This window comes from Octopus bimaculoides, chromosome 14 (assembly GCF_046866305.1).
Source record: "Octopus bimaculoides isolate indiv1 chromosome 14, ASM4686630v1, whole genome shotgun sequence".
NCBI lineage: Eukaryota > Metazoa > Mollusca > Cephalopoda > Octopoda > Octopodidae > Octopus > Octopus bimaculoides.
Genome location: NC_142941.1, coordinates 12,475,198 through 12,763,555, shown reverse-complemented (window position 1 = coordinate 12,763,555; position 288,358 = coordinate 12,475,198). Strand labels below are relative to the sequence as shown.

The following is a 288,358-nucleotide window of genomic DNA, read 5'->3' as shown; positions in this document are numbered from 1 at the left end:
CAACAGGCAGCTTTACTTTTTCAGATTTCAAACCAGAAGAAGTGTCCATTGTGAGCAAAATGCTTATGTCTTCTTTCAATTGTTCTGATGTGGTACCAGCAATAACTATCTCTGATCCTTTGAAGTAATAGCTAAATGAATTTTTTGTTAAGGTTGTACGATTGATAGCATCATCTAGGTAAACTATATCAATGTTTTTCAAAAGGATGCGAGAAATTTCTGAATATAAGTTTAAGATTTGCATTCGACTGTCAGCTGCTACATAAATCTTACGACTAAATCCACCATTTTCACCAGCAAGTTGTTTCAAGAAATCCATGTCACTACCTTCACCAAAGCCCAATGTGAAAATAGAAGTAGAAGTGTCACTATTGGCTTCTTTCACATTTTTCATAATACTATTCAAGTTGCTGACACCATTAGTTGGTTGGCCATCAGTCAGGAAAAAGACTAAATTTTTAGTCTCACTGGACTTCTGATTATCAAATTTATTCAGGCTAGTAAGAAGAGCTTCATTAATGTTTGTTCCTCCATCTGCTGCTAATTTATCAATATAGTTTAAAGCAACATCAATATTCTCCTTACTTGCTGGCAAAAAACCATCAGTCATCCATTTGGTGCTTTCACTAAATATTCCAATCATGAATGTGTCCAGAGCTTGTTTCAAAGAATGAAGGATACCTTTCATTGCATTTTTCATTTGTTTTATTTTATGGCCATTCATTGAACCACTCACATCTAATATGAAAACTATCTTCTTCTGAAGTGAGGGGAAAGAATCAGGAGCATAAAAATGTACAAAGTATCCATCGATAGCATAAACCATGTTTGAAGATACTTTCCAGTCAACATCATAGTTTACTTCAAACAGTCCTGTGATTCCCTGAGAAGAGAAGGCCTTCTGGTCAGACACACTGGGTTCATAGTTTATATAAAGTTGTTTATTGCTTATGTAGTCTACGCTCCCTACTTGTTTCGTCTCCCTACTTGTTTCAATATCATTTTTCTCAAGACTCACTTGCTTAAGTTCAATGCCTTGAAGATCTGATATAAAGACTTCTATTTTAAAGTTCTCAATGATTTGTTCGTTGGTTAAATGAATAACATGTCTGTATTTCCCGAATGACCTTTGTAATAGCTCTTGGTATGTGAGTGTGAACACAGCTGTTTGCTGTGCCTCTACACTGACCATCACATGGAATGTGTTTGAGTACCTATGTTCAGTGCCGACGTAAGCTGCTGTCTCACCTCTTTGCGCAGCTTTGTTGTAAATTTCCCTGGCTTCCTTTTTCTCTAGAACTTCTCCCACGAATACAGAACCATTAACCGCCATGGTAAAATTTGAAACAAATGCATTTTCTGGAATGTTGACGTGAAATATGGCCAACGCTGCAGATTTACGTGTGTTCTTGAATACAGTTTCCAGTCTTGTGGTTGCATAGCGAAACTTGACGTCACTTATGACAGAAAAGGAATGAATGTCGAGTGAAGAATTGTCCGCAACAACTTCAGATACAAGAACAAACCCAAGCAATAAAAGTTGGAAAATAAACATATTATTTTTGATATCCTTCACCATTTTATTCCTTCTAAACACGAGTAACTGAAATGTAAAAGAAATGAAATCTATTTTTTTTTTAAAATGGTAAAATTTAGAGGATTACTATCTTCAAAAGAAACATTTTTTAACCCTTTAGTGTTCAGATTACTCTGTTAAATGTAATACTTTTTCACTCAAATTGCTTTGAATTAATTATGCATTATCTTATAGCTTTGAGGTTTCAATGATGTGATTGTTTGTTTTTAGAATGTCAATGTAGGTTAGGTGTGAGAGGCTAGATATGGCCAGTTTGAATGTAAAACATGTAGAATATTTGGGCCAGATATGGCCAGTTTAAACACTAAAGGGTTAAAAAGAAAAACATGAATTTATTGTTACACCATACATAATTGCATAAATATTCCACATTGAAATACAAATCCAAAAATATAATCATAAGCGAAGAAAAAAGAAAGAAAAAAAATCATCAACTCAACACTAAGTTCATCAATCAACCGCTCTCAAGACACTACTGTGTAATTTTAGTGATATCTGGCTGTTATTTCTAGCAAGATGGCTCAAAAAGTTAGAATATTCTGAAGATGATAAAAGAGTAAACCATCTTATCCTCCTAACAAGAAACAAAAAATAAAATTAACTAGCCTGGGGTGTGTTAACAAGTATGTGGAAAATGGATATGGAAAAAAAATGCACGCTAATGACCCTGTGGGTGGGAAGGGGACTTTCGGAGAATTCACAAGATCGGATTTTTCCGTTATAACTTCCGGTAAGGTAGATATATATTGATCTTTTTTACGGAATCCCACATTTTTGGTTATGGAGAGTCCGATTCCCCCAAAAAATATTTTCAAAAAATCGCATTTTCAAAATTTAGTGTCTTCTATAGCCTTGGGCTGACCAAAGCCTTGTGAGTGGATTTGGTAAACGGGAACTGAAAGAAGCCCGTCATATATATGTATATATATATATATATATGTATGTGTGTGTATATGTTTGTGTGTCTGTGTTTGTCCCCCCCCCCCCCCAACAATCGCTTGACAACCGATGCTGGTGTGTTTACGTGCCCGTAACTTAGAGGTTCAGCAAAAATGACCGATAGAATAAGTACTAGGCTTACAAAGAATAAGTCTTGGGGTCGATTTGCTCGACTAAAAGGTGGTGCTCCAGCATGGCCGCAGTCAAATGATTGAAACAAGTAAAAGAATACATATACCCTCAGGCCTTCGAGCAGGCTATCCATATGCTAGAAATAACAGCCAAATCTCACAAAACTGCGATGACATAATGCAATCAATCTACTCACCTTTCTGCAAAGATTTCTTTCAGAGTAATTTCCCGCAGTAATATAACAAACTTTCTTTTTTAAACTTTCTTCAAAAATTTTTTTTTCGAATTTTTTTTTCCAACAATCTACGTGGGAAAACACGGAGATTAAGAATATGGAAAAAATTAAAACAAATTCAAATTTTAATTTCCAATTTTTTAATGAAAAACTCTGACCCCAAATCCTCCAAGCCATCCCACTATCTAAATATGAAAATGAACGGTTGTTTTGACTGCTTCTGTGTGCGTTCAAGTAAAAGGCCTGAGGGTAACTGAAATTTTTAAAATGCAATTCTTTGAAAAAATTTTTTTCAGAATTGGATCCTCCATAACCAAAAACGTAGGATCCCGTAAAAAAAAAATCAATATATATCCATTTTACCGGAAGTTATGACGGAAAAATCGGATTTTGTGAATTTTCCGAAAGTCCTCTCCCCACCCCAGGGTCGTCGGCGCGCGTTTTTTTTTTTTTTTATATTCGTTTTCCACATACTTCTTAACACCCCACCCCCCGCCGGCTGGTTATTTATTATTTTTTTCTTTTTTTGTTCCCAGGTGAGGATCTTTATATTGACCCCATTAACGCTGTAGGTTATTGCTGTAGGCAATATGTGTTTTTTATGGGGTCCGGGGCCGGCAAACGCAAGGGTCTTCCCGAGCGGCACACACTCTAGCTACGCTAGTGCTCCTAGCCTGTAACTATTAATCGTTTTAACCACATTAGTTAAGCTTTTGTTTGTTTTTCTCCTTCGAAAACTCTTTTTCTTAAATATAAACCCTAACTTGCCCCTTCAACACTGTTTAAAATTTTTTTATATATATTTCATAAACAAGTTCATTTAATCGTACATTACCTTCGACAATATGCACCAACATAAGTGTATAATAAGTGGGTACGGTCACACTGGTGATTACGCTCTATGTGACTTGAAACAACGCCCATCGCTTGTTGTTTAACTAACAGTTAATCCTGATTGAGCAGATCTAAAATCAAAGATATTTTAACCCATCATTTACCCCTCAAAGATATTTTAACCCAACATTTAAGGGGCATATACGACTACATCTTTCCATCCATATTGATAAGACCGACAATTTTACTGGTGGCAATATTTTGATAATGTCTAAAGTCATATCTTCTGAGAAGTACAATGGATTAAAATGAACTATTTACGAAACTTCTACAACGTATCCTAAAAACCCTGCAAATAGATAGAACACAGTATTAAGGTAACAGAGACGTTGTATTACTCGAATACGGAGAATCTTGCCCCTCAATATCAAAACATTTCTCCAGGTACCAGCAGATAAAATGAAGACGTTGCCCCGGATCCACTGTAACTCGCGGGGTTGGCACTTGCGGACAGCAATTTCTGCGCCGACAACGAGTACAAAGAAAGTCAGAGGTCTCAACTGCCATAGACTCAACCATAATCTGTCAAAGAGCCATCGATATAGTGACAGTTTTTTTTTTCTCTCAACCTGACGAGCAGCGGAGCCTGAGCTGGTCGTTGACAACACAAAGTTGTCGTTGTAAGTGTCATTATTATACTACAACATTATTCAACGCGTTAGATCCTCATATTAGAGAGCAATTTGATGGAGATTTGGCTGCTATTTTTTAGTACGTCGAATGACAACACAGACTCATTTGCTGAATTGAAACTACGTAATATATATCTCGCATGTATGTTACGCAATTAGTTCTCAAATTACCAATTGTTAATTTGCTATTATGAGACTACATACATACACACTCACTGTATTATTAATATCGACACACACAGAGGCCTGTTACTGATAACAGAATAGATAAAACTCAATACAAGATAATGTATGTATTATTTTTAATCAGTAGGAGTTACAAAGTTTCGTGCATGCTTGGCCTTTTAGCCTCTTTGTACCTCTCTTAATTAAGAATAATAAAATATATAAATAGATACCAATTACGCATTTTTTCTTCTTTGCAATACAAACAAAGCAAATTCTTCATTTCAATAATAGAAAGTATTTCAGTAGTTATGATGCAATTACAAATGAGTATTGTGGTTATCGAGTATTTGAAAGTTTCTGCGAGTCATATCGAAACATCGCCATATCATTATTATTTGTAAACAATATGATCTGGTATTGTTTATTTATATTTTGGATTTGTTCTTCCCCAAATTTCTTCTGTGGCCACCAAACACTTGTACTAAGCAACAAATACACACATACTTACACGCATGTATATATATATACACATACATTCTTACACATATATATACACACAAACATACACACATACTTGTGTGTGTGTGAGAGAGAGAGAGAGAGAGAGAGAGAGAGAGAGAGAGAGAGAGAGAGAGAGATTTTGATAAATTTCTTCCAAACAAACTTTTCACTAGATTATTTTTAAAATATGTTGTTCTGGTGTAGTTTTGCATTCTAATGACGAAAATCAGTCGCGTGTGTGTTTGGATAAGCGACTGCATAGAGTTATTCGATACTTTGCTATGTGCGTCAGGAGGGAAGTGTCGCCTGAACGAACAATTGTCCATATCGAGAAAATTTGAGTGGCGACGGAATAATTTAATGCCTTCTTCCTAATACATTCTTTCTACAAAATATTGAATACACTAAGTGTGTATGTGTGTGTGTGTATGTGACGAGCTTTCAATTCTGCGACGTATGTGCGTCAATTAAAATAAATCAATGATTGGACCTTTACATACATATAAACAAACACACACAGGAATATATTTATATATGTATGTATGTATGTATATGTGTGTGTGTATAAAGCACACGCAGGAATATACATACATACATATATATATATATATATATATATATATATCATATAATAATATAATCACATTCGAACGTGGATCTGTATGTTTGAAATATTGTTCTCTAGCTATTACATTTTACTTTACCTTTAATCTTCCCAATCTATTTTGGCTGCTCTGGCATCTCTCTCTCTCTTTCACTTTGCAGTGGTTCTTCTCTAACCCCCCCCCCCCCCCTCCACCAACCCCGTTACCCAAAACATACGTGTGGTTTATAAGCTAAGGGAGATTACTCTGAGCATCAATGTAACATTACGTCATATACTACAAGCCCAACCCATGAAAGCACAAGTTTTAGATTAAACCAGACGTCCCCACACTTTTTAGACTATCCTGCACGCACACGCACACAAGGGTAACGATTCTTAGAATGCTGGTCTCTATTTTCTATAGTTTATAACAACTTTCCTTCCTCAGCCATTTCAGATATTTCCTTCCTTGCATAACGTCAAATGAATATATAATACTCATTGGCAATTATCATAGTTATTCTATTCTTTCACTTGTTTCAGTCATTTGGCTGTGGCCATGCTAGAGCACCACCTTTTCTAGTCGAGCAAATCGACCCCAGGACTTATTCTTTGTAAGCCTAGTACTTATTCTATTGGTGTCTTTTGCCAAACTGCTAAGTTACGGGGACGTAAACACACCACCATCGGTTGTCAAGCGATGTTGGTGGGACAAACACAAACATATACACACACATACATACATATATATATATATATATATATATATATATATATATATATATATATATATATATATACGACAGGCTTCTTTCAGTTTCCGTCTACCAAATCCACTTACAAGGCTTTCGTCGGCCCGCTGCTATAGTAGAAGACACTTGCCCAAGGTGCCACACAGTGGGACTGAACCCGAAACCATGTGACAGAAAAATTTCTGTTTGCATGTATAAGGTCTGGTGAGGATAAACTGTGTGAAGCCCGGTGTATATATTTTTGTCAACCAATTCTCTCAAAAGGTATTGATCAGCCTGGGACTGTAGTTGAAAACACTTGCCCAATGTACTATGCAATGGGACTGCGCACAACACCATGTAATTGGGAAGCGAACTCCTGACCCATACATCCGTACCTGCTCTTATATATATTGCTTATTTTTTGTCGGCAGCAGAAGTTATAATGATATTACAAGCGTGCTCCTCCACCCCCAATATCTTAAAACAATGAAATAGAAAATAAACCCCATTAAATATGTCAGTTAATGTTTACTTTAACACCCGTCCACAGTAATCTTTAACCAATATGTCTTTTACTGAAGTTCTCCTGAGATTTTTAAAACTTTTTTTCTCCTTGGATTTAATGTTTATATACACTTTTTGAACTCTTCGGAGTGGCTGTGTGGTAAGTAGTTTGCTTATCAACCACATGGTTCCGTGTTCAGTCCCACTGCGTGGCACCTTGGGCAAGTGTCTTCTACTATAGCCTCGGGCCGACCAAAGCCTTGTGAGTGGATTTGGTAGACGGAAACTGAAAGAGGCCCGTCGTATATATGTATGTATATATATATATATATATGTTTGTGTGTCTGTGTTTGTCCCCCCACCATCGCTTGACAACCGATGGTGGTGTGTTTACGTCCCCGTAACTTAGCGGTTCGGCAAAAAGAGACCGATATAATAAGTCCTGGGGTCGATTTGATTCGACTGAAGGCGGTGCTCCAGCATGGCCGCAGTCAAATGACTGAAACAAGTAAAAGAGTAAAGAGAGTAATTATGCACCATCTGGCAACCCTTCAAAGTACACGAACCAATAAGGGAGACTAATCTCGTTACTCGGTCTGATAGAATTAGTTGCCGAACCTCTTCCAATTCACTTTCTCCCATTAAGAACATGTTTGGATAACATAATCTTAGCAAAACTCTCCTTATAGAGACAGGATGCTCATGGTTAGATTGTCTTGCTAACATGTCTGTTCGACTAGAGCAGGTCTGATCTGGTTTAGCTAAATAACATCAGCGTCACCTGGCCTGCTAGAAATAGCAGCCAAATCTCTCTTAATTAAATCCTAGTGCCCTAAAAAATAATGGACACATCCGATAGTGTAGTCTATGGAATACTTTGCCTTGGGGGGAAAAAAACACGATGGTCACGGCTGGAACGACGATCAGACAACAATTTAATTTAACCTAACACATTTATTATTACCCATCTGAAATATACAAGGGTCATTAATAAAGAATTAAAAAAAACACAACTATCTCGCACTACCTATATTCTTCTCCCTAGCACTCTTCTCCTAAATTCATCGTATTGTGTTTCTCTCACCTACCGCTTACCTGTTGTTATTTATATTCAAACAGTAAATGCATTGTTACTCAATTTGATCTTTCTGAACTAAAAATATGAGTAACAGGCAAGAATTTTACCTTTTTAGATTAAGGAAATAATATAAAGAAGGACAAATGAAAAAGGAAATCAACATTAAAACTCATGTAGCACCGTTTCAAACCGAGGCTTTTTTTTTTCATCTTCAGAGTGACTCGCAGACTTGAAAATCACATTCATTACATTGCCTTATTATTTCTACAATATTATATATTACATCGATCTTTCTGTTTGGTGAGCGAGAGAATATATCTATATATAAATATTTGATTATATTTAGACGTCTCACGTAAGTAAACAAGACATCAACAATGACTGCATTGGCCAACAACCGTTTATGTTGCCTGCGATCGCTTCTTCAACGTTCGACATGGTCTACGAGACAACACGTTACCCCTCAGTTCTGCTTCAAACAGTATTCCAGTTCTTTTTCCAGGTTTCGATCGTCATTCCGTGAAGAACAAACACCACGAAACCTAAAGAATATTTTCAAAAGTCTACTTCTTCGACTAGGAGCCGGCAGCGCGGCTGTTCTCCTCGTCGGTAGTTACTTGTACGACGGCGGGGGTGGCAACAGGCAAACACTATCTACTGTTGCAGAATGCCGGCAACCCCCAGTGCCACAGCGACTCGTGAAGCTACCCACATCAGAAAAACTTACATTAGAAGAAGCTATAGTCGTAGCTAAAGATCTCGCCGAATGCAAAAAGGTAAATAAGCAAGATTACTGTTGGACATCTCTAACGTTGTCTGTAGCTGTGATTTGTGTCGTTGTTAAACTCCAAATTGGCCCTGATCCAGCAGACCTGTGTCGTTCCAACTGAATCCACCCAGTGTCTTTTCTTTTGTGCAGGTAACTCAAGCCCACCTTATTTGACCTGCAATTTTTAACACGATAAAGTTTCATATGATCGCTATTTGATTACTATATCTAACAGATCTACCGACCATGTAGAAGCTTCCGTTTAGCTCCATATCAACCCTAATCGAATAGATCTATGATTATAGGCGCTCCAGCTGTGACCAACATGTCTTTATTTCTTCAAACATAATATCTCATGTGCTCTTCTTTTTTATAAACATTAAAAGAGTGTTTTAAGGAAGATTTCGTTGGTATTTCTAGCAAGTCAAGCAATGACTCAAAGCTTACGCTATTAGTACGTTTGTAGCGATGCGTTTAACCCCAGATAAGCCTTGACCGAGTCAGCCTTTGACCAGAAGCATTTTAACAATTACCATTTAGATCTATCCTCTTTCAGACTTGCATAATCCTTTCGGACTGCATAATCCAATGTGTCCTTCCTTCTTTTTTTTTTTTCTTAAGATACGAACAACGGGTGGTGTACAAAAACCAAGTTGTATGCATGTGTATATTTTAACAAAGATTTAAGTGTGTGTATGTATGTGTGTGTACAAAAATGTAATAGTGTGTATGTGTACAAAACTTAATAATATGTGTGTGTGTGCAAAACTTAATAGTGTTATGTATGTGTACAAAATTTTAAAAGTCTGTATGAATATATTTGTGTGTGTATACAAAACTTAATAGCGTGTGTGTGTGTGTGTGTGTGTCGAAATTTAATAGTATATGTGTTTGTGTACTAAAGCTTAAGTGTCTGTGTGTGGTATACAAAAATTTAATTGTGTATGTGTATCTGTATACAAAAACTTAATAGTGTGTATATATGTGTGTGTGTTTGTGTACAAAAACTTAAATGCATGTGTGTAAGAAAAAAGAAGCAAGCATGCAAAATTAAAAAAGAACAGCTAAATTTTATGTGGGAGAGGTTGTAGAAGAACTTAATTTGTGTGCATCTGTGTAATATTATTTGCAGATAAAGGAGTGTGGAGATTTTTTTTTTTTAATAGTTACAAAAATGGTGCAATGCAAGTATCTTTTACATATTACCCAAGTTATTTCTTTAACCACTGCAAAACAGGTCATCCTCTGTGCTGCTTCCTCCAAGCAGGTCATAATCTGTGCCTGCTTAAAACCCCATGGATATGCAATGATGTTCACTGACATGAATACCAGTGTGTGTGTGTGTGTGTGTGTTATGTGTGTGTACAAGAGCTTAGTATTTAGTGCATGTGTCAGTACAAACATTCAGTATATAGTGTGTGTGTGTCTGTCTGCCTGTCTGCAAATACAAAAACTCAGTATGTAGTACGTGTGTGTTTATATGTTTGTGCAAATACAAAGACATAGTGTGTGTGTGTAAGTACAAACATTTAGTTATACATGTGTTTGTGTATGTTTGTATGTATGTATAAATAGAAAAACGTACTGTGTTTATTACGTGTAAGTACAAGAAAAAAAAGTATTGCAGTATTTATCATCAGATAGCATTATTTATGTGTATATCATCAGATAGCATTATATATGTGTACATCATCAGATAGCATTATATATGTGTATAATGCTATCTGAAAATAAGTATTGCAATGTATTTTTTTGTGTTTGCCCTAATTGTATATCGACCTAACCTCTACTCTCTGATTTCAATCTCAAACATGATTATTAGTAGAAATATATTTCTTTCCATAATTTTCCTTTTTCAGGCTGAATGTAGTGCCCCTGGCTTGGTTATTGCAGTCAGCATTGATGGAGAACTTGTCTGGAGCGAAGGTATCTCATTTGAAACTATTTACTAATATCGTACTTTATTACAAGAATTACCAACGCTCTTTTTTTTTTTTTCAGTCCACACCCATCTTGCCTCTACATCTTAGCCACAGACTCCCTCTTCTATCCTTGGTTTTATGCTCCCCAGTCATCCACCACTGATTCCGGACTTCAACCCTAGTTCCCTACTACCACCTCTCGGCACCTTAATCTTCAATGACCCTTTTGGCTCAACATTTAGTATTTAGTTCCCCGTCACCATTTGCCCCTATTCTTCTGTTACATCCACTCACTAAGATGAAGTTAATATAAAACAGAAGTTTACTGAGAATCAAACCTTTTGTAAGGGCTATTCTAAGAAGATAGAGCACTCTTGTGGTCAAATTCACATTGTGTTTGTGAGTACCTAATTGTAGAAGGTTTGTGAGTACCTAATCATTCTGAGAAGTTACAGCACATCTGGGGGCCAATATAATATCAGAGCAGCATTTGTGAGGACCTAATTGTAACAGTTAGTCTGAGAAGATACAGCACATCACCACCATCATCAACATCATCATTAAATGTCTATTTTCCATGCTGGCATGGCTTGGATGGCCCAAGGCTATACTAGAAGACATTTGCCCAAGGTGCCATGCAGTGGGACTGAACCCAGAACCATGTGGTTGGGAAGCAAGGTTCATACCAGATAGTCATGCCTGTGCCTCAAAACTGACATTTCAGAGTTCTTCACTTTGAAATCAAAAGAGTTTTACATTGATGGGATTAAAAAGCTTGTAAATAGATGGAAAGAAGTCATAGATAATCAGGGAAAGTACATTGATGATTAAATTTCAATTAAATATAACATTTGATCACTTGTTTTCTTTATTCAAAATTTGGACAGAACTTATGGGATGACCTGATATATATATATATATATATATATATATATATATATATATATATATACACACATATACACACAAGTTGAAAATGCACTCGGAATCCTTTAGATGGTTCTTTTTTAAAAGGCTTAACCAATTTCGCCAATTTTTCTGATTTTCAAAAGATAAGTGAGATACAGTAGAAAGACGCGGGGCTATGCTTCGGCTCCACATCTTTCTATGTCATTTAACCTTTGAAAATCAGAAATATCTGTGAAAGTGGTTAAGCCCTTCAAAGCAAACCATTTAAATGACTCCCAGTGCATTTTCAACTTCTTTTTCAGTATTTCTACCTCTACCTATGTGGAATAAAATAACTTTGAAGCCTGGTGTTGCCATCCGGTTTCACCAGTCCTCAGTCAAATTGTCCAACCCATGCTAGCATGGAAAGCGGACGTTAAATGATGATGATGATGATGATATACATACATATATATGTATGTATAATTGTATTTCTATGAATGTTTTATCTTCATTATTAACTTTTTTTTCTCACCTCTAATCTAATTACATTCTAACTTGCATTCTTCTTTTCCTATCACATGATTATATTCATTAATTCTGATTGGTTCCTTACAGGGTTCGGCTATGCTGACCTGGAGAATCGAATTCCATACACCCCATCCACCGTGACCAGGATTGCCAGCATTAGTAAATCCATCACCATGGCAGCAGTAGCCAAAATGTGGGAGAATGGACTGCTTGATCTTAACAAACCAGTCCAGCACTATGTACCATCCTTCCCTGAGAAAGAAGTAGATGGGGAAAAGGTATGTTCGCAGAAGTATCATTTTGTATGCTTCCTACCACAAGGTTTTGGGTTCAGTCCCACTACTTGGCACTTTGAGCAAGTGTCTTCTTATATAGCCCTAGACCAACCAAAGTCTTGTAAGTGGGTTTTGTATATATACATGTGTTTGTGTGTGTGTGTGTGTGTGTGCACGCATATGCACATATGTGTGTATAGAAGTAATAACTTGTAATAAAATTTTTAGCTTTAATAAAAGCTAATATTTTCTAAATCTAAATATTTTATTTGAAATTTTATCCTCAGCTGCAATATTTTAAGTAAAAATTTTCTCATTCTGTGCTTTACCAGATGTAATAAGCTGTCCTGAAAGTTTCCAAGTATAATAACTTGTCCTGTAATTTTCTAGGTTTATAATCTTAAGAATATTATTTCTCTTGCTCACATTTTTCCATGTAATGTATATATATATATATATATATATATATATGCATGTGTATTCAATTATGAATTAAAAGCACTGCTAGTGTTGTAAACATTAGTGACCACACATATTCAATATGTGTGTTTTGCTTGATTACTGTTTCACTACGGAACAGGGTTCTGAAGATGACTCCTTTACACCCAGTGCTATGGGGCAGTCATTCCCAGAGCACTATATTGCAGCAAACTGACAAACAAGCAAAACACAGACATTAAGTATGTGTGGTTGAGAATGTATTTGCCTCTGTGTGTGTGTATGCAGTTTCTGCCATGTATTTAATTCACTTATAAGCTACCGCTTGGCCTAATGCTATATTAGAAACCATTAGCCAGAGGTGCCATGCAGTGGAGCCAAACCCAGAACCTTGTGGTTGCAATGTAGACTTCTTAAAGACGCAGCTGTACCGGTACATATTTGTGTGAAAATGTGGTTTAGCCCATGGCCAACCCAGATCAAGTGGATCTATGATCAAAAGAATTCTAGACATGACCACTTCGTCTCTTTTTTTCAGGCATGGTATATCTAGATGTACATTATTTAATATGTCTTTATATTTATTTATTTATTTTTTCATTTTGAAACTGGATAGTGTATGATCTGCTATAAAATTGGCTACTATTTTTAGTAAGTCTAGCAACCACAGAGGGTATGAGTAGACACGAGTTTGATCTATGGTGAAGTATAATTCACTTTTGTTGTTTATATCGTTAGCAGCAACAGCAGGAGCACTGTTAAATTAATGTTTTGTTAATTAGCAATGCAGAATCTACCCATTCCCATCAAATATCATACTTCAGTCCTCAGGGAAACTAGAATTGGACATTGGACCTGCCAGCCACTTTTATAAAACTAACAACAACAAAGATGATGATGATAATAATAATAATAATAATAATAATAATAATAATAATAAGCCTTTCTACTGGAAGCACAAGACATCAAATTTGAAGAAAGGGATTAAGTCAATTACATCGACCCCAGTGCATAGCTGGTACTTATGTAATCGACTCCAAAAGGATGAAAGGCAAAGTCGACCCTGGCAGAATTTGAACTGAGAACAGAGCGGCAGACAAAATACTACTAAACATTTTGCCCTGTGTGCTAATGATTCTGCCAGCTCGCTGTCTTAATAATAATAATAATAATAATAATAATAGAAGAAGAATCCTTTCAACTATAGGCACAAGACCTGAAATTTGGGGCTAGTCAATTTCATCGATCCCAGTACACAACTGGTACTTACTTATTTTATTGACCCTGAAAGGATGAAAGACAAAGCTGACTTCAGTGGGATTTGAACTCAGAATAGAAAAAAAAAACTGGAAGAAATGCTTTCAGCAAAAAATTATTAGCTGATATGTTCTGATATCTGCCAACTAATAATGATAAGTCAGAACAATGACTTGTATATTTATTCTTGATAACATTCTGGCAGATTTGAATGTCAGTGTGTTAATTGCTGTTGTGTTTCATCATTAGAGAACAGTTGCTCCTTGCAAATGAATGGAAACGCCTTGTTAAATAGAACTTTATTATATAATATAAGAATTGGTTCACCCTTGGCATCAATCACATTGTTAATACATTGTGAAATTGGTTTATACAAGTTCTGAATGGTTGTTAAGGGAATTTTGAGCCACTCTTCAAATAAAAACCTGTTTTTGCCCTTTCAACAACAATGGTTGAAGGAAGCAGTCCTTCACTTGCTGCTCCAAAATGCAGCATAAATATTTTATTATATTGAGATCTGGTGATTGTGGAGAAGTGGGAGCAATCCAAATGGTTTAATTCATTTTTATGCTCTTCATACTAAGTTCGAATAACATTAGCCAAAGTGAATCAGTGCATTATGAACTCGGATAATTTTCCTTTAAAAGAATGTAATCCATAACTACCTTCTGACAGACCATCACAACCATTAAATTTTCTCTTCTTCCTGTGACATGACTGCATCCATTAAATCTGATTGGTTCCTTTAAGCAGGTTTTAGCCAAGGTTAGCTGGAGAATTGCTTACCAAGTTATGAAAATGTTGGTTCATGACAGTAGGTTTGTTCCAAAACAAGACAACAATTCACAAATATACCAACACAAATGAATGCCAGTAGTCGACTGCATTTTTCCATATTATCTTCTTATTGTCAGTTTGAGATATGAGAATATTATCTTTTAAAAGATACTTTTGAAACAAATAAAATCTCTTTTGTCACTTTCTTTTTGAGAAATAAATAAATAAATCCATTTCCTTAACTTAATATTCCAACTCAGTCTCAAAGATGCCTATACCTATTTATCAGAAACAAAGTTACAATGCATTTTTTTTTTTTTTTGTTCTTTTTGTTAAAATCTTTGCTGTAATTCTTCAGAATTTTTATATCATTTTTCTTTTGAACTGCGATAAGATGATTACTGACATTTTGCCAATGAGGTGGTTTATGACTTCACAAGAGACTAACTAACTGTATGGTTGGATGTATTGGATTTGCCAACAAACTGGATTCTGCAGTTGATAACAAGAAAAGCTAAAGTTCATAAATATGGTAACTGGCTTTAGGCACCATCTAGATTACACTACAGCTTACAGAGAAATGTTGAAATGGCCAGCATGTTCAGGGAAGGGAATGTGTTGATTACATCAACCCCAGTTTTTGACTGGTACTTATTTTATCAACTTCAAAAAGATGAAAGGAAAAGTTAACTTTGGCGGGATCTTATTTTTTATTTTTTATTTATGCTCCTTTTTTAAAGCCTAGCCAGGCTCATGGGCCCAGTTTCCCAGTTTCTATGGCATATGTGTTCCCCCCAGCTGGACAGGACGCCAGTCCATTGCAGTGTTACTCAAGAAAGAGTGAAAGAAAATTGGGGTGAAAGAGTACAACAGGGGTCGCCACCCACCCCCCTGCCGGAGCCTCGTGGAGCTTTAGGTGTTTTTGCTCAATAAACACACACACCTGGTCTGGGAACCGAAACCACGATCCTCCAACCACAAGTCCGCTGCCCTAACCACTGGGCCATTGCGCCTCCACTGGTGGAATTTGAGCTCAACATAAAGATAAGGATAGTTTGTCTGTTGTGCTAGTGACTTTGCCAGCTTGCTGCCTTCATCATCATCATCATCATCGTTTAACGTCCGCTTTCCATGCTAGCATGGGTTGGACGATTTGACTGAGGACTGGTGAAACCGGATGGCAACACCAGGCTCCAATCTAATTTGGCAGAGTTTCTACAGCTGGATGCCCTTCCTAACGCCAACCACTCAGAGAGTGTAGTGGCTGCTTCTACGTGTCACCCGCACGAAAACGGCCACGCTCGAAATGGTGTCTTTTATGTGCCACCCGCACAAGCCAGTCCAGGGGCACTGGCAACGATCTCGCTCGAAAATCCTACGGGAGCCAGTCAGGCGGCACTGGCAACGGCCACGCTCAAAATGGTTTGTGTGTTATTAATATTGGTATCAGTGGTGGTAATCTTTATAGCAGTAGTGGTGGAGAGAGAGAGTAAAGGTCATGAAGGTGCTGGTGGTAGTGAAGGTTATCATATTACATTGCGAATGTAATTTAAGGCCACTCAAGGCAATGACAAATATTATGAAGAGACATGTATAGCCTTAGTATTCCAGGTTATTTATCCTTTTTTCTAACTATTTATTGTTTTCCTTTTGTTATTTGACAGTTTGGTGGAATTCTTTTTTTTTTACGTTTATTTATATTTTTATGTTTTGTTCTTTTTGTGTTTATATTATTTTTACATGTCAATAGGGAGCCTATGTATAGACAATCAACCAGCTAGAAAGATCTCTTTTTTTAAATAACATACTACTGTATGCAAATAATGGAAAGACACTAGATAATGTGGTCGTAGATGCATACTGACTGAAAAATAGTTGAGGTGGTCATAGGACTGGATTTACACTTTGTAGGGTCCCTGGGCCAATAGGTTCTGGTGGCCCTTATGAATTTGCTAATTTAAAGCATAATAAGATAATACAGAAGGCTGTTAAATCCAAGGGCTCCAAACATTTTGAAGAAGTCCCAAAACTGAGAAGAGCCTCAGTAGATTCAGAGGGGTTAAGTTAAATTTAATGGGGTTTTTTTTAATCTTAAAGGGCCCAATTAATCAAAAGAGGACTCCATGATTTTAAAGGAACTCTATTGGATCAATAAAAAAATTAAATAAGTAATAAAAAGAAATTGCAAATTATTTATAAATGTATTTAATTTAAATGCTAAGTTTTAGGCTTCTTTAAGTTAAAAGAGGCCCCCAGTGCTTGTGGGTGCCTAGGCCATGTTTGGCCCATATGTAAATCTGGCCCTGGGTGGTCAGAGGCCCCCAGTGCTTGTGGGTGCCTAGGCCATGTTTGGCCCATATGTAAATCTGGCCCTAGGTGGTCATTGCTGGAACCACAAATAACATGAATATTAGGATGTACATTTACCATTTCTTTTATACTTTGGAGCTTCATAGCTGCATGGAAGGGACAACAATAAGGAATAATTCCAGTGTAATGAGTGCTATAAGTAACATGAAGTTTGGCACAACATGTTACATGGTTGGGTCATCAATGACTTAACTAGTACACCACCATGCTTGCTTAGTGAAGAGGGTTGGTAGAAACCTAGCAAAACAAAAACAAGACCTGTCTCAGAAGAATGACTGAATGAATGAACCCAAATATGGAGACTTGGTGCCATGTAAAAAGCACTTGTGCTGTTGTCATGTACATATATATACCATCATCATCATCATTTAACATCAATTGTCTCTGCTGACATAGGTTGGACAGTTTAACGAGGGCTGGTAAGCTGATGTTTTGCACTAGATTCCAGTCTAATATGGCATGTTTCCTATGACTGGATGCCCTTCCTGGTGCCAACAACTCCAAGAGTGTAAAGGGTGCTTTTATGTGCCAGTTTCATGACACCAGTATCTGTCACAACTATAATTTCACTCAGCTTTATGGATCTTCCTTCTCAAGCACAGCAAGGTCTTTGTCCTTTGTCCTTTGCTCTCTGAGGCCCAGCGCTTGAAAGGTGCTTTTTGTGTGCCACTGGCATGATTGCTAGTTTCCACAACACCAGCATCAGCCACATTACCTCACACATATATATATATATATATATATATATATAATTCGTTTTGCAAGATTCTTGATGTGAAATATAGTACGTGTTTTTTTATTGGCTAAACTGGCAACATGACCATCCCCAAATACAACAATATATATATATATAATAATAATAATAATAATAATAATATTAGGGATAAAAATCCAACTTTACAGGTAAAAACTCAATTAAATTCAATTTATTAAAAATTAAAATTAAATTAAGTTTTTCTATATGTGACAGTGGATTTTCATTGATGAGTTCATGCACCTATATAGAGGTGCAATTTTCAGTGAGGGTGCATGGCTCAGTGGTTAGAGCGTTGAGCTTACAATCGTGAGGTTGTGAGATCGAATCCCGTACCGGGCTGCTTGTTGTGTTCTTGAGCAAGACACTTTATTTCACGTTACTCCAGTTCACTCAGCTGTAGAAATGAGTTGCGATGTCACAGGTGCCAAGCCGTATTGGCCCCTTTGCCTTTGCCTTGGATAACATCAGTGGTGTGGAGAGGGGAGGCTGGTTTGCATGGACGACTGCTGGTCTTCCATAAACAACCTTGCCCGGACTTGTGCCTGGGAGGGTAACTTTCTAGGTGCAATCCCATGGTCAGTCATGATCGAAGGGGGTCTCAGCAGGTGCAATTTTGATAAAAATTCATGGATCCCCAATAATATCCTTTCTTGACCTCCAGGGGTCTATGAACCACCAAGTTGGGAATTGCTGACATAAAAAATGCCCCTATCATTCATTTTTGTCAGTTGCCTTTTATTTTGAAATTATTTTTGTCTTATTTTGTATTTACTTTTTTTTTTTTTTTTTTTTTTTATTGTTGGTTTTAATTTTTTTTTAGGTGACACTAACTGTCCGTCATTTGCTGTCTCACATGGGTGGTATTCGTCACTACAACAGGACGTATATAGATAAGGATGCTGATAAAAATAGTAACGATAATTCTAAGGTGAGGACTGGATTCCTTAAAGAGTCACGATTGCTTTCTAATTTTTTATACACACACACACACACATACATACATACATACATACATACATATATTGGGTGGTTGAAAAGATGCATGGGCATTATTAGATGAGCCCCAATTTCAGCTGTGTATATTTGGAAATAAGAGAACCAGGAACAAAATTAGCTTATGGGAGACCCAACTTTACATGCAGGACCTGGGGTGAAATTTTGAAACTATTTCTTTAAAATGTGTTTTATACGCCATCAAATGCACGTGTGTGTGTGTGTGTGTGTGTGTGTGTGTGTGTGTGTGTGTGTGTGTGTGTGTGTGTAGGAAAAATCCTAAAGGGGTCAATAAATTAAGTATCAGTCAGACCCCTCCCCCAAAATTTCTAGACTTGTGCCTATAGTAGAAAATATTATTAAACTGGAGTTAAAGACAGCAGATTCATGAGAGTGCAGGGAAAATGCTTTACAGTATTTCTTCTGACTCATTACGTTCTGAGTTCAAAGCTGACCGAGGTTAATTTTGCTTTCATCCCTCTGGGGTTCATAAAATAAATACCAGTCAAATATAGGGGGGGTTGATATAATTAAAAAGAGTAAGAGAACTTACCTCTCTAGGTTGATGAGTAGAGAAGGTGGAGGTTGTATGATTACATCTTGAGAAGCCATTAGTGAAGAGAGAAAGAGAGGTGTTCTTCCATGTATTCATAATATGTTCCTGTTTAAATTAGGTCTTTTATCTGGTTTGAACTGTTGGTGACTGAAAAATGGTTAGTTAAAGAATAGAACTTATCTATATATGACAGCTGATTTTCATAAATTTCCAAGTGCTAATACTGAAAACAATAGGAATGAACTCATTGAAAAATCTAGTCTAGGTTTCTATTCCTGGCGAAGAATCCAGGAAGCAATTCATTTCATGTATACGAGGCAGTATCAAAAGGTTCCTGGACTAGTTATGTTTAATAAAAAAATTACTTATTTGCCTAAGGTTTAACATGATTTCCTTTGAAACAGTCACCTTGCACAGCAATAAACCCGTCCCAGTGTTTCTGCCACTTTTGGAATCCAGCCTGGAAATTGTTTTCTACAAGCAAGCCAAGGAGCTTCTGCAATTCACTCTGGATCTTGACAACGGTGTTAAAACGGCAACTTTTGAACTGCATTTTCATCTTGAGGAAGAGACGGAAGTCAGCAGGTGCTAAATCTGGCGAATAGGGCAGGTGTGGAAGTGACACCATGTTGTTTTCGGTGAGAAATTCATGAGTGAGGAGAGCTCAGTGACAGGATGCATTGTTGTCATGAAGAATCCAGTTCTTCATGCTCCACAGATCCTGTCACTTTTGCCAAATGTCCTCCCCCAAATGCTTCAAAACTTCACAGTAGAACTCTTGATTGATGGTCTGGCCCTGTGGCATGAATTCTTAATGCACAATACCACATTTCCGGGGGTGATGCTTGTGGCAGGTCTTCCAGATCATTCATCATCTTCCGGGGATATTCTTCCACTTTTGAAGCACCCATGCCACTCGAAACATTGTACTGGGATCGATATAATCGACTTAATCCCTTTGTCTGTCTTTGTTTGTCCCCTCTATGTTTAGTGTGTAACTGGTACTTAATTTATCGACCCCGAAAGGATGAAAGGCAAAGTCGACCTCGGCGGAATTTGAACTCAGAATGTAACGGCAGACGACATACCACTAAGCATTTCGCCCGGTGTGCTAATGTTTCTGCCAGCTCGCCACTTCTACACAATTTCTTTCTACCAAATTTATTCACAAGACATTGGCCAGCTTAGTTGCTGTAGTAGAAGTCACTTTCCCCGAGGTACTTCACAGTGAAACAACTTGAAAACAGCTTTATCCATATAACTACACCTGTGACATTGTATTTATTAGACCTGTCTGCCACAGCAGAATTGATACTGGTGCCACATAAAAAGCGCCTGGTACACTCAGTTGAGTGGTTGGCATTAGGAAGAGCATCCAACTGTAGAAATTGTGCCAGAAAAGATAATGGAGCCTGGTGTGACTTCTGACTTTACCAGCTCTGGTCAAACTGTCCAACCCATTCAAGCATGGAAAATGGACGTTAAATGATGATGATGATGATGATTACTTGTTTTGATGTTTTTGTTGGGTTTTTTTTTTCGTTTTTTTATGTTTTGTGTCTGTGTTTCTCTTTTACTAGGATGATTCAAAGAGTGCCGATAACACCACCACCAAGAACAACAACAACAATGCCTCTACCAACAACAACAACAACACTAACAACAACAACAACAGCAAGGAACTTGTTAAACTATCTGAATCTTCAAACAACAGCGACTACAAAATGGAGGAAATGTATCTGAAAAAGTCCTTCAAAAATGTTGACGAAGCCCTAACGCTCTTCAAAGACGATCCTCTTGTTCACAAACCAGGTAATTTGATTGTTTTTAAAATATTCTGTTGTATGTTGCTTGAAAAATGTCTTAAAAATCTTTTATTCGTTCAAAGAAACTGTCACAGTTCTTGGTTTATAATTCAGAGAAGCTTTTACTTTTTATAGTTTGTTCATAAAAACCTAGCACAGTTCTTCTTTTGTGTTTTTTTTTTCTTCATTTTTTTCTTCTTTTTAATTTGTTCTGAGTTCAAATGCTGCCGGGGTCAACTTTGCCTTTCATCTTTCCAGGATCGATAAATTAAGTACCAGTTACACACTGGGGTCGATGTAATAGACTCGTCCCCTCCCCACAAAAATCTTCAGGTTTTGTGCCTATAATAGAAAGGATTATTACAATGGTAAGCTGGCAGAGTCGTTAGCACACCAGACAAAATGCTTGGCAGCAATTCTTCTGGGTTTTACATTACTGTTATCTCCTGTCGTTCATCTAGGCAGTAAGTTTCTGTATACAACACACGGCTGGACATTGGTGAGTGCTGTCTTGGAGAAATCTTCAAATATATCTTTAACAAAGATGATGCCCTCAGTGTTCAGAGAGCTCGGACTTCACAACACCTACCTGGACAGGAATAAACCCATCATATATAACAGATCCAGGTGAGGAGAAACTCTTCCTTATTACTTAATTATTATTATGGAATTTTTATCACTTTTTTTAAAAATCTTTTTTCACTTTTTTCAGTCATTGGACTGCGGCCATGCTGGGTCACTGCCTTCAAGGGTTTTACTCAAACAAATTGATCCCAGGAGTTATTTTATTTTTTCTTTAGCTTAGTATTTATTCTAGTGGTCTCTTTTGCCAAACTTGTAGATTACGGGGATGTAAACAAACAAACACTGGTTGTCAAACAGTGATGGGGTGCAAATGAAATACAAACACACACACCTATATATCAATGTATTGGGGGTTTTTTTTCAGTTTCCTTCTACCAAATCTACTCACAAGGCTTTGGTTAGCCTAGGGCTATAGTAGAAGACACTTGCCCAGGATCCTGCCATGCAGTAGGACTGAACTCCAAGCCACACAGTCACTGATCTTGTTAGGAGAAAAACGATTAGTTTTAAATCTCTGAGCGAGAAATAAGTAGTTCTTGTAGTGATGATGGTGGAGGACATCAACTCCTTACTTGTTTTTCTAAAATGCACCATAAATGTTCAATAATTATAGAGGGAACAAACAAGGACAGACAAAGGGATTAAGTTGATTTAATTTAATTGACCCCGAAAGGATGAAAGGCAAAGTCGACCTCAGCAGAACTGAACTCAGAATGCAATGACAGACAAAATAGCGCTAAGCATTTCACCCAGCGTGCTAATGATTCTGCCAGCTCACTACCCTGAATGTTCAATAATATCGGGATCTGGGGACTGTAGTGGCCAGATAAGATGTTCAACTTCACTAGAATGTTCCTCATGCCATTCAGTAACAACTTTAGTTGTGTGAATTGAAGCATTGTCATCTTGAAAGATTGCATTTCCTTCCAGAAACAGTTCTGCAACTATAGGATGAATTTGAGCTGATAAAGTGCTTAAATAGTCTTCACTATTAATTCTGCCATGAAGGGAAACCATTGGACTGGTGGATTTCCAAGATATAGCACCCCCCCAGATCCACGTTTAACAGTTGGAAGAGGGCAGTCTGGGTCAAATGCTTCTTTTGGCTGTCTCCACATGTATACTCGGCTGGTGGTCAGAAATAAGGTAAGGGATGACTCATCTGAGAAAATAACATTCTTCAACTACTCTAGGGACCAATTCTGTAGGTTTTTACTCCACTCTAAATACTTTGCAACATTTGTTTTGAAAGTAGTGGTTTTCTGGTTGCAGCCATCCCATGAAATCTGGCTTTGTGCAGCTTCCAGTGAACAGTTTTTGTGGAAACTGGGTTCTCGAGGTGGTCATTAAGCTCTGTAGTGATTTTGGGAGCTGTACTTTTGTGATCCTTTCTAATAATTCACATAAGAGTCCAACGGTTCCTGTCTGAAAGTTTTGGTTTTCTTCCGGAGTTTTGTTTCGATGAGGAGGTTTTTCCCTCTTTCTCAAAAGCTGTCATTACTTTCAAGACAGTACTTCTTCATTATACTAGTGCCTGCCATGCGAGCTCTATCAATTTGACCTCTTTGAAAGTCCGATAGATCTGTCATTTTAATAAATTTTAATTACCTTTTTCTGATATCTGAAAAAAAAACAGCAATTTTAGCAAAACATATTAAGCAACACTAATAATAAATCAAAAGAACATAAAAATAAACAAGCTTTTGATTGTTTTATAGATATTTCAAAATTATGATGCTATGTGTTTCCATTATTTAGTCCAACCCTTTTATATATATACATATACATATATATATATATATAAAAGATAGGTATGTATGTGTATATGTATATACATATACCAGTGAAGGTGCATGGCTCAGTGGTTAGAGTGTCGAGCTTACGATTGCGAGGTTGTGAGTTCGAATCCCGAACCGGGCTGTGTGTTGTATTCTTGAGCAAGACACTTTATTTCGCGTTGCTCCAGTTCACTCAGCTGTAGAAATGAGTTGCGACGTCACAGGTGCCAAGCTGTATTGGCCCCTTTGCCTTTCCCTTGGATAACACTGGTGGCGTGGAGAGGGGAGGCCGGTATGCATGGGCGACTGCTGGTCTTCCATGAGCAATCTTGCCCGGACTTGTACTTCGGAGGGTAACTTTCTAGGTGCAATCTCATGGTCAGTCATGACCGAAGGGGGTCTCAGCAATACCAGTGTTGTAGTTTCAGCAATTAGCACACTCTGTGACAGCCACCACTTCTTAACCTACCCTTCTATCTATCTATTATATCAATCCTGCTTTATACTTGTGTTTATTTATGTATTTCTGTCAGGTTCTACAGTATTTCAAAGAATGGACAAGTGGTTAATGCTCCCTACGTTGATAATTCTTACAAGTGGGCTGGTGGTGGATTCCTTTCAACTGCTGAGGACTTGATAAAATTTGGAAATGCCATGCTGTACAGCTTCCAGTTTGATGACTCTGGTGATAGCACATCTCCTCTGAATACAAAAACAGAAGGACAAGGTGCACAAAACAAAGACTTCATTTACAAGAACAGCAATGAAGCCAGGTTGAAGGGCTATCTGAAGCGCAAAACAATGTTGGATCTGTGGAAACCTGTCGAAGGGACCAACACTTCTAAGGCCACTGATATTTATTATGGCCTTGGTTGGAAAATTATTCCTTTCAAGCATGATCATGCTTATTGCTTGAAGAACCGTTTCTATGCTTTCCATACTGGGAGTGCTATTGGTTCTAGTAGTATTTTGCTTATGTTACCTCGAGATTCATTGCAGTCAGAGGCTAATCCTCCCAAAGGAGTGGTAGTGACTGCCATCTGCAATATTGGTGATATTAGTTTACGTGAATTAGCCTTGTCTGTAGCTGATCTGTTTGATCGGGTATAGGAGTTTGGTGTTGTTACTGAAAGACTAATGAAAGGAAAATCGAAGTCAAGAAGAAAATTTGGAAGAAACAAAGTAAACTTGAAGGAAAGAAAGAAAATCTAAACGAATGAAAAAGTAAATAACAGTAAGAAAGAAATAATGAACGAAAGGCTGAAAGAAAGAAATTTAAAAAAACAGCCTGATACTTATTCTATTAGTCTTTTTTGCTGAATTGCTAAGTTAAGGGGATATAAACACACCAACACTGGTTGCCATGCAATGATGGGGAACAGACCCAAACACAGACACACACACACAGGGTGACCCCCCCCCCCCAAAAAAAAAACAACCCACAAATCTTTGATTAAAACTGTTTGAATAAAACAATGTAGAGAGATAGATCGTGATGAACAGTGGTTCCAGCAAGACAGGCCCCCCCCCCCCTGCATCAAATGACTCCCTAGCCTGACTGAGAGAGCAATTTCAGGAGATACTGATCAGCAGGAAGTTTGATATTGTGTGGGCACCACATTTACCAGACTTGGACCCCACCAGATTTTTATCTGTGGTGGTGGGGGGGGGGGGTATCTCAAGGATAATGTTTACCAGAACAAACCTCAAACGATTGGTGAACTGAAGACAACAATCACAGCAGAAATCAAGGAAATCCCCAAAGAGGAATGTGTTCGAGTAATTGACAATTTTGTGCAATGTATGCCATTTGGAGTATATTTTGAAAAGAACATGACTTTTAAGCAAAGGGAATGACCGTACACAGACCAAAGTTCAAGTCCAGCAAATTTGAAGAAATTAGCTGGACCTTTGTAGGATTTAATAAAAATTTTATGGGTTCTGATTTTTTGGGGGTCGCCCTGTGTATGTATACATACATATATATATATATATATATATATATATAATGGCCTACTTTCAGTTTCTATCTACCAGGTCCACTCACAAGACTTTGGTCAACCTGAGGCTATAGTAGAAGATACATGCCCAAGGTGCTGAACCTGGAACCATGTGGTTGGAAAGCAAACTTCTTACTATACAGTGATATATATATATAGAGATAGATAGATAGATAGATAGATAGATAGATAGATAGATAGATAGAGAGAGAGAGAGAGAGAGACAGGCACCTATATATATATATATATCTTTTGGCACTGCATATCAATTATGGTGGTAATTAACAATGGATTAAATTACCATTTTCTTCTGAAAATCTGGCGTTTCAAGTTCATTATCCAATTTCTACACAACACACTAGCACGTATAAAGATTCTGTAATTTATGATGTTATAATAAAAAGATAAGCTAAACTTCCTGTTTTATTCTGTTCTCATATATATCTGTATATATATATATATATATGTGCACACACACACACAAACACACACACATATATATGTGTAACAATTAGAAAATGGAGGATAATATGCTGAACCCAACTACTTGTAGACGGTGTATCCCGTTGAAAGATACTATCCCTTAGTGGGTTGAACCCCCAACCCCTAACTCTTTCATATATATATATATATATATATATATATATATATATATATATATACCTAGCATTCTTTCAATAGTTTATCTATCAATCTTTCCTTCTATTTGTCAACTTCCTGCCTTCTTATTAGAATATATTCTGTGCATATCAGGCAACACACACACATATGAAAGATGGTTAATATTGTTTATAGTAATTCTGTTCTTAGTGTATCAATTTTCTTTTTCTTTTTCTCCAACTCTAATTATACAAATACAAATTCAACAATAAAGTCAGACTGAAGTTGCTTTATATTTAGAAATAGCTTAAAGTTTGTATGTTTATAGTTATGGCAGGATATGAGTTTCAGTGCTATGACAGCATCTACCATGTACCACTACTTATCTGTCTGTCTGTCTGAGTATCTATCCATCATCAATCTGTCTATCTCTACATCTTTCTGTTTGTCTATTTCAGTCTGTCTTTCTCTCCATCTCTTGTTTATCTATTTCCCCATCTATCTACTTATCTTTCCATCTCCCTATCTATCTGTCTATATCTATTTACTTGTCTGACTCTTTATCCATATGTCTGTCTAACTCTCCATCTATCTATTTATTACCTTTCTATCTTTCTTGCTATCTATCCAGCCAATCATCTATCTGTCAATCATCAATCAATCAATCAATCCTGCTTTATACCTGTGTTTATTTATGTATTCCTCTCAGGTTCTACAGTGTTTCAAAGAATGGACAAGTGGTTAATGCTCCCTACGTTGACAATTCTTACAAGTGGGCTGGTGGTGGATTCCTTTCAACTGCTGAGGACTTGATAAAATTTGGAAATGCAATGCTGTACAGCTTCCAATTTGATGATAATGTATCACCTTTGAGTACAAAAACAGGACAAGGTATGCAAAACAAAGAGAACAACAATGAAGCCAGGTTGAAGGGCTATCTAAAGCGCAAAACAATGTTGGATCTGTGGAAACCTGTTGAAGGGGCCAAAGTCTCTGAAGCTAATGATATTTACTATGGACTTGGGTGGGAGCTAATTCCTTTCAAACATGAGCATGCTTATTGCTTGAAGAACCGTTTCTATGCTTTCCATACTGGGAATGCTGTTGGTGCTAGTAGCATTTTGCTTATGTTACCTCGAGATTCATTGCAGCCAGAGGCTAATCCTCCCAAAGGAGTGGTTGTGACTGCCATCTGCAATATTGGTGATATTAGTCTACGTAAATTGGCCTTGTCTGTAGCTGATCTGTTTGATCGGGTATAGGAGTTTGGTGTTGTTACTGACTGACTGGACGAAAGACAACGAAAGAGAAATTGAAGTAAAAAAGAAAGAAGAAATGATAAAGAAATAAAGAAAAATAAAGAAAATTTGGAAGATTGAAAGAAAAAATGATAATGAAATAAAGAAAAATTTGGAAGAATGAAAGAAAAAATGATAATGAAATAAAGAAAAATGATAGAGAAAAATTTGGAAGAATGAAAGAAAATGATAAAGAAATAAAGAAAAGTGATAAAGAAAATTTGGAAGATTGAAAGAAAAAATGATAATGAAATAAAGAAAAATGATAAAGAAAATTTGGAAGGATGAAAGAAAAATAAAGAAAGAAATAATGAATGAAAGAAATAAAAACAAAATTAATAGTGAAAAAACAATAACAGCATTTGATCTCATTTTCATTAAGAATTATGACCATATTGTAAATGTGGTGATAGGAGTAAATGTAGATTATTGTTTTATTATAATGTAATAACACTGTGGAAGTGATGTTTCAGTTGAATCTTGTTATATCCCTGGTATTGATCTTTGTTATATTGTTTTTCTCTGTTGCACCTGAGAAGGGACCAGCATGGCGACCCTATTGAATTTGAATCACTTTAAAAATTTATTTTTTTAATAAAGTTAGTCATTCCTGACCAAATATACTCCAGCTGTGACCACCCCATCTTAATTTTTTTTTTCAAACATCGTCTACCTAAGACTATATTATTTAATGTGTTCTTCCTGTTGCTGTTGTTTAGTGTCATGATCACAGTCATTCCAGTTGTGACCACTTCACCCTTGTTTTTTTCAGATGTAGTGTATTTTGGATGACACTGAGGAAAAATAAGGTGTGTCCCTTTTTGCTTACACTACATCACCTGGGTGGAGGCACAATGGCCCAGTGGTTAGGGCAGCAGACTCGCGGTCATAGGATCGTAGTTTCGATTCCCAGACCAGGCGTTGTGAGTGTTTATTGAGCGAAAACACCTAAAGCCCCACGAGGCTCCGGCAGGGGATGGTGGCGAACCCTGCTGTACTCTTCCACCACAACTTTCTCTCTCTCTCTTACTTCCTGTTTCTGTTGTGCCTGTATTTCAAAGGGGCCAGCATTGTCACTGTGTGTCACGTTGAATATCCCCAAGAACTACATTAAGGGTACACGTGTCTGTGGAGTGCTCAGCCACTTTCACGTTAATTTCACGAGCAGGCTGTTCCGTTGATCAGATCAACTGGAACCCTCGACGTCGTAAGCGACGGAATGCCAACAACAACAACATCACCTGGAAAGAAAGGGGAATAGAATTGACATTTTTTTGGGGGGGGTTATTGATCTTTTTACAAAGGGAATTACGATTTCTGAAAGACCCCACCACCCCAATTCTAGTTTTACATCTTTGACCCAAATGTCTAATGTAGTCCTAGATACACTATGTCACAATGGGAACATCCTTGCTTATAATAATAACATGGATTGATGAAGTGAGCTAAGCCACGCTAAATCTACACTGTTAGTGATGAAAGACAAAATTTACCTCAATGATAAACTCTAGCCAAAAAAGGCAGGGGAGACGACCCCGAGAATTTAATTAAAATTTATTAAATATTAAACACAATTAGGGAGTTCAATCTGATGTTTAACAGCACTGAGACAACTCCAAACATGTTTCAGGCTTATTGGTCGTCATCAGTGATTGTTACTTCAGACCTTAGAGCGATCGGGTAGAAAAAACAAGGTACTTGCAATTTGGTCGACGGTCTGTAGACATCTCTGAGGCGAAGGGGCCAGTCCTGAAAACTAGATTCCTCTTCTCACAACCACATACCAAACTAATCACGAGGGAAGATGGAGTATCTTTGTCAACAAACAATAAGTGATGTGGTACCCCAAAAAGCACTCGGTACACTCTGCAAAGCTTCTTCATCATCATCATCATTTAACATCCACTTTCCATACTTGCTTGGGACAGATGAAATTTGTTGAAGCAAATTTTTCTACAGTTGGATGTCCTTCCTGTCACTAACCCTCACCTTTCTCCATAAGGTCAGAAAATGTTTTCCACAGAAGACTGAAAATGAACAACATTGTTTATACGATGGTAACATTTGTTTACAATCATCACATGTCAAGACATGGGTACACACAAATACAGAATGGGCTTCTTCTAGCTTCCGAATCAACGCACAAGGCTTTAGTTGGCTCAGGGCTATAGTAGAAGACACCCAAGTTACCACCCAGTGGGATTGAACCTGAGACCATATGGCTAGGAAGCAAGTTTCCTAACCAAACAGTCACACCTCTGCCCAAACGTGGTTGGTAACTGATTCGAGTAGCAACAAATCAAGTTCTTGAGAGGGGTACTATAGGAAACATTTGCCCAAAGTACTATAGAAAGCACTTGTCCTGCTGCACAGTGGGACTGAACCAAAGACTACATGGTTGGGAACCAGCTTCTCAGCCACACAACCAGTATATTATATAATAAAAATATAGAAACATTTAGTTAATATTTTTATTTATGATATAAAGGGTTCAATATCTTACAGAGCAATGGGACTGGAAAGAAAGGAAGAGAATGAGGAAAGTTAATCCTGTCTGTGTTTAAAAGACCAATTTAGATGTCACGGTTATAAAGTCATTGATGTTGGAGATGATGATGATGATAAATGATGGAGACTCATTGTAAAAAAACCATTATTTTTTTATATCATTATTCCTTTTAAAATACGCACATACATTTGATTGATTGATATATATATATATATATTATATATATATATATTATATATATATATATATACGTCTTAGTCGGGATGAAAAGAGATTCTTCAAGATTCTTCATTGTGTCTTTGGTTTTTTGGTAATCTATTTCTTCAGGAAATTTAGGACCACACTAGAGACTTTTTCCACCTCATAATTCAGTTTTTTTCTGTTATAAATATATATATATATATATATAAAAGATAATTAGATATTTGTTGATAAACATTAGATATGTATTACAGATACAATAAAATAAATGTTATAATTACAATAAAAATAATTGTTTTAAAGATTTAGTCAGAAAACAGAAAGGCAATGCCCTTGATTTTTTTCAGGGCTTCCAAGATTATGGGTTGAGAGTTTTAATGAAGGAAGAAAGCAATTATTTCCAAACTGGAGACCTAGTGTGAGGGCTTGGAACAGAGGAATTCTTCTAAAGACGCCAAAGGGTGTTTAACAGGCAGATAGATTAAGAATAACAGTTTTTTAAACTTTGAGGAAGTATTTTTAATAAAGATAGAACTAAACATAAGTAGATGCTCAAACACACACACACACATGAAGGACTTTGATAATGGTTGAACCAGCAACCTTTTTAATATATAGTACCTACCACTTCAACTTACTTTAGATCCATGATTGCAAATCAAATTTACATAGCTGGATTAAGTACATGTGTTATTGGACACTAATAACTTTTTAAATGCTATATATATATATATATATATATATATATATATATATATATATATATATATATATATATATATAAGTAAACTTTTAAAAAGTTAAATGGCATCCAATAACACTTCTCTCCTTTTACAACAGGAGCAGCCATGTATCACCTCTACTGCAAGACACCTGTTTTTATCCCTCTATCATAATTTTACCTCTCATCACCCAGCACAAAGCCACCTCCCTCAATACTACTCAACCCTCTTGTGAGCCACTTGGTGACCTCACTCATGCTGGTGCCATGTAAAGAACACCATATACATTCTTATTTCTTTATTGCCCACAAGGGGCTAAACATACAGGGGACAAACAAGGACAGACAAAGGGATTAAGTCGATTACATCGACCCCATTGCGTAACTGGTACTTAATTTATCGACCCCGAAAGGATGAAAGGCAAAGTCCACCTCGGCGGAATTTGAACTCAGAACGTAACGGCATACGAAATACTGCTAAGCATTTCGCCCGGCGTGCTAACGTTTCTACCGGCTCACCGCCCATATATACATTCTGTAAAGTGGTTGGCTATAGGAAGGGAATTGAACCAAAAAAACCATGCCAAAGCAGACAGTAGTGCTTGCTGCAATCCTTTGGCTCACCAGCTCCTATCACACAGTCCAACCCATGCCCACATAGAAGGTACACATTATATGATGATGACTATAAATGTGTGTGTGTAAAATGAGTATCAAAATTGTTTTAAAGCAGAGATGGGTGCTACAAGTAATAAATTTCACTGCAAAGAAATACAGTTGCACTAGTACATGGCATTAAAAACACATTTTCTAAATTACTTGGCCTTTCCCAACAAGCCCTCAAAAACTCACAGTCCACTTGTGGACCCATACACAGCACAACATCTGCTTCATACTTTTAACCCTTTCACATTCAAATTGCTCTGTCAACTGTAATGCTTATTCACATTGTTTCGAGTTAATCATGCATTATGTTGTAGCTTTGAGATTTCAACAACGTCATTGTTATTTTTAGAATAACATTGTAGGGTAAGTGTGATGTAGGGTAAGGGTAAGTGACGAATCTAGCTTGTTTGAACATGAAGCAGATGGGATATATGGGCAGTTTAAATGTTAAAGAGTTAAACCCCACCACCAAGACATTGTAACTCCGCTAAGAAATCATTGTTAGATTGGATATTTCTCAATATTGAGAAATTATTTTTTTAATCATACCTGAAAGTTTTGGCGAATTTTGATTAAAGATTTAATTAATTAACAAATGAATATGTTATACTAACAGGTGATCCTTTGCCAGGGAAGTCCTGGTTCTCTATGGTTACTGACAAACATCGTTCCTGCTGGACAAGGAAGTTCTTTATCTCCCATGCTTTTGAGCCATCTTTTAACATGAAAATTGCTCGGTTGTCACTGATTAAATATCTGCAATACACAAAAATGAATATTTTAATAATAGAATTTAAGGATTTAGAAAACCCATGCTTGAGCTTCTTGAAAACCAAGGTCATTTATAATTTTGTTACACGTGAGGCGCAGGAGTGGCTGTGTGGTAAGTAGCTTGCTTACCAACCATATGGTTCTGGGTTAATTCCCTCTGCATGGCACCTTGGGCAAGTGTCTTCTACTATAGCCTCGGGCCGACGAAAGCCTTGTGAGTGGATTTGGTAGACGGAAACTGAAAGAAGCCCGTCGTATATATATATATATATGTGTGTGTGTGTCTGTGTTTGTCTCCCCAACATCGCTTGACAACCGATACTGGTGTGTTTACGTCCCCATAACTTAGCAGTTCGGCAAAAGAGATCGATAGAATAAGTACTAGGCTTACAAAGAATAAGTCCTGGGGTCGATTTGCTCGACTAAAGGCGGTGCTCCAGCATGGCCGCAGTCAAATGACTAAAAAGAGTAAAAAAGAGTAAAACCTAAAAGACATTAAAAACAAATGACAACAAAGAGAAAATGGATTGTTTCCTCACCGTGTAATATCTATGTTTGCGTTATATAAACTGCTCTGCCAGAGTGACGTAATTTCTTCGGTCTCGTGCCGTGGTGGGTCACCTGTTAGTGAGAAGATGGTCATGGTTGGAATGTCTTTGATGACAGGTTTGCACATTCAAGGCTAACTAGAGAGAGAGGATAAACACTACCAGCAACAACATCAACAATAACACAAAGCCAGCAAGAGCAGGAGCCTCTATATAGTCACTCAAAATATCTTTTATCTTTTACTTGTTTCAGTCATTGGACTGCAGTCATGCTGGAGTGCTGCCTCAAAGAGTTTTTCAGTCAAACAAATTGACTCTTCATCATTGTCGTCATCACTTAACCCATTACCTACCAGGGATCTCATATGAGATCACTTAAAAATTACAAATTTCGTAATTATCTGTCAATATTTACACATAGGCGTAGGAGTGGCTGTGTGGTAAGTAGCTTGCTTACCAACCACATTGTCCCGGGTTCAGTCCCACTGCGTGGCATCTTGGGCAAGTGTCTTCTACTATAGCCTCGGGCCAACCAAAGCCTTGTGAGTGGATTTGGTAGATGGAAACTGAAAGAAGCCCGTAAAAGCACCCACTACACTCTCTGAGTGGTTGGCGTTAGGAAGGGCATCCAGCTGTAGAAACTCTGCCAAATCAGACTGGAGCCTGGTGTTGCCATCCGGTTTCACCAGTCCTCAGTCAAATCCTCCAACCCATGCTAGCATGGAAAGCGGACGTTAAACGATGATGATGATGATGATGATGATATATATGTATGTGTGTATATGTTTGTGTGTCTGTGTGTCCCCCCAATATCGCTTGACAACCAATGCTGGTGTGTTTATGTCCCCGTAACTTAGCGGTTCGGCAATAGAGCCCGATAGAATAAGTACTAGGCTTCTAAAGAATAAGTCCTGGGGTCGATTTGCTCGACTAAAGGCGGTGCTCCAGCATGGCCACAGTCAAAAGACTGAAACAAGTAAAAGGGTAAAAGAGTATATCTAACCTTTTTGCTATATCTACTAGGTATATTTCTCTGATATTCAAATGAGGTTTCCAAATTTTTCACCCAATATCTCGCTTATTGCTATTTAAAATGTTATTTTGATCATTTCAGCGTGTTTCTAAGGCTGTTTTATGCTAGAAATCAAAGTTTCATTAAAAAATTCCAGTTAATAGAATTATGGGAGGTAATGGGTTAACATCCATCTCCCATGCTGGCATGGGTTGGACGGTTTCACAGGCTCCAATAAGTCCAAGGACTGCAACATGCGCTAGTGTCTGCCTTAGACATAGTTAGACTCACTCATTAACAAGGGGGAGGGGTGGAAACAACAACAACATCATCATTTTAAAGTCTACTTTCCCATGCTTGCAGAGGTCAAATGGAATTAGCTGGAATTAATTTTACTATAGTAAGATGTTCTTCCTGTTGTTGGCAACTTGCACCTATTTCCAAGTTAGGTAATATTTCCCCATGACCAGACATGTTTCCATGAAAGATTGTAACCACAGGATACTGCTTGTATGAAGATGACACACATTTACAGCTACTGTGCACTGTCAAGGTAAGAAAATAGTTACACACACACACACAACAGGAAATTTTTTTTGTTATTTGTTCACCATTACACGTGTTTCATTTGCTAATAGGAATTACACCTAAATCATCATAGTTAATTCTGAAGTCACCTCTAGAAAACTTCAGAAGGAATATAAAGCAATATGTTACCAGGCAAGACAGTAAATTGGTAGATTGGTTACAGAATCAGATAGAATGCCCTGCAGTATTTCTTCCAGCTCCCTGTACTTTCAAGTTCAAATTCCACCAAGGTCAACTTTGCCTTTTATTCTGTAGAGGTTTTTTAAATAAAATACAAGGGTAATTCTTCTCTCTCTTTCTCTCTTCCTTTTCTCTCTCTGTTTAAATCAGACTATTTTGCACTGCAAGAAGAGTTGCTGGGAAACTGCTCACAGCGTCTCCCGTTATCCAAAAATAGAGAACGGCTGAGTGAGAGGTTGCCAACCTCTTAACAAACTGTATGCCACTAGAACTGTCCAAAGAAAGCCCAATATCCAATATGGAAAAAGGAAATAAAGAATACTTACCAGAAACTGACACAAACATCATTAAAGTTTTGCCTTTCTTGCTCATCATGAGAAGTTCTTCAGGATTACCGGAGTCATACTTGGAAAAATCAACTGCTGGTGCTTCTCTTTTCCATTCTGGAAGTTCATCTGGTTCCAGTTCTTCATCTCCTTCCTACAGGAACAAACGCTAATGGTTAATACTCTTTTACTCTTTTATTTGTTTCAGTCATTTGACTGCGGCCATGCTGGAGCACTACCTTTTTTAGTCGAGTAAATCGACCCCAGGACTTATTCTTTGGAAACCTAGTACTTATTCTATCGGTCTCTTTTGCTGAACCGCTAAGTTACGGGGACACATACACACCAGCATCGGTTCTCAAGCGATGTTGGGGGACAAACACAGACACACAAACTTACACACACACACACATATATATATATATATACATATATACGACAGGCTTCTTTCAGTTTCCATCTACCAAATCCACTCACAAGGCTTTGGTCGGCCTGAGGCTATAGTAGAAGACACTTGCCCAAGGTGTCACGCAGTGGGACTGAACCCGGAACCATGTGGTTCGTAAGCAAGCTACTTACCACAATAAATTATTACAAAAATAAAAGTGTGAAACCCTCCTTAACAGTTTCTTTATTTAACCCTTTAGCATTCAAATCCCTCTGTCAAATGCAGTGCTCTGCAACCGGTATTCCGCAACACACTAGTGTACCACAAGACGATGCTATGTATGCCACAGTGTAACCTGAATGTAATATTTTCCCCTATACTTTTAGTTATATTTTTAGTTCAGCTGTGCCACTGAATTCTGAAAGGAATATAAGTGTACCGCAAGTGGAAAAAGGTTGTGGAGCACCGGCCAAATGCAAAGCTTATTTATTCATTGTTTTGAATTATTCATGCATAATCTTGTAGCTATAAAATTTTGATGATGTGACTGTTTATTTTTAGAACCTGTGCCCAATTGATACCCGTTGCTGGTTTGTTTACATTCCCATACCTTAATTGTTCAGCAAAAGGGATTGATAAGATAACTTCTAGGGTCAGTTTGTTCGACTAAACCCTTCGAGGTGGTGCCCCAGCATGGTCACAAACCAGTGACTGAAGTAAAAGAAAATAAGAGAAAAGATCTGTATACTATCTGATAAAACTTCATGGACACAGCGAGGGGGAGAGAGGGAGATAAGAGGGAAGAGAGGGGCAGAGAGAGAGAGGGGCAGAGAGAGAGAGAGAGAGAGAAAGGGAGCAGAGTGTGGTAGAGAGAAGGGGGAAGTAGAGAGAGACAGACAGACAAAGAGAGTGAGAGAGAGAGAGACAGAGATAGAGTTCCAAGAATGAGAAAAAAGAGTGGGGGGGGGGTAACAAAAGTGAAATGCAAGTTAATTAACCGAGATGGTGGTGACAGGCACAAGAGGCAAGGTTTAAGAGAAACTTGGTACCAGGCATCGAAGACAGTAAGAAAGAGAAGCAACAGAGAGAAGTGGACAACAACAACAACAACAACAACAAACAAGGAACAAACAAGAAATATTCATAATCATCAAATGTCTGTAAAATTATACGTTTTTATCTACCAAGGATGTCTAGATAATTACTTTATGGCAATTAATTCAAAATATCTGATTGCAAGCATGGCTGTGTGGTTAAGATGGCCACTTTGCAACCATGTGGTTTGTGGTTCAGTCCCACAGTACCTTGGGCAAGTGTCTACTATAGTCCCAGGCTGACCAATGTCTTGCGAGTGAATTTGGTAAATGGAAGCCTGTTGTTTATACATATCTATGTGTGTGTGTGTGTGGGGGGGGGGTATATAAGAGAAAGAGGCTTTAATCTAAAGACTGAAACTAATGAGTGAGATATAATACATGCTTTTACAGGTTTCAGTCACTTGACTACAGTCATGCTGGAGCACTGTCTGAAAGGGGTTTTAGTCAAAGAAATCGACCCCAGCAATAAAAATATTTTACACAGGTGCAGACTTAGCTGTGTGGTAAGAAGTTCGCTTCCAAACCATATGGTTCCAGGTTCAGTCCACTGCATGGCACCTTAGGCAAGTTCCTTCGACTATAGTACCCAGCTGACCAAAGCCTTGCAAGTGGACTTGGTAAACAGAAACTGAAAGAAGCCTGTTGTATACATACATATATACATACACACAATATATATACATAACTCTTTGAAAAGCCAGTGTTATAATGGTGGCAGCTGATGGAGGAAATGTTCTCTATGTGGCCTGTGTGTTTTCTGTACCTTGTTTATCATTTTGCCCAGGTTTTTTTTGCAACGTCATGTACCCAGATATGCATCTATATATACATGTAGATGAAGGTATGTACATACATGTACCTATATATTCATATACTCATATATTATTTGTATTATATATATACATATATATATATATATATATATATATATATATATATATATATATATATAATCAAAATAAGCAACAGGATATTAAGTAAACGACTGAAACAAGTAAAAGAATATAAAGAATGCACAAGGCCAAAAAGGTTGATTTACATCGATTCCCATTATTTTACTGGTACTTTACTTAATCACTCCACAAGAGATGAAAGGCAAAATTGACCATTGCTGGATTTGAACTCAGAATATCAAGAGTTAGAACAAATACAGCAAGGGATTACGTCCAATTCAGCCGGGGCACCGCCCACTTTGGATAATAATTGTTCCCGATTTGGACACAAGGCTAACAATTTCGAGGGGAAAAAGTTAGTCGATTACAATTGACTCTAGTAACAGATTGCTACTTTATTTTATCGACCCCAGTGGGTTGAAAAGCAAGGTTTGACATCAGTAGAATTTGAATACAGAACATAAGGAGTCAGAAGAAATACCGGTGCCTAAACAGAAATATTGTCAAAATAATCCTCAAAACATTTTGTTTGATCCTACCAAAGCATCGTCCACTTCTATTGATAATAACGATGGCCTGAAATTTTAAGGGGAGAGTAAGTACACAATATCATCTACCGTAGTATTTGACAAGGTATATTATTTTATCGACCGTGAAAAAAAGAATGTGATCTCGTCGGGTTTTGGACACAGAACATAAACTCTGGAAGAAATACTGCAGAACATTTCTTCTGACGTTTTAACGATTCTGCCAGCACGCTGCCCTACCATAAATAACAATAATTCTTTATACTACAGGCACAGTTTTGAAGGAGACGGTTAGTTGTTAACATCCACCCCAGTATTTACACTGATACTTATTCTATCGACCCCCGAAAGGATGAAAGGCAAGGGTTGACCTCGGCGGAATTTTACACTCAGAACATAAAAGACGAACGAAATGCCACCATACATTTTGTCGAGCGTGTCAACAATTCACCCATCTATTGTCCAGCGTGTCGACAATTCAACCATCTATTATTTGTAATAATAATAATAGTAAACAAACATATTCTCACCTCCCACTGTTCATATAATCGCTCCAGGTCAGCTTCGCTATAATCGCGGATGTCTTTCTTTTTCCAGCTGTCCGCGCTATCAGGATTACTTGACTTAAGTTTGGATTTCTCTGCTGTCACCGCAACATTGTGTAAAAGCGAAAACAGACACAAAACATAGAAGCAGACAATCTTGGACATCGTGAAGGAATGACACACTATAAATGGAATTCCTTGCCTTGTCTTTTAATGAACACGCCGTCTCTTTCGATTGGTTGTTTGGCTTGACGGTAAAGTTGACCGCAGATTCCTAACCACACACTCGTAATTGTAACAGTAAGTGAAGGTGCGCGAATGCATAATTGTGTGTATGTGCGCGCGCATGTATGTGAAAAATAAAACCAAAAAGTGAATAAAGTAAAAATTAAATAAATACATAAAACAGTTAATGAAATTCGAAAAGTAGTTCTCCTTTATATTCGTGAAAATATCCACTTCTTATAAAAACAAGCCAACATATTGTACTAATTGTATTTGTAAGATGTCAAGTGTACCGTACAATAATTGCTTTATAAATTTCTCCTCGTCCTCTAGTTACTGTTGCCTAGAAGAAAAAAAACCTTCAACGGTTGTAATTAACGAATAGAGTATTCTATAGATATCTTTAAAATATTTTCCCTTTAATTACTTTTACTCCCTTTTACACTTTGTTAGTATTTAGTTTCAATTTCTAAGGTTCTAAGTTCGAATCACTCCGAAGTTAATTTTGCAGTTAAAACTACAGATGCGTACCTTTCTGTCTCATCCACCCACCAATTTTGTTTCATTATGACTTTCTGAATAATGAATATAATTTTAACATAATTTTCCAGAGATACATTTTAGATAGTGTAAATTAAAGTTATTTTTGAAACTTGTAACGAAAAGCTTTTTCGGATGGATGGAGAGGAATTTCGGATAATTCACACAACTCTTATTAACTTTCTGAAAAACGGATCGTTTTTTATAAAATTTTCTATAAACATGCTTCAGATGGTATAGATTACGATTATGCCGGGGTTTGAAGTGAAAAAAGAAAACTGTGGGTGGCATCGCGCGTCGGATTTTCTGACATGTTTTTATAAGTTGTGTGAAATAGCCGCTCCACCCACTTTTTTTTCTCCGTTATAATAATAGTCTGAAACATATTTGTTCTTTTACTTGTTTCAGTCTTTGTGTTGCGGCCATGCTAGAGCACTACCTTGAAGGGTTTATTCGAACAAATCGCCCCCACCCCCCGCTGTACTCATTTTTTAAGTCTGATACTCTCTCTCTCTCTCTGATAAACTGTTAGGTTACGGTGGCGTAAACAAACCAACACTAGCTGTCAAGCGGTGGTGGGGGGACAAACACACACACACACACACATATACACAAAGGGCGTCCACATAGTTTCCATCTACCAAATCCACTCACAAGGCATTGATCGGCCCGGAGCTTATAGTAGGAGATGCTTGCCCAAGGTGTCACACAGTGGGATTGAACCCATCACCTCAGAGTTTGAAAAATTTTGTTGAGAAAAAAATAATTTTGAGGACTATTCCACCCTTTCTCAGAATTTCTCTGAAAGACATCATTCTAAAAGTGCAAGTACAACGCTAACACCAATCATTGGTCTCAAATTTTAGCACAAGGCCTGCAATTTGGTGGGAGGGGTAAGTCAATTACATCGATCCCAGTGTTCAACTGGTTCTTATTTTTTCGACCTTGAAAGGATGAAAGTCAAAGTCAACCTCAGTGAAATTTGAACACTGAACTTAAAGATGTGTAGCGTAGACTCTGGTGAAATTCCTCTCTCCCATTTATTATATGTGCATTTGAACGTAGCAGGGAACAGCTAGCCTTTGGCTGCTATTTGGATTCCATTGCGTCCACTACTCTGATTGGTTGGTATTGGCACAATTTGTCTCTTACTCGATTGCGCCAACTTGCCGCATATTACCTTTTGGAGGCCTTAAATACAATCACGTGGGACAGCCTGTTCTCTACCCAGTTTTGAGCCTACAGTTCCTTATAAAAACCCGGCTTTTCCTCTTTCCAGTGTCTTTGGTTTCAGACCTTTTAAGGTCTAGCCACTGACCACAAAGACAGCCAGTTCCAGTGACAACACCAACTTCATCCATCAGCATTATGGCAACCTCCGTCTTCTTCTCCACTATCATGTCCTTAACATCGTCAACATCATCTCTTTACGTGCACAGCTCAGCAAGCAATTCACCCAGGCTCCAACACTTCACATTGGATCAACAGCGAATATACAACCGGCATGAACTCCTGTATCAAATAACCCAGGCAGCAGCATCAGTCACGACTTCATGTACCTGTAACCAGCTCAGCATCATGGCGGCAACTTCTTGATTCAGTATTTCAACTACTGTGTACTATTGGCTACAAACTGGTATTCATCTTTCTTGTGTCTATGAACTTACTTCTCACTTCAATGGCTATAGACTCTTTCAGTCATCATCTTCATTGCCATCCTCAGATGTTCTTAACATGCACATACATCTATGCTTACACACACACAGTGGAGGTGCAATGGCCCAGTGGTTAGGGTAGCGGACTCGCGGTCATAGGATTGCGGTTTCAATTCCCAGACCGGGCGTTGTGAGTGTTTATTGAGCGAAAACACCTAAAAGCTCCACAAGGCTCCGGCAGGGGATGGTGGCAAACCCTGCTGTACTCTTTCACCACAACTTTCTCTCACTCTTACTTCCTGTTTCTGTTGTGCCTGTAATTCAAAGGGTCAGCCTTGTCACACTGTGTCACGCTGAATATCCCCGAGAACTACATTAAGGGTACACATGTCTGTGGAGTGCTCAGCCACTTGCACGTTAATTTCACGAGCAGGTTGTTCCGTTGATCGGATCAACTGGAACCCTCGACGTCGTAAGCGACGGCGTGTGAACTACAAACACACACACACATACATTTTGTTCTCATGGCGGCCTGTCTATTATTCTGTATACATAATGCACACACACACGTGTTAACATTTCAATAAATCTTCTCTTAATCATTCTACATGGTTGTGTTTCTTTTTGTATCTGGCAAGTAAATGGTACTATCAATTTTCTCTTTATTGTAAGGGCTGTGTGATGTGATACTAAAGAGCCATTCTTGTGAAGCAATTAGCAGACCCCTGATTATATTATGCTTATAATTATAGAATATTTGTATATAAATAACCCAAAAAGGTTATTTAACATACCGAACTACTTGGTAAAATTATTAATTAATTAATTTTATCCTTTTATTATTATTGATATCTATATATATATATATATATATATATATACATATATATATCCAAGGCCTCTGCCAGGGGTGTAGCCAGCCCACTTATGCGTACCTTTCCTTCTTTGGACACTAAACTCCGCTTGCGAAGACCTGTTGAGGCAAGTGAAATCGAAACCGAACTAAATTTGACGACTGGCACCCATGCCAACGTCGTCTCCTTCATTGGACACGAAACTCAGCTTGCGAAGACTTATTGGGGCAAGCGAAAGTGAAATCAGTTTGGCACCTGTGCCCAGCGTCGCCTTTCTGGCACTTGTGCCCGTGGCATGTGTAAGGACTTTCGAGCGAGATTGTTGCCAGTGCCCCTGGACTGGCTCTTGTGCGGGTGGCACATAAAATACACCATTTGAGCATGGCCGTTGCCAGTACCGCCTGACTGGCCTTTGTGCGGGTGGCACGTAAAAGCACCCACTACACTCTCAGAGTGGTTGGCATTAGGAAGGGCATCCAGCTGTAGAAACTCTGCCAAATAAGATTGGAGCCTGGTGTAGCCATCTCGTTTCACCAGTCCTCAGTCAAATCGTCCAACCCATGCTAGCATGGAAAGCATACGTGAAACGACGATGATGATGATGATGATGATGATGTATGAATATATGAAGGTTTGTGTCTACTTGTTTTGACATCACATGATAGTTGTAAATGATCGTCATCATCTTACATTTCCAATATTCTGCAAGAACATACCTGACCATAGAGAAATATCACCTTGCTTGGAAACGGATAAGGGTTGGAATCAGGAAGAGCAGCTGACTGTAGAAAATCTGCCTCAATAAACTCCATCCAACCCATGCAAACATGGAAAAGTGGACATTAAAAAACGATTATGACAATGTAAATGTTTATAGACAGACTTTTGTTAACATCAAATGGTAGAGAGATTTTTTGCTTCTTTTTGGCAAGCCCCATCATGAATCACCTAAAACCATGTGGCATCACTGCTGACACAAGACTCAGGTTTGCCCTTACTGTTCTGTATGGTCAACTGGCCAAGGTGGCGAACTAGCAGAATCATTAGCACGCCAGGCAAAATGCTTAGCAGCATTTCATCCGTCTTTACGTTCTGAGTTCAAATCCCGCCGAGGTGGACATTGGGAGGCGCAATGGTCCAGTGTGTGTGTGCATACATAATTACTAGTGACAAAGCTATATTAATACCAAAAGGCAATCTCTATATCCAACTTAACATGGATGCTTTGTCAGAACACTAAATATTGCATTATTTACCTTGAAAGGATCTCTCATATGGACACATGGTGCATAAAAGCACCCCTATTTATATCGTTGGCAGACAAGAATTGTCTGCTAATGGCACCAGAACTGCCAGATCACTTGATTTTGACCTACCCAGTCTCTTCAGTAGCAGACATCCAGTAGCTGCACAGCAGCTGAAGCTCACTGTCATTAAAAAAATTGTTTGATGTTTGTACAATTAGTATCAATTAATTTGAAGAAAGAGGATGGGGAGGCAAGATATGTTAAACCGTGCTGTCTGTGGCGGCGGGCAGAAGCATACCTACTAACAAGCGCAGTCTTTTGAGATAAGAGATAAAAAATATAGACACTAGATGTTGAGTATCCATATTCAGTATCATTATAAAACCACTTCCAGCTGGCCAATGTGATCCAGAGGAAGGCATGGCTATGTAGTTAAGAAGCTCAATTTGCAACCACAAGGTTTTAGGTTCAATTCCAATGCACGGGATCTTGTGCAAGTGTCTTCTACTATAAGCCTCAGCTCAACCAATGCCTTGTGAGTGAATTTGGTAGAGTGGAGACTGTATAAAACCTTGTAGTGTGTGTGTGTGTGTGTGTATGAGTACCTGTGTTAGCCCACCCTTACCAAATGACAACTGACATTAGTTTGTTTACCTCTGTAACTTAGAGATTCAGCAAACGTGACTGATAAAATTAGTACTAGATTTTACAAATAAAATAGCTGCACCAGTATCTGGTTGGTACTCATTTATCAGCCAAACAGACTGGAGTTGATAATGATATGAAGTGCCTTGCTCAAGGACACAGTGCACTACCTTGTTCAAGAATTGAACCCTCAACTTTATGATCACGAGCCCAACATCTAACCACTTGGCCACTCAACTTCACAATTACTGGAATAATTAAGAAAAAAGAAAAAAACAGCAGAAAGAACTACAAAGAAAAAAAAACAGAAAAAAGAGAGGGAAAGGAAAAGACAGACAGACAGACAAATAAAGGACAAAGAAAAATAAAAACAAAATTTTTTTTTTAAATCGCAGTGAAATTACAACAAAATTTATACCCATATTGAAGAGAAAAAAAATATTTAAAAGCAGAAACAAAATATAAAAGCAAGATAACAATAATGATAATTTTTCGGTCTCGTAAAATATCAAGAGCGAAAAAATACGCAGCTAATGTTTGGCTGATGGTAGTGCAACCAAATGTGTATGTATGTGTATAATATCTGTGTCTGTGTGTGTGTGTGTGTGTGTGTGTGTTTATGAGTAACATTGTTGAGTGGAGTGGAGTGGAGTGGAGGGGGGTGCAGTTTGACTAGGAAAAAAGTACTCAATTACTATAGTAAAGTGTAGAATACATATATATATATATATATATATATATACACGCACGTACACACATATACTGATACATATATTTATTATGTATACCTCTATATCGTATACTTACATATAATACATATACACATATATATTGTATATACATGCATACATACATATTAACAACAGAACCAAGCGACATGCATATACATATACATATATATATATATATATATATATATATATATATACATACACACACACATATATATTGTATATACATGCATACATACATATATTGTATATGTGTGTGTGTATATATATATATATATATATATATATATATATATACACACAAACGTACATATATGCATGCATACATATTTTATATAAACACATTTTATATATACATAACATATACATACACACATGCACACATATACATACATACAGTATACATATATATATGCATATATGACATACATACACACACATTTTGAGTACTCTTTTTCCCATTTGTATCTTTAAATGTATATACCAATATATACAATTACACACACAAGCAGTTATTATTTTCATTATTGTTGGCATTAGCTACCACTAACGGCCAACAACTTCAACAGAGTAGTCCTTATGAATAGGTCGGCTTTAGATGAGAAGGAAAGTGATGAGGCTCTTCAACAAGAAATCAGCTGCTGGGTCGGTAAGCCCCCCCCCCCCCTAGGTAGAGGGGGGGAAAGACCATCATCGTTGTTGGTGAACAACAAATAAGCAGAGGTCGGCATGTTCCACTGAAATTTTATTTACATTCGTTCCAGTTTTGCCTGAACTGAGCGGTATTTGTTTACAAGTTGACGCACTTCAGGGTCTGTGCTGCTGATTGCTTGTAGCTCCACCTGGTAGCTGGACACTGCATCAAGGCAATAAGTGAAAAACTGCCTCCTGCAAACAGAATCAAGAAAGAAAGTTAAAAACACCAGATGTCGTAAAATATCATTCATTTTAACATATAATAGCTATCAATGATGATCATCATGATGTTGATATTTAATTACAATGCAATATCAACACAAACATTACAATATACAACAGTCAAACATTTTAGTGAACATTCCATTAAAAAAAAGGGTAGGTGCAAAAAAACAAATCATTAACTCTTTTGATATCAAACCACCCAAGACTTCCTCTTCACCCGCTCTAGACTAATCCTCCTCCTTTATTTCTCTCTCATCTTCATTTTTAATCTCATTCCCCCAATTATAATTTCATACTCCTTCCACCCACTCTGCCATAATGCAAGTAGCCACATAGTTCTGCTTCAGCAAGAAATCTGTTCTGGATCCTTCTTTCATACTTTAGCCTTTCATCACCCAGCATAAAGCTGCTTCCCCCTTTACTGTAGCTCCATTCAATTGAAGGGGATACATGGAGACCTCACCACTGCTGGTGACACAAAAAGAACAAAAACAAAAATAATCTCTTGGTACCCTGGTGCCCTCTATAGCAGCAGCGTTTCTCAACCGGGGTTCCGCAAGAAAGAGTGAGATAAGTTGATGCTAATTTCATGATCATAATATTACTATTCATGCACAACATATTATTGGTTACTGTAATATAGACATCATCCTATCTAACCTATTATGTTATCAAAAAAATATAACGACCATCCCCCTCTCTCTCTCTCGGAGAGGCACATATATATATAATATTTACCACATGAACTACGGATGAAAAAAATATGAGAAAGATATGGAATATAATTTTTTTTGCGCGGTGATTCCTCAAGACGAAATTTATTTTAAGGATTATGCAAGGGTAAAAAGGTTGAGGAACACAGCTCTATAGAATGGTTGGCATTAGAAATGGCATATATTGTGTTCAACAGCCAGGTATATTATTATGTTAGAAACCAGTCCATTCTTTAAAGGAAGAATTGAAAGAAACGCGCACACACACACACAGAGGCATAGGTAGGTAGGCAGACAGACAGATAGAAAGAGGTTTAAACTTACCGTTCTGCTGTTGGAATCAAGTGGATCATGTTCGTTAATTTATCAATAAGATGGTATAAAACTGTGAGAATGTGTAATGGTTTGTGGTATTTCTGCCAGCTTGGACCCTAGTGAAACAAATGATGATAACAACGTAAATATATTTACACAGAATTTCACTTGAAACCAGTCATGGTGGGCCACTGTCTCAAAGGGTTTAGTCAAATCGTCCCACCCCCCACTTATTTTTTAAACCTTTAGCATTCGGGTTACTCTGTCAAATGTTTTGCTTATTTATTTGCATTGTTTTGAATTAATCATGTATAATCTTGTAGCTTTGAGATTTCAATGATGTGATTGTATATTTTTAGAATGACATTGTAGGGTAGGTATGAAAAGCTAGATCCAGTCAGTTTGAACATAAAACAGGTAAAATATCTTTGGCCAGATATGGCCAGTTTAAATGCTAAAGGATTAAACCTAGCACTTATTTCATTATTTACTTTTGCCAAACTGTTAACACAAAATAGGCATTTTTTACCCACAAGATTCTAGTGTGAAGAGGCTCACCCGAAATTTGAAGATGGAATCGTAAACCTGTAGCAGCTTGGTAGGTTTCACGCCGAAATCGAGTAGTGTGTTGAAGACCCAGATTGGAGACAGATCATGCTGACAACTGCACTGCTCCAAGTATTTTGTGATGAAGGCTGTTGTATAGAATGGGAAGGAAGACAAATATTTTTAAAAAAAAGGAAAAAAAAACAGACACAGAACACAAACAGCAACAGAAGAAATTGTTTTAAATGAAATTAGACATTTGCAATAATAATAATAATAATAATAACAACTGTAACTACCATCATCACTATCTTTCACAGTTTAAATCTTTATTTACAATAGTGAGTTATGTCTAAAAGTAGCTTTACAGTGGCCACTTCTGGATAATGGTCTGTGAAACAAAATACTAGAGATGACTGCATGGCAAATTAGCCATCAGGGAGCCAGCATGTCCATGGTTGCAAATTTTCAAGAGCGAGATACCATGCTAATTGCCAACCTACATCTGTTTCTGAGCAAGGTAATAGTTCCCCTGATGACCAGACGTGCTTGTATAATGGTGACAGTCCCCGTTTACAAATATCACAAGATGTCAAGACGAAAAGATAAACACATGCACACGCACGAGTGCATGCACACACACACACACACACACACATGCAATGGGGTTCTTTAAGTTTCTGTTTACCAAATCCACTCACAAGTCTATAGTAGAAGACATTTGCCCAAGGTGTCATGCAATGAGACTGAACACAAAACCATATGGCTGGGAAGCAAAACTTTACCACACAGCCATTTCTTAGTCTACAGAAGAAATCAGATAAAAGCATACACATAAACATACATGAAGGGCATCCAGCTGTAAAAGCAATGCCAGAACTAACCTCACCTGTGCTGGTGCCATGTGACAAGCATTCAGTCCACTCGGCAGGGTGCTTGGTGTTAGGAAGAGCATTCATCTGTAAAAACCATACCAAAACTGAGTAGCCTGGTGTAGTCTTCCACTTGGCCAGCTCCTATCAAACCGTCCAACCCATGCCAGCATGGAAGGCAGATGTTAAACAATGATGATGATGATGATAAATACACCACAAAATAATAAATTACTTAGGTGTGAGTGAAAGTAGATTCAATCTTAGATATGTTTAAAAGTATATTACCACAGTACATTCACCAGACTTCTTCAAATACAAAAAAAACACTGAGGGAGTGTTTTCATAGTTTAACTTACCAAGAGGAAAGTAGCGGTCAGCAGACACATATTGTTTGCCAATTGGAAGTAACTGGTTGGATATATTCACAGGGTTTATGACACTAGATGCTTTCTTGGCTGAATCTATCGCTGAAAAAAAAAAAAAAGAAAAACCACATGTTAATACTTCTCCATATATCTGTCAATTTGACAATTAATAACACAGAAGACACATCTTTAATTGATTATTAATTATTCACAACTAAGTTTAAAACTGAAAATTAATTATTTTTAAAAAACAAAAACATTCATTTCATTATAGTTAGGAATGAATTAAGAACTGCACTTTTCAAAGACCTAATTGTTGGCACTCCATCGCTTACGACGTCGAAGGTTCCAGTTGATCCGATCAACGGAACAGCCTGCTCGTGAAATTAACATGCAAGTGGCTGAGCACTCCACAGACACATGTACCCTTAATGTAGTTCTCGGGGATATTCAGCCTTGACACAGTGTGACAAGGCTGACCCTTTGAATTACAGGCACAACAGAAACAGGTAGTAAGAGTGAGAGAAAGTTGTGGTGAAAGAGTACAGCAGGGTTCGCCACCATCCCCTGCCGGAGCCTCGTGGAGCTTTAGGTGTTTTCGCTCAATAAACACTCACAACACCCAGTCTGGGAATCGAAACCCGCGATCCTATGACCACGAGTCCGCTGCCCTAACCACTGGGCCATTGCACCTCCACACACATACATATGAAAGGCATCGTTCAGTCATGTTGAGGTTCACCTCATTGGCTCAGGCTCAGTTCGGTGGTGACAGTGTCTTGGGACTTACCTGAATCTATAATACTTTGCCAAAGATTTTCAATGAGAGCTGGGTCAAAGAGGCCAGCAGAATGGACAATAGCCAGCTTGCATTCATGCAGGCCGTATGGATCGGCAAATTTTTCATAGAGCTGAAAGGTAGAGGGTATAAAAAGTATTAGAGAGAATGAGAGAGAGAAAGATGACTGAGAGAGAGAGAGAGAGATGATTGTGAATAAGGGAGAACTGTGGATGAAAGAAAGAGATAAAGAGGTGCGAATGAGAGAGAGGGAGGCAAGAGAAACAGAAAGGCAAAGAGCAAAAACTATGAATGAGAGAGCAAGAACAATGAATAGTTAAGAGAGAGAGTGAGCTGAGAATTGAAAGGAAAAAAAGAGAAAGAAAATGGGTGCAAATGAAAGGGGAGGGGAGAGATTGAGAAAGAGTAGGAGGTAATGAGACATAAGAGTGTATTAATAGCTGAGACTTACTGATGAAATATCTAAAAGATCAGAATTCAAAGCAGTCAACACTTCACTGTTGCACTGCATAGTGCAGAAAGCATTGTAGACCATCATCTGTAACTTAGCAACCTGCAACGGAGAACAAACCATGTGGGAAGGAAATTAGTTTCATAAACAAACTCTGTGTGTGTGTGTGTGTGTGTGTGCACGTGCGTACACACACACAGTTATTGGTCATATGTTCATGGATTTGGCAGGACTACATACAAACATTTAAGTGTATTTAACAAATAAAACTTAACCTAATGAAACCATTATTTTGTTGTTTTTACACAAATCCCTACCCCATTATTGCCCCACTTTTCTTCAACCCCCACCACCTTAAAACTTTCCACCCACCCACCTGGGGAGAGATACCGCCCACTTTGGGAACCACTGTTTTGAATTAATCATGCATTATCCTGTTGCTTTGAGATTTCAATGATGTAATTGGTTATTTTAGAACGACATTGTAAGGTAGGTGTGAGAGGCCAGATCTGGCTGGATTTAACATAAAACAAATAGAATACTTAGGCTGGATATGACCGATTTAAATGCTCAAGGGCTGATGTAATGTACTTACATCCATCTTCTCCTCCAGTTCATGCAAGAATTCTCCTTCCGTGGCTACGCTGGTCATCAATGTCGAACCTTTAGCACAGGCTATAGCACGAGATAAGTACTCAACACGCTGTGACAGGGTGAGATCAGACCTGAAATACAAACACATACATCATCATCATCATCATCGTTTAACGTCCGCTTTCCATGCTAGCATGGGTTGGACGATTTGACTGACGACTGGTGAAACCAGCATTTGTTTAACTTCCATTTTTTTGTTTGTTTTTTTTTTAACCATATTAGAATGGGATGGACTTGAGGCAGGATTTTACAGCTGGGTGCTCTTCCTGTTGCCAACCGTTGCCTGTTTTACAAGTATGGGAATATCAACATTCACACACATTTCCTCACACACGCATAATCCCTTTATGTCTCTCTCCATGCTGGCATGGGTTAGATGAATATGTTATGAAGGCATGATTTACATCTGGATACTCTTCCTACCACTAATCCTTATCTGTTTTTCAAGTAAGGGATTTCTTATTCCATAGGCTGTTCAAAGCAACGAATGAGTGAGCAATCTATTCACTAGAAAAATGCCAACAGAACACAGTGCAAACCTTATGACTTTTGAATAACTGAGAAAAATATGTAAACAAGTTCATTAACAAACATATATATATATAGGCACAGGAGTGGCTGTGTGGTAAGTAGCTTGCTTACCAACCACATGGTTCTGAGTACACAGTCCCACTGCGTGGCACCTTGGGCAAGTGTCTTCTACTATAGCCTTGGGCCGACCAAAGCCTTGTGAGTGGATTTGGTAGACGGAAACTGAAAGAAGCCCATCATATATATGTATATATATATATATATATATGTATGTGTGTGTATGTGTTTGTGTGTCTGTGTTTGTCCCCCCACCATCGCTTGACAACCGATGTTGGTGTGTTTACGTCCTCGTAACTTAGCGGTTTGGCAAAAGAGGCCAATAAAATAAGTACTAGGCTTCCAAAGAATAATTCCTGGGGTCGATTTGCTCGACTAAAGGCGGTGCTCCAGCATGGCCACAGTCAAATGACTGAAACAAGTAAAAGAGTAAAAGAATATGTATGATCATTATCGTCATCTTAATGTCCCCTTTTCCATCTCACATGGGTCAGATGGAATTTGTTGAGCAGATCTGACAATGACTGGATGCCCTTCCTGTTGCCAACCCTCATCTGTTTCCAATAAGGTAAATTTCCCCCATAGTTAGACAGGTCTTCACAGAAGATTGGAAACAAAGTACACTGCTTATATGACAGTGATACTCATTTACAACTATTACACTATGTCGAAACAAGGGGACACTAACACGCTTAAACACACATATCATCATTTCTCGTCCGTTCTCCATGCTGGCATGGGTTGGATGGTTTGACAAGAGCTAGCAAAGGCCAGGAGCCATACCAAGTTCTACAGCTGGGTGCCCTTCCTAACACCAACCACTTTACAGAGTGTACTGGGTGCTTTTTACATGGCACCATCACCAATACTTTTTATGTGGCACACACATATATACATATATACATACGATGGATTTCTTTCAGTTTCCCTCTATCAAATCCACTCAAGGCTTTGGTTGGCCTGGGACTATAGTAGAAGACACATGCCCAAGGTACCATGCAGGGGAACTGAGCCCAAAACCATGTGGTTATGAATCAAACTTCTTGATCACACAGCTACAAGGAACATAGCTTTTTCTATTTCCATCTACCAAATCCACTTACAAGGCATTTGCTAGTCATAGGCTATAATCGAAGATTCTTACCCAATTTACCAAACGGTGGGATGGAACCTGACACTATATGGTTGCAAAGTTATCTTTTCAATGACACAGCCATGCCTATGCCTACATTGTTTGTTGTTGTTGACACTCCGTCACTTACGACGTCTAGGGTTCCAATTGATCCGATCAACGGAACAGCCTGCTCGTGAAATTAACGTGCAAGTGGCTGAGCACTCCACAGACATGTGTACCCTTAACATAGCTCTCGGGGATATTCAGCGTGACACAGTGTGACAAGTCTGACCCTTTGAATTACAGGCACAACAGAAACAGGAAGTAAGAGTGAGAGAAAGTTGTGGTGAAAGAGTACAGCAGGGTTTGCCACCATCCCCTGCCGGAGCCTCGTGGAGCTTTTAGGTGTTTTCGCTCAATAAACACTCACAACGCCCGGTCTGGGAATCGAAACCGCGATCCTATGACCGCGAGTCCGCTGCCCTAACCACTGGGCCATTGCACCTCCCTATGCCTACATATATACATACTAACCACCTCGTCCCTTTGTTCCTCATACCAAAAGATAAAACACTCAAGAACTCACCCATGTTTTTCTGCCAGCCTTGATAAGATACGAGCAGCGGCAGGGAAGTTTTTGTTCTTCTGGTAGAACTTCCACAGCAAATCAAGAATCAGTGTCTTGTCGTCTTGAACAATGCTGGCCTTCCATTTCAGGTAGGTCTCCAAAAACGGGCTCTTGATCTGCATATGTAAAAAAAAAAGGTTTCATCAGATGAACAAGAAAACAAAAATTAGGGATCAAAATGCTAGAAGAACGTCCAGGCTATCTTGTAATGCTTAAGGGTCATTAAATGAGAGGTGGGCACAGGGCACCTGTGCCGGTGGCATGTTAAAGGCACCCATGCTCTGTGGAATGGTTGGTATTAGGAAGGGCATCCAACCATAGATACCAAGCCAGGACAGACAACTAGAGCCTGGTGTAGTTCTCTGGCTTGCCAGCTCTGGTCAAACTGCCTAACCGCACGCCAGCATGATTATATATATATATATGTATATATATATATATATAGATATATTGGGTTGGCAACTGAGTTCCCGCGGTTTTTTTAAATTTTGGAATTTATTGCATTTAAAAATTTTGGAATCTCTTTTTTTTTCAAGAAAATGCTACCATTTATGGAAACCAGTGATGGTTGGTGACAGGAAGGCTATCCAGCCATAGAATATCCACCACAACAAATTCAACCTGATTCATGCAAGCATGGATTTTCAAACATCAACTCTTTAGCATCAACATTATTCTGTCAAAAGTAATGCTTATCTATTCACATTGTTTTCAATTAATCATGCATTATCTTGTAGCTCAGTATGGATATGACAAAGAGATAGGACCAATGTATCTAGTTATGGATTCCATTGGTTATTTACAAGAATATAAGGAAGAAGAGGACTGGTTCCCCCTGTTGGTCAGAGTGGCCTAAAGGGTCTGGGAACACAAGTTCACAACAAGAATGACCTAAGTTCAAATCTCACTGGAGACAGGATTTTGGAAAACAGCAGGAGGACACCGAGGAGTCATGACCTGGGTGGGCCCAGCTCCCGTAGAGTGTCAGGTATAAGGGCAGAAACACTTGTCAGATGGGATTTCTTCTGATGAAGATCTCTTCTGCTGTGCGCTCACCTTGTGGAAAGTTTCTGGTATTTATTTATCTATTTATTTATTTAGCTGAGATTTTGATGAGGTGTTAATTTTTAGAATGATATTGTAGGGTAGGTGTGAGATGCCAGATCTGGCCAGTTTAAACGATGATGATAATGATGAAAAATGTTATTACGATCCATTCAAAAATCTTGTATAGCCCACTTCATAGCCTTATAGGCCACCCATCTCATGGATCAGTGTATTAAAGGAAGGGGGGGGGGGTATGTGATGTAAAGTAGGACCTTTCTCGAGTATTAGAAATGGTAATAGGTGTTGTTTTACCTCAATGAGTTTGTCATTCAAATTGTTCTGCAACAGCCAGTCATACAGCGCCACATGAAATAACTCGTCGCCTGACTTCAAAGCTAATTTAAATACCTGCTCTTTCTGCAAGGAAACAACAAAATGATGTCACAATTTAAAAATGGTATGTGTGTTTATATTCATACACATAAACACACCAATATATATATATAATACATACACACACACACACATGAATTTTAGCCTTGCTCTCTTTAACCGAATGCATGTTTAAGTGGAAAATCAAATTGTAATGTATTATATTTCCCTGATTGGTTATGATTACATGACTGCTGGTGCTGTTATGTAATATATATATATATATATATATATATATATAAAAACAAATAGTAAATGAGTATATGCATATATACGTACAAGTATGTGCGTACAGACATCCACCTGTATGTATAGGTGCATATCTGGGTACAGGACATTGCAAACAAAACGTAGACGAGAAAACACACAAGCCACATAGAGAACATTCTACTTCATCAGCTACCCCCGTTTTAACACCAGCGTTTCGAAGAGCTTGGGCAGGACGCATCGTTAAAACGGCTCTTCCCATGGACGACAAATTAAATTTGTATACACAAATTAAATCTTGCCATGGAGGAATGTAGTGGCGGACAAAAAACAAGACAGGAAAACAAACAGAAAAGGCTTTACGGCCAGACGAGAAAAATTATGTGTGTGTGTATATATATATATATATATATATATATATATATATATATATATATATATATGTATGTATATATATATATATACACACACACAACATAATATGCATGACTAGAGAGAGAGAGAGAGAGAGAGAGTTTTATATAGTTGTAATGTGATCTTTTTCTCATTCAGTTTACTTTTTCCATCTCACCAGCAAGAAAATTCAGAGTTCTTTCTCACTCTCTCTCTCTCTCCCCTCAAATTTCTTTTAGGGCAGCATTTCAGGACATGGAAGACAATAGAGAAAGGCTAAGGGTCAGACTTAATGAAAAAGAGAGGAAAACAAGGAGAAAGAGAGACATTAAGATATAAATAAAACTAGAGATAAGATGAAAAAGTGAGAGAGCAATACAAGAGAGTAGAATCAAATGGACAGATCAGAAGAGAGGGAGTAAGCAAGAGAGAGTGTGTGTGTGTGTGTGTGTGAGTGTGTAACAGACAGCCAGACATACAGGACAGAGGCCAATGAAATTTTACTGAAGAACTTTACCTGTAGTTCAGCTTCTGATGGTGACAGTCTGTTTGGATCAGGAGCTAGGGGCTTACCAGGTGACTTTGGTGTGCTGGGTGACTGTGGATGTGAAACGCTAGCATAAAGCAGGTAGACCAGAGTCTCTGTGATGTGTTTATAACAATCCATTCTGAAAAAACAACAAACACCACCAATATAACAACCTGATTGCTTACACATTCTGTTAACACCAACAAATCCAACATACACAACGGAACTTTTCTCTTTATGTAATCATTTAACCCCACTAGAAATAGCAACTTTATCACCCTCATATCACACCCTACAGTCTTAAAAAAAAAAAGCATAAAAACACATTGTATATAATCTGTCAGAATAAAACATAGAACTTGACAGATCACAGCAAAAAGTAGTTTCAAACATGACATTCCCCACTAAAAGATAGAATGGCTTTCCACAGTTAAAAACTAATAAAATCTTTAAATGGATATATCTGATTTCCATGGTGAAAATGTTAAACAGCTTGGTGTCAAAATTTTCAAAGCTCTGACGGCAACCTGGTCATTGACACCTTTCCACTTACCTGGCTTTATATGCTTGCTTGCCTTGGTTATCTTCTGGTGGCTCACCGTTTTTATGGAAGTGGAGGGCAAAGTTCTGAGGGTCCCGTTTTTGTGCAATACATAGGCAGAGGTCTACTATTCCTGCATAATACTGCACAGAGCTTAACTGGTTGCACACGGCAGACAATTGAAGAGGCTGGCTCACTGATTTGTATAACTGCAAAGATATGGTGAATAGGAATTTTGTAACAAATTCATACATAAAGTAGTTGTATGCTGTCAACTAAATGTGACAGTCCCCTGAAGGGAATAATACTACTGTTGGTTAGACCTAAGAGGCTGAACCGCTTCCTGAGGAGGAGGAGGAGGAGGAGGCTACCACCACCTCTACCAAAAAATACCTTGGGAATGAGAACCTAGGTTCGAAATTTCCGCAGGACACTTGAAGAAAGCTGGGGAGTATATCAGCCAGACGAAACGTTGTGTTAACAACAAACAAGATGAGAACAAATATCCATCAAATGTAAATAGTGTAAATAATGTAGAGGATGGAATATTAAGAAATCACAAGCAACTTACCATTAAGGCCTCTTCCAGCTGCTGTTTCTTCTTTATTTGGTCAGGATTCACCTTGGCAGCTTGTAGTAACTCTAAAGCCTAGAAAACAGACAGATCTTAACAGTTGTACTAACTACAAACACACACAATCATTTATAACTACATATACTCTTTTACTCTTTTATTTGTTTCAGTCCTTTGGCTGCGGCCATGCTGGAGCACCGCCTTTAAATAATAATCCTTTCTACTGGAAGCACAAGGCCTCAAATTTGGGGGAAGGGATTAAGTCGATTACATCGACCCCAGTGCGTGACTGGTACTAATTCTATCAATCCTGAAAGGATGAAAGGTAAAGTTGACCTTGGTAGAATTTGAACTCAGAATGTAGTGCAAAATATCACTTAGCATTTCATCCAGTGCGCTAACGATTCTGCCAGCTCACCATCTTAAATAATTATGATAATTCTTTCTACTATAGGCACAAGGCCTGAAATTTGATATTTAATTTATTGACCCCAGAAGGATGAAAGGCAAAATTGACCTGAGTGGAATTTGAACTCAGAACATAGTGATGGTTGAAAGGCCGCAAAGTATTTCTTTCGGCATGCTAAAGATTTTGCCAGCTCACTGCCTTAATAATAATAATGGTTTCAAATTTTGCCTCAAGAGTAGCCATTTTAGGGGAGGGGATGTGTCAATTACATCTACCCTAGTGTTCAACTAGTACTTAATTTATTGACCCCAAAAAGATGAAAGGCAAAAAGTCAACCTCAGCAGAATTTGAACTCAGAATATAGCGACAGACAAAATACTGCTAAGCATTTCGCCTAGTGTGCTAACGATTCTGCCAACTCACAGCCTTTTTAATAATAGTAATAATCCTTTCCACTAAAGGCACAAGGCCTGAAAGATTAGGGGAAAGAGTTAGTCTAATACTTCAAATCAAGTGCTCAACTGGCACTTATTTTATTACCCTTTAAAGAATGAAAGGCGAAGTTGATTTTGGTAGGATTTGAACTAAGAACTGGAAGAAATGCCACTAAGCATTTTATCTACTTCAGTAATGATTCTACAGGTTAGAACAAAACTCACAAAGAGGTTTGAAATTTTAATAAATTAGTCTATTAATTGGATATTTTTTCTTGCAATTTACAAGATGCAGTTTTCCACACCTAACATACATACATTTCTTATATATATTGTATTTCATGCTAAAGTGTTGTAAATTTTAAAAAATTGGAAATAATACATATCTAATAAAATCTGAATTTTCAGAATCTTGTCTTCTTTCCCTGCAATATGTCATTGCTAATCATATATAAACACCCACTGCAAATCATCCAACTTGCTATTACTTGAGGTCTCCAGGTGAGACTTGGAACAGCATGCTTCCAGAAGCACAAGGCCTGAAATTTTGCCATCAATTTCATTAACCCCAGTGTTCGACTGGCACTTATTTTACTGACCATGAGAGGATGAAAGGCAAAGTCAACCTCAGCAAAATTTGAACTCAAATCATAAAGACTCGGAAGAAATGCTGCTAAGCATTGTCTTACATGCTCACAATTCTGCCAGCTCCTCACCTTAATCATCATCATCATCATCATCATCATCATTTAACGTCCGCTTTCCATGCTAGCATGGGTTGGACAATTTGACTGAGGACTGGCGAACTAGATGGCTGCACCAGGCTCCAATCTGATCTGGCAGAGTTTCTACAGCTGGATGCCCTCCATAACGCCAACTACTCCGAGAGTGTAGTGGGTGCTTTTACGTTCCACCGGCACGAGGGCCCGTCAGGCAGTACTGAATAATAATAATAATAATAATAATAATAATAATAATGCTGGTTTCAAATTTTGGCATGAGGCCAGTAAGTTCGAGAGGAGGGGGCAAGTCAGTTACATTAACCCCAGTGCTCAACTGGTACTTATTTTTTTGACCCCCAAAAGGATAAAAGGCTCAGTCAACCTTGGTGGTTTCTGGCAAAGACTGACGAAATGCCGAAATTAGCGTTTTGCCCCATAACTGTTTCTAATTTAGACAGAAAGCCAGCAATTGTGAGGGGAGGGAACAAGTCAGTTACATCGATCCCAATACTTGCATTTTATTGACCCCCAAAAGGACAAAAGGCAAAGCTGGCCTCGGTGGGATTTGAACTGAGATTGTAAAGAGCCGACAAGAGTCGGGGGGGAAAAAAAGAAAAAAAGGAAAGAAACAAGACGAACAGAACCTTTGAACAAGTCTCGTCATCAGTGCTGTAGAGACGTGGACATATCTTCCTTAAGGTGCTACTCACGACGTCGATGGTGGCGTTGTCATGTAAGTAGCGATCAATCAGACTAGTTATCAGTGCATTACACATCTATGAAAGAAAAAAAACAAATAACAACAATTAGGAAGGAGGCATTTAGTCGCAGAGAGAGAGAGAGAGAGAGAGAGAGAAAGAGAGAGCAATTCAGATTAAAACAAGAAGAAAGGATTTACATTATTGAAGCAAGGAGAATAAAATACAATGCATTGCATATAGAGCATGTGTGTGTGTGTGTGTGCTACGTATGTGTGTGTGTGTGTGTGTGTGTGCTATATATGTGTGTGTGTGTGTGTGTACTCTATGTGTGCATGGAAAGAAAACATGAACTGGTTTCTTACCTCACGACCTGATACCACTAACTGCTTAAATGTCATTGCCTTGAGATGGGCCTGTTGATCCTGAAGAAATCAATAACAGAATATAGGAATTGTTTAGGAACAAGAAACACAGCAAAAAGTAAAACTGGACTAGAAATGAAAACGTAAAGATGCATATCATAGTGGTTAAGTTGCTGCATTCACAATTATACAATCAGGGTTTCGATTTCTGGATCAGGCAGTGCATTGTGTTCTTGAACAAAGTACTTTTACTCCAGTCCACTCAGCCGTAAATGGGTTCCAGCAACTGCTGGGAAGTAAACTCTGTGACAGATTGGTATTCTGTTCAATGAAGGGTTTTGCAACCTCAACCACTTGACCCTTTAGCATTCAAATTATTCTGTCAAATGAAATGCTCTTTCATTCACATTGTTTTTAATCAACCATGCATCATCACATAGCTTTCAAATTTTTATGATGTGACTGTCGTGTATTGAACTCCTAAAGAATATATAACAAATGCTGTCATCATCATCATCGTTTAATGTCCGCTTTCCATGCTAGCATGGGTTGGACGATTTGACTGAGGACTGGCAAACCAGATGGCTGCACCAGGCTCCAATCTGATCTGGCAGAGTTTCTACAGCCGGATGCCCTTCCTAACACCAACCTCTCTGAGAGTGTAGTGGGTGCTTTTACGTGCCACCAGCACGAGGGTCAGTCATGCTCAAATGGTGCCACCAGCATGAGGGCCAGTCATGCTCAACGGCCATGCTCAAATGGTGTTTTTAGGTGTCACCTGCACAGGAGCCAGTCCGGTGGCACTGGCAACGACCTCGCTCGAAGTAATTAAAAACTACCAGTAACATGACAAGTGTGAGTTTAATGTGGACTTGTCCGCTTTTTTTCTTATATATATTACAATTAAAAATAAATGGGGACACACAATTGATTCCACTGCTACAGGGACATGGTTGATATTGTTACCCCTTCTCATACATTCTGCTTTTGGGTCTACTTCTGCTCTGGCGAGATAGAAATTCAGTTTGTGGCTATTGATCTTTGTTCCTATATCTGTGCTTTTAAAATAAGCAAATTACAAAACTTGACAGTGATAGTATATTTTTAGAATGACATTGAAGGACAGATGTAATAGGCTGGATCTGGCTGGTTAGAACATAAAACAAATAGCATGTTTGGGCCGGATATGACTAGTTTAAATGCTGAAGAGTTAAATGGAAACTGAGTCAAGCATTGGCCTTATGAGTCCTGAGGCTCATGAAAGATCTAAGAAATGAAGACAGAGAGATTGATCTAAGTTCTATATCACCTACCTAGAATTACAATTCGTCTCAGATATAATGAATCATAATAATCAACAACATCATCAACAACAAAATCTAACAGTCAAGACTGTCTGTGAGCGTATATCTAAGTATGCATGTAGGTACTTCTAAATACATAGATAAATTGTGTATGTGTTAGGTGTGTGTGTGTGTGTGTGTGTGTGTATCAGAAAGTGAGAGAAAGACATTTACCTGATTCAGTTCTCTGGCCAACATGTGGAACTGGTGATCAACTAAGACTTTGAGTAGACTGAGGACCTGCTCCACTTGGGTGATCAACTCTCGGACATTCTGTAAAGATGCTCTTTCAACATTCTGGCACTCAACTAGAGAAGAATAACAGGGGATTTAAAATTAATTTATCGGAAATACACATTAAAACAATGGCAAAAGACATCAGAAATGATGTATACGTGTAACATATATAGACAGGCGTAGGAGTGGCTGTGTGGTAAGTAGGTTGCTTACAAAGACCACATGGTTCCGGGTTCAGTCCCACTGCGTGGCACCTTGGGCAAGTGTCTTCTACTATAGCCTCGGGCCAACCAAAGCCTTGTGAGTGGATTTGGTAGACAGAAACTGAAAGAAGCCCATCGTATATATATATATATATATATATATATATATATATACATATATACATATATATATATATATATATATATATATATATATATATATATATATATATATATGGGAGAATATACAAATAATAACAACAGACGAGGACAGGTGGTGTAAATAACAAAAGTATATATTAGTATGACGCTCGGGAATACGGAAAGTCTTTGACGTTTCGAGCTACGCTCTTCAACAGAAAGAATACGGAGACAAGGAGAAAAACACGGAGAAAAAAAATTGAATAGTGTTCAGTCAATATATGTGTTTGTGTGTGTATATGTTTGTGTGTCTGTGTTTGTCCCTCCAACATCGCTTGACAACTGATGCTGGTGTGTTTACGTCCCCGTAACTTAACGGTTTGGCTAAAGAGACCAATAGAATAAGTACTAGGCTTACAAAGAATAAGTCCTGGGGTCGATTAGCTCGACTAAAAGGTGATGCTCCAGCATGGCCACAGTCAAATGACTGAAACCAGTAAAAGAGTAAAAGAGACAAATATATCGGTACATAGAACAATATAGACCAGTGCAGAGAGGTGGATGGAGAAAAAAAGACAGACAGGTGGAAAGGCAAAGAAGAGAGACAGGTGTAAGGGCAAATGAGACAGACAAATAGATGTATAGCAAAGCCAGATAGGTGGGTGAGTAAATGCATAGACAATCAAAGAAGATAGGTGAGCGGTGAAAGACAGAAAATTAGACGAATGGAAAAAGAGAGAGAGAGAGAAAATGAAATAACATACTTTGCCATTGCTTCCTTGTCTGTTCATCCATATGGTGACCATCATAATGGGGACCAGTCATTCTCAATGTTGTTGGGTGCCCAGCTGTAGGACTGAAAAACAATACAAAACAGATGATGATAATGATGATGATGATGACAGACCTAACAAATAACAAACACACCAATGTTTACTCTTTTACTTGTTTCAGTCATTTGACTGTGGCCATGCCGGAGTACCGCCTTTAGTCGAGCAAATCGACCCCAGGACTTATTCTTTCGAAGCCTAGTACTTATCCTATCGGTCTCTTTTGCCGAACCGCTAAGTTACGGGGACGTAAACACACCAACATCGGTTGTCAAGTGATGTTGGGGGGACAAACACAGACACACAAACACATACACACACATATATACATATATACGATGAGCTTCTTTCAGTTTCCGTCTACCAAATCCACTCACGCTTTGGTCAGCCCGAGGCTATAGTAGAAGACACTTGCCCAAGGTGCCACGCAGTGGGACTGAACCCAAAACCATGTGGTTCGTAAGCAAGCTACTTACCACACAGCCACTCAATACTAACACACATGGTCAGAAATATTATATGGAAGGAAGTGAAGACAGTTAAGTCCATTGACCTCAGTACTTAACACATATTTTATTTTATTGACTTTGGAAAGATGGAAAGCAACATCATCCATGCCAGGATTTGAACTCAGACTATAAAATGACAAAACTAAAGACAAGGTATTTTCCCTGCTGCTCCATTAATTTATACATCAACAAATATATACTAGATTCAGTGAACTTTTATAACTGAATAACTGTGACTGTCTTTTTGAATATTTAAATATTTTTTTCCCATTGAATCAGATAAATAAAGGTAGGACAAGAGGGTACATTATGTGTATGTGTGTATGAGAGAGAGGGGGGAGAAAGTGAGTGTGTGAAAGAGAGAAAGAGGGAGAGAAAAGTGAATGTGTGTGTGTGTGTGTGTGTGTGTAAGTGAGAGAGAGAGAGAGAGAGAGAAAGTGAGTGTGTGAAAGAGAGAAAGAGGGAGAAAGAAAAGTGAATGTGTGAAAGAGTGAGAGAGAATGTGTGTGTACGTGTATGTGTGTGTAAGTGAGAGAGAGAGAGAGAGAGAGAGAGAGAGAGAGAGAGAAAGTGAGAGAATGTGTGTGAAAGAGAGAAAGAAAGAGGGAGAGAGAAAAGTGTGTGAAAGTGAGAGAATGTGTGTGTATTTTCACACACTTTCAGAGAGAGTAAGGGAGGACAAGAGGATACATTATATGTATGTGTGTATGAGAGAGAGAGAGAGAGAGAGAGCGCGCCTGTAGAATTGACTTACCTGTCGGCTGCTAAAGGTGAATCAAGTCGGGAGTTGAAATCTATGAAATCTGACACGTTGCGCACCAGAATTGAGGTATGCTGTAGTTGTTCACTGGTGAACTTGCACACTAGCTGCACAAAGGAAGGAACAGACAAACAAACGTATAAATATACAGAACACTCAGAGTGACACAGGGAAAGGGGAGCGGGCACAGACATGGCTGTGCGGTCGAGAAGTTTGCTTCATAAATGGAAGAAAAAATAAAAGGGGAAAAAAACGAAGCAACAAAACCTGTATACTTACATAAGTAATGGATTCACCATCAGTTTTACAATGATATTCTGAGACTATATATTGATCCCAAATAGGCCTGTGAAATATAAAATTGAAATATAGAATTGAAAGAGGCAGTGTAGTTAGAATAGTCAGGCTTTTAACAACCAAATCAGCAACACGTGTAATCTAATCACCATTTCAAATACCGAATCAGCACCATACCTACCCTTATTGCTATTTCAACCATTTGCTATTTTATTCCCATTGAAATACACTGAGTTTCTTTCCATTAATTTTAAAATATAATGGTCACTTTGCAATCCACATAATTTCAAGTTCAGTCCCACTGTGCAGCACCTTCAACATGTGTCTTCTACTATAGCCAAAGCCCAATGCTGTGTGAGTGAATGATAGACAGAAACTGTGCAGAAGCCTGCTGTGTGTGTGTGTGTGTGTGTGTGTGTGTGTGTGTGTGTGTGTTTGTCCTTCCACTGCTTGACAACCAGTGTTGGTTTGTTCATGTCCCAGAAACTTAGTTCAGAAACAGTTACCGATAGAATAAGTGCCAAGACTTAAAAAAGATAAATAACGAACCAGTAGCTTTGAGAGATCAATGATGTGATTGTTTATTTTTAGAATGACATTGTAGGATAGGCATGAGGGGCCAGATCCAGTCAGTTCGAACATAAATCAGGTAGAATATTTGGACCAGATAAGGCCAGTTTAAATGCTAAAAGGTTAAGTAAACAAGTAAATAAAGTTGGGTGCCTTCATGCTTACCTCAGGATCCGTGACAGGTAGAGGCAGATGCCATTGTGTTTGCCCGAGAAGACCACATCGTGACCGGCAGCTGAGCAGCGTCCCAGGATACTCGAGTGGTAAGACTGGGAGAATGGTTGCTGCTGCGGCTGCTGAGGCTGTGGTTGAACCATAGGTGTGGAACTATGAATCGGTGCAGACCCTACAATGGAGGGAAGAAACAAACATTATTACATTATAATAGAAACAAAACACAAAAATAAAACAATAATTGTGATTTCTTACATAAATAAATTGCAAAAAAAAAAGAGTTGAGAAGTTTTGCTATGTTTATGTGCCTACATGTGTGTCTTGGGTATTAACATGCATATGTGAATGTGTAAATAAGTCTTTATTAACAATGTACCTCAAATCAAGTGGAAGCACAATGGCCCAGTGGTTAGGGCAGCGGACTCGCGGTCATAGGATCGCGGTTTCGATTCCCAGACAGGGCGTTGAGAGTTTACTGAGCGAAAACACCTAAAAGCTCCACGTGGCTCCGGCAGGAGATGGTGGCGAACCCTGCTGTACTCTTCCACCACAACTTTCTCTCACTCTTACTTCCTGTTTCTGTTGTGCCTGTAATTCAAAGGGTCAGCCTTGTCACACTGTCACGCTGAATATCCCAGAGAACTACGTTAAGGGTACACGTGTCTGTGGAGTGCTCAGCCACTTGCACGTTAATTTCACGAGCAGGCTGTTCCGTTGATCGGATCAACTGGAACCCTCGACGTCGTAAGCGACGGAGTGCCAACACACACACACACACACACAACACCTCAAATCAAATTGAGCTATGAACAGCTAAATAAAACATCAGGTTCAAAACTCCTTAGATAGAAGGGGAGAAGCTTACTGTATGACATGAACCATGCATCTTTAATTAAACCTAGTGCTCAAATGTTACCTTATTTTATCAATCCCAGAAGGATGAAAGACAAAATTGACCTCTGCAACATTTGAACCCAGAAATGTAATGTCAGGAGAATGCTGTTATGCCCCTTTTGTCTGGCAGTAGTGCCTTCACAATAATGATTAAAATAGACAGATAAATAAAGAGAAAGGGGAGAGTGAAGATACAGGCAAAACACAGATACATATAGATAAAAAGAGAGACAACTGGAGAAAAAGAGAGAGTAAAACAGATTAAGAGAGAGATACATAAAAAGAAATAGATAAGAGGGAAAAGAGACAGATAAAGAGATAAAAACAAAGAGAGATACAGATAAAGTGAAACATCATCATCATCATCATTATCATCGTTTAACGTCTGCTTTCCATGCTAGCATGGGTTGGACGATTTGACTGAGGACTGGTGAAACTGGATGGCTACACCAGGCTTCAATCTGATTTGGCAGAGTTTCTACAGCTGGATGCCCTTCCTAACGCCAACCACTCCGAGAGTGTAGTGGGTGCTTTTACGTATCACCCACACGAAGGCCAGTCAGGCGGTACTGGCAACGGCTACGCTCAAAATGGTGCATTTTATGTGCCACCTGCACAGAAGCCAGTCCAGGGGCACTGGCAACGATCTAGAGATAGAAAAAGGAGAGACAGATACATGAAAATAGTGATAGTGTAACACCTGATTTAAGCACAAGGTCAGTAATTTTGGAATTCAAAATCATAGACCTCAGTAATTTATTTTATTTTATTTAGCCGACTTGCCCTCCTCTCAAAAGGATATGGTGAAAGAATAATAAGAATAAAAGAAAAGCGAGGGATAAAGTGTTTGTAGGAAAAGTTTAACCCTTTTGTTAGCATATTTTTATGGAAATTCACTGCCTTTGTTCTAAATTAACTTTGAAAATATTCAAGAATTTAGTAAAATTCGAGCAAGATCGATGCCAGTGCCGATGGACTGGCTCCTGTGCAGGTGGCACATAAAATACGCCATTTCGAGCGTGGCCGTTGCCGGTACCGCCTGACTGGCCTTCGTGCTGGTGGCACGTAAAAGCACCCACTACACTCTCGGAGTGGTTGGCGTTAGGAAGGGCATCCAGCTGTAGAAACTCTGCCAAATCAGATTGAAGCCTGGTGTAGCCATCCGGTTTCACCAGTCCTCAGTCAAATCGTCCAACCCATGCTAGCATGGAAAGCGGACGTTAAACGACGACGATGATGATGATGATAAGTGGATGCTTGTACATAAAATTTTTGGTAGAAAGTTTTAATTTAAATCACTTCAAAAGAAGAAACTTGTAGCGTAGAACCAGGGGCAGTCTCAGGTGGGTTGTTATCAAAAGGGTTAAGGTAGAGCAAGCTTAAAAAGTCTGTTACAAGAAGCCAAGCAGGAAAGGTTAAGTAAGGGTTTATACCAACCTGGTGCTGGTGTTGGCATACCAGCAAGTGATGTGTAATGGGTTGCCGGGTCATACATCATTGAGTAGGACAGGTGACCAGGTGTTGCTTGACCTGTAATAGGAAAGTTAAGGTTAACACCCGGCATTTATGTGGTGTCTACGTCATATAGACCATATATCACACATACACAGACACACATACATAAGAGTGCAGAGAGACAAGCAGAGAGACAGACAGACAAGCAGAGAGACAGACAGACAAGCAGAGAGACAGACAGACAAGCAGAGAGACAGACAGACAAGCAGAGAGACAGACAGACAAGCAGAGAGACAAACAGACAAGCAGAGAGACAAACAGACAAACAGAGAGACAGACAGACAAGCAGAGAGACAGACAGACAAGCAGAGAGACAGACAGACAAGCAGAGAGACAGACAGACAAGCAGAGAGACAGACAGACAAGCAGAGAGACAGACAGACAAGCAGAGAGACAGACAGACAAGCAGAGAGACAGACAGACAAGCAGAGAGACAGACAGACAAGCAGAGAGACAGACAGACAAGCAGAGAGACAGACAGACAAGCAGAGAGACAGACAGACAAGCAGAGAGACCGACAGACAAGCAGAGAGACCGACAGACAAGCAGAGAGACCGACAGACAAGCAGAGAGACCGACAGACAAGCAGAGAGACAGACAGACAAGCAGAGACAGACAGACAAGCAGAGAGACAGACAGACAAGCAGAGAGACAGACAGACAAGCAGAGAGACAGACAGACAAGCAGAGAGACAGACAGACAAGCAGAGAGACAGACAGACAAGCAGAGAGACAGACAGACAAGCAGAGAGACAGACAGACAAGCAGAGAGACAGACAGACAAGCAGAGAGACAGACAGACAAGCAGAGAGACAGACAGACAAGCAGAGAGACAGACAGACAAGCAGAGAGACAGACAGACAAGCAGAGAGACAGACAGACAAGCAGAGAGACAGACAGACAAGCAGAGAGACAGACAGACAAGCAGAGAGACAGACAGACAGACATGTTGGCATTTATGTCATATATTTATAAAGTCAATACTCATAATAAATATTTATTGTCCACACATATTGTAGCATAAGATGCTACAGGACGAATAGCCTGGTTAGTGATGTTATGCTCACGACCTAATGGTTGTGAGTTCGTTTCCAGGACTGGGAGGTGCATTAAAACAATATTTTTGCACAGGTGTGGCTGTGTGGTAAGAAGTTTGCTTCCCAACCATATGGTTTCGGGTTCAGTCCTGTTGCATGGCACCTTGGACACTCTTGTGAAGGAAAAATAAAAAGGAAGATTCACCAGGATATGATGCTGGGCCAACACTTGTAGGAATCCCTGGTCCATATTCATTTTCACTTGCAATTTTCATGTGGGGATGTCCACCATACATAAAGAAGGCCATTTGAGCCCAGTTGACAATCTGTAACAATGAAATTATACTCTTTAACTCTGTCAAATATAATGTTTATTTACATTGTTCTGAATCATGTATTATCTTGAAGCTTTGAGATTTCAATAACGCGATTATTTATTTTTAGAATGGCTTGGAGGGAAGGTGTGAGGGGTAGGATAGGATCTGGTCTGTTTGAAAATACATCTGGTAGAACATTTGGGCCAAATATGATCGGTTTAAATGCTACAGGGTTAAAACTAGTTGCGTCTAATAGGGTGTGGTCATACTTGTGCACTGGCACAGATTGTAAAAGCATAAAGTTCAGGGGCTGCGAGAACTTTTCTTCTTAACCCTTTAGCATTCAGATTACTCTATCAAATGTTATCCTTATTTATTCACATTGTTTTGAATTAATCATGGATTATCTTGTGGCTTTGAGATTTCAATGAGGGGATTGTTTGTTTTTAAAATGACATTGTAGGGTAGGTGTGAGAAACCAGGTATGGCTGTTTTAATCATAAGACAGGCAAAATATTTGGGCCAGACATGGTCGGTTTAAATGTTAAAGGGTTAAAATATTTTCCTAAGAACGAGGGGGGAGATACAAAAATAAAAAAACTAAGTAGGTGTCATGTCTTATATGTTGTAGGGTTAGTATTTGCAAACTAGTGGATTAGTGGTTCAAATCTTGATATCACAACTGATTTGCATCGTAATTGAACCAAATTCGATGACTGGCACCCATGCCGGTGGAGCGCTAACAGCACCGTCTGAGCGTGATCATTGCCAGAGCAGCTGCTTGGCTTCCGTGCCAGGGGCACATAAATAGCACCATTTGTGCATGATCGTTACCAGCGTCGCCTTCCTGATGTCACGTGAACAGAACATTCGAGCGAGGTCGTTGCCAGTGCCACTGGACTGGCTCCTGTGCAGGTGGCACATAAAAAACACCTTTTGAGCGTGGCTGTTGCCAGTAGCACCCGACTGGCCCTCATGCCGGTGGCATGTAAAAGCACCCACTACACTCTCGGAGTGGTCAGCATTAGGAAGGGCATCCAGCTGCAGAAGTGGATAATGTAGACAGGCATAAATGAAAAGATGGAATGATCTGTTCAATGAAGGACAACTCGCAGCTGAACAACAACATCTTATTAAGAGCAAAACAAAGGGAGTGGGGAGTTGACACAAATGGTGATGGTGGAAGTACAATGGAATCAAGCTACAACAACAACAACAAAACTTACTTGCTGGTCACTGGGAGATCGGGAACAAGCAAGTATTAAACAGGCAGCACATGCTTGGTCAACCTGTGATGATGTGGAAACAGGAGAAAAAATTAAAAAACACGGTGTTTAAAGACATTTACAAGTTGGTAAAAATAAAACAAGTTTCATATTGAACAATATATCTGTTCATCAACTTTACATATCAAGTACAAGCCCATACCTTTTTTTTTTTTTTTGGTTTTTGTTGTTTTGTTACAGATGTAATGCTAACATGGAAGGTTAAATATGATGTAATAGACAAAGACATGACTGTGCAGTTATGAAATTTGCTTCCCAACCACATGGTTTCAAGTTCAATCCTATTCTATGACACCTTGGGGTAGTGTCTTCGACTACAGCCCCAGGCTAACTAAAATTTTGGATTTGGTAGATGGAAATTGAAAGGAATCAGGTGTGTGTGTGTAAATATTTGTGTTGCGCTATGTGTGTGTTTGTGTCTCCTTGACCTGACTGCATGGAATTGTTGTAAATGAATGTCGTTCATTTCGAATATTCAGTAAAAACATGTTTGGCCACGGGGAAATATTACTTTACTTGGAAATAAGAGAAGGATGGCAACAAGAAGGGAATCTCTAATTGTAGAAAATCTGCCTCTTTAAGCTCCGTCTGACCCATGCAAGCATGGAAAACCAGACAGTAAAACGATGTCAGCGTAGAAGAGATGTGTTTGTGTCTATAGTGTATACACAATGAAAGAGGAAGAAATGACGGAAGGTAACAGAGAGAGGGGTGAGAGGGAGAGAAAGAGAGACGGGTGAGAGGGAGAGAAAGAGAGACGGGTGAGAAGGAGAGAAAGAGAGACGGGTGAGAGGGAGAGAAAGAGAGACGGGTGAGAGGGAGAGAAAGAGAGACGGGTGAGAGGGAGAGAAAGAGAGACGGGTGAGAGGGAGAGAAAGAGAGACGGGTGAGAGGGAGAGAAAGAGAGACGGGTGAGAGGGAGAGAAAGAGAGACGGGTGAGAGGGAGAGAAAGAGAGATGGGTGAGAGGGAGAGAAAGAGAGCCGGATGAGAGGGAGAGAAAGAGAGATGGGTGAGAGGGAGAGAGACGGGTGAGAGGGAGAGAAAGAGAGACTGACAGAGAGAGACAAAGTTAGACAGATAAAGAAATATACAGGTAGATAGACAGTTAGTCAAACAAATAGACAGACAGACAGACACGCAAACAGATAAACAGGTAGAGAGCCAGCTAGATAGACAGACAGACATGGATAAATTGACAGAAAAGTATAGGAGGAATAGGGGAATGAAGACCCAAGCAGAGATATATAAGCAAACTGACAACAATGGAGAAGAGAACTGTTTACCTTGTGTAGAGTAAAAAAGTCTTTGACAGCTTCTGATTCTGGACCTTGGCATGAAATGAGCAGTCTTCTCAGTTGGTCAACAGGACGGAGTTTCGACACAATGGTACAACCCTAAAAGACATAAAACAATAGAGAAGTGAGAGTAATTATACATTACACCATACAGTATATGACTATCATGTATTTGAAAACAGAGTCTTGTGAAGATTACATACAAACAATAGAGAAGATAATATAATTACGTTCTACACCATGTATCTCCTCTACTGCCAGACACCTGTTTTTATCCCTTAATCATACTCTAACCTGTCATCACTTGGCATAAAGCCACCGCTTTCAATACTACTCCCACCTCAGTTCAGATGTCTTGCCTTACAAGTTACTTGGTGACCTCACTGGTGCTGGTGCCACACAAAAAGTACCCAGAAAACTCCTGGAGAGGAATCTGTACTAAGCTAACTTGCTTCTGATACATTCATGATGCCAGTCGTCGAATTTTGTTCGATTTCGATTATGACTGACATAAATCCTTTCTCTCAAGAGAAATATGCTTATATACATACAGAGGGAGAGAGAGAGAGAGGAGGGAAGGAGAGACTGAGAGAAACAATAAAATGTTTAATGTCCAAATAAGTCAGAGTCAAACCAATGACACCAAAAACAGCAATGCCAAAATGTCTCATACACTATACAGAGATGGTGTGGTAATTAGGGTAGAGAGGGGGAAAGATTAGTAGTTATGGTGAAGAGCAGAGGTGGTTGGGTAACTTGAGTGTAAGAAGGGAGAGACTGATAGTAGAAGTGAGGATTAATGGTCAGGGTGCAGGAAAAAATGAATTGGGGATTAGGGTGAAGTTGTTAAAAAAACTGACAGAAGAAATAAAAGAGAAAAAAAATTAAAACAGACCTGGGCATTGATAAAAACAAACTTCCTTGGTTTCTCATTGTGTTGTGTGACTACAACTGGTGGGTCTGGCCGCTGTTTAAATTCAGGGGTAATATCTGTCTGGATAGCTGGGACCTCGCACATGCTCCATGTTCGACCTTCAAGAGGAACATAGCTCTATGAAATAGAAAAATGGGTAAAAAATTTTTTAGACAATATAGAAAGATTAAAATATTAATTATTACTTGACATCATAAGAATTTATAACCTTTCAAGATAACATGAAATAATTCTTTCTTTAGAACAGTGGATTTTGAAACACATAAAGCTTATAAATAATAACATGTAAAAGAATATTTTTTCAGTAAAAACAATAAGATGTGGATATGTGTGTATATGTATATATATATATATATATATATATATATATATATATATATATATATCTTTATATAAAGTAAGAGGAGGAATATAATATTCAGGCAGATACTGAACTTCTCTGAGTAAAATGCCAAGGCTGGTTCCTTTTGATGGTGCCTTTTTTGGCAATCTTCCTTTAGCTCCCATCCAATGTTCCAGGATATTTTTTGGCAACTTAAGAGTGTAAAGTACAATATTTATAAGAAGAAGAACGAGGAGAAGGAAGAATTGGAACATTCAAACGTTATGTTTGAATGTTCAAATTCTTCATTCTCTTCGGGTCCCCCGATCCCTTATCTGGTGGTCAATGCAGAAACTAAGGATAGAGGAGTGGTTGGTGAGAGCTGCACAAGCCCTGTACAGAGATGCTGTCAGTAAGGTAACAAGTACAGTGAAGAATTCCGGGTAGAAGTAGGGGGTTCACCAAGGATCAGTCCTCAGCCCTCTCTTATTCATCATAGTCCTCCAGGCAATAACAAAAGAATTCAAGACAGGCTGCCTCTGGGAGCTCCTCTATGCCGATTTTCAAGAAGTGTCTTCTTCCTTGACACAATTAAGATTCAGTGCAGCAGAAAATCAATCTTCTCTTTAAGATGACAAAACTCTCTTTTACTCTTTTACTTGTTTCAGTCATTTGACTGCGGCCATGCTGGAGCACCGCCTTTAGTCGAGCTAAACGACCCCAGGACTTATTCTTTGGATGCCTAGTACTTATTCTATCGGTCTCTTTTGCCGAACCGCTAAGTTACGGTAACGTAAACACACCACCATCGGTTGTCAAGTGATGTTGGGGGGACAAAGACAGACAAACAAACATAGACAAACACATACATATATACGACAGGCTTCTTTCAGTTTCTGTCTACCAAATCCACTCACAAGGGTTTGGTCAGCCCGAGGCTATAGTAGAAGACACTTGCCCAAGGTGCCACGCAGTGGGACTGAACCCGGAACCATGTGGTTGGTAAGCAAGCTACTTACCACACAGCCACTCCTACGCCTATACACACTTTATTTCCAGTCACTGCTTTAAAGAATGGAAGTGAGAGAGAACAGAACTCAGTGTGCATTCATAACAGAGTTCAAGATCAATCTGTGCCAGGTGGCTTCACTCTGCATACTTTTTTTTAGCTAGGTTACCAAAACAACAGTCCCAATACTTTTGATCAGCCGAAGGGGCCACACAGTGGGATTGAACTTGGAACCATGTAATTGGGAAGCAAGCTTCTCTATTTCATTTGATTAGCCATGAAGGCTGTACATAGAGTAGCAGAAGCTAGGGCTAGAAGGCGGTGAGCTGGCAGAAACGTTAGCACGCCGGGCGAAATGCTTAGCGGTATTTCATCCGCCGTTACGTTCTGAGTTCAAATTCCGCCGAGGTCGAATTTGCCTTTCATCCTTTCGGGGTCGATAAATTATGTACCAGGTACGCACTGGGGTCGATCTAATCGACTTAATCCCTTTGTCTGTCCTTGTTTGTCCCCTCTATGTTTAGCCCCTTGTGGGCAATAAAGAAATAAGAAGCTAGGGCTAGACAAAGACATTAATGAAAATATGGTAGGATGACACAGATGAAAAATGAGAGGGGCGCCAGCGCCCACTGACTGGCAACCCCTTGAAAACATTGTTTCAATACAAATCATTTACAAAATCAGTTATGCAATACAAATCAAATTCATTAATACAATTAGTCATAGCAAGCTTCTCACCACACAACACCTGTGCCTGGAATAATACAAAAAAAACCTCATCATTTTAGACCTGTTTTATCACGCTGGCATGGGTTGGACAGGTTTTTTTTTCAAGGCAGGGCTTTACAGCTGGATACTTTTCCAGTCACCAACCTTTTTAGTTGCCTCTTACAGCAGACAGGCATACAGTAGCTATTCTGAACTCGAGGTGCACACAGCAAGGTTGACACAAAGAAAGAAAAGAAAAAGTTCCAAGGGAGGGGTAGGGATCTCAGCAAACATACCTTGATTTCTTTAAGTACATTATTGAAAGGTAAGCAATCACTGCTGATTGTCCAGAGCAAGTCGTTTTCTTCAGAGCGCGACTGAATCATCAGAAGGGTTCCTAAATACAAAAGAAAAAGTATATGTATATATATATATATCATCATCATCATTTAACGTCTGTTTTCCATGCTGGCATGGGTTGGATGGTTTGACTGAAGACTGGCAAACTAGGAGGTTGCACCAGGCTCCAATCTAATTGGGCAAGGTTTCTACAGCTGGATGTCCTTCCTAATGCCAACCACTCCGAGAGTGTAGTGGGTGCTTGTTACGTGCTACTAGCATGGGAGCCAGTCAGGTGGCACTGGCATCAACCATGCTCAAATGGTGCTTTTTACAAGCCAACCAGCAGAGAAGCCAGTCAGGCGGCACTGGCATCGACTGTGCTTGAATGGTGCTTTTTACGAATATATATACTCATACATACATACATACAAACATATATATACATATATATATATATATTAGAAAAAATAATAATCAGGTACTCAGATATCTGGATGGTTGTATATTTACAGATTTTTATTCATATGTCACATGTGACATATGAATAAAAATCTGTAAATGCACAACCATCCAGACATCTGAGTACCTGATTATTATTTTTCTAATATATAATTCATGTACATCACCTCCAAACCTTCCAATATATATACAAGTAGAAGAGCAAAGAGTAAATAAAATGCACACAAACCTTTTTTATAATGGGCAAGTCTAACGTTGCTTGGACGACCGTGAGCAGGGTTGGCAGAATAACCAGGAGGTAAGCGAACATGAACCAACTTTAACATTGATGGATATTTGCGAGATATCTGTTGCACAGCACCAAATGGTTTTGCAGCAAAGTATAACCGAACACCTGACAATTAGATACAACCACAGCATTGAATGGAACATTCCTGAGAAATCTCATTGAAAATATTAAAAACAAACATGGTAAAAAGGCAGGAAAACAAACTACCTAATTTAATGGTCAAGAAACCTTTCATTATTGGAAATAATTCTGTCTGTCCATCCATCCGGGATCCCTCTATCTCAGTCTACATTAGATCTACATAGACATATTATACCATTTTGGAATCAGGATGATCCCAGGATTGAAAATCTGCGCTTCATTTGGTTCTTGAAAATCCAGCATTGGGACGAGGTCTAGATGAGGATTTGTTATATGCTAACAGTTGAAAATTCAAATTTTAAAACAACTGCAAAAATTTGTGAATTTACAAGTTTTTCATTTAAACTGAATTTAAAGTATTACCAATATTGGTGGGGTAACAATAAATATTTTATTATTATTGCTCTCAGTCCCACTGCGTGGCACCTTGGGCAAGTGTCTTCTACTATAGCCTCGGGCCGACCAAAGCCTTGTGAGTGGATTTGGTAGACGGAAACTGAAGGAAGTCTGTTGTATATATATATATATATATATATATATATATATATATATTTGTGTGTCTGTGTTTGTCCCCCCAACATCGCTTGACAACCGATGCTGGTGTGTTTACGTCCCCGTAACCTAGCAGTTCGGCAAAAGAGACCGATAGAATAAGTACTAGGCTTCCAAAGTATAAGTTCTGGGGTTGATTTGCTCGACTAAAGGCGGTGCTCCTGCATGGCCACAGTCAAAAGACTGAAACAAGTAAAAGAGGAAAAGAGTATAAAAGAGTTTAGTTTTGGGCTGCTGGCTCAATTAGCCCTCTGCAGTAGCTAGCTTAAAAGTCTACACGGAGTGCAGCTTCTAAGCTAGTTGTAAATATAGCATGTTTTTTGTAACTCTTTTGGTACCAACCCATCTGAGACTACTCTTGGTTATATGATACAAATTTCATGTTTAAAGTGATCTAAATTAAAAAACTAACAAAGTTTTATGTTAATTAATATTCCAAAACCAGCTTAATAACAACAAAGATAATTAACTAAATTCTTCATTAGCTATTTATAAAATTAATTGAAAGAAAGGCAGTGAAATATGGTGACAAAAAGGTTAAATTGTTCTGTGACTTATGCAGGTCCATCCACACTCAACACCTCTGGTTTCTTTGGACTATTTCTGAAGCATGGTTAATAAAAAGTTGTTGGCCCCTCAACCCCCTTATATTTCTTGGAAGCAAGGGTTACTGTGAGTGATACCCCTTACAGCCCTCTCAGTTCAACATTGTTGATTGAGAGAAAGAGAGAGAGATTATACAGTAGTAGTTGACTGTGACTTAGCAGTTCAGCAAAAAATTAAATGTATGGAACAAGTACCAGACTTAAAATAAATACTGAGGTTGATTTATTTGACAAAAAGCCTTCAAGGTAGTGCCCCAGCATGACCGCAGTCCAATGACTGAGACAAGTAAAAGATAAAAGATTGCATCTGCAAAACTACAAATAAAAAGAAAAATTTAACCCTTTTACTGTAGAAATTAGATATATTCACTCAAAATTTTATTACCCTTAAATACAGGAAGAAGTTTTATATACTAATGTATCTTTTGTTGAGGAAACCAGTTTTATGTTCAGATATGTCGAGTTTATTGAGGCAATGTGGCCTGCAGAAAATACCAATTCTAGTTTGTTTGTTTTTTTTTGTTTTTTTTTTATAGATATTTAACATCATTACTAGAGTAACCATGAAATTTAATTTTGCAATTTTTAAAGAATTAAATTTTAATTATATTTATTGGCTGAAATTTGTATTTACATATTTGAGGAATACTGACCTGCTTGTGTAATGGCGACAAGATGAAAATTTGGTGATTCCGAGGCTGTCAGTGGTGCAATGTGAATGATGGTTTTAAATAAAGAGGGATCGATCGTCCTGGAAAGAAAATAATCATATAGAGCAAGTTTTAAAACACAAATAAGATCTAGAGTCAAGACATCCACCAAAAATATCAGCAATATTAAGGTTGGCCAAACTATTTTTACAACAGTTAAATACTATTTTTCAAACAACTTATGGTTTAGCAAGAAAGGGAACGCAGTGCCCAAGACCTTTGCAGCTCCATGCGTCTAACACACGTGAGCATGCTTACAAAGTCAGAAAACAGCACAGCTCCCATGACTTTCGGAAACATTTTTTCACACTCAGAGTTGCTGAAGCATGGAACAAACTACCTGCATCAGTTGTTAGTTGCAGAGACATTGCAACCTTTAAAACCTCAACACTACACCTGATATCGCCCCACCTTCCGTATGCATGCACACGTTTATCATGACTCCATACACTGTTCACTTTCCTGACTTTTGTACATAATTCTATGTACTGGACATGAACCCTTGATGAGTTGTAATGCACCTGAGCACTATACGCTAGAATTCATTGTTGTTATTTTTATTATATAAACTCGTGAGGGAAAATGAGAGACAGAACCTACGACTGAAGGAGCAGGTCTGTCTTGAGCCTTAAGACTCATCAGGTCAGTTACCCACTTCTCATAGCATATAACTGACCAAGATGACAAGACCAAAGATGTATGTTTATTATATAGCAAAGATGTATACATTAAGCTATGTGAGCAATCGGTGTTGCAAACTGAGTTAAAAGAGCTGCATTATCAGACCAAACTAAGGCTAACCAACATCATCATTGTTGGCACTCCGTCGCTTGGGATGTCGAGGGTTCCAGTTGATCCGATCAACGGAACAGCCTGCTCGTGAAATTAACGTGCAAGTGGCTGAGTACTCCACAGACACGGGTACCCTTAACGTAGTTCTCGGAGATATTCAGCGTGACACAGTGTGACAAGGCTGACCCTTTGAATTACAGGCACAACAGAAACAGGAAGTAAGAGTGAGAGAAAGTTGTGGTGAAAGAGTACAGCAGGGTTCGCCACCATCCCCTGCCGGAGCCTCGTGGAGCTTTTAGGTGTTTTCACTCAATAAACACTCTCAACGCCCGGTCTGGGAATCGAAACCGCGATCCTATGACAGCAAGTCCGCTGCCCTAACCACTGGGCCATTGCGCATCCCAACATCATCATCATCATCATCTAAGACAGGTGAGGGACATTAACATAATCAGGAGAGGGAGGAGGGAAGGGAAGCTATGACAGATAACAAGCAAAACAGAGACCAAACATCAGAGAAGGAGTCAGAGATTGAGAGGAGCTGGAAGTTTGGCCATCTTACCCGGCTATATGACTGGCAGCTTGTATGATGGTAGATAATGGTACAGTTACCACGCGGCTCATCCCGTTGCCATCTTCACCCAAGTCAAAAACCTGGAATAAGAAAAATATGAGGACATGCAGATATACATAGTTACAAATGAGTACTTTTATTACACGCATAAAATTAAGCATTGACTGATTAAGAGACTCAAGAGATATGAAGAGCCTAACATTATAAATAACATCGTCATCACAACGGACTATAGATAACTAAATTACAACAGGTGTATAGCCCATTGTTTGTTCTATAGTGCTTTGTTGTACCATTCAAAACTTTTTATTCTTTACAAACAATACACAATGCTTCAAGCGAACTACAATACTCTCCTATTGTCATCATAATTTTGACATCCACTTTTCCATGCTTGCATGAGTCAGACAAGTTTATCGAGGCAGATTTTCTACAGCAGGATGCCCTTCCTGTTACCAACCCTTCCCTGTTTCCAGACAAGGTAATATTTCCTGCAGCCAGAAGTTTACCAAAGAAGACTGTAAACATCTCTTGCATGACAGTGGTGTTCGTTTACAACCATCATGTGACGTCAAGACAAGGGTATACACATGCATACACCTGACAGGCTTCAATTCAGTTTGTTATTTCTTTACTGCCCCCAAGGGGCAACACACAGAGGGGACAAACAAGGACAGACAAACGGATTAAGTCGATTATATCGCCCCCAGTGCATAACTGGTACTTATTTAATCGACCCCGAAAGGATCAAAGGCAAAGTCGACCTCGGCGGAATTTGAACTCAGAACGTAGCGGCAGACGAAATACCGATCAGCATTTCGCCCGGCTAACATTTCTGCCGCCCTTTCAGTTTCTATCAACCAAATCCACTCACAAGGGTTTGGTTGGCCCGGGGTTATAGTAGAAGACACTTGTCAAGAGCATGTACAAATGGTTTGTTAACATCCATGAATACATTTCATGTAGCATGCAAATTTTCATCTATATTAATCCTTTCTACTAAAGGCACAAGACCTGAAATTTGGATGTTAACAAACCATTTATACATGCTCTTCCAGCCACTTATATGCCTGCATTGTCTATTTGTGGTTTGTTGTTCAAATTTCAGCTTCTCAGCTGAATATATTTCTTGTCAGAAAAACTGTTCACAATACAATCTGTTTATTTAGTGTACCATTCATATATATACTCTCCCAGTACATAAGACACAAACATAGTTTATTCATTCTTTTATCAAATTTCAGCTCATTGCTTATGTTTACTTTTCTTCAGAAATAAACCTTTTGTTATTCAATTAGTTTCTTGAGAAAACCACTCCTAATATCCCACTATATTATTATATTACAATATACTACAGTTTACATTATAAATACTATTATATTACAGTATAATATATTATATCTTACTTTATACAGAAAACACAATAGTTTTAATTTTCTCACCTGAATCGTTCCTTTGTCTGAGCGTGTGTAAAGAATATTCCGAGACTGGTCGATACAGATTTGCAGCAGTGGATCTAGGAAAAAGAAAGAGAAAGAAGTTAAGTTACAAGCAAAACAAAAAATATAAAATAGCACAATTATTTGAATATTGAATAAAATACTTTGTAAAAGTTGGTTACATCCTCCTCCTCATCATCATTATTTAATGTCAATTTCTTCAGGTACAATTTGTTGAGGCAGACTTTCTATGGCCAGATACCCTGCTTGCCACCTGTTTCCAAGCTAGACATACACGTTTTTCACAGAAAACTGAAAACAACCTTGCTTATATGATGACCATGCTCATTAACAAACATCATGTGATGTCCAGACATGGGTACACACAAACACCACATATACATACGTACACACTTATATACACATGTACATACACACATACGCATACATACATATGTACTTACATGCATACATCACTGTATCAACCAGACTATCGGATCCTGTTATATACCATTGATCACAAGGTGTTTCCTTGCATTGTTGTAGCCTTCAAATGATGCCACCTCACTGGCTAGACAGGCAGTCAAGCTGACATTCTTCCTGAATGGAATGCCAGTCCATTGCTGAACGGACAAGAAAAAAGTGAAATGAAGTGTTTTGCTCAAGAACACAATGCATCACCCAGTCTGGGAAACAAACCATAACCTTGCAATTGTGTGTGCAACACCCAAGCCAGTAAGCTATGCACCTTCACACAAATATATATATATGACAGGCTTTTTCCAACTTCCATCTACTGAATCCACTAACAGGGCTCTGTTCAGCCCTATGCAAAACTAATTTACAGAGATAAAGGAGAAAGATAAAAATATGCAAGAATTACAAAGCAAACAAAACAAAAAGAAAAGGAGAAGAGCTCACCTTCTTCTGTTAAAGATATATTGATAAAGCTGGGTACCAGGTATGACAGGTAGCTGGTTGAATGGTTAATTTTCTTGCACTGCCGTCCAAACCAACCTTTTTGACCCTGAAGAAGGAATATATTGAAAATGATGCTCATTTACAACAATCATATGATGTTAAGACAAGGAGACACAAACATACAGATATACATATAATCTATACACATACATATACACAAGAGGCTTTCAAAGTTTTCATCTACCAAATCCACTCAAGTCTTTGGTTGGCCCAGGGCTATAGTAATACACACCTGCCTGAGGTATCATGCCGTGGGACTGAACCTGAAACCAAATGGTTAGGAAGCAAATTTCTTAACCACACAGCTATGCCTGAACATACATACACGTACACACACATATATATATATACACACAGCCAGATGTCCTTCCTGTTGCCAATCTTCACCTGCTTCCAAGCAGTAAGGTGACATTTCCCCATGGCCAGACATGTTTTTATGGAAGACTGGAAACAATGGACACTGCTTGTAAGACAGTGGCGCTTGTTTACAATTAACTCATGAAGTCATAACAAGTAGACATAAATGTACTCAGACACACACATTATATGTTAAAAGAAACAAATACAATGCAATAAAAAGCTGTTCGTTCCCGTCACAAAGCCCACACATGAAGAACATAGAAGAAGCAACAGACTCAAGCAAATTCAATTGCAATTAACAAACATGAAAGCAGTTTACCTGATATGCCAATTCATAAAGGCAGCTGTCTTTTCCGGCCATGAAAATACGCCCATTATTCATACCTACTATGCTGACAACATAAAGATTGTCTGATGGCAGGCTGAAGAGAGGCTCTGTGATCAGATGCATTTCACAGTTACTCAAACTTTCCAAAGCACCTAGAAAACACAAACCAATTTGACAGTAAAACTTTCTTCTAAATAAATCTGTGAAAATAATTTATTGTATTACACACACATACACATGCATGCTTGCACATACATGTTTATTTTACATCTGAAGAATGGATGTAACCGTGATAGTCTATGACCTGAAGGGTTAGCCTTCTATACCTGTATTACCTGTAACATGTACAATAGTAGCATGTAATTTATAACATATACATCATATGTAAACAAACCTAAGTTTGTTTTTGAAGTGCTGAAATGTATTGTAGTACAAGTAGGAAGATATATTTTTTTCAACGCGTAAATACTAATAGAACAGTATACATGGGATAATATCCCTTACAGAGCAGAAAAATCTGTCAGCAACCAGCGATGAGAATCAAACTCACATCCCTTTGATTTCCGGTCAAGTGCTCTACCATTAAGCTAAACTGCTTAATGACAAATTCTTCTGCAATTTAGAACTTATAAAGTCATCCAGAAACGCTAGATAAATTACATCATATGTAAACAAACTTAAGTTTGTTTTTCAAGCGCTGAAATGTATTGTAGTACAAGTAGAAAAATATATTTTTTCAACAAAAAAATCATTTAAATTACACTAAAATAAATTGTTTTTTCCATGATGTTGGCTGTGAAACGATCGCAATCTTATGGATATCAAATGTTGAAATAACTATATTCATCTCATTCTTCCTAACTTTACATTATATATTATATGCTTAAGCATATTGAATTTGCTAGGTAACTTTTCAGAAATCAGATAAGCAGAGTAATAGAGGTCAAATCAAAAACAAGTAAAAATATATATGTGTATAGAAAGAGGGAGACACACACACACACACATACAAAGACAATAAAAATTAAAATGGAAAAACAATTCTTATGTCTAGATACTCACCTGGAGGAGAGTCTGTGAAGCGGACTCCAAGTAGGACAATTTCCACTGTTGTAGCCAAAACCAGAATATATTTAATACTCGACTGAAACACATCTGTAATGAGAGAGCATGAAGCATTGAGTTCAAAAGTAACAACAAATAAATGAAAAACTCAAGGACGAAACCTTATCAATGAATAACGGAAACATTTACCAATCTTTGGTCGGCCCGAGGCTATAGTAGAAGACACTTGCCCAAGGTGCCACGCAGTGGGACTGAACCCAGAACCATGTGGGTGGTAAGCAAGCTACTTACCACACAGCCACTCCTGCGCCTGAACAATTGCGTGCAAAAGGATTTTTATTGTGTACAAAAATTAAAAAATATTAATCCTCGATTTGAAGGGAAAATGGTAAAAAACACAAATGGATTCGGATTCAGTTACTATATATTTACACAAGCTCAAATGCCTTAAAGATGAATATAGATTCCATAATATGGATGCTAGTACTGCTGAAAAGACAAAACTCCGCAAGCCAGATATATTGATATAAATAAACTCTTTGCAACAATAACCGAAATGTCAAGTGAAGAACTGGTTACGAAGAGTCAAAGTTGCCCGGGATAACTTATCGATTCTGTAAATATAACAAGGAAAGCGAATACATCACTTTCCAGGTTTTAGATGAAGCTGACAGAATGAAGAGCTTCAAAACGTGGTTGACCATCCAATGTACTAGCCACAACTGAACTATCTGTTATGTTTTTATCTGAAGACACATTTTAGCTTTGTGTGGAGTTGTTGCTTGAATTCGTACAACGCCTGCTTAGCATCTGCAACTAACTCGCACACCGGTGAAAAAAAATAGTTTTATCATGTCTCACTACAAATTTTTGCCAAACCCATGCAAGCATTGAAAAGTGGACATTAATGATGAGGAGGAGTAGGAGGATGTAATCAGTGTATCTCATTAGAAATGTCATCAGAAAAATGTGTAAGAAACAGTATGTGACGAAAGTAAAGTGGAAAAAACAACATCATCAACTTACCTGGTTTTGGGGGCACCAAAGCCGCACACAGGATTGTTTCATCAACTCCATCATAATAAGCAACGTCTTGCCTGCATGAATTGAGATTGCATTAGCAGTCATCAATAACAAATAATCAGTAGGTATGGGGATGGTGAGAGGGTGGGGTGGGGTGGGTTGATTCTTACATTGGTCACAAAACATAAGAGATTTTGGAGGTAAGGTATTATAGTTGAAGGAATTAACCACCAAAAGAAGATTAAACATTTAGCATTCAGATTACTCTGTCAAATGTAAAAGGTAAAGACCCCCTAAAAGAGTTCCCTTCTGAGGCACAAATCCAGGTAAGATTGTTTATGGAAGACCAGCAGTCACCCATGCATACCAGTCTCCCATCTCTGCGCCACTGATGTTATCCAAGGGAAAAGGCAAAGGCTGATACAGCTTGACACCAGTGATGTCATGACTCTTTTTTACAGCTGAGTGAACTGGAGTAACATGAAATAAGTGTCTTGCTCAAGAATACAACACACAGCCTGGTCCACGAATCGAATTATTAACCTTATGATTGCAAGCCAAACGCTCTAACCATTGAGCCATGCAATTCATTATTTTGAATTGATCATGAATTATCTTGTAACTTTGAGATATTGATGTGGTTGTGTATTTTCAGAATGACATTAAAGGGTAGGCGTGAGAGGCCAGATCTGGCTGGTTTAAACATAAAACAGGTAGAATATTCCGGCTGGATATGGCCAGTTTAAATGCTCAAGGGTTAAAACCTGTTACTTACCCATCTTCATATCTCCAGATATATATATCACTGTCAATTGCAAGCCATGCCCTCTCAATTTCAGGAAACAACCCCATGGAACACTGGCACTGCATGTCTGATAGGTACTTAAGGATTAACAAAGCAAATGAGGGAGTTGTTTTTACAGGTGAGAAAGTTGAAATTTTAAAGGAAGATAAAATTATTCACCTGGTCACAGTATATGATTGGAAATGTAATATATCAACAGCATACCAGTAATATAAGCAGATAAACATTAAACCCAGAAGCTATTTGAGCTTAAGGACAACAATGATGATTGATGCCCCAGGTAGATATGCAGGTATTTTGAAAATACCTCATGGAATGACTACCGTCTCCTGCATAATTACCGGCTACCCTTTGGCAAGGTCACGGGACTGCAGCAGGGCAGATTGTGAAGAGGTAGTGGAGGAGCTCAACTGAGCCAACAGTGTTTCTTACATTGAAGCTGAGAGGAAGAATCCTAGAAGATCAACAGTCAGGATCACCAAACTATCAAGAGAGTAACTGCAATGTATCCATGGATGTGTAATCAGCTAATGAAAGATTCATTATGACTCAAACTTCCAATTCAAATCCATAATAATAGAATTGGATGGTGACAGAGTCACAGGAATCCTCAAAAGCAGTGGCAAAAAAATGAGGTCAACACTAAATAAATAGACAAATTAAGACAATCCAACCATGAATACCTGTATGTTCCTGCAGGCAGTGTACCCACAGTAACATTATTCAATGTGTCCATCATTTTCTAAGGTAGTAGAAAGTGATGTGGAGACGCAATGGCCCAGTGGTTCGGGTAGCGGACTCGCGGTCATAGGATCACGGTTTCAATTCCCAGACCGGGCGTAGTGAGTGTTTATTGAGCGAAAACACCTTAGCTCCACGAGGCTCCGGCAAGGGATGGTGGCGAACCCTGCTGTGCTCTTTCACCACAACTTTCTCTCATTCTTACTTCCTGTTTCTGTTGTGCCTGTAATTCAAAGGGTCAGCCTTGTCACACTGTGTCACGCTGAATATCCCCGAGAACTACGTTAAGGGTACACGTGTCTGTGGAGTGCTCAGCTACTTGCACGTTAATTTCAAGAGCAGGCTGTTCCGTTGATCGGATCAACTGGAACCCTCGACGTCGTAAGCGACGGAGTGCCAACAACAACAGAATGTGATATAAGTTTGGCTGCTATTTCTAGCAGACCAGTGACCAGGTAGAGGCTTCTATGTTCACTCATGGCCTGAGAGGTAGTTATGGACAGGTGGGAGGTAAGTGCATTAGCCATGGATAGAGGACAAAAGTTGGGAATTCTCAACAAAAAAAGGATACGACCAAAATGTTCAACCAGTTCCGGAGGGAGTGGTACCTTCTTCATGTCTCCAATATCAGCAAAAATTTCGATATCCACCCTTCCATTTAAAAACGTGGGGTAGTCATAGTCATGAAGTCCACTTACTGATGGTGAATCTGAAGGAAAAAAAAAATACATATATATATCTATATATACACACACACACATTATATATCATTGTTTCAATGCCGACTTCTCTATGCTTGCATAGATCGAACAGAGTTTCTTGAGATGCCCTTCCTGTTGCGAACCCTTATCTGTTTCCAGGCAAGGTAATATTTCCCCATAGTAAGACATATTTTCTGAGAATATTGAAAATGAATAAAATTTATTTACAACAATCATGTGATGTCAAGACAAGGAATTACAAACATGCACACATTCACACACACACACATGTATGAATATATATATATATATACATATATATATATATATATATATACATATATATATATATATATACATATATATATATATATATATATATATATATATATATACATATATATATATATATATATATATATACATATATATATACATATATATATATATACATATATACATATATATATATACATATATATATATACATATATATATATACATATATATATATACATATATATATATATACATATATACATATATATATATACATATATATATATACATATATATATATACATATATATATATACATATATATATATACATATATATATATACATATATATATATACATATATATATATACATATATATATATACATATATATATATACATATATATATATATATATATATATATATATATATATATATATATATATATATATCATCATCATCGTCGTTTAACGTTTGTTTTCCATGCTAGCATGGGTTGGACAATTTGACTGAGGACTGGTGAACCAGGAGGCGACACCAGGCTCCAATCTGATTTGGCAGAGTTTCTACAGCTGGATGCCCTTCTTAACGCTAACCAATCTGAGAGTGTAGTGGGTGCTTTTACGTGCCACCGGCACGAGGGCCAGTCAGGCGGTACTGGCGACGGCCACGCTTGAAATGGTGTATTTTACGTGCCACCTGCACAGGAGCCAGTCCATCGGCTCTGGCAACGATCTCGCTCGAATGTCTTTTCACGCGCCACTGGCACAAGTGCCAGGGAGGCGACGTTGGTAACTATCAACGGCCATGCTCAAAATAGTGTATTTTACGTGTCACCTGCATAGGGGACTATATATGCAACAAGCTTCATTCAGTTTCCATCTACCAAATCCATTCAAGGATTTAGCCAACCTTCTTCTATAGTACAAGATACCACACAAAAACTAAAGATAATACAATCTGATGCTTTCATTTTGTTCGATAAGGTTGATATACATTGAATGTTCCACAAGTAGTTCTTTGGTCTGAGTGGGAAATGACCCAAATCCTGTGGATACTTTACATGAAATACATCACAAAAGTTCTTGGAAATTTTTACAAATACCATATTTTTTGTTTACTCTTTGTAGGTGGATCCCATCTTCACCCCAATCAGTGCATTTTTATATAAGTGTTCCATTAAGAAATAATGGAACACTAAGTTCTTTGAAGGGCAATGACACTTATATTGGTTGGAGAGAAGATGATTTCTTTTTCAGAGAAGATAGGATCCTCCTTTTCACAACGACAGAGCTCTTCTTCACAAGAAATGGGCTCTCATGCATAAGAGATCGATTCCCCTTCAGCAGTCTCCTCTTCGTGAGAGACAAAGTACAAAGACTTCAACCAGGAAAAGAACATATTCATCACCAGTATTTAGCATCAATTTTGCGTACTGGTCTGGAGTGGACAATGTGACAGGATCTGGCAAACCACAGGGCTGCGAAAACACCTAAAGCTCCACGAGGCTCCGGCAGGGGATGGTGGCGAACCCTGCTGTACTCTTTCACCACAACTTTCTCTCACTCTTACTTCCTGTTTCTGTTGTGCCTGTAATTCAAAGGGTCAGCCTTGTCACACTCTGTGTTGCGCTGAATATCCCCGAGAACTACGTTAAGGGTACACGTGTCTGTGGAGTGCTCAGCCACTTGCATGTTAATTTCACGAGCAGGCTGTTCCAGTGATCGGATCAACTGGAACCCTCGACGTCGTAAGCAACCGAGTGCCAACAACAAACGGGACATACCTGGCTACTGCATATTATATATAAATGGTGCAAGTAACTGAGGGAAAATAAAGATTGAAGTGATATGGTGCCAGAACACAAAAAAGAAAGATACAAAAAATATAAAAAGCAACAAAGAACCAGTAGGTACACTTACTATCAGCAGGAACATGCAAGAGGTATGACAAGTCTTGGACCTTGTCATCCTCCTGAATGTGAGTATCGATCTGCATGACAGAACATTCTAGAGAGTCCTTTTGGCTTACCACAACCAGAGGTGATACCATATTCATGCCAACACTGCCACTGCTCAACGACACAGGGCTCATTAAATGAGACATTGGCTACTTCTGGAAACGATCAGTCTGTTTGTCACCTGGAAAGAAAAAGATACAAAAAAAAAAGCATTACAGAAAGAAAAAAAAATTATTATTGCATGGTTGTGTAACTAAGAAACTAAGAAGCTTGCTTTGCCCCCACATTTTTTTGTGAGGTTCAGTCCCACTATGCAGCACCTTGAGCAAGCGACGACTTCTCTAGCCCTGGACTAAATAATGCTTTGTGAGTGAATCAATAGAAATTGAGTGGAAGCATGGTGTATGTATATGCATGTGTATATCATCATCATCATGTGTGTGTACATATGCATATATACATACATATATATATATATATATATATATATATATACATAGTGAGTTCAAATAAGAAAAACGACAAAAAAACAACAACGTGAGGACGTAATACAGATATTGTGTTACTGGACGCTCAGGAAAGGAAAGAAAGAGAATTCGACATTTCGAGCTACAATTGCTCTCCAGTGAAATCATTCATATATAACTTGAACTAGAAAAACAAGACGATGATGAAGCAGCTACGTGATCGAACAATATGCATAACTACAGAGTTGGACAATGCTTCTTTAAAAAAAAAAAAAAAAAAAGACAATGATCTCAACTGGAAAGTTTTTGACCATAGGCTAACGGATCTATACAACGAGGAAACAAAAGCCCTCGGCTAAATTTTATGAAAGAAAAATACTAGAGTCTGAGAGTGTGGAAAAAGAATTGCTTTTCCAGTTTCGGCACTTGCTAAAGAGGAGTGAAAGATAATTGTATTTGCCGAGTAACACAGGACTAATTACCTATTATCGTAGTATATATACACCCACATTATATAATTAACACACACTATATATATATATATATATATATATATATATTTACTCAAGTACCCAAAATAACAAGGAGTTTCTACCTCATAAACAAGAGTTACACCACAGTCATTTTGTGATCTTTGCTACCCTGGTATCTATTAACCAATTTGTTTTGTCCGAGTTAATTATTAACTTAGAGAAAATAAATACATATAATACAATACATATATATATATATACACACGCCACTTTTTTTATTATTCATTGTATGTTTCCATGTCCCATACAGAAAAGTTACTTTAAAATATATGAAACATTCGACGTGGGATGTTGTAGCGATGATGCCTTTCTAAAACGTTAGGTACATAATAACAAACTATTTTATTTTAAAAAAAAATTATATTGCATCTTAAGAATCATGAGTCTATGTAAAACGTTATTATTGTTATAATTATTACAATTACTATTGTTATAAGTGTCTGCTTTTGGAGTCTCGCATGTTTCTAAACAGAAATGTGGTCGGTGGTATCATGCTGGTCACACGAGAGAGAGAGAAAAAAATGCAGTATTTGTCCACACAAATACACTTAGAAACACATATTAGTTATGAAGAAAAAAATATTCACAACTCTAAATAATTAGTAATAGAATTATTATTCAAAAAATAACAAAATAAGCGAATTTATGTCACCTCCGACTAAAAATTCCTTGAACTTCTTGTAGTGGTAACGTGCTCAAACATCCAAGAAAACCGCCATTTCGTACCGGTGACAGTTACAACATGAATGAATGCTTCACGCCAGAAGAGCGACTTCTTAACAAGGGAGCTAAATACATATAAAACACTAGCTAGATGGTCTTGCAGCTGTTTCGTTTAAGTTAATTCTAAAATTAAGTAGGTTGTTGTTGGCCCATAAAAGAAAAGTGTAAGAGGCAAGTGCCTCATTTCGGAGACATGATAAATTGAAATTGTAAAGTAAGAGGTTTATAGCCTCAAATTGTAAATTTATGTATAAATTTATAAAAGAACAATGATTTAGAGAAGCAGGGTTCGGCGGGCGGCTCCTGTCTTCTCCCATTAATACCATATTAATCATCATTCATCTCATCTCATTAATGTTTTTGTCCAGCCCGTAGCTACTCTCTGTGTATTGCCTTTATGGCAAATTGAATGAAATGAAATAAAGTAGGTTGTTGTTGGCACTCCGTCGCTTACGACGTCTAGGGTTCCAGTTGATCCGATCAACGGAACAGCCTGCTCGTGAAATTAACGTGCAAGTGGCTGAGCACTCCACAGACACGTGTACCCTTAACGTAGTTCTCGGGGGATATTCAGCGTGACAAGGCTGACCCTTTGAATTACAGGCACAACAGAAACAGGAAGTAAGAGTGAGAGAAAGTTGTGGTGAAAGAGTACAGCAGGGTTCGCCACCATCTCCTGCCGGAGCCTCGTGGAGCTTTAGATGTTTTCGCTCAATAAACACTCACAACGTCCGGTCTGGGAATCGAAACCGCGAGTCCGCTGCCCTAACCACTGGGCCATTGCGCCTCCACAGAGAATTAAGTAGAGGGAGTCACCATCAAAGTCGTCACAACCGTGACTAACCCAACTTTTCCTATATCTACGACTTCGTTATCCGACGTATCCTTCTTTTCTATTAAGATGTTAAAGTGTGATTTGAGAGAATGTCACTCCTGAACGAATACCACAGCAGTTATATGTTAATATATCATTTACCTTTTAGTAATAACTACGGTCATGCTGGAGCACCACCATGAAGTGTTTCATCAAACAAATCGATCTCGTACTTTTTTAAAGTCTGGTACTTACTCTACCGTTCTCTTTTTGTCGAACCGCTAGCTAACAAGAACGTAAACAAATCAGCACCGTTTGTCAAGCGGTGGTGGAAGACAAACATACACACAGACACGACGGGCTCTACTTACAACATGCCATGCAGTGGGGCTGAACTCCGAACCGTATGGCTGATGAGCAAATTTCTTACCACAGTCAAACCTGCACCAATAAATTTTTTTTTTCTCTTATTTTTATTAGTTTTTATTTATTTTGTTCCACATAATGTTAAAATAAAACTGATGGTGACTGCTAGAACGCCTTTGACCAGTGAGCGGTTTAGAAGATGAGGGGTGACCTGGAACTCCGAGTTGCTTGATTACAATTCAGAAATTTTGATTTCTACAGTTCTTCACCTATTTGTCGACCCAGAGATATAGTAGAGGACACTTGCCCAAGGTGTCACGCAATAAGACTGAACCCACTGCATGGTACCTTGGGCGAGCGTCATCTACTGTACCCCTGGGCCAGCTAAAAGAGCCTTGTGAGTAGATTTGGGGTAGAAGGAAACTGAAAGAAACCCGTCATATATGTATGTGTGCACGTTATGTCTCCATGCCTTGACTTCAAGTGATAGTTGCAAACGAACGCCACCGTCATGTAAGCAGTGTCCTTTGTTTCCAATTTCCCCTGAAAACATGCCTGTTCATGGGAAAATATTACCTTACTTAGAAACAAGTGAGGATTTGTGACAAGGGTCCCCGACCATAGAAAATCCGTCAGAACAAATTCCATCCGGACTATGCGAGCATGGAAAAGTTGACATTAAAACGAGTGTGTGTGCGTAAGCAGATGTTTTTGGCACCAGAGAAAGCAAACAGGTGGTTATTGTGAGGAAAATGGATATCGAATAAGATAAAGGGGGTGGCTGATTGATTGCTTCTTCTGATCTTCCCATTTCTAGGGTATTGAAGAGAGAGAGAGAGCGAGAGGTTAGCAGTTTGATAGACATTGTTGAACATTTCTATTTGTTGGAGTAAATTTTGTTTAAAAGGAAAAGTATATGAGCTTGTTAATAATAAACAGTAGCATTTGTAGGCAAAAAGTGGTAGTCTGTGTCAGGGCAACCCTAGAAATGTATGTAACGAAGGAATTTGCACTGGAGAGAACAAACGAAACATCAAAGGCGGTGGAATATCAGAAGTTCTTCCAGAGCTATCTTAGGTGAGGATTGGCGGATAGGGTCTTGAAATGGTTATATGTGAGAGGCCGAAACCTGTAGCGGTGACCTACTACGGATCTTACTACTGTATTATTTTCTCTCTTTCTTTCTTTCTCTCTCTCTCTCTTTTCATTATTAGAATACTGTCATAGAATAAAATAAAATAAAACAAAAATAAAATAAATATGACAATCCCAAATAGAAAAAAGTAGGTTAACCCAGTTATTATCTCCCCTTGTTTCTGACGTCAGCAACCTTTCCAGGTTAATATTTGCCATGGCTAAACCGTAGAGCGATCGGTCCTCACCACCTTTTTTGCTCCTCTTTTTATATCTACTAATCAGGATTACTTTTCATAAGGAAAAGAAGAGCAACAATTAAAATTACCGTAATATATTGAATTGAAATCGAACTAAATTTTCGGTAAGTTTTTTTCTTTTTTAATATAATTTTCTAAAAAAAATTTATATGATTATGGACGTTATAGAAAAATATGAAACACATAATTAAAAAAAAATTAGGTATTTGTTACCGGAATGTATCTTTACATAAAAGAAAGAATTAGGATTGTTTTAAGTAGAAAGGAAAATGAGAGCCTGTGACTTTCATACCGCTCCCAAGGACATTAGGGACATCGAAGAAAAGAAAAACAAGAAAACCTCCTTTCAACTAGACTATATTAGAAGCCGGTTCGTGCACTTGGGACCCGCTAATATATTTTTAATTACCTACACATGATGATCTGAGATCTTTACTGAGGTATCAATTAGTATGGCTTGATGTAAGGGGGACACGTTGTTAAAATGATTGTGGAGATGGATTTTAATTTGATTTATTTTTATTTACCGCGATGACATTAACGAAATATTATCGAAAGGTGTCTTGAGTGCGGTTTCTCGATATTGGCGGGCCCCCAATCTTACAGAAATAGCAGCCAAATTTCATTTTAAATCATACTTGAAAAAAAAAGAAGGAAAATAATTTCGAACAGTGTAGTCTCAGTGATGAACTTTTAAAATAACTATCACTACTTCATGGGAAAGAAAACTGGTGAGGAATCCGGGGAGCAAAAAAAAATCGAAGTCATTTGTGGGGATAAAAATCCTTTTAGAATCCTAATTCTCGTTGAATGAAACACGAGAACACTAAAAATAAACGAAAGAACTACCCCCTAATTTTTGTCCTTTCTCTTCTCCTCGAGGTAGTGAAAACTATCAAAACCTTCCTCAGATATATATACAAAAGACGTGAGGGTCACGGCTAAAACACCTTTATCCTAGATCTCTTAACTGAGGGCATACCTGAAGTTAATGAAACACCACCCAGAAATATACACTGCGTGGCACCTTGGGTTAGTTTCTTCCATCTTGTGACTGGAATTTGGTAGATGGGAACTGCAGAAGCTTGTCGTTTGTATTAACTAAAAAAAACCCTTACTGAGTTTCACAATTCAATACTTGTATATGCTATCCATGTATAAATATATACACTACTGTGATACAGGTGTTTAAATCTCCGAATATATAATGATTTTGGTGTATACTGTATACAGTGGATTTAAAAGTGACGTGGAGTGAGCTAGAATGATACGTATCAGAATGTCTATGAAATCAAATAAAATTTACACACGCACTCTGTACCCATAAAGCATCCCTTGCGTAGTTTATTGACTTGAAATAGTAGCTAAATCTTCCTCAAATTACACCCTACCGCCTTTGACAAGGAAAAGACGAAATTCTTGTGTATTGTTGTAAATATAGGTATGGCTAAAACAACAATATTGTCTCGTCTTGAACAACGAAGATCATAGGTATACTCAACCAAAGTTGACCTATGGCTAAACAACAAGATACCTCTGAGGGTACCTCTACGTCGTGACTCGGCTTGCTGTGTAAAGCAGTTAAATTGTTCCTAAAATAGGTGTCATTATTTGGATGCATAAAGACACAAAGAAAAATGACACACCTCCGTTAAAAATAATTGCCTCTAGCACGTGCTTTCAACACTATTCTTCACACACACACACACACACACGTGAGTCTCTATTCATCGCTTGACCTGCTCGAAATGACAAATTAACTTCCTTCAAATCACATTCTACTTTACTAAACAAGGAGAAATACGTTGGGTAATGTAATCGTAGACATTAGAAAAACAGAAGAATCTATATATTCACCGCCGGAACGACTTTGATCAAACGTTTACTCGACCGTACTGATCTTCGGTCGACTAGTAGTCTCCGAGAGAAATTTAGCTCGCGGTGCAAGACTGCTTTTGGATCCTGGTGGGGAGCAGGATGCCCTTTAAAACTTTAAGGGAATTCGAAATGGGGTTTCTGGAAAGTCCTAGTAAATAATTACGGACCTTGGGCCACCGTTGTACCTGCTGCCTTCTACCCGCCTCTTATACGACCTACAACACAAATTTATCTAATCCATACATTGGTCGTCTCACATGTGTGACATTCATTTAATTGAGATTGTCCTAGCAATTAGCAGAAAAATTCCCCCTTCGGGTGTTTTGAGATCTGTAAATAAGTAATGATATCAGCCAGTCGAAATTTTCGGTAACTAAAGGCACTGTAGATGATAGTGGGTTTCGTCTTTAAAGCCAAAAGGTGAAAACAACAGACCATATTTCAGTCTTATCTCTTTAGAGAGACATCCTTCATCAATTATCAAGATTGAGAAGTGTTCAAGCATATGTGCGAATAGAGGGGATGTCGTGATGTTCAATGTATAGTTTACGTGTGCAAAATATGCTGCAGCTGTACGTACATAGGAGAGAGATGTACATATTATCATCATCATCATTTAAGTCAGTTTCCCATGCTGGTGTGAGTTGGACGATTTGATGGGAACTGGCAAGCCAGGGGTTGTGTTGAACTTTGACTTGTTCTCTAGAGCTGGATTCCTTTCCTAACCACCCAACACGTTATATATAGATATATATGTGTGTGTATGCCTTATTCTAGCATTGGAAAATAGACCTAAGAGCAAATGATATAGGTGTGTTGTGCATATGCAAATATATTTCGGTTTTGAATTTTCTTTGCAATAGTGTGTTGCCAAAATTACCCTCCCAGTATGCAATATATATATATATATATATACATAAATAGAGTTATTAATATTTCTAAGTCTCTCTAAAGGAGACTACGGCAGCGGTACTGGAAATTAATAGTTATCGCCAAGCCAACATGGCAGTCCCAAAATTAGGACAAAAGCTGCCGTGAATTAGCTCCAAGAAGCCATCGCATCTAGCTAGCTATGTGACACACGAAACCTGTGTCCTTTATAACCTTCGAACAGGGGAGGTCAGCAGTGTCCCCCTGCTGGTTTGGCATCTGCAGACTAGTTTCAGGGTGTTGCCCCTTGTCAATGCAGAGCAGCCAAGCCCTAGCCAGGCGGCGCCGCTGACTATCTGCTCGAAGGTTATTTATCTAATTTCAGTGGAATCTATCCACTGGTTTTCAGAAATAGAGTTATTAATATTTCTAAGTCTCTCTAAAGGAGACTACGGCAGCGGTACTGGAAATTAATAGTTATCGCCAAGCCAACATGGCAGTCCCAAAATTAGGACGAAAGCTGCCGTGAATTAGCTCCAAGAAGCCATCGCCTCTAGCTAGCTATGTGACACACGAAACCTGTGTCCTTTATAACCTGCATTGACAAGGGGCAACACCCTGAAACTAGTCTGCAGATGCCAAACCAGCAGGGGGACACTGCTGACCTCCCCTGTTCGAAGGTTATAAAGGACACAGGTTTCGTGTGTCACATAGCTAGCTAGAGGCGATGGCTTCTTGGAGCTAATTCACGGCAGCTTTCGTCCTAATTTTGGGACTGCCATGTTGGCTTGGCGATAACTATATATATACATATATATATATATATATACATATATATATATATATATATATATATTGTTATCAAAATAGCATGTGATGTATGCGGAGCTGGCAAGTACTCATGAATGAGTTAGTATATGTGTCTGTCTGGATGCTTACATGTGTGTGTGTATGTGTGCATCATTTTTTTTTTTCATGCATTAACAGGTTTGTATCTTACTTCACAGCTTGACGTGTATCGTCAGCTATTTTAATAACTTATTCGACATGATTATTTCTTTTTAACTTTGTTGCGAGGATTGTATGTCTCATAGACAGACAATGGTTTCGAATTTTGGCATGGAAATCCCAGTGCTAAAACGGTACTTATTTTATTGACCCCCTAAAGGATGAAAGGCAAAGATACCATTTTGTTTAGTTATAGCCAATTCTGGAAAAAAAGAGAGATAGGGCAGGGACTGAACCCAGTACTTCTGTGGCAATTTATTTATTGACTTAAAAAAGGATAAAAGACAGAGTTAACCTTGGTGGGAATTTGAACTCAGTGTGCAAAGAATCATGACAAATGCCACTAAGCATTCTATATTCTCTCTGACATTCTAATGACTCCGCTTAATTGGCTGCCTTGACCTCAGATTACTGTATTTTCTATATTTCATTTGCTGCAGATGCAAAGCTGCAGACTGACTGGCTCTTAACAACAACAACAACAACAGCAGCAGCTGTTGATGAGTAGGAGAAGCCATTAGAAAGCTATTCAGTATATTAAGATAAAAGTCAATACTGTGGATGCCATTTGTCACTATGGAACAGACAATACACTGTTACATATTTACTTTATTATTTTGCAATAATAGGCACAGGCCTGGGCATGTGATAAGAAGCTTGCTTCCAAACCACATGGTTTTGGGTTCAGTCCCACTGTATGGAACCGTGGACGAGTGTTTTTTACTATAGCCTCTGGCCAATCAAAGCCTTGTGAATAGATTTGGCAGATGGAAACTGAAAAAAAGCCCATCATATATATATATATATGTGTGTGTGTGTGTGAGACCGAAAGAATAAGTCCTGGGGTCGATTTTCTCAACTAAAGTCGATGCTCTAGCATGGCCGCAGTCAAATGACTGAAACAAGTAAAAGAGTATGTATATATATATATATATATATCTGTGTCTTTGTGTTTGTCTTCCACCACTGCTTGACAACCAGCATTGGTGTGTTCACATCCCCATGACTTAGCAGTTTGGCAAAATAGACTAACAGAATAAGTACTACGCTTTAAAAAAAAAGGTTATGGGATCAATTTATCTGACTAAAACCCTTCAAGGCAGGTTCCCAACATGGCCCCCAGTCAAATGACTGAAACAAATATCATCATTTAACATTCGTGTTCCATGCTAGCATGGGTGGGATGGTACCACAAGAGCCGGCCAAGCGGAAGCCTGCACCAGACTTCTGTAACTGTTACGGCAGGATTTTTACAGCTGGATGCCTTTCCTGACACCAACCACTCAGCAGAGTGGACTTAGTGCTTTTTATGTGGCACAGGCGAGGTCAGTTTCGGCAAAGTTTTCACAGCTGGATTCTTTACCACACAGCCATGCCTGCACCTTGGTAATAAGATAGAATAATGTATAAGATAAAATTCTTCAGGCTGTTAACGTCATTTTTGAAATGAACGCATTTGCATTGACACTGTAATGTGATCTGTTTGATCTCCGATCACCATCAGATGTTATATCTCTGTATGTGTGAATAGTACCAGACGTTAGTCTTATGTCTGTCATAAATCAGCAAGCTCATATGACCAGATCTTAACTTAGTTTATATGAGCAAGTGTCTTCTTGTATGATGTACAAGCAAGCGAGAGTACAATATGTTCCTTTTCAAAACTGAACACCAGTCCACCACTAGGTTAACCCCTACCAGCTGTTGGTACCCATTACTTAAAAAACACAATGTGCTTCACAATCTAGGAATTGAAACCACAACCTTATAATTGTTGGTCCGACATTCTAAACACTCAGCCATATACATTCACATTAATACCAGACTGGATTCGAAACAAACTTTATTTCATTTGCATTGTGGATTACTTTCAGTTTAAAAAGATAGGTACCTTATTCAAATCCAGTCAGGTTTTATGTACACATCCAGAAATAAGTAGGCATCTGATGATGGTGATGATTAGAGATCAAAATGTAGAGTAGATGTATAAAAAAAACAAAGAAAAATCATAGCTAAAGGTTAGCTTAATTAGTCTGAAAAACTATAATCTTATCACTTACTAATCTCAACCAGACATTTACACATCCAGGAGTAAAACATCTCATGATGATCAGATCATATCAGTGAAGAGATAATTGTGATGCAAATGTTGTTAAAAATTGTTTCACCTCTAAAGATGATGCTAAGTATTAAAAACAAAGCAAAAAAAACTGCACTCTTGTTAATGACTCAAGTATTTAACACAATATAGGTACAAGTATGGCTGTGTGGTGAGAAGCTTGTTTCCCAGGCTAATCAAAGCCGTGTGAGTGGATTTAGTAGAAAGTGGATTTAGCTGAAAGAAGCCCATCGTGTACGTGTATGTGTGCGCGTCTTTGTGTTTGTCCCCTACCACTGCTTGATAACTGGTGTTGGTTTGTTTACATCTCTGTAATTTAGGGGTTTGGCAAAAAGAGACTGGTAGGTTAAGTTGTTGTTGGCACTCCTTCGCTTACGACGTTGAGGGTTACAGTTGATCCGATCAACGGAACAGCCTGCTCATGAAATTAACGTGCAAGTGGCTGAGCACTCCACAGACACGTGTACCCTTAACGTAGTTCTCGGGGATATTCAGCGTGACAGTGTGACAAGGCTGACCCTTTGAATTACAGGTACAACAGAAACAGGAAGTAAGAGTGAGAGAAAGTTATGGTGAAAGAGTACAGCAGGGTTTGCCACCATCCCCTGCCGGAGCCTCGTGGAGCTTTAGGTGTTTTCGCTCAATAAACACTCACAATGCCCAGTCTGGGAATCGAAACCGCGATCTTATGACCGCGAGTCCACTGCCCTAACCACTGGGCCATTGCGCCTCCACTATAGGTTGAGTACCTCACTTCAAAAAGAAGTAGTACTGGGGTTGATTTGTTTGACTAAACCATTCAAGGTGGTACCCTAGCATGGCTGCAATCCAATGACAAAAGCAAACAAAAGATGATAGATAAGATTGATTGATAACCAATGCTTTTTTATTTATGTATTCTTTTACATAGCCAAATGGTGGAGGACTGTTTCAAATGTGTATATCTCCTTAGATAAGGTTTTTCAACTTAATTTGGCTTTTTTTCATTCACCTCACCATCTTAAAAGGGAAAGATACATTAGATGGTGTAGGCCGAGTTGTACTTGTCATCATCACTTAACGTCCACTTTTCCATGCTTGCACAGATTGGATTGAATTTGTTAATTTGTGGAGGCAGATTTTCTATGGTTGGATGCCCTTCCTGTTGCCAACCCTCACCTGTTTCCAAACAAGTATGTATTTCTCTGTGGAAGACTGGAAATAAGCAGCATCACCTATATGACAGTGATGCTCACTTACAGTCATATACAAGCAAACACACACACACATACACAATGGATATTTTTTAGTTTCCATCTACCAGATTCATTCACAAGGTGTTGGCTGGCCCAGAGATACTGTAGAAGATACTTGCTCAAGGTGCCATGCTGTTGGACTGAACCTAAAACCACGTGGTTGAGATATACTCTTTACCCTTTTACTTGTTTCAGTTATTTGACTGCGGCCATGCTGGAGCACCGCCTTTAGTCAAGCAAATCGACCCCAGGACTTATTCTTTGTAAGCCTAGTACTTATTCTATCGGTCTCTTTTGCCAAACCGCTAAGTTACGGGGACGTAAACACACTAGCATCGGTTGTCAAGCGATGTTGGGGGGGTGGACAAACACAGACACACAAACACACATATATATATACATATACATATGTACAATGAGCTTCTTTCAGTTTCCGTTTACTAAATCCACTCACAAGGCTTTGGTTGGCCCAAGGCTATAGTAGAAAACACTTGCCCAAGGTGCCACGCAGTGGGACTGAACCCGGAACCATGTGGTTGGTAAGCAAGCTACTTACCACACAGCCACTCCTGCGCCTATGAGCAAAGAAGAAAAAAATAAATGGGATGAACAAAGTCGGAATGTCCTAAACCATAGATCTACTTAATCAGAGCAGTCTCTGTTTGAGTAAGTCTAAATATAATTAAACAATAATATTTTAGTGTTATAATTTGAAGGGTTCCTCTGCTAATTCTGATATTTTTTTTTTACTTTTCAGAGACACATTTTCTATCGGAAGATTATGGTGAAATATTACAGTGGCACTCAAATCTTAAAATTTTCCTGGGACCAGTTAGCTTCTGCATTTTGGCAACGCTATCCAAATCCATACAGGTTAGTTAATTAAAAAGTTTTAAAAAAACAAAAAAAAACAGCACAACTTTCTTCACATTTCTGTCTGTATGTCTCATTTCCTGTTCCAGTGTAGAACCTGTTTTAATACACGGTTTGTAGAGGATTATAACTAAACACACATATATTATCATTTATTACATTACATTTGCCATACATTATTCATTTCATTATCCATCATATTTTCCTTCACATTTCAGATATACTGAAGACCCTTTTCATAAGTTAAATCGTCTTCCACACATGCAAGCTTGTCCTTTCTGGTGCCTCCGTCACATAAAAAGTACCCATGCTGGTGCTGCATAAATGCATCCGTGCTGGTGCTGCGTAAACGCACCTATGCCAGTGGCACGTAAATAACACCCAGCACATTGTCCTAGTGCTTGGCATTATAGGAAGGGTATCCAGCCATAGAAACCATGCCACAACAAACAATTGGAGTCTGGACAGCTCTCTGCTAGCCAGCTCCATGTCAAACCATCCAGCCCATGCCAGTATGGAAAGTGGACATTAAACGATGGTGATGTATGTTTGTGTGTGTATATATATATATATATATATATAAGGGCATTACTATACATGAATGCCTCACACTAAGAGGGACTCTAAGGTCAAACTACCATAATAAACACATTTTTAAAAATGTGTTTATTATTGTAATTTGACCTTAGAGTCCCTCTTAGCGTGAGGCATTCGTCTATAGTAATGCCCTTATATAAATAAAAATATTTTGGGGAATAAATGATGGATTTTTTTCCCTTGTGAGGTTTTTTCACGCTAGCTACTTGATAATTTTTTATAAAAGAATTTATCCTATTATTGAATTTTATATATATATATATATATATATATATATATATATATATATATATATATATATATATACGGTGGGTTTCCTTCAGATTCTGTTTTTCCAAATCTGCTCACAAAACTTTGGTCTGCTTGAGGCTCTGGTAGAAGTCCCTTGCCCAAGATACCATATAGTAGGGCTGAACCGAAACCTTTTATTGAGATGCAAACTTCTTACCACACAGCCATGCCTGTGTCTTTTCATTAATCTATTCTCATGTTTTATCAATCTCTTCACTTGTTTTGTTAATCTGCTGGTGTCTGTTTTGTTAATGTCTTTGCTTCTGTTTTGTAAATTTATTCACCTTTGTTAACTTGCTGGCTCTTGTAGTTCACCTGTTTTTTTTGTGTGTTTACCTCTGTTTTGTTAACCCTTTTTTATTAACTATATTTCTGTTGACATGGAATCCCTCTGTTTTAATCAATTTAAATAACAAAGAGTAGAAATAGTACATTTCTAAATCTCTCAGAGAGATTTATGCAGTAGTGATGCGATAAAGTAGTTGTATGCTGTCAACTTAATGTGACAGTCCCATGAAGGGAATAATACTACTGCTATTTAGCCCTAGGAAGCAGCACCGCTTCTTGTCAGCCTTGACACATTTCCTATGTTCTTATGTTTACAAGGAAGAGACAAGCACCTCCACTTAGCTAAACCTGCATCCAGAGACATGTTTCAAAGTCTTTATGAGAGCTTGACAGGCATCTCCAACTAGCAGGCCATTGCTACTCCAGACTGATGACGAGCAAAGACTCAGAAACCTGTCTCTGGATGCAGGCTTATATGATGGAGGCAGAGCTGGTTTCAGACTGATAGCAAAAGAGTTAAACTGTTTACTTGTTTAGTTAATAGAACATGTTACAGTCTTACCTTTTGTATTGTTGCTAATGATATTGTTTTACTGCTCCTCTTTCACAGCAACCATGTTTTAACGGAAGATGTGATTTCACGGGAGATCGTCAATCAGAAACTCCACACCAAGCGGCTGTTAACCAAGACAAACCCTGTGCCAAAATGGGGTGAAAGATTTGTATCACGGACGCGTCATGTATGCATTGTTGAAGAATCCATTATTGATCCTGTTGCCAAAACTGTTATCACATACACCAGAAATATTGGATTGCAGAGAATTATGGTAAAATTCCTTATTATTGATCCCCTATCAAATCTTAAACCTTGAGGGCTTCTTCCCCTACCATATGTTTCCCTGAGGAAAGGCCTTCCTTTCCTAGGTTTTCTTGATTTTGAATTGTCATCGACGCTTCTGTAACTTAGCTTGTTTCTAGGTGTGGATGTTGGCTCTATGCAAACCCATTTTAGAGAATATGGTGATCCCTTTCTGAGAATAAGGTGATCCCTATTGATTTGGTCCCTATCCCTTAATACTTGAGTATTTAAACTGGCCAAATTCAGCCAAAATATTCTGTTTTATTTTCAAAGCAACCAGATTGAGTCTCTCACACCTACTCTACAATGTCATTCAAAAAATATACAATCACATCAAAATCTCAACGGTACAGGATACTGTCTGATTAATTCAAAACAATGTCAATAAATAAGAATTATGATACAATTTAATCTGAATGCTAAGGGGTTAACCTGTCCACTCCTCTAGGTTAGCTCTTATGACCATTGAGGCACACAAACCAACACCCCACAACAAAAATTGGACTTTATGGTGGGACTGTCCTTATGGGGTTAGCCCAAATGCAAGTTGTATCTCGTGGATGTATGTACAATGAAATATATGTAGGATGTTGTAATGTGGATCCAACATCATTTGATCACTTGACTGACCAGGCTATTAGATGTTGTTACATATCGCTGGTCACAATGTGCTTACATCGTTTTAGCCTTCAAATAATGCCACTCCAATGGCTAGGCAACCAGGCCAACACTAACACTCCTCCCCCCACTCCTGATCGAAATGGGGTACTGGAGCAATGTGAAATGAAGTGTTTTGCTCAAGGACACAATATGCTGCCTGGTCTGTGAATTGAACTCTCAATCTAGTGATCATGAGTGCAACAGCCTAACCACTGGACCACATACTTTCAACATTGTGGAATAATATACAGAATATGGGTTTATGTTTATGTGGTAGATAACTGGTGGTGTGTCATTTCTGAATTGAAGCAGTAAGGTTCTAGTGTTCCTGAATAAATATGAAGAGATTGGCACTTGATGCAGCTGCCTTCATCCATTCACAAACAACTATATATATATATTTACATATCATATTTAACAGCTTTTAAAAAGCACTTTTGTTTTTGAAATATATCCCTGAAAATTAGCCTATATCTTATATATACAAAATCACAGCTTCGATGACTAGCAAGCTGTGAGTCAAGAAAAGACTAGCCAAAATCAATATGTGTTTTTTAAGCTTATATATGTTGTAGCATCAGATATGGTACCCTTATTTATTTCTCAAATATATCTGTTTTACATGTTTCAAGATTATTTATTTTTCCTTTGTAATGTTTTTTTTTCTTTTTCTGGTCAGCAATTGGAAGAAAAATGCGTCTATCGCACCAGCATTGACAACACTAGATGGACAGTGTGTGAAAGATGGGCCTACATCAACTCAAGCATCTTTGGATTTTCACGTGCCATTCAAGCATTTGCACTTGAGCGCTACAAAAAGAATGTGCTGAAGACACAGAAGGGTTTCGAACACATCCTCTCTCGGTTGTACATCATGCACGATCCATCACATAGCAGCAGCACAGATACAATATCTCGTGTGCATGGCGGCAAAGAAGGGAAATTGAAAGAGACTGCACGAAAGGCCACAGAACTTGCACAACGTCCTGTCTTGTCCACGCCTGGTCAAATATCTTGATGACATTTCATCCCAAAGAGATGGGTAGTTGGGCAGGGCTAAAACCAAAACACTCCATGTCTTCAAATAGATAAAAAGGAACCCAGCCTGCACAAATTTATTAAGAAATTGCTAAAAAAAAAAAAGGTAGGGATTGCACGGGGTTGGGAACTGCAAACAAAGGATATAAGAAACAAAAAAAAATTTATGGTTACAGACAAGGCAAATTATCATTTTCAAAAATTTTTTTAAGAGGCTAGTTTAGTCAAGTGGGTCGCTTGACTCTAGTATATTACAGATACCTAATTTATCAATTTCTGATCACATTCTTTTCATTCATCTTCTTCTGGACTTGTTAAATATGTACCAGTAATGTACTGGTTTCTGATCAGTTGACCGTAACTTCACCTTCCTTGCAAAAAACAAGTTGATCTTGTGGAAAGAAATATATTTATTATGTGTCATGGAGGTGAGTTGATTCATTCATGCAAGAAGTGACTTGAATGCATTTTTATATTTTGTGTTCCATTCCTCCATAAGAATAACAACACTAACATCTTTGATTCAGTTGACTGCCATTGCACATTCTCCAATTTGACCGTGTTGTGTTTGTGTTTGTGTTCTTTCCTTGGCACAAAGTACTGGGTAGCGGCGCATGTAAAATGGCTGTGAACAGCAATTGAAACAAATTCTTGCATTCAATTTGACAAGAAATTGATGCTGCATCAATGCTTGTGCCAGAAAGTTCCATCTTCTAATTCTTCAATCATACACAAAACCAATTGTTTCTTGTTCATTTGAATTGACTTGCTGTTGTTACTCTTAGTTATTTTATCAGCCTCATCACTTGGGTGGTGAGGCAGTGGGTGTGTGTGTGTGTGTATGTGTTTCCTAAAATGCATTGTCAGGTCTGGCTGGATTTGAACTCAAAACTGAGAGGCAAGAAGCAAAATATTGTATCTTGCTTTTCTGATGCAGCAATGCAGCATGGTGCCTTTTCTATCATTCTTCTGTGTTGGTCTTTTCCATTGCTCTTCCCATGGGGAAAATATAAAGAAAGCAACACAACTTTTAAGCAGGAACCTTTGAGTGGCAGTCTCTCAGACTACTAGAAACATCAGCTAGATCTCAAAATTCACACCTGCTGTCTTAAAAAAAAAGAGTAAGATGCATTGAACAATACATGATATACAAAAATACAATGTGGTCATGGCTGAGATATATTTGATCATAGGATCAGTTAGATGTGGCTTAGGGCTAAACAATAACAAGAGTGATAATTTCTTAGATAAAAAAAAAACTTCAGATTTATCAGGGGAAGGGAAATGCTTTTTCTGTGTGAAGAGTTTTAGTACCAAATACTGTCATGTGTGAAGCAGTTTAACCCTTTTGACACCAACTTGCTTGAGACATCCCTGGTTCTCGGGATGCAAATTTCCTGCTTTGAAATCATCCAAATTAAAACCTTCCCTCAATATTTCATGTTAATATATGTTGAAAACCAGGTTATTAATGATAAATAATCTTGAAAATACTGAAGAATTTAGTAAAATAACTTTATCGTAATTAAGCTGATGTTTCAAACATAGATTAGCATAAAAATTTTGATGGTTAAGTTTTAATTTAGATCAATTTAAAACAGAAAGTTTATGTCGTAGAACCAGGGTGCAGTTTCAAGTGAGTCAGAATCAAAAGAGTTAAAACAATATGAGCCTGGTTATAGACTAGGACTAATCAAATGAGTATTTGTACTCATAGCCTTTACTGTTTGTGCCTCGGAAAGAAATCTTTACCAGTATTGCTTTACACCAAAGTTGGTCTTGTCTGAATATGGTAATAATGAAGTTAAAGTGGTTGAGGTGATGGTAGTGGTAGTTTATGCTGTTGTATAGAACCCAATGGAATTACAGAGCTATGTGATATATTGAGCCCTCTCCCCAACTCCCAACCAAAAAAAAAAAAATACTATACCCCACCATCTAGATACTGCAGTTACTGATTGGTTCCAAAATCAACATTCCTCTAGGCACCTTTTTGCTGCACTTGAGCCTAAGGTTACTGAACTCTTTATTCTAATATGAACATGATTAGCCATGCTGGCTGTTTGACATCTTTATCCATTTCATATGAGCTGAGTTCTTCGCTTGGCACCATGTTGGGTTAAGAACATTTCAAGATTGATGGATGGAAATATTGTTAAATGTATGTATGAATTAAATGTCTGAGACAATTTGTTGTTAATAAGATTATAATTTTTTCAAACTAATTAACTTCATTCTTTAAAATTGAAAAATATATATTTTCTTCATTTTGCTTTGACTTGATCTAGGATTCTCATCAGGTGTCTTATTCTTGAATCTGTACACTTAGTCCCAAACTAAGGGTCATTTTCCTAAACATCATCCTATGATGCACCTGGACATATCATCAATGATGTTTCCTGGGCTCGTTAGGTGTTTCAGGTCTTTCGACATCAGACACCCCCCCCCCCCCGGCAACCTAGCCAGGGTTGATCAAGCTCCAGTTCATGTCCAGTTAGCACTGCTCCTTCCAGGGCTCACATCTTCTGATTCACAGCACTTTGAGGCAACCTCTGCTGCCTCCACAGCTGACCTGATTGCCTTCTGCCTACTGGGCCCCTATGATACTAAACTTGTTGGAATCTCTGGAGAGGGACTTGCCTGCATCCTATCTCGATGAGATCACACCTTTGTTCCTTGCTCATTGCTTTGGCATATCTCCACCCAACGTCTCAGCATATTTCCTTTAGACCACTAACATTTGAATCCATTCTGGTGCTCTGTGTACATCCAGGATGAAGGCACCTGATGACAATCAAAGATTAATCAAATCAAAATGTAGTGTAAATGAAAATAATGTTCATCTCTAAAGACAAAAGTTAATAGTGTGTGTGTTTGTGTTCATGTGTGCTTTTGCATTATTTGTTTTCATACCTATAAAATCATTGAAACACCCAATTGTCCACTTCAGTTTTTTTTGTTTTTTTTAATAATCTAACAACATAGTATGATATATATATATATATATATATATATATATATGTAGGAATGTTTGGCCCTCAGCAATGGGACAATGGTTAAAGAGTTATTTTTACAATTGTTAGGCTTTGTTCAAATCCACTGTGTATCACTTTGGTCCACCATCACACTGAAGGATTACATTAAGGCTACTGGTGTCTGTGGAATATTCAGCCACTCACACTATAACTCAATGAATAAACAGTTTAGTGCTTCTACAACTGGAATACTTGTTGAATATGTGAGAAGAAAGCAGAAAACAGATAAGCTAAGTGGTGGGAGGGTTATGCAGCAACCACTAAAGTCGGAGGTGGCAATTCCTAATTGCCAGTTCACAGCTGTAAGCAATGTCAGTCATTGAAAAACTGAAAGCTTCATTAGCTTACAGTATTAGGCCCAGGTCTTCTTTCACAAATACATTCCTCTCACCCTACCCATAATTCACATGAGGAAGAGCTTGTCTCCAATGGTAACCCTCAATTCACTATATCCATGAAGACCTCATTTTCTGTGCTAACTCTCAATACAAATTGTGAGGAGGACTTGGTCTTCAATGATAGCCTACTATTCACTACATCAGAAAGACTCTGTCTTCTGTGCTAATCCTTAATTCACTATGTCAGGAGGACTTGTTTTCCACTGGTAACCTTCAATTCACTACACAAAAAAGGCCTAGTTTTCAGTGGCAACCCAAATCGAGTTACAGGACTGGCAATTACCATGACTACAGGTTTGCACTCATTTAAAAAACTTTTATGGAATTAATCTGATTGAATGTTGAAAACAGACTTAAAACTAAACCTATTGTAGATGATGGAGCCATTGAAAACAAAATGGCTACTCACTTTTCGATTCTCTTTCTTTTCATATGTTCTTTTTGTTTGCGTCTACAGTTTGAATATGTGGTTATATTTATTCTTGTTCTTTGAAAAGCTAAAGCTTCACACTGTTGTACTTGAGTTTCATTATTTCTTACATGTATTTTTCTTCAAAAAAAAAAAAAAAGATATATCAGGAATAGATGGAAAAGTTGGAGAAGTGACAGCATAAAACTTTAACTATGAATGAAGGAATAAAGTCTGGCCCCTGTATTGAATACCTTTTTCCATCCTCTGATTTGTACATCCAAGATTATGTATTTTATACATACATACATATATATATATATATGTACACACACATAAATATGTCTATATATATATACACACACACTATACATATATACATAGAGATATGCATACACACACATATATATATATATATATATATTTATTGTGCTTTTAATTATTAATTTTTCTATATGTGACAGTGGATTTTCATCTATGAGTTCATGAAACTTGGTTCTTTTCCCTAAAACTATATATATATATATCCACACACATCTGGATTTGCAAATTGGAGAGAAAAATAAGGTAATCATGCATGAAAAGCATTTATTCATTTAACTGAAATTAATGCTTCTCTCCATCACTTCTCTGCAATTTCACTATTCCATGTTCTGTGGAAAAATGGGATCCTGGAAACACAGTATGACAAAGAGAAAACTCACAAAATACATCAAATAAGAGTATATAATTTGTGTGTCTGTCTGTTAAAAATAAATAACATCTTCAGTCAGCAGATTACTGATATCATAAAAATCAAAATGTCATCAGAATATCATAGTTTTTTTTGTTTTTGTTTTTTTTTTGTATTGCACTGATTGGAAATTATGTTTGGGTTTACATAATTGTAATTAGCAAAATTTATACAAATAAAAATAACTTCAAAAATTAATTGAATTTTATTATTACACTTGTCATTATGGAAGCATCAAATTAATAGACCAAATCATAATAGTATTATCCTATATACTAAGCAAAAAATTCTGTTATCCTTTCTGCCCATTATGCTACTTGAGTTTCTGCATACCCTAGTTAGATGGTGACCCCTTGATCTGATATAAATTTCTGTTGCATAATAGAATTTGGACCTATACACATACACAGATGATGTCTATTGAACTGAATATAGTAAATCTGTAAAAGGTTGATAGTTGCAATAGAGACATTAGTCTCTCTCTATCACCTTTCAACAAAATTATATATGAAGAAACAGTAGAACAATTAACAACATAATAAAAATATGTTTTATTTTTGGTGATGCTTGGCTTTACAAATCCTGTGTTATTCAGCTTAGCAGCCACTGGTTGACTTGTAGTCGGCATCTGGATATTAAGAGCTTCGTTGAGGCATCTCAGAGGAGCAAGTTGTTGTTACATCAAAGGTATCATGCTGAAGAGAGACTTAGAAAACGAAAGAAACTCTTTAAGTACTGGTTGTACTATGCATGCGCACTCGAGGGGCTTCCGGGAAGGCAAATCCCTTGCGCATGCGTAGATTGTACTTCCTTAATGGTGGCCATAATTTCGCGCCACTACAAATCTTTCCTGACAGACCAACAGTGGAATAAAATACAATGTTGAGGATTTGAACTTGGGTCATTAATCAGTGAAATTGTTGCTCATTGTGTTACCATTTGTGCTGCCATTACCGACCAGATAATCTCACAATAAATTGTATTAATGATGGTTTCAAATTTTGGCTTGGGGCCAGCTATTTCAGGGTAGCGGGTAAGTTGATTACATTGGCCCCAGTACTCAATTAGTACTTATTTTATTGACCCCAAAAGGTTGAAAGGCAAAATCGACCTCAGCAGAATTTGAACTCGGAATGTAAAGATGGACGAGATGCCACTAAGCATTTTGTCCAGCATGCCAACAATTCGGCCATTTTGCCGCCTTAAAACCTTTAGCTTTTAAACTAGGCATATCTGGCCCTAATACTCTACTTGTTTTACTTCAACCTGGCTATATCTGGCCTCTCATACCTACACTACAATGTTATTCTGAAAATAAACTATCACATCATTGAAAGTACAAAATTCTGAAACAGCACCCCAACTAATTTTATCTGCAAGCAGCCACTGCTATGTAGGTTTACATGTATGTATATATATATATCTGGGTTCAGTCCCACTGTGTGGCACCTTAAAGAAGTGTCTTCTATTATAGCCTTGGGCCGACCAAAGCTGAAACAAGTAAAAGAATAAAGGAATATATATATATGTGTGTGTGTGTGTTTGTATATATATAGATACATACATACACACACAGACACGTGTATGTGAGTATGTTACTGTCTCATTGCCTTCACATTGCTTTGATAGTTGTAAGTAAGTATCCCCATCATGTAAGCAGTGTCCTTCATTTTCAATCTTCCAAGAAGACATTTCTGGCCACTGGAAACAGGTGGGGGTCAGCGACAGGAAGGTCATCCGATCATAGAAACTCTACCTCAACAAGATCTGACTGACACATGAGAGCATGGAAATGCAGATATTAAAATGATGATGAACAGGAATCAGATGTAGTGTGCCAATAGGAAGCAACTACACTGGTTCAGGCATGTGAAACATGGAGAATATCAGTTGCATGAAGTTGATGGGTGAAACCAAGGAAGGGTATGTTTAGGCACTACCTATTTGGTGTTGCTGATTTAACATTTACTTATTTAACAACATGCTTGTCATTATTTCCATGTTTATGTATGTGAGCGTATTTTTTTTTATGTACGGCCTCATAATCGTTACTGATCTCTCCTGACTATCTCACATTCACTAACAGCATCCAAAAATACTGACGTTTGCTGTCAGAGATAGAAAGCAACCTAGGGAAGACAATCAATACAGTAATGCTCCCAAAGGACAGCATCCAAGAAAGGAGACAATACAGTAACACCCAAATTAGTATCCATTAACCTGCTTTCCCGCCAACTGACTGGAATAGTTCTTTCATTAGCACTCTCTAGTCTCTGCTGTACTCCAGGACAAGCTCACTACAAGCAAACCACTAAAGGTGATATTGGGTGAATACTAGAACGTTTCTGACTGGCCCCAAAAACAGACAGTAACCATCTGACACTATGTCAAATTAAGTTGTATGCAAATTGTTGCTTGGTCTTCACTACCTTTTCTATCAATACTATATCAGCTTCTGCTCCTAAGAGATAGGTGAGGTGAGCTTGTGATATTCGTCCCAGCTATCTGCACTTTGAGGCTAAATCCTACAGTGGTCAACTTTACTTCAGCCCTTCACTCCCTATGGAATATAATCTATTGATAACTGCTTTCGACTCTGGGTTGCCTTTTCTGCCTCTCTCCCACTGGATCCCTGCTTTTCCTTTCAGATTTTGCAGCACCATGTCATGTTTTTTTCTTCCCTTAATCATTTAAACAACTTACAGACTGCCACGAACTGAAAGATAAAAATTCTAACCTACATTTTTATGAGATATTTGTTGTATCACGGGTATTTGAGTTTTTTTCTTTTCTTAAAGGGGAAGATTACTATTTTATTTAAAATAAAATATTAATCTTTACCAACTTCATCAAAAGGCAGAAGAACAGACTATCTCTTTATAGACAAAGATCAGTTGCAACGGGAGGAGTTGAATCTCATAATGGAAAAACAAACAACAATAAATGGGTTGCACCTTATAATGAAACTCTTTTAAGAGCATTCAAATGCCACTGCAATGTTGAAATCATTGCCTCAGTGAGATCAGTGAAGTACATCATCAAGTACACACTGAAAGGAAATGACCAAGCTGCTGCTCCAATAAACAATGATAACGAAATTAGTCAATATCTAATGGATAGGTATATTGGACCATCTGAAGTAGTTGCATCCATTTTAGGATTTTGAATGCATTAAAGAGCCCCTGCAATAGTGAGACTGTATGTTCATCTACCAGATGAACAAAGAATATTGCTCAGAAATAATGAGGATATATATGGCTGTCAATGAATGACATATGAGAACAACATTGACAGAATTCTTTTGATTGTGCATCAATGATGACTTTGCAAAAATATTACATTATGTTGAAGTACTCACTTAAAACAGTAGTAACTTAAAAATACCCACTTAAAACAGAAGTAATAAAAGAATGGCAAAGAAGAAAACAAGGAAAAATGTTGAAGGCCATTTGAACATTTTCAAAGAAGAAACACTTGGTTGCGTTTATGGTGTCACACCAAAGGCAGAACTTTATCATTTAAGAATTTTATTGCATGAAGTTCGAAATAGTAGTTTTTCATTATCCACTGTGCATCAACTTTTCAACTTCAAGTGGTTGTGATCCAATGGGCCATGGCAGGTACATCTAGTAAATATATATTTATATACATACACACACACATGTATATATGTATGGGTGTGTGTATGTGTTTTCTTGTTTTGACATCACATGATTGTTGTAAATGAATATAAATCATTTCCAACATGCTACAAAAACATTTCTAGCCATGGAGGAAATATTACCTTGCTTGATAACAGGTGAGAGCTGTTATCAGGAAGGGCATCGAGCTGTAGAAAATCTGCCTCCATCAACTCCATCTGACCCACACAAGCATGGAAAATCATTATGATCGTCATCTTCTAACTTTCGTTTTCCATGCTGGCATGGGTTGGACGGTTTGACCAGAGCTGGTAAGACTGGGGCTGCACCAGGCTCCATCATCTGTTTTGGCTTGGTTTCTATGGCTAGATGCCCTTCCTAACACCAACCACTTAACAGAGTGTACTGAGTGCTTTTTACATGGCACCACCACCACCAGTGGTTTTTATGTGGCACCATCACCAGTGCTTATTACATGGCACCAGCACCAGCACCAGTATTAATTCTGCTGTGGTAGACAGGTCTTCTTATGTACAGCAAGGGCCAGATAGATCAGCCCTTTATCTCCTTCATAAGAATCAGTATCTTGAGATTAACCTTCAGTATGCCGTCCTATGTCTTCCTGGTTCTCCCTCTTGTTAAAAATGGTTGATGATAACGACTTTATCTCTCTTTACACTTCTAGGCCAGACACTAGCACTTAGTCTCAATCCTTACTGGAAACATTTTCCCAGTACCTCGTGAGTGGAATCAGCAGACAAAACTGTTCAGAGCTTGTTGTACATATGGAGTGATGATTGTGGTGTGTGTGTGTGTAAATGCTTACATTCCATGTTTTTGTATAAAACCATTTAAATAAAAAGAATGGTGACATGTTGACATTTCCTGTTCACAAATTGCCCTATAACTCTGAACTTTTGAAAGTAAGTGGAACAAAGAGAAAAGAATCCCTTATTTGAAAGACAGGTTGGCAACAGGAGGGGCATCCAGTAGTAAAACAATACATTAATAATAAGCACTTATCTAACTCATACTAGTCTAGAAAAACAGATGATAAACAAACAGCCAGTTGCATGTAAAAAGCACCCAGCACACTCCGTAAAGTGTTTGGCATTAGGAAGGGCATCCAGCTGTATAAACCATGCCAAAACAGACAATTGGAGTCTGGACAGCTTCTCAGCAGGCCTGTCAAACCGTCCAACCCATGCCAGTATGGAAAACAGAGATGCTAAATGATAATGGTGTTGATGATGTCCCACCCATGCCAGCATGGAAGGTGGACATTAAATGATGATGATATATATATATAAATTTAAATAGAGATTGAAATAGCCTCATTAAGGGATAAAAATATCCAATGAATCACTGGTTCATTGCCTATTATATTTTTGTGAATAGTAGGAGTGGTTGTGTGGTAGGTAGCTTGTTTACCAACCACATGGTTCCGGGTTCATTCCCACTGTGTGGCACCTTGGGCAAGTGTCTTCTATTGTGGCCTCGGGCCGACAAAAGCCTTGTGAGTGGATTTGGTAGACGTATGTATGTGTTTGTGTCTGTGTTTGTCCCCCCAACATTGCTTGACAACCGATGGTGGTGTGTTTACGTCCCCATAACTTAGCGGTTCGGCAAAAGAGACCGATAGAATAAGTACTGGGCATCCAAAGAATAAGTCCTGGGGTCGATTTGCTCGACTAAAGGCAGTGCTCCAGCATGGCCACAGTCAAATGACTGAAACAAGTAAAAGAGTAAGAGAGTAATAAATAGTAATATATATATATATATATATATATATATATATATATATATATATATATATATATATATATATATATATATATATACATATATATATATATATATACATATATGTATATATATACATATATGTACATGACAATTACATTGTGGAAGACAAATATTAGCAGAAACTTTGACACCAAATAATAAATGTTTAAGTGAAATTAACTACCTTTGTATGTTTTTGAATGGCTAATATGTTTCCAGCATTGTAACTGTCTTAGTTTTAACATGCACTCAAATCTAATTACTTGCCAAACAAGTATATCTTTGCAATATATAGGTCCCATGTGGCAGACTTGAAAATAGCTAAGAATCCTTGGCATGAAACCAATGGTAGCCTTGTTAACCCACAAATAAAGTGTATGCATGTGTGTGTGTGTGAGTATGTATGTTTTTGTGAGTGTATGTTAGTCTGGAAAAAAAATGATTGAATAGTCATGGCTGGAAAGCCTTATATCAAAGGTCTGCTCAAACAAGGTTGGCCTTTGGTTAAACTACAACAACAAAAAGTTTTGAAGACAACAAATACAAAATTAAGGATATTATTATTATTATTATCAGTGGAGAAGTAGATGGCAGATTCAATAGAATGCTGGATAAAATTTTCTGAGGTATTTTAGATAATGTTCGTTAGCGGTTTGAGTTCAAACCCCTGGATTACTCTACATCTTCTGAGGTTGATAATATATGTATGAGAGTCAAGTACTACAGTCGTTTAAACCGACAACATCCCCGCCACAAAAATTTGTAGTCTTCTCGTATTTGTGAAAAAAAAAAAGTCATGAGTATTGGCAGAATTATTAGTGGCAGACAAAATACATTTGCAGTATTAAATAACAATCTTTTTTTCTTCTGAGTTCGAATCCCACTGAAGTCAACTTTGCTTATCATTCTAATAAAACAAGAGTTAAATACTTGATTGACTGTACCACCCCAGAAAATTTGCTGGGTTTGTGCCTATGTAAAACACCATTTTCATAATGACTGTTAACAACAGAGGAGTATGGCTGTGTGATTAAAAAGCTCGCTTCCCAACCATGTGGTTTCAGGTTCAGTCCCACTGCACAGCGCTTTGGGGACATATCGTCTACTATAGCCTTGTGCGAGTTAATTTGGTAAATGGAAATTAAAAAGAAGGTTGTCATGTATATGTGTGTTTTATATTGTCTTGACATCACATAATGGTTGGAAACAAGCATCGTCATCATACAAATTATGTTGTCTCTAGTCTTCCATGGAAAACATGCCAGGTCATGGGGGAAATATTACCTTGCTTGGAAATAGGTAAAGGTTGGCATCAGCCAAGGGTATCTAAGTGTAGTAAGTCTGCTTCAATGAATTTCATCAGACCCATCCAAGCATGAAAATGTGGATGTTAAAACAACGATGATAACGATATCAATGTCATCATTAAAAAGCATCTTTGTAAATCTTTCGTGTCTTTTGTAATGACGTTTTTTGTCGGTGCTTTCGTGAGAAATAAAGCTATCAATCACTTCATTGCTGTTCGTCTTTGACAGAACTTTCTAGACTATTAAAAATGGAGACGCAACAAACTTTTGTTCCACTTTAAGATAATACATTATAAATATACCTTTTTTTTTAAATCAAACATTGTAGAGCAGGTAGATAAAATGCATTACTGCCCTTGTGGCAAATTTAAATGAAATAAGGTAGATGAAATGCATTAAGGCTTACATGAGAGAGTAAACATGTACAGTGTTGCTGTTATCAGGTTGGCTGTACTCAGCCAACTAAGACTAAACATTATAGCATTTAATTTTACACTTTAATTTTGCAGCAATACTGTTACTTAACATTGCTCTCATAAAAGGACCTTGTGGTTTGATTAGAAAACAAATCTGAAAGTTAGGTTTCAGGTTTGGAGGGAATGCTATCTTTTAGTACTTTTTTTAATGTTAAGTTATGGTGGCGCTTTGGAAGTTTGTTTTAGCAATTTTTAAGATCTTCCTCTGTATGTGTCTTCATGTGTTGTTTTAACATGCTATTCCGAGAGAAAGCCTTTGAACATAGCCAACAAGAGAAGGGTTTTTCACCTGTGTGAGTCATAAGGTGGTTACTTAAAATTGCTTTTCGGGCAAATGATCTGCCACAGATTTTGCAGGGAAATGGCTTTTCACCTGTGTGAGTCCGAATGTGAAGTTTCAACTGATCTCTCCAAGCAAATCGAGCACCACACACCTGGCATTCAAACTCTTTTATCTCGGAATGTGTTGTCAAGTGCTCTTTAATATCAGCTTTCTCTGTGAATTCCGTGTTGCAGATTAAGCACATATAAGGCCATTCGCTGGTGTGGGTTCGGTTGTGTTTTCGTAGTCTGCTTTCTGTCGTGAAATACTTGTCGCAAGGATCACAACGGAAGGGCCGCTCTCCTGTGTGTACACGAATATGGCTTTGCAAAGATTTATCGGATGAGAACACATGACCACAAGTCTCACATCGGTATGGATTGTCTTCATTGTGGATCTTAGAATGCTTTTGGAAACTGGCAATACACCAAAACGACTTGTCACAATATTCGCAATGATAGGATTTTTCGCCAGTGTGAATCTGCATGTGATTCTTCATTGTTTCAATGGTTTTGAGTTTCTTATGGCAGATCTCGCAACGTAAGACAGGATCAGTGTGAGATCTCCTGTGGAGCTGTAGGTACTTGTTGTCACAGAAGGACCGCTGACATATGTCGCAATGAAACAACTTCTCCCCCGTGTGTGTTCGGATATGTCTCTGTAGGTTGCCATTTTGTGTGAAGGTTTCACCACAGGTAATGCACTGGTATGGTTTCTCACCTGTGTGAATTCGAGTGTGTGTTATTAAGTCACTGCTCTTTGTGAAGGCTTTTTCACATACCTCACATTTGTACGGTTTCTCTCCAGTGTGGATTCTCATGTGCACTTTTAAATAACCATTCTGTGCAAAGTTCTTCCCACATACATTGCAAGGAAATGATCTTTCTTTCTTACTTTTCTCCATTGTGACAATATGTAGTTAAAAATCTGGAAGAGAAATTAAAACAAGATTTGAAGTGAACTAATATCTAAAAGGATATAAAATAGAAAATATGTCAAAGAGGAACAAAATTTTCAAATTGGTATTAAAGGAAAAAAAAAATACTATTTCAAAAATACAAAAATCATTAGTATTTCAAGTGGTTAAGAAACTCACTTTGCAACCATGTAGTTCTGGGTTCAGTCCTACTGTATGGTACTTTGGGCCCCCCTCCCTAACAAAATGAATACTAGGATAAATAAAATATAAGAAAACATCTTTCTTTTCTACGACAATTATCCAGTGATCTTTGTAGGGTCCCAAGAAGAGAAGGTGTCTGAAGAAGAAATGGCTGGCAGTAGTGAGAGATCTCACAGGTAATGTCAAGAGCTGGGATGAAGCTTGGATCCTGGTATTTGAGAGAGATGACAGGAAGGCTCTGGTAGCCTGATGTACTATGAACAGGAGGACCTAACTAATTAACAATAATTGCTTGATCGAAGACATCACAAATGCAATCTATGGATATGAATATCCACATATGTAGTTGACTGTATACTTACAACTCCACATGTACAGACACATTTTAGATGTACGAGGGGCTTCTGAAAAGTACCTGGCTTTCAGGGTATCAGAAAAGGCCTGGTTGGAGGTATAATCTTCCGAGTTCTTTTACAGGGCTTAGACAAACTGAAGGACCATTGCAATAAGTGTATGAATCTGAGAGATGAATATATTGAATAAAATCATAACTCTTGTATTTCCTTTTACTCAAAGCCAGGAACTTTTCAGCACACTTTTGTATACACACTCACACATATACATATATATATATATATCTACATACACAATGTAGCATAATATCTCCTTACAATGCTGAATACACATATGCACACAAATACATCATCATCATACAAGTAGTGTCATTCGTTGCCAAACTTTTATGGAAACAGGTTCAGCCATGGAGAATTATTAATTGGGTTAGCAACAAGAAGGACATTCAGTCATAGAAAATGTCTCCATGAACTATGTCCAACCCATGCAAGCATGGAAAAGTGGCCATTGTGTGCGTGTGTGAGTGTGTGTATACGCGTGTACATTTGTACTTGTATTTCTTCTTGCACCTATGTATGTGTGAGTCCTGTAATTGTTTTTGTCTTCTCACTTCTTTATCTCTCCTCTCACATTACATCACATATTCATTTACTCTAATTGACCTCCCTTCACTCCCCCATATTCTTCTACTCATACCACTTCCCACTACACACACACACACACAAATCCTTTTCCTTATCCCACCCTCCTGCCACTTCACAACCCCCTTGTCTCATTTGCTCCTAAACAACACTCTACTATCATTGACCTTCATTTCTCTGTCTCTGAAAGAGGATGAGAGTTAGAAGCATTAATTTTTCACTTCTCTTGCATAACTTAACATTAATTTATTTCATATTTGCACAGCAATATTCTGGTTAGGTTACCAAGGTCCAGAATTTCTGTGTCAAAACTTCAGAGAGGCTGAGTGATCAGAAAATGACATTTGGAGCACAAAGGCAAAGATGGAGAAATGACAACAATGACTGGAACACACTCTTTTCTGGAAGATAAACCCTGGGACTGCTGAACAAATGACTGAAAACAATAGGTAGAGAGTTTTTCATAAAATATTTTATGAACACTCTCATTGCTTTGTTTCTGTATGCGTGTGTGTGTCATCATCATCATCATCATCGTTTAACGTCCGCCTTCCATGCTAGCATGGGTTGGACGATTTGACTGAGGACTGGTGAAACCGGATGGCAACACCAGGCTCCAATCTAATTTGGCAGAGTTTCTACAGCTGGATGCCCTTCCTAACGCCAACCACTCAGAGAGTGTAGTGGGTGCTTTTACGTGTCACCCGCACGAAAACGGTCACACTCGAAATGGTGTCTTTTATGTGCCATCCGCACAAGAGCCAGTCCAGGGGCACTGGCAACGATCTCGCTCGAAAACCCTACAAAGGCCAGTCAGGTGGTATATATATATATATATATGTCTGTACGTATTGTCGTCGTCGTTTAACGTCCGCTTTCCATGCTAGCATGGGTTGGACGATTTGACTGAGGATATATATATACAAATATATAAAGTATGCAGTATTACAGATCCAAGTCAGCTGATCTTATGAACCGGTTCTAATGGATCTGTACTTCTATATACCCACTATTGACAAACATGAGTGCCTATTCTTAAGAGTTATGGATGCTTAAACCACTACATATACTAATAAAAAGTTTTCTTCAAATATTGTGACTGTATCGAGTCATTTTTACATAAGTTATTTTTTTAAATAAATAAATAGATATGTATGTGCACACATATGCATACGTAGACAATGCTCAGGCTGCGAAAAATGTAAATTATAATTGTGTAAGGAGCGGTCAGACCGCAATTCCTTTTTTACCAAATTCCTTTGCAAGAAGACATTGAACCGAGCGAATACATCATGACACCCAAACTAAACAGATATGTTAGGTTCCAAATACGATCAGGTTGAGCAGATTTGTGATTAGGTGTCCAAGCTGTCTGTTCATAAGGTTATGGTCCCTATAGAACTATATTATCAAATGAGTTCTTGCTTGTCTAAGACAGTAGGGTGTAATTATGGAAAAAACTTTGATTGCTATTTACACTGGGACGAGATAAAGCGTAAAGCGACTCCTTTTGGTTCGTAAACTGCTTTCTTCATACTTCAGTTATTTAACCTCACAGTAGTTCTTCATATATGCAAGTATTTGAGAGCGAACAAGGAGAAAGGAGTGTGTTCAATGCTTAACGTATAATGTGATGTTTTACTGGAAGTTGAACCTTCATAAATAGTTGATCAGAGTTTCTTACCTTCGGACGACAAACGTCGTCAATAAAACACACAAAAACAGATGTGCTACAGTTTACATGTATGTATCCATACATTGGTTTTTGTCGAACTAAAGTTATGTATTTATGCCACATTATAAAACAGTTTCTTTCTAGCCAAGCATGTCTAAAAAAAAAACACAAAGTATTTACAATAATTAACAGAATAAAACGAATCAGTGCAGAAAATGTATTACCTTGTTTTTGTTTTTATTCTCGATTCTTAAAACTGGAACCATGTCATTATTACAATTACTAATGTCGTTGAAAATTATGATATTGTTAGGTGATATATTTATATAATGATTAGGCGACTATAATTCTGTTGTAACGACCAAATTTACAACTATTGAATGAGGTGAATAAGACAAACGGTGAAATTAGTTGTACCTTATGGAAAATAAATCCGACTTACCCATTTCCCAGTTGATTCTTTTCAACTGAATTAAACACATATAAAATAGATAACAAGGCGTTGATATAATCGATTGAATCAACCACACTAAATGTTGTGTATTTGTATAATTGTATCTATTCCGTGGGGATAGACAATAAAGATCTACAATGGGCAGGAGATCGAGCTTAAAGTCATTTAATCCGAAGCTCTCTTTTCCAATTCCAAAGACATAATAAACAATGAATATAGAATAGGGGGGTTAGTTAATAGTAGGGCACCAGGAATTGGTTAATTAAGAGCCAGTAATATATTGGAAATCGCTTCAGTCCACTATATTTCTTCCCTAGCATTGGTGTGGCCTAGTGATGGGTTTAAAGAAGTTATTAAGTTGGGGAAAGCGAGGTAGTTTTTAGATAAACTGAGAAGTTGCCTTACTAGAAAAACAAAAGAGATAACGGTGTAAGAAAGGAAGTTGTACCGCTTGAAAAAATATCCCATGTAATTAGTTTTTTTTTATAATATAATGTACCGGTAATCTTTGTTGGACCAGAAGTGTCCCGTTTTCTGGAGACAGCTTAAATAAATATGCAATTAAAATATGAAGCAAATTATGAAAGTAAAGACTTAAAATGTATTTAACTGATTCAAATTAATACACTTCTAAAGCTGGGTCTGATATTTATTAATCCACTTAATGTAATCATGCTGTGTGGACGCAATGGCCTAGTGGTTAGGACCTGACAGTGAACCATCTTTTCCAGCATGTGGCATTTGAGATGTTCAGAGGGACTGGGCCACTAACCATGAAGTTCTCGTCAACATTAGTAACTTGCCTCACTGAGGTGTCAGGTGGTGCCCATGAGGCCACTTGCCGTAGCCTCACCATCGCTTATGGTAATGCTGCAAGTGTGCTGGCTTGCTTCATTAGGTTTCGCTGAGCCTTGTGGTGTGCGACCAGTTGAAGCACTTGGTGCTGTATTGTTTTGTTTTGTTTTAAAGACAAATGTACTCAACAGAAATGATACACTAATGAGTTGGAGCTTCAGAATAAGTTTTACTTGGTTATATTTTATTTTCAGTATCATTAAGCAAAGATGTGTCTGTGATAAAAAAAAATATGAAACAAATGGTTTCAATACAATTTTAGCAGAAAGATTTGGAAGAATTACAAGAAAGTTCTCTGGTAATTTTCTTTCACGTAAATAAATGTTTATGTTAATTTAAGAATTTGCCAGCAAATTCTTATAAAATGATATACATTTGTAGTAACGCCGTGCGCATGCGTAGTCTCACGTATGCGTGGAATTAAACAAGCAAGCTTTCCCGCTTAATTCTATCTCTTTCTCGGTCGGCCGGCCATGAGCATGGACGTGTCAAGCAGTGTCTCTGTGCAACATTCCAACTCTGGAGACAGTCTCTTTACGTGTTTAGCTGTCACTCTCCATCTTTCGGACTTACACTCGACAGCTCGCTTACATCTACATAACAACGTCCCAACAACTATACTCACACACACAGAAGCTGTAACAACAAGAGCTAAAGATGTATATATTTACCACCTGAATAAATGTTGTTTAAGTTGATAGTCTGGAGTTCAGCGTTCCGTTATATTCATTAATTTTATATAGGAAAGTCAGGTATACATCTAATGATGTATAACCAACTTTCCTATACTGGTGACCCCGACGTGATTCGAACACGCAGCCCGCTGAGCTGCAATAACCCACTTTCTATAAAGTGGTGACCCCGACGAAGAAACAAACGCAGCATGGACTCTGGACTACCAACTTATAACTGGTGAACCCGACTAAAGAACAAATGCGGCCATGGAGACTGAACTACTAACCAGCATCATCGTCATGACCAACGCGATTCTACGATTACTACGCCACCAACATCTCCAACCATAGTCAACACGACTGAACTACGTATTACCAACATCAACAAGCGCGGTTTTTTTCTCGCCTCTGTTAGAGTGGATTTTTCCACTCACGATAAACAGACAAGAATTACAGCCTGCGACTTTCCAATTGTGTACTCAAAGAACTTGGTATAAAACTCTCACGTGTACTGACTTTCTAACTGCTGTGATATCTCACATACATATAGACGGCCTGTTTTTTATTATGTTCTTATATGTCGCATTCACACTCTCACATACACATACGTCTTTTATGCCACACTAAATAACTCTTGTTATTCATTTCATACGGTTGTCTTTTCTATCGTCTCATTACTGGTATTTACGAAATCTATGTTACCGTAGTATAACATAATTACTTGTATATCATCTTTGATATATATTTTGGTGTTCGACCGTGTGACACGTTTAAATAAAAGGAGTCCTCTGTTTTTTCATTCGTCACCATTTCTCCTTTTTGAGTTCGCACGGTCGTTTTTTCATCTTGGGTTAAGAAAATTTTATTCGAGGTTTCCGCTAATGGTTGCACAGAGATTTGTCTGTCGACTGTCTGTAAAAGCGCACCTCTTCAAACACTCATCACCAAACAGCCTTTTCGCCACCAGCTTCGTTCAACCAAGATTACCACCGTGACGACAACAATTACTACTACCAACTACAAGCATTCCCCCCGACGTCGCCAAGTTTCAACAGGACATTCTATCTCCTTGTGGGACTCTTGTACGAACTGGATTTTTTCTCTACAGACACTTTCACTTGTTCTGTGTTTTCACTCACACACACACTAGTGCACTCATATATTTTCTTTCCTTTCAGGGAAAACAAACAATCAGACTTTTACATCGCGTGATTCCAGTTTCCTGGACAGTTGTCATCACGGTTGTTTTGTCATTGTCATTTCATTTATACATTGCATGCATGTATCACACGAGTGTACATTTAATTTGTTTCATTTTTCTTTGTGTGTGTTTTGTGCTACATCTTGTGGGTGGTTTTCAGTGGCCATCCTGCCTCAGGCGTTCTAACAGATTTCATATTATCGTGCGTTTTCGCACTGGCAAGGGAGCCCTGTAGTAACGCCGTGCGCATGCGTAGTCTCACGCATGCGTGAAATTAAACAAGCAAGCTTTCCCGCTTAATTCTATCTCTTTCTCGGTCGGCCGGCCATGAGCATGGACGTGTCAAGCAGTGTCTCTGTGCAACATTCCAACTCTGGAGACAGTCTCTTTACGTGTTTAGCTGTCACTCTCCATCTTTCGGACTTACACTCGACAGCTCGCTTACATCTACATAACAACGTCCCAACAACTATGCTCACACACACAGAAGCTGTAACAACAAGAGCTAAAGATGTATATATTTACCACCTGAATAAATGTTGTTTAAGTTGATAGTCTGGAGTTCAGCGTTCTGTTATATTCATTAATTTTATATAGGAAAGTCAGGTATACATCTGATGATGTATAACCAACTTTCCTATACATTTTAATGGCGGTGCCCCAGCATGGCCACAGCTCATGAGCTGTAACTAGATAAAGTGAAAAAAAGTCTAATGTTAGGTACTACTAAAGCAGCGCGGACCCGAACGCGCGTCCGCGCTAGCTAGTCTTGAGTGGTCGATCCTAACCCTAACCCTAACCCGCGTGTGCAAATGAATACGTGTTTAGGGTTAGGGTTAGGATCGACCACTCACGACTAGCTAGCGCGGACGCGCGACTGCGCGTTCGGGTCCGCGCTGCTTTAGTAGTACCCTAATGTTATATATGAAAATAAAGAAATTTTCCATCTTACTGTTACTTTTGTTTCATTTCGAAAAGTAATTCATTTTATGGTTAACTATTCTTTATATTTTGAATTATATTGATATGGGAGCACCAAAATATTTTAAGTGTTTAGGGCCTTCATGGGCCTTAATCCAGCCCTGCTTCTCCCCATTCCACCACGAAAAAAAAAAATACTACGTATATTTATTTGGTTGAGAGCGTGTTCTCTACTGTTTTCTAATGTGTTCTCTTTTCCAATATCCTACCAAGCTTAGATTTTATTTTTAGAACATTCACGCTGACATTCTGCTTCTATTCTTCTATTTCTTGTTCTCTCATTCATTCCCTCGCTCCTGTTCTGCTTTCGGATTCTGTCCCTCTTATCGTGTTCTTTGGTTATCAGTCAATCCCACAGTTATAAATACCTAAAACCAAAGATTGTCATATTTATTTAACATTATTTTTTTAAAAATCATTTTCTGACCCTATTACGATTTGTTTCTAATTTAATTTTATACCATACAAGTTGATATTTTTTTCATTACACATATTTAAACTCTCCCCCACTCTATCATTAACTTAAATTGGGCAAAAAAGCATATTTATCTTCTAAAAATCTACCTAGTTGTTACCAAACTTTTATGTGTGCGCGTAGTTACGACGTATCTCATATCAGCCCGAACTGAACAAACTTATATTCACACGCATTTCAACCGTGACCATCTCGTCTTTTTTTTTAAGTGCACCTATAACCATGTGAAGAATGTGATTTGGCTGCTAGCGAGTTAAGTGACTGACCATGTCTGTATAGGTTCCCTAATTGTATCTCTATTGTACCTTTTATACGTATACATATGTAATGTGTTCTTTTCTCATATTTGGTAAATGTTGTCGCTTAGTCCCAGGTCAGCCTATGATTAAAAAACTTTATGGCCGAAACCTTCAGCTTGTCTTTGTGTGTGTGTGTGTGTATATATATATTTGTTGTTGCTGGTGCTGTTAGATAGATAGATATTTTCTTTTCCTTTTATCTTTCACTTGTTTCAGTTATTAGACTGCGGCCATGCTGGGACACCGACTTGAAGAATTTTAGTCAAGCAAATCGACCCCAGTATTTAGTTTGGTAATCTTTTATTTTTTAAGCCTGGTACTTATTCTATCGTCTCTTTTTGCCAAATCGCTAAGTTACGGAGACATAAACAAACCAATACCGGTTGTTAAACGGTGGTGGTGGGTAAACACAAACACGTGCACACACACACATGTTATTTTGACTTTCCGTTTACCAAATCCACTCACAAGGCTTTGGGACTCACATTTTTAAAGTACTTAATGGTTTTTGTCGCCCTTTTTCTGCGAGGAAATTTGGCTTCTATTTCTGGCAGATCGAGTGACCACTGAGATGAGTTTGTTTATAGACATCTAAGTCTATCAGTTAGTTTGGTCTGGCTGTATCCATGTCATTCCGTTTTTATACAAAAATCCTACGGATTATTGGGAACAAGCATCGGTACTGATGCATTATTCTTTCTATGTAAGTATCATTTAAAAAAAAGAAAAAAACAAGATACTCAGATTACGTTTCTATTATATTTTACATCCAAAGATGTTGTGGCAGTAATACATTGCTCTTTCTCATTGTAATTAATTGTTTAACAATGTTTCTTTTTGTTGTTTGACACTGGATGAATATAGTCACATTGATGCTTTGTGTTTTCATTGTAAGTATTCTACTAAAACTATACTTAAACGACTATGGCCTGGGGAAGAAATCAAGAAGAAATTATTTACATATTGGTCGTGCGTTTGTCTTTTATTCATCAAATTCTGAATCATCTTCTACTGCGATTAACCCTTTCGTGGCCATATTTCTTACAAAATACATGCCATGTGTTTTAATTGGTTTTTTTTTAATTAACGAAGATATTTTTGTATTAAGGTTTATTTTATTAAAATAAATAACTTCTCTGTTATAGGTTAGTATTTGGAATATTAGACCAAATTATTTTGCGTTCAAATGTGGATGTAAATAATTTACAAAGCGGACCGGTTGTACAGGTTGTCTTGTAACTTAGATCAAACTACTGAAGATTCCAGTTGTGAATGGAAGATAGAAATCGAAGACTTATATCATGAAATGTACAACGAAATTATGAAGTAATTATTGTATTTAATAATCTGTAAGTGTGAGATTATCTAATGTGCTTTCTTTTTTTTTTATTATTCTTTCAAATGCATACCGTTGATTCAAGAAATAATCCTTGTGGAAAACCTTAAGGATTTACCTTCAAAACTTTTTTAATAATACGAAAAAACTGTGGCTTCCATTCAAAGTAACATTTTTTTTGTCTGTGTATAATTTAAAGTTAGAGGAGTTTGTGGGTTGTTTTTTTTTTTTGCTTACTGTATTTTTTAAATCTAATTTTTGCCGACAAAACTTGGAAAAGGTTAGTGACACTAAGGAGCCTATTACAATCGAATGAATGAAAAAAATTACTTTATCATAATTAATTGGATTAAAAAGCTTAATATAGTTATCTTTACGTTTTTTATTCGCAAATATATTGTTCCTTAAACAAACAAAAGTTATTTTAATGTGTAGGACGGCTCAGTATTTCGAAACCAAACGGGTGGACATCTTTATTCAAGTGTACCGGAATGTTTTATTTATTGTCTTCGCTGCTTGTTGAGATTTAATAGAGCTGACGGGGTCAGTATGTCGGTCATTTGACACAGCAGGAGGAGGAGAATTGGGGAACAGGTCACTTTAATTCAGAGGCAGCAATCTTTCCGTGTTTGAAGGCCGCATTAATTGAACTATTGTTTAATCCCTAATCTCACAGTTTTATCAAAGGTTGTGTATTTAGTCTATATAGCTTTCTGTTTTCCTTGCATGTTCTTCGTCCACTTATTTCATAAAGAATAGTTGTAAATCCTTGCTAACATATTCTATACGTCATCCGATTTACCTTTCGGTAAGATGCTTTCTTTATACCATTGAAACTAAAGTTCGTACATTTTTGTTGGTTTATTTATTTTTAATTCTTTCTTCAGGACACTTTACCAGATAAGATTAGCCCCGGTGGCTTACAATCGAAATGGAAGTTATTTTATTTAGTAAAATATAACCATTATCACTTCATGGAAACAACTGATTCACTGACGACAAAGTTAATTTGGATGAATTTACACCAACTAAATATGGAGGGACGCTTTGCCTAAAAGATTTGTTTTAAGATATATCTGTATGTGGAGAAGAACATCAAATAATAGAGGTTAGATTTCTGATAAGCATGCAATAAAGGCATACTTTTACAAATATATTTCTTTTATAAAACACAAACAGCTAAGCGAGGAGAAATACTCAGAATGATGAGATAAAGGATGTTTTTGGTTCAGGTTATAACATATTTAAAAAAATGAAATTTAACCAAGAAATTGGTTTTTCATATGACCGAAATAAATGTGAAATGATTTCAATTGATGATGAAAATGCACCCAAGGATGAGATACTATTTCAATGTGAAATATGTGGGAAATCTTTCTCAACAAATTTGGCTTTATCTGTACACATTGAAATACACAAAAAAAGGACACCATTAATGGAACACATGAAAGTGGGGATTGAGCAAGGAACTTCCAAGTGTGGAGATTGTGGTAAATCTTTGTCTGACTGTGGTTGCCAATCTAAGAATAATGAAATATCCGGCCAGATTTATTGCTGTGAAGTGTGTGAAGAATCGTTTGAAACTGATTTACGCTTGATTGAACACAGTCGCTCACATGTTGGTAAAGGATACCATCACTGTTTAGACTGTGGAAAATTCTTCTTAGCCAAAAAATCATTAATGAAACACATTCGTGTACACTTTGGTGAAGAACCTTACTGCTGTGAAATTTGTGGTAAAACTTTTGCTCAGTATGGTGCCTTAACTCAGCATAAAGTGTTGCACAATAGCGAGAATGAATATCTGTGTAAAATTTGTAGCAAATCATTCTCTGAAAGTTGTAAACTGTTGGAGCATGGTAGAGTACATACAGGGGAAAATGCCTACGAGTGTATAATTTGTAGCAAGACATTTAATAAAATGAGTATTCTAGTAAGGCACAAAAAAACACACACAGGCCACAGACCCTTCAGCTGTGATGTATGCAATAAGTCATTTTCGAAAAAGGATCACTTAAAGAGGCACCAAACTTTACATTCAAGGAATACCTACAGCTGTTCACTCTGTAATAAATCCTTTACTAAAAAAAAATCCTTGACCAACCATAAAAAGCGAAATCACTGATGGTTTCTATGACTTTCTTTTACTTGATCATTCACCAGAAATGGTATAGATCAGTGATTATTTCATTGGTTGCCTTTCGGATTTTGGATCTGCTTGAAAACACAAGTTGTCACAGCAAAACATTTTTTTCATTTTATGAAGTGTGTAATGATTTTTTTTTTCTTTTTTCCACTAACTGTACTACTTTTTCTTATTAGTTCGGTTATACAGCTTTATAAAGACTTGTTGAAAGTTTTCCTGGAAACAAAATGAAAATGCATCAAAGATCAAGTAAGAACAAACTCATTTTTAACACAGTCTGGGGGTGTGTGTCTTTCTGAGAACTTATTAGACCACATACCACTGAGGAGCCATGTAGCTGTAGAAGGAGTCACTATTTGATTATGGAAGAAAAAAGACATTTTAAATATATATGGGAATTTATATCATTAATTCTGTGTTCAAAGCCTGAAATATCACATTATATTATACCTACACAACAAGACATTTTAAAGTTCTGAAATAAGTTTATGAATTAGACAATCAACTTCTTGTTTGGGGAGAGAAAAGAGTACTTTTTGTTGTTTTGTTTTGTTTTTGCTCTAATGTTTATACATGCACTTATACTTCAGTTGGATTGATTAATGATCTTTATCAAGGATTGTCATGATTTTAATGTCCATGATGCCATGCTTGCATATGCATAGGACAATTTGTTGATGCAGATTTTCTATGGCCAGATGCTTTTCCTGTTGCTAACCCTCATCCGTTTCCAAGCAAGCTAATATTTCTCTATGGTTGGACATGCTTTCCTGGGAGACTGCTTGAATGAGGGTATTGCTCATTTATAGCCATTGTGTGATGCCAAGACAATGACACACACACACACGACAGTGTTCTTTTGGTTTCTGTTTATCAAATTCACTCACAGGGCTTTGGTTGGTCCAGGACCACAGTGGAAGACACCCAACGTGCCACACATTGGGATAGAACCCGAAACCAAGTGGCTTGGAAGCAAACTTCTTAACCACACACCCATGCCTGTATTTCTTATTCGTTAATCTAAGTGTAATATTCGTATAAATGTGTTTATGTGTCAGTTTCCTGGTGAATACAAATGTTATCGGCCTTAGGAACAAAGATCTTTTGTTTCAATCTAGTCTGGTATAATGTACGACACATAGTGATGATCAGAGATCAGATCACTGATAACGAGACTAATGACTAATTGAGACAAGTAGTTACTGAACTTTTATGTTGATGCCTATATTTCTATCCCTTGATGTCATAAAAATGTTTGTTCCTATGGACAATGAAATATATGTAATCAAAAAAATGAACTCACTGCTAAATGATTGAGGGTAGGTTTGGATACAGTTGGTTAGCAAGATTGTAATATCTTATCATGCTCTTAGCATTCTACAATGCTTACTAAAGCTTTTTTTTTTTTTAACCATGTGGTCCACTTTTATTCTTGTCTGCTCGATCTACCTCAGTTTTCACATGATCAGATAAACCTGCTCTAACTCAACCAAGAGTTGTACGATCTAACATCTATCCTATCCAAGTTTAGTTCACCTATCAAAGCATGCTACAGCTTTTGCAACCAGACGTAAACACTAAATGCTAAGTAGAGGCTAAAAATGGAGAAAAATACAAGTTCTTCTAATGTTAAAAACTCTGGCTATAGTATTGAACAAATGTAAAAATGTAATATCACCTCTTATAACATAGCCAGTAGTTAAAAAGCTAAGAGATGGTTATTTTTTGCTAGCCATATGATCCTCATCTATGCAAACAAGGAAAGCAACATAGACAGACCATCATCTCTCCTTAATTTTAACCTTCCACATTACAACCGTCTGCTCAGAATGACATGAAATTTTGCTAATGCTGTTTATATGTAATATGGAATCATGATGGAGAATGGTAAAGTCAGTGAAGTGAAGGACACAACGATACCTTACATTATTTAGTTACGTTCATTTACATACCAAGGCCAACTTTGTCTTTTCATCTTTCCACTGTTAAAAGGAGCAGCAACTAAGTACTGAAGTCAAACATCTTTCCTCAGAGTTTGAAACCTTTGAATATATGAAAGAAATCAGTATTTGTATCGGAACACAACTATATCAGTTGACTGCAGACAACCATTTCTTCATACATTCTAATCCAATATGACAAACAATTCCACCAATTCCTTGTTTTACACTTAAAAATAACAGAAAAATCATAGCAAAAAGGTATGTTTTATGATTGTGACACATCTTTGAATGTACTATTAAAGCTTCAACAATACTCAGTATATCTACTTTGATTGAGAAAGCTCTTGTTGACTATGTACTTATTGAGGAAATTGTTAATATAATGTCAGAAATCAATCATCCTTTGTTGATGCATAGGATAATGGCAGTGTCATCACATGGTGTTTGTACATGAATTGGATTTAAGTGCAGGAACTTTGGGCAACATCAAACTCTCATTCAAGTTGCAATTTAGAGACATGGTAGTAGATCTGGATACTGTGGGTTACCAAGATTTTTGTAATATCTTGTCATGCTCTTAGCACTCTACAATGCTTGCTGAAGCTTTTTGTTATTTCTTTTTTTAACCCATGAAGCCCACTGTTCTCGTCTGCTTGATCTGCCTCAGTCTTCACATGCTCTAACTCAACCAAGAGTTGTGTAATTCATCAGCTACCCTCGCCAAGTTTAGTTCACTTATCAAAACGTGCCACAGCTTCTGGGACCAGAGGTAAAAACACTAAATGCTAAGTGGAAGCCAAAGGTGAAGAAAAATACAAGCTCTTCCAATGGATATAGTATTGAAGAAATGTAAAAATGTAATATTATCACCTCCAGCAATGTAGCCAGTGGTTAAAAAGCTAAGAGATGGTTATATTATTGCTAGCCATATAAACAAATCTTCATCTATGCAAACAAGGAAAGCAACATAGACAGCCCTTCATCCCTCCTTAATTTTAACCTTCCACATGACGACCATAACTGAATAATTTCTCCTTTGGCAGTCTCAGAATTCTAATCATTCAACCAATTCCTATTCATGGCATTGTAGTATAAATGACTGAATATTAATTCCATGGAAACTTGTACATTTTACATAATCATCAGTATGAGATAGCTGGCTGTTTGAATTACTAATACAATGCCTCAAATGGACTCCATGTACCCAATTTTACTCATTCTTGGGTCAGTTCAAGTCTTCTTTGGTACAAAAAATGCTTGCCTAATTTTCTGTGCAGTGAGATCAAACAAAGAACCACACAGCAAGTGTCTAAACAAATAAACACAAACAGACTTTAAAACACCCTCTTGCAGGTACATGATAATTTAGTCTCCTTTAACAGTACCAATGTGTGTCATGTTCTAAAAGAAAAAGGAAACTGATATTTGGTTATATCCTGTTACATCTGTAAATAAAGTTCTAAGTTATCTTTGTGTTCTTTATTTTCTTTCTTCAATATTTCTGTACTGTTGTATTTGTTTTTAGAAGTATTAACATTTGCTTATTTACTGTAGAAGAGTTGTGGAGTGACAGACAAAAGAATGCTATCTGGTGGTTTAGCTAGAATCCTTTATACTCTGAGTTCAAATCCTGTCATGGTAATCTTTGTTTTTCTTCTTTTGAGGGGATGATTAAATAAAGTACTTGCAGTGTATATGTCCATAGCTAACACAATACAATACATGTATGGTATTCTAACTAATATAGTACATGTGTGGTACTCTAACAGCAGCATAGTTGTACATCAAGCCATGTGGAATAACTGACTCCTTACTTGGTGAGGGTTTGTGTCAGCAAGCCAGCTGTAAAACAATGCCTCAAATAACATTATCAGAGAAAAATCCACTATCTGAATATATCTTTTTCATTGTTTTACATGTTTTTCTATGTTTGCATGGGTTCGACCAGTGGTTCTCAACTGGGATGCACATGGCCCCTGAGGGTCCATATAAGATTTTGGTGGGGTTTACACTGTGAAATAGTAAATTGGGGATCTGCAATAGCATCTTAAGAAGCCCTGAAAAAATTTTGCTACAGATGTATGTATTGGTTATGCATTGCAAGAAACTAGTTTCTTTCTCTAACATTTTACATAGTTCAACCTGCACAAGTCATATTATAGCAGTCAGCCATTCTGAATGAAATTTTTAATGTTAGAATCAGGAAAAAAAAGTGTCAATCTATGACAGTATCACCAAAGAGTTCAGCTTCATGTCTATACAGTATTCATATTGGTAGAGTTTTCTCAAAAAAGAGACAGGAAAAATGTATGAACCCTTTAGCATTTAAACCAGCCATCTCTGGCCCAAATATTTTAACTGTTTTTCATTCAAACTGGCTAGATATCTAGTCTCTCACACCTACCGTACGATGTCATTCTAAAAACAAGCACATCATCAGTCTTGAAGCTGTTAGATAATGCATGATTAATTCAAAACAATGTTAATAAATAAGTACTACATTTGACACAGTAATCTGAATGCCAAAGAGTCAAACAAATATATCTTCTTTATATATAGAGAGATTCTGTCCTTTTGTCCCACAAAATAAAACTAAAACCAGAGATTCTGTCAGTTTGTCCCACAAAGTGAAACTAAAACCAGACACCATCTCTGATTCTCTTTCTGTCTCCTCCTCTATATTCTCAGTCATGCTACTTCAAAGAGATTCTGCCTTTGTTTGTTCTGCGAAGTGAAACCATCTCTATGATTTTCTTTCTTCTCTACCTGTCTATCCATTTCCCTTTCCCTCACTAAAAGAACAAACACCCACATCTTTCCTAATCTTCATAATTCCAACAATACAGATTGGATCTGTGGTCGAGCTATCCTGACTCCAAAAAATGATGCAGTTCATAGCATTAATAATATGCCATTGAATAAACTTCCAGGAGAAGTATTCACTTATAACTAAATTGACAGTGTTGATGATCAGGATAGTGTTAACTACCCCATCAAATTTTTTAACTCACAAGAACCACCAGATACAGCTCTTCATTGTCTTCAGCTGAAAAAAGGGACTCCTATTATGCTACTGCCTAATTTGTCTCAACCAAAATTATGCAATGGTACAAGACTAATTGTGCACAAACTTATGAGGAACTGCATTGAAGCAAGTATTCTCTCTGATTGTGGTAAAGGTGACACCGTCTTAATTCCTCACATACCAGTTATACCATCTAATGCCCCATTCCAATTTAAATGGTTACAGTTTCCTATCCGAGCTTCTTTTGCCATGAGCATTAATAAAAGTCAGGGCTAAACACTAAAAGAATACTTGAAGAACCATGCTGTTCACATGGCCAACTTTATGTAGGAACATCATGTGTAGGAGCAAAAGCAAATCTTATTGCTTATCCACCCTGAAATAAAACAAAGAACATTGTTTATTAAGAAATATTCACTCTTAACACAACATGAATACTTCAATAACTTGATTTCCCAATACTATCATTACATTCAGGAATGACTAAATTACCAATTTCAATGAACTGTATTATATAATTGCCATTACTGTATGTGAAGGTGCATGGCTCAGTGGTTAGAGCGCCAAGCTTACGATCGTGAGGTTGTGAGTTTGAAGTGAGAATATAATTAAACCAATTTCTATTTGTACATATTTTTATTTTCAAATTATTTTCAATCAATCTTTTAGTTGTACTTTGTTTGCCAAATGCAAACAACTATATTGTAGTAAAGACATATTAGGTAATTTGAAATACATATATGCTGACATATGTGCTTTTATTTTATGGCACTGGTATTTACTATAACATAGACTATAAGTGAGATAAAGGACATTGATATATACTAATGTCAAAGGCGGTGATCTCGCAGAATCATTAGCATACCAAACAAAATGCTTAGCAGCATTTCGTCAGGTCTACATGTTCTGAGTTCAAATTTCGCCACGGTTGGCTTTGCCTTTCATCCTTTCTGGGTTGATAAAATAAGTACCAGTTGAACACTGGGGTCAATGTAATTTACCTGCCTTGCTCCCTAAATTTCTGGCCTTGTGCCAAAATTTGAAACCAATACATACTAATGTTACAAATAATGGCACTTGTTGTTGGCACTCCGTCGCTTACGACGTTGAGGGTTCCAGTTGATCCGATCAACGGAACAGCCTGCTCGTGGATTTAACGTGCAAGTGGCTGAGCACTCCACAGACACGTGTACCCTTAATGTAGTTCTTGGGGGGGTATTCAGCGTAACAGTGTGACAAGGCTGACCCTTTGAATTACAGGCACAACAGAAACAGGAAATAAGAGTGAGAGAAAGTTGTGGTGGAAGAGTACAGCAGGGTTCGCCACCATCCCCTGCCGGAGCCTCGTGGAGATTTAGGTGTTTTCGCTCAGTAAACACTCACAACGTCCAGTCTGGGAATTGAAACCGCGAGTCCGCTGCCCTGACCACTGGGCCATTGCGCCTCCACAACAAATAATGGAAAAGCATCTATATATATGTGTGTGTATGTTTTAAATGGTCAATATGACTACTATGAAGTAATATTCATCAACAGTATACATTAAACCAAGTTTAATCAATGATCTTTTCACATATGATTAATATCAAATCTTTGTATGAACAATTGTTCACAATTATAGAAGTGACAATATCAATTTGCATTATATATATATCTGTCTCTATTACTAAACAAAATTCTATGACAATTATTTCTCTTTAAAGCCTGTGTATTTTTTTATGGCTTACAAGATTAGAACTGGCACTGAAAGATTTGCCACATGTCTCACACTGATATGGCTTTTCTCCCGTGTGTAGTCGTCTATGTACAATCACAGTAGAATTTCCAGAGAAAGATTTTCCACATATTTCACAATAATATGGCTTTTCTCCTGTATGGACACGTGTGTGGGCTACAAGTAAAGTCTTCAAGGCAAAAGCTCTCCCACATATTTCACAGTGAAATGGTTTTTCTCCAGTGTGCGTTCTCACATGTATTTTTAAATGATTACTTCGAAGAAAAGACTTGCCGCATATCTCACATTGAAACGGTTTCTCTCCACTATGCGTTCTTTTGTGTGAATTTAAACTACTGTTATCGCTAAAACAGTTCCCACATATCCCACAGTGATATGGTTTTTCTCCAGTGTGTATCCTTATGTGGGTCTTTAAACAACTGTTCTCTCTAAAAGACTTCCCACAAATTTCACAGCGAAATGGCTTTTCTCCAGTGTGTATAGTTTTATGTTTTTTTAGACTTCCATTATTCCTGAACGATTTTGCACATATTTCACAGTGAAAGTGTTTCTCTCCAGTATGTATCATTTCGTGTGTTTTCAAATTACTGTAATGGCTGAAACACTTTCCACATAACTCACAACGAAAAGGTTTTTCTCCAGTGTGTATAGTCTTGTGGGCTTTTAAACAAGTATTATCATTGAAAGTTTTCCCACATATCTCACAGTGAAAGGGCTTCTCTCCAGTATGTATTTGTTTGTGTCGTTTTAAACCACTGTTGCAGACGAACGACTTACTACATATTCCACAATGAAATGGTTTTTTTCCGGTATGTGTTCTTTTGTGTTTACTCAAATCCCCAACAGTTACAAAAGATTTCCCACAAGTATCACAGGAATATGCTTTTTCCCCTGTGTGTCTTATTTTGTGGGTTTTTAAATCACTATTATGACTGAAAGATTTACCACAAATTTCACAGTGATATGGTTTTTCCCCTGTGTGTGTCTTCTTGTGTGATCTTAAACTATTATTATAACTGAAAGCCTTCCCACAAATTTCACAACGATAAGGTTTTTCTCCAGTGTGTATTCTTTTGTGCTTTCTTAAATCCCCAGTAGTGACAAACGACTTCCCACAAATATCACAGTGATAGGGTTTTTCACCCGTATGTCTTCTGTTATGTGTCTTTAAACCACAATTATCACTAAATGATCTTCCACATGTTTCGCAGTGAAAACGCTCTTCTCCAGCATTTATTCCCTTGTGCATCTCTAAATCTCAAATGTTGACAGTAGATTTCCTTTAAATTTCAGAGTTTTTTCTTTCTAGCATTTACACATTTGTGGACTACAAGATTACATTTTTCTTTTTTTTAAAAATCGAATCTGATTTCCTCGTCAATTCCACAGCAAAATGACGTTTCTTCAAACTGAATAGTCTTCTACCTATTTTAATCGATTATCACCAGCAAAAGATATAATATTAACTTCATAATCATAGTGAACTATCGTAAAGTGTGTTTATATAAATATTACGGACGAAGGACATCTCCAAAATCACAAAATATTTGGGTACTTTTGCTTGAACACAGATTCCCCACATAGGACATTCACTTCATTCATTGACAATATCTGTTCAAAATGTTGGAGACAGGTACTAAAATTTAGGAGAGCCATTACACTGATATAAATCGTAAATAATGGTACAAAATGCAGATACTAAACAAGCTTAAATTTCGCATTGTATGCTTCACTTTCAATGTCTCTGTAAATAAATATTAAAATGTGAAAAACACGTTATAATTAACCATGCATAATATTTGTTCTGTATTAGAGTTCCACAACGAGGGAATTTTAAAAGTACATATGTGGTTCAGTTTCCTTGTTTGGAATACCATGAAATATTAAGGACAGCCCATCTTTTTACATAATATAATGAAATTAAAAAGTTTTTTAAAAAACTAGTCTTTAAACGTAATAAAATGAAATAACAATGATTTAGTTATGGGCGTATAGTTATTATTATTTAATAACTTCGAACTGAACTGAATTAGAGCCATATTTTTTTCGTATCTATTATGACAAAGTAACAAAAAGCAAAACAATCTGGAGGACAGAAAATCTGACTATACTGCTTAAAATGCGTTGAAATCTGATCAAACTTAAAATTGCTTGTGTAAAATCGATTATTGAACAGTCACAGCTGATGCTGACAGGGGAGATCACTGCATATGTTCAGTTGGCTGTTCTGTATATTGAAAGCCCAGCCTATATTTTATATATATATATATATATATATATATATATATATATATATATATATGGGAGAATATACAAATAATAACAACAGACGAGGACAGGTGGTGTAAATAACAAAAGTATATATTAGTATGACGCTCGGGAATACGGAAAGTCTTTGACGTTTCGAGCTACGCTCTTCAACAGAAAGAATACGGAGACAAGGAGAAAAACACGGAGAAAAAAATAATTGAATAGTGTTCAGTCAACGGTCAATCATATATATAAATTTCGGATAGTGGTAACAGAAGTATCTAAGGTTGTTTAGATACAAGGTCAAGCCTGACCGAGTAGACCCATGATTAAAGATCTTGTTTACCCATTTTTTTTTTACCATTCCATGTTTTTCCCAATTTTTACTTTATCCAATGTGCTTTCATTAAGATTGCAGGGTATGACTTGAAGATACTTAGCTGCCATTTCTAGCAGATCGAAAAACCACGCGGAGGCTTCTTTCTCAGCGGCTCACAGTGTATTGTTGTGCGTATGGAGAAACTCTACAACTGTACGAGAGGTAGCTAATGTGTGTATTTGAGGAATTCTAATGAAGCATGTTTTCAAATCTGGACGTCGCAGAATATTATTTTTGGCTTATGGCAACAAAGTTTAGGCAAAAATAGCTTCTCCTAGAGGAGACACTACAAATCCTTCCTTTGAGTAGCTGTAGTCAACTCTGTTACCTGTAGAGACTCGTCCGCCTTCGATTACGTTCTGAAGCGATCACCTTTAACATTAGCAGAAATTAAATGTGACGGTGCGGGGTATTCTCACACTTCCGCCTCCGCTTGTATCACGTGTTACTCTTTTACTTACTTGTTTCAGTCATTTGACTGCGGCCATGCTGGAGCACCGCCTTTAGTCGTGCTACTCGACCCCAGAACTTATTCTTTGTAAGCCTAGTACTTATTCTATCGGCCTCTTTTTGCCGAACCGCTAAGTTATGGGGACGTAAACACACCAGCATCGGTTGTCAAGCGATGGTGGGGGGACAAACACACATACACACACACACACATATATATATATATATATATATATATACACACACACGACAGGCTTCTTTCAGTTTCCGTCTCCCAAATCCACTCACAAGGCTTTGGTCGGCCCGAGGCTATAGTAGAAGACACTTGCCCAAGGTGCCATGCAGTGGGACTGAACCCGGAACCATGTGGCTTGTAAGCAAGCTTCTTACCACACAGCCACTATTAGTAAATATTTTTCTCGCAACAATTTAAGGGGTATGTTAAAAATAGTTATTTATTAATAATTTTCTCTTACACAAACAGGCAAAAATTTTGATTTCAAAGTATCTAAATAATTATTTGGGAAAACGAATGGCAGAGTTGTCCACATTTTAAAACCAAAACTTAAAAAGACAAAAATCGAAAAACAGTGGAAAGTTTGGCAATTAGGTGAGGAGGGAGTTGGAAATATTAAAAAAAAAAAAATTTGGTTAATGTTTCCTTTAACAGCGAAGGTAAGGGACGTATACAAGAATTTAAAAAAGAAAATTTTCTTTAAAAAATACTCAAATCCCCTTCCCCAACCTCCACCCATCACCTCCGAATGTTTCACTTTTAGCTTTTTAGAAAGTGGGTAAATTTTTTTCAGAAATAATGTAGTTTAGCTGTTTCTAGCATGGTGGGTTTTCTGGTGGTGGTCTTCTATCTTTTACGTCTGCTATTTCAGTTGAATTCTACGCATGCGTGAAACATGAGACAAAAGTGAAACATTCTGAGTTTTTAGTTTTTTGAAAGCGGGGAGGTGGTGGGGTGGGGAAAGGGACATTGAGTGTTTCTTACAGAAAAATTAAAATTGAAAAAATAAAATCCCAAATTCGGGATCTCTGTATTTTTCTACGTATATTAAAAAAAAATTCGAAAGAAAGTTAAAAATTAATAAACTGTGGTGAGGTGGGGAAAATTGGAATTTCGAAAACGTGATTTTTCGGCAAAAACATAGAAATCCGAAAAAACTTTTGAAAAAAAAAAAAAAGAAGCACCGGAAATGTGTCTTGTCCACGTCCTTTATCTTCGCCAAAAATCAATAATACGTGAAATTATGTGCAACCGATTTATTAAAAAAAGATCCAAGATATATGCTAATAGAAACCTTTTAATGTTTTTTTCGAGTTAAGTCCTGTCTTGGAACCAATTACCGACGTAAGTCGAGGTATGGTGGGTGTGCATAGCGCATAACTAAATAACTGCTAATTTATTTTTAGCTTTCTTTAAGTGAAACTACAACTGTTTTCTATCGAATAAAACTTTCTTCAGTTTTTCGTTTATATTTTTACTATAATTTTTCAAGTGTAATATACAACTTGTTTGTGGTGCTGTTTTTGCAACAGTCGTCAATGGCTGCGGTGTTTCTAGCCGACGACACAATATCGAAATTATTTCCCCAAAAAACAATCGTGAATCATGGAAGACGAAGCACCTGTCATATATGGACTCGAATTCCCAGTAATACATTCTAACATTCTCCATCTGTTCATTCCGTAATGTTAAAATATGATTATTTAATTGACTATTCTCCGAATGTTTGTCCATCCATGTTTCTATGTGTGTCATTTATTTGTTTTATTTATATTGCATCTCTGTCTCTCTTTTTGACTTTCTCACTGTTTATGTATCTCTCGATCTCATACCCAGGCATGGGCACACTGTGCCGCTGCCCGAGCACCCACGAATTTAGGAACCCAATTCTAAATCCATAGATGTGGCTTGTCAATAAATATCTATTATAGGACATAGTGTCAGTGATTTTCCAGGGGGCCTTGTAATGCTACTGTGACAGCGCTGATCATACCTACATGTTTATCTACCTGGTTATTTGAAACTATGTGAGCTGCAATGCTAATTGAACATAGCTTTCCTGGGACAACAACAAAACAGTCCCATTTCCTATAATCGTTATAAATCCGCCAGTAATAACATTATATATGTATGTGTGTAATAGCAAAGCATTATCTTTAGACTAACTACAACATTTGCTGTTTACTGTCTTGTTGTTTTACCCCGAGTCAACCCCGATGAAGCAGATCGATTATCAAAGACATTCCAACCGTGATCAACCTGTGTGAATGCTGTGCGTCTCAACCAAACACTCTTTCTTTTTTAAGACAGAGGGTGTAGTTTCTAACAGTTTAGATGACCGCGAAGATAAAGACTCCGATAAATTATGGTGTTTACTAGCTGTTGATGTTACTTCGTGCAGAATAGTCTCATTTTGTATAAACAGTCTATAATTCACCTAATTTCTTGCATTATCAGTTTGAAACTGCATTATTTCGTATTGAAAACAACAGTTGTCAACGCCATAGTCTACAGTTCATATTTTATCACCAGTTCTGCCTGGTCGATCCGCTTAACTGTAATCAAGTTCTATAAGCAGATACAGCACTGTGCCATTGTTACCTGTGTAATAACAAGGGATTTCGGTTCCTCCCTCCCCTACCATCATCTAAGTTTTCATACAAAAGTGCTGGGCACTCAAAGTATACTAATGAGTTACGATTTAAAAATAAAAAAAACTGTGTTAAACGAACCAGATGTAGTGTGCTCTCATGGACATGTGAGTGTTTAGAGGACGACTACTGCATACAAAAGTGCTGAGCACTCCAAATCAGTGAAACCTGGGGAAGAGGGAGTCTAAAGGAAATTTGGGATGAAATGGGGAGGGCTGACCCAAAGTCTCTGTATCTCACAGACGAGATGACAATGAGCTGTACTGACTTACAATATGTGGGACTACAGCCGGCCTGCCCATCCATGAAAAAAACATACCATGACATGAGGGTAGGAATCAAGATACTGTAACACACACACACACACACACATATATATATTTGTCAGACGTAGGCCATGATGAATACCACAAGGTATTGAAAATACGTATTCGCCTTTATATAGTTAATTCTTTATATTGAACACTCAATATTTCATATATTCAATAAGACATATTTCATATATTCAATAAGACATTCAATACTTCATTCCATTGTACCATCCATTTTTATATTATATATATATTCCATATTCTATATCCCACATTAATTTTACAAGAATATAAATAAAACATAAAAAACAGACAGAGTTGGAACTCTTTTAAATAAAATAATATATATATATAATAATATTAGGGACAAAATCCAAAATTACAGGTAAAAACTCAATTAAAATCAATTTATAAAAAATTAAAATTAAATTGAGCTTTATAGATAAAATATATATAAAATATATAGTTTTAGGGAAAATAACCAAGTTTCAAGATCACTATAATATGAAATATGTCTTATTGAATATATGAAATATTGAGTGTTCAATATAAAGAATTAACTATATAAAGGTGAATACGTATTTTCAATACCTTGTGGTATTCATCATGGCCTACGTCTGACAAATATATATATGTGTGTTACAGTATCTTGATTTCTACCGTCATCACTATCACTATATGTGATAGTGGATTTTCATTGATGAGTTCTTGAAACTTGGTTATTTTCCCTAAAACTATATATTTTATGGATTTTCATCGATGAGTTCTTGAAACTTGGTTATTTTCCCTAAAACTATATATTTTATATATATATATATATATATATGCTGCTCTCCACTATGCGCACCTTCATGCCTCATCATCTTACATTTTGTCCCCCAAGGCTCCTATATTTTCGTCATTCACAAGACACTTTCTTCCAGGTTACCTCTTACCTCTATCTCACTTGTGCCCTTATATTTATATCTCTAGGATGCCATCTGGCCTTTCTTTCTCTTGCTCTATCCATCCCTGTTCTTCCTTACCCTTTTCTCTCTCCATCATTTCCACTGCCGTTCCATCTGGGATGTTTTCTCTTCTTGTACTCTCTCCAATATTTCTTTCTTTCCCACCACCATTTTTCCTCCTTTAAACTATTGCTGTTACTATTTATTGTTAGTTGGAGCAGACATCAACTATAAACTGTGCTTCTTGTATGATCTTAGTGTATGCTTAATTTCAGAGTAGGAGAAGCAGAGCCCATAACCTTTTCAACCACCAAACCATTGACTTGTAAAATTGATATGGTCAATGCACTTGTTAAATTTCTCCAACCAGTGATTGCAGGTAAAGTATGGGTGAGGAGGGAACTAGAGTGGTGATCTGGTCCTAATGCTTGCAACACAGTAAACACTGCTAAAAACATCCAGGTATCAGGTGGGGGTGCTAAACATAGACAGTGGATTGGGCCTACCACCTCTTTTACTCTTTTACCTGTTTCAGTCATTTGACTGTGGTCATGCTGGAGCACCGCCTTTAGTCGAACAAATCGACCTCAGGACTTATTCTTTGTAAGCCTAGTACTTATTCTATCGATCTCTTTAGCCGAACTGCTAAGTTACGGGGATGTAAACACACCAGCATTGGTTGTCAAGCGATGTTGGGGGGACAAACACAGACACGAAACATACACACACACTCACACACACATATATATATACATATATGCAACGGGCTTCTTTCAGTTTCCGTCTACCAAATCCACTCACAAGGCTTTGGTTGGCCTGAGGCTATAGTAGAAGACACTTGCCCAAGGTGCCACGCAGTGAGACTGAACCCGGAACCATGTGGTTTGTAAGCAAGCTACTTACCACACACAGCCACTCCTATGCCTGTTGATGATGATCAATTAAAAAAGACCTTGTTTGGTCAAGAATGACCATGGGATTGCACCTAGAAAGTTCTCCTCCAAGGCACAAATCTGGGCAAGGTTGTTTATGGAAGACCAGTATATCAGCCTCCCCTCTCCATGCCACTGATGTTATCCAAGGGAAAGGCAAAGGCTGATACCGCTTGGCACCAGTGACGTCGCAACTCATTTCTACAGCTGAATTAACTGGAGCAATGTGAAATAAAGTGTCTTGCTCAAGAACACAACACAGCAGAGCCTGGTCCAGGAATCAAACTCACTACCTCATGACTGTAAGCCCAATGCTTTAATGCTTTAACCACTGGGCCATGTGTCTTCACCCATATATGATCAAATGTACAGCCATATATTATTTCTTGTGGACCCCGCCCAACACTACTGTTATTTATCTTTCAGGCTCGGGCCCTAACTGCGCAAGTGGGTGACACAGAAAACATACGCTTTCTCGTTGGAACACAAAGTCTACGAGCTGAAAACCAAGTAAGTACACTTCATTTGGCTGCATACCTCTTTCCTTTATACTGGTTTATGTTGTATTCGTTTTCTTTTATCTTTCAATTTGATCAAACTTTTGACTTAATTTGGTCTCATTTCAATCTTGGTACAGACAAAACTGTGTGTATCCTGAGAACCAGAACTGTTTAAGCTTTTAACTGCAAAATTAAATTTCATAGTTATTCTAATTATCATGTTAGATATCAACCCAAAAATTAGAATTGATATATTTTGCAAGTCACGTTGCTTCAATAAACTTGACATATCGCAACAAAAAAATCACAATTACATCAACCCCAGTGTGTAACTGGCACTAATTTATCGATTCCGAAAGGATGAAAGGCAAAGTTGACGTCGGCGGAATTTGAACTCAGAACGTAGCAGCAGACGAAATACCACTAAGCATTTCGCCCGGCATGCTAACGTTTCTGCCAGCTTACCGCCTTATTTGACAAAAGTTACTGAGCTGGAAGACTGCACCAAAATCCAGTGTCTGCTTTGGTATGGTTTCTACAGCCGGATGCCTTTCCTTACACCAACCACTTTACAGAGTGTACTGGGTGCCTTTTACATGGCACTAGCACCAGTAAGATTACAGAGTAGCTCACAAGACGAGATGACAAAACTGAGGCAAGTGTCATATTGAGGGAAATGACTTTATGCCAAATAATGTGAGGTTAAAGCATGATAGGACAGAAACAGGTTTATTGCTGTAGAGAAGATACAAGTGATTAATATTATTACAACAGCACTATCCTAAAATAACTCTCACTATACTTTGTTTTCTCTTCTAGGTCCATCATATACATTTTGATGATGAATACAATTCAATCAACAAAAATGTATTCCTCCACCAAGAGGGAGAAATCTGGTACATCAGTGCATCTACATTGGATAAAGATATTCTTGCCACTTGTTACAACAAACGTAAGTATAATTCATTAAATTTAATATCAGAGAGAGAGAGAGAGAGAGAAATAAGAGAAAGGAAATATGGAATTCAGATACTTTTGGACATTAAGATTCCTATTCTTTTAACCTTAATAATAATATTTCATTTGTAATTTTAGATGTTGACTCAAAGATTGAAGTCCAGGCTGCTTTATGGAGGCTACCAACCAATTTAAATGACAGTTTTACTGAAGAACCCTCTAACAGTCATCGACCACTTAAATTATTATGTCCGCTTGACTTTTCTGAATATGGTGAAATCAAGTGGTAAGCTGACATTTTCATCATCTAACTGCAAATAGCTATGTTTGTTGGTTATAAAACACTTCGACTATCATTATCATCATCATCATTTAACAGCCATATTTCCATGGTTGCACGGGTCAGGTGGAATTTGTTGATGCAGATTTTTTTTTTACAGCCAGATGCCCTTCTTGTCACTAACCTTTACCTATTTCCAGACAATTCTCCACAGGTAGACATGTTTTTTCACGGAAGATTGGAAGTAAACAATGTGGCTTGTATGACAGTGATACTCACTTACAACTATCATGTGATGTCTAGACAAGAGTACATAAACAAACAAAACACACACACATACATATATACATACATTCATATATATATATATATATATATATATAAGGGTAAAATATCCTTTTACCTGCACCCATTTATTGCACTTGGTAAAAAAACACTTGTGTAATAATAATTGGGTATCCTTCCGACAGTATATTGGATAGATATTATCCCTTAGTGGGTTGGATTCACAACCCCTAACTTTCTTGGATTATATATATACATATATATATGTATAGGGTTTGGTTGATTCCAATACCCTTCATAACCTTTATCATATATATATATATATATATATATATATATATATATACATACATACACACACACTCATACATATATGTGTGTGTGTATGTACAATCAGGTGATATCAAGACAAGGAGACACATAAACACTCACTCACACATATACACATACTGACATACATACAGTGAACTTCTTTCAGTTTCTGTCTACCAAATCCACTTACAGGGTTTTGGTCGGCCCAGAGCTATAGTGAAGGCCAAGTGTTCCAAATACTGTTATATTCACATGGCTTTGAATCTATCAATATCTAACAAGCTGACATTACATCTGTCACTTTTCATTTTCTTACAGTCTATTATGGCACCCCACTGGAGAAGAAAATACTCTACTGGGATTAGCTGATAACCATATTCTGCTCTGGAATCTCGATGTGGCCTCTGCTTCTGCAAAGGTGAACTTGCATTTTTGTTTTCTTATATTTGTTTTGTTGATTACCTGTTTGTGTGATTCTTTCATCATCGCAACTAAAATACGGTGCTCCAGTCAAATGACTGAAACAAGTAAAAGAGTTTATATTTTGAATTATATATATATATATATATATGTATGGAGGCACCAAAATCCTTTAAGTGTTTAGGCCCCTATAAATCTTAATCTGGCTCTGTTGCCAGCTCACCATCTTGGTAAGTTTCATAATTATGCTGTACAATATGTTTGTACTACTTTGTATTCCCATTCATTATATAAATATAAATTGCTATTGTTTTGGCTGTAGATTTTTAGTTCAGCCTCTATAGAAGCAAGAGGCCAACCAAAGATGACTGCAGCTAAATGGAATCCGCATCACAAATGCTCTCAAGTTGCCACAGCCAACGATACCACAATTCGGGGCTGGGACTTACGATCGATGAAGTGAGTAACAAATTCTTTTTGCTTTGTCTATACTTCTATTAGAAGTCTTATTCTGAATGATTATAGTTGTCTTTATATATATATATTTTTTAAAGGATCACTTTATGAATGTATGGGGAAGGCATGAGATGGTTTTTGGCAAGCCATTCTCGTGTTGATTCGATGCTGACTTATTTGACATCAGACATTTTAATGTTTGTGTCTCACTCTCTCTCTTTCTCTTTGTTTATTTGTGTGATCTCCTATTTATGTTTGTATGTATTTGTATTGTTTCTCTTATTCTTACTCTCTCTCTCTCTACTTGTGTTACTGAGTTATGTCTGTATGTATGTGTCAAGTCTCTCCCCCGCTCTACCCCTCCCTGTATCTCACTCTCTCCATCTGTATATGTATATTTCTGCACATGTACATGTGTGTGTACGACTCTAATGCCAAAACAGATTCAGTATCCAGTTAGCCACGTCATTAGACTGTGGCCATGCTGGGGCAATACCTTGAAGAGTTTAGTCAAACGAATGAACCCCAGTATTTTTTTTTTCAGTCTGATGCTTATTTTGTTGATCTCTTGCTGAACTGCTAAGTTACAGGGACATAAACCAAACAACACCAGTTATCAAGTGGTGGTGGTTGGGGACAAACACATACATACTTGTATACATTTGAATGGGGAAATAACTTCTCTGTATATCCTGTTATTTGGTTTGTCTTATTTCCAGACAAGTGTATGTTATTGAAAATGCTCATGGTCAGCTAGTCCGAGACTTGGATTTCAACCCTAATAAGCAGTACTGTTTTGTCAGTTGCGGAGATGACTGCAAGGTCAAGTTCTGGGATGTGCGAAACACTAATAGTCCACTGAAGATTCTAACTGACCATTCTCATTGGTAAGCAGCTAAGTGTCTCTTGAAATTTTCTACCATTTGGTACCTTATTGTCAATCATAATTTTTTCTCATTTAAACAAAGATTCTTCCAAGAAAGATAGACAAAAAAAAAAAGAGAAAAAATATTCTTCACTCCACCCATCTATCTTTTCTTGGAGCTCACTGGGGTGGGGGTCCTCAGGCCCCCTCCTCCATAGGGTCCTGTGAAAAGCAAACATCATTATACTTTGTGACTGGATTCCTAAGCATGACCAACTAAGACTATGGATATTATCCAGCCAACTCTCGTTACCAGCGTCGCCTTCTAGCACTTGTGCTGGTGGCACGTTAGAAATCATTCAAGCAAGGTCGTTGCCAGTGCCGCTGGACTGACTCCCGTGAAGGTGGCACGTAAAAAAAAAACTTTTGTGAGTGTGGCCGTTGCCAGTACAGTGTGACTGGCCCTCGTGCCAGTGGCATCTAAAAGCACCCACTACACTCTTGGAGTGGTTGGCATCCAGCTGTAGAAACTCTGCCAGATCAGATTGGAGCCTGGTGCAGCCATCTGGTTCAACAGTCCTCAGTCAAATCGTCCAATCCATGCTAGCATGGAAAGCGGACGTTAAACGATGATGATCTCATTCTCGGGCTACTTCTAGGTCTCCTGCCAGTTGGCTTACTTGAAGAATCCATCTTGCAATTCATTCCTGTCACATTCTAATCACATGTCTGTAGTACCAGAGTTGTGACCTCTCAATGCAGAGAAGCAACTGCTCAACCTGGAGAGACTCCTTGATCTCCAAGCTACATACCCTCTTTAGTAACAAGCCGGGACAAATCAAGACTAGATTGTGTACAATGCTAAAGAGGACCAATCAGTCATTAGACTGTGGCCATGCTGGGGCACCGCCTTGAATCAACCCCAGTACTTTGTTCAGCCCGAGGTTGTAGTATAAGACACTTGCCCATGGTGCCACATAGTGGGGTTGAACCCAGAACCATGAGGTTGGGAAGCAAGCCTCTTATCACTCAGCCATACCTGATTATAAAGCCACACCTGTGCATATAATTCACATCTCTACTTTTTATCTTTTTTGCAATTTCTTTTTTCTTTCTCTCTGTAATAGGGTGTGGTCAGTACGTTACAACCATTTCCATGACCAGTTAGTCCTCACCTCTAGTAGCGACAGCAGAGTCATCCTGAACAACATCGTGTCTCTTTCCTCTGAACCTTTCGGTTATTTAGTCGAAAGTGAAGACAACAGCGACAACGAAGGCAAAGAAGTGTAAGTGTTCAATTCCTTGTTCAGTAATATATCTTTCAAGGGATCTTTTTGGGGTGGGGGTTCTTTTTAATTCTTTGTTCTTATTTTCTAAGCCTGAGAAAGGTAAGTAGAGGAGTGCTATATTAAATTTTGCACCTCTGCAAAATTTTAGGGGGTGCACTTTCACCCCCTGTACCCAGGCCCTTGTTTTATTCTCATATTCTTGTTCTGTAGGATACGAGAGAAAGTAAATGATGGAGTTATTGCTACCTATGAAGAACATGAAGACAGTGTCTATCGAGTGGACTGGTCCACTGCTGACCCTTGGGTCTTTGCATCATTGAGCTATGATGGACGTCTTGTTATCAACAGAGTACCAAGGACAGAAAAATACAAGATCCTCTTATGATGGTGATATATTCCAAAGGACCTTAAAGATGGACATGAATACATTCCATGTTACTAAAAAAATAATAACATTAATATACATAAAATATTTAAAAAAAAAACAGAAAACAAAATTTGCATAGTTTTTTTTTTTTTTTGTTCAATAAATGATAAATATATATCATGGTTATATATTGTGAATTTGAACCCAAAAAATAAGGTGTCAGTATCATTATCATCATCATCATTGTCACCACCACCACCTTCACTATTATCACATCATTATCTCCCCCTTTGAAAGTTAACTTAGCTTTTCACTGTTTCAGGGTCAGTAATATTTTAGTTTCAAATTTTGGAGGAGGGGTTTAGTCAATTACATCGACCCCCCAGTGTTCAACTGACACTTGTTTTATCGACCCTGAAAGAATGAAAAGCAAAGTCAGCCTTAGTAGAATTTGAACTCAGAACATAAAGGCAGATGAAATGCCACTAAACATTTTGCCTGGCATGCTAATGATTCTGCCTGTTCAGGGTCAATAATATAAGTACTGGTCAATTACTGAGGCCAATATAGGGGCACAGACAGGGCAGTGTGATAAGGAGTTTGCTTCTGAACTACTTAGTTCTGGGTTCAGTCTCAGGGTGTGACACCTTGGACAAGTGTCTTCTATAATAGTCCTAGGCTGACCAAAACGCTGTGATTGAACCTGGTAGAGGCAAATTAAAAGAAGCCCATCATATTATACATACATGTGTGTGAGTGTTTGTGTCTCCTTATCTTGATAGTGTGATAATTGTAAACAAGTGTCACTGTCATACAAGCAGCTTTATTCATCATTGACGTTTAACGTCTGCTTTCCGCCTGCACTGACCCGTAATCCTCATACTTGTAACATCTGTGGGCCTCTTTGCAAATCGTTGTCAGGAATCAAATGTTACATTCGAGAAAGGCATTATGACTGACAAAGAACGTGTAGGTTGTTGGATCTTACGTCAAAACCAACGGGAGAGTCCATCACAGTATATATAATGTATTGTTCTGTGATAGAAAAGAACAACAAAAAAAGTACCCCATCTGGTGAGAGATAAATATTATTTATTTAAAGGACACAATACAAGTCCATAAGTGCTACTAATAGTTTCATATGTTGAAAAATATCTCAAACATATTCATCAGGCACAAACCACATGTCATAACAGACTAAAATAAAACTGAATAAGAAAGACAAAGAAGCATATGAAACTATTAACAGCTCTTAAAGACATGTGTTGTGTCCTTTATATATATATATATATATATATATATATATATATATACGGTTTCTGTACAGTTTCTACTTACTAAATTCACTCACAAGTTATTGGTAAGCCTGGGACTATAGCATAAAGCACTTGCCCAAAGCATTGCACAGTGGGATGCAACCTGAAAAGCAGCACTGCTGAGTCTTTTTTTTTTTAGATCTTTGTGATGGATGAAAAGAAGGGAACATGTTATCCCGAAACCATAAACCAAACTTGAGTGTTTGTTTGCAACTGCGTGGCTTCTAAGACCAGGTGGTTGTGTTAAAATTATAACAAAACTGTGCCAGGTACAATGGTTACAAAGTTGATGACCTAACAACTACTAGACACACATTTCAGTGGTAGTAACAGAATATACAAATGGTTCAATTATTTGGGAGAAAAAAACTCAAAGATTGAAAGGAGAATCAATATCGGTGATGGGCAAACTGTGGTCTGAAAGATTTTCTGAATGACATGCCTAATGAAAAAAAGTTACCTCGATGAGCCATGTTTCATACAGCTTTTTTCTCAAAAAAGATTGCCCGTGCTTGATCTACAGGGTCACTCAACATGCTAAAAATATCAGCCAAATCTCCTTCAACAATCCTAAAAGGATACACCATGTCTTTAAAAAAAAAAAAAAAAAAAAAGACAGGATGGTCGCAGCTGGAAAACCATTGATCAGATCTACCTGATTAGGGCTGATCTGAGGCTAAACAAGGAACCTCAACATCAAACATGGACATCCTCTTTCAAGAAGTGGGCCACATGAGACATGGCTAATCATCAGGTGGGTTGCACTAATGAAAAGCTTTCAAGGCAATTTTTCACTTTGGTATGCCATTCAGAAAATCCCACAAGCTGCAGGATGCTTGTGACTGCCATTTCTAACTAATTGAGCAATCAGAGAACAGTCAAAACACACTGGAACCTACTGCCTTAACATTAAAAAAAAAACAAAAAAAAAAAACATAGGTGCAGGAGTGGCTTTGTGGTAAGAAGCTTGCTTCCCAGTCACATGATTCTGAGTTCAGTCTCACCGTGTGGCACCTTAGGCAAGCCTTTTCTACTATAGCCTCGGGCCAACCAAAGCCGTGTGAGTGGATTTGGTAGACGAACCCAAAAAAAGCCCATCATATATATGTATGTATGTATGTGTGTGTGTGTGTCTGTCTTTATATGTTTGTACCCCCATCAGCGCTTGACAACCGGTGTTAGTGTGTTTACATCCCCATAACTTAGTTTGACAAAAGAGACTGATAGAATGAGTACTAGGCTTAAAAAAAAAGTCCTGGGGTTGATTTATTCAACTAAAACCCGTCAAGGTAGTGCTCTAGCATGGTCACAGTCAAATGAAAAAACAAATAAAAGATAATGTAATCGGAAACAAAATACAGGATTGTCACAGATGGAACATATTAGATTTTAGATCTGTTAAATTAGGGGCTGGCCAGGAATTAACAACTTGTTGTTGATAACATAGGATTCTTTTTTCCAGCAATGTAACTTGCATCCACACAATGTATCTATCTACCTATGCACACCAGCATGGATTAATATAAAATTTAATAACCCCCATAAATTTGAAATATGTTGGGTTTTTTTTTATAATGTTTTACAAATAAGATTTCTTTATTCAAATATTAATTTTATTGGAAGGATTAAAAGAAAAGAAAAAAAAATAGAGAAGAAACAAATGTAAAGTTTTCATTAAAAAAAAAATTTGGTAACACTTTTTTTTATCCTTTTCCTTTTAAATGTAAATCATTCTACTCTTTTTAATAATTAATTAATAGAAAAAACAAATGTATTTTACAAATATAAACAATTGAAAAGAATAAAAAGAAAAAAATCAACAACTAAACCATTGAACCATTTCTATTCAGAATAAAAAAACAAAACAAAACAAATGAACAAGCAAGCATCCATCAAACATTCAAACTCACACTTATTCGTTTATTCATTCATTCATTCTTTATAAGCATATATAAATTGTTATACATTTACAAGTGTGTTCTTATTAAATTAACACTGCACAAAGCAGAATGAATTAAGTTTGCTGTCAATAAGAGGAAAAAGATCTGATAGTTTCAAGCAGAGATTTTCATCAGAGAAGACAGAACATTGTATTGATGACGGGCTAACACTGCTCAAAATATTTGACTTAATAGTCTTCATCCTCACAGCAAACCAATAAATATTCTTTTTTTTTGTGAGTGTTTTAATATTTAACCATTTGCCAACAGAGACCATCACTATTTTCTTCATATTCCACTGTTTTACTTTCTTTTCCTTTGTTTTTTTTTTCTTTCCTTAACGATTTATTTTTATTTTCGATCTCAGGCAAATAAAGTTATAAAATGGAGACACAAACATCAAATCTCTGCATTATTCTACTTGTTTACTTTTTGTAATAAATCAGTATCATCAATGAGCTCTCTCTCTCTCTCTCTCTCTCTCTCTCTCTCGCAAAACACTCACAGCTCTTTTGCAGATACACAAATATATACACATTCAAACACAAATACACACACACCACTGACATACATTGTCATACACACACGCACGCACACATACATGCACAGATATATTATAAAACTACAAGGAGGCCAAGTGCCAGGATCACCATGCCGGCTGGTAAATGTATAAATAATCATAGCATAACATAGAAATATATACAGATTAAACTAGTGTGTTGTATATAAATAGAACAGCACTGACATACCCCACAACACCCACCCACCCAACCAATTTCTGTCCCTCTCTCTCAACCAACATTGTACCCACAAAGTCTCACACCTTGTTTTCTGAATTTTTTTATTTATTTATTTATATATATATATATATATATATATATATATATATATATATATATATATATATTTTATATTTTCCTTTGGTTTTTTTTTTCCCTCAACTTCACAACTGTCTGATGTGTGTAATGTATTTATTGTTTTTTCTCTACATCAGAACTGACAGTAATGTGTTTCTTCTGTATGAGTAAAATGAGAGAGAAAGGGTGTCTGCACACATTAGCATCTTCATATGTATGTGCACGTATGATATATATATATATATATATATATATATATATATATATATATATATATATATGTATATATATATATATATACATACACACACACATACTCTTTTTATTGGCTTTAGTCATTCACAGTTATAGCCATGCTGGGAAACAGCAACACTAGCATCATCGTCACTGTATATATATATATATATATATATATACACACACACACGTGTATGTATGTGAGTATATATATATACACACACATACACATGGGAATGAGTTTGTGTGAAACTGCATACATGAGTTATATGAATGTTTTTATATATGTATGTAATGAATGTATGTAACAAAAGGATGTGTATATGTTTGTGCATGTGATTGTTTTTCAATGTATGGATGTGTGTGTACAATGAACATACATACATACATATAGGTAGACATACATACATACATACATACATAAAAAAAAAAAAAAAATAAATGCACCTCATATATGTGTGCACATGTGCACACATGTGCACAAGCACACCAATGATGCTGCAGTGTGCTTCGGTTTTTTTGTGCATTGAAAACACTAGCCATTGCAGTAGAGATAGCTGGAAACAAGAATGGATAAAGATCAAGTAGTAGCCAATCAAGAAGAAAAAGAAGGAGGAGGAGGAGGAGAAAGGAACAGGCATTTTAAGCCGGCTCTTTATTTTTTAATTTTTTTTTTTAGTCTTTTTTTTGTGTGTGTTGTATGTTATTACATACCACCTTGCTCTCCTGAAACACCACAGGTAGTTGACAGTCACAAAGATTCTGTGCACACACACACACACATGTGCAAACAGACAAACACAAACACACACACACAATTACTATGTCACATCACATTACAGGTATGATATGATAATTGTTGTTGATTGAGATGATGCTAATGCTGTATAAAACCATTGTATCCAATTCATAAATGCACCATGACATCACCATTGTATACACACACAAGTATATACATACATACATAAATATATATATATATATATATATATATATATGTAAGTATATATAAATATATACAAAAACCGTGCCAACCCAGTTGTCCTTTCTTTTTCAATTTTTGCTTTAAATCCTCACCCCTTTGATATCAATACCTTCCTCCCATCCCTAGATCCCTAGTATCTTCCATACCCATCCCACCCACCCAACGCAGCAAATAATGATAACTGAATTATTAATATACAATAAATTTCAACCCTTGTCACCATCACCAACCCGTCAAAAAAAAAAAAAAAAAAAAAAAAAAAAAAAAAAAAGGGGCCCCTCCTCGAAACAAACCTCTAAATTTTTTGCTGTTGTTGTTGATCTGTCTTATCACAGTTTGTCAGACGCGTCACTTGGAGAATGAGAAAGAGAGGGGAGGGGAAAGAGGAAAGAGAACAGTTTTCCCACAACAGCGATGACATGTCAAACCAACCCCACCCACCCACCACTGAAAACCCACAAAGACCGTCAATTGACTCCTCCTCTTGTGTTGACTCATTCATCCGAGGTCAATAAGCCATAATCACTGGTGTGTGTCATACATATGTCAACCATGTCCATCTGTCCATCATCATAGCCTGATTCGTCCCTGTCCATTGTTGCTGCTTGAATCCATCCTTGTCTGTCATTGTGGCCATCGTTTCCCTTTGTTGCCATCAGCCCTTCATCTCTGACCCTTATTGTCAATCATTACTTACCCCTTTCCCACCACCCTATTGCTTTGTCTGCCTGTAGTCATCATCACCAGTCCCACCCCACCCAGTGTTATCACTGTTGCTATATTTTGTCCTCCACCTCTGTGTGTTGTCTGTTTAAGCCCTTACCCCAACCCCCAGAAACCACAACAACAACAACAACAAGCTCTCATTTCAGTACCAACAGTTTCCTGAAGGATAATAAAAAAAAAAGAAAAAAAAAAGGGGGGCAGTAGGTGGGAGAAGAAGAGAAAGAGGAAATAAGAGTGGAGTGTGGGCTGGGGGAGGTTGCTTGCACTCACAGCCAAAACTTGTGCTCACAGCCTGTAGTACATGAGGAAAGACTTGAGTGCGGGTGGCAGGGGCAGCTTCTCTACTCGCTCCTTCATATATTTCGTGATGGACACCCTCGGAGCACGCTCAGTGCCCTCAGTGAGGTTGTAACCGGAACCCTGTGACCAAGCACCGCTGTCAGTGCCTGGTGAATCTTTGTTACTTCCGCTACTACTGTCTTTCCTACTACCCCTACGATTGCTACTGTTGTCGCTGTTGCCTGTCCCACTGTTTTTCGTCCCACAGTCAATGTCCGACTGGTCACCGGTCACTCCGACAGTGCCAGACGTGTCGTTGCTCGGACTAGTTGATGACCACCACTGCTTGCCGACAATGATGTTGGTAGTGGTGGCGTCGGTGGTGGTAGTAGAGGTGGTGTTGTTGTTGGCGGCGGTGGACGCAGTGGCAGTTGGGGTCACAGGAGCCGTTGCCGAAGTGCTAGTTATGGTCTCAGTACATGCCATTTCTTCCTCCTGTTGCTCTGTCTCTTTCTCATCCTTCTCTTGCTGCACAGGCATATTGCCATTCAGCAGGTTTGCATTGGTGAAGCCAAAGTTCTCGTCTTCGTCGTCGGAATCAGAGTCGTCCTCCTCCTCCTCCTCCTCCTCTTCTTCCTCTTCCGTGAGCATCTCTTGTGGCTCGTTCAGATTAAAAGATGGTGATGAGGATGCAAAGGCTCCAGGCTGCTGCTCTTCTTGGGGTTTCAAGGGACACCTTTCTGCAACTGTTCCTCCTCCAGATGCTGCTGCTGCTGCCGCCGCCACCACCGCTGTTGAGTTCCTCTCTCCTCGTCTGCTACTACGGCGACTAATTCTGCTGCCAGCGCCCTCTATGTGGTACAGCATGTCCTCTTCCTCTTCCCTGCTGCCCCCCGTGCTGATGAGAATACCTTCTTTCGGTCCGCTGCGTGAGAAGAAACGGTAGCGTGCAAGTTTCCTGGCACGTGGTGTCGATGTGCCATCTCCTGGCTCATCAACATCCATCTTATCACTGGACTTGGAGATCTTTGAGCCCACTCGACGCCTGGGGTTTGCGCTGGACGGCATTTCACTGTCATCTTTGTTTTGGTCTGGGTCAGAACTCTGGCCCCGACCGGAACTTGAGGTGGAATCTTGGTCAACGCCATCGTCCTCGTAGTCGTCGTCGTCGTCTTCGTAGTCATCATCATCTTCCCCTTCTCCCTCGTCTTCACTGGAGAAGTTCTGCAGCATCATCTGGAACTTGATGCCAGTCTTCCGTGAGCACTTGCTGGGTGGCTGTTTGTCTTGGTGGCTTTCCAGGATCAGGTCACGCAGAATGCATCGAATGGTTAATCTCGCGGCTTCCTGTAAAGTTGGCATGGTTACTTCAGCTGAAATATAAAGAAAAAAGAAAAGAAAAAAAACAAATGTTACAAATAATTTAAACTTCATGAATAATAATAATAATAATTTTTTTATTGCCCACAAGGGGCTAAATAAACATAGAGGGGACAAACAAGGACAGACAAACAGATTAAGTCGATAACGCCGATCCCAGTGCGTAACTGGTACATATTTAATCGACCTCGAAAGGATGAAAAGCAAAGTCGACCTCGGCGGAATTTGAACTCAGAACGTAACGGCAGACGAAATACCGCTAAGCATTTCGACCGGTGTGCTAACGATTCTGCCAGCTCGCCGCCTTAATAATAATAATAATAATTAATTCGTTTTATTGGCCACAAGGGCTAATATAAATCAAAACCATGTAAGGCCAAAGACAGGACGAAGGTTACAAAAGGGCTTTGTCCGAAAGGTAGAAAAACGTTCGTGTAAACAAAGGAAAAACGGAGAAAGATATAACAAATAAAATTCCAATAGGGGGAAGCGCTTCGAAAGGTTACATGTGGAAAAACCCATAAAAGCTACGGGAGCCTGGTCAGAAAAAATAAGAAAGGGGTATAATAATAATAATAATACCACTAAGCATTTCACCCAGCGTGCCACCTTATGCCACTTTTTAATAATGCTGGCTTTTAATACTTAGCAGAGAAACGACCTCTGGACAGTGTTTAAACAAAATTAATATATTACCAAACAATAAATGCAGAGTTGACATAGGCACAGAAAATAACCCAAGGCTTTCCAAATGTATAAACCATAGTTTACATAGATGTGTATAACAGAACGAAACTTAAAATGAAAAATCTCTTCAACAGGAGACTAGTGGATTACTAATAAGAAAGATGTCAAATTAGAAAAAAAAGCAAAAACATTTGTGTGAAAAAACATCTGACCGTTGGAGAGAGAGAGAGAGAGAGAGAGATAATAGCTTTTGAGTAACAGAAAGAGAAAGAAAGAAAATTAAACAGAAATACAGAAGAAAAAAGACAGATGACAGAAGAGAGAAAGACAGAGAGAAGAGGCAAAAAGAAACAAAAAGTAAAAAGAAATTATAGAAAGAGAACTTACGTAATTCACAGACATTTGAAGCCTGGCTTTTGGTTGGCAGAATAAGAGAGGCAAAGGATACGGGTAGCACAATTTTGGTCTCCCATGAAATTTCACTGACTCGACAGGTCTGGACCAGCTGGAAGAAGAAAGAAAAAAGAGAAAAGTTAGTTTAAATCAGTATTTTATATTTATTAATTCCCACTTTGGTCATCAATATGGGCTTCTGTACTGAGAGGATTTATCTCTAAGATGCAAGTGTGTGTAAGGTTTCCTCTTAATGGAAGACTAGCAGTTGCTCATGCATCTAAGTCTCCCTTTTCCAAGGAAACACAGAACACAGCAATTGGGAGTGGCTGCTTGGACACTGGCAATTTACATGGTTGACTGAACATTGAAGCCATTCTGGTGGCAATATTTTTTGGTGTTGGAAGCAAACACACACACACGTGTGCATGCAGAAGCATATGGATACGGACAGAGACAGAAAACAAAGCCTTATGAGTGAAAGTGGTAGACAGAAAATGAAAGAAGCCTGGCATGTACAAGCATGTGTGTGTGTGTGTGTGCCCCTGTTTTGACATCACATGATGGTTGTAAATCATAGAAATGATATTTTGTTTCCAATACTCCATGTCTGGCCATGGGGAAATATTACCTTACTTGGAAACAGATGAAGGTTGGTGACAGAAGGAGCATCAGGCCATGAAAAATCTGCCTCAATGGATTTCATCAGACCCACGCAGGCATGGAAAAGTGGAAATTAAGACAATTATTGATGATGATGATTTCTGTTCATTAAATTTCTCTTGCAAGGCCATACAGTGGAATTGAACTAAAAACCATGTGATTGCAAAGTGAACTTCTTAAACCACATAACCAAGTTTAAGCTTAAAATTATGGGAAAGAAAACGGCATTTGAAAGATTCTTTTTCAAGTTGTGAAGTGGCTTGCTTACCATCCACATGGTTCCAGGTTCAGTCCCACTGTGTGGCACCTTGGGCAAATGTCTTCTACTATAGCCTCGGGTCAACCAAAGCCTTGAGTGGATTTGGTGGACGGAAACTGAAAGAAGCCTATTGTATATATGCATATATATATATGTATGTGTGTATGTGTTTGCGTGTCTGTGCCTGTCCCCCCAAAATCGCTTGACAACCGATGCTGGTGTGTTTACGTCCCCGTAACTTAGCGGTTCGGCAAAAGAGAACGATAGAATAAGTACCAGGCTTACAAAGAATAAGTCCTGGGGTCGATTTGCTCGACTAAAGGCGGTGCTCCAGCATGGCCAGTCAAATGACTGAAACAAGTAAAAGAGTAAGTACCCCCCTCCAACCCCTCCCCCCACCAAAATTAACAACTACAAAAAAACAACAACATTACCTGTTCTTTGAGGGGCATAACAAGAATGCCTCCAACGCTGATTAAATTCTTCATGTAGTTTTCATGTTCGGCTGGACAAGCAGCGCCACAGTAGACGCGATCATAAAGGCGGATTCCAGAACCGAGCTGTAAGCAGTTGCCAACTGTAAACTTTGGTTCGCAGAAATCAAATTCATCGAACATCTCCGACTTGGCTTTGAACTCTTCCAGTCTCTCGTTGGCATATTCCACTACATCTGGGTGAATTTCAATCCCATGATTTATTCCATAAGGGCCTTAACAACATAATATAAAAACAAAAACAACAATAATAATAATAATAATAATAATGAAGTGAGATGTAGTAATAGACGACTACTATTTTTGTTATGGGACTTAGCCACTTGGCCGTGGCCATGTTGCAGCCCTGCCATTGTTGCTTGAAAAGTATCAACAATAGGCACAGGAGTGGCTGTGTGGTAAGTAGCTTGCTTACCAACCACATGGTTCCAGGTTCAGTCCCACTACGTGGCACCTTGGGCAAGTGTCTTCTACTATAGCCTCGGGCCGACCAAAGCTTTGTGAATGGATTTGGTAGACAGAAACTGAAAGAAGCCCTTCGTATATATGTATATATATATATATATATATATATATATGTGTATGTGTGTATAAGTTGTGTATCTGTGTTTGTCCCCCCCAATATCGCTTGACAACCGATGCTGGTGTGTTTAGGTCCCCGTAACTTAGCAGTTCGGCAAAAAGAGACCGATAGAATAAGTACTAGGCTTACAAAGAATAAGTCCTGGGGCCGATTTGATTCGACTAAAGGCGGTGCTCCAGCATGGCCACAGTCAAATGACTGAAACAAGTAAGAGAATAATAATGGTAACAACATGTATTTGATATTAGCATATTGATTTCAAATTTTGGCACAAGGCCAGCAATTTTTTCCGGGGGGGGGGGGGGGTCAATTACATTGACCCCCAGTGTTCAACTGGGACTTGTTTTCTCAACCCCCAAAAGGATGAGAGGTAAAGTCGACCTTAGCAGAATTTGAACTCAGAACATAAAGACACATGAAATGCCACTAAGTATTCTGCCTGGTGTGCTAACAATTCCTGCAGCTCACTGCCTTTTTTTATATTAGCGTCTTAGTAAGCCTCAAGTAGACAAACCACTGAGGAAGTCTCTATGTAGCTGCATGACCTGCTGGTAGCAGCAACCAAATTTCCCACAAATCATGCCCTACCAATCACTTTGAAAAAAAAAAAAAAAAAAAGAGAGATGTAGGCTTTATATAAGTTTTGTAGAAATCACAAACTTACTGGGGCTAAAGAGAGGAACCCTAATGTTTTTGATATTAGTTTGCTATGAAAGATAATTACTGTATTTTATTTTCAGGCATACAAGTTGACAAATATAGTGTAAACATTCATATGTTGTCACTATCTGTCCAAATTCTGCTGCGTTCCCCATGTAACCTTTGGCTTTTCAAAGTCGTTTTGATCTATAAGACAACCTACCTGTTTTTTTTGACAGTCAATTTTGGTCAGAAAAATTTGGCATGTAGAGATAATGAGGATTAAATAAATATTCAGGTGTGATAAAAATCAGAAAGTGTAAGAGGAAGAGCAAAAAAAAAAAAAAAAAGCTGAGAGAAAGACAGACGCACAGACAGAAATAGACTTACCAAGAATCAACCCAGCCATGGTGCTGAGATAACCAGTGCCACTGCCAAGGTTCAAAAAGGAGAGGCCGGGCTTCAGTTTCAAGGACTCCATCACCTCAGAGTAGATGCAAGGAGCTGACAAGTGTAGGTTGCCATATTTCCACGCGACATCCTTATAAGCATCGTCACGACACTCTGGTAAATAATAGTCGGCCCTGTCGACAGCACGGAATATTTTTTCAATCAGGGGATTACTGATGTATGTACTCTCCACCAGATTATCCACAAGATCATCATTATCTTCACCAGTACTTACAAATCCACCCATCGCTTTCGTTTGTCTAGTTCTGTTTTAACTCCACCGTTATTTTCTTTCTTCTTCCTTTGTTGTTATAACACTGTAATGTAGAGAATAAATAAGAAATTGAAATACAAGTTATATACAGGACACAGGCAGGGTTGATTGATTAACCCACTACCTCCCATAATTCTATTAACTGGATTTTTTTTAATGAAACTTTGATTTCTAGCATAAAACAGCCTTAGAAATATGCTGGAATGATCAAAATAACATTTCAAAATAACATTTTAAATAGAAATAAGAGAGATATTGGGTGAAAAATTAGCAAGCCTCATTTGAATATCAGAGAAATATACCTAGTAGATATAGCAAAAAGCTTAGATATGTGTAAATATTGGCAGATAATTACGAAATTTGTAATTTTTAAGTGATTTCATATGAAATCACTGGTAGGTAATGGGTTAAGAATTTTGCTTCCCAACCACATGGTTTTGGGTTCAGTCCCACTGCATAGTCTTCTACTATAGCCCTGGACCAACCAAAGCCTTGTGATTGGATTTGATGAATAGAAACTGAAAGAAGCTATAGTGTAAGTGTGTATATACTGGGTCATGCCATGAAAAATGCGGTTTTTTCAATTGCATGAAAAGTCAGAGTGGGGCAGGATAAACTACCTGCATCAACTTGCTATAAAAGCAGATAATAATTTTACCTTGGTCTTATTCTTAGTGCCAGTTTTAAAAAGTGCAGTTCGATTTTAACAGTTATTTTTTCAAAGCTATAATAGAAGTGACAAAGGAGCATATTTGGCATATTTTACTTTATGAGTTCAATAAAGGCAACAACACAATGGAAAGGGTGAGGAATATTGATGCAGACCATAAATGTAAGCCAGTGTCAACGGTAGTTCCAGAAATTCTGATCCAGAAACTACAGCCTAGGAGACAAGCTTCATCCTAGAAGATCTGTAGAGTTTGATGGGGAAACCCTGGTAGAAGAAAATCCCATTGTAACAGTTGAGGAACTAGCAGAGATGCTTGGATTTGGTCATTCAACCATTCATAGACACCTGCATGCCATCGGAAAAGTCAGCAAATTGGATCAATGGGTTCCTTACAAACTTTCTGAGTTTAATTGCGCACAGAGAGTGAATGTGTGCTCTTTGCTGTCACGTCTCACAAATGGACCTATTTTTGGACCAAATAGTGACTAGTGACGAGAAATGGGTTCTCTATAAAAATGTCAAGCACTGAAGACAGTGGGTAAGGAAAAGAGAAACACCGGCATCCCAGGCTAAAGAAGGTCTTCACCCACGTAAGGTGTTGTTATTTGTTTGGTGGGATATGAAAGGTTTAGTCCACTTTGAAATTTTAAATCCAAACTAAATGATAACAAAGGAGATCTACAGCAAGCAGCTTAAGTCAGCGCTAGAAGAAAGACAACCATCTTTGCTTTCAAGATGAAAGGTGTTCTTCCATCAGAATAATGCTTGGCCATATACAGCAAGGATGACATTCCAAAGGTTGGAGCTGTCTGAATGGGAAACCATGTCCCACCCAACATATTCACTGGACATTGCCCCATCTGATTATCATTTATTCCGCAGTCTTCAAAGTCATTTGGATGGAAAGAATATGAATTCTGTAGACGAGGTCAGAACAGCACTGATGAGGCAATGGAAATTGCCAAAACTGACTGTTAGTATAAGGAATTCTCAAATGGTGTTTTCAGACAATTACAGTCTCTGTGTCAGTATATATGTATACAATTATGTGCTTTGACAACAGAATTAGAACATTTTAGCTCTTATTTCTAGCAATGTAGGTGTTTCTAACACTCTAGTCACATTTAGTGATGATTATAGCGTTCCTTTTTGGTGAAACATTGCAAACTGCTGTCTACATTAATTTTCTATATATATACATATATATTTAGTATTAAAGGATGGTACTTACAATAATAAATAAAACTCGGTGAGGCAGCAAGCCTGTCAGCTGACTTCATGCAAGTAGTTTTCAACAAGCTGACACTAGATCACACAGCATCATTAGATTACTGTTCATTCAGTCAGTCGTGGATTACCTCCGCATCAATGCAAATGGAATTTGATATCACTGGAAATAACAACAATAATGATAATAATAATACAATAGAATAATTAAATGATCCCATACAGAAAGACAAAAATCTCAGCCCTAGCAATCATCCAATAAAAAAAACAAAAAAAACATCCATTAATGTTCTTTAACAGACTGTTTACTGCAAGCATAGCTTTTACTAAAGCAGCAAAATTTTCATAAAACTGTTCTTCAGAGTTTCACATTCCAGTTCGTCGGACAGTTGTGATCAATACTGTATTCATTACAGCTGTCTGACGAATGGGAACATTAAAATCTGAGCAACATTTTTGTGAAAATTTTACTGCTTTAATTAAAGTATCATCGTCATCGTTGTTGTCGTTTAACATCTGCTTTCCATGCTAGCATGGGTTGGACGATTTGACTGAGGACTGGTGAAACCAGATGGCAACACCAGGCTCCAATCTGATTTGGCAGAGTTTCTACAGCTGGATGCCCTTCCTAACGCCAACCACTCTGAGAGTGTAGTGGGTGCTTTTACGTGTCACCCGCACGAAGGCCAGTCAGGCCTGTACTGGCAACGGCCACGCTCAAAATGGTGTATTTTATGTGCCACCCGCACAAGAGCCAGTCCAGGGGCAGTGGCAACGATCTCGCTCGAAAATCCTTACATATGTCACGGGCACAAGTGCCAGAAAGGCGATGCTGGGCACACACACATATATATATATTCACCTTTACTATGAAAAATAAGCAATATGGTTACATCAGTACCCAAGAGTCGAACAACAGTTACTGGAAAAAATGAGGATGTGTGAAAACACTAAGTTTGTTTTCACCAGACAGCGCATCAAACTCTACAACAAAATTCAGCTATGACCCAGAGGAGGGTATAACGTCTGCAGTGTACTTTAGAAGGTATGAAGAAATCTTCAGGGAAGATTGCAAGTCGTGGAGTAAGATTATTATTATGTAAATTAGTGCCAGCAGAGCATGAAAACTATTGTAATTTCATACTACCCAAAAAATCTAGCGAAATTTGTTTCCAAGAAACAGTCATCATCATCATCGTTTAGCGTCCATTTTCCATGCTGGCATGGGTTGGACGGTTTGACTGGGGGTCTGGGAAGCCAGGAGGCTGCACCAGGCTCCAATCTGATCTGACAGTGTTTCTACAGCTGGATGCCCTTCCTAATGCCAACCACTCCCAGAGTGTAGTGGGTGCTAATGATTAACAAACCATTTCGTGGAATAAGTTACTATAAACAGTTTTTATAATCATCATTGATTTAGTGAAACTACTATTAAAAATATTCAGTAATAAGAGTTTCCTATTTAACACTCAATGGAAGTGTTGGAATCTAGTTAAAAGAGAGGATGAAGACTTTGTCACGTATGCTGGAACCATAAACCAAACGTGTAAAGGGTTTAAACTGAAGGAACTAACTCCTGATATGTTTAAGTGCCTAATTTTTGTATAAGGGCTTACGGCAAAACAAAGATGCAGAGATACATGCAAGAATCCTCACAAAACTTGAACAGGCGGACAAAAGTTTAACCCTGCAAACAGTTGCAGCGGAGTGTCAAAGAATGGTAAACTTGCAACAAGATGTAAAAAAAATTGAAGAGAAAGAGTTCTCACAAGTACAAGCATGCTGACCAGAAAGGCATAAGCAAAAAAATAATGTTGAGACCAAACCCATGCTACAGATGTGGAGCCCTACATTTGAAGAAGGATTGTTCTTTCAAAACACAAAAATATTACAGCTGCCAAAAAATAGGACACAAGCGCTCACATTGCAGAGCAAAGTTAAGAAGGTCGAACATAAAAAATTCTAAAGTTTTCTTAACAGAAAGTAGAAACAACACCACGAAGAGGAAATTTGTACATGTAAAAGTAAACAAAGTGAATATTAAATTACAAATAGATACTGGTAGTGACATTTCGATTATTGATACTGACATGTGGTAAAGAATTGGGAAATCTACATAAAGAAAAAAACATCAAAAATTGCTTGAGGTGTGACAGGTGAAAAACTACACTTCATAGGCAAAATGTGGAGTGATTTTACATTTCATAGTAAAACCTGTAGAGTAAAAGTTTTTATGTTACAAAAATGCAACCTATCTAATTGGTACAGACTGGATGGTGTTGGTTGACTTATGTGGCCTCCCCATAAGTCTGTACTGTAAAAAAGTACAGAGCTGATGTTCACTTGAAAGATTAAATCAGTCTTTGACATATTGTTGCCAAAATGAAAAACATATAGAGAAAATGCAAAAAATTCAACTAAACATCTTAATGTCAGAGACAAAGTCCATTTCAAAGTATACAAGAATGGCAAAGAGAGTTGGCAGGATGGTGTAAAAAGAATTGGAAACATGATGTATTTAATAAAAGGCCAACAATGGGGGCATAAACAACATTTAAATCAATCAAAAATCAGACATACAGAAGAAAGGAAGAAAATTCCAATGGAATTGTTTTACAACATGTTTGATGTGCCAGCATTGAAAGAGATTGAGCCTAGCAGGAACAGTAACAGAAAACAGAGTGAACATTTAGAAATAATTCCTTAACAGAAAAGGTACTGAACTTCCTAGGGAAGCAAAATTTCAAAAATGGAGAGGTGTTGGAAAGAAAGAGGGAAAAAATAACAATAATAAAATAAATTTTGTTTCCTACATAAGTCAAAATCTCAAAAGGGGAGATGTTGTGGTATGTGTCATGACACCCCCCTGCAAGAATAGACTTGACTGAATGACTATAAATAGTAGCAGTCTGAGCGAGAGACAGAGGGAGAGTAGCCGTTAATCGCAGGAAGTCACAAGGTGTCATTTTGGTAGTTTGTCGGAGTATCATTTGTTGGTTCGTGTATAGTTCATGGAGAGTTTGTTGGATTGTTACATTGTTGTTACCCTGCTTCATTACATATTTTATTGTTACTACAGTTGATGTCCTAACAACATGGCTAATTCCATGATAACCACTGCACAATGATTTGGGGCATCTTGGGAGGGTCATTACACACACTGGTTCAGTTTATTATTATAATTATTATTATTATTAGTCAGGCGCAGGAGTAGCTGTGTGGTAAGTAGCTTGCTTACCAACCACATGGTTCTGGGTTCATTCCCACTGCGTGGCACCTTGGGCAAGTGTCTTCTACTATAGCCTCGGGCCGACCAAAACCGTGTGAGTGGATTTGGTAGACGGAAACTGAAAGAAGCCCGTCGTATATATATGTATATGTATATATATATGTGTGTGTATGTTTGTGTGTCTGTGTTTGTCCCCCCACCATCGCTTGACAACCAATGCTGGTGTGTTTATGTCCCCGTAAATTAGCGGTTTAGCAAAAGAGACCGATAGAATAAGTACTAGGCTTCCAAAGAATAGGTCCTGGGGTTGATTTGCTCGACTAAAGGCGGTGCTCCAGCATGGCCGCAGTCAAATGACTGAAACAAGTAAAAGAGAGAGAGTCATTGTAAGGCAGCAAGCTGGCAGAATCGGTACTCCACCAGACGAAATGCTCGGCGGCATTTCTTCTGTCTTTACATTCTGAGTTCAAATGTTGCTTTGGTTGACTTTGCCTTTCAACCTTCCAGGGTTGAATAAAATAAGAACTAGTTGAGTACTGGGGTCAATGTAATTGACAAGCCCCACCTTTCAAAAATTGATAACCTTGTGCCAAAATAAGAAAAGATTATCATTCATCAATTCATTAACACATAACTAATTGATTGTTTGATTAATTGTCCAGTCAATCAAACAATCAGCTAGGTTTGTCAAAGCCATTTCATTGCTATTCGCAACATAATCAATGACATGTCCTCTCTACACAACGTCTGCCGGCCTGTCTTCTAATTTACAGCTTCTATATTTATATTCATATGGATGTGAGTGAGAATGCATGTGAGCTGTGGGTGTAGTGGTGATTATAGTAAAGCATGTTTTCACTGATGTTGTTGGTGTCATAATGTCCTAGTTTACATCTAATTTCAATGAATGTTTGTTCAGCTTCAGACAGACAATCAATGTTATTGTATATACTGTAAGGTAAAGTATTGTTTCGCACTGGAAAAATGAATCCCCTTCCCGACCACACATCAGAGGGGAATGTGGAGAATGAAAAGGGGCAGAAACAAATTGCCACATTTTATAAAATTAGGATAGCCATGAACATTTTTTAACAAGAGCAACACCATGGCAAAAGGGAAAATTCGGATGCAAATTGTATCATGTCTATCTCATAAACAAGGTAAGGTAAGGTTACCTTCTTGTATCATACTGACTCACAAGGGCTGGTTTTCTGCTTTCAAGGCGTATGTATTCCCCACCTGGACAGGACGCAAGTCCGTCACAGGATTACTCATTTTTACCAGCTGAGTGGACTGGAGCAACATGAAATGAAGTGTTTTGCTCAAGAACGTAATGTGTTGCCCGGTCCAGGAATTGAAGCCACAATCTTACAATCATGAGTCCAACATCTTAACCACTTAGTCACATGCCTCCACACTTGATAAAGACGGATATACCCAAAAATTTCACTGATATTTGAAACAGAGATACTATTTCTTCCCACTTTGAGAGCTGCTGGTGTAAGGCACATCTTTTAAATAAACACAATTTTAGCCTTGTGGTGAAAAGTGGTTACATCACCATTTACATTCACACATAACAGTGCATGCATTAAGTTGGAAAATAAGCCCTGTTGTATTTTTTACATGATCATTTAAACTAGTGTTTTCCAACCTATTTTCCCCCCAGGCCACACTATAACTTTCCAGAAAATGTACGCCCTATCAGTAGTTGGAAAATATTCTTGATATTTTATCGTTATTATTTAATACAAAAGAATCTACCAGTAACTTTTTTAAGTACTGAGTACAAAAAAAAATAGTGATTCGCTTTAATGAGGACCTTGTGCCTGGCGACTATAGCACCACACCCCAACTCAATTTTTCCAGGCAGATGCCCTATGTGGGAATCACCGATTTAGATGGTACATTTTCAATACTTACAATAAATTAAGCATTGAATTTTACATTCTAATATTGTTTTCCGGCAATGGAAGCAGCAAGAAATCTTTGTTCAATCTATGGAAATGAATCTTTAACCCTTTAGCATTTAAAACCAGCCATATCCAGCCCAAACATTCTACTTGTTTGACATTCAAACTAGCCAGATCTGTCCTATCATATCTAACTCTACAATATCATTCTAAAACTATGTGACCATATCATTGAAATTTCAAAGCTTCAAGATAAAGTATGTTTAATTCAAAATAATCTGAATACATAAGCATTACATTTGGCAGAATAATCTAAGTGCTAAATTAGGTTTAAGAGTCTGAAAATGCTAATGGTTATTTGGCCAGTTAAACTTTGGGAAATTTTTCTCTTGCCAATTCCCCTCAATCTGGGTAACCAGGTTCTATCAATATTAAGCTTCTGAAAACTGTAGTTGAGGAGAAACCAAAACAAACTGAATGTGAATTAGCAAAAACAGTTCAAGTCACACTTAGATCATAAAACATCATCGTTTAACATCTGCTTTCCATGCTAGCATGGGTTGGACGATTTGACTGAGGACTGGCAAGTCAGAAGGCTGCACCAGGCTCCAACCTTCATGAAATAGGAAAAGTGTCTACACAGTAGGTCCCTCAGTTTAATCAAAGAGCTGTCCTCTGCTCATCATTGAAGAGTAGACTTCCTACTGAAACTTTCCATCACAAGCAACAAAAAGAGGATTCTTTACAATAACCTCCAACAAAAACAACAATACCCATGGGCATATGGTGTAATGGTTAAGCGCGTAGGCTACTAACCCCAAGATTCCGTGTTTGATTCCAGGCAGTGACCTGAATAATAACAACATCGAAAAATACCTTAGGAATGAGAACCCAGGTTCGAAATTTCCCCAAGACACCTGATGAAGGCTGGGGGGTATATCAGCCAAAACATTGTGTTAACAACAAACAAGATGAGGACAAATATCCATCAAATGTAAATAATGTACGTAATTCCTCATCTCTTAAATATAGAACTGAAAAACAACAACGGTTAGCAGACAATGATAAAGAATTCATCTCCAAACCAGGACAGCACCCAAAGAAAGTTACGCTCTATGTTTGGCGGGATATGAAAGGTTATGTCTATCATGAAGTGTTAAACCAAAATGAGATAGTAAATGTAGAGAAGTTTGGTCATCAAACATAAGTATGCTCAAAAATTTGCAGAAAAAGTACTCATCATAAAAGGATATTGCTCTTGCACGATAATGCAAAACCACGTATTGCCCGAGTCAATGAGGAAAAGATTGTGGCACTAAATATGTAAGTTTTGCCTCATCCTGTTTGCTCTCTTGACCTCATTCTATCTGACTCTCATCTTTTCAGATCATTGCAACATTACTTAGAGGGAAAAATAGTTAATTCATTGTGAGAAGGTTAAAAATAATACGGAATGTTTCTTTGCTTCAAAACCTGAAGAATTTAATGCCTGAGCAATCTACAAGTTGCCAGATCGATGGAAATGATGTTTTCAATAATGAGGGGATATATGATCTCGATTAAATATGTGACAGGACAGTCTCTGCAATGTAGTAACTGCAATGCAAATTAGAACAGTTTGACCATGTCCTAGTTTAGACAACAAATAGCAATATGCCACTGTCTCTCCATTCATTCTTGGAGACAGATCTAAAAACACGAGTAAATAGTCAGCACTATTCCACGTTTTTCTGCCCAGAGAGATAAAAATGAGGTGATGACCACTTTGCTTGTCACAGTAAGGTTAAAATTCTTTATCTATCCAAAAATTCTGCTTATCAAATGTTATCTTTTATCCTTTCTTCTTTACATTTCATGTGTGTAAGTCACTGGACAGCATCCATGCTGGGGCACCATTTTGAAAGGTTTAGTCAAACAAATTGTCCCCAGTACTTTCTCCCCTCCCCCTTAAAGTCTAGTGCCTATTCAACCAATTTCTTTTACTGAACTAAGACAATAGAATAAATACCAGACTTAAAAATGAAGTCCTGGTATCAATTTGTTCCAACCAAAACCTTTCAAAGCAGTGCCCCAGCATGGCCGCTGTCCAATGACTGAAACAAGTGAAAAATAAAAGAAAAGACTGAGAAAGCATTTAGTCTAGCACTCAAAATATTTGTGCTATCTCATTATCCATTTAATAATACTTCTTGCTGAAAGATTCTTCAAAGAAATCACAAAAGCAATCTGCAGACTACTAGCCAATAATTTATCAACAGCCTTTTATCTTTTACTTGTTTCGGTCAATGGACTGCGGCCATGCTGGAACACCACTTTGAAGAGTTTTGTCAAACAAATCAACTGCACTATTTATTTTTAAGCCTGGTATTCATTCTATCAATCTCTTAGGCCAAACTGCTAACTAGAAGTCTGAAAACAAGTGTGGACATTTAGGACAAACTTATGAAAATGTTTTGAAGAGACAAAAGGTTAAAACAGTAGGGTGCAACATTAAGAAGAATTGGCTGCTATTTTTAGGAAGCACAACAACTATGTAGATCTGCCTTCATTAGCTCATTACTTATACAAACAGTTACACAATACAATCAGGCTGTGACAGACTTATAGACTAGATATAAAACAATGTTCAGCAATTTCAAGGTTATGCTTGTTTGGAACGTTGGGCAGGCAGCCAACCATGGAATTCAATCAAGTAAATCTTCTAACTTCTGTTTTCCTTTGTTTCTTAATATCTGCTATTTGTGTCATCAGACTGAGGCCATGCTGGGGCACTATGTTGAAGGGTTTTAGTCCAGCAAGGCTGGTACCTAATCTATTGGTCTCACATTCCAAACTGCTAAGTTACAGGGATGTAAACAAACCAACAGTGGTTGTCAAGCAGTGGTTGGGGGACAAAATCAAAGACATACACATCAGTTTTATCATCATTTGTTTTAAAGTCCACTTTTCCAGCTTGCACAGGTCGGATGCAATTTATTGTGGCAGATTTTCTACAGCTGGAGGCCTTTCCTGTTGCCAACCCTCCCTTGTTTCTAAGCAAGGTAATATTTCACCATGGAAGACACACAACTATTAAATCACTTGTATGTCAGTGATGCTCATTTACAATCATGAGGTGATTAGGCATCAAGTGCTTTACCATTAAGCTAAACTGCCCAGTAACAAATTCTTCTGCAATTATAGAACTTATAAATTTAGCTTCATAAGACGCTAACGTTAAATTCAACTTACAATGAAAGTAAACAAAGTCTGTTTTTAGAAGTGCTGAGATGTATTGAAAGATACAGAAATAAATTTTATATTCTCAAACACGTAATAATGCTAATAAAATAGCGTGAACAAGATAAATTATCCATACATTGCAGAAAAATATGTTACCGGCCAGCAATGAGACTCAAACTCACATCCCTGTGATTATGCGTCAAGTGCTTTACCATTAAGCTAAACTACCCAGTAACGAATTCTTCTGCAATTATAGAACTTTTGTATAACAAACACTGTCCAGTGTAACAACATGGCAAAGCAGCTGTTTAGCCTCTGACTGAGTAAGCAGATTATGATTGAAAGGTAATTCCAGCAGTGGCCACCCTGACTTTTTGTAGATACTGGCATACTTCAAACTACATTATCCACAGTGTTCTTTTGTTAACCCTTTAGCATTTAAACCAGCCATATCCAGCCAAAACATTCTAATCGTTTTATGTTAGAAGTGGCCAGATCCGGCTTCTCACACCTACCCTACAATGTCAATCGAAAAATAAGCAATCACATGACTGAAATCTCAAAGGTATGAGATAATGCATGATTAATTCAAAACAATGTGAATAAATAAGCATTACATTTGACAGAGTAATCTATATGTTAAAGGGTTAAGCCACTAAGGTGCAATGGGAGTGGATTTGGCTACTACTTCTAGTAAGTCAAGCAATCACAGAGGCTCTATTGTCATTATAGTAGTAGTAGTAGTAGTAGTAGTAGTAGTAGTAGTAGTAGTAGTAGTAGTAGTAGTAGTAGTTTGTAGTGTATGATGAAACCATATAAACAGTGCAGTTGAGCTTGGTATATTATACTAACTTCACTTTACCAAGTAACACAGCCAAAATGAAAAATTTAATACTTGTGGGAAAGAATTGGTGTGAGAAAGACAAGAAAGAGAAAGAACAGAGGGTAGGAGGATCTTAAATGATCAAAACAAAGAAAAAAAAAAGTAATACAGTCAATACATTTTCTTAACTTTTGTTAAAGCAAAACCTGTATTTTAATCTCCAAAGAACAGTGATGGCCCCTGTGTATATAACCCTATAAAAGAGTGAACATTTTAAATCCTTGTAAACCAATTCTCATTTTATTAACCCCTTTTACTCTTTTACTTGTTTGAATCATTTGACTGTGGCCATGCTGGAGCACCGCCTTTAGTCGAGAAAATCGACCCCAGGACTTATTCTTTTGTAAGCCTAGTACTTATTCTATCGGTCTCTTTTTGCCGAACCACTAAGTTACGAGGACGTAAACACACCACCACCGGTTGTCAAGCGATGGTGGGGGAACAAACACAGACACACACACACACACATATATATATATATATATATATCGGACCGAGGCTATAGTAGAAGACACTGGCCCAAGCTGACACGCAGTGGGACTGAACCTGGAACCATGTGGTTGGTAAGCAAGCTACTTACCACACAGCCACTCCTATATATCCACTTAAAATTTATTACCTTTAAATGTGGAAAGCAGTTTTATATACCAATCTATCTTTTAGAGGGGAATGTCATGTTTGAAACTATTCTTTGTTGAGATATGTCAAGTACATTTAAGGCAACATGATTTTGCAGAAAATACCAATTCTATTATCTAGCAGATATTTAACATAATTACTGGAGTAACGATGGAAATTAATCAAGCAGCTAAAGGGTTAATATAATTACATGGGGTTGTTGATATTTTTGTCCACCTTAAATTATAACTTATAATGCTTTTATCTTTATATTTTACTTTTTTTCCCCCATCATTGGACAGCAGCCATGCTGGGGCACTGCCCTGAAAGGTTTTAGTCAAACAAATCAACCCCTGTATTTGCTTCTTTTAAGTCTAATACTTAATCTATCAGCCTCTTTTCCTGAACCATTAGGTTATGGGGATGTAAACAAAATAACACTGGTTATCAAGCAGGGAATGGCAAGCACACACACACACACACACACACAAAGGGGTTCCACACCTTTTCTATCTACCAAATTCGCTCGCAAGACATTGGTTGGCTCAGAGCTACAGTAAAAGACACTTGCCCAAGGTGCCATGCAGCGAGATTGAACTGGAAACCATATGATTTGCAAAGTGAGCTTTTTCACCACACAGCCATGCTTGAACCTATAGACATAATACAACAACTAAACCGACAGCATTCCATTATAAATCTCTGAGAATATATCTGTGCTGAGAACAGAAATAGGTTACAATAACGAAACTAATTAAGTACAGGGAAAAAGTCTTTTATCAGTTACTTTACAAACGTTACTAACTTACCACTGACTTCTCTTTACAACAACGCCAACAAAACATAAGAACTAACCCTTCTTATGTTGAACAAGCCAACACATTTGTAGAGGAAGGGTGAAACAGGCTTTATAAAATTCATCAAAATATTCATCGTCATCATCATTTAACGTCTGCTTTCCATGCTGGCATGGGTTGGATAGTTTGACTGAAGATTGGCAAGCCAGTAGGCTGCACCAGGCTCCAATCTGATTTGGCAAGGCTTCTACAGCTTGATGCCTTTCCTAATGCCAACCATTCCGAGAGTGCAGTGGGTGCCTTTTATGTGCCACCGGCATGGAAGCCAGCCAGCCAGGGGGCACTGGCATCAACCACGTTCAGATGGTGCTTTTTACGTGTCACCAGCACGGGAGCCAGTCAGGGGCACTGGTATCGACCACGTTCACATGGTGCTTTTTACGTGCTACCAGCACTGGAGCCAGCCAGGTGTCACTGGCATCGTAATTATGAAAACTAATTCTTCAGTCATACTGCTAAAGCATTTTTACTATTAATATTATTACTAAGGCAGAAATGTTAGTATGCTGGGCAAAATACTTAGCAGCATTTTGTCTGTCTTCACATTCTAAGTACAACTTTGCCTTTCAACTTTTCGGGGTAGATAAAGCAAGTACCAATTGAGCACTAGGGTCATCATAATCAACTTAACCCCTCCCCTTATGTCAATACTCGAAGCAATTATTATTATTAAGATGGCAAGCTGGCAGAATCGTTAGCACACCAGGCATAATGCTTAGTGGCATTTCATCCGTCTTTATATTTTGGGTCCATTTCCATCGAGGTCGACTTTGCCTTTCATCCTTTGGGGGGGGGGGGGTCAATAAAATAAGTACCAGCTGAGCACTTGGGTCAAAGTAATCACCTAAACCCTTCCCCTCAAAAAAGGAGGACCTTATATCAAAACTTGAAACCATTAATTACTAAAGTGGTGAGTTGGCAGAATCGTTAATGCGCTAGACAAAATGCTTAGTAGCATTTCATCTGTCTTTACGTTCTGAGTTCAAATTCCACCAGGGTCAACTTTGTCTTTCGTTTCAGGATCGATAAAATAAGTACTAGTCATGCGCTGGGGTTGATGTAATCCTCCTTTCCCTAACAACAGCTGGCCCTGTGCCAGAATTTGCAAACATTATTATTACCATTATTATTACACCATTGTTTTCAAATATTAGCACAAAGCCAGGAATTTTAGGGAAGCAGGGCAAGTCGATTAAATCGACTTCAGTGCTTGACTGGTACTTATTTTTTCAACCCTGGAAGAGATGAAAGGCAAAGTCAATCTCAGTGGAATTTGAACACTGAACATGCAGACAGATGAAATACCCCCTAAGCATCCTAACAATTTTGCCAGCTCACCACCTTATCACATCATCAATGATATCATCTATCTGCAGCACAATGTGTATTACATGTGTGTGGTGTCCCAGAGTTATACATATGTATGTGTATGAGAGAGACTGTTAAGAGTGAGTAATCTTCTGAGCTTTAAATTATTTACATAAGGTAAATAAAATAAAAATCTTTGTCTTTTGTTTTCTTATATATCCCACCAAATACTACGTTCACTGTCTACAACTAATTATTACTAATTGTATTCGTTTATATTACAGTCACTGAAACTCGGTGAAGAAACGAAGGCTTGTGCATATTGTTGCTTCAGTGAGTCATTTGCAGATTTCAATAGTGGCTGTGTGATTGAGAAGCTTGCTTCCCAACCGTGTGACCTCAGGTTCAGTCCCACTGCACAGCACCTCAGGTAAGTGCCCTCTGCTATGAGCCCAGGCCAACTAAAGCCTTAGTAGGTGGAAACTGACACTCTGTGTGTGTGTGTGTGTGTGTGTGTGTGTATTTTAAAGAGTAAAGGAGATACTCTCTTTTACTTGTTTCAGTCATTTGACTGCGGCCATGCTGGAGCACCGCCTTTAGTCGAACAAATCGACCCCAGGACTTATTCTTTGTAAGCCTAGTACTTATTCTATCGGTCTCTTTTGCTGAACCGCTAAGTTACGGGGACGTAAACACACCAGCATTGGTTGTCAAGCGATGGTGGGGGGACAAACACAGACACAAACATATACACACACATACATACATATATATATACACACACAAATATACGACGGGCTTCTTTCAGTTTCCGTCTACCAAATCCAATCACAAGGCTTTGGTCGGCCCAAGGCTATAGTAGAAGACACTTGCCCAAGGTGCCACGCAGTGAGACTGAACTCGGAACCATGTGGTTGGTAAGCAAGCTACTTACCACACAGCCACTCCTGTGCCTATACTTGGAAATTACTTTAGCCCCATGGGCTCAAATTTGAGGAGTGGCTATAGACAAGTTATAGAGACCCCAGAAAGATGAAAAGCAAAGTTTAAACCCTGTAAAGATGTAGATTCAGAACACAAAGGGTCTACTGCTGCTGCTGCTGACGCTGTTTGCTGTGGTTAATGCTGTCACTATTGCAACGCTGCTATTGTTGCAATTGTCATGGCAGCAGTTGATATAGTGGCAGGGTTTTTTTAAGCTTTTTTTTTTCTTCCAATTCTTGTTGTTGCTGCTATTTCTACTACTGCTGCCATTGCAGCAAATTTACTTAATAAAATATAATCTCCTAATCCTCAACAAACCTCTGTACTAGTTTTTTTAAAAAATTAAATGGTATATGTAAGCATATCAACTTCTTAATTTCTATTACTAAAGTTTTAAACACAATCATTTATATTGTCACCATTGAATATGACATGAACTGAATGAACACACACACCACAAAAACATAAAAAAAGCATTATTTTAACACTTTTTTCTCAACCTTATACACACACACGTGGGCTTCGTTCAGTTTTTGTCTACCAAATCCACTCACAAGGCTTTCGTCAGCCCGAGACTATAGTAGAAGACACCTGCCCAAGGTGCCAGGCAGTGGGACTGAACCTGGAACCATGTGGTTGGGAAGCAAGTTTCTTACTACACAGCCACACCTGAACCTAAATGTCCATTTTTCCATGGGTCAGATGGAATTTATTGAGAGAGGTTTTCTACAGCTGGATGCCCTTCTTGTTGCCATCCCTTACTTGCTTCCAAGCAAGGAAATATTTCGCCATGGAAGACAGGAAAACGATTAAGAGGAAGAGGTGGACCCAGGAAGACATGGGATGAGGTGGTGAAGCATGACCTTTGAACATTGGGCCTCACAAAGGCAATGACAAGCGACCAAGACCTTTGGAGATATGCTGTGCTTGAGAGAACCTGGCAAGCCAAGTGAGATCATAGCTGTGGCCAATGCCAGTGTTGCATAACTGGCCCATTTAAAAGCACCCTTCATTCATTGGGTAATATGCCATGCTTGTAAAGACTTATTAAACTGAGTGACATCATAGTTGTGGCCAATGCCAGTGCCACGTGACTGGCACCTGTGCCAGTGGCAAGTGAAAAGCACCATTTGAGCATGGCCGATTCCAGCGCCGCCTAACTGACATAAAAAGCACCATTCGAACGTGGCTGATGTCAGCGCCACCTAACTGGTATGTAAAAAGTACCATTCGAGCATGGCTGATGCCAGTACCACCTGACTGGTATGTAAAAGGCACCATTCAAGCATGGCCGTTGCCAGTGCTGTCTGACTGGCACAAAAAAAGCACTGTTTGCATATGGCTGATGCCAGTGCCACATGACTGGCACATTAAAAGCACTCACTACACTCTCGGAGTGGTTGACATTAGGAAGGGCATCCAGCTGTAGAAACTTTGCCAAATCAGATTAGAGCCTGGTGTAGCCTCCTGGCATGCCAGTTCTCATTCAAACTGTCCAACTCATGCCAACATGGAAAGTGGGCGTTAAACGACGATGAATGATGATGGTGGTGGTGATACAACAAGCTTCTTTCAATTTCCATCTGACCAATTCACTCGCAAATCTTCATTTAACTTGGGGCTACAGTAGAAGACATCTGCATAGAGTGCTGTACAGAGGACTGAACCTGAGATCACAGTTGAAATGTAAATTTCTTAACCACACAGCCATACCTGTACCTTCGCCTACATTCAAATTTTTAACTACTTGTTGACAAAGTCTCTAAAAACTCCTGTATGGAGTGCAAAAAAAAATGTCTAAGCCCCAAAGTAATTTAATACCAATTCATCACCCACTTTTCTATAAATCAGTAGTTATGTAGCCCCTCCATAACAAGAACCTGCTTTTTTCCCCTTTCTCATACTTTAACCCCTCATCTCCAAGCATAAAGCCAGCCCACCCTTTGGAGTTTATAGTCTTGTAAGCTGGATGGCAACACCACTAGTGCTGGTGGTATGAAAAAAAGCACTTAGTACATGCTGTAAAGTGGTTGATATTAAGAAGGGCATCCAACTGCAGAAACCATGCCTAAAGCAGACACGATGTGGTCCTTGGATGTACTGGATCCTATCAAATCATCCCAACATGTATCAGCATGAAAATAGACATGAAACAATAATGACGATGCTTTACATACATACATATATATATATATATATACTGCAGAAGAGGGACACTTATAAGTTAGTTTAAATAAGTATGTGGTTAAGTTTCAGCTAGATATAGAATCGAGTTCTATAGAGTGTTGAATAAGTGTTATCCAGGGGGGTGCTGGGTGGACAATACAAGTAGTTAACAGGAAAAATATATAGTATAAGAGGATTAAAGATAGAGACTAATTAGTGAGAATACGAGTGTTTAGTAAATATGGATCAGATTATAAATAAGGTGAAGGTTCTAAAAGTAGTTAAAATGGTTGTAACTCGAGATTTCTCCAGCTGTAAAAAAAAAGGCGAGATTAAATGGCAGTACAGCATGTTAAAAGGTGGCATAGTCTTGTGTCAATTGAATGAAATACTCTTGTTTAACAAAAGCATGAGATTATGTTCATATCTGTTAATAGTTATATGAATAGTGATAATATAAGTTAGAGATATATGAGGGATATTTCAAGGTCATACAATGATTATGCAAAGGTTTGTGGCCTAGTGGTTAGAGGAACGTTTCTCAACCAGGGTTCCGTAAAAGGTTCCTAGGGGTTCCACGAGAAAGAGTGAAATATGCTAATGCTAATTTCATGATTGTAATATTACTATTCATGCACATATTATTGGTTATTGTAATATTCTAATATAGACATCATCCTATCTAACCTATTATATTATATAAATATAAATAGGAGTGGCTGTGTGCCTAGGCGCAGGGGTGGCTGTGTGGTAAGTAGCTTGCTTACCAACCACATGGTTCTGGGTTCAGTCCCACTGCGTGGCACCTTGGGCAAGTGTCTTCTACTATAGCCTCGGGCTGACCGAAGCCTTGTGAGTAGATTTGGTAGACGGAAACTGAAAGAAGCCCGTCGTATATATATATATATATATGTGTGTGTGTGTGTGTGTGTGTGTGTGTCTGTGTTTGTTCCCCACAACTTCGCTTGACAACTGATGCTGGTGTGTTTACGTCCCCGTAACTTAGCGGTTCGGCAAAAAGAGACTGATAGAATAAGTACTAGGCTTACAAAGAATAAGTCCTGGGGTCGATTTGCTCGACTAAAGGGGGTGCTCCAGCATGGCCACAGTCATATGACAAACAAGTAAAAGAGTATATATATACCACATGAACTACAATGAAAAAATGAGAAAGATATGGTATATAATTTTTTTTGTGCAGGGGTTCCTAGAGACATGTAATTTATTTTAAGGGTTACACAAGGGTAAAAAGGTTGAGAAACACTGGGTTAGAGCGTTGCACTCAGATCGTTAAAGTTGTCTTTTAATTACCAGATCAGACAGCACAGTGTATTCTTGAGCAAAACACTTCATTTCATGTTGCTCTAGTCCACTCATTCGGAAATGGGTAATCCTGTGGCAGACTGGCATCCCAAATTTTGGGGAAATATTGTGATCTCGGTCACTTATATGCCATGGAAACTGGGTAACCAACCCTATGAATTCTAGGACTTAAGATAGTAATGTCCAGAGGACATACTACTACAACTCCTACAATGACTATATGCAGCTAGATGACATTTGGGGATTAATAAGCAAGGGACGTTGGTGAAGAAGAGTAAGTTGTGGACATATGACAAGCCAGAAAATGGTTTTAGGCCTGGTAGAATTCTAGAAGGCTTTTATGACTAACCTCCAATAAATAACTATTTAATGATGCCTCAAAATATTATACAAAGCACTTTCACTGAAGAAGAAAAATCTAACCTTAATATATAAATAGGCCTTCTGGTTGATATGGAGACAAGTCAACTGGTTTAATCCACCTTGCAAACTACAAGTTATTCCTCTCATAGCGAAACTTTTGTTCAAACTCCTACATAAACCAGATTTTGGGGACAATTTCTTCAAAGGTGGTGCCCAATCATAGCCAACAACATTCACGCATTGGGGACTGAACCTGAAGCCACTGGCTTCCAAAATGAACTTCTCTTTGTTCTTGCCCATGACAAAATTGCACACTACAGCATACACATGATCACAAAAACACAAATTTCACAACTTGTGAAGTAAAGACAGCAGTGTCGTTCAGCACACTGTCTCATGAAGGTCACTGCACACACCACAACTATGTGCTGCCACCTGTTGGCATGCTGCAGAGCTAGTATGAGAAGCTTGTAATGAGTTCACATTAATTGCAGAGATTTATAAAGTACCTTAGAATTGCAATCTTTTGGAAGGCAGGGAAGAAGCAACGCCTTAAACAATGCTTCTACCCCACATACAAAAGTTCTGTTCTGCTTTCCTTGTATAGAAGCAAGACATGGACTACATACAGCTGACACATTAAGACATCAAGTGTTTGTAGTAGATTCTTTTGGTTAATTAGCTTGGTCAGATTTATCATCATCTATCATCTACCGTCCGTCTGGGTCAGATGGTATTTGTGAAGGTGGATTTTCTACGCCTAGATGTCTTTCCTGTTGCCAGCCGTTAACTGTTTCCAAGTGAAGTAATATTTCCCTATGACCAGGTGTGTTTTCACAGAAGATCAGAAACGAAGGACACCACCTGTAGGATAGTGACTTTCATTTACAGCTAACAACAGGAAATCATGGCAAGGAGAAAACACACACACACACACACATATATATATGTCACCTTTTAACATATATATACTCGTTCAGGCAAGTATACTTGGCATTGATGTGGCAACATTTGAAATATTGTTTAGGTAAATGCAGCTGATGAAGACTGATCAAATTTACGTTGTGAAACGTATTTGAAGAGTCAGAAACTGGTCCTGCATTATCCTTAATCTGGGTTGTCCATTTTCGAATGTTCTTCCTAAGGTAAGAAAAGTTTTTCATGTTTGTTGCACACACGCATTTTTGCCAGTATATATGCAGCGAAGCTTTACAATAGCGTCGTAATTGTATCGATTGCTATTTTCCAGTAAATATTGGTGCCTTGTTGTACCACTCATCTGAATTTATATATATATATGCACACCTGAGTTTTCCTTCCACCACTTGACAACATATAATGAGCTTCTTTCAGTTATTTTTGTCCACAAAATTCACTTACAAGGCTTTGCATGGCCCACAGCTGTAGTAGAAGACACTTGCCCCAGGTGCCCTGCAGTGGGACTGAACCCAAAAGCCATGCAATTGGGAAGCAAATTTCTCAACCACAGATCCACTCCTGCACCCCACCCACTGCCTTATAAATCTAATCAGCAAGACACTTCTTAGCTTGAACACCTTTGATCATAGGTTTTGATTGATCAAGACTCACCTTGATTGGAACTAAGCAACAAGCGCAGGGGTACGTTAGGGAATTCCAGAGAGCCAACATTTTGGGAGAAGGACAGGGTGTTGTGCATATTGGCGTTGTTGTTGTTGGCACTCCGTCGCTTATGACGTCGAGGGTTCCAGTTGATCCGATCAGCGGAACAGCCTGCTCGTGAAATTAACGTGCAAGTGGCTGAGCACTCCACAGACACGTGTACCCTTAACGTAGTTCTCAGGGATATTCAGCGTGACACAGTGTGACAAAGCTGACCCTTTGAATTACAGGCACAATAGAAACAGGAAGAGAAAGTTGTGGTGAAAGAGTACAACAGGGTTCACCACCATCCCCTGCCGGAGCCTTGTAGAGCTTTAGGTGTTTTCACTCAATAAACACTCACAATGCCCGGTCTGGGAATCGAACCCGAGATCCTATGACCGCGAGTCCTCTGCCCTAACCACTGGGCCATTGCGCCTCCACTAGCATAGTATGAAACCTGAGTTGGGATAGTGTGGGGGATGCAATACAGGTGATGAGAGAAATTTAGCACTTGGGAATTCTACTGAGCCAACAGAACACCAGCAGCATTGAATCCATACCATGAAGGCATCAGCTGAGGAAAGCGCATTAGGTTACACTATGATTGATCAACACCTAGCCGGGGACTAAAATAGGAGTTCAAAGACTAGCTGAAGATCACTTTGATAAAAAGTAACATCAACCCTTCAGCAATCTCACTACTGATGGATAATTGAAAATATGGAGGACCAAGTGTACTCAGCCCTGCCAAAAGAAGCAAGGAAAACATGCAAGTAGAGTAATATATGTTCTCTGTCACCAAAGCTACACATCAAGGGTTAGAATGTGCGGTAGGTAAAGAAACCACAATTGCAAAAAGATGGTGATCATCAGATTTGATGGACAACAAAAATGAGGTAAGCAAAAGAGAAGTTCCTTGCTTATGTTAATTAAATATGGCTTTCGTTGTCTAACCATCCATTGTTTCAGGTAGCTATGCATGTACATCACACAGTGTCAAGACAAGAAGACACAAACACATGACAGGCTTCTTTCAGTTTCCATACTCTAAATTCACTCATAAGCCTTTGGTCGGCCTGAGATTACAGCAGAAGACACTTGCTCAAGGCGCCACGCAATAGAACTGAACACAGAACAATGTGGTTGGAAGCAAATTTCTTACCACACCCACGTATGTTTGTGTGCCAAATAAGATTTTAGTTAGATATTACCGTGTATTAATGGATCTTTAGTGAATAATAACATACACACATATAGCTTACATGAAAACCTTTCATGCATTGTATAGGAACACAAAATTCTTCCATTGTAGCCAATTCCTGGATGTTTTTGTATAATATTCACGCAACCTTTCCACTCTCAGAAAATCGCTGTGTATTTTCAAACACAAGCAAACATCATACATACATGGGTATTATTAATCTTTATTCAGACACACGTATTCATTACAAGCAGCAGAAAAAGCCACCAGCAACAATAAACCTTAAGAGGATTTACAAGATATTCGATGTAATAATTGTTATTTTCTAATTTCAAAGGACAAAAAAAAAAAAAAAAGACGAAACAATTGGTGTGAAAACAATGCAGTAGAAATGTGGAATTCTCACACATTCTCTTTCAAACGGTAGTCTCTCTCTCTCTCTCTCACAGAGTTTCCAAGGTAAGCAACATAACGCCAAGTAAGACGGTTCTAAATGTACTTTCTTACGCACAAGGTCTCAAAAAGATAACCCTACACTTTTCTAAAGAACTATTTTTTTTTTAAATTAAAACTACCACCCACCCGAAAATAAAGCAAAATTTAAATGACTGTCAGTAGAACACTGGTCTAAAATACTTTACAATAAGCATTTCGTTCCATTCTCATACCTTCAGAATTCAAATCTTGAGGGCGACTTTCATCTTCACAGATTTTCCAGAATCGATTCGACCCACTGAAATACCCGTTCTCTACGAATATCGACTTTATGCGTAAAGAAGAGAAAAAAACTAAGATACAAAGGAATCAACACACAATTATACACGACTACAGAGAGGTAGAGAGAGAGAGAGTGAGTGAGAGAATCGGGTAGCTATGCATGTATATACGTAAACTTGTCCAACGTGACCAAGTTATTAAACAACACAACAAAAGAGTAGTGTATATGTGTGTGTGTGTGTTGATTTAGCATGTAGACGAGCACACAAAAGGTAAAAAAAAAAAAACAGAGAAGAGGATGGGAGAGATGGAGAAACTAAACATTTAAAAGGAAACATGTATATATAAACAGGAGAGAGAAAGGGGGGTAGACATTAATAGAATGGGGATAGAGGAGAAATGAATGAATGAACGCGGTCACATACACATTATTTATAAACATTTCCCCTGAGTTTATGCAAAGGTGTGCGCACGCGCGTATATATATATACATACATACACACACACACATATATATGAAGCTTCTTGCACATATCCATTCTTTCAAATTTAAAACTCGGAGTTGATGCATTCTTTGTATATTTCAGATATACTGATCAAAGCGCCACCAATTTCTCAGTTGTAGAACATGCTCAGTAAATAATTGCCTCAATTACACGAATTAAAAATAAATATTCTCATGGTTTCATATGCATCTGGTTAACATATTTATATATATATACCATAATATAAACACATGCATGCCTGTATATATATATATATATATGTATACATATATATATATATATGTAGAGATATTTCAGAACACAAATTGCTTGGACGAATATGTATATATAAAACAGTTTCTCAGCAACAAGAACAGTATCAGCAATAATAATATTATGCAAAATATAATTAAAAATAAAGCCAAGAAATAATTAATCAACCAAGATACCACTCACCCGAGTTTAAATGGCGTCAAGGTAGCTATGAGAGTGTCTAATTTTGGTCGATACACAAATTAAAAAACAAATCGTATATGTGTGTGAGTGTGTGTATATACATATATATAGATATATATATATGTGTGTGTGTAGATGTGTGCATATATATATATATATATATATGAGATAGATGAGACGGAGTTTAGATTCTCTGGTGAAGTCGATAGAAACTGTATGTAACCTTTTGTTTTGTTGACTAGCAACAGGCAAGGTACTTCACGTGAAGTCTTGTGAATGCGTTTATATGAAAATATCTCTCTGTGTAAACATAATTATACTATATGATATACGAACGACATGTTTGTTTGGGATTTAAACATGCATTAAAAGAAGCATTTAATTTCTCCATGATATACCCTTGTCGACAGAAATACGTGTGGGGTTTATTTTATATACATACATACATACACACACACACACATATATATATATATATATATATATATATATATATATATATATATATATATATATATATATATATATATATATATATATATAGGGGATATGATAGGATTGCTTCAATATTTCAGGGGTAGTCTGAAGTATCTAAGATACTTTAGTAGTGCCTATATATATATATATATATATATATAGGGGATATGATAGGATTGCTTCAATATTTCAGGGGTAGTCTGAAGTATCTAAGATACTTTAGTAGTGCCTATATATATATATATATATATATATATATATGCATATATCGTCAGTGGATCATATATATATATATATACATATGCTTATGTGTGTGTGTGTAATGCTCATTGTTTTGGTAGAGACGAGCAAGAAGCCATTGCGATACGTCAGCCTAAACACTTGGCGATGTGTTAATAAGGAGAGGAAAACAAATCACCATAACACCAACACACGAGCGTGTGTGTGTGTGAATATATATGTATATGTGTCCTTGCATATAATCGTATCATACACACAGAATAAATAAATAACGGCACTGGTGCTATAATCAAAAGCAATGTAACTTTATAATATACAGAATAAAATAATAAACAAAGAACACACAAAAGCATAAATATTATCGCACAGAGAAAGAAACACAAAATCCAAACAGAATGAGCAACGAATAAAATATTATTTCTGAGCCAAAATATTTCACTGTCTTCTCTTAGGATACATACGTATACATATATACAAGAAAAATTATTGTAATCATAGAAAATATCGTATCAAGTTATATATATGTATATATATATTTATATACTTACCACATAAGATGTGTGTATATGCAGCTATAATAACATATAAACAGAACATATATATACTTAACATACATATATGTATGTGTGTATTTATCTATATACATATATGTATATGTGTGTGTAAATATATGATGTATATATATTGTAAACACTATATAAATGCAGTGACTATTTGCAGACCCAAATAAATCTGTGAGAGAATGAAAACAACACGGAGAGCGCGGCGTGACGTCACCATAACAATAAAAGCATCATGGGAAAATTTTCAAAGCCCAATACTCAACAACCCTCTCTTCCTGCCCGACCCCTCCACCACATTTTTTTTAGGTTCGTTTTGTTTGTTTTTTAAACTCTAATTCTTGTTTTGTGTTCGAAAAAAAAAAAAAAAAGTTATTGAAAATATTAAAAAATATTATTTAAAAAAAACCTCTGTATTACATATTTTTATGTAAATAATATCTTAATGATCATGTTGTTTTTAGGTTCGTTTTGTTTGTTTTTTAAACTCTAATTCTTGTTTTGTGTTCGGAAAAAAATATTATTGAAAATATTAAAAAATATTATTTAAAAAATTATTTTTAAAAACCTCTCTATTACATATATATATATATGTAAATAATACCTTAATGATCATGTTTTTTTTTAGGTTCGTTTTGTTTGTTTTTTAAACTCTAATTCTTGTGTTGTGTTCGGAAAAAAAAAATATTATTGAAAATATTAAAAAATATTATTTTAAAAATTATTTTTAAAAAAAACCTCTCTATTACATATATATACATATACATAATACCTTAATGATCATGTTATTGCTTGTTTTACAAAATATATAGAAATTAATTTTTTTTTTAAAGAGTATTTTGATAAACTACTACCCCAATCCTCTGTTGTTTTTTATTTTACATTTTTTAAAAAGTAATTCTTGTTTTAAGTTCAAAAAATTATTAAAAATATATCTCAATTTCTATGTAAATATTTAATTATATTGCTTTTGCGTGTTTGCAAGATGTTTTTTTTTTTTTGTGATTACTTTTTGTGGAGTATTTTGATTAATTATAACTTTTGCAGTAATTAAAGAAAATGAAGTGGGGGCGGAATAAATCTCTTTTTCTGAATATTTAGCAACTATTGTTAGTTTATTTAGCAGGTATTATTTATAAGTCTACGAAACAATATCATAGTCCGTTTTTTTTTTCTTTTTCGCAAATAAACAAAAGTTTAAAAAAGTAAATAACTCTGCAAAAATTACTTACTGATTAAAATAATTTTCAAATAATGATTTAAATTTTAGTGTGAGGGGACACGTCGATTTACTTGGCTGAAACTTTATTTTATCGACCTCGAACGTGTAAAACGCAAAGTCGCCCGCGTCGGCATTTGAACACAGAACCCGAAAAGAAAGCAATAATATGATTCCTTCTACTATAGGCACGATGCCAGAAATTTGGACGGGAGAGGACTAGTCGATTACTTTGACCTCAGTGCTCAACTGGTAATTATTCGATCAACTCCGAAAGGACGAAAGGAAAGTCTACTTCGGCGGCATTCAAAAAGAAGACAATAATATAATGACAGTAGGCATGATTGTGCAGTTGAGAAAAATCTACTGCGGTGTTACGAGTTCAATACTACCTCGCAACACCTTCGGTAAAATATCTTCTACAATAGCCGTGAGTCTGCCAAGGCTTCATAAGTTGCCTCTATGAGTTTACGAGGTTTTTTTCTAGAGTGAGTGGGGGGTGAATACTTTGGAAAAATGCGTTTTAAACATTTGACGAGTGCTAAAAACAAACATAACATTATGTATTAATTAAAATACATGTTGAAAAGTGCTCTGTACATCAATAATACAGTTTAAAGTACAGCAATATTTTCTAAAAATGTTACAACAGAAAGTCCAAAATCTTGTCTTATTGTTCATACATGTGTGTCTGTGTATGTATATATATATATATATATATATATATATATATATATATATATATATATATATATATAGAGAGAGAGAGAGAGAGATACTAACACACAAACACGCACTTTAGCGTTTGTTGATCAAACGACGCAATTTATTCGAGGAAACCTTAAATAAATAATTCTAAATCAAATTTTTTTTTCCTTTTACTTCCTTTTTTCTTTGTCTATCAGAATTCGGATTTACGCTTCAATTAAAAGATTTTATATGACAATACTGTGAATGAAGCTTTACACACACACATATATAATGTATGTGTGTCTGTTAATACAAGAGACTGTTGGTTCTATGAGATTATCTCCCCTTTTGATTTTTAGTGTGTTGCAATTTCCACTAGGTGATTGTTTACTTTCTCTCGAAGCAAAGATATTTTCAGTATGTCAAGAAATTTAAGGTGGCGAGCTGGCAGAATCGTTAGCAAACCAGACAAAATGCATAGCGCCATTTCGTCTGTCTTTACGTTCAGACTTCAAATTCCGCCGCAGTCGACTTTGTTTTTCATCCTTTCCGGGGGATCTATAAAATAAGTACCAGTTTAGTACTGCAGTCGATGTAATCCATTTAACTCCTCTTTGAAATTGCTGGCCTTGTGCCAAAATTTAAAACCATCATATCCAGAAATTATCTTGTGTCGTGTTATAACTTTCTTCATGACTTAGCCAAATTCGTACCACTGGACACTGTTATCTCTGTTAGTTCACATACATACATACATACAAAAATTTAGCACATAAATACACATGCATGCATCTAGACATGAAAATATATATATAAAAACGCATCTATAAAACAAACATACAAATACTGCGCACACACACATATGCACAAATACCTAGATGATGTTGATAAAAGTTCCAATGAAGGAGCCTTGAATCTATGGACAAGAAATACAGAAATGAAATTGATTGATAACATACATACATACATGGTTGACCAAAAGTCACCCGATAGTAAATCAAAATTCTATAAACACTATTTGTAATTCTCTTTTGACTCGAATGGAAAAATGTATTGCTCAAGATGTTTCATATTTAGATGCTTTTATTAAATCCATTCAGTTGTTGAACATAAATAGATCTTGGAATTCAATGATTTTAATTTACTATCAATTGACTTTTGGTCAACCTTGTACATGCATACAGTGAACACTTGTTAAACTCTACTAAATCAAACAAAATCTAAATTAGCAGCCACAGTTAATTTCTGAAGTCATCATTGGGTATCAAGTGTTGCCAGGATGTATATTATAGGCATGCTAGTTAAGTGCTGCACACTCTTCAACTAGTTATATCATGGCATATTTTGGTTGGACAGCAGAATAATAGAAGAGTGACATGAATAAGAATGAAAAGCAAGCAACATTTCACCAATATGTTTCTCTCTAAGAAGCATATTCTTTCTTTCTCGTATTCATCATTCCCCTTAAGTAACTAACCTCTGAAATCACCTACTCCTAGAATTCATTCACACCAATCCTCTTCCTGTTCCTCTCTATCTACATTCAGCCTGTTGTTTATATAAAACTTACTCTTTCTTGTTCACTTTTGCACATCTGTCTAATAAACACTACATTTTCATGGTGAATTTTATCTTTTATATTTTACCTTTTACTTGTTTCAGTCATTAGACTGTAGCCATGTTGGGACGCTACTTATACATACACATATATATTTATATGTATGTATATGTATGTTGTGATGGATGCCCCCAGGTGAGAAGTGGACTGGTCCACTACTAATTAATAGTGGACTGACACAGTCAGCAATGTCATTCAGCAAGCTATTTTTGGTGTTTTTTTAATCATTTTTGATCCCTGTGAGTTAAATAGTTATATACTTGTTGAAGGTGTCCCATAAGGGTGAACTTACTGGTTGAATATCATTGTTAAACTGTTGAATTGTTGTCTGTGAAATTACAATTGTTTTCTTCCCTGTTCATGGGTGAAGTAGTCAAGAAGCAGAGAATGGAGTGCGTACCAGTTCCAGCTGGCAGCTATGCTTCAGCCAATGGAAGAAGTTTGACAGCTGACATGTTGCAGTGACGAGAGATAAAGATGGCACAGAGGAAGTTGAAGGAGTTCAACAGACTCGTAGAGAAAGATGGAACCAGTTTGAGATTGACATCACCAGAAAATTTAACAGCGAGCATGATGAAGCAGACAGTGGTGATAGAACGCTGTCCACGACATTGAAAAGAATAGAAATAGCCACAGTACAGGCTATAGAGGAGGTAAAAAACCTCACATTTTACACGAGAGGAAGAAAATACAGCACAGTGAACAAGAAGCGATAAACTACTCCACTGTGGCACTACGGACACCAGAGTGGGTACTTCTGCCAACTTACTGTGGCAAACGAGTGGCCAGGGTAAGGATTGGCAGAGTACCCCCGGAGATTGAGGAGACGTGGCTGGTGGCAGCCATCCTGTATAATATGGAGGAGGACATGAAGGTGTTGAAAGAGACAAGGATGAAAGAGGTAAACTGGTTGGGCTACGGCCTCGAAGTGGCCGTCCAAGTCAGTTTACAAGACTTGCACAAGGTAGTGGAGGAGGTAATACTACCAGAGAATGTAAAGGTGGAGGGAAGACCTCCAACATGTTACCAGTGTGGCATAAGGGGACACATGAGAGCAAAGTGTCCCCAGAATGATGATAAAGGGGAAAAGGAACAACAGCAACAGGGTAACGAGCAGGAGCAAAATGCCGAAGCAACGAACCCAGTATGTGAGAAGTGTCTGGAGAAGGCGGAGGAGGAGTATATGGTGGTGAATAGGAAGAGAGAGAGAGAGAGAGTGGGGAACAGCTTCAAAAAAAGGTTGGTGACAAGAAAGTCAACTGAATGACTTGGACGAGTGGGTGTTGTGATTGGTGGTATAGAATAGCACCAACACTAGAGAGGTCATCATGTCCTCAACAAGGCAAAAGAGTCCTCTCAACTCTTGGTTGTATTCACTTGTTTACTGAACACTGGACAAAGCTGAGGCACTAACTAGTGAAGCTGCTTGTATCCCATAAAACTAAAGAGTCCTTATTGTTCTATGTTTATTTGCTCAAGACAATGTGACTGAGAAGATGAGGAGAATGGTGAGTGATGACAAAAGATACAGTATAGGGGGTTCCTATAAGGTTGTTATCCATCCCTGATTGGAACTCTCCCATATGACATGTACGCATGCTCAGTGACTTGCTTTAACAGTTGCAATCAGCAGAATGCACATTGCCAGTGACCTTTGACATAATTACCCACACTCTGTGGTCAGGATTCTTTTTTTGGTTTGATGTCGGTATTGAAGGGATTACCAGACACCGGACAATACAGTGAGAGCAGCTTTCACTCACATCGTGGTATTCGATGCTGTGTACGTGTCTGTCGTGGTAAAATATGCCACTCCTTAACTGTTGCTTTGCTTTCATCCGTAGCACGAGGTAATTATAAATGTCATTATCTGTGAAATTCGGCAACTTACAAAGATCTTTAGTCCAATCTGCCGAAAGCAGATTCAGATCAGGCAATACTTCACCGAGAGGAGATATAAGCTTCTGCTTATTCCTGTCTGAAGTATCGTCCGATGAATTTACTTTGTTGACATTCTTCATCGACAGAATTTTTATATCTTTCAACCTTTCAGTCAAGTCCGCCTTTCTTCCAGTAACATACTGTCCATATAATCTTAAATATTTCTTTAACTCAGGCACAGTAAGTACTTCGATAGTTGAATCATCGAGCTGCTTTATATCCATGATAACACGTAAAACAATAACAATGGCGTGGATAGTCTGCGGAAGTTTAATTGTCTACATGGAGCGCCGCCTAGCCAAGGGAGATAACCTACTTATAGGAAAGCCCTATAGAAAGATGAAAGGAACAAGAGCATGATGGTAGAAATAGAATAATTAGGGTGAAATGATGGTAGAAAAGATAGAGAGTGATAAATAGTCATATCAGGGAATGATAGATGTCGATAACAAATAGTCATGAGGTGGTGAGCTTATTGTTAGCAACTAATTAGGTGCAGGCATGGCTGTGAGGTAAGAAGCTTGTTTTCCAACCATATAGTCCTGGGTTCAGTCCCACTGCATGTTACCTTAGGCAAGTGTTTTCTACTGACCAAGTGTCTTTTTGGTCAGCTGAAAGCAATTTTAGTACAAACTAGGCAGACAGGCATCTTATAGCCAAATCTTCAATGAAAATGGACTGAACTGAACTGTAATAAATCTGCACATCTGATAACTCACAGATGGTGATTTGACAATTTCCTCTCACAGCTGCATGCACATCTGTGATGTTTTTCTCAGTTCTGCTAGTTGCAGGTCCCCCAGAATATTCATCAATATCGACACTATTTTAGGCCATCTTGGAAACGTCTGAACCACTCATACACTTGTGTGTGTCTTATACACTCCTCTCCATACACTTTCTGCAACTTTGTGTAGGCCTCTGAGCAGGTATCACCATGACAACTTTCTCTGTAGATCTAATTGACTGGCACCCTCCCTAAAAATTTGAAGCCTTGTGCCTAGAGTAGAAAACAATATATATATATATATATATATATATATATATATATATATATATAAATATATCTGTAAAAATCTGTGACACTTATTCAGTAGCCATGATAAAACTCTGAGTTTCGGATGCCAGGGTGAGAGCCCACGCCAACATCTCTTCAGTTATCCGGCCAATTGAAAATTCCTGTGAAAAAATCCATGATTATGGGAGCCAATCCATGTTGTTTATTTCACTTTTGTGCTCTTTATATCAATTTTGAATTACCTTAGTTGTGTGAATTGGTGCATTATCACTTGGAAGAAAGCGCTACTATGAGGGAAACAGTATTATACTTGAGGATGTAAGATGGACATGATCAGCCAAAATGTGCTTTGGCATTAACTTCATTATGTAGAACTAAAGAACCAGAAAAATTCTGTGAAATGGCTGTCCAAATCATCAAGAGTCATCTCTTTGCTTCATGGTAGCAGTCAAATAGAGTTGAAAGCTTCTTTGGGCTGTCTCCAGACATAAACTCAATCTGAAGTAGAAACAAAAGGAAATGCTGATTCATCAGAGATGACATTGTTCCATTGAGCCATTGACTACTCCTGATAGTCTAGACACCATATTTTGTGCTTATCAAACTTGATGGATGATAGGAAAGGTTCAGCAATTGGAACTGCTTAATGGTATTCAACTTTATAAAGCTCACAATGAACATTTTTAACACTTTTGCTACCATAGTACAATCGTTTTTAGGCACAATACACCTAGTTATTCTGGAGCCTCTCTGTGAGTTATGTCTTCTGCCAGAATTATGCTTGCTAGTGCTAGTTTTACATTGGTTTTGGAATGCCAACATAATTTTAGAGACCGTATTTCTTGGCACATTAAACAAGTCACCAATTTTAGTGAATGAAGTTCCAGCCATCTATGCTCCAACAATTTGTTCCCATTGGAAATTGGAAAGGTCTCACTTTTTAAGTTATTTAGATATATATGCAGAAACAAAAAGAAAAGAAGAAAAGAGAAAACTTTATCATGAATCATAAGGCATACACAATGCATGTGAACACACACATACATAGACAAAAATAGCTTTTAATTTGCTATTTAGTCAATAGAAAAGATAGCTAAATAAAATGTGGTATTTTCATTATTTTACCCAACTCTTGTATATAATATCTTATTTCTTTCTTTTATGTATTTCAGTCATTAGACTGTGGCCATGCTGGGGCACTATCTTGAAGAATTTTGATCAAACGAATCAACCCCAGTATTTGTTTTTTTAATCCTGGTACTTACTGTATCAATCTCTTTTGCTGAACTGCAATGTAATGGAATGTAAACAAACCAACACCACTTGTCAAGCTGTGGGGGGGAGGGACAAAACACAGGCACAAAGATACATGCACACACACATACATACATATATACAACGGGATTCTTCCAGTTTCCATCTACCAAAAGCAGTCACAAGGCTTGTAGTTGAGAAGCAAACTTCTTACCACACAGCTATATGCATATATAATACACATACCTACATGCATCCATACAAACACATATTTTGTGGGAGTAACTATTATAGATTAATTTATTCCTTAAATGTGTATACACACACACATACATACATACACACACACACATATATATATATATATATATGCACATTATGTCTATAACAAAATATATTTTGTTGGAATAACATATATATATATATATATATATATATATATATATATATATATATATATACATATATATATATATATATATATATATATATATATATATATATATATATATATATATATATATATACATATATATATATATATATATACATATATATATATATATATATATATACATATATATATATATATATATATATACATATATATATATATACACACACACACATATATATATACATAAATAAATGCAAATTTATAAGAATATATTTATATGTATGTATATTTATATATATACGCGCACAGAAAAAAAGCGACACTAAGTTTCCGGATGTTGCCGTATTGCAAAACAATTTTATTCGATCTCTTGTATTAAGTTTTACGACAATGTATGTCAAATAAATTGAACAGCTGCTGTTCTATTTATATACGTCACTCCCCACTTTTCCGTTTTAATTATAAAAAAAGGAAAATAGCCAAACAATAAATGGAAAACTCATTAATTTTCATGGACAATTAACAAAAAAAAAATTATTATAGAATCTAAGTGAAATAAAAAGGATTTCAGAAATTTTGAAGTGTTGTTTGAGAATTAAAAACAAGAACGTGAAATTTTTCGCTCAATATTTCTAGCCATTTAAACGGGCGTGCGTATGAATTTATTTTATATAAGTGTGTATATAAGCGTGCGCATGTATTTATATCACTAATTTTTTTACGATGTATTATTTATATTTTTCCCCTTTGTCTACAGAAAATTGAAATAAATATATAACTAAAGAAATAAATGGGAAAAAGTTACGTTGTATGAAAACTTCATGTTTGTTTTTTTTTCTGTGTGTTATTCCAAATTATATTTTCTTTCAAGAATGATTTTTTTTTTGCAAAATTCTTTAAACACACACACACACACACAGACACACACACATACATGATAACAATTTTTTAGTTTATTTTGTTAAATGAATGATAGATAATGAAATGAAGAAATTTAAATAAAAAAAACAAAACTAGTCACTATTTCGTGAACGTTCATCGTTTATATATGTTTGTATATATGTATGTGTATGTATATATATACATACATTTATATACATACATACATATATATATATATATATATCAAGTGTGTATTGCGCTTTTCTTTCGTTCCGTGATTCAACACGTTTCAGCGAAAAGTGGGAGGGTGCTCATTAAAGAGAATAGTAAAAGCCAACGCATGGGCCATTACAAGGTTCCCCCCGTTGTTTGTTTTCTGTTGGTTGCTGTGTATTCAAGTTCAATGGCGTTTTAGTAAGCAGAAAGCATAGGTAAGCACGTTTTTATAGTTATTTTAGCACGATTAAATTTCCAACATTAATTTTATTTTATAATATGTGCAAATATCAATGTTTGTTATCTACTTTTAAATAAACTGCGAGTTTTTTTTAGACTTGTTTCGTATCGAATTTTTTCCGTTTTCAGCTTTGAAAAAGCAACTAAATAAAATGAAAAGAAAACCTTAAAAAAAAGTACCAAATAGAAAAAAAAGTATAAAAAATTATTCCCTCTTATTTGGTAGGTAGAATTCTAGTTTTCTTCGAAAATCGTTTCACTAGTGTTTATTAGAAGAAAGAAATAGTTAGAAAGAAAGCTGGATTGTAAAAGCGGTCTACTTAAGCTATACTACCCACTATTTGCTTTATTTTATTTTACAAGAAAACGGCAGAAAAGAAAAGAAAGAAAAAGCACTTTCCGATAGCTAAAACATTGGAAACCACAACCGTTTTCTACTTTCTAGAAAGGTGGAAAAAAAAAATTAGCAAAACACTTTTTACTTTGTTTTATTTCATAAATAAAGAGACTAATAAAAATGTATTTAACAAGAAATAAGTTAAAAGCGAGGCAAAACGCTGAGCTTTATTTCAAAGTAGAGAAACGTTTCTTATAAATAATTAAAATTATAATGAAATAAAACTATTCAGAGAAACAGAAAGTGAAGAAAGGTTGTTTCTTTTTTTGTTGTTCTTTCCGATCATATGTTAATATAGCTAATCGTAGCAAAAGTAAAAGTATTTAAGGTTGATTATTTCTCAGGAAGAAGTAACGCACTCAGAAGAAATTAAAAGCAAAGGGGGAAAAAAAAGTTAAAATCTCTCAAAAAAGAAATTTTCTTTTTTTTTTTTTTTTTCTCTAGTCTTTTCTGTCGCCGCTTATTGTGATCACTTTTTCTTAGCGGTTATGAAAAGATGAGTTATTTTTTTAATCATATTGAGAGACAAAGAGGGATAGACTAAAAAAAAATATAATGAATGTAAATTAGGTTCACACCTGATAATTGTTGAAGTTAAAAAAAAAAAAAAATCTGTTTCTTTTGGCAGTAATCGACCTTTGCTTTTTATCGCCGGTCACATTTTTACTTTCAGTCAGGGAAAGCTTTTTTTTCCTTGCTTCCAATACAAAGGTGCGGGTTTGAATTGAAGAAAAATAATTTTTTTTCGCTCGCTTACTTTTCATTTCAACATTTTCTGTTTTGTGTGCTTTTTTAAAAAATCCTCGTTTCTTTTTTCACGATTGTCATCTTTTATGTCTTTTCCTTACTTGCTTTTATTTTTTTAATGAGGATGTAGTTGTGTTCTTTTAATTTTTTATTGTTTTTCCATTTACTACTACCAATAATAATAATGATGATGATGCTAATAATAATAAACTTTTACTTCTGCAAGCAAAGCTTACGAAAATATTTGTTCAATTTAATTCAATTTATAATATAGGTATGTGACAATTTTAAATATTGACTATTTTAAAATTAGGATCTATATGTGTATACTTTTATCTAGCAATTAAAATTTTTATTTGGATATTTTTTATAAATGGAATTTAAAATTTTTATTTGGATATTTTTTATAAATGGAATTTTAAATTTTTAAATGAAATTTTCATTTTTTTTATAAATGAAATCTGATTTTTTTTTATATATGAAATTAAAAAAATTTTACTATTTTGGTAAAGAAAATATTTATTCAGGGCACTTTCATAAATTAGAGAACTATGCTTATTTGTATATACATATGTGAGTGTATGGTGAGGTTTTCATTAACTTTTCGCATACGTATATGTATGTATATATGTGTATATATTATTATCTAAAAGAGAAAGTCGGTGGGTGAGGTGGGGGAGAGAATGTTAGAATTGTTAATGTCTCTTGTGCGTAACATCCAAGATGTTACAAGGATTTCGAGAACGAGGCGAAGTGAAAGGGAAGCAGAAGGAAAGTGAGATGGATGAAGAATGGAAATAGAGAGAAAAAGAAGAAAAAAAAATCCTGCATCACAAGAGACAGAAAGGTGGTGGTGGTGGTGGTGGGAGAACGAAAAAGAAAAAAAGACAAATGATATAAGATTTGCAGGATGAGGGAGAGCGAGTACTATTACAAACATAGATAGAACATAGTATTATAGTAGTACCATGCATAATAATTAAAGCATACATATACAGTTCAGTTATTCTTTCTAAAAAGAAAACTACAAGACTACTACAGAAGTTTAAGTCAGGATATCAGCTGTCAGCTATATTTTACATATCCGTTTTTTTTTCTTGTTTGGACTTCAAATACATTATTAATACGCATAGCGAAGTGCCATTATATATATATATATATATATATATATATATATATATATATATATATATTGTGCGTGTTCGCGAATTTATCACATTTGATTATAGAGTTTCGTTCTTTTTAAATGTTTTTTTTTCTTTCTCACTTTAGTTTCCAAATTTTAATCTTTCTTTTATATTTAAGAAGAAACAAATATTTTGAACGCAACGCCAAGCAAAAAGATACTTCTTTGTTGATATGTTATGCATGAAAGCTAACAGAATTTCTTGTCTTTAAGCTGTTATGCCACGAAAAAAAAAAGTGAAACAGGAAAGGGTGAGGATGCTATATATAAAATAAATAAAAAGGACAAAAGAACGTATACTTTTATACACACGGTAATATATATATATATACAGACGTTTGTACTCTCGCTAAGAATTCTTCTTTTTGCGAGCAGTGGGGGAGGCGGTGAATTTAAAAGTGGACACAAATTATAATAAATTGTTGAGGAACTAAGGAGAATATCGAATTAAATCATTTTATATCAGCCATCTCACACTACTACTATTACTACTATCACATCATTACTATAATGAACTATCATCGCCTATTTAACCAATACTATTATATAAATAATATTAAAGCCAGGTTAAGAACACATTAACTCCATCATCATTATTTTAGTGTGATGAGGTTTCATTCGCGCAGTGGCGAGGGAATGTTTTTTATGCTATTTCTCTTTTGCTGTTGTGTGTGTGTATATATATATATATATATGTATGTATATATATATATATATATATATATATATATATATATATATATATATATATATTCCGATTTATTCATTAGTTTTTGATTACGGTGAAATTTATATCGATCATGGAGTTAGCTTCCCATTTTTTTTCTCACTCACTGCATCTCTCTATCATACGCCATCCCCAAACTCTCTTCGCCTTAACCAGTGTGTGTCAACTGTCATCGATGTGGATGTGTTTGCTATTTGTCTACTAAGCTGCAGCCAAGAAAATATATTTTAAACGACTTTCCCCTCCACACTTTCAACCTTCCATCCCCTTTTCCCTTCAGTGCCACTGGTTCGCGCTGCCATTGCTACTACTACTACTACTACTACTACTACTTCTGTTACTGCTGCAGAATTAAAAAAAAAGAAAGAAAGAAAGAAAGAAAAAAGCTTTTAATAAAAGAAAAAAAATGTAGAGAAACAAGTCGGGCGCAGACGCGCGCGCATCCACACGTATCATGCACACACATAAATTCGCACGCGCGCTCATACACACAGTCTCCTCTCCTCCCCCCCTTGATCCATATTTCAATTGCGTGTTTAGGGATGGTGTGAGTATATATGCATATGCATGTGTATAAATGATGTATATATATATATATATTTATATAATGTGCGCATGTGACAATAAAAACTCTGTTTATAATGAAATTGTGTTATAATTGTGTGTATTGCTTTTCTATTCTTACTTTCTATATAGTTTAAGCCAATAATTAGCGAAAATTACAAATACTGTTTCTCCTCCCTCTATTTTTTCGTATTCGAAGTCGAGGCACTAGTATATCGCACACACACACACAGATACACGAGAATGCCTGCACATATTATAGGCACTTGTTCCTGCATTTGCATAGCTATACATGCACAAATGCATGTCTTTATGAATACTTACATATACACGCATAAATTTAGTGTTATATCCGCACACACAGCTATTCTGAGACTGCCAAACAGCTATATTAGCTCGAGTCTTACTCTTTAAAACGCATTTAGCATTTTACGCGTGCAAGTGACATACCTAAGAGATATAAACTATAATAATGTGCACACTTATCTAAATAATGAAATCTAGTTCGAATGGTTGAAATAATAAAATAAAAAAGAGGGGAGAGGTGGCGAAAAGGAGGGTTTTTTTCTTTCTTTCTTCTCGACGTTTCATAGAGTAGTATTGTCGATTGCTAAGGAGAATTCTATCAACTTTGGTCTTAACCATAAATTCGGACTTGGGTCGGAAGGCTACTGGGTGGGAGATTAGAATCGCTGTCTGTCTGACAGTCGCTACTGCAGCAGCAGCAGGAGAAACAATAGTAATTGCTACAATAGTAGTGTTTTGGTTGTTTAGAACTGTTTTCTTCTTGCTACTGTTGTTATTGTAGTTGGCAAAAGCTAACTATTAGCAAAGTGTCAAAGAGAGTGAGTGGAGGAGAGGCCAAATCCTGATGTTGAGTGGCAGGTATATTAATATAGCGTGGGTGAATATTTCAACTCTTTAGTTTCGTGTTATATATTAGGATGAGGAGAGAGTAGGGAAAAAAAGAGCATTTTTCCGAGTTGAGGGCGGTTCTGGTGTCAGGGATTTCTCTCATTATCTTGCGTGCGGCAATATTTTAGTCTTTCTTTTCATTTTTTACGTACACACGCAAGCGTGTGTTTTCCAATTTAACTTGCATTCTGCTTCATTTTCTCATTATTTATTTCCTTTTTGATGCTCTAGTTTCGAATTAGGATAATATTGATGAGGCTGTTATTGATATTAAGAGGGTCATTATATTTGTTGATATTAGCAATGACTGGTGACATTATTATTTCAGTCAACAAAGGTCGGGGCTGCTGGTGCGTACATCATCCAATCCTCATATGGAATGTTAGTAAAAGTTGCGTTAGTTAGGGGTTCAGAGTTCAAATCTTACTTGAAATCGACTGTCATTCATCTTTCTAAGATCGAAGATAGATGGGCTAGTATATAGAGGTAGATTTAATCAGTTATATTTATTTTCTGAAGACTTAGTACTTTTAATTATCATTTGAGCGTAGTAGTTCTAGACAAGTCGCGTCCGCAATCTCCGAATTCACTCCAGTGTAAGAAATTATTAATTTACTTTAGTATTGTACTAATTACTGTAGAGGAAGCAATATAATTTTAATCAACCCCTAATCTGTTACTATCGCTATTTTATTGCCTCCACTCCTGGATGAGTTAAAAAAAAAACCCAAAAAAACTTGAGTCGGCGCTAGAGGTATTTAGGCGAATAACATTTGCGGCTCCAAACTTTTTAGATATTTTGAATCAAAGTCTGCTCAGGCTACACGGTATCGGTGCGTCGAGAACATCAGTAAATTATTTATATGGATTATAAAGTTGACGGAAACGGCATAGCGCCACACTAAATACTTTGCAACATTTAGTTTCGCGTCTCTACGTTTCGACTTCGAATCTGGTAGGTTTGAAAATTGCCTATTATCTCTGCAATGTCAGTCAAATGAACGCCGTAACGAAGGTGTCAGTTTAGTTGCATATGATCCTATCCATTAAAATTTTTTTTTTTAAACCCAGTTTTATACTTAAGCAAGAATTCATTATTTCGTTCGTATGTTTCTAAATGTAACAGAAAAGGGACAGGTTCCTATTTTACCCAAGGAGATGTTATAAGAAATAACCAAATGAATAAAGTGTTGCATTACTAGCTTTGAAAGTCTTGGGTTCAATTTTGTTCCAGGCATTTCATTGTTTTTTAAAGCAGTGTACGTAAGTTTAACGAAGTGCTAACAAAATTTGTCTTCGATAGATTGGCGCTTTATCCAAGGTGGCTAAAGCAATGCCTTCTGTTTAACATGATGAAACCAGAAATAAGGACTGGCACTTTTGAGCTGTCATAGCAGCTTTGGGACCATTTAAAATATCATATTATTCACGTGACACTTTTAGCGTACCTCTACAGAAAGTACTTAAGACTGCGGGCGGTATCATTTCGTCACAACAGTATTAACGATTATGATAGTAAAAAAAAAAAGAAAAAAGTAAATGTTCATTTGCCACCAGGGTGACGGATGCAGCGGACATTAGAAGATTGAACCGACCAGTACATGACTGGTATTTATATTTATTTACTTAATCGATCGTAGAAGAAATCAAGACTGTCAATCCCGATGGTATTTTAAATGTAATGGGGCGTAAAACTAAACACAAGTCCGACACTCCACCGTTTCTGCTACCCTCCACACTCCAGCAGCAATGAAAATAATACTTTATCATCGATATTATCGATAGCTTTGGTAGTACCCATAGTGGATATTAGTATCAGCTATGAAACATTGTTTACGAAACAATTCCCTTCTACTGTCACCTCACATCTCCCTTTTTATGATTGTTGCAATTGTGTTCGCTTATTCGTGTCACACATGTGTTTAGTGCCTGTACTTTTTATCGTACTCGATATACATTGTGTTCGTGTTGTGTGCGTATGTGTACGCATTAGTGTATGGCTTTTACATTGTTCTTGTTATGTGCGTGTTATTGTTTATTGTGTATGTATACATACGTGTGTGTAAGTATATTGTTTATTGTGTGCGCGCGCTTTTACTTTCTCTTTCACTCCGCCTGGTTCCGCTCGTCTAATGACGTAAAAGACAAACATTTAGGAATGTATCTCGCGTATATTTGAAAGTATTTTCGTGTGTGTGTATGTGTGTGTGTGAGAGAAAGAGAAAGAAAGTGGTGCAGTCTGGTGTTAGACGTGTAAATGGGTGTGGAGAGTTAAGACATGCGTTGTAAGTATAAGCAATGTGATTGCAGTGATTTGTTTATTATTATTAATTTTGGGCAAGTTATTTTCAGCACTTACGTATTCACTGAAGACTGAGTCTTTGAATTTGTTCGTGTCACATTACAACATTCTTTGCAATAACATCTCTTAGTTAATTCCTTCCCATGCCTTAGCATTTACTACAGTTTGGTTTCGTCGAGTATAAACACTTTTTTTTTCTTTTAGATATAAGAAAAAGACATTGCGAATGAGACTTGTCAACCAATCAGGTCGGATAAGAAAAATAATTATGTAATAAACGAGTGCTTTGGTTTACGAGGGAGGTATGCGAAAGAAAGTGTATAAAACGTACTGAACCATGTTTTGGAAATATATATATATTTACACTTCCAAAACAGTTTAATTATATATATACATATATATATACATGTGTGTGTAGGGAGGTAGCTAATGGTATCTATCATGGGTGGTTTGAGATGCATAAAAAAAAAAACTACCAAAAAACACAAAAATAAATTTGACCTCACAGTGTCACGGAAAGACAGTAGGAAGGAAGGAAATAAGAAATAAAGGTTATTGTTCCCATCTCCTTTCTCTCTCGTTCTCCACCTTCCTCGTTTTGTTCTCTTCCACCCCCACCCCCCGTGTCTATACATATTCCATCAATTTTTTTTTTCTCCTCCTCACTTCTCCTATTGTTATTTCACTACTACTCCCCACCCCCTATCTTCACACTTTGTGTCATTTTTCTCTTCTGTTTGTGGCTAGCTAGCTAGTTGGCTGTTTCTAACATGGGTTTTGAGTTAAGGAAATTGGTAACTCACCCACTTTTTTTTTTTTATAGGTTTGTGTGTGTGTATGTGTGTTCATGGCAGAAATTATAAAACGAAATTTCCTGAAGTATATTTGTCCGCCTCTCTCTCTCCCTCGCTTTCTCCCTCTCTGGTATAAAGTATCTTTTCTCGTCTGTGTGTACATCTATGTATTAAAATGTTTCGTGTAAAGAAAAATTAGCTTATCTGCGTTAAAAAAAGATGTTTTTGCTGCTCGATTTGTCATGCACAGCTCTCAGGGAGTGATACGGATGCGCAGTAGAAATTGTTTTTGCATTATAAAATACTTTTTTTCATTGTATGAAATGGTACAAAATTAGATGAATGGATAAGACTAGTTTTGCCGACTAAATGTGAAAACAAAAAACTACACACAGATATTTTACGCGTATGAGTGAAAAATATTCTTTATCAAATCAACAATTGTTGAATAATCGTTAAATTTTATGTACAAAATGTAAAAGAAACAGCTTTTACTAGAAAGAATTGTTGAAAACAATTTTCACCTGAAATAATATGCCATTTAATAATCATAAATGTTAACTGCAGCTGCTTTTAGGTTTTGTAAGCAGATCTTAAGGATATACCGGTCTTTAAATCGGGAATATACCAATACTTGCATAATAGCTAATAATAGCGCTTGCTTCAATTATATTGAATGAGAACATAGCTGCTTCGAGTATAAAGTGCTCGCCTCTGACTTAATGGTTTATAAGTTCAGTTTTCCCTATTAATATTTGAGTGTAATGTCTCTTTTTCCAGTTTCATAAAATTGCGGTTTATGAATATCCAAGTTTTGAAGGTTATTTGTTTGCAAGGTTTCGTTGAATTTTTTTTTTTAACATTTGGTTATCAGTATTCAGTCTAGGAATGCCAATTATTACAAACAGAAATCTTAAGATAGCTGTTGTCTCAGTTCACTAAACTAATCACTATTGCGTTTAAATGTCCTGGAAGATAATTTAATTTGCTGACACCATTAATCATAATCATCTCCATTATTATACTAGTATATATGTTTAAAATAGTGGGATGTAAGTGATCTATAATTTTTCACTTTGGCAATGAATGAAACACTAATATAGATGGTATCTCTGAATTGTTTAGCTTGTAAACAGTGCTATTTCCCCCACACCAACTAATGTACAAACTTGTACATTTTAGTTAGTGTTTCTTCATTCACTACTTCAAGTAGAGAATGAAGACTATGCTTTGCTGATGATGTCAGAATAATACTGAAACATGTATATTGTCTCCTTTATTTTATTTGCCTGGAAATGAAAATATTAAGTCATTGCTATTAACTTCATAGCAAATTTACTTGTTTTTAATGCTTCATGCATGAAATATATTAAGTTATTGTTAATCTGTTTTGTAATATTTGCAATATGTAAGAGGGGTATCATCATATTGCAAAAGTTGAAAAAGAAGGCATCATAAAACATATGGTAGGATGCAAGAGATGTTTAGAACAAAAGAAACCAAAGACTGAACCCTGCCACAGGGTTTAAGGTTTTTATGTGATCATTCCCGTGGACAATTTTACAGACTGTGATGTAAAACTCTACAGAAACTAAGATAACTCCTTACAAAGGTTCAGCTCAACCCTTAACTACTATTTCAGTCAACTTTCTTTGGAACTATTTTGCTGAAGATTTTTTTTATTCTATCATGAGAACAGCAAATCAGAAATTGGATTGCTGTGAAGTTTATATTTCTGTATTCAATCCTACATGAAAGATCAAGGAATTAGACTGATACTTAACCACAGGCTGATCAAGAGAGTTTTAAAGTTACATGTCTCTACTTCTTTGACTGTGGTCTGAATCGATCCTTTTGAGCTGGTTCAGCTCATTTTGTGAATCTCTTTTAACTAAGCAGTTATTAAATTCTCTAGCATACAGCAGTTATTAAATTTTCTAGCATACAGCAGTTATTAAATTCTCTAGCATACAGCAGTTATTAAATTCTCTAGCATACAGCAAAAATAAAAAGTATGTCAACTTATACATCAAGGTGGGTTTTGAGGACCAAAAATTCCATGTGTAATGCAGCAGGATTAGGAAAGATAGAGACAATGTTTGAATGGTTACACTCCATGTTTCTGCTGTGTACTATGTTGACTTGTATGCTGGAAAATAAGGTACTTAAACAGCTTCAAAACAGTTTATATACAGTTCTTGGACATAAAGCATTTGGGTCATCTTCTACACTAATGGTTCTCAAAGTGGGCTCTGCTCACTGGGGAATTGCTCAAGCCAAACATCAGCTGTATCAATTTGGCCAGTCTTGAAGGATCTTGTAATGTCATAGACACAGTCCTTTTCTCTTGACTGAAATCATAAACATTACGGGGCTTCATTTATAGCAGTTATGGACAAACTGCTGCCCCTGTGACAATCCCTAAAGAAAAATTATCTTGAATTTTTTTAGTAGTGTGACCTGCCTGATGGTTAGTCTTGTCTGAAGTGGCTTGCTTCTTGAGAAAGGTTGTTCATGCTTTGATATTTAGTACACCCTTCAATATTCCATTTAATATTGCCCCTTCTTGTGAGTAATATCAAAAGATAGAAAGGATAATGGATGTTGATCTGTGTAGCAAAGGAAATTTTGGGTAGGAAGATTGGGAATCCCTGTCAAATACTTGATACTGAATGAAAGCGCATGGCTTAGTGGTTAGGGGTAATCGGTTCATGACTGTAAGGTCGATTCCCGGTGGTGTATTGTGTCCTTGAGCAAGGCACTTTATTTCATGCTGTTCCAGTCCACTCAGGTGACAAAAATGAGTTGTACCTGTCACTCTGAATCTCCTTGAGGACTATGTTAAGGTGTGCGTGTCTGTGGAATGTTCAGCCACTTACACATTAATTTTATGAGCCGGCTGTTCCATTGATCAGATCAACTGGAACTCTCGTCGTCGTAACCGATGGAGTGCCACTTTATACTGAAGCTTGGTAGAACCCATTGGTGACTACATAAGACTTTCTCCTATTTATGTTATCATTAACTGCCATTATTCAAAGAATAGCTGTTTGGGGCAGATGTGGCTGTGTGGTTAACAAGCTTTCTTCCCAACCACAAAAACTCATGGGTTTGGTCCCACTGCATGTCATCTTGGGCAAGTGTCTTTTATTATAATCCAGTTAACCAGAACTTGTGGATTTGGTAGATGGAAACTGAAAGAAGCTGGTCATGTCTGGCTAAAGTGGTTGGTATTAGGAAGGGTGTCCAGCCATAGAAACCATGCCAAAGCAGACAACAGTTTGGCACAGACCTCTGATTAGACAACTCCTGTCAAACCATTGAACCTATACCCCCCATGGAAAATGAACATTAAATGATGATGATGATGTGTGTGTGTGTTTACTTTTGTCTAGACATCACATGATAGTTGTAGACGAGCATCATTGTCATATAAGCGAAGTTGATTGCTTCCAGTCCTCTGTGGAGATCAACTGGAGAACACAGCTTGCTTGTAAATGGGTGAGGCATCTGGCTGAAGAAAATTTCCCCTCAGCAAATTCTGCTTGAATCATGCAAGCATGGAAATGTGGACATTGAATGATGACAATGAAGTGTTAGGAATCTTAAAACACTGAACTCATGATCCACTTCATAATATATTGTTTATGATTACAATGGACAGAGATATAATTGACCAATTAAATTTTAGTGTGAAGTCAGTGAGCCGGCAGAATTGTTTGCACGTTGGACAAAATGCTCAGTAGCATTTATTCTGTCTTTGCATTCTGGATTCAGAATCCGCTGAGGTTGATTTTGCCTTTCATCGTTTCAGGGTCGATAAAATAATAACTAGTTGAGCACTTTGGTCAGTCTAATAGACTAGCCTCCTCCCCCACCACCGTTTTAGGCTTTGTGCCTATAGTAAAGGAAAAAGTTGTATTTACTCCTTTATTCCTTTCAGTCATTTGACTGCTGCCATGCTGGAGCACCGCCTTTAGTCGAGCAAATCGACCGCAGGACTTATTCTTTGTAAGCCTAGTACTTATTCTATCGGTCTCTTTTGCCGAACCGCCAAGTTACGGGGGACGTAAACACACCACCATCGGTTGTCAAGCGAAGTTGGGGGGGACAAACACAGACACACAAACATATACACACATACATATATACGACAGGCTTCTTTCAGTTTCCGTCTACCAAATCCACTCACAAGTCTTTGGTCGGCCCGAGGCTATAGTAGAAGACACTTGCCCAAGGTGCCACGCAGTGGGACTGAACCCGGAACCTTGTGGTTGGTAAGCAAGCTACTTACCACACAGCCACTCCTGCGCCTATGTGTATTATTGCTGCTTTTTTTTTAATCTTTTACTTTTGGACTGATTTCTGTCATTGGAATATAGTTATTTTGGGATTGGGACAGTCTTGAAGGATTTTTAATCGATTATACATCAACTCAGTGGTTATTTCAATCAGGTACCTATTTTATTCAGTTGCTAAGTTAGATTTCTTTTTGACACTTCCATTTTTTGTTCAGTGGGTGTGTCAGGTCAGTTACACTCAGCTACTCACTCCCTTACCAAATTCGCTCATGATTATTGATCAACCCAAAGTTATAGAAGAAAATTGTTCAGGGCTTTGGAAACCCGTGAGGGAGAAAGTGAACTTTTTAACTGCAGTTATGGTTGCTGTCCCACAGTTTTGGTTGAAAGGGATCTTTGACGTGCTTTGAAGTAAGGAATTCGAGGCAACTGATGAGATGTCATAACGAACGGGTGGGGGTAATCGAAAGTAATTTTTGTTAAGTGTGTGTGTTAAAGGGACCAATGATTTTAGCAGGCACAAATAGATGTAAGAGTGAATTTCATATAAGACGTTTTCTTTGAAAAAATAACAATAGCAGAGACAGACAGACAGAGAGGGACGGAGGGAGAGAGATAGATAGATAGATATAGAGAGATTGCTATGAAGATATTTGTCGATCTTTCATTTCAGTTAAGGCCAAAGTCGATCTTGATCCTTATCATCTGATTTTAAACTCCAAATTTGGTTGGATGAAATATCCCTTTTCTCCATATTAAAGTTATGATTTCTCTCTTCAAGCAACAATTTTGCTATAGGGGTGGATCCAATGCCGCTTTATGGTTGTTGCAGGGTGTGCTAGCCTGTTTGCATCTACGGCTATAGGATAAGTATATAAACAGAGAAACTTCAGGTTATTTCTATACGTAGTAAATACGACCGCAATCCTTTCGTGTTTTGTCTTTTCCGACTAGTCGCTTGCACAGTCGTATATATATATGGGTTTGTACGCACTTCGCAAAACATAAACACGTACATACATGAGGAAATACTTGTAACATTGTCAGTTATGTATGCACGGAATAGTGTTCAACTCTGTCTTGTGGAACTGTGAAGATATCTGAAAAAGAGTATTTCTTTAGTTATGTTCTACAAGGGAAAGGAAAAACTATCCTATTAATAATTGTTGCACACATATAGATATAATATATATGCTTTTTAAATTCGTTTGCATTTAGTCCTAGTTCAGCTTCGATCACTGGTTATGATCAAAAGGTTTTCTATTCGGGTCCATCTCGTCTTTATTTTCAGGCATAATATCTAGGACTACATTGTCCGCTGTTCTCCCTTATGATGGTATAGTTTTGACTGCTATTTCTAACACTCTAGCGGCCACGTAGACTTCCTCATCGACTCGTTTGTCAAGCTTATACAGTATATATATTTAATATGTAAATTAGGCAAAAGTAAAGAATACGTACTCCCGGTGTTTAGGGTTAGGGTTTTTGTTACGCCGAAAACGGGCGATGTACGTATTTTTTTTTTTACCTCCGCCGTAAATTACATATTGCTTCCCATATTCTAGATTGTTGTTAGAATTGCAGATTTTTCCAGATTATTTGTTAGATAATTTTAGATTAAATTTTCTGTTTTCAATCATTGGTTGCACTCTTGCTGTAAGAGTTTTTATCGATTATATCGACTCCAGCCTTTTCTCTGGTGATTATTTCATCGGCCCCGGAAGAAAGAAGAGCAAAGTCGACCTGAACTGGATTTGAACTTGGGATATATTGACATTCTACCGATTCTGCAATCCGCGCGCATGTTATCTATCTAACACGATTTTCATTTACCAAAATATCACCCATAAAACTTCGGTAGAAAATTGCCAAGCTGTGGGGTCAGTACCAGAAACAAATTATAGCGAAGTGGATTTAACTACACGATTATGTCTAAACTTCATTCTCTCGTGGTGTTTACTTTTTGTCTGAGTTACGTTTTACAAAGTCTATTTTAATTTTTTTTTTTTTATATTGGGTGTTATAGTGTTTTCCATCGAGTCACTTTTAATCAGAACTCTTTATCAATGAGGTCCCAACTGCTAGTTATCGAACTAGGCCAACCCTTCACTTTAGGACTATATCAGGCTACATATCTAATGTGTCCTGTGCTTGTGTAAGGAAGTAGTGTGACCTGAAGGGAATTTAGCTATTTCTCGTTAGCCAAGAAAACCGCGTACAAGTTCTCTTGTAGGCTCGATCGATGTATTTCAGCGTATTGTTGTTGCCTCCGAAAAAAATTCAGTGCTATTTTTTTCCAGTCATCGGTGGAGTTTCTATGGAGAGCTTTTGGTCTTTCAAAATAGCAGCTAAATCGCCTTCAAATTCATTCTACTGGTTATCTTGTTATATTTCTTTTAACCATCTGGGATTTTTTCAAATTTTCACCAAATTGTTTTTAAAAAATGTAATTCCGATGTAGTTTTTGCATGCTGTTGACGAAAATGGGGTTCAGTTTTTTTTTTCTTTTGAAATTAATAAAGAACTTACAAGTTCAGTTTATTTTCAAAACTAAGTTTAAAAAAAAAAAACGATCTGGAAAAATTTTGAAATACAAGTGGTTGAAAGAAATTTAACAAAATCTTTATACCGTCTTAAAAAAAACGAAAAGGACGCATTAGATATTGCAAAAAAAAAAAAAGTGGGTGGGTAGGTGATTGTTACTGCTGGAATGTCTTTGATCGTAGATTTGCTTCATTTATGGTTGACCTGGCACTAATCAACAACATCGGCAGCTTTTAAGTGTGTTTGCTGTGAAAACGAACCACTGACTTCTTTCGATTGTTTGGTTCCTTATCGGCTGAGAAACCCGCGCATTCGTAGACATGCGCGCGCACGTATATGTTAACCTAGTGCACAAGAACTAAGATAATTCGCTGGAGTTGGTTAAAATCTATATTATTTAGTTACAGTCTACGTATGTAAGACTTTAAACAAATATTAGGATCTTGTTAAAAATTTCTTCCTGCCATTTGAAGTTTTCCAAATTTTCTTCACTGGTGTAACATTCTTTATTATTAATTTCTAGAAATAATGAATGCGATTTTTCGGCATAAGCATGCAAAAAGTACAATTTTTGAAAAATAATCTGGTGAATATTTGAAATAGTTCAAGTGGTTGGAGGAAATTTAACAAGATCCAAACTCCGCCCTATAGGATTTTTTTTCCACCCTTCGTTTAGAATTCACAGCTCAGTGCGCTGTGGTGCAGTTTACTGTAACTGCGTTCACCAGGTGGACTGTGGGTTCGAGTCTAGCTACATGCACTTTTCTTCAATATAAAAAAAAATAAGGCTGTTGATACAGTGTTAAGAATCATTAAAACGTTACCAGCATAGTTGTACAATAGCAGGAAAATATTATAGAAAAATTTGCCATTGATTTTGTATCAATGGAAGGAATTTAACATGATTCTGGAGTTCGAAACAACTTTTACATTTTCCCCCAAAAAAGTCGGAAGAATTCTTGGGGGGAGGGGGAAGGTCTTCCAAAATTTCAATTTTTATTCCTATCCCCTTTTGTAATTTTTCCACTTTTGACCTGTTTTGATTTTTTTTTTATCCCCGGATGTTTGAAACATCAGATTGCGAATTTGTTTCCGCCCACTTGTTCCACTTGTTTCTCCTACATACACCCCCCCCTGCCTCTCCGTTTTCATTAATGTGGTGAACATTCTCGTTTCTTTACGTTCTAGGTTAAAATTCCACTGAAGTCCACTTTGCTTCTTCTCATCCTTTCGGGGTTGACAACATAAAAACTACTACAGTGTACTGAGGTGGTGGGTGGTAGTGGTTAACCCACTTCGCTTAAAATTTCTGGGCTTTATTTGCTTAAATTAGAAACCATTATTATGGTGACAAAATTTTTCAGTGGAAAGGGGTAAAAAAATAAAATAAAATAAAATAAAACAAGCAAACAAAAAACAAAAAAACAAACAAGCAAAAATACCCAGAAATCGGAACAAATTTGTTGAAAAAAATGAAAACGATGTGGAGGAGTTTTCAAAATAATACTGGAATTTTTGTGGGTAGTACTAGTTACTTATTGGAGTCATCTTGTCTTTGTGAACATCTGAAATGTAAACAAAGCCAAGTAAGGTCTCTCTAGGTGTTTACTTGATATGCTAGAAATAACAAGTTAAATTTTCTCTCATATTTCTCTCTATATCTCTCTCATATCTTGACCTTTTTATAAGCCTATTTCTGCTCACATATACTGCCTCTTTCAATTAATTATGGAAATAATGAAGTATTTAATAAAATAACTTTGTCATTATTAAGCGGGTGTATGAAACAAATTAACGCGAAATTTTGAAGGAAGGTTTTAATTTAGATCACTGTAGCACAAGAAGTTTTTGCTATAAACTAGGGATGGGTCTTGGGGTTTTTTGGTATCAAAAGCATTAAACAGTTGGAAGGAGACCTAGACTACATTATGGGATGGTCAGTCTTGGAATGTCTTCTCCATTACAGCTTGATCTAGGACTAAATAACAATACTAACATAAGTTAGAAAGTGAACATAAACATGTTAGGTATACAAATTGAACACTCACACATATATATATATATACAATTTATACAGCTTAAAACACTTACTCGTATTTGTTTATAAATTGGAAGCTGGATCTGTGATCTTGTTTGTTTAAGAAGAAAGCTAGGTGTAATCTAATTTCTTAAAGGGGGAGCTGGGTATAATCTAGTTAGCATTTCTTACAAATTGGCAAACTTGATAGTGTTGATTGCCTTGTGGCATTTGTTCAAGCTCTCTGCACTTTTTCAGATCATACTATGGTCAGCTTTGCCTTTCATGCTTTCAAGGTCAGCTTTGACTTTCATTCTTTCCAGATCGGCTTTGCTTTTTACCATTTCAGGGGCAATAAAACACTAGTCCTATATACGGTTGATTCTTTTCCTTCTGCCTGTCGTTCCTTCACTTGCTTTCTTTCTGGAGGAAATCCAGCGGTAGTCAACTTGGAGAGGGATGAAGTCTACCAAGTTTAAAATGCCCAAGATATGCTGTTATGATTGCAATCCTATAACTCTATCAGGAGTTGAGGACTCAAATAAGGAATATTGCTATCCTGGCATGTAGCCTTATGCCTCTTTCTAACCAGAAAACAGCACAGTACAGCTTGCCGATGCCTGACTGTTGTCAGTGGAAATAATAGAAGAGGTTGTGAAGGAAAAAAAAACTTCTGGAAATCAGCTGTTGAGAAGCTTGTTTTGTACTCATGAGATCTCAAATTAATTTCCATTGTGCAGCATTACCATAGCTTCTTGTCATGCTATGCCTTGTGAGTGAAATTGGTTTGGAAACTGTTTGGGGGAAACTGTTTGGGGGCTTATTGGATGGATTGTACCTGTAATACTTAAGCTACAGCCTTGTCATGTATGCTGTCTCATGCTTATTCTGCCTGAGAATTACATTAAGAGTGTGCAGGTCTGTAGGATATGAGATCACTCCTAGTTTATGACAGAAACTTCTTGCTCTAAAGCAGTGCTCTGCTGCCGGTATGTTGTGGCACACTGGTCTTCCATGAGATGACGTTAGGTATGTTGCAGTGTAACCTGATAGTTTGGCTGATTAAACAACTGAATACTCATGATTCACATTAGAAATATCAACATTGATATATTTCTATACAGATATGTTGATATGCATTACAGTGTCTCTATATTCTCAAGTATCTAATTGTCTTTAGATTCTTAAAATTCATCATCATTATCATTTAATGTCCATGTTCCGTGGTTTGGATGATTTGACAAGATCTAATGGGCCCAAGGACTGCATTGTGCTTCAGTGTTTGTCATGGTTTCTATGGTTAAATGCCTTTCCTGATGCCAATCATTTTATAGCATGTACTGGATGGTTTTTTTTTGTGCCATTAGCACTAGTGAGGTTACCATGCAGCTTGTGATATTATGGACCCCCAAGTGGGGAGGGAGGAACTTTATTTGAGGATAAAAGGGAATAGAGTGGTTAAGGTATGAGTGAACAGAGGCTTTGGTTGGCCCAAGGTTATAGAAGACACTTGCTCAAGGTGTCACACAGTGGGACTGAAACTGGACCCATGTGTTAGGGAAGCAAACTTCTTATCATACACACATACATCTCTAGCTGTCCTGTGCAACTTAAACCTTAACTTTGTACAAATAACCGATGTTTAGAACCCTGAGTGTTCATGTTCATATATTATAATAATGAATCCTGGGTTTATGTGTTATAAAGTAAAAACGTGTGATTGTCTAAAAGAGATTTGGTTCACCATCTTTCATAGGTTTCATTGACATAAGGTGATTTTTTTTTTTTTTTTTTTAGCTACACAATGCAAATTACATGATCAAAACATTCTTTTCTACATCAGGTACAAGGCCCGAAATTTTTGGGGAGGGGGCCAGTCGATTAGATCGCCTCCAGTATGCAACTGGTACTTAATTTAACGACCCCGAAAGGATGAAAGGCAAAATCAACCTTATTATTTAACACACTCACCGGTAAAGTTTCCACTCATTTACTTATTTATTTTTCCTAAAATTTTCGTTGCGTCTTGCAACCTTTTCAAGAGTTGTTGATTCTGTCCATTATCTGTTTTGTATTCATTAAGTTCTTTACTAAAAATCCTTAGCACAAAGAAATATTGTCTATTGTGACATTATATTTCTGATAGTTTTATTTGTGTATACAAGTGTGATTGTATGATGGTATATTTATATAAGGATCTGAAATGTAAGGAATACCATTATTTTGTGTTAATATGCATACAACTACCTTCAGAAAGTAAACCAAGTAGGTACACTACAGGATTTTGTATCACTTTGTGCACAAAAGGAGTTAATCTGACTAGTTTCTAGGTTTGTCATGTTTATAGAGTAATTTAATTTTTATATGGAGCAAGTGAGATCGAAACTGAACCGTGCCAGTGGAGTGCTAACAGCACCATCCGAGCAGGCTCACTGTCAGAGCAGTGGTCTCGCTTCCGTGCTGGTGGCATGTAAAAAGCATCATTTGAGTGCGATCGTTTCCAGCTTCGCCTTACTGGCACTAGTGCCAGTGGCATGTGAACTAAACATTGGACTGACTCCTGTGCAGGTGGCATGTAAAAAACACCATTTGAGCATGGCCGTTGCCAGTACCGCTGGACTGGCCCTCGTGCCGGTGGCACGTAAAAAGCACCCACTACACTCTCGGAGTGGTTGACATTAGGAAGGGTATCCAGCTGTAGAAACTCTGCCAGATCAGATTGGAGTCTGGTGTAGCCTTCTGGTTCGCCAGTCCCCAGTCAAATCGTCCAACCCATGCTAGCATAGAAAGCGGACGTTAAACGATGATGATGATGATCTATTTATAGTGTGTACAAAGTTGGATTCCATTAGATTAATTTGTCTGATTTGCATAACAGTGTGCGCACTGGCACTGGATTTTCTTTTTGGTACTTTTAAACATTATCAGGGCATGTGTTTGTTTGAATGCTGTCTTGTGTAGAGTATAAAATCTATGGTTTCAGTTGGGTCATACTTGGGAATCCGGCAGGAAAGGGTAACGATGGTTGTTCCATGGAGGAGATACTTGAGGACTCTACCCCCATTCCCTTCCTTGAATATGGGTGGTGAAAAAAAAAAAATGGGGCTGGGTAGTTAGAATGCCACAAGAAAGGATTGCAAAATAGATTTTTCAAGCTGAACTAACTGGCAGGAGACCATGAGCAAGATAGTTGGATAATATCCATAGTCTTAGTTTGGTCATACTTGGGAATCCAGTAAGAAACAGTGATGATGGTGTCTGAAGACTCTTTCCCATTGAACCTCTTAGGAATGGTGGGTGGCAAAAATGGATGGATGGAGTATATCTAAAGATTTTGGTAAACATTGTGTGCATCCACCTTTCCTTATATCTATATACAATATCAATGTGGACAGGAAAATGAGACCAGCCAGTTTCCATACTGTTAGGATTTCGTCAGTGACTGATTTCCCTCCTTAACTCTCCAAAGGCACTATTACTAAAGGTTTAATTAAATCTGATAAATTGATTTGGTAGTGGTGGTGGCGGTGTTGTTGTTTGTTAAGGTGGCGAGTTGGCAGAATCGTTTGCAAGCCTGACAAAACAACGAGATGGTTTCTCCGGAGCTTTTACCGATTCTGCTTTCCACTGACACTAATTAATAATGCTAATTACTCGAGCCAACGAGGGAATTTCTATGCAGTCGCTCGATCAGCTGGAAATAGCAGACAAATTTATTTCAAATAGCGAACCTAACCGTTTAAATAGAAAACACGTTGGACAATGATATAGAAAAAGAACGAGATGGTCATGTTTGGAATGCTAATCAGGGCTGACCCGTGGCGCTCACTTGCTAAAAATAGCAGACAAAATTTATTTCAAAATAGCAACCCTAATCGCCTAAAAAACAACAAGAATTAAACCAAACGTCAGCCAGGGATATACAAAGAATGACAAGATGGTCATGTTTAGAAATGCCTTTGCTCGATCGGGGCCGACTTATGGCTAAACATCATCAACATAATACTATTACAAATGCCTGGTATAGTGCATCAGTTTGAAAACTATGTCGATAAGTCATTGACCTGCACAGCTCGTCGCACACCAATTTCCCCATCTAAAGTAAACTTGTTTCCCCTCCTTCCAAAAGACTCTAGCAGACAAACGACTACGACTACCTCCCCTTCTTTCTTTTGTCTTTTTTTTTGTTTTTGTTTTCTCTTGCAGGTTTTCATATTCGTTTCTGTTCTAATTTTTTTTCCTCACTCCTAAATATATATTATAAATGTCTCTTTTAGTCTTTCGTTTCTGCCTTTTCAGCCACTTTCTACAAATGTTTTTATTTTATTCTTTCGCTTTTCTTCTACCCACTTTTCTATCTGTTTCCACTATCTCTTCTTGTTCCATCTCCTTCCTCTCCTCCTCTCTTGCGCCTCTTACTTCGTCCTCCTGTGCCTCTTACCTCCTCCTTCTGTCTCTTTCCCTCCGCCTCCTCCTCCTCCTCACTACTCTTCTCTCCTCCGCTTTCCTATCCATCGTCCTTCGATCTCTTCTCTCTTTATTCTTTCTTTGTCAATTGTCCTTTTTATTCCTTCTTTCCTTTCTATTTCTCATTTCCTTTTCCCTGAGATTTTCATCTTTTCACAGCCCTCTTTCTTGTACTTTTTTCCTGCATTCTTTTTCTTCAACTTCTCTTTGCCTTTTCTCCGTATTCCCCTCTTTTTATCTCCTTTTCCGTCTCCACTTTCCTCTCAATTTCTTTCTTCTCTTCATCATATTCCCTTCACCTTTTATTTCTTTTCTCTACATTTTAAACCTTCAGTCTTTTCACTTTCCAAAGTGTGATCGCTCTCGACCTGCCAGAAACAGCAGCTGAATATTCCCCAAAGCACATTCTGTCATCTTTGAAAGACGGGAAGTTACATCGGAAAATGTAATCCTAAATATATTGTCTGAAAAGAAAATGGGATTGCCACGACTAGAAACCTTTGAGCATAGATCTGTCTGCTCGATCAAAGCTGATTTGGGGGTTAAACAATAACTTATTTTCTTTTGTTCCTGTTTAGCTTTCTTCCCTCCTTTTCTCTTTCATTTTCCCCCTTTGCTATTTTCTCTGTCGTTCGCATCATCTTTTTCGCCTTCTCTCTTTTCATTTTCTTATTTTCGTTTTACTTTGCATTTTTCTCTTTCCTCCCTTTTTGCCTGTCTTTTCTTTCTTTATCTTTTCCCTCATTTCCCTACTCCTCTCTTTACATCATTATGATAAATTATTAAAGATTACTCGTTTTTATTTTCAATGATTTGAAGAATCTGAAGGAAAGAAGAAGGAAAAATATATATTCCAATTAACCCATCGCCGCTTTAGGTGTAGTTTTTCATTCACTCATTCATAGCATATATCTGATATCTGTTCGTACGAATGTACTGCTTCAGCTGATGTAGATATTAAGGATTTTTTTTTCTTTCCTTCATCTTCCGTCTGTATTTCTTCCACCTTTTAGACGAAAACGGTTTGCAACTAATATTTCTTCTCCTCTCTCTCTTTCAGTCTTTTTACTTTCTGTCGATATTTATGTGATCGATGAGATTTCAATAGGTTAAAAAAACAAAACAAAACAAAAAACTATTATATGGAGAGATAGAGATAGAGAGAGAAGAGTAGGTGGTTGTGCGGTGCAAGAGGTGATGGCTGCACGTTAAGTAGTTCGCACTGTACAATAGTGATGATGCTAATAATCTTTTAGCTGTCACAAGGACAAACGAAGACATACTTCCGAACCTCCCCCCCACTTCTGAAAGAAAAAAAAATCGCGGTTTATTTTAAAAACAATACCATACAAATAAATGTGCATGTGTGTATATATGAATGCACGAAACGCATACATAATAAAAATAATTTCAATACTACTACTGATAGTAATAGTGTAAATTCGATAATAATCCTTCGTATGATATGCTTGAAACTATTTGAGCTATTTATTGGTAAATGCACAGTGGGAAGTTGTGTTGGCCATGCATTTCCTCGCAACAGGCATTAGTGACTTTAATAAAGCTTTTACACTTGATAGTAGATATATATATATATATAGTGTAAGTGCGTGTGTTTAAGATTTACGCGCTCGCGATTTAAGGTCTAGGTTTAGTTAGGTGTGTTTAAGCGTGTGTTAGGATATGTGTGTGCACATATGCATCCATATGTAATGTGTATGTAATAGGGTTGTGTGTTTGTGTGCGAGCGCGCACTCGCACTCGCACGCACACGTACGTGCTTTCTTTCTCTTTGGCGACGGAGTGTTTGTTTGAAGCTGCTGGTTGTGATTGTGATGATGGAAGGGCGCGGATGGATTTCAGTCTGTTTCTTTGTAAGCGTGTGTTTGTATGTGTGCGCGCGCTTCTGTGCGCGTGCCTGTGCATTTGTTCGTCCTTTCTCTCAGGCGACGTGATGAGAAAGAGCGAGAGAGAGAGAGAGAGAAGGAGAGTAGGTGGGTGATGGTGATGCTGGAGGTTTCATCACTGAATATTATAAAACTACTATGCAGTCTCCTTTAACTGTTGCATCACTTGCCACTGCTTTTTCGCCCATTTTACAAATCAGAACCAGCATTGCAAAAAGCAGCCGATTTCGGTAGATAAGAATGGTTTGCTTGCCTGGATTGTCCATGTCGCGATTCGAAGCCGTCTACCACGCTGCCGAGGTTCACAGACATTTTATTATTATTTCTTATTTTTATCATTTCATTTTATCGTTGTTATTGTTGTGATCTGATTAGCAGTTATTTGTCATTAAGCTGTTTCTTTTTTTTTTTTTATTTTGTTATATGGAATTAAAGTGTCGATATTAATTAGTAGATCCTTAACAATTAGTTGTTTATTGTTATAATTAACAAAATAAATACGCATAAAATCTTTATAATAATTTAGGAATCTTTACATGTAATATTAGCTGTAATTGTTTATATTTTTAAAGTTTGTTATATCGAAATAATTAATGATGATTATGATAACAGGAATTATTGCTGGATCGCTGCATTGTGTTTGTATGCTCAAGAGAAATAATTGCGCTTTTTCTTGCATGAACGATTCATTCACACCTCATTAGGCCCCTAGCTTTTAATATTTTCATCCAAGTCACCTTAGATATTCTAAGGTGTCATTTTATTTGTTTTCTTGTGTAAATGACAACAGAACACTGAAGTTTGCTATGAATCGGCGTATACATACCCCCTTAAAGTATTTCGGAAAACGTATGTAGACTTTTTAAATATCATAATAAACCGCTTATTAGTAAAAGATCGCCTAACATTACAGATTAGTCTTTATTCTGATATTTTTTTTATATGTTTGAAATTAATGTTTAATAAATACGATTCTACATTGTAGAATATGCACTTTTGAAACTGGGGTTAAATGTATCACTGATTTCATGGTTTTTATAAACCCGTGACTAAGGTTAAGGTGTCATTTTTTCTCTTGTTAAATTTCATTTTAACTGTTTAAATTTACTGTCAGCAATGTATTAAGTCTCGATTAAGCCCGGCTCACCACATCACTTAATATATGTATATATCTATATGTATATATATGAAGCAAAAGCCAACAAAATAAAAGGCTTTATGCAACATTAGTTGAGGAGAAATCCTTATTTTGCGTGGTGGTTGTGCAGCAGTAAACTTGACGACTAACCGACTCTGCGATCCAGCTTTTGCTAATCCTAGTCAAAACCTGTCTTCAGTCAGAGAAGCCTTTTGGCAAATCGCCGAATGCTATAAATTTGCCATTTTCCTCTCATCTAAGAATGCGAGACTTCACGCCTATTTAGAAAGAAAACAAATATACTTGCTACTATTAGAACTACCAAGAAAAAACAAAACAAAACAGAAAACAACCCTACTAATATAAATTTTTCTATTAGTTCTAACTACTTCCGTTACTAACCACTACTATTTATTTCTGCTTTTAGTAGCAGTATTATTATTATTACTATTAACTAATGCAATTACCACTGCTGCTGGTTTAGACGGTATCACCAACTCCACCTCCTGTTGCATTTTAAAGTTGCCTTTGGCTTTCTCCCTCCATCTTCCATTCAGGTCTTGAATGATGTGAGGGTGGGGTGCTTACGAAGAGGAAAAAAAAAAAGGAATTCTAGCCTTCTGTTAAACAAAAAACAATTCTTTTCAACAACGGAAAAAAGAAACCGGAAAATCTGTAACGTGGTTTCGTTAACCCTTTTGTTACCATATTTCAATTATTTTTTTTTTAAACAATGGATTTAATAAAATAACTTTGTTATGCTGGTATTTAGAACAAAAAATAAGCATGCAATTTTGATAGGTTTTAATTTAAAACCATATTAAAACAAGAATTTTGCATTATAAATCTAGGGTGTCGTCTCGGGCGAGTTGATATCGAAAGGGTTAAGTTAGAAATTCGCAACTTTTTTCTTTCTTTCCGTGCTTTTCATTTTCACTTTCTTCATTCTTCCATTTTCTCTTTTTTCTTTCTTATTTGGAAATATTATTATTGATAGTAATCAATATTTCTTTCATTGACCACAAGAACAAGAGAGACGTCTCTAACAACATCGATATGGTAACATTATTATAACAACACTCATAAATAATTTCTTTCTGTGTTCTTTCTCTTAATTCATTTTTCCCTTTCTTTTCCACCGCCATCGCATGTTCTCTTCAGTTCTTGCATTTCTCCTTATTCTCTTTCTTATTTTCTCTTCCCTTCCTTTTCCTTCGTCTCCCTTTCTTCCTATGTTTTCTTCTGCTTCTCTCACTATTTTCCTCCCACTTTATTTTTATTTCTTCTTTCCTCACTGTTTTCCTTCACCCCCTCCCCCTTAACCCGCTTCTTCTTTCCCTGTCCTTTTAAAATTCTTGCTGCTCTCACCCCTTTTGACTTTCATATTAAGGTTGTATTTTCTATATACGTTAGAAATTATTTTCCTGTCTCTAAAATTAAATATTAATTTTTTTAAAAGATTTCGAATACATTTTATAACGATAATACAATTAACGAAAATAAATTAATATACCCAAAAGCGCTCCATTCATGAGCTCTATTTTAAGATAGTGTTGCTGCTAGCTCATGGCCAGTCCTTGAGAAATGCAACGAATCCTTTACTTAAAACTATAATTAAAGGGTATTCGGCTGCTATTATTAGCAGGTCGTGATTTAATCATTGCGATGATAATGATTACCATATCGATTTCTTTTTTAATTCAAGTTCTTGTAAGGAATACCGGACTAATAAATTCATGTGAAACTAAATTATATCATTTTTAAACATGTAATATACTTTCATTTAAAAATGTTATGTATTTGTACAGCTTTTAAAAACAACGAAATGATTTAATGTATGCGTTTACTAAAAAAAATGTGTTAAGAATGCTTGTTTTGATTAATTCAGTGTCATTTGTTTTGTTTTAGCGGGAGGTTAGTACTGATGGAGCTGGCCTTGTGATCTAAAGCTTTTCAGCCGTCCAATGCCTACCTCTTACTTTTTTAAAGTGGTAGGATGGGGGCTCGAGAGTAATTTTTGCTGCTATTTCTAGTAACTCGTGCAATCACTTACGACCCTCCTCATTGACTCCATTTATTGTGCGTGTCTGTGCGATTTAATTCCATTGGATTCGTCTGTGCATGCGCATGCGTACACGCGCGCTCTACTTTTGGGTATCTACGTTGCTTGGTTGTAGATTTATGGTAGTAAACGTCTCGAAATGTTTTCTTTCGTATTTCTATTGGTGCGTTTACGCGCGCGCACGCGCACACACAATAGTGTCCAAACGCTAGCTTAAAGATAGCGTTTTAGCAGTTATATAATTCCTAAAATAGCATGTTGTCGCTAGTTTATTACACTCTAGTTGTCTTGTAACCCGTTGCCTAACCCTGTTCTCGTACACCTATAATGAAAGGCGTTTTAGCTGTGACCATCCTGTTTTTTTTCTTCTTTCCACATCCAAGAACTGCATCGGTCAATCTGTCCTTTGGCAGTAGAAGATATATGTGACTTCTGGGAGATTTGGTTGTTATTTCTAGTCTTGTGAGCGACTGCATTGAAGCTCCTTTATTGGGTTGTGGCTGTTAGGATTTGTAAGAATGTAAGATTTAAAATGGAACATCTTGAAAGGATTATACGAAGAATTATTAGAATGCCATCTTTTATCCTTTTCAATCATTGGATTGCGGTCAAGCTGGGGCACTACCTTGAAGGGTTTTTGACCCCAGTGCTTTTTGTTTTCAAAGTCTGGTACTTGTTCTCTCTTTTGCCAAACTACTAAGTTACAGGGGACATAGTGGTCGGAGACAAATACAAAAATGATGCATAACACACACACATGTATGTGATTCCTCACACTTTCCATCTATCGAAGTATTCTTCAGCATGTTTAATAATAGCAGTTAAGTGGTTACATTTGCTGAATTTTGAGTGATTGATATTTGGAAGAGAATATTTCACTTTTGCTTTGACATAACAATCACAAGAAACAAATGGAATAGAAATATTTGCAAAGTTTTAATTAATTAGATAGGCGCAGGAGTGGCTGTGTGGTAAGTAGCTTGCTTACCAACCACATGGTTCCGGGTTCAGTCCCACTGCGTGGCACCTTGGGCAAGTGTCTTCTACTATAGCCTCGGGCTGACCAAAGCCTTGTGAGTGGACTTGGTAGACGGAAACTAAAAGAAGTCTGTCGTATATATATATATATATATATATTACAATTAAAAGGGTAAAGGTTTATCAATTTATTAATAAATCAACAATTAATAATTTTTACCAACCCTAACCCTAACTTCGAATGGTTAGTTTTCATTGTTTTTGCCTTTGTGAGTTACAAGTAATGCTATCTATTGGAGTCTTAGCTTTTTTAGCTGCTATTTCTGAACTTCGGTATGTGGTGAAGCAAATGTTTGCTGATCCCTTAATTATGTTTATATATATATATATATATATATATATATATGTGTATATGTTTGTATGTCTGTGTTTGTCCCCTCAACATTGCTTGACAACCGATGCTGGTGTGTTTACGTCCCCATAACTTAGCGGTTCAGCAAAAGGGACCGATAGAATAAGTACTAGGCATCCAAAGAATAAGTTCTGGGGTCGATTTACTCGACTAAAGGCGGTGCTCCAGAATGGCCGCAGTCAAATGACTGAAACAAGTAAAAGAGTAAAAGAGAATCCTCATCTATCATATTTTGAGTGCAAAATCTCCTTCACCATACAGCCCTGCAATTCCACCCCCACTCAGACTCCAAGTTCCACTGTCCCATCACACTTCTATTGACCTCCTACCTTGAGGAGATCTTGGCACTTGCATCTCCTACTGACTATTCTCGTTCTCTCTCCTAAAGGTGAGTAACCATGCTGCTCCTTTAGAAGAACCTACTCCCTTCTCTCCTCTCATACTTTGTGCTCTCATCTCAAATGCTGTTCCTTCGTCCTTTGTAGTCTTGCGAGCAGCATGGTAACCTCATTACTGCCAGTGATATGAAAAAATGTACCCACTGTAAAGTAGTTAGCATTAGGGAGAGCATCCAGCTGTAGAAACTTTATCAAAGTAGACACTGGAGCACAATGCAATCTTGTCAAACTGTCCAAACCCATGACAGTATGAAACACAAGCACTGAATTGTGATGATGACAAATGCTAATATTTTAAATTATTTTCCGAGTTAATATAAAAAAAGTTCAAAACCTTTTGCAAAGAAAAGATTTCCCTTGAGCTGATTTATCTTGTATGAAGTACATAAACCATTCTTACTATGGAATATATGAAAACTGTAATTAGGCGCAGGAGTGGCTGTGTGGTAAGTAGCTTGCTTACCAACCACATGGTTCTGGGTTCAGTCTCACTGCTTGGCACCTTGGGCAAGTGTCTTCTACTATAGCCTCGGGCCGACCAAAGCCTTGTGAGTGGATTTGGTAGACGGAAACTGAAAGAAGCCCGTCGTATATATGTATATGTATATATGTATGTGTGTGTATGTGTTTTGTGTGTCTGTGTTTGTTCCCCAACATCGCTTGACAACCGATGTTGGTGTGTTTATGTCCCCGTAACTTGGTGGTTCAGCAAAAGAGACCGATAGAATAAGTACTAGGCTTACAAAGAATAAGTCCTCGGGTCGATTTGCTCGACTAAAGGCGGTGCTCCAGCATGGCCGCAGTCAAATGACTGAAACAAGTAAAGAGTAAAAGAGTATATCTACTTGCAAACTGAAATCATCATTATTGTTCTTGTAATTTTTCAATGTGTGCTCTTTATATTAAGTATTATCTAGCTGTTTGTATATGTGCATCTTAATGCAGATTGCTTCTGCAGTGAAGAGTAGCGAGTGATTTCGTTGGTCAGAAAGTTTTAAGATGAATCTGATTTTGTTGAAAATGCTGCTCTGTTGATGTCACTGTGTACCCAGTTTTGTTTCTGTGAATGTGCTGTAAAATTAGAAAATCATGAGGAACATGTATTTTTCTATTCCTGTTGGAATATTCTTTTATCCAAAATAGTTGAGAAGGGAATTGCTGCAGATTACTTTCAGACCTTTGGATGAATGTATGTTTCATCATCATTCAACATCCACTTTTCCATGCTCTTCTCAGTTGGACAGAATTTGTTCAGGCAGATTTGCAGATTTTCTATGGTTGGATGCTTTTCCTGTTTCCAAGTAAGGTAATATTTCTCCATAATGAGACATATCTTGGAAGACTGGAAACTTAAGATACTGCTTCCCTGATGATGACACTTGCTTACAGCTATCAAATAGTATCAAGACAAGGAGGCAGTAACATAAATACATACACTTATATACATATATACAACAGGTTTCTTTCAGTTTCTGTCAGCCAAATTTACTCACAAGGCTTTGGTCAGCCCGGGGCTATAGTAGAAGACACTTGTGAGGCTGAACTGGAAAACATAGTTTAGGAAGCTAATTCTTACTACATAGTCATGCTTCTAATTTTAAACATGTTCTTTATACTTCATAATACAGCTTATACATATCTAGTGAAGAGAGTTTATAAAAGTTGAATGCTAATCCAGTTTAGCATGATGTTTCGATTTATGAATATTTTGCTTTTCCACCCCACTCATCCCAAATTGCTTATTACACATAAAAAAACTTGTAGCTTGTCAGCTGCATGTTACTTTGACTTTGCATGCTTCCATTTTATGTCTATCTTCAGCTCCCCCCCCCCCTCCATCCCCACTCTTTTAAAAAACTTTTTCATGTGGTTAAGAAGCTCACTTTGCAATCAATTGGTTCTGGATTCAATCCCAGTTTGCGACACCTTGGACAAGTGTCTTCCACTATAGCCCTTAAGTGACCAATGCCTTGTAAGTGAATTTTGTAGCTAGAAACTGCATAGAAGCTTTATATATATATATATATATATATATATATATATAGATAGATATATATATATAGGAAGCTTGCTTCCCAGCTACATGGTTTCGGGTTCAGTCCCACCGCGTGGCACCTTGGGCAAGTGTCTTCTGTTATAGCCTCGGGCCGACCAAAGCCTTGTGATTGGATTTGGTAGGCGGAAGTTACTGCCATGTGTGTATATGTCTGTGTATGTGCTTGTGCCTCTCTCCGAAAGAGAGGGAGAGAGGGATATATATATATATATATATATGGAGAGAGAGAGAGAAGGGGATTGGTCTGCAAGATTCTTGTGCCATGTAAAAAGCACTCATGCAGGTGGCACAGTAAAAGCACCCAGCACATAATGTAAAATGGCTGGCATTAGGAAAGGCATCCAGCTGTAGAAACCAAACCAAATCAGACAGGAACCTGGTGCAGCTCTCTAGCCCGCCAGCTCTGGTCAAACTGTCCAGCTCATGCCAGCATGGAAAACAGATGTTAAAGGATGATAACACACACACACGTTTTTTTTGTTGTTCCCCCAACTTCGAATGTGTTGGTTTGTTTACATCCTTGTAGAGACTGATGGAATAGGTATCACACTTGAGAATTAGTATTGGGGTTGATTTGACTAAATCCTTGAAAGTGGTGCCCCAGCATTGGCTGCAGTCCAAGTGGCTAAAACAAGTAAAACATAAGGTAAATAGATAAATAAGAGAAAAGGTAGTTAGTTTACTTTTGTTACATTTTCTGAGACAACATTGTAACATTTAAACATTTTTAATAATGAAATATATAATATTGTGTACATGTCTGTATATATTTCTGTGCATACATATGTGTGTGTGTACATGTGTGCTTTTATAAGTGTGTGTAACATGCAATCAAATATGCATGTAAGAAATAGGTGCTTCACAGAAGTCCACTACTTTTGACAATCATTTGGCCTTACTGAATATCAAAACAAAAAATTCAAGATGGCTACTCCATGTAATGTTACAGAAAATGGGAAAACATGAACGAAGAAATGCAAAATGCTAGGAGCAATAATTGTGAGATCAGACATTAAAAGCAACAAAGGGTTGAGTTAATAAAGTATAGATGAGGTTATTGTCTGTGCATGCAATTTAATAACCATATATCTAGTCTTTCTACTGAAACTCACAAATCTATATAAAGTTTGTGATAGTGGATGAGTAAAGACAATGTCATAAAGGTTAGAGGAATGATATAGGAGAGACAGCAAAAAAAAAAAAAGGTGTTGAGTTGAAGAAGCAGAAAGAGAAGAAAAAGGAAAATATCAGGTCTCCTTCATAGTAAGGTGGTTCCCTAAGATGGGGGTATGATCCTGATGTTGGGCTTCTCGGTTGGCCAATATGTATCTATCTGCATGAGGATATCTTATATTTTCATTTTTAGAGCTGAGGTAGTTAACTTAAGGCTTTTAATACCATGTACAATTTCTGTCCCCTCTGTTAGGTTGTACTGATTGGATCCATTTGTATAAACTTGATTTCTTGAGCTTTCTCTGTTTGATGTCCTAGTCAATCTTTTTGTCTTTCAAAGACCATAAATGGCTTTCCATTCTTGTGGTTATCTGCTTTTCTGCATCTATGAAAGATGATATTTGATTGTAAAATCTTGACTGGCCCTCAACCATACTTATATAACGTTTTTCTTTCCACAGTTTGATATAGCATGGCTGATGTATTGATGTATGTAACCTCTGCTTCATTTTCACTTGTCTTGATATTATATGCTGAGTCCAAGGAGCATTCATCTTTGTACAAGAACATCCGGAATCTTCATCTTGCATGGGCTTAGATGTTATAAATTTGATATTGAGAAGGCAGGAATAACTGATTTTCTTGTTACGGTGGTCGATCTTTCTATGATAGCATAGTTCTAGGAAATGTTTATATAGAAGTGCTAAAAATGTTCTACTTACATAAGCTTTAACATTTAAGAAAGGATGTGCAAACCAGATAATTTTGTCAGGCCTATTCCTGGATCTTTTGTTTTCGGTGGATAGTTTGGGGAATATGGAAGATTTGATAGTTGAAATCAAAATTTAGTAGAGCCATGTTATAGCAGAAGCTACCATGACAAAATCTTTTATGAAAGTTTAAAGATTGAAGACATTATGGCTAACATTGGAGAAACAGCTGAAATAACTTGCATTTGAGACTAAAGAATTAAGAGTTTTTGATTCAGTCTAAGGTTTTAGCATGTATAGGTACTATTTTATTCTTGGAATTATTAATTGGATGGGTAGGTAATAGAAGAGAAAGCTCTCTCTCTCTCTTTGTCACACACATACATTGTCACGATCATAAGACTATGTTTAAAGATATTTCTCATTAAAAAATCCCCAACTATTTTATTTAAATTACTGGCTTGAGTTTTAACATATTCTTCCACAATACTTCAACCAACAACTGTGCCATAAACTGATAAACAAACACCTGGTCTTTGTAATAAAACATTTTTGTGGACACTTGCAGTATTATGTATAAAACAGGAAAAAAAAAAAAAATAATACCTTCCCAGTTACGAACTCAGAACTTTTCCCCTTTTCTGTCCACAAAGATGATGTTGGCATCTGTGTGTGTTATTCTGTTGGCTGGAATCTATACATATATTCTATAGTATTGAAATATATTAGCTTTTAGTAAATGTCGCAATAACATACAAAATATGTTTTGCCTATTTAATCTGTCAGAAAAGCAGTTATCTTAAACGGACAGATACACCGCTCTCGCATTCTCTCTTTTAACCTTAATATTTTACTTTGTCCCCTGTCTTTCTTTCTTTCTACTTTCCTTTTTCCTTTTCATTCGTCTTTTCTCTGTTACTCCGTTCTCTTTTGCTATGTCCCCGCTATCTCTATAATTTTCTGTTTCGTATATTATATATATATTTTTTTCTGGCTTACTGTGTACTTTATCCTTTCTTCCTCACACAATCTGATATGTCCTGATGTAATTTACTTTTATCTATATTCCTTCTTTTGCAATTCTCTCCGTCTTTTCATTTTGTTATTCTCCATCCTCCCTCATTTTCCCTATTTTTTTCTTTCAACTTCTGTTTTTGGTGGCGAAAATATGAACTTTTATTTTTTAGAAAATGACGATTGTTTATCTTTACGCTGAAAACTCCAGCTGTTAAATTTATTCAAAATTGTAACTTTTCTCCAACTTTCAGTCTTCTCTTCTACCATCTCATTTCCCCATTACTATATCGTGCCTATATATTATACTGCATTTCTGTTTCATTTTCGTTAATTATCCCCCTCTCTTCTATTATCTTACTGTCTTTTCCCGCCATACACCGTTTTATTGTTGTTTGTAACCAAATAACTTTCTAAACTTTATTGATAATCACTCAGGCAAATTCTTTTAATATCTTTCTACGATTGTTTTAGAAACTGTATTATAATATAATCTTTCGCATAAAGTGTTTGTTAATTTCACAACTACATCGATGCACGCACTACATAATTCCTTCCAAAATGTTAATGTTAAAATAATACTCTGCACAGTTTTGGAACGCGTTTTTTTTTCTCCTCAGAGCATTGGTAAAAAGACAATGGTTTGCTAACCACTATATTATCTCGTCGAATAATCCATATTTTATGAAACACCACAGCTAAAGCCTCTACGCAGTTTCGCCACTCTTTAGAAATAGTAGCCGAATCTTCCTCCCAGTTCACACTCTGTTGTCTTAACGGACGGGTACATTAGATAAAGTAGTTTGTTACACAAACCTACAGGATGGGCTAAATTGGAACGGCTTTGATCATGCGACTTTCTGATCTGAGCTTATTGGCGGGGGGGGGGGCTTTAACTTCCCCACCCTAATTAAACTAGCAAAGTCACGTGATCTAATGCACGCTTTGAGACTTACGATGTTTAAAACTGTATATAATATATAATTATGTGCATCATTGCTGATATACAATTATAAAACATTTCTTAAGACATTAAAAGGTAATTGAACTAACTAATCGTTTGAAAATTTGGCGGAGATGAGGGAACCGGTCATAGGCGCGAGTAGAAAAAAAAATTATTTCACATAAAAGAGAAAGTAAATAATTATTTTACTAACAAAATTTACTGTTTCAAAATACACCAGCAAATATGTTGTTGCTGAGGTAAAAGAAAAACAATCGGAAAGACGGTTCCCGAATGTATCCATCTGCCAGGAAAATAAAAAATTCTATAAAAATAAAAAAGCTGGCTTTTAATTTTATTTGTCGACGTCAAGAACTACGGAAGCCTGAACATGCCAAAATTGGTTTGGTTTACTTTCGCTACAGCTGGCGTTTCGATTCTCATAGAAAGTTATCAGTGGAATAGAAACGAAATAAACTTTTGTTATATTTATAGTTGGTTATGACATTCTAAATGTACGCCAAAATATATAATGAAATGATTAAAATTCAAAGTTTGTAGGTTATTTTATTGAAGGAACAAACATTTGCTTTATGTCAGACTGCTATCTCCTAATTCTCTGAAGATTGATGAATTTACTTGTTTCAAACTTTTATATATATATTTATAAACGTATGTGGAATGTTTTTTTCGCATGTAGTGTGCGTATCTCGAAAAAACAAAAAAACATTTTACAAATATCAGCGGCGCAAATAAAGAGAAATAACTCATGTTAGAAAAGTTAGAGAGAGAAGCATAAACAAACGAGGCTACATGAACCCCAAGTCAACGAGGGGTTTCCTGCATGTCGTCGTTCTATTTGGGAGAAAAAGCAGCTATATCTCCTTCGAATTATATTAGATATCTTTCAAAAAATGGAAGAGCACATTTAGAGATTGTAGTCCATTGTTTTTAAAAAAAAAAAATAAATAAAAAGACTGGATGTTCTCTGTTATCATTTTTGGTTCATAAAATGTCTATTCGATATTGACTGACACTGGGCTAAACAATAACCAAGGAATAAATGTTACAAATATCTCTGTATCATTGTATTTATGTTTATTTATTGAAGTCCCCATCAAACTCTCATTAACCGTCATTCTGCGTTTTTCTCAATCTGTCTCATTCTCACTCTGGGTCTCTTTCTCTATCTCTCCCCCCCCCCCCGTCTATCTCAACCTCCTCTTTCTGTCTTAGTCTCAGTCCTTTTCGTCACATTTACTCTTTAGTCCGCTCTCTCTCATCCTCACTCTTACTTTTGCTCTCACTCGTGGTTGGTGAAAATTTCACGGGGAAATTTCATTGGTTAATAATACATGAATTCATGCTCAATGCAATTAATATTGATCTAGCATATGCGTAAAACCGGGATAGGATATATAGTCGTGTAATCGACCTTAGTACTTGACTGGTTTCTTTATTTTATTGGCCTAGAAGCATCGTGAATGACAAAAGTTGAACCCGACCGAATTTAGATGCAAAACTAGTTTGTCTTAAAGAACAGGCACAATAGGTGCCCAGGGCCCCAGTAAACGCGACTAAAATATTGTAGAGCATTTTCTCGATACGAAAACCATTTCTGCTAATCCACTGCTCTGTAGAGAATTAATGCTTGAGATAGTTTTTGATGGTTTTAAAAATGTTTGCTTTAAAAAAAATCTTGGATCATTTGTGAAATTTTCTAAAGTTATCTTTTTTGTTTATCGAATTCATCTTGGTCTTTCTTATGCATTTTGATAATGGGTTTTGTTTTGTGCAGTGAATTACATAATGCGTAGGACGTCTGCAAGTATTGTGTGTGCTTGTATATAGAAATATATATGTTATCTTTGCGCGCGCGTTTGCACACTTTCTTTCTCTTACACACACACACTCTCTCTCACCCCCATACATTCACACTCATTAATTATACGCTTTCCTCTTGTTCTCTTTCTCCACCTCCACACTTTCTATATGCGAAGAAATAACTTGTTGAAGTCAATGTTATAAATTTTGAAGAACTTCCTCTCGGAAATTTATTAACGAAGAAAAGCCTTTTCTTTTTGTTTTTTCCTGGATGCGTTTTTTTAAATTCACAAAAAAAAAAAAAAAAAAAAAATCAGCGAAATTTTAAAAGGTGTTTTGTTCAAGGTTTCAGTAAATAGTAGGTTTTGTTGTGATGTTCTTGTGTGTGTGTGTTTTTAAAGTGTGTACAGTATTAGATGACATTTTAAAGTGCATCGATTTCCCATATTGGTCTCACATTTATTAAAGGAAGACAAAAAAAAAAAAAATGGGATTCCATGACGTTGATATTCCTGGAATTTTTCAGCAGGTGGGCTTTTGCGATGTAAATGAAATACATTCGATTTCAGTAAGTGTATTTTTACCGTTTTGTTTCTTCTTTCAACGCAATTTACCTTAACTATGGTAAGCTTTCCCCGTCTGTTGAGTGAAGTGAATTCTGCTAAGAACCGAAACAAAAACAATTTACATTGTAAAGAGGATAATCAAATTGGTCTCTGAAGCATTATTGATTTGTACTCGTAGTCTTCAGGAAAAAAAAAAAAAAACGAGGTTTTCATTGAGATTTACAAAAAGTTCGACTATGCCGTCTTTTCTAAATCTTGGTTTTATGTATATTATATAGCAAATTTTAGAATGAAAAAAATAAAAAAAGAAATTGTGACGCGTCTTTAATCGGAAATAGGAAATCGTACTCAGAGTTTGATTTTATTCGATCACTGCTCAGTCTATACTGTTGCTAATGAAATGGAATATAATATTTCAGTACATTCGAACAAAATAAAAATAAGGAATATAACAACAAATAATCGTAGTTAGACTTTGCAAAACGCAATCCTTCCTTCCTAGAGTATAAAAACGATTAGAAAAGGATACGATTAGTGTGTTCTGAAATGCTAATTCTAACGTTCCGGACAGGGCTCTTTGGTGAATGAGAAGGCGGGTGGCAATCTGCTCTAAATATTATCTAACTAATAGCACTGCTTGTTTCCCAAAGTTAGAAATCACTTCATGACAAGCTAACGTTTTCCCATTATAAAAAGAAAGAAATCTTTATAAAACTCATTTTGACAACTCAAAGCTCACAACTCATCAAACTATATTGTTTGACCGATTTTTTTTTCTTCACTAAAATATTAGGAATTGAATCAACTTGGTGCATGCTTTGTCGAACTCGTAGACAGCCAACCCCGGCAGGATTTGAACTGGTAACATTGAGACGCAATTAAAAGATATCTATACAAGTGTTCCTCATAACTTTCAGACAAAATTGATATTTTTTAATGAAAATTTCTATAAACATCTTTCAAGTCGTGTAGATTTCGATTATATCTAAATTTAATGCGGGGAGGAAAATCTGGTGGTCGCGCACACGTACATACTTAAAAAAAAAAATTGATGTGTGTGTGTGTGTGCGTCTACCAACTTTGTGGGATTCTGCTCCCCTCCATATAATCAGAATCTATGCCATCTGAATGGTATTTGTAGAAAATTTCATTTCATTAAAAAAAACACGATTTTCTGAAAGTCATGAGAAAACCAAAAAGTCGGGTAGGGGGCACACTTGTGTATGTATGCCAATACTTAGTTCCGAATAGCGTTTCTGTCGTTCATTAAAGCAAGCAATACATTTTTTTTGCCAGTTTTGTCCATCCATAGTTTTAATAGTGCGTGAAGCAAAGAAAAGCTGTGTTAGAATCGCCTTAAGATTAGATTTCATTGTAAAAACAAAAAGACACGCAGCCCTGATGGATCCCTTCATCAGCATACACCACAGTAAGTAGCCTTCGATCGATTCTTAATGTACATTATTTAAAAAAAAAACTTGCCTTCTTGTAAAGCAATGTTCTTAAGGAAAAGGAAAAAGGAAGTTAATTTGAAGAAAACGCTGGAATTTGTTTTAAAAAGGCGGTAGTTTCAAAAGTTGGGAAAAGCACGCGTGATTATTTCTTTTGTTTTCTGGAGAAAGATGAAAAGAGCTGTGAATGTATGTCTTTATTTTTATCTTGTTTCAGTCATTGGACAGCGGTTTTGCTGGGGGGCAGCGCATTGCAAAGTTTAATCGAACAAATCGATCCCAGTTATTTTTCTTATAAAGCATCCCGGTACTTATTCTTTTGTCCCTTTGCCGAACTGTTAGGTTACTAGGACGAAAACAAGGCAACCCCAGTTTGTAAAGCTGTGACGCGGGGAGAGAAAACACACCACGGGGCTTCTAGTTTCCGTCTACCAAATCCATAGACAAAGCATTAGTCAGCCCCGGGACTCTTGCACAAGGTGCCATGCAGTGGAGGTGAACCCGGAACCGTGTGATCGGGATGCAGATTTCTTACCACACAACTACGTTGATTTCTTTTGTTTTGTCAAATCAATCCGGCCGCATCTGTTCGTTACCAGGTAGGAAGGAATTCCAGAGATTGAACTATGAGGGAAAGGTGAGGGCGGAATCTTGTTAATTGAATGGCTGTTCGCTGTGTATAATTTAGAATAGAAATTAGTCCTGATTATTGGATGATAATGGAAGTGTACCGTTGGAGTTACAAACGGAACACACACACACAGAAAATGCAGGTTTTTTCCTACTGCTGCTGCTATTTCTACTACAAATATTAACAACAATAACGTTGCGAACATTATTATTATTTAACGTTTAGGGACGCTACACATTTCTTAATTTTATTTCTGATTTTTGTTAACTTTTTTTTGTGTTGTGATAGTCACAAACTATTGTTGCAGTGTTTTCGGGAGAGGCATCGACATCACTGAATTTACTTTTTTTCCTTCTTCTGAACATTTTTGAAACTTTAATACTTTAATACTTGTGTAAAGAAAAGAAAAGAAAAAAAATCTGTGCTTTAAATGTATTGTAAATAAATCTAAGAGTTATCGTAAAAAGGTGGTTAAGATTCCTTGTTAACCAAATCTGCAAGGCAGGTTCGATTCTTGGTTGAGATGCAGACAAGGCTGAACAGTTTTGGAGTTTGCTTGGCAACTTCGTAGTCATGGGTTCGATCACGTTGTATGGTACCGCAGGCAATGTTTTGGTAGACGGCAACTGTGAAGGGCTTTTGATTGGTGCTCACCCATCCCTGTTAGTTTTTTTTTTCTCCGTAAATGTCTAAAAATGCATTTTAACGAAATTTTTGTCGAGATTAATTTTCGACAGTGTATATTATGAAATGTCGAGGTTTTACACAAGTTTCGAAGAAAAAAAGATTAAAAAAAAAAAAATTACGGAAATTGATTATAAAAACCGAAGTGGGAAGATCGAAGTAGCATTAATTTTCTTAGGTCGTTCAATTTCCCTCAATTGATCAATAGACCAATCGAGTAAACTTATCAGTATAGTGACTACAGAAAACATCTGTAAGCTAAATTTGTGGTGGAGATGGAGTATATGTAATCTGGGTATACCCCCACTTTTAAATTTTGTTTTTTTTACGGAATCCTATGTTTCAGACCATGGAGAATCCGATTCTGGAAAAATTTCGATCCCCCCCCCCCGGTTTTTATATAGATCCACAGGGTAAACCTAACCCTAACCCTGACCTTAACCCTAACCCTAACCCTAACACTAGTTTTGTGAGATTTGGCTGTTATTTCTAGCATGTAAATAGCCTGCTTGGTGGGTGGGGGGGGGAATTGAAATTTTTCAAAAAATTTTTTTTCAGAATCGGAATCTCCATAGCCTAAAACGTGGGGTTCCGTAAAAAAAAAATTAATAAATAAGGGGGGGGAAAGGTTCAGATTACATATAGTCCATCTCCACCAATAAATCCGTTTCTTCGGGATTTTTCCACATTTGATAGTTTTCCATTTTTAAAAACATTAAGAAAGAGAAAAAGTCTGGAAAAATTCAGATTTTATTCCGAAAGTCCACTGTCCGTCTGTATATGTTTACTGGTGTAAAAAACAAAAAAAAAACAAAGCAAAAAACAAAAGCGTTGTCCGAAAACCTAATTTGGTCATTCGATAACAGATATCAGGCAAATAAATCCTAGGGTCGATACGATGAATTAAAATCTCTTGAATGTGTTGCACTCTGCATTGACCGCAGTCCAATGATTGGAACCAGTGAAACAAATACTGTGCATAGGAAGCAAAGCCTTCGACGTTCTTCCCTTAATCAACATTTAAAAGTTGCAGTATTAGGGAAAATGATGAAAGAGAAGACCCACAGATAGTCTGTCGAGAGTTTAGTTTTCAAATCTTTATTTTTTTTTTAATGATTAGTTGAGATGACTTATCAATCTCTTACTTGTTCCAGTCATTGAACAGCAGCTGAATGCACCACTGTGAATGACTTAGTCGAACACATCGATCCTAGTACTTATTTTTAAGCCTTGTACCAATTCTATCGGACTCTTTTTGCCGAGCCACTACGTTACGGAGCCACAAACAAACCGACACTAGCTATCAAGTAGTGGTGGGGGACAAACGCATACGTAGATACCTACGTACGAACGACTCTGTCTACCAAATTCATTCAGAATGCATTAGTCGGTCTGAGCCCGTATTAAAGGACACTTGCGCAACCAAGGTGCCTCGTAGTGAGACTGAACCCGGAACTATGTGATTGAAATTCGAGCTTTTTAACCCCATAACCATCTAAGAATTCCAAATATATTCCTAAATTCATAACTTGTAGTGAAACAGTTTACACAATGTAATTTTATATTTCGTATTTATTTAATGCCAATGAGCCATTGCACTTCTGACAGTAAGACACAACAAGGAGCTTCATTCGTATCATTCTGTTCATTATTATATTACGTTTTTTTTTTGGTTCTTTTTCGGTTTTCTCGCCGGTATTTCAATCGAAAGGTGATAAAGATCGATGGATACTCACGGATTTTTTTTTTATATGTAGGCGTGGTTGTGTGCTTAAAGAAGCTTGCTTCCCAACTTTGTGAGTCTTGGGTTCAGCCCTACTGCGTAACCCCATAGGCAAGCATTTTCTGCTGTAGCCCTGAGCCGACCAAAGCCTCGTGAGTTGGTTTGAAAGGTAGAAATTGAAAGAAAGTCGTCATTATTTTCCCCCTTCACCGCTTGACAACCGGTGTTAGTTTATTAGTTTGTTTACGTCCCCGTAACATAACAGTTCGGAAGCAGTGACCGATTGAATATATGTATCAGGCTTAAAAAATAAGTACTACGGTCGATTTGTTTGACTAAAACCCTTCAAGGTTGATGAAAGAAGTAAAAGATAAAAGATTATGTGACGTTTTCCATCTCTCAAATTCCACTGACGAGATAATTGGTCAAACACGAGGTGACGACACTCAAAAGCGCTGCGCAGCCGGATCGAACCCAGAGTACAATGTTCCTGGTTCGATTCTACAGAAATGCATAGCCATGCCCGTGTTTTCCCGGAAACATCCCTGTGATTTCCCTCTGATCCGACAATATATATTGCATTTAGTATATGTGGTGTCATGTATAATTTGAGAATCTGCGTGGCACACTATATAACTCCAATACATTACGCGCACAATGTATACTTGCATCACTTTATTATACGCGTGTAATGTATGTATGCATTTGACATAGTCTGTGCGTGGTGATTTTATTTTGACGAACCTTGGAAAAAATCAATAAAAATGTCCAGTTTCAAATAAGTTGTGGCTGCTGTGAGTCGCTTTTAGTTTAGGAAAAGACAGCAGTATAATGAATATATAACTGTTACGATTAGTTAAGATGAATCATACATAGATGTGGTAACAATTTTCATTTGTTTTGTCTGTTTGGTCTGTCTCTGTCTCCTGATGTAGTTTTTTTTTCTCTCAGCTGTTCTGGCGAAAGAAGATAACGGAATTATTTGAATACACTATTTGAAAATAGGGTTTAATATTAGATTTATTCATTTTTTTTTTGTAAAGATTAAAAAAAAATCTGGGTCAGTTCTGATCAGGCAGATCTTATAACTAACATTCGAATTGTTACTATCCTGTCTTTTTTCCCGAACGGTGAATTCTTCTGTTTTTAAGACTGTATGGTCTGCTTTGAGAGAAATTTGGTTGCTATTTCTTATTTCTTTACTGCCCACAAGGGGCTACACAGAAGAGACAAACAAGGACAGACAAACGGATTAAAGTCGATTATACCGATTCCAGTGCGTAACTGGTAGTTATTTGGTCACTATTTGGTACTTATTTGGGACTAAACAGCATCTGTAAAATGCAAGCAAACACGGGGAGGGGTAACCTCTTCGTGAGATGACAGAAAAAGGATTAGTATCGAAAGATCGCCACTTATTTAATCGACCCCGAAAGGATGAAAGGCAAAGTCGACCTCGGCGGAATTTGAACTCAGAACGTAGCAGCAGACGAAATACCGCTAAGCTAACGTTTCTGCCAGCTCGCCGCCTTGGTTGCTTTGGTTGCTATTTCTAACAGGTTGCGTAATCACGAAGAGGTTACCCTTCCCCGTGTTTGCTTGCATTTTACAAATGCTGTTCAGTCCCAAGTCGGCCCCTGACAGCTGTTATGGTCAAAAGCATTTCAGTTAGAATTACCTCGCCTTTTATATATCCTGTACTATATTTTCCGATACGTCCTCTTATTTAAAATAGGTAAATTTCGAGCGAAATGTATCTGCTTTTTCTAACAGGTCGAGTAACCACACTAGAGGCTACCTTATATTATTTAGTCCAGGTTAGCCCTGAATGAGCAGACATATAATCAAAGGATGCAACCTTGAACATCCCGTTTTAATGTCAGAGATAGTGTAAGACTGCATTATTCTTCGTGTTCTTCCTTTTCTAAGACGTAGGGCGTGGTTTGGGGGACTTTATTTGCTACTTGTACGTGTTGTACGTCTGTGAGGTGTAATAAGTTTTCAAACTGTGATAGCATTAAATTTTCTAAGCTCAATCTTCACCCCCATCCCCGTTTCTTGCTGAGTTTTGGAATCGTTCTCACTTCATCTTGGGTGGAAAGAAAAGCAGAAAATTGGGTGTTACCCCCCCCCCTCATTTTCCAGCATTTCGGTCTCTTTTCATATAACGGGAATTAATATTTTGGATTGCCCTCCACCTCAATTTCGCGTTCTTTCCTTTCCCCATGAAAGAGTGATAGCTATTCCAAAACTGTCCCTTTTTTTGCGTTGAATTTCAAAGATTCTCAATTTTTTTTTTTATTACTTGTGATACAAAAACAAAGGTCATCTTTCTACCGAAAGATCGCCAAGACAAAATATTTTGACACATTTTGCGTATACTGGAAAAATAAAAAAAACAAAGGTGTTTTGTCTTTTACTGGTTCTAGTCATTTAACTACAGGACACAGTTGCTTGGACATCTTGAAGGGTTTTGAAGTTTATTGTAAATTTTGGGGACATAAACAAACTGACACCGTTTGTCGCGCGGCAATTAATACATTTTAGATAATTAATATATGTAAGCTAATAAATGTAATTTAAACTGCAGAAAATTATTTACTTATTTTGTAAATGAAATATAGTTATCATGATTTTATATTTCGAATTTGATATTTTGTTTTCACTCGTTTTAAATACAATCAAAGCGTCTGGCGACATCTTGCGGGTTACACCGTTTGGGAACTCTTGTCGTATTTCGTTTGCTCTTCTCTATTGTACAATTTCATGCTTTTCATTGATAGCAAATGAATTATACGCAGCTCAGTGTATCTGTCTTTCGTTTTAACGCGCAGAGACGTAAAACTTGATCATATGATTGTTCGTTAATCACCGTGAAATTTTTTTTATTTATTTACTTTTGTTTTCATGACGCGTGGAAGCTGACATTTGCTTTGAAGTGAGAGCAGAAAGGGAAAGATGGGATCTATTTTAAAACGAGGGCACCAGTATTTTCTTAACGAAACACTAACGAAACACTTTGAAACTTGGGACAACAAAAAAACGTACATCGCAAGTTATTCCATGTTAAAGTTGTCGTATTTCTGTAATTTCAACCAATCACTGACATCTATTCAGCTGAATAGAGTTACTGCTGGGCGGTCATAAAAATGCTATTCCCTGTGACATATTTCATCCGGTTTAATCGTAATTTATACGCATATATTGTTTATATAATAAATTACGCTGTGCGTATCTATGTGTGTAACAATTTTAGAGTTCGGATTCTAGAGTTAGGGTTAGGGTTACGGTTAACAGTTAGGGTTAGGGTTAGGGGATTAATACGATATACACCGTTACAGCGCTAACTTTTTTCAACTGAATAGACGTCAGTGATTAGTAGAAATTATCGAAATAAGACAATTTTTTACATGAAATAAATTCGAATACAAAATTTTTTTTGTGTTCTATAACACAAAATAGATAAGTATACGAAGTTTGAAAGTCTTTCAGTACCAAAAACACTACATAAAACATAAATGAAAACTGGTGCCCCCGTTTTAAAATAGATCCGAAAGATGTATGTACGTGTATATGAAAGATAGTGGGGGTACGTGTATGTGTGCATGCGTGCTCGCTCGCTCGCTGTATTAAGCTCTGTGTGTTTGTAGTCAGTCACAAACACACACATACACCCATTATCTTTCATATACACGTACATACATAAATATGTAGTGGCGCGTGTGGCCGCCATCTTGGGAAGTGCCATTGCGCATGTGCAAGGACTTGCCGTCAGCGGAAGTACCTGAGCACGCATGCGCAATGCAACAGGTAGAGAGAAAGCAATAGCGTCCGACCTCTTTTCTCTCTAGCAGCGGTGGTGACACCATGTATTCACACAACTCGACCCCGTCATGTGGTCGAAGCTTCTTTGGTATTCTAGCGGCATGCCAATTCACCCAGGAACGAAACGGCTCTACACCAACCTAGAATAAACTATGTTCTGTTGTTGCCGTTATCCCTTGTGTTGTTGTATCTCTGAACTTAATGATTAATATAAGAACTGGGGAGAGATGGCCGAGCCATCAGATCTCATCCAATTCTTATAAATACATATGCTTGCATCTTTTTTGTATGTGTGTGTGTGAGAGAGAGAGAGAGAGAGACAAAATGAAGGTGTGTGTTCTCCTGTATGTCTAAGTGGCTAGGGTTCGTTCTTACGCGCTTCATTTCCTTCACAAAACAAGGGCAGAAGTTTAAACTCTTCAACATCATAAATTTCCCAGAGCTAAATGAAACTGTCCGACACTTTATCTGTACCTGCTTAATCTTGAGCGTAGAATTCATATCCGCATAAGTACATGCACAAACATATATACTTATACAATTTTGTGTATGTATTCTTTTACATTTCAACCCTAAGGCTGTGGCCATGTTGGTGCACCGCCAGTGTAATCACCTTTTAAATGGCTAATCCTAGGTGATTGGCTTTTTGTGAAGGAAGATCTGGGATCTTGGATAGTAAGAGGTCAAGTTGTTTCCTGAAAACATCTACCCACACTCCATGGATAGCCCTGAGATGTTTTGGCAAGGCATTAAATAGCTGTGGGTCCTCACCTTAGATGGGACAGCTGGGACCTTTGGAACAGTGTAGAGACATCCAATTTGGGGTCTCGTATAACTTTTGATTCCAAAGTTTGGTACCAGTCCCTGAGACCTGTTACATAGATACACACTTACATCTCTCCCTTTCTTTCTGTCACATACACACTAAAGACGATGTGTCTCACACACAACCCTCTCTCTCTTCCTTACACGTTCATAACAAATAAGCTGAATAAATAACTTCCTCTTACACTCAAAACAATCCTTAAGTTTGCTTGGGTAAGCGAAATTTCAGCACCTTTTCAGTTACAATTAAAAATTATACTTGTAGAGGTGATGAAAAGTTTTATAAAGGCAAATGTAGGAATGAAGTGTTTACACAAGCAAAAAATAGTTGAAACATCTTTAATTTCAAATTTTAATGAAATATGAGAGAGAAATAAAAGCTGTATTACTTGCAATGATTTCAACTCATTTTTGTGAAACACTCAAAGGAAAATAAGTATGTGAAAGTCCAAAGGGTGTCCATTTTATTGTCGACGTCTTGAATTTTCCCCTCTTCAATTTAAATACGAATATCTGCACTTTTAAGACAAGCAAATCTGTATTTTAGGATCAGAAGCAGCTTTGGACAGATTAATATAAAATGGCTTGTCTCTCTTGAGACAATTTCAGAAATACATAACCTAAGTGTTTCAATTAATTTTGAAAATAATTAAAAATTTTATGCATTTAGTAAAAAAAAAAAAAAAAAAAAAACTATTGTTGTCATTATTCTCTCCTGTTCGTTTCTTCCTTGCACATTATCTGTTTTGTTATTGATGTTGTAAGCTTGGATATTTGCACATTTAGGTACAAAATGCCTGTGAGATACGAGCCAACAAGAGAGTCTGCTACAAATAACAGCCAAATCTTCTTCAAGAAAGGATATTGGATATGCTGTGTCTGCACAAAAAACTTATTACATTCATTTTTATTCTGTCTTTAAGTAACATAACTGATTACTTCAGCTGGTTTGAGACTCTTAACCCTTTAGCATTCAGATTACTCTGTCAAATGTAATGCTTATTTATTCACATTGTTTTGAATTAATCGTGTTATCTCATAGCTTTGAAATTTTAGTGATGTGATTGTTAGTTTTGAAATGACATTGTAGAGTAGGTGTGAGGTGCTGATTCTGGTTGATTTGGACCAGATACATCATCAGATGCTTGAAGCTATGAGATAATGCATGATTAATTCAAAGCAATATGAATAAACGAACATTACATTTGACAGTAATGTGAATGCTAGAGTGTTAGACTGGCCATAATGGGCTCAAATATTCTACCTGTTTTAATGTTCAAACTGGCCAGATTCAGCCTCTCACACCTACTCTACAATATCATTTTTAAAAGAATCACGGCATTGAAATCTCAAAGCTATGAGATAACGCTTAATTAATTTAAAACAATGTGAATAATTAAACATTACATTTGACAGAGTAATGTGAATGCTAGAGTGTTAAATTAAAAATGAATGCACTGTTTCTTTTTCTCTCCTGATTCTAGTGTTAATATTTTCCATTTCTCTTGCAGAACTTGTCTGACAGATAGACCCTCATGATGAGTGTTCCTGTTAGCCAACCAGCTAATGCCACTCTAGCTCCTGCTGTTGTGTCTCCTGCTGCTGTAGTAAAGAAGTTCAAAGCTACAGATGTTGCTGACAACACCAAGACGGTGTTACCTCTGGCACCAGGGACCGTACCCATTGCCACTTCACAAGGTTTCCCAGGAGGAATCAGTCTGACCATTTCCAATGGTGAGTTTTGTTTTAAAATTTTATCATTGTTGCCAACATTGCATTGGTATTCCTCTATTGATTTTTGTTATTTATTTATCTTTTGACACAATAGATGGAGGATTCTTGTCAGAGCCAATACTTAGCTTCATGATCTTAAATCTTCCTCTTCCTCATCCACTTTTCCATACTGGCATGGGTCAGATGGAGTTTATTGAGGCAGATTTCCTATGGCAAGATGTCCAGGATAATAGGCGCAGGAGTGGCTGTGTGGTAAGTAGCTTGCTTACCAACCACATGGTTCTAGGTTCAGTCCCACTGTGTGGCACCTTGGGCAAGTGTCTTCTACTATAGCCTCGAGCCGACCAAAGCCTTGTGAGTGGATTTGGTAGACGGAAACTGAAGGAAGCCCGTCGTATATATGTATATATATATATATATGTATGTGTGTATGTTTGTGTGTCTGTGTTTGTCCCCCCCCAACTTCGCTTGACAACCGAGGCTGGTGTGTTTACGTCCCCGTAACTTAGCGGTTCGGCAAAAAAGAGACCGATAGAATAAGTACTAGGCTTACAAAGAATAAGTCCTGGGGTCGATTTTCTCGACTAAAGGCAGTGCCCCAGCATGGCCGCAGTCAAATGACTGAAACAAGTAAAAGAGTAAAAGAGTATTTGTCAAACGTATAATTCCCTTCAAGGCTCTAGAATGATAGAACTTATTATTCATTGAACATCTCATCCTGTATTGACCAGATGCATTTGAGCAAATAAAAATGATCAATTGTGGTATCTTATGCTTAAGACCTTTTAGCATTTGCTTCATTTCATTGATAAACATTTCTATTAAAGGTCAGGTTCTTTGCTCTTCATGTCTGGTCAGTTAGAAGATTTTTGTTGCTTTTACCAGTTTAATGAAATGCCATGCTGTGCACCAGGCTGTGGACCAGCGAAAGAATAAATTTGAAAAATTACGTTTTGAAAAATTACTCTCTTTACTCTTTTACTTGTTTCAGTCATTTGACTGTTGCGATGCTGGAGCACCGCCTTTTAGTCGAGCAAGTCGACCCCCAGGACTTATTCTTTGTAAACCTAGTACTTATTCTATCGGTCTCTTTTGCCGAACTGCTAAGTTACGGGCACGTAAACACACCAGCATCGGTTGTCAAGCGATGTTGGAGGACAAACACAGACACACAAACACATACACACACACACACATACATACATATTTATATATATATATATATATATATATATATATATATATATACGACGAGCTTCTTTCAGTTTCTGTCTACCAAATCCACTCACAAGGCTTTGGTCGGCCCGAGGGTATAGTAGAAGACACTTGCCCAAGGTGCCACGCAGTGGGACTGAACCCGGAGCCATGTGGTTGGTAAACGAGCTACTTACCACACAGCCACTCCTACACCTATGCCTACTGCTCGTTTCTTTTGCTTAAGTTTGAAATTACAGGAGCATAAACAAACCAATACCACTAGTTTAAGTGGTGGTGGTGGTGGACTAACACACACACACACACACACACACACACACACACACACACACACACACACACACACACACACACACACAGAGGGTTGGCCAAAAGTCACCTGACAGTAAATCAAAACCATTTAACTCCAAGATTTATTTATGTTTAACAACTGAATGGATTTAATAAAAGCATCTAAATATGAAACATCATGAAAATTCTTCAAACTGAAGTCCTTGTTGAGCGACACATTTTTCCATTCGAGTCAATACAGAATTACAAATAGTATTTATGGAATTTTGATTTACTGTCGGCTGACTTTTGGCCAACTTCTTAACACTGCATCTATGCCTTTGCCTGTATTTGTGTATATCGGTGATACCCCAAACTTATTTCGTTGCAGAATCCTTCTGTGATTTTCCAAAAATTCTGGGTCTCAATCTATATTTATTGGGGGATTTGGCTGTTATTTTTAGCAGATTAAGTTGTAGTTATGCGCAATGGCCAAGTGGTTAGGGCAGCGGACTCGTGGTCATAGGATTGCGGTTTCGATTCCCAGACCGGGCATTGTGAGTGTTTATTGAGCAAAAACACCTAAAGCTCCACGAGGCTCCGGCAGGGGATGGTGGCGAACCCTGCTGTACTCTTCCACCACAACTTTCTCTCACTTTTACTTCCTGTTTCTGCTGTGCCTGTAATTCAAAGGGTCAGCCTTGTCACACTGTGTCACGCTGAATATCCCTGAGAACTACGTTAAGGGTACACGTGTCTGTGGAGTGCTCAGCCACTTGCACGTTAATTTCACGAGCAGGCTGTTCCGTTGATCGGATCAACTGGAACCCTCTACGTTGTAAGCGACGGAGTGCCAACAATTTGCAAAACACTTACAGCTCTATACCCATATTCTCTCTGCATTGCTTGCATCTTCTTGGCTCTCATAATAAGTCTGATTTATTTCCATCTACTCTCTTCTTGCCAATTGTTTTATTTCAAGTTTCACCCTTGTTGTTTTTTCAGGTGTGATCAATGTGAAAACTGCAGGGATGCAAGGAGACAACCAAGCAGCAGCAGCAGCTGCAGCTGCTGCAGCACTAGGTATCAGACCTGCTGCAACCAGTGCACTACCGGCCACTGTCACCATGGTGAAGGGTAATTATCAGTTTCTAATACTTTTGCCTCTCTTTCTCACTTGTTGGTCTCTTCATTTTCTGCTTCTCATTCTTATCTTTTATTATTCTCTCTCACCTCCCTCTTTTTTCATCTCACTTTCATTCTTTCATCTAGCCCCCCCCCCCCCCCTATCATTCTTTTGCTTTGCATTCCTTCTTTCGCTGTGTGTGTATATATATATATAGGTGTGAGTGTGTGTGTGTGTATATATATATATATATATATATAATCAAAATAAGCAACACGGATTTCAAAGATGATTGCAGTACGCACGTTTCATGCTACTCCATTTATTTAAGTAATGCGATATTCTGGTGCCTAAATATTAGTACCATATTCAATCTTGAATCTAAATCTAAACCTTCTATATATATATATATATATATATATATATATATATATATATATATATATATATATATATAGGTGTGTGTGTGTATGTATATATATATATAAATATATATATATATATAGGTGTGTATCTATATACATAGGTGTGTGTGTGTGTATTATATATATGCGTGTATATATATAAATATGCATGTGTATATATAGCTTTGGTTGGCCCGAGGCTATAGTAGAAGACACTTGCCCAAGATGCCACGCAGTGGGACTGAACCCAGAACCATGTAGTTGGTAAGCAAGCTACTTACTACACAGCCACTCCTGCGCCTGTTGACTTTTTATTTAGACACTGTCATTTCTAGGACTGCATTATCGAATGTGTTCTTTTTTTTAAGACAATAGAGTAAAAATTCGTTATTAGCGACAGAAGCTGTTTTAGTGCAAGATAGTATTCTGTATATCTAGCTAAACGTGGTCATACTGTATGTAGAAAGCTCGCAGTTTTGTGAGTTTTTTTTTTTTTGGTTATATCCACGTTAAGATATACATTATGCTTACAGTACAGTGAAATGTGAGGGCGATTTGGCAGCTTCTTCTCTCATGCCTACTGACCGTCTAGATATTCTCGACTGCTCAGAAAACTCTGTAAAACCATATTAGAGTGGGGTTGGATAGCAACATATGAAGAAACGTGTTTTGAATGTGTGTGTGTTATTTTTTTAAACATAGAAAACTTTTTAAAGCCAGCATTATTTATTTCCCTTCTACTTTCATGCTGCAACGCTTACTTCCCCTTTCTTTTAAGAAGGTTGCATCACTTATTTCCCTTCGTAAATCGACACTTCATAAAATTTCAATTTTGGCCATTTTTCTCGAAAATTCAACACCGAAAGAATTAATTTAGAAATTCCCTCAAAATTTCTTGCCGATATAAATGTGTGGTAGGAAGTTTGCTTACCAACCACCCATGTAGTTCTGGGTTTCAGTCCCACTGCTTGGCACTTTGGGCAAGTGTCTTTTAATATGTTTTAGACCTTGCTCAGGCTACCTAGCTGATAACCGGTTATCTTCCTACTGCATGATTAAAACATATAGCAATTGTCTTTGTCATTTAACCCTAGGTCAATCTTATTGGAGCATGCCCTATGATCAATGGTATTTTCAGCTATGGTCATTGACTTTTTAGCATAATATAGGACAATACATTGTCTAGTGTGTCCTCTTTCTTGTGTTTTTTAAACATAGAAGGGTGTGATTTGAGGGAAATTTAACTGTTAGCTCTAGCTGAGCCTTCCTTGTTGATTTGAGGGTATAGGAGTTGAAAGAAACAATTGAAAAGCAGCCATTCTTATCATCATTCATCATTTAGCGTCTAGTTTTCCCTGACTGCATGGGTCAGTTAGAATGTGTCGCACCAGATTTTCTATGGCCAGATGCCTTTCCTGTCATCAACCCTCGCTTGTTTCTAAGCAAGGTAATATTTCCCAATTTCCAGATGGATTTTTCATAGAAGACTAGAAACAAACAACTTTGCTTGTATGATGATGATGATGATGAGTGATGCTCATTTATAACCATCAAGTGTGATATCTAGACAGGGACACATACACACACATGTGTGCATGTGTAACACACTTCTTTCAGTTTTTGCCCCTTAAGGCTTTGGTCGACTCAGCGATATAGTAGATGCATATCCTAAGTGTTGCACAGTGGGACTGAACCCAAGACCACATGGTTGGCGAGCAGTCTTCTTAACTGCACTTCCTTGCCTGCACCAAAATTGAATATTTGCAAAATGCTAATAATACTATTTGAGAACTGAAGAAACAAAAATTCTCTCCTATGTAATAAAACTGAAGCCTAATTTTTCTTTTCTTTATTTTTCTTCTTGGCAGGTCATATTGGTAACATAGGAAATCTAATCAGTCCAGTTGGAACGTCCCAAGTTGCCACCTTGCCACCAGGTGTCACTCTGCCACTGAAGATATCCAATGCGCAAGCTCTTCAGTTCCGTGCTCCTAGCATTATGTCATCCAATGCTGCTATGCAAAACTCGCTTACTGTGAAACAGGGGCAGGCTGTGACAGTTGGCATGGCACCAAACCGTCACGCTGTTGCAGCAGCTCAGCATGGACCACAGCCGATTCGGATTCAGCCAGACATATCTGGAGTGACCCATGTTAGTCACACACTGGTTCCCGCCATCATGCAGACCGTGAATTCCACTTCTCAGTCAACGATGACCGCCAACCTTGTTCAAGCTGTACCGGCTCCCATGAAACAGGCCAACAACGAGAGTAAAGACAAATTGCAGGAAATGTCAAAGGTCTCGATATCGTCGTCTGTAACTGCACACACGCTTCCGATCACAGTTACGTCTGTTCCGATACAGATGACCTCCAAGCATCTTGTCACCAGTAGCAACAGTTTACCTGTCCATAAGCTGGCCAATGCAAACACAGCTACTGCTCATATGGTTCCCAGTTGCACTTTGGCAACCGGACACAAAAAGCCCTCCACGACAGCAACTCATGTTCATATGCTTCCTAATGTTCCCACCACAAACCACCCATCCATCCATATGGTTCCTGTAAGTAGTACCACTACTTTTGCGCTGAACAATTCAACTGCCCCCTCCATAAGAATGATTGGCCCGGCTGTTACGACACCCATTCATGTTGTGACCACGCTAACGACGACGGCTCCTGTAATGAGGGTGGCTTCTTCAATCGCTTCCACTTCTGCCAACACCAAGAAGTTGTCCACCGTTCCGTCGCTGCAGGGAGCAGTCAATAGCAGCTCTGCTGCCACCCCACTTCAAATGGTTCATCCAGGATCTGCTTCTGTTCCTATGCAAATAGTTACCTCTCTCTCCAACCCCATCATTGCAACAATGTCCCAGCCGTCCCAACAGCAACAACAACAGCAGCAGCAACAACAACAACAACAACAGCCACAACCACAGCCTCAGCTGCAGGCTCAACCCCAATCCCAGTCTCAACAGCCCCAACTCCAACTCCAGCCACCCCCGCCGCCGCCACCGCCACCACCTCCACCACCAGCTCAAGTCCAGCTACATCCACAGGCCCCAACCCAAATCCAAGCTTCTGTTCAAGTCCAATCCCAGAACCCAGTCCAAGTCCAGCCTCCTCAATCTCAGACTCAGGCCCAGCCAGACACCACGACGGACATACCCCCTAAAGCTGCTGATACTGGCGGGAGTGTGGCTGACAAAGTGGAGGAGCTCACTACTGGTCCCAAAATAAAGATTGAACCTGACAATGACCCAGTCAACAGCCTCGACTGGGAAAATGGTATAGCCACGCTTCCAGGTAGCAATATAAAGGTGAGACAAATCAGAAACCTTTGATTATCACTTGTTGTTATTATGATTATTATTATTATTATTATATTTGTTGTTATGGTTATTATTATTGTTGTTGTTATTATTAAGGGGGTGAGCTGATGGAATCGTTAACATGCCGGGCAAAATGCTTAGCAGCATTTCATCCGTGTTTATGTTCTGAGTTCAAGTTCTGCCGAGGTCGACTTTACCTTTCATCCTTTCAGGGTCAGTAAAATAAGTACCAGTTGAGTACTGGGGGGGTCAATGTAATTGACTTACCCCTTCCCCTTAAATTACTTGGCCTTGTGTCAAAATTTGAAATTATTATTATTCAGTTCTATATTTGAGAGATGAGGAATTATGTACATTGTTTACATTATTTACATTTGATGGATATTTGTCCTCATCTTGTTTGTTGCCAACACAACATTTCGGCTGATATACCCTCCAGCCATCATCAGGTGTCTTGGGAAAATTTCGAACCTGGGTTCTCATTCCTAAGGTATTTTTCGATGTTGTTGTTGTTGTTGTTATTATTATTATTATTATTATTATTATTATTATTAATATTAATATTCAGGTCACTGCTTGGAATCGAACTCGGAATCTTGGGGTTAGTAGCCTGTGCTGTTAACCACTATGCCATATGCCCACGGGCATATGGTTAAGAGTGCAGGCTAACTCCAAGATTTCAAGTTTGGAGGGCATCTGACCGTAGAAAATCTGCTTCAACAAATATCACATGACCCATGCAAGCATGGTAGTGTGGAGATTTAATGATGATTATGACGATAATATATATATACATATATATAGGGTCATCCCATAAATAATGTGGTTTTTTTATACTTCTTTTAGTTTTCAAAATTAAGATAAACTTCTTTTTTAATCTAAAATATACACTCCATCACTTTCTGCGATGCTCTTCCATCTATCTGGTTGACTTGCAAGGCCTCCCTTCCAAAATTTACTTGTCTGTGACGAAAAATACTCCTCCAGTACTTTTCTGACCTCATCTATAGAAATTCTTATTTTTTCCGTCCAAATCATTTTGAAGACTGTGGAATAAATGAAAATCAGATGGGGCAATGTCCGGCGAATATGGTGGTTAGGACATTGTTTCCCATTCAGACAGCTCCAGTCTTTGGAATGCCATCCTTGCTGTATGTGGCCGAACACTATCCTGATGGAAAAACACCTTTTGTCTTGAAACCAAAGGCGGTTGTTTTTCTTAAGTCACTTGATCTGCTCGCAGTAGATCTCCTTTGTTATCGTTTGGTTTGGGCTTAAAAGTTCAAATGGACTAAACCGTTCATATCCCACGAAACAGATAACATACCTTACGTGGGTGAAGACCTCCTTTAGCCTGGGGTGCCAGTGTTTCCCCTTTCCCTACCTACTGTCTTCAGTGCTTAATGTTTTTTTTGAGAACCCATTTCTCGTTACCAGTCACTGTTCGGTCCAAAAATGGCTCATTTGTGAGACGTGACAGCAAAGAAGAGCACACATTCATTCACTGCGTGCGATTAGACTCGGAAAGTTTGTGAGGAACCTATTGATCCAATTTGCTGACTTTTCCAATGTCATGCAAGTGTCAATGAGTGGTTGAATGATCAAATCCAAGCTTCTCTGCTAGTTCCTCAACAGTTACAATGGAATTTTGTTCCACCACGGTTTGCAGGGCATCCTTGTTGAGCTCTACAAGATGTCAGGGGGAGTGAGATGCCTGGCGGTTTGCTGTGGTGGAAAAGACGCACCATGATGCTAAGTAAAAATGTGGTTGACCTGGCATACAGGCTTGTCTCTTGCAACCCTCTCCAGCTGAGTGTTCCTAATCTTGCAGGCTTGTAAGTGCTGGTGCCATGTCAAAAGCACCCGTGCCGGTGCTGTGTAAAAGGCACCCAATACACTCGGTAAAGTGGTTGGTGTTAAGAAGGGCATCCAGCCATAGAGACCATGCCAAAACAGACATGGAACCTGAACTGCCCTTCAGCTGGTCAGCTCCTGTCAAACCGTCCAACCCATGCCAGCATGGAAAACACATGTTAAATTATGAGGATGATATATACATACATATTTTAAATGTCGTTTTTTTTTGTATGTAATAGTTTCAATTGAATGAATTCGGCATAATGGAAATTGTAAAAGACAGTGATCTCGAGTGTGTGGAGACGATGGAGACTAGCAGTGACCCAGGTAGTGCTGACAGTGCCTATACAGACACGAGCAGCAAACCAGATTCCAGTACAACGAACCCTGAATGTAACGGTATGTTGTTCCATATCTTGAATTTTTTTTTTTATCTGTCTTGTTATTGGACTGCAGTTATGTCGTGGAACTGCCTCGAAAGATTTAGTGGAGCAAATTAACTTTAGCATTTATTTTTAAGTTTGGTATCTTATCAATTTCTTTTGATAAACCATTAAGTTACAGGTGATGAGAACATGCCGACATTGGTTGTCAAACCTTGGTGGACACACACATAAAAACACACACACATATAAACACAAACACACACACCCACACAAGCACACACACACATACACACACAAGCACACGCACACACAAGCACACGCGTACACAAGCACCCGTGCACACAAGCGCCCGCTCACACAAGTGCATGTGCATGCGCACATATAACCACAAACATTAACACACAAACACACACACATATAAACATATGCATAATATAAACAATACACATAAACACATACACATGCACACAAACACACGCACTCAGACACAAACACATGCACATGCACAAATGCAGAAATGCACATATGCACATAAATATGCACACACATGCACGTAAACGCACACACATGCATGAACACATACACATATGCATAAACATGTGAACACACACACATAAGCACACACAAACATGCAAACACACACACACACACGCATACAACAAACTTCCATACAGTTTCTATCTACAGTCCACACTGTAAAGTGGTCGGCATTTGGAAGGGCATCCAGCTGTAAAATCCATGTTAAAACTGATGTCACCTGTGCTGGTGCTACGTAAAAAGCACTCAATCCACTCTGTGGGGTAGTTGGTGTTAGGAAGAGCATCACGCCAAAACAGACACAGTAGCCTGGGGGTAGTCTTCTACCTGGCCGGCTCCTGTCAAACCATCCAACCTGTGCCTACATGGAAGGTGGACATTAAATGACGATGCAGTCATTGAAAATTTTGAAGCTATGATGAGATGATGCATAATTAATTTAAAACAATGTGCATAAATAAGCATTACATTTGTCATAGTAATCTGAATGCTAAAAGGGTTAAGGGCACTCTTGCTTAATCTTGACCACAATTGATTTTATGTAACTTTGGGGTCAGTCCAACTGCTATGGTAAGGCTTATATTTGGGTAATAAAACCATGAGCTTAATAGATTATGTATTTGAAAACTGAGTATGGTGATACAGTTTTATGATAATTTATGATAATTTATGATAGTTTTTGGTCCTGTACGTTTGGTAGTAGTAATTTTGACACATCCATGTTATTAATCACAAATTTTATTAAGTTTTAAGACTGTTCTCTTTATTCTCTCCAGATTTGAGTAAATGCTCAAGGAAAGATAGCAGTGAGAATTGCCAGTGTTCAAATTGTAAATAGTAAGTATTATTATAAAACAAATGATGATGGTGGTGGTGGTGTGTCTGTTTACATTTGTTTGTGACATGGTGTTATAGTTGTAAATGAGTGTCAGTGTCAGACAAGAAAATATGTTTGACCATGGGGGTGGAAATATTACCTTGCTTGGAAAGTGAGAGTTGACTACAGAAAGGGCATCTAGCTGTAGAAAATCTACCTCAGTCTTATATCATTATTCATCATCATCATCTTAACATCTACCTCAGTCTTATATCATTATTCATCATCATCATCTTAACATCTACTTTTCAAGCATGAATTCTACCTGGAGAAGAGCTATAGATGTGTATGTGTCTGTCTGTTAGTGCCTCCTGGCCTTGGCATTGCATGATAGTTGTAAATGAATGTTACCATCATGCAGTCAGTTTCCTTAATTTTGAATCTTCCGTGAAAGCATGTCTAGTCAAAGGGAAATATTACCTTACTTGGGAACTATTAAGGGTTGGTGACAGGAAGGGCATTCAGCTGTGGAATATCTGCCGAGGCAGATTTTGTTTGGCCCATGCGAGCATGGAAAAGTGGACATTCAAACGATGATGAAACTGGAAAAATTAAGTAAATATGCAAACGTAAACAAAACCATTTATGTATTTTCAAAATGTTATTTTTTAAAAAAATAGTTTTTCAAAATGCTTGTTTTTCTTTTTTCTTTTTTTTTTTAACAGCAAACTCAAACGCTCCATATCAGAGAAGGATGAATGTTTAGAGAGGAAGAAGAAACGAAAGCTGGTTCTAAGTCAGGGCAACGCATGCGATAATAATAAGCAAGCTGTCATTAAGTGTGACAGTAACTGCAAACAGCCTGTTGTTGTCAAACAAGAGAAAGTAGAGGAAGAGGTGAAGAAGCCTATCACTGCCATAGCTGGTATGTTTTAAGCATTGATATTGATTTTTTATATATTTTATCAATAATACGCATAGGTTTGGGTATATAAGTCTTTGAAGCTGTGAGTTGGTAGAATCGTTAGCATGCTGGTGGCGAGCTGGCAGAATCGTTAGCACGCCGGGCGAAATGCTTAGCAGTATTTCGTCTGCTGTTACGTTCTGAGTTCAAATTCCGCCGAGGTCGACTTTGCCTTTCATCCTTTCGGCTTCGATAAATTAAGTATCAGTTACGCATTGGGGTCGATGTAATTGACTTAATCCCTTTGTCTGTCCTTGTTTGTCCCCTCTATGTTTAGCCCCTTGTGGGCAATAACGAAATAAGAATCGTTAGCATGCAGGGCGTATTTTGTCCATCTTTACTTTGGAGTTCAAATTCTGCCAAGGTTGACTTTGCCTTTCATCCTTTTGGGGGTCGATAAAATAAGTACCAATTGAGCACTGGAGTTGATGTGGGCAATTTTATCTCTCTCTTGAACTTGCTGGCCTTGTTTCAAAATTTGAAACCAATATCTACAGTATACAGTATACAAGCTATTACTAGTTTCATGCTGTGAAAACCTAATAAACTGACAAGCTTATATATCAAACCTTGTGTTTCCAAGCAATCTTGCAGACTCAAATCTATGCATTAATATATAAGGCCTAGCCTGTTTATCTCCTTTTTTACTGCATGAAACTAATAGTAGCTCATATTCAAATCCTATGTGTATTAAATGATATTTATCTCTCACTGCATGAAGTACATTTCTTTTTTTCTTTATCCCACTAATAGTAGAATGATAAATTATATATCCCCTCCCTTGGGGTTTGCAGTCTTGTAAGATGTATGGTGACCGCAATAGTGCTAGTGGCAAGATAAAAACATAGCTATTTGGCTTGTGATTGTGAGTTCGATTTCCAGTGACGTGTTGTGTCCTTGAGCAAGACACTTAATTTCATGTTGCTCCAGTCCACTCAGTTGGAAAAAAAAGTGAGTAGTACCTGTATTTCAAATGCCAATCTTGTCAAATTCTGTGTCGCGATGAATCTCCCTCAGAACTATGTTAAGGGTTCATGTGTCTGTGGAATGCTCAGCAGCAACTTGCACATTAATTTCATGAGCAGGCTGTCATCGTAATTGACTGTGCTAAAGAGAGAGATTGTATCTTCATCATTTTACATCTGTGTTCCATGCTGGCATGGGTTGGACGGTTTGACAGGATCTGATGGGTTAAAGGACTGCACCTTGCTCCAGTGTTTGTTTGATATGGTTTCTACAGTCAGATTCCCTTTCTAATACCAATCACTTTACAGAATATACTGGGTGCTTTTTTCCATTTCACCAACACTAGTAGAGTTGCCATGCATGTTGCAAGACTATGATCCCCAAGTGAAGAGTAGGAGCTTTATGTTAGGGGAATGAGGAGTAGAGAAGTGTAAAATACGAGAGAAAGTGTAATATTTCATCTACATTTTTTTCTTTTTGTTTTTAGCTGGAAAGAAATCAAAAGTTTTTACCTGGGCTCAGTATTTGGATCAAGAGAATGCTGTAGGGGCACCGACCAAACTTTTTAAAGAGGTAAGCTTTTGATGTACTTCAATCCTGTAGCATTTAAACCAACCATATCAAGTCCAAATAACTGCCTATTTTATGTTCTAACCAGCCAAACCTGGCTTTTTAAATCTACGCTACAATGTTATTTTAAAAGTGAATAAATAAGCATTACATTTGATAGAATAATCAGAATACTGAAGTGTTAATATTCTTCTTCATATTTATGGAACCACCTTATCACCATGTCAAGATGTAATTCTTTTGACGATCTAGGTTATTAACTTCATCTCCTGTTATATTTCTGTCTCTATTCTGTTTCCATTGGTCTGTCTCTGATTGTCTTGTGACTGAACCCAAAACCATGTGGTTGGGAAGCAAACTTTTTAACCGCTTCGCCACACTTGCATCTATTGATTATAGAATTAATTTTTGCTCCCTTTTATTATTGGTTACCTGTCTATTAATTCCTTTTTGTTTCCATTCCAGCCCTTTCCTGCATTGAAGAATGGTTTCAAAATTGGTATGAAGTTAGAAGGCATAGATCCAAAGCATCAGTCTCTTTATTGTGTTCTCAGTGTTGCTGAGGTAAGAGGGTTCCGAATTCGGTTACACTTTGATGGTTATTCAGAATGTTATGACTTCTGGGTCAACGCTGATTCATCGTTCATCTTCCCTGTTGGTTGGTGTGAAAAGAATGGCCGTGTTTTGCAACCCCCAAAAGGTTTGTCTTACAAAGTAATTCCATATTTATTATTTTTAACTTGCAGTCATTTCTTTTACATGCAATATCTTTCTGTATGTACTTCGTGTTTTTAACTCTTTGTTTTAAGCCAATGAAGAGAGCTTGCATATTTTCCTTGCTTGCATAAGTCAGATGCAATTTATTCCAGCAGATTTTCTATGGTTGGATGCACTTCCTGTCAACCACCCTTACACCTGGCTATCATTTTTTTTGTCAGAAGATTGAAAAGGAATGACACTGTTTGTGTGATGGTGATGCTCGTTTAAAGCTATCACATGGTATCAAAGTGAAGTGCACACACATGCAGACACTCATGCACACACGTAGATGCACACATGCACACATGCACATATGCACACATGCACATATGCACACATGCACATATGCACACACACTTTCACACTCACACTCATTCACAGACACTCACACTTACACACATTCACACTTACATTCACACTCACACATGCAGACACACACACTCACACACACAGACAAACACACACTTGGTGTCTTTCAGTTTCTGTCTATCAAATCCACTCACAAGGCTTTGTTCAGCCCAGGGCTATATAGAAGATACTTACTCAAGGAGACAGTCTCTCTCTCTCTCTCTCTCTCTCTCGCACGTGCATGCGCACACACACACACACACACACACACACACACACACACACACACACACACACACACACACACACACACACACACACACAAGAAGCTTCTTTCAAATTCTGTCTACCAAATCTACTCACAAAGCTTTGGTCAGCCTGTGGCTATAGTAGAACACCTCTACCAAGGTGCCATTCAGTAGGACCGAACCCAAGACCATGCGGTTAGGAAGCAAGTTTCTTACCACACCGCCATATCTATGATGATTAAAGAAATTTAAGAGTTATGTTTGTCGGGCTGCAGTAAAGAGCAAAAGTTTTCATTAATGGAAACCTTAATTAATCTATGTGCTCAATCGACAACAAATTTCACTCTGCATAGATTTTTGTGTATATTCCTTGCTATTTATTTTATATTTCAGGTTTCAGTTCTGAGTCATTTGTTTGGTCCGGTTACCTGAAACATGCCAAAGCCTTTGCGGCACCAAAACACTTATTTGTAAATCTTCATACACAGGTAAGTGGGGCTGAGGGAGGACGAGAGCTTTGTTAAAACCACTTCAATGAAATAGTGTTTGAGTATGTATGCTTTAATTATTTCAGTCCTGAATCAAAATCGAAATCATAATTGAACCAAATTCGATGACTGGCACCTGTGCCAGTGGAGCGCTAACAGCACCGTCCGAGCGTGATCACTGTGATTATGTGACTGATACACACATGCACACGCTTCTATCCAACTCTTCTTGCTTTATACATCTGTAATAATTCCGTAATTGTTCCTGAATCTGACTGTTACCATTTGATCCCTTCCAGCCCATTGTGCCGAACCTCTTCCGTGTAGGGATGAAACTGGAGGCAGTCGACAAGAAAAACACAAGCTTGATATGTGTGGCAACAGTGGCTGACGTATTGGGCGACCGCATCTTGATACACTTTGATGGCTGGGAGGATGCGTACGACTACTGGTGTGACCCCACTTCACCTTATATCCATGCAGTCGGCTGGTGTAAGGAGAACAACGAAATACTCTCCCCTCCGTGTGGTAAGTATTCCATTCCTCTTTTTCTCAAAATGCTTTTTGATCTTTGTTTGTACATTTGTGTATGCATGTGTATTTTTTGAAATACTAGATGGGTGTGTGTGTGTGTGTTATTAAATGCATAGGGCACTGCTTTGAGGAATTTTAGTAGGACTAATTGGCCCTAGTATTCATTTTTCTTTTAAGCCTGGTATTTATTCTGTCAGCCTCTTTTGCCGAACTGTTAAGTTATGGGGATATAGACTCACCAATATCGGTTGTCATGCGGTGGTTGGACACAAAGATGTACACACAAATATTATATATGTACACACACACACACACACACACACACACACACACACATAAACACATATGATGGGCTTCAGTTTCCGTCTACCAAATCCACTCACAAGGCTCTTGTTGGCACAAGACTTTAGTAGAAGACGCCTACCCAGGGTGCCTAACAGTGGGACTGAACCTGGAACCATGTGGTTGCGAAGCAAACTTTTTACCACACAGCTATGCCATTCAAGTTTTATAGTTTGTTTTGGCCATCGCTAGTACCACCTGACTGGCCCTCGTGCCGGTGGCCCGTAAAAGCACCCACTACACTCTCTGAGTGGTTGGCGTTAGGAAGGGCATCCAGCTGTAGAAACTCTGCCAAATCAGATTGGAGCCTGGTGTAGCCTCCTGGTCCACTAGTCCTCAGTCAAATCGTCCAACCCATGCTAGCATGGAAAGCGGATGTTAAACAATGACGATGATGATGATGATGATGATGATGATTTCTACGGTAGGTTTGTTTCAAAGCAACTGTAGAAAGCTAATAAGAAAATATGAGAAAAGCTTAAATTAACCGAGCTTAAACTTGAACCTAGTCATGTATTTAATGAAACATGCATAAAAGAAAAACTGTTCCCTACATGTGTGTGTATGTGTATCATCATCATCATCATCATCATCCTTTAATGTCCACTTTTCATGCCAACATGAGTTGGACGGTTTGACAGAGGCTGGCAAGACTGACGACTGTGCCAGAGCTCTACTGAGTGTTTTAGCATGGTTTCCATGGCTGGATGTCCTTCCTCACACCAATCTCTTTACAGAGTGTATTGAGTGCTTTATTTTTTAATTTTTTTTTGTGGCACTGGCACCAATGAAGTCACCAAGTAACTTGGAAGACAAAGATCCCTCAGCTGAGGTGGAAAGTAGTATTGAGTAAAAGTGGCTTTATACCAGGTGATGAGAGGTTAAACTATGATACACAGAGAGAAACAGATGTCTTACTGTAGAGGACATGCATGGTTACCTTAGCTGGAGAGAGAGAAAGTGAGGGGCTGATGTGGAAATGTGCTGGGTGTACTCTCAAGTACAAGGAGGTGAATGTAAATGGCGAGTTAGAGGACTGGACTTAATGTGCATGTATGTATGTATGTATGTATGTATGTATGTATGTATGTATACACACACATAAACACACATTATATATATATATATATATATATATATATATTACAATTAAAAAGGTAAAGGATTATCAATTTATTAATTTATTAATAAATTAATAATTAATAATTTTTACCAAGCCCTTCGGTATGTAAGCACCATTATCGGTGTGGAACTTATTTAAAAGTTCTTATACATTTATAAACAAAATTAAGGGATCAGCAACAGGTTGCTTCACCACATACCGAAGTTCAGAAATAGCAGCTAAAAATGCTGAAACTCCAACAGATAGCAGTTACCTGCAACTCACATAGGCAAAACAAGAAGAAAAATAACGAACTAAACTAGTCATAGTTAATCATATACATGTTTCTGGTTTAGAAGGAAAAACTCTTCATTACCTCATCGGTATGATATTCCTGTTGTAAATTCGACGATACTGGCAAATGTGCATGCATGATCTAGCGCCATCATGGCAATCGACACATTTTGAAAGTATCTCCAAATCTACATCGGCGACCTGCATCGGTGAAGCAACCTGTTGCTGATCCCTTAATTTTGTTTATATATATATATATATATATATATATATATATATATATATATATTACAAATAAAAGGGTAAAGGATTATTAATTTATTAATATATTAATAATTAATAATATTTACCAAGCCCTTCGGTATGTAAACACCATTATCGGTGAAGAACTTATTTAAAAGTTCTTATACATTTATAAACATAATTAAGGGATCAGCAACAGTTGCTTCACCAATACCGAAGTTCAGAAGCAACTATATATATATATATATATATATATATATATATATATATATATATATATATATTATTTTGTTTAAAAGAGTTCCAACACTGTCTGTTTTTTATGTTTTATTTATATTCCTGCAGAACTAATGTGGGGTATAGAATATGGAATATACAATATATAATATAATATATAATATAAAATAAAATAAAATAAAAATGGATGGCACCATGAAATAAAGTATTGAATGTAGATGAAATATTGAGTGTTCAATATAAAGGATCAAATATATAAATATAAGTATATAAAGGCGACTCGAGTTTCAGGGCTATTTCCCTTCGTCATGGCCGATATGACAGACTTTAACAGACTGCTGTTAAAGTCTGTCATACCGGCCATGACGAAGGGAAATAGCCCTGAAACTCGAGTCGCCTTTATATACTTATATTTATATATTTGATCCTTTATATTGAACACTCAATATTTCATCTACATTCAATACTTTATTTCATGGTGCCATCCATTTTTATTTTATTTTATTTTATATTATATATTGTATATTATATTATATATTGTATATTTCATATTCTATACCCCACATTGGTTCTGCAGGAATATAAATAAAACATAAAAAACAGACAGTGTTGGAACTCTTTTAAACAAAATAATATATTCCTCTATACACAATCATACAAAAAAAAACCCTTTTTTGTATTTATTTTTACTCGCATATATATATATATATATATAATCATTTAACATTCACTTTTTCATACATGTGTGAATCAAATAAAATTTGTGGAGACAGATTTTCTGTGGCTGGATGCCTTTCCTGTCACCAATCCTCATGCTTCCGAGTAAAGTAATATTGCCCCAATACCAGATAGGCTTTCCACAAAAGACTGGAAACAGCAACATCCATCGCTTGTATGATGGTGATGCTTGCCTACAATCGTCGCATAATGTCAACACAAGTACACACACAAAAACACTTAATCTCACACACACACATCTTTGTTTTGCTTGATGGGTTTTTTTTCTGCTAACTTTTTCCATTTTTCAGATTGGAAAGATCCATTAAACTTTAGTTGGGAACGTTATCTTTCAGAGAAAAATGCTACAGCTGTACCTGCTCGAGCCTTTCGACCTGTAAGTAGTTTGATCTGTGTTCATTTTGGTACCAAATCAACCCCAGTATGTATTTTTAAGTCTTTCTCTTTTGCTGAACTGTTAAGTTACAGAAATATAGACAAACCAATGTTGGTTGTCAAGTGGTGGCGGGGGAGGAAGAGGAGACCCCCTTCTGTCATGACTGACCATGGGATTGCACCTAGAAAGTTACCCTCCCAGGCACAAGTCCAGGCAAGATTGTTTGTGGAAAGCTAGCAGTCGCCCGTGCATACCAGCCTCCCCTCTTCACACCACTGATGTTATCCAAGGGAAAGGCAAAGGCCAATACAGCTTGGCACTTGTGACGTCGCAACTCATTTCTACAGCTGAGTGAACTGGAGCAACGTGAAATAAAGTGTCTTGCTTAAGAACACAACACACAGCCCGGTCTGGGAATCGAACAATTGAACTCACAACCTCACAATCGTAAGCTCGACGCTCTAACCACTGAGCCATGCGCCTTCACTGGCGGGGAACAAAGACATGCACAGACATAATATATATGAAGGCGCATGGCTTAATGGTTAGGGTGTTGTACTCATGATTGCGAGATTGTGGGTTCAGTTCCCAGAACAGGTGTTGCGTTGTGTTCTTGAGCAAAACACTTCATTTCATGTTGCTTTGTGATCATTTTGTCATCTGAGATGTGGCACACAGTGCACCTGTAGAGATAATGTCAATTTGATGGAGGGAGTGAGCTTCTGTCTACACAAACATTTGATCACTATAAACAAATCAACTGTGTGGTTGTTCGGTAAGAAATTGTTGAACCCTCATATGTTGTCTAACAATGGGAGAGTCATATCTATCTATCCATCCATCCATCTATTCCCCCACACATATATATGAGGAATGTGCTGAAAAGTTCCTGGCTTTGGGTAAAAGAAAATATAGGAGGATCAGTTAATTATGATTTTATTTAACATATTCTCCTCTCAGATTCATTCACTTAGTGCAGCAGTCCCACCAAGTTTCTGACCCAGAAAGAATGGTGGCCTTGCTGGTATTTTATTGACTCCAGAAGGATTGAAGGCAGATATGATCTCAGTGGGATCTGAACCCAGAGTGTTCAGTGCTAGAACACATACTGCAAAGCATTCTATCCATTGTTCTAATGAATTTATTAATTCACGATATTTGATTAGTTGTATGAAAATTTGGCATAATTATTGTATTTGATGGCATAAAAGATGCACAGATGTACTAGATGTACCTCAGTTTCAGCAACACATATTCAGGAAAAGACGTTTTTTTGGGGGGGCGGGTATTAACCCTTTAACATTCAAACCGGTCATATTCAGCCCAAATATTCTCCCTGTTTTATGTTGAAAATGGCCAGATCCAGCCTCTCATACCTACCCTACAATGTCATTCTAAAAGTAGGCTACTGTATCATCAAAATCTCAAAGCTATGTGATAATACATAATTACTTCAAACCACTGTGAATGAATAACTATTACATTTGGCTGAGTAATTTGAATGCTAAAGGGTTAAAGCATGTAATATTTAAAGCAATCTGGCAGTACATTATTTAAAGGTTGTAAAAGCACTTTAGCTATAGCAGAAAACATAACTGTATCTAAAAAGTGAGTTGGCAGTACAGCTGAACAGAAAGCAAGAAGTCAGGCTTGGTAGAAAAGACCATCTGGATTAAAATCAGCCTATAGCAGTCAGTTTTAGGGACAAAATCAGCTTATGGGAGGCTCATCTTCACATATAGGATGCTCTTTTACTTATTTCAGTCATTTGACTGCGGCCATGCTGGAGCACCGCCTTTAGTCGAGCAAATCGACCCCAGAACTTATTCTTTGTAAGCCTAGTACTTATTCTATTGGTCTCTTTTTGCCGAACCGCTAAGTTACGGGGACGTAAACACACCAGCATCGGTTGTCAAGCGATGGTGGGGGGACAAACACAGGCACACAAACACACACACACATATGTATACATATATACGACGGGCTTCTTTCAGTTTCCGTCTACCAAATCCACTCACAAGGCTTTGGTTGGCCCGAGGCTATAGTAGAATACACTTGCCCAAGGTGCCATGCAGTGGGACTGAACCCGGAACCATGTGGTTGGTAAGCAAACTACTTACCACACAGCCACTCCTGCTGGGTAATATTTTATTATTTTTTTATTTTTGAAACATCTTTTGGGAAATGGTGCATCTTATATGTCATCAAATACGGTAGTTGATTCAGTGTTGTTTTTGTATCCGTTTTTTAAAAAATCTCTTTTTGATATTTTTCAATTTTCATCCTGATACAGCGTGCCCCTGTAAGCTTTGAGGAAGGTATGAAAATTGAAGTGGTCGACAAGCGCAATCCTATTCTTATACGTGTTGCTACGATAGCCTCAATGTCAAAGCATCGAGTGAAGATTCACTTTGACGGCTGGTTGGACATCTATGACTACTGGTTGGACGATGATAGTCCAGACATACATCCACCTGGCTGGTGTAACAGAACTGGACATATTTTACAGCCTCCTATTGGTAAATGTTGCATTTTTGTTTCACTTTGACTGATGTTGCTTTAACTCTTGCTTTGTGTGTGTGTATTTGTATGAATGTATGAGTATATATTTGTGTGTATATTTGTATGAGTGTGTGTGTATTTGTGTAAGTGCATCTGTATTTGAATGTGTATATATGTATTAGTGTGTAATGAAGCACAACACACAATTGAAACAACTTTCTTATGATTGTGTGTGCAACACCCCAACCCAGCGTTTCTCAACTGGGGTTCCCTGGAACCCTAGGGTTCTGCAAAAGGGTTCTAGGGGTTCTGTGAGAAAGAATGAGATAAGCTAATGCTAATTTCATGATCATAATATATATATATAAATATATATGTGATATTTATCACGTGAACTACAAAGTTAAAATATGTGAAAGATATGATATGTAATTTATTTTGTGCAGGGCTTCCTTGACACATGTAATTTATTTTAAGTGTTACGCAAGGGTAAAAGGGTTGAGAAACACTGCCCTAACCATTAGGTCACATGTACGTGCGCACACACATTTTCACATTTACATATACTTGCACACAAAAACAAACTGACACACGCAAAAACACACTGACACACACAAAAACACACTGACACACACAAAAACAAACTGACACACGCAAAAACACACTGACACACACAAAAACATACTGACACAAACACATGCACACACACAAAAACACAAAAACAAACTGACACACGAAAACTCACACACACACGTGTCCACACACAAACACATTCACACACTTCACACACACACACACACACACACTCTCACACACACTCTCTCACACACTCTCACACTCACATTCACACATCTCCACACACACATCTCCACACACACATCTCCACACACATCACACACACACACACACACACATTCACACATCTCCACACACATACACACACACACACACAGCCCTCTAACCCCTACAGTTAGTGTACATCAAAGCTGGACTCCTGATTGCTGTCTGTTGTTTAGGTCCCGGAGACTTGACTCCTGTACAAGGCCAAGGTGGATGTCCCACACCTGGGTGCAAAGGTATTGGTCACATTAAAGGTGCTAAATATGCTGGACATCATAGGTAAGTGTGGTTCAATTCTCAGAACTTTTCACCTTCCTAATTTCATGTTTTTTTCTTTTAAATATTTATTTACTATTAGAACATTAGTTTGACAGATTCATTGTTCAAAACCTTGTTGAAATTTTCTTTACCTTCTAACCTTTTTGTGACCAAACCCGGCTGAAACTGGCTCTGGCTCTGAGTACAAATGGCTTGTTTTCATAAGTTTTGAATTAAAATCTTCCACCAAACCTTAGTCACAATTTATGTTCCTAAAACTAGCTGAATGATAACTAAGTTATTTTACTAAATTGTTTGTTATATCTCAAAATAAATACGGTATCGAAAGGGCTAAATCATTGTGGATTTGATAAAATACAGGCACAAATGTAGTTGTGTGGTTAAGAAGCTTGCTTTCCAACCGTATGGTCTTGAGTTCAGTCCCACTGTGTAACACCACGGGCAAGTGTCTTCTTTTATAGCCTGGAAAAAAAAACCTGTCATCTGTAGACGGGTTAATTTCTAAGAAATTAAACCCATTAGATTTCAACTGAACTATTTATTATTGCTGACAAGAGCTGGCGTACCAATCATTGTAAAGTCGATCTGTCCTAAGTTGGATAGGTCGTAAGTTGACAATTGCCTGTATATATATATATATATATATATATATATATATATATATATATATATAAATTCAAATTACGACAAGCGTAAACAAACAAACGAAGTTTGCTTTTGGAAGCGTTGAGATGTCTTAGAAAGTTAAAGAAGTGATTTTTAAATTCTCAAATGCTGGATAATGCTAATAATATAGCCTGAACAGGATAAACTACCCCTATTTTGCAGAAAAAAGTGCAGGTGGTTAGCTGTGGACACGAACTCACATCTTCGTGATTACGCGTCACGATGCGTTCACCGATATATACTGTATTTTGAAATAATAGCATGAAATTCAATATCAAAAAAATTCCTCACGACAATATATATGTCTAAAATAGTTTTGTATAAAAAATATATATATAAATATATGAAACATTTTATACAAAGAGCACTCATTATAAATTCAGTGTATAATATTCTAACAGAATATATTTAATTAATGATATATAGATATGATACCGGTGTCAAGCAAATTGGCACCTGTGCTAGTGGCATGTAAACGCACCCTGGTGTCATGTAAAAACACCCATTACACTCTTGGAGTGGTTGGCGTTAGGCAGGGCATCCAGCCGTAGAAAACCATGCCAAATCAGGCTGGAGTCTGGTGCAGCCTTCCAGTGTGCTAGCCTAGTCAAACCATCCAACCCATGCCAGTATGGACAATGGATTTTAAATGATGATGATGATGATGACAACTTATATATATTGACTTTGATTTTTAGATGGATTATTTTTCTCTCTCTTCAGTGCATCTGGTTGTTCCTATTCCCATCTGAATATGAACAAAGAGACAACGTTACAGGACCGGTTAGGTTCAACTCGAGTTGAAGAAGGAACTAGCACCCCTATTGGACAGCGACCAGCCAGAGCTATAGAACCATCAACGGTGACTTTGGAAATGTCGTGAGTTGAACTTGTGTTTTTATTTTCTCCATTTGCCTTTGTTCTTTCCCTCACCTATGTTCCTTTGTCAGTCATCTCTTTTCCTTTCTTGTAAATTTAGTGTATAGTAATTGTGTATGGATATAATGAATGTGAGTGAGGACTGTTTGTAGGTTTATTAGAGAGGAGTAACCACTGTCAGTCAATGGTGGTTTGTTGTGAAATATGTGAGTCTTTGTTTTGGTTGTTTACCATCTTTTATGAATACAGTTTTGTTTAGTGGACTTGTATGTTTGTGTGTGTATGTGTGTATGTGTTGGGTTTTAGGTGGTTTATGAAATATAAGTGAACTATATTTTTTGAGAGAAATAGCTTTTAGAAGAGGAGCTGGAATTCTTTACAGTCACCAGCAATCATGAAATAAGAGAATTTCAGGTTGTGGAGATGTGAATTTGGGATAACAATTTGATGTGACAATTGAAGGCATCTAGACTTGGGGCAACCTACTGTGAGGTTGTGAATGATACCCAGCGTAGTGGATGACAACCAGAGTGGAAGCTGGTTAATTGAATGTGGTGATTTGATTGAAAACTATGCAGTCTATGGTGGTAAAAATATCTGATCATGTGTAATGGCCAGATTTAGAGTAAGTTTCGGTGATGGTAGTGGTATGAATGTAAGTTGGGAAAATAAGGGTATGTGAGACTAGTAATTGGTTAGTGGAGTAGAGCTAGGTCATGGAATTATTATGCTCATGTGGTGCAGGCATGACTGTATGATTCAAAAGTTTGTTTTCCAACCACATGCTTTTTGGGTTCAGTCCCACTGAATGGTACCTTGGACAAGTAGCGTCAACCGTATGATTGGCTTGGTTCGAACAAAGCCCTATGTATAAATTCAATAGACAGAAATTGAAAGAAGCCAGACGAATATATATATATATATATATATATATATATATATATATGCGCGCGCACACACACACACACACACACACACACACACACACTATCTCTGTCTGTTCCTTTCTCACATCACCAGTAGTAGAATACAAAAATTTCTTAGAGTATATTTCTTTCTAGTGTCCCTTTTGTAGGCGTTCATGTACTGGAAATATTTCCTTAGTTCACTTTCAATGTAACTAATTTTAGATCACCTCGAAAACCTTGTGTTAACATGTATTTTCAGGAATATTAATTTCAATGATATTTTCTTTATCTAAACATGTTAATACAACAGAAACAATTGTCGGCTTTGTAAGGTGAATTCTATAATTAATGATGTAATTTTCTCTTTACGTATTTTTGTTATATATATATGTGTATATATATATACACACACAACACACACAAAATATATGCACAGCATGGTTATAGGCATGTTTGTGAAGTTAAGATTGCTTCTAACCATATGAAACACGGAAAAGTGGATGTTAAATGGTCTATATGTATATAAGTCCATGTAGGGTGGGTGTTCAATGATACCATGTTGTTTTTGGTAAGAAACTCATAAATGAGGAGAGCTCGGTGTTGGTGCATCATCATCATCATGTAGGATTATATACGAGTTCTCACTTTCTTGATTTTCCTGTTTTTTTTTCAACAATATGTATATTTTTATACTTGTTCGTGTATAACTATTTTATAAATACATTGATGCCATTAACAACTCTTGTCTACTTGTTAATTTATTGTACTATATGTCTATGTGTATGTGTGCTGTGTATATATATATATATATATATATATGTATATATGTATATACACACACACACACACATACATATATCTGTGTGTGTATGTGTGTGTGGTATATATCTGTGAGTGTGGTATGTATCTGTGTGTGTGTGTGTGTGTGTGTGTATAGCTTTTATGGTAAATTCACAAAATAGTGGCAGATAATTCTGTGTCAGCATAAAGATATATACAAGTAAAATTCAGATAACACTAGTAAAATTCGAAGCAAATAAGAAAGAAGTAAACAAGATACTATGGAGAATACAGGCGAGTGAAAATATGTGCTTGTAAAGCTAAGAAATATACAGCAAAAAACCCAACAATCAAAGAAGTGTCCACTGAAGCTTAATATAACAGTGGTGATGTTTCCAGTGATAATCTTTAACAAAGAGAATATAAATGAATACTAAAAGAATTGAAAAGAAAGAGAAATAATCTGTTCACATGGTAGGTCTGTGGTGGAATGAAAGTTTGGAAGTGGAATAGGACAACTGGAATTGGAAGCATGAAAATTTCTCTGGTGTTGGATGCACAATAACTCCAAGATTTTTCGGCATTCAATCTGATGTGGCATATAGTGTAAACATATACCGTGTCTGCTAATTTACAGGAATGTAAACAAACCAACACCAGTTGTCAATCAGTGGTGACACACACAGACACACACACACACACACACACACACATGTCTAGATATACATACATATACACACAGATGATGGACTTTTTTGAGTTTCCATCTCCCAGATTCTACCAAATCAACTCAAAGCTTTGGTTGGCCGAGGTAGAAGACACTTGCCCAAGATGCCGTGGAGTGGGACTGAACCTGGAATCATGTGGTTGGAAAGCAAATTTCCTAACCACAGTCATGCCTGCACCTATTTTGAATTAATCTTTTTTTATTCTTTAATCATTTTTTTATTATATAATTATTTATGTAACTCATTATCACCTGTTGTCATTAATGCCTGGGAACCTCATATGTTAATAGGGTATTCCATGTAGCTGAACACTGTGTGTGTGTGTGTGTGTGTATTTGGATTTACAAGTGTGAATGTGTTATGTTTTCCTGTGTTTCTGGAAGTGCTGATATTTTTATGTTTGTGTGATAGGTTTAGTTCTGAATATTTGTCTATATGTGTATGATATGTTTTACAGTGATTTTTTTTTTTTGCCCCCACTAATATTATGCTTTCTACCAGGAAGGCTTCAGTCAAGTCTCCCATTCTATTTTTACTTCTTTCTCTTCATATCAGTCTCTTCTATCTTCTCTCTGTCTATACGACTCTTCCATACGCTCTCTCATATCAGTCATCAGCCACTTGTCTGTCTTCCTCTTCTAGTGCATCTTCCTCCTCTCCTGCATCTTCCCCCTGTCTTGCATCTGCCTCCCATGTCTCATACATCCACTCCTACCTTGCCCTGTACCTTAACCTCCCCACGTCATGCACTCCCTCCTCCTCCTCCCAACTCTCATACTCAGCTTCAGTCTCTTTGTCTCTCCAATCTGTTGCTGTTCATTCTACATCTACTTCTCTGTCAGTATGGGTTGGACGGGTATGAAAATGCAAGCCTTTTGCATGGAATGTTGGAAAACTTTTTTTTTTTTTTACAGCTGGATGGTCTGCTCTACCTTAAGCTAATAACACCCAACCACACTATCAAACCAATAAACTAACCAACCAACTGGCTAGCCAATCAGCTATGAAGTGGTGATGGTGATGGCAATGATAGTTGTGGTGGTGGTCAGTACTTTTTCTTTTCAGCCAGGTAGCCACTAGAGATGAGTAAATACCATCATCTTATTGCCACCATCTTGACCATTATTGCTTTCATCCCTGTTAATGATACCACACTCATTAATATCGCAATTACCAGCATCGCCACCTTCATCACCATCATCATCAGTCTCGTACCGTAATAAACTGTTGAACCTTCCTCATCTCTGGTTTCTAACTGCTAGAATGGTGCTCTTTACTCCTTTCTCTTGATTTCCCATTGTTTGTGAAGAGTTATTGAAGTTTCTTACCTGTTCTTTATGTTAGTCTGTTCCTTAACCGTTTTGTTATCAACCTGGCTGAAACTGTCTCTGGCTCTGAGTACAAATGTCCTGTTTTCATAAGTTTTGAATTAAAATCTTCCACCAATCCTTAGTCACAATTCCTAACACTAGCTTAATGATAACTAAGTTATTTTACTAAATTCTTTGTTATATTTAAAATAATTGAACGAAACACAGAGCATCTAAAATTAAAAAAAACAACAAAATACGATAATGGAAGGGTTAAAGCTACAAGCTGGCAGAATTGTTAGCACACCGGTATTTCATCTGTCTTTATGTTCTGAACTCAAATCCTGCTGAGGTCAACTTTTGCCTTTTATCCTTTTAGGGTTAATAAAATAAGCACCAGTTGAGCACTGTAGTCAGTGTAATTGACTTACCCCTCCCCTGAAATTACTGGCCTTGTGCCAAAATTTGGAACCAATATCAGTCTGTTCCTCTTGGTTTTTTGTGTTTTTTTTCCTTCTGTTTTTTTCTCTTGTTACCTTCTGGTCAGCCTTGAAAGAGCAGATGTGTTCATAGGTGTTTCAGTTATGACCAACCATACCAATATTCTTGTATCTTATGGATTTCATTATTTAAGATAGTAGGGTGTAAGTTGAGGGAGATTTCACTGTTATTTCTAGCAATTTGAGTAACTGCACAGCAGTCACTCCTTCATTAACTCGGTTCCCTTTCTACCTTCTTCTCTTCTTCCTAGAACTGTTGTCTCTCCATTATTAGTTGATCTTGATTATGATTACAGTTGAATTTAACATGCTTTTGACAAGGATTTAAACGTGTGCTAATAATATAGGTAGGTAGCCAAGTGTAAATAGTAGAAAATCTTCAATGAATGTTCCAGTTCTTAACTTTGTAGATCTATTATGCTGCCCTCACTTCGTTTACAAACTGTCTTTTCTCCTGTTCTTCAGTGCTTGCTTGCTTGCTAGCATTATCTGTCTGTCTTTGTCTTTGGATAGAACTTGAATAAAGATGCATAGTCGAAAATAGATGTCACTGCAGCCATACTGGGGTACTACTTTGAAGGGTTTGGTCGAACAAATCAACCCCAGTACTTATTTTTTAAAGCCTGGTACTTACTCTGTCAGTCATTTTTGCTGAACTACTAAGTTTGGGGATGTAAGCAAACCAATATTGATTATCAGGTGGTAGTGGGGACAAACATAATGACACATAAACACACACAAATGGTCTTTGTTCATTTTCTGTCTACCAAATCCACTCCAGAAGTCTTCTTGTTCAACCCTGGGCTGATCAAAGCCTTGTGAGTGGATTTGGTAGACAGAAATGGAAAGAAGCACGCACACACACTCACGTGTGTGTGTGTGTGTGTGTATGTGTGTGTGTGTGTGTATGTGTGTGTGTGTGTGCACACTCTTACACACACACACACACACATTTCAGGTTCAATAGTTATGGCCAGGATATTATTGAAGTTAGGGAGTTATGGGGTTATATGTTTTGAGTTTCAGTTTTCAGGTACTGGTTATGTAGTTGTGTGTGTGTGCTTGTATGTTGTGTGTGTGTGCTTGTATGTTGTGTGTGTGTGCTTGTATGTTGTGTGTGTGTGCTTGTATGTTGTGTGTGTTTGTCCCCCCCCCCCCCCACCTATCATTGCTTGACAACCATTGTTGGTGTGTTTACATCCCTATCAGTTAGTGGTTCAGCAAAGGAAAACAATAGGACGAGTACCAGGCTTTAAAAAAAAAATTAGTACCTGGGTCAATTCATTTGACTAAAAATTCTTCAAGGTGGTGCCTCAGCATGGCCACAGTCTAATAACTCAAACAAGTAAAAAAATGGAAGATAGTAGATATATGTTGTTTGAAGTGTTATAAAATTGGTCTTTATTAGATTCTCAAGATATCAAGGCATCTGTTCCTTTTGTTCAGAGAAATTTGACTGCTGCATAGAGGGTGTAAAAGCAATCACATTGAAACCCCACTTCACGTGTGTGTGTATGTGTGTGTGTGTGTGCGCGTGTGTGTGCGTGCATGTGTGTATGCCTGTTTGTATGTCTGTGCCTCTGTGTGTGTGTGTGTATGCCTGTTTGTATGTGTGTGCATGCATATGTGTGTATCCCTGTTTTTGTGTGTGTGTTTGTGTGTGCATGCATATGTGCGTATACCTGTTTGTGTGTGTGTGTGTGTGTGTGTGTGCATGCATGCATATGTGTGTAATCCCTTGTATGTATGTGTGTGTGTATATGTGCGTATACCTGTTTGTGTGTGTGCTTATATGAAAAGGAATGATATAAAAAATAAGATGTATGATAATGAAAGAGAGAGAGAGAGAGAGAGGCTGACTTATTAGAGAACAGATTGTACAACAACAACATAAAAAAAAACCATCAAAAGTCACCGTCCAGCTGCAGCATAAATAAATTTGGTCTGCTGGTGTTTCAGGAGGAAGTGCCCAACTCCTGGATGTGATGGGGTTGGTCATGTGACAGGTAAATACTCTGCCCACCACAAGCTGTCTGGCTGTCCCTTGGCTGAGAAGAACTTTCTGAAGATGGCAAGCAAAGTGAAAGAGGAACCGGATGCCAGCACAGATTCTTCAGATACCAAGTCATCGTTGCCTGCTGTTGTCTCTGGCCCTGGACGGAAGAAGTATGCACTTTGTATATATGTATATAAATATATGTATATATATATATCTTAGTTTCTGTTTAGTTTTTGATTTTTATTTAATTAATTGATTTTTTTTTTAATATCAACCTGCTTGTTTTCATGCTAAGTTATAGTGGTTGTGGCCTAGTTACATCTTTGTTATTTTAGCTGTAATGACCAGATAGTTTCTCGTTTATTTGGCTTAGCTGTCACGACTGGGTCATTTTTGAGCTATGCTCGTTTGGTCATTCATTAGACATAACTATGACCAGATAATCTTCAACGGGCATATGGCGTAGTGGTTAAGAGTGCGGGCTACTAACCCCAAGATTCCGAGTTCGATTTCAAGCAGTGACCTGAACACTAACAATAATAACATCGAAAAATACCTTAGGAATGAGAACCCAGGTTCGAAATTTGCCCAAGACACCTGAAGAAGGCTAGAGGGTATATCAGCCGAAACGTGTTAACAACAAAGATGACGACAACTATCTATCGAATGAGATAGCCTTATTTATTTAGCTTAGCTATCATGATAAAGTCCTTTTAAGCTGTGTTAGTTTGGTCATTAATTGTCATAGCGATAATGACCAGGTCATTTTCAGCTGTGATGGCCTGCTCATTTATTTAGCTGTTGAAATCCCCATCTGTTGAGATGGTAACTTTCAGCTATGGTTCATTAGCATTCTCGGCAAAATGCTTAGCAGCATTTCATATGTAATGACCAGGTCATTTTCAGTTATGGTCAGCTAAGGTCACCTTAGTTATTTATCTGATATAACTGGTTGGCCACTGTCAATGTCCAGTAAATGATCTGTCCATTTACTTGATATTATTGCAATCACATCTATGGTCCTTTGTAGCTATGATGATAAATTCATCTTCCATATGCATCGACCTAGTCATTGACTCAGCATGGCTGTGGGTTCTTTTCAGTTGTAACTTGATCATTTGCATGTTATATTATATATAGCCTGTTCATTAAGTTGGTATAAAATCAGAAAATTATGTATGTAGCTACTTTTAGTTCTGACGACCTGGTCACTTATAATTATGTTGTAGTGGACATTTATGTTATAGCTAGAACCGGTTACTCTGAATATCTCAGCAGTTACATTTTCTGTAGTGATCAGCTGATTGTTAAACCAGTTTATGGTTGTGACTTGTGGTCAGTTACAGTCTCAGCTGTGGCACCTTGGCCATTTATTTGACTTAGCCGAACCTACCAGGTCATCTCCAGCTGGTTTATTCCCAGAACTCCTGCTGGTTAGCTTGGCTTCAAGAGTCTGTCTTGTGATTCTGACCTGTGATATTCTAATCACATACCCTAGTTCCGGACCTGTGATTTCTAACGGGAGAAGAAGCAGTGGCTCAACCTAGGGAGACTCCCTGAGCTTTGAGCTATGCCCTCTGTTGAGTATTATTACTCCAGAAATCCTTTGGAAGATCTCCGTTTTGCTGTGGTTAGAGTGTCAGGCTCACAATCATGAGGTAGTGAGTTCAATTACCAGACTGGGCTGTATGTCGTGTTCTTGAGTAGGACACTTTATTTCACGTTGCTTCAGTTCACTCAACAGCAGAAATGAGTTGCAATGCCATCGGTGCCAAGCTCTATCAGCTTTTGTCTTTCCCTTCGACAACGTTGGTGGTGTGGAGAGGGGAGGCTGGTATGCATGGGTAACTGCTGGTCTTCCATAAACAACCTTGCCCAGACTTGTACCTCAAAGGGTAACTTTCTAGATGCAATCATCACATTCGGTCATCCATGACCGAATGGGGTCTTTACCCTTTTTATTTGCAATTGTACTCTTTTGGTCATTACCTGAGATTTGAGACCATAGATGAGGATAAGCATGAAAACAGAATTGAAGATGGCAAATTTGGCTTTTTTTTATCAACCTCTCTTCTGCTGAGGACCAAATGCCACCAAGGGGTAGACTGAAAATGAGGTATTTGGATGATATCCATAGTCTTGGTTGGTCACACTTGGAAATCCAGTTAGAAAGTCTAATAATGGTTGCTTCTGATAGAACCCTGTTGAGGAGGTGCTTAAGGATTCTATCCATAACCTTCCGAGGAACCGTTGCATGAAGAAGACGGATGGATGGATGGCCAGATTTTCAGCTGTGTTGTCCTGGTTATTTACTTATCAAGATAAATGGTTGGTCAGTTTCACTTGCAATGATCCAATCATATATATGGCAGTGTGGTTAAGAAGCTTGTTTCCCAACTACATGTATGGCTCCAAGGACAATTGTCTGTCTTCTATAGCCACAGATCAACCAGTGCCTTGTGGGTGGATTTGGTAGGCGGAAACTGAAAGAAACCCATTATATATATATATATATATATATCCACATATGTATGTACATATGTCTCCCATCACTGCTTGACATCTGTGGAAGTTTGTGGAACATTAGTTCCACAAACTTAGTAGTTTTGCAAAAAAGACACTGATAGACTAAGCACTCGACTTAAAAATAAGTACTGGGGTTGATTTGTTCAACTAAACCCTTCAGGGCGGTACCCCAACAAGCCACAATCCAATGACTGAAACTAGTAAAAGATAAAAGATCTATCTATCTACCTGAGCTTTTGTCAGTTATAGCTGTAATGACATGGTTATGAGCATAGGTGGTTAACCTTGCTCTTGCTTATCGTAAAACACTTTTTTAAAAAGTATTGTTAGTCTTGCGGGGTGGTCATATTTTGCCATTTAAACACATGCACCATATGCTTCTCTTCAACTTTATTATTATTATTATTTTAGTGTTTTTTGTCTTTCTTTCATCACGTCTCCTGTGACTTATCAACGAGTCCCTATCCCACGTGTCTCCTCTTGTTCTTAGGAGACACATGGGATGGAGAGTCACTGTTGAAGCCACAGGATGTGTGACAAAAGAGCTTAAGCAAAGGCACTAAAATAATAATAAAAATAATGATAAAGCTGAAGAGAATACCAAACATATAGTGCAGGTGTTTAATTGGCTAAATATAACCATCCCCAAGTGTAGCAATATCTGATTAAACACACGATTTCACATCTGGAATCTTGAACAACAAATACATAAGTGTTAATTTTTTAAAGCTTATTTTTTTAAACCTAGAAATACAAATTTAAATTAAAAATATATTTATAGAATTTTATTAATATCCTATTAGTTTTAGAATATGTGTGGATGGTGTTTCTGTCTGCATGCATGTTTGCATGTTTTGTTTGTTTGTTTGTTTGTTTGTTTGTTTGTTCACATGATAACCATAATTAGATAACTTTCTTAATCTTAGAGATATTTCATAATAGTTTTTGTAGCAGTAATGGAGAACTTCCATTATCCAATGATGTTAACAATGATGATGATGAAGTGGCTAAGCTGCAATCAGATTAACTCTTTAGAGTTTAAACCGGCGGCCGTATCCCGGCCCAAATATTCTGCCTGTTTTACATTCAAACTGGCCATATCTAGCCTCTCACACCTAACCTACATTGACATTCTAAAAATAAACAACCACATCATTGAAACCTCAAAGCTATAAGATAATGCATGATTAATTCAAAACAATTTGAGTGAAAAAGTATTACATTTAACAGAGTAATCTGAACACTAAAGGGTTAAACCAGAATTGCTAGTTGTTGCATTTGTGGTTGTTGCTCCAGGTCAATGAGAAATCTTTGCTCAAATGCATTCCAGCCATGTTCATCCGATAATGCAGTTTTAGGCACAGTCTATCTTGTAGTACATAATCCAAAGTGTCCTTTTAAAAAAATGGTAGGGTGTGATTTGACTGCTATTTCTAGCAGATTAACTGACCACATAGTGAGCTCCCTCACTGACTCCACAGAATAGTTAGTGGCTTGGTTGTGGTTGTTTTTCTGTTGTTGTTTGGTTCCAAGTCAACCTTGACTGAGCAGACCTATCATGAGAGACATTCCAACTCTGACCATCTAGCCTTTTTCATATATTGAGGGAACCCGAGGCAGGCAATATTATCCTTAGTTGTTTTTTTTTTTTAAGATGATAGGGTGTCATATGAGGGAGATTTGGTTCTATTTCTAGCAAGTCAGGTTACATAGCATGTAGATTACATTGTATAATGTGTCTTTCATGTTTTTAAGACAGTCGGATATAATTTTGAGGGATATTTGGCTGTTATTTCTAACAGATTAAGCAACCATGTAGAGCAGTGGTACTAGACCATTTTTTCCCTAAGGATTCTTTTGATTATTACTTTGCTCTGGTGGACACCCCCCCTATTGCCATTTGATATCTAAAAACTAGTTTTATAGACACTTCTTTCAAAGCTCCTGTTTTGTTTATCACACATTCACCTGTGTCGTTTGAACTACAGGGTGTCCACAAAGTCTGGGTACATGGGGATTAACACATGCTTTAAGAAATTATTATTTCTTACATTTAATTGTTTATGTTATGATTTTATTTACTCCATGTACCCACATGGGGATTAACACATACTTTAAGAAATTATTATTTCTTATATTTAATTGTTTATGTTATGATTTTATTTACTCCATGTACCCAGACTTTGTGGACACCCTGTATATAAAACATTAGAGAAAAAAAAAACTGACCTGTTTCTTGCAATACATACATCTAAAGCAAAAATTTCTTTTTGGATCCTTAAAATATTACCGTGGGCCCCTAGTTTACTATTTTGCTTGCTTGGACCCCTAAAAAATCTTATATGCACTCTCAGGGGTTGTATGGGCCCCAGTTGAGGATCATTGATGTAAAGTCTTTTACATTGGTCACTAGCTCTGGTATTTTCAGGAAAATCCTATTTTAGAAGTAAACCAAGACAAAAGATTAACTTGTAGTCGTCCTCTAGAAAACTTAGATTTTAAATCAAGATATAACTTCTTTCCCACTCTCACATTCTGTCCGTTATTGAGTTTGTGGCTGGCTGAGATACCATTGTTGTCATTGCTGGCACTGTTATTGTCACCACCACCACCATCATCATCATCATCGTCATCATGATCATGGCCACTAATTGTTATTTATCATTATTGCTCTTATTGTTTTTTGTTATGATTGCTGTAATCTACATTGTCATCATCAGTTACTGTCATTACCGTCATCATCATTATATTAAAGCCACTGACCATTTTACTTGTTCATCAAACAAACCACTGACTCTTTGACCTTATTTCATCCCCCCCCCCCCCTGCTCCTCTTCCTCTCTGGACTTCTGTTAATTGTATTCTTTGCTCCAGTGAACTTTGGAACTGGTTGGGTCGAGAGTATGGAGTCATGTAGTGACCCAGACTTAGAATTTCATTTCGACTATCAGAACCTGTGATGGATATTTACTTCCTGTGTTATGTAAGGGTTGGACGGGTTTGTAAATTTGTGCCATATCCCTCTACTTACTTGTACATGCGGTGGCATTCACCTGAGGTAGATTGAGCTGACTCTAGCCAATGAGTGTTCGGTGTTTCATGGGGAAACAAGCTCACATGTGGTCCCTGGCCACATGCATACACACTTTGGGATGGTGTGATCCATAGCAGCTCATCTTGCTGTCGGTTGCTGGAGAGGATTCACTGACCAAGTCACTGCTGATTATCAGAGCAGACATAACCTGGGTTTGAAGTTGGTTCTAGAGACATGCTTTAACAAAAGCTAAGGAGTGCCTCACTCCCTATGATCTTCCAGCATGTCAGACACCAATCTGGAATTTCTGAGAGCCCATGCATGCTATTGCTAAATAGTCATTGAACCTATACTACTAGCTTCATCCATCCTTTCGACAGGTCTTGTTTTTAGTCCTGCTGGGTTTCTAACAACCCTCTTCACCATGCTAGCTTGGGGGTGTGGGGGCAGTTTAGTTGCTGTCAACTTGACCGTGCAACATGTTTTGCTGGATTCCGTGTTACCAGTGGCACTCACGAGAGACACCACAACTCACCTGACACACGCTGTTGAGTCAGAAATGTTGATGGAGAACTTTTGTTGCTGGTTTTATTGTTTGCCATAAACAATATCCCTCTCCTTCTCATGTATTGTAGTCTTTTCATCAACTTACACCCTCTGACTGAATATACACTTAAAGGCATTGAAGATGATAACAATGATAATGATTGTGATATTGGAAATTCAAGCCTCAAAAAAAAAAAAATTCCTTTAGCATTTAAATCGCCCATATCTGGTCAAAATATTTTACAAGTTCAAATTGACCAGCTCTGGTCTCTCACACTAACCCTACAATATCATTCTAAAAATTAGCAGTTACCTCATCAAAATCTCAAAGCTACAAAATAATATATGCTTAATCCAAAACTATGTGAATAAACAGAGTGTGAATGCTAAAAGGTTAAACCAGCCATTTCTAGCCCAGATATTCTACTTCTTTGATGTTCAAACCGACCAGATCCAGCCTCTCACATCTACCCTACAATGTTGTTCTAAATAATAAGTGCATCATTGAAATCTTGAAGCTACAAGATAATGCAGTTCAAAAAAATGTGAACAAATAAATATTACATTCAACAGAATGATTTGAATGCTAAATGCTTAAATGTATTTTATGCATGTTTTTCTTTATTACTGAATCCTTTTGTTACCATATTTCTTTTGAAATAGACTGGCTTTTGTTTCAATTGATTTTTAAAATGAAGAAGTTAGTGAAATAGTTTTGTCATTATTAAACTGGTATTTGGGACATAAATTTACATGAAATTTTGAAGAAAGGTTTTAAGTTTAAATCGCTTTAAAATAGGAAGTTTCTATCATAACACCAGGGGCCGTCTGAAGCGAGTCAATATCAAACGGGTTAATTTCAACTTAAAACTTCTAATCGTGCCTGGTGGTATGAAGAAACGATTATCTCCCTTGTGTTAACTGCCTACTAGAGGACACCACGTGTTTGATGCACACACACACACACACACACACACACACACACACACACACACACACACACACGTATTGAGTTTAACTAAGAAGGTTTGGTATGTGTGGTGGTGGTGGTGGTGGTGATGGTGACGATGGGATCATAATGAATGAACTAAGATGTGCATGTGTATTTGTATTAAAACCGGTATATGTATGTAACAATATATGTATGCACTCACACAAATATATGTATATATATGCATACAGACATCCTGTTTACACAAATGAATACAACTATACACACATGGAGTATACACCAAATAAACATACAGACACAAAACTAGGTGAATTTGAAGATAATCTATCTGATGTATTATATCTACGTACCTGTCTGTCTGTCTCTCTGCATGCATGCCTGCATGGTTTTGTGGTGAAAACGCATGCTCCCCAGCCATGAGGTCTCCTTTGATTGAGTCCTGCTGCACAATTCTTTGAGAAGTGTCTCTGGTATTGTAGCTCTTGGCAGACCAAAGCCTTGCGATTGTATTTGGTTGACGGAAACTGAAAGAAGCCCTTCACATTTTTTTTTGTTCTTTTATTCTTTTACTTGTTTCAGTTATTAGACTACAGCCATGCTGGAGCACCGCCTTGTAGAATTCTACTTGACTGAATCAACCCCAGTATTATTTTTTTAAAGCTTGGTACTTATTCTATCGGTCTCTTTTGCCACACCGCTAAGTTACAGGGACGTAAACACACCAACACCAGTTGTCAAGTGGTGGCGGGGTGGGGGGACACAAACACACCCTCATGTACATACACACAAAAATACACATACATACATGTGTGTGTGTGTGTATATATATATATATATATACATACACAACGGGCTTCTTTCAGTTACCATCTACCAAATCCACTCACAAGGCTTTGGTTGGTCTAAAATTATAGTAAAAGACACTTTACCCACAGTGCCACACAGTGGGACTGAACTCAGAACCATGTGGTTGGGAAGCAAGCTTCTTACCACACAGTCACATCTGCACCTATAAAAGAACATTTGACATTTATGTATGTGTGTGTTTGTACCCTGCGCTTGATATCACATGATGGTTATAAATGACCAACTTTGTCACTGAAGTGATGTTGTTCATTTCCAGTCTTCCATGGGAAAACATGTCTAGCCATGAGGAAGTATTACCTTGCTTGGAAACAGGTGAGGGTTGGCAACAGGAAGGGCATCCAGCTGTAGAAAATCTGCCTTAATGAATTAAAACTTGCTCATGCAAGCATGAAAAAGTGGATGTTTGACGACGATGATGATGTATAGTGTATATGTGTGTGTGTGTGTGTGTGTGTGTGTGTGCTTGCACGCTGGTTTGTCTCTTTGCTTGGTTTTTGGAAAAACAAAAACAATTAAAAAATTTTAATTTTTCAGTTTCAAAATCTCATTGAGATTAAAAATAGTTTAATGCAGTGTTTCTCAGCACATTTTTGTTCTACATCTCTCTTTGAGCTTCCAAAGTGTGTGCCTCCACCATGTACAGTTGTCAAGCAATGTTGGGGGGGGGGGGGACAGACACACAAACACACACATACACGCATATACATATACATATGTATATACGACAGGCTTCTTTCAGTTTCCGTCTACCAAATCCACTCACAAGGCTTTGGTCAGCCTGAGGCTATAGTAGAAGACACTTGCCCAAGGTGCCATGCAGTGGGACTGAACCCAGAACCATGTGGTTGGTAAGCAAGCTACTTACCACACAGCCACTCCTGTTAGTGTGTGCTAGTGTGGTTTCTTTTTAGAAGGTAGAATGTAATAAATACTGATTTCCTGAATTAACCCTTTAGCATTTAAACTAGCCATATCTGTCCCAAATGTTCTACTTGTTTAATGCTCACATCAGCCAAATCCAGCCTCTCAAATCATAAGTGTGCTTTTTTTTTGAAGCTAGAATCTAATAAATACTGATTTCTTGTATCAACTTCTTAGCATCCAAACAGGCCATATTTGGCCAAAATATTCTACCTATCCTATGTTGAAACCAGCTGGATCTAGCTTCTCAAATCGACCTTACAATGTCATTCTGAAAAGTAAATAATCACACCATTGAAATTTTGAAGCTTCGAAATAATGCTTAATTAATTGCAAACAATATGAATATATAAGCATCACATTTAACAGAGTAATATGAATGTTAAAAGGTTAACACAGCTATTATTAGGACTGTGTGAGTGAGAGAAAGAGATGGTGGTGTGAATTCTAGTGATTTAATAGCAAGCAGTATTTACTCCTGTACTTCTTAAAATTGTTTCTTGACAGTTGATCTAACAGATAAATATGATATTCATGAGTTACATATAGAATTCTGGATCAAATGGTCGCATGTAGGTTGCCTCATTGGGTTTCTATGATATATGATTGGAATGGAGTAGAGATTGGATATCTAATCTGTTATTAAGTCGGTCAAATGTTAGATGTGTAGGTGGTGCGGGCATAGCTGTGCTGGGCGAAGAGGTTTGCTTTTGCAACTGCGCAGTTCTGGGTTCAATCCCACTGCAATGTCACACATACAAGCGGTGCCTTACTTAGAAACTGAGGGTTGGTGACAGGAAAAGCATCTGGTAGACATAGAAAGGTAGACATTGGAATGATGATGATGATGATGATGATATGTGCACATGTAAATGTTTCCTGCTGTAGCTTTTGCCTGGCCAATATTTTGTGAGTGGAATTTGATAGACAGAAGCTATTCACAAGTCTGTCGTGTGTGTGTGTGTGTGTGTTGTGTGTGTCTTAGTGAATATTAAACTTGTTTCTGTGTTAAATCGCAAAGAACCACATGTGCATATAGTTGCAGGTGTGGACAGGCATTGGTGTGCCTGTGTGGTTAAGAAGCTTGTTTACCAATGATTTGGTTCCAGGTTCAGTCCTACTGTGTAGCACCTTGGGCATGTGTCTTCTACTATAGCCCTGAGCTAACCAACACTTTGTGAGTTGTTTTGGTAGACTGAAACTGAAAGAAGCCTGTGTGTGTGTGTGTCTCCTTGTCTTGACATGTGATTATTGCAAAAAAGTGTCACCATCATACAAGTGGTGCCTTACTTTGAAACTGGTGAGGGTTGGTGACAGGAAAGGCATCTGGCTTGCAAACCTAGAAAGGTAGACATTAAAATGATGATATGTGCACATATATGCATATGTTTATAGATATGTATGAATATATGTAATGTGTGTGTGTGCGTGTGTCTACGTATACACACATATATATACATACATATATATATATATATATATATATATATATATATATATATATATATATATATATATATATATATATGTATATATATATATATATATATGTATATATGTATAAGTAAATATTCAAATGAATATTCATAAAGATCTTAGTCTTAGTGACAAATCTAAATAACTGATAATAGCAGTAAGCGACACACACACACACATGCTTTGTTTGAATTAGTAAGGGTCTTATTTTCTGTTAATATTTAAAAAAACATTTTATATTTACTTTCTTCCAATACTTTGTGGATTTTTCCAATTTAGGAAAAAATCTGAGAGAAATCAACGCGAAAAGAATTGTGTGTTAACGGATGAGAGTCATTCCCCTGAACCTACTGAATCACAAGAATTCCAACCAGCTAAGGACGGAAGTGCCAAAGCATCTGCTGGTACTACTCAGAGTACTGAACAGCAAGAATTCCAGTCTTCTGATGACAGGAGGTGAGGCTATATGTCAGCTTTTGTAATTAAGTCAATACCTAGAAACTTCCACATAGAGCTAGAATTGTTTCTTAGAATGGAGTGAGAAGGTGTATCACATTCAATGTTCTATATGTCAGCTTTTGTAATTAAGTCACTACCTAGAAACTTCCACATAGAGCTAGAATTGTTTCTTAGAAGGGAGTGAGAAGGTGTATCACATTCAATGTTCTATATGTCAGCTTTTGTAATTAAGTCACTACCTAGAAACTTCCACATAGAGCTAGAATTGTTTCTTAGAAGGGAGTGAGAAAGTGTATCACATTCAATGTTCTATATGTCAGCTTTTGTAATTAAGTCACTACCTAGAAACTTCCACATAGAGCTAGAATTGTTTCTTAGAAGGGAGTGAGAAAGTGTATCACATTCAATGTTCTATATGTCAGCTTTTGTAATTAAGTCACTACCTAGAAACTTCCACATAGAGCTAGAATTGTTTCTTAGAAGGGAGTGAGAAAGTGTATCACATTTAATGTTCTATATGTCTCTTTTTTAATGGTTACTTTCCCTTAGCCTTGTTATGTCTGTCTGCCACTCTCTGTATTTTTCTGATTCTGTCTCTGTCTGCTTGACTGTGTCTCTGTCTGCTTGACTGTGTCTCTGTCTGTCTGTATATATACCTCTGTAAAAATATGTGACACTTATTCGGTAGCCATGTAGCCATGATAAAACTCTGAGTTTCGGATGCCGTGGGTTCCCACCCCGGCATCTGAAACTCGGAGTTTTAACCCACGGCATCCGAAACTCAGAGTTTTATCATGGCTACATGGCTACCGAATAAGTGTCACATATTTTTACAGATAAATTCCTGTATTTACATAATATCGAGGTCTCTTTCTTTATTTTGTTGTCTAACCTATTCTATCAATATATATATATATATATATATATATATATATATATATATATAATATAATATAATGTGTGTGTACTTGGTAACTCCTTGTTTATTGAAGTCTGTTTTTCCTCTTCAGATTTAAATATCTTTTTCCGAATAAAGTGAAAGAGGAAAAAGAAGATAAAAGTTGTGAGTATTTACATCTTTTCTCATCTCCTTGTTAGTCACTATTGGTTCTGTTAGTCTTTTATTTTGGAATGTTTAACATCTCCATCTAGATCTTAGAGGTGTTCAGTGAAGCCCATTCTGTTGTAACTATTCAGACCATATCTGTGTCTGAGATTAAGATCTTCTTCTCCCTCTATCTTACTAATTATGAAAACTCTGTATCAAGGTAGGGGAAGAGTCTGATCTCCTTTGACTACACCAGGCTCCAATCTGATTTGGCAGAGTTTCTACAGCTGGATGCCCTTCCTAACGCCAACCACTCCAAGAGTGTAGTGGGTGCTTTTACGTGCCACCGGCACAGGAACCTGTCAGGCAGTACTGGCAATGGCCACACTCGAAATGGTGTATATATATGTTACATATATATGTTACATATATGTTACATATGTTACATATGTTACATATGTTACATATGTTACATATATGTTACATATATGTTACATATATATGTTACATACAAGTACCATGTAATAAAGCACTCAATACATTCTCTAAAGTGGTTGGCGTTAGGCTGTAGTATCTACAGCATCTAGCTGTAGAAACCAAGCTAAAACAGACAACTAGAGTTTGGTGCAGCTCTCCTGCTTACCATCTCTGGTCAAACCGTCCAACCCATGCCAGCATAGACAACAGACTTTAAATGATGATGATGATGATGTTTATTATTATTATTAGGGGGCTGGTAGAATCCTTAACATGCCAGGCAAAATGCTTAGCAGCATTTCATCTGTCTTTACATTCTGAGTTCAAATTCTGCCGAGGTCGACTTTGCCTTTTGTCCTTCCGGGGTCAATAAATTAAGTACCAGTCGAGTATTGGGGTCGATGTAATTGACTATCTCCCCACCCACCCCAAATTTCAGACCTTGTGCTTATAGTAGAAAGGATTATTATTTAAGGGGGCGAGCTGGCAAAATCGTTAGCATTCCAGGCAAAATGTTCAGCAGTATTTCATCCATCTTCACATTCTGAGTTCAAGCTCCGCTGAGGTCGGCTTTGCCTTTCATCCTTTTGGGGCTGATAAAATAAGTACTAGTTGAGTAATGGGGTCGATGCAATTGACTTACTCCCTCCCTGAAATTGCTGGCCTAGTGCCAAAATTTGAAATGATGATGATGATGATCATTATTATTATTATTATTGTTATTGTTATCATTATTATTGTTGTTGTTATTATTATTATTATTATTATTATTATTATTTTATGTTTGACTTTTGCTTTGCATTTGTACAAGTTGGATCCAAGTCTCACCCAGAGACCTCAAGAGACAACAAGCTAGAAGTTCATGTAGGTGTTATGCCTAGGGTACCATATATTTCGATTTGTACAGTTTTGTTCAAGTGAATGTTTAAGAAACCATAAGAAAATTATGTGTTTGCTTTAAAATTTGAGATCACATAGACAGTATTTTACGTAGGATATGGGCAGTTCCCATGAGCATTATCTTTTGAACTTCAGCCACTTTGGGGTTTCCTGGTATCTGAGCTAGGTAGTAATCAGCCCGTTTCGCTGTCATTCCCAGGGCACCTATGACAATAGGTATTGTTTTATTATTATTATTATTATTATTATTATTATTGTTATTATTTTATTTTTCAGTTGAAACCAATGTAGATGAGTGCCACAACAACAATGGCAGTATGAATAGTCAGCTTCACCACGGGGTGCACCGGTCGGTATTCATGTCTGCCCTTGCGCCAAACCCTTCCAAAGATCTTCCATTGTGTTGGGAGCAGCACTCCAAGCTGTTGCCTGGCGTCGACAAAATCCGAGGTGACCATGTAGCTGAGTGGAAGGTCGATGACGTTGCCAATTTTATCAAAACTCTTCCTGGCTGTATTGACCTGTCCAAAATCTTCAGGGAGGAAGTGAGTTCCTCATCTTGAATCCTGTTTTCTTTCTCTGGCAGCCTTTCTCTACTTTTCTCTCTCACCCCCCCCTCTCTCTGTTTCTTTTTCTTTCACTTTCAACTTAGACTTTATTCTTTCTACTTTTTCTCTCTTTCTGTTTCCATGACTTTAAAATGTTCTTTGTTTCTTTCTTTTTGTCTCTGTCTCTCTCTCTCTCTCTCTCTTCCTTTGTCTCTGTCTCTTTTTCTCTCTTTCTCTCTCTCCCATTTATGTGTTATGTGTCTCTCTCTCTCTCTCTCTCTCTCTCTCTCATTTCTGTATTATGTCTCTCTCTCTCTCTCTCTCTCTCCCACTTCTGTGTTGTCTCTCTCTCTCTCTCACTTCTGTGTTATGTCTCTCTCTTTCTCTCTCTCTCTCTCTCTCTCTCTCTCTCTTTCTCTCTCTCCCTCTTTGTTGCTTTCTTCATCTCTTTTTTAACCCTCCTTTTGCTTCTCTCTCTCTCCCACTCTCCCTCTTTGCTTATTCTGTCTATCTTTATTTCACTCCTTTTCTCATTTCCCCATCCCTCTATATCTCTTTCCATCTCATTTTCCTCACTGAACCTCTCATTCTTTTCTTTTTTCTTTTTCCTCTCCTTCCAGCACATTGATGGTGAAGCCTTTCTCATGCTTAACCAGACTGACATTGTGAAGATCTTAAACTGCAAACTGGGACCGGCACTGAAGATCTTCAACAGCATCCTGATGTTTAAAAGTACTGCTGATGTCGATTGAACTTTCACACCACACAACACCACACTACACCTTTCAGGCACCACCTGACTTCTTCATAAGCATTCCGTTACCTCATCCCACGCAATCGTTACCCTCTCTTGCCCATTACATACTCAGACACACTCATTACAACACACACACACACACACAGAAGCATACATGGTCATGCTTTCTCACCCACAGGCACACATGCACGCCCTTTCTCTCTCTCTCTCACATGTACACACTCTCCCTCTCTTGTTACTATCATACCTGTTGCCCTGCCCATGCTTACATAAGTCCTGTAAACTGCAATAATGATGTAATAATACCAATTGTAAGATCATCCACGATAATAATCCGATAGTGAAACCCTTACAGCAGCCACACTACCGCCAAAGCCACAACGGTAACATCGTTAATGCCCAATCTCTATAAAACATCCCAACCCCCCCCTGTCAGATTTCTCCACAACAGACCGCAAAGAATTGAAGACAAATCACTTCATAGCATATCATAGACGGTATGCAGACCGCACACTGTAATCCACTGAACCAAATGCTGAAAATGCAAAACTTACCTGGACATGTGAGGGACACAGCTTGTTTGTTTGTTTGTTTTTGTTACTGCAGTAAGCCCCAATCTTGCATCGATCATCACTGCCTCTACATGTTCAAAACATCAAGACAGTCATCATTTAATCTCTCTTTCTCTCTCTTTTTTTTTTTTTTCTCTTCCTCTGAATTCTGTTACGACAACCATCCTGAGAACATCATTCCCTCCTTAGCACTCAACCAAGACAAAGACCCAACATCTACAGAACAGACAAAACAGCAGCATGGCACTGATACCCTCATTAGCTACACCTGCTAAACACTAGGGTGGGATGCATACCGCATACCTCATACCACCTGTAATAAAGTGTAAAAGTAGCAGCCAGTCATTAAATTTTAAATGAGTTCAGTTGAATTTGCTTGCTTTTGCTGTGGCTAACCTCAAAGACATATGGGCATAGACTGGACAATGGAGAAGATGCAGAATGCACTTTGTTCTGCATACAATGGAGAAGATGCAGAATGCACTTTGTTCTGCATACAATGGAGAAGATGCAGAATGCACTTTGTTCTGCATACAATGGAACTTTTGTGTGTTAAAGTGTGCAGTGTGGGTCCTCAGGCAAGCATTATCTCACATGGTATATCGGCAGCACTGGAACAGTGAGTTGTACCTAGTCAGTTTATCTATTAATTACCCAGGTGTCAAGGTCAGTTTCGTCACAGCTACACACAACAACACCAGATCGACATCAACAGCAACAGAGCTAATTAAGGAGTCTGTATGTGGTTGTATGACCTGCTATAAACAGTAGCCGAATCCCCCCTCATTTCACAGCTTGTCATCTTTGGAAAAATGGCAGGATAGATTGGATAATGTTGTTTTGGATTACATTGTGTTTGAAGGTGGGGGACAAAAAAAAAAAAAAAAAAAGAACGTAAGGATCACAGCTGGATTACTTCTGATCTAAGGTCTGCTGGATTAAAAGGCTGACCTAGAATTAAACAACAATAATACAAGATCATCCCTAACAGCAATAACAAGATTATTAGCAACTGCAGCTTTGAGAAGACCATTGTTCATTGTTTTTGTTAACGTCTATTTTACCTTGCTGATATGGGTAGGATGGAATTTGCTTTGATGGGTTTTCTATGGCTGGGACACCCTTTCTCTCACCAGTCCTCCTGTGTTTCCAAATAAGGTAATATATCGCAATGACGAGATATCTCGGAAGATTGGAAACAAAGGACATGCTTGTGTGATGGTAACACATGCTAACAGTTATCACACATTGACAAGGCAAGGAAACAGTAATACACACAGAAAACTACACATGCACACACACACACATACACACACACACACACACACACACACACACACACACAACTAAACATGCACACACACACACACACAACTACACAAGTATACATACATATATTTATATGCATATATATATGACAGGTTTCTTTCAGCTTCTCTCTACCAAATCCATTCACAAGGCTTTGGTCAGCTTGGAGCTATAATAGAAGAAACTTGTCTGAGGTGCCGTGCAGTAGGACTGAACCCAAAACTATGTGGTTGGGGAGCAAACTTCCTACCACATGGCCACACAATGTTATATCACAGTATTACAATAATTTAATATAATAAAAGCAATCCAAGACAGTATTGCATCATGAGGAGTGCAGCAATGCAACGTCAGGAGTACTGAAATGCAACACTAGGAGCACTGCATTGTAGCACCAGGAGTGCAGCAATGCAGTAATGATAGTGCATAGTTGTAATATCAGTAACACTGCAATGCTGGGAGTGCAACCCATAGCGGTGTACGGTACTACAAGCGCAATGTCTGTAATAATACTGCACCACCACAACCATAGCCACAACAGTAGCTGCAACACTATGCCATTGCTACAACAACCACTACCCCAGTAACAATGTAACAATGCTTTACTGCTACCATAGCAACAATACTCCGCTGCTGCCATAGCAACAGTGCTCTGATGCTGCCATAGCAACAAAGCTCTGCAGCTGCCATAGCGACAGTGCTCTGCTGCTGCTGCCATAGCAACAATGCTCTGCAGCTGCCATAGCAATAATGCTCTGCAGCTGCCATAGCAACAAAGCTCTGCAGCTACCATAGCAACAGTGCTCTGCTGCTGCTGCCATAGCAACAATGCTCTGCAGCTGCCATAGCAACAATGCTCTGCAGCTGCCATAGCAACAAAGCTCTGCAGCTACCATAGCAACAGTGCTCTGCTGCTGCTGCCATAGCAACAATGCTCTACTGCTGCCATAGCAACAATGCTCTGCAGCTGCCATAGCAACAATGCTCTACTGCTGCCATAGCAACAATGCTCTGCAGCTGCCATAGCAACAATGCTCTGCAGCTGCCATAGCAACAATGCTCTACTGCTGCCATAGCAACAATGCTCTGCAGCTGCCATAGCAACAATGCTCTGCAGCTGCCATAGCAACAATGCTCTGCAGCTGCCATAGCAACAATGCTCTGCAGCTGCCATAGCAACAATGCTCTGCAGCTGCCATAGCAACAATGCTCTGCAGCTGCCATAGCAACA

At 37.5% G+C, this 288,358-nt stretch overlaps 11 protein-coding genes across 39 annotated transcripts in view; 5 read left to right on the top strand and 6 right to left on the bottom strand.

Moving 5' to 3' along the window:
• The window catches only part of LOC106874974 (inter-alpha-trypsin inhibitor heavy chain H4), a 12,856-nt gene extending 2,683 nt beyond the window's left edge, over nt 1–10,173 (bottom strand). The window contains exons 1-3 of one of the 3 annotated variants that reach the window (XM_052972674.2): nt 5,803–5,873; nt 2,865–2,971; nt 1–1,603 (exon numbers count right to left, since the gene is read on the bottom strand). The exon at nt 1–1,603 is cut by the window's left edge and continues 359 nt beyond it. In XM_052972674.2, the coding sequence (XP_052828634.1) occupies nt 1–1,579 (1,579 nt within the window). In that variant the 5' untranslated portion in view covers nt 1,580–1,603; nt 2,865–2,971; nt 5,803–5,873. Of the gene's footprint in view, nt 1,604–2,864; nt 2,972–5,802; nt 5,917–9,975 lie in introns of those variants that run through there. The other 2 variants (XM_089362325.1, XM_014922900.3) reach the window with 2 other exon arrangements.
• Nucleotides 8,208–28,227, top strand: LOC106874975 (serine beta-lactamase-like protein LACTB, mitochondrial). 4 transcript variants are annotated; one of them, XM_014922904.3, is made up of 8 exons: nt 8,208–8,776; nt 10,629–10,695; nt 12,198–12,388; nt 18,805–18,912; nt 21,114–21,345; nt 21,800–21,965; nt 24,235–25,670; nt 25,929–26,115. In XM_014922904.3, exons 1-7 carry the CDS (start codon nt 8,378–8,380, stop codon nt 24,809–24,811), a joined length of 1,740 nt encoding a protein of 579 aa, XP_014778390.1. In that variant the 5' UTR covers nt 8,208–8,377; the 3' UTR covers nt 24,812–25,670; nt 25,929–26,115. The 4 variants fall into 4 exon arrangements, with proteins under 4 accessions (XP_014778390.1, XP_014778391.1, XP_089218452.1 ...); XM_014922905.3 differs by lacking the exons at nt 24,235–25,670; nt 25,929–26,115 and adding an exon at nt 27,011–28,227; XM_089362326.1 differs by lacking the exons at nt 18,805–18,912; nt 24,235–25,670; nt 25,929–26,115 and adding an exon at nt 27,011–28,227.
• Nucleotides 28,228–30,056: 1,829 nt separating this feature from the next.
• Nucleotides 30,057–38,865, bottom strand: LOC106874971 (LDLR chaperone boca). Its single transcript, XM_014922896.3, has 5 exons — nt 38,557–38,865; nt 35,122–35,275; nt 33,007–33,088; nt 32,311–32,452; nt 30,057–30,487 (listed from the first exon to the last, which is right to left on the bottom strand). The coding sequence occupies exons 1-5, from the start codon at nt 38,734–38,736 to the stop codon at nt 30,470–30,472; spliced, it is 576 nt and encodes a 191-aa protein (XP_014778382.1). The 5' UTR covers nt 38,737–38,865; the 3' UTR covers nt 30,057–30,469.
• Nucleotides 38,866–44,132: 5,267 nt separating this feature from the next.
• Nucleotides 44,133–90,152, bottom strand: LOC106874976 (nuclear pore complex protein Nup155). 2 transcript variants are annotated; one of them, XM_052972673.2, is made up of 37 exons: nt 90,019–90,152; nt 87,282–87,500; nt 84,948–85,085; nt 83,606–83,702; nt 82,834–82,904; nt 81,805–81,897; nt 80,734–80,894; nt 79,995–80,100; nt 79,077–79,150; nt 77,623–77,714; nt 76,212–76,309; nt 74,201–74,365; nt 73,467–73,567; nt 71,093–71,248; nt 70,186–70,296; nt 68,841–68,903; nt 67,503–67,623; nt 66,184–66,276; nt 63,844–64,024; nt 63,091–63,157; nt 62,806–62,918; nt 61,477–61,568; nt 60,306–60,439; nt 58,789–58,848; nt 58,370–58,501; nt 56,158–56,235; nt 55,599–55,795; nt 55,034–55,184; nt 53,797–53,901; nt 52,396–52,553; nt 50,049–50,178; nt 49,454–49,555; nt 48,994–49,114; nt 48,195–48,305; nt 46,976–47,112; nt 46,427–46,533; nt 44,133–45,356 (listed from the first exon to the last, which is right to left on the bottom strand). In XM_052972673.2, exons 2-37 carry the CDS (start codon nt 87,463–87,465, stop codon nt 45,218–45,220), a joined length of 4,239 nt encoding a protein of 1,412 aa, XP_052828633.1. In that variant the 5' UTR covers nt 87,466–87,500; nt 90,019–90,152; the 3' UTR covers nt 44,133–45,217. The 2 variants fall into 2 exon arrangements, with proteins under 2 accessions (XP_052828633.1, XP_014778393.1); XM_014922907.2 differs by lacking the exon at nt 90,019–90,152 and adding an exon at nt 88,972–89,103.
• A 1,397-nt stretch (nt 90,153–91,549) lies between these two features.
• Nucleotides 91,550–106,269, top strand: LOC106874977 (PRELI domain-containing protein 1, mitochondrial). Its single transcript, XM_014922908.3, has 4 exons — nt 91,550–91,720; nt 99,484–99,599; nt 101,386–101,602; nt 102,974–106,269. Exons 2-4 carry the CDS (start codon nt 99,508–99,510, stop codon nt 103,310–103,312), a joined length of 648 nt encoding a protein of 215 aa, XP_014778394.1. The 5' UTR covers nt 91,550–91,720; nt 99,484–99,507; the 3' UTR covers nt 103,313–106,269.
• A 7,612-nt stretch (nt 106,270–113,881) lies between these two features.
• Nucleotides 113,882–120,548, bottom strand: LOC106874969 (uncharacterized). Of its 3 annotated transcripts, XM_014922894.3 has the most exons (3): nt 119,671–120,109; nt 119,238–119,382; nt 113,882–116,365 (listed from the first exon to the last, which is right to left on the bottom strand). In XM_014922894.3, the coding sequence occupies exon 3, from the start codon at nt 116,340–116,342 to the stop codon at nt 115,299–115,301; it is 1,044 nt and encodes a 347-aa protein (XP_014778380.1). In that variant the 5' UTR covers nt 116,343–116,365; nt 119,238–119,382; nt 119,671–120,109; the 3' UTR covers nt 113,882–115,298. The 3 variants fall into 3 exon arrangements, with proteins under 3 accessions (XP_014778380.1, XP_014778378.1, XP_014778379.1); XM_014922892.3 differs by lacking the exon at nt 119,238–119,382 and having other exon boundaries at nt 119,453–120,548; XM_014922893.3 differs by lacking the exon at nt 119,238–119,382 and having other exon boundaries at nt 119,671–120,116.
• Nucleotides 120,549–123,963: 3,415 nt separating this feature from the next.
• Nucleotides 123,964–131,061, top strand: LOC106874978 (uncharacterized). Of its 2 annotated transcripts, none has more exons than XM_089362323.1 (3): nt 123,964–124,870; nt 125,313–125,516; nt 126,391–131,061. In XM_089362323.1, the coding sequence occupies exon 3, from the start codon at nt 126,756–126,758 to the stop codon at nt 127,626–127,628; it is 873 nt and encodes a 290-aa protein (XP_089218449.1). In that variant the 5' UTR covers nt 123,964–124,870; nt 125,313–125,516; nt 126,391–126,755; the 3' UTR covers nt 127,629–131,061. The 2 variants fall into 2 exon arrangements, with proteins under 2 accessions (XP_089218449.1, XP_089218450.1); XM_089362324.1 differs by having other exon boundaries at nt 124,734–124,870; nt 125,313–125,493.
• A 2,173-nt stretch (nt 131,062–133,234) lies between these two features.
• Nucleotides 133,235–137,354, bottom strand: LOC106874973 (uncharacterized). Its single transcript, XM_014922897.3, has one exon. The coding sequence runs from the start codon at nt 135,599–135,601 to the stop codon at nt 134,315–134,317; it is 1,287 nt and encodes a 428-aa protein (XP_014778383.1). The 5' UTR covers nt 135,602–137,354; the 3' UTR covers nt 133,235–134,314.
• Nucleotides 137,355–138,664: 1,310 nt separating this feature from the next.
• On the top strand, nt 138,665–148,194 carry LOC106874970 (EARP and GARP complex-interacting protein 1). Its single transcript, XM_014922895.3, has 9 exons — nt 138,665–139,094; nt 142,715–142,798; nt 143,608–143,740; nt 143,884–144,031; nt 144,941–145,040; nt 145,365–145,501; nt 146,218–146,385; nt 147,491–147,649; nt 147,863–148,194. Exons 1-9 carry the CDS (start codon nt 139,053–139,055, stop codon nt 148,035–148,037), a joined length of 1,146 nt encoding a protein of 381 aa, XP_014778381.1. The 5' UTR covers nt 138,665–139,052; the 3' UTR covers nt 148,038–148,194.
• A 6,057-nt stretch (nt 148,195–154,251) lies between these two features.
• On the bottom strand, nt 154,252–184,930 carry LOC106874967 (uncharacterized). Its single transcript, XM_089362322.1, has 6 exons — nt 184,692–184,930; nt 162,083–162,241; nt 159,848–160,224; nt 158,176–158,450; nt 156,814–156,931; nt 154,252–155,732 (listed from the first exon to the last, which is right to left on the bottom strand). The coding sequence occupies exons 3-6, from the start codon at nt 160,152–160,154 to the stop codon at nt 154,366–154,368; spliced, it is 2,067 nt and encodes a 688-aa protein (XP_089218448.1). The 5' UTR covers nt 160,155–160,224; nt 162,083–162,241; nt 184,692–184,930; the 3' UTR covers nt 154,252–154,365.
• Nucleotides 184,931–194,093: 9,163 nt separating this feature from the next.
• LOC106874968 (lethal(3)malignant brain tumor-like protein 3) lies at nt 194,094–287,337 on the top strand. 20 transcript variants are annotated; one of them, XM_089362300.1, is made up of 20 exons: nt 194,094–194,153; nt 240,971–241,193; nt 243,684–243,815; nt 246,077–247,527; nt 249,636–249,795; nt 251,096–251,156; nt 251,862–252,061; nt 253,554–253,639; nt 254,102–254,336; nt 255,385–255,479; nt 255,779–256,007; nt 259,260–259,345; nt 261,639–261,864; nt 262,864–262,966; nt 264,356–264,511; nt 270,697–270,903; nt 281,338–281,514; nt 282,528–282,580; nt 284,219–284,487; nt 285,111–287,337. In XM_089362300.1, exons 2-20 carry the CDS (start codon nt 240,995–240,997, stop codon nt 285,240–285,242), a joined length of 4,257 nt encoding a protein of 1,418 aa, XP_089218426.1. In that variant the 5' UTR covers nt 194,094–194,153; nt 240,971–240,994; the 3' UTR covers nt 285,243–287,337. The 20 variants fall into 20 exon arrangements, with proteins under 20 accessions (XP_089218426.1, XP_089218433.1, XP_089218438.1 ...); XM_089362307.1 differs by having other exon boundaries at nt 259,305–259,345; nt 285,111–285,926; XM_089362311.1 differs by lacking the exon at nt 194,094–194,153 and adding an exon at nt 200,147–200,322 and having other exon boundaries at nt 259,305–259,345; nt 285,111–285,926.
• Nucleotides 287,338–288,358: the final 1,021 nt, after the last annotated feature.

Bases quoted from the DNA above. Each gene is read 5' to 3' on its own strand.
- LOC106874978 (XM_089362323.1), top strand. From the start codon at position 126,756: ATGAAATTTAACCAAGAAATTGGTTTTTCATATGACCGAAATAAATGT.
- LOC106874977 (XM_014922908.3), top strand. From the start codon at position 99,508: ATGGTGAAATATTACAGTGGCACTCAAATCTTAAAATTTTCCTGGGAC. The intron at 99,600-101,385 runs GTTAGTTAATTA...CCTCTTTCACAG, and splicing joins CGCTATCCAAATCCATACAG to CAACCATGTTTTAACGGAAG. The intron at 101,603-102,973 runs GTAAAATTCCTT...TTTTCTGGTCAG, and splicing joins TTGGATTGCAGAGAATTATG to CAATTGGAAGAAAAATGCGT.
- LOC106874971 (XM_014922896.3), bottom strand. From the start codon at position 38,736: ATGTCCAAGATTGTCTGCTTCTATGTTTTGTGTCTGTTTTCGCTTTTA. The intron at 35,276-38,556 runs GTGAGAATATGT...TTGTTCCTGTAG, and splicing joins GATTATATGAACAGTGGGAG to GAAGGAGATGAAGAACTGGA. The intron at 33,089-35,121 runs GTAAGTATTCTT...TCTCACTAACAG, and splicing joins GATGTTTGTGTCAGTTTCTG to GTGACCCACCACGGCACGAG.
- LOC106874967 (XM_089362322.1), bottom strand. From the start codon at position 160,154: ATGGGTGGATTTGTAAGTACTGGTGAAGATAATGATGATCTTGTGGAT. The intron at 158,451-159,847 runs GTAAGTCTATTT...TATGTTGTTAAG, and splicing joins CATGGCTGGGTTGATTCTTG to GCCCTTATGGAATAAATCAT. The intron at 156,932-158,175 runs GTAATGTTGTTG...TTCTTCTTCCAG, and splicing joins TTATGCCCCTCAAAGAACAG to CTGGTCCAGACCTGTCGAGT.
- LOC106874975 (XM_014922904.3), top strand. From the start codon at position 8,378: ATGACTGCATTGGCCAACAACCGTTTATGTTGCCTGCGATCGCTTCTT. The intron at 10,696-12,197 runs GTATCTCATTTG...GGTTCCTTACAG, and splicing joins AGAACTTGTCTGGAGCGAAG to GGTTCGGCTATGCTGACCTG. The intron at 18,913-21,113 runs GTGAGGACTGGA...CTCTTTTACTAG, and splicing joins ATAGTAACGATAATTCTAAG to GATGATTCAAAGAGTGCCGA.
- LOC106874973 (XM_014922897.3), bottom strand. From the start codon at position 135,601: ATGCACAAGGGAATAAATGCTGGAGAAGAGCGTTTTCACTGCGAAACA.
- LOC106874970 (XM_014922895.3), top strand. From the start codon at position 139,053: ATGGAAGACGAAGCACCTGTCATATATGGACTCGAATTCCCA. The intron at 143,741-143,883 runs GTAAGTATAATT...TTGTAATTTTAG, and splicing joins TGCCACTTGTTACAACAAAC to ATGTTGACTCAAAGATTGAA. The intron at 144,032-144,940 runs GTAAGCTGACAT...ATTTTCTTACAG, and splicing joins GAATATGGTGAAATCAAGTG to TCTATTATGGCACCCCACTG.
- LOC106874976 (XM_052972673.2), bottom strand. From the start codon at position 87,465: ATGTCTCATTTAATGAGCCCTGTGTCGTTGAGCAGTGGCAGTGTTGGC. The intron at 64,025-66,183 runs GTTGGTATAAAC...CCTCCATTGTAG, and splicing joins TATGCCAACACCAGCACCAG to GGTCTGCACCGATTCATAGT. The intron at 60,440-61,476 runs GTATGTTATTTC...ATTCTTCTCTAG, and splicing joins GACAAGGAAGCAATGGCAAA to TTGAGTGCCAGAATGTTGAA.
- LOC106874969 (XM_014922892.3), bottom strand. From the start codon at position 116,342: ATGGAGAAAAGTAAGAAAGAAAGATCATTTCCTTGCAATGTATGTGGG.
- LOC106874968 (XM_089362300.1), top strand. From the start codon at position 240,995: ATGATGAGTGTTCCTGTTAGCCAACCAGCTAATGCCACTCTAGCTCCT. The intron at 262,967-264,355 runs GTAAGTGTGGTT...CTCTCTCTTCAG, and splicing joins AAATATGCTGGACATCATAG to TGCATCTGGTTGTTCCTATT. The intron at 281,515-282,527 runs GTGAGGCTATAT...TTTCCTCTTCAG, and splicing joins CAGTCTTCTGATGACAGGAG to ATTTAAATATCTTTTTCCGA.